Source organism: Schistocerca americana, chromosome 11 (assembly GCF_021461395.2).
Source record: "Schistocerca americana isolate TAMUIC-IGC-003095 chromosome 11, iqSchAmer2.1, whole genome shotgun sequence".
Taxonomy (NCBI): domain Eukaryota; kingdom Metazoa; phylum Arthropoda; class Insecta; order Orthoptera; family Acrididae; genus Schistocerca; species Schistocerca americana.
In genome coordinates this window covers 47,841,537-48,129,894 of record NC_060129.1, presented here as the reverse complement: position 1 = coordinate 48,129,894, position 288,358 = coordinate 47,841,537, and the positions used below count along the sequence as shown (strand labels likewise).

Sequence of the window (288,358 nt, the reverse complement as noted above, 5' to 3'; positions counted from 1 at the left end):
GAGTAAAAAAGGAAAGTTCGAAATATTTGCAGTGAGCAGTTAAGTGCTTATGAAATCTCTTTGAACTAATCAGCTAAATTGCCAGTCATCTCCCAACAACTATTATGAGATTAATCATTACATACAAACGGTCGCCGGTAATTTCTTTAACTAACCTTCCAGGTCGAGGAGGAAAGTATTTCGGGCATCAGCGAGGTGGGAATGGCGTAATCATGTATTCACTTACCATTTTTGGTGTTAATAATAATTTTTCATTATTTCTATTCCTTTTTGTTAAAAGCAAAAGCGATGTTTAGCAATGCCACTACACTATAAACTGACAGTTACAGTGGGAGGTGACAGGGTGGAGAAGAGTTTGTAACTCTTTAATTCTGGCGAATTTTGCATGAAAACCAGAAATGCACTCGACCCCCTCCTTACCTACCACTTAATTAATTATGTGCACAACGGTAACGAAGGGAGTTGATGGTGGACCCTGCTAGTTGGTAAAATGAGTGCATGCTCACAATAAAAATAGTAATCTACTGATTAAAGAAAGGAATTTTATCATAATAAATGACAGGAAATGGGATTCTGCATTTATCTGCGAAACGCTATGCTGATTAAACATTAGAGTGAGATTTATTATAAATCAGAATACAAAGGTACTGGACTGTCGATACAAACAGTAGGCTAAACGATAAGGTATACTGAACTATTGTGAGAATAAGAGTTGGCTCGAGAACAAGGGGCTCCTACTCTCTGTGATGCAATAGATTGACGATAATGACTGTAGGTTCTAATTCATCAAATATTACTGCCCCGACTATAATGCAGAGTCGCGATTAATAGTGAGAGCTCAAATGGGAACACATGGGGAAACAAACAAGGTGGACTTGTAACAAAGCGAGCGCTGGTGCTGCCGAGGACTTCTGTACAGAAACGACAGGTCCTGCAGTGCTGGAGCCGCAAAATACTTTACCACTCCTGAAACCCGCAGCACGTGGTCGGTAGGCAGCGTCCTGGTGATGTAGGCGCCGACTCCTGCCGTGCAGCAACTCTGTTTCAAGCCGTGGCCTCGAATGATGTCCGAGAATTCTGTTCTGCTCGCGAAGTAGGGAAACTCCAGGATGCACAAGGATGTATCTCCAGGAAGAGACACAGCAAAAACGCCTAAACTCGCCCTGTCGGTACAGGTGCGAAAACGAGGAGTAAGAATCTTCGCCTTAAGGCGCAGAACGAAACTGGAATATGACCGCAGTCATACTCCTCAACGATTCCGAAAGAGTGAGACTAAGTTGCAAGACCGTCCGATTCTCATGAACATCAGATCCCGAATGCCTCCGCCCGTGCAACGCAAGAGCGAATCCAAACTTACTCAGCTCACCACTACCCTCGAAAAGCCGCGAATCAGCACTCCATATTGATTCCAGAATTCCTCCACACTATGTCAGAACATCATTCCCGCCTTTAGCGTCCGTTCCCTCCAATTTTGAGCAGGACTTTCTGTCGTCAACTGGCCTCAGTTTAAGTTGAATAATCACGCCTCTGCTATTTGGCTGGGGGCACTGAACTTGCCGTTTTACCGGCTACAGAAGACAACCTGCCTAGACCACCGGCCATCTGGCGGCAGACAGTCTCTCCCACCAGTGCACCGACCACAAGAATTCTCAGAATCACGAAGACAATACAGTCAGTCAGCGCCAACAACCTTCGTTCCAGACGCACCGGGACGATAAACATAAACTAGGGTGACACTCAGACAGCTCGTAGGTCGTTTCGCCGTCCATACAACAGGCGAAACTCGACCGAGGTCAGTTGCCCCGCCAGGGTCTCAAGCCCATTGATGTACGACCCTCTCCGTATTTGTGGAAATGCAGACCCCCCCTCCCCCCCCCCCCCCCATGAAAATGCAAGCTGTGTGACGCGTCCTCCGCTGCCCGCCTCGACACAAGCCACCCAGGGAAGTAGCAGAGGAAACTAAAAGCAAGACCACTACAGTTCCCAATATGCATAGCAATCAAGTGAAAAGTAATTTCAGCTATGAGTACAAATACTCTCATCAGAATGATCTTATTCGGCCGGCTCCCACCGTGAAATGATACAAAACATTAATAAAATTGGTGAAAATGAGAGGCGAAATGCAAAAGAAGGCATGGGACCTCTCAACAAGTGAACCTGAGTTTGGAGCGCCGATTTTCGCGCCAAGCACGATCCTGTTATCAGGTGAAGCTTGATCTGGGGTTATTTACTGTCTCAACCCAAGGCTAAATGCTTCCTTCATACAACTGATCGCAGAAGTAGCAAGCGAACTGTATAGCATTGCCCATCACAAACATGAAGCGAACACTAATCATTCTAGCATATCTATTCAAGGGCGTCTATCAATGGCGGAATGTAGTATATGTTTTCTGGGGAGACTTGATAGATTTTAAAATGCTTCTCTTTCCTTTATAATCTTCTATGAACACTGCCTGTGTCAAAGATCTGTATTGTGATAAAGTAAAGTATACCAGTACTATTAGAGTATGTTGAGACTGCGCTAGCTCAATCGGTAAGGCAGCTGACTTAAATGCAACAGAAATGACATCAAACTCGGGTTCAAATGTATTTGGACGAACCTACAGACTCAGAGGCGCAATGTATACAATATGGGCCCGCCTACAAAAATAAAAATCCTGATCCCCCTAACATAAAATGTACAACTTATCATTAATTAATGTAACTTTTATTACAGCGGTTAAAAATAGAAATTGGAGTGTGTTGTAAAATCCCATGTAATATAAACAAAGAGGTCATTCGATTATTATATTCAAAGTATTAAACAAAAGTTATTAATAGTTATAAATTTTTTTAAAAATTAAATACACTATAGTGATTGGCAGTCACTATCAACAAGCATAGACCTATAGACCTATCTATTGTTTGATTGCTTTGTATGTATAAAATCCGACTGTAATCACATTGACCTCTAGAGAAACTGGACCATGGGGTGAACTTTCTGTGATGGAAGGTCCTGATTATTTCACTGGCATCAACAGATCATTTTGAATACTGTGGAGGCTGAGATCATTAACTCTGTCTTGGGTAATGGAATTCCACAGACTGTTCTTTATGAGTTTCTAAAGCAAGCATTCAGCTGAAGAAACAGCAAAAGCAATAGTAAAAACAGGCCAAATTTTATGCACTAATCTGGAACGCTATAGCTAAGATTGAATTCTCTGTTACTGACAGTTCTGTTAATTAACTGTCCAGGTTAATGAGGCTATATCTTGTTTCTCAGCTTTTTTGGTCTGGGAATTTACGGGATAAATCCTCCTCACGTTCATTTCGAAGAGTTACTACTGCAGTCTCTTCGTCGGAAACAGAATTTCTAAATTTTGTGAAAACAATTCCGAAGAAATAGTTAACGTTATGCATACCCTGAAATTTGTTCTTTTATTTGCCATTAAAATGTCCCACTTCTTCTTCAAAGTTGTAGCGTATGACACTCCTTCTTAAAAATTTTACTGATAGCAAGATAAATTATCAGCTGCATCTGAACAAGAGAACACGCTTTATCAAGCTCTACATTTTCCCACTGCAGTATCTGAGATGCTAAATTGCGCTATCTGAAAAATGAATTTACATCTCTCTAATAGGTTTTCCGAAACAACCGCTTGTTCTCTTCCTTCTCTTTACTTAAAGCTGCACTAAACTGCACTCGAACAGGGCTTGGAAGGCCCAACGGTTACCGACCGGCTGCCATGTCATCCTCACTCAAAGGGGTCACTGCATGCGGTTATGGAGGGGCATGTGGTCAGCACACCGCTCTCCCGGCCGTATGTCAGTTTACGAGACCGGAGCCGCTACTTCTCAGCCAAGCAGCTCCTCAGTTGGCCTCACAAGGGCTGAGTGTACACCGCTGGCCAACTGCGCTCGGCAGACTGGGTGGTCACCCATCCAAGTGCTAACACAGCCCGACAGAGCTGAACTTCAGTCATCTGACGGGAACCGGTGTTACCACTGCAGGAGGACCGTTGGCTTCCCTTTGCTTAGATGTCGATATTGTTATTTACTGGGCCTTAAGTAGCCTAATAGACGTAAGCATAACGGAGGGCTCTTACAGACTGGTCTCACGAAGACCAACGTGTTGGACGAAGCTTGTTTAAGGTACAAGAAGATACCAGAAGTTTCCATCTTTTAATTGTATGATTGACGGAAAGATACAACGTTTCTACTACGTCGTAAAAGGACCTTACTTCTTGAATTCCACATGTAGCATCGTTATAAGTTACTAGACATAAAGTGAGCACTTCACAATGCACATATTTTGCAGTCTTTTGTCTTTCTTTAATTCTCGTTCTGATCACTTTGCGTATGGCTGACATCTTGGCACCCTAACCGCAGCATTTAGTTAATATTATCACAAATAATTTTTTCAACGGCACAGGATAGGATATTCTGAATTGAAGGGCTAAGGTATATTTGCGTATAGGCCTATTTTCGTTTACATATTAAATCCAGTAATACCGGATTCTACTTTGCGAGAAATTTGCTGGTTCCTAAACAGCTTACTCTGTTGGATTTTCCTGTTTTCTCCCTGTCCCCGAAAAGCTATGTTATTCGATTCCGTTCATATTCATAATGAGCTCAAGCCCCTATTCACCCGTTCTGACTTTTCGTTAGCTATGAATACATACGGGCCTCAAATGTGATCTTTTTACACCACGAACTGAAAACAATGCATTCCTCCAGACGGGCAACCTCCCACCTCGAACCACTTCCCTCCAAGCTGAAGGATTTTGTCAGGCAAATAACTTTTTAGTTATAACATAATCTGGGCGGTCATTTGTATAGTCCACCATATTAACAGGCCTAATTACATTAATAGCGATTTTGCTACTGTCTTCTTCTTCGCCTTAATACTTCCTGTTATAACTTCTCTCTTCATAATACCACTGACTTGTGACACTGCAAATTTCTGTAACCGTTGTTCTAAGCTGAGTGGACTTGCCGTTATTACATCATTACTTCTTCCCAGATAATTGATGGTGATGTCGAATAAAGATATGGCAAAAGTTAAATGTTCAGACACATGTGCATTACACAGTCTCCGGTACACAAGACATCTAAAATGGCTGATTATTTATCTAAATGAGATATTTTAGTATGCATATTGATTGTTGTCATTGTTTTGTTATAACTAATCTGTGCCACACTTTTGTGAGTTGCAAGGAACATGGTGCAATCAGAGTGTTACGAGAGACAGCAAAGACAAGGCTTTTTTTTGTACTCTGTGCTAAAACTTTTGCGTTGACTGAGTCTATGAAACAGTGTTCATCTGACCATTTCTATGCGGTTGACTTTACTGTTTATCATATACACATTTCTGTGTTGATATCTGTATATATTTTAATATTTTATTTTGATTTTTAATTCTTAGTGAAATAACAATAATATTTTACTTTCTGGGAGCTGCCAAAGTACCAGGCCTGCCCGCACTGCTGGTCCTAATGTTACAGGCCTGCACAGGCCGTGCGTCTCCGAGTTCTACTCAGTCTAAAATGAGTACATGGGAGGCAACTCTGCGACAACAGCTACTCACAGACCACGTGTCTGCCCACACAAAGGACTCTGTGACAGACCCTGGCCTGCAAGGACTATCATGGTAGTGTGTTTAGCTTATAAGCATACGTTACTGTAACGAATATTTTAGAAATATGTCATTGTGACATTAATCGATTCTTCCTCTGTTAAATTTTTTGCCTTTTTTCAACTTTTATTTCACTGACTTTTATTTCACTTATATCTGTATCAGGCATTGCTAACTTTCAACAACTCACATGCACAGTGGCTGTAAGAGGCAACAATATTATCAACACATTACTAAAAGAATATAACACATTCATACAAATCAAAATGAAAAAAAAATCCTTATAAATCAGATAGTTTGAATTTATTGCAGATAAAAATATGCAAAGATTTATTTGTGAAAAGAACTACAAAAAACTCCATTTACATACCAAATAATAATCATGACATGTTACCTGTCAGTACACAACATTTTCCTTCTCAGGTCATTTGCACATATGAATTTGTTTGCAATATTGGTATTATCAATATTTTAGTCATTTCTATATCAACATGCGAAAATTGCCCGATCATGCAATCTTTATTTATCATTGCTCAGAGGTACAAGAAGTAACAGGTATAGTTAAAATTATCCGAAGAAACATCACAAATTCTATGAGCATTTCACGCATGGGACCACTCTTTTCCCCACTTAAGATATTTTTAATGTTTGGAAGTTGGCCACTTCGTCTTCCTTCATTCTGCACAAATCTAGAAACATGCCCCCTATGCAGTGTTAGCTTATCTTCATCGAAAGTCTGCTCCATAGAACTGCACGATTCGATCAGCACCAATTTGAGCGATGGCAAAAGCTTCAAATTATAAGTTCCAAAACATTTGAGTCAAATCTACGATTTAGCGAATCCACATCCACGTCAATTACTTAAAAAAATATTCGTCTGTACATTTCCTCTGGCGTTTGACAAGTATGAGAATCAATATCTTCATCATAGCGTTTTTGGCATCTTCCTTCTTCTGTGCACAACTGGTTTATGAATGTTACATTCGAGTCCTTTCCAAATCATTTCATTCCACAACTCAGAAAATATATTCCTTTTTGAAGCTACACTTGCGGACAAAGTTTCTACCAATGTTTTGATTTCCCAGTATGAGAACGGTTTCTTCTGAAAGGAAGATTGAATTTCCTCAATCCTCCCAAAAGCTGAAATTAACATTTTCATGGAAATAAAAAACTAAATTGGTGCGAGCCTGAAAAATATATGCTAGCCATTCCACCGACTTAACTGTTTACTTGTTTACTTCTGACACTTCTTCCAATAATTGCGAGATATTGTCATAATTATTTTTCAACGATTTTAGTTGATTGTACACTGACACACCTTCTCATATGACAGAATGGTCACAAAGTCAGTCTGAACATTTTCTGCAACACCATTATCATTGTCTTCTTGTAGCGACTGAAACACCACTAGTCTTTTTGGTTTATGTCTTACAAATGATATTAATTCACGAAGAATCATCAGAAAGTTTCACACATCTGGTACTACCAAATTCACATTATGCTGTGAACAATGAACAAATATAGGTCTCGCCTGCAACTGAATAATCCTACTTTGAAATCCAGTTAAACGTCCACTGGCATTGCTTGCGCCATCATAAAACTGACCACGACTGTGTTTTATGCCGAGGGATGAACGTCTTATGACATCCTGGACGATTTCGAACAATGTCCTAGGACTTGCTGAAGCTACCTAATAGAAGTCTGTAATTTCTTTTTTAATTTGAAGATTTTTATCGACATATCTGAGACATTTGGGTAGCTGTTCCTTCACTGATGTGTCGGAAGGCTCATCTACAATAAGAGAAAAGTGTAGTGCCTCCTTATTAGACTTCACGATGTTTTGCTGCACATCGCTGGATAATAACGAGGCAACTTCATTCAATATATGGTGAGAGACCCACTTACTTGAAGTTCTCTGGCGCTGAGATTTCAAGTCAGGACCATCTTCTGCTCTAACAGCAGGAACTGATGAATATTTGATGCTTCATTGGTGTGACCACGAACTGCTGTTCCTTACTGACTTGAAAACTGCAGGGACGATATTAGCTTCAAAATCGTCTTGCATGATTTTGTATATCTTCTAATTTAAATGTTGAGTTAAGGGATATCACGTTGGTACCTTGTTCCGCAGTTGCCAGAGCAGTCACAGGCGTTTTTCATGAACTGTTTCCACGTTCAATTGCCTGTTTCCACGGGGAAAATTCATTTCGAACAAATGTATTACACTGTCTGCAGAGGTAGCAGTTGGTGACGGAAGCACTACACTGAAATCAAAAGCGTTCTTTCAAACACTACTGAACATTTTGTCCATTCTTTGCCGTAATAAATCAAAGAAAATGTGTTTTTCCATCCTTCTTGGCATGACCTACCTGACGGTTTTTTTTAAATTTTTTGCTTACTACGGCGACTCGAAGAAGACATATTCTTAGGTTCCTTATTTTTTGGCTGAACATGCCTCTCACTATTGTCAGTGTCAGTAATTTCCACTTATGATGAGGACAGCGAAAAACATCTGACAAATTTATCCATAGCGACAAGGAAACTGTTCGTGTTCGAAAGTGTGTGTAGCAGCAATACTCAGTATTATGTTTCAGCTTTCCACACGCGTCCAGTAATCGAGCAACATTTTGAAACTGTGAAAATTTTTGCCCGACGACGAGCTTTTGCTCCACGCATCCCGTCAGTAGGCCCTCTCCCTTGTACTAGCTATTAATGCAGTGACACCCCTTCAGTCTACAATTTAAGTTTCCACGTCCTTCAAAGCCATTGTGTCAACAAACGAAGCGATAACAATCCACAGAACCTGAAAACAATTTCGCTGAAATCTTAAACCATAGGGCTGTTACGTCAAAAAAAGAAAAAAAAGGGCTATTTTGGCGGTTTGCAGCAAACGGCTTCCTTGTGTCTTTATTACTCCTCAATATTGGCAAGCAGACATCTTAAAACAATTGTTGACGAATGAAGTTGGCGCATTAAATAGTGTGTCACTTGCAAGTAAACATGAAAGCAAGCAGCCTATAAAGACAATAGCGGAAACTATGGCTGAGTGTGTGACCTCGATTGCAGCATGCCCTCGTGGTTGGAAATGAATACTAACAGGTTGGCGTGTGTAAGCAAACGTAGGAGGCCTTACCTGAAGGATAGTTCCTGTTTGTTCATGAGCAGAAAATGGCTGGTAGAGGTGTTATTTGAGCCATACATGTTTGCAATGATCATTGCTAACAAAGTGATCGAAAGTCTTTCTAAAGATTCCCGAGGAATAAAGCAAAGTACGTATTAATGTAAGTTGGTGGTTAGTGTCTTTCAGTGGGTTAGTTCTACTTTTTATATTAGAGAAAGTTATTATATCTAACATGGCTTTTGTAATTTCTAGATGTAAATAGTGAGTTATTCGTAGCAGGAGGCCATATCTTGGCGGAATATTTATAAAAGAAGGACCAGAGCATTTAAGTGGAAGTCACGTAGTATGCTCTGATCATTTTGTAGAGAAGAACTTAAGGAACAAGAATTTACTAAGCCACGGATAAGGATTGTTTGTAAAGCAATAAAATGGCTATGTTTATTGCTTGTCCAATGATCTTTTACATTAACAATTTTTCTCCTCGTTTCAGTATTTGACCTGACTCTGTTCCTTCAGTTTTTCCCAATTGAAAGGAAAGTAATTTCAGACCAAGCCCAAAGAGGAGAAAGAGAGAAAAGGAAGTGGAGGAACGAGAATCAGTCGCTGACGTTCAGGCTGAAGTGGACGGTAGTGTCATCTCCAAAGTGCAAAAAAGTGTGAAAAATGTTTCCCATTAATTTGAAAGTGGAGAATGTAGCAGAAAAGAGTATCGAGAGAGAAAGGAGTGATATGTGCTCTGAGATCCGAGTTGTGTATTTTAAAACGCAAAGTAATGAAGTGCAGCGCTGCTAAAAGCAAGGTTTCTCATGATTTGGCGGGCAAGTTTATCAACCTACAGGAAATTATGAAAAACGAGAAACATAAGGGAAGAAGGTGTACGGAACAAGACAGGATCTTTGCTTTGGCTCTTCCTTTCTGTTCACCAAAATCGTACAGGTATTAGACGAAATATTTTTCTTTACCTACGCTAAGGACACTGAGGAGCATGTTGAAAAATTCAGAGCTTAAGCCAGGTATTAATAGCTTAGTGTTTGATTTGTTACAACTAAAAGCTGAAAAATCTAACCAGAGGAAAAAATGTTGTCAGTAGTATTTGATGAAATGTCACTTAAGTCACTGTTGACCTACAGCGCATAAAATTACTTATTTGAAGGTTTTGACGATACTGGTGTAGAAAGTTGTAGTGATTCAAAGTTAACTGATTGCCAGTTATGTAACAAAGTCATTGTAGTGATGGTCAAAGCTCTTTAATAAAATTTTAAGCAAATAATAGGTTATTATTTAAACTGAGAAGTCATGTCAGGGCAGATAATAAAAGATATTTTGATTAACATTTTCGTTCAAATTCAGGATAGTGATCTATAACCTAAAACTGTAGTTTGTGAAAAAGGTACAAATAATGTGAAAATGAGAAAACTGTTAGGGATTAACTCAGAAAATCCATTTCTTGAAGTGAATGGAGAAAAACTATTTTTTTCCTATGACACTCCTCACTTATTCAAGTCACTGAGGAATAATCTCAAGAAATATGACTTTTAGTGGAAAGCAGAAGTCTGTAGTTGGAGTCACAGTAAAGCATTTTATAAGAAAGACGGAGTAGTTCTGCCTAGACTTGCTCTGAAGCTCACAAAACTATGCATCATACTCCCTGTATTCACACCAGCGGGGGTGTATTTAGGGGTGTGAACCCTCAATCGCTCTCTTGGTTGCGGTATTCAAGTACATATGAAATTTGGTTCTTTGCCACCCTCAGCTGCTGTTACAGCTTATTCTTTGAAATGTATGATAATCTGTTTGACAGCTTTAAATCAGCAAAATGTAGCAATCCCAAACAGTATAAAATAACACTTTGCATTTATTCTAAACGTTTACGGAAACTGTTGCAAATTCAGGAAGATTTAAAGCAGCTATTTATTCTAAATGATGGAAAAAATCGACAGTGGATTCGAGCTTTGATTGGTAATATAACTGCTCTAAAGTCCTTGTGTTCAGAATTAGATGAAAGGTTTAATTGTCCACGGTGGAGGACGGCCAATGTTGTATCAAATATGTCCCGATCTGGGCCAAAAATTGCGACTGCATTTGTCTGGAGTTACGCCGCAGGCGACTGGTGGCGTGTGATTTGTTTATTCTGGCTCAAAAGACCGTGCACCGGGTCGCTTCCGACCACTGAAGTTCAGGAACGTAGGGCCCCATCAGTACTTGGCCCAGTGGGCAGTAGAAACGTTTTGTCCCTGTCTCATGTTGCAGTGTTACATGTTGAGGTAGAGACAATAAACGCCATACTAGATTAAAGTCACAGTGGTCTTATAGAAAGATGCTCACATCTTGAGGATATTCTGTTAGGATACTTTGGTTGTTTCTATTGAAATGCAATTTAGTGTTTTGTGGAACATCCTAAGAAAAGGAACCAACTTCTCCCATACAGAGCCACTGAAAGCGGATAGCGATGACTGAGAGATTAATTAATTGTCATAGCATCTGTTTACGAGTCGCTGATAGATATTATACAATTTTTACTGGTTAATAGCTTCTGCATGGAGTTCTTTCTGTGTAGAGGAACATAACATGTTGTGTAACTGCTTACGTAATGGAAGCCTGTGTAAACATTCGGTCTTCTGGTTTATGCAAGACTTGTAGACCATATTATTTTTTCACATAGAAATAGCAACAGGGGGCGTCATTCGTGCTTCACATTTTCTGTAGTTAGACTGCCCGCGCAAATGGCCAGTGCAGTCGCCGAGGGGAAAATCGTAGGTGGGGGCGCGGCGCCTAATGTGGACAGCACTGTAGCGGTATTGGGATTTTTCCGTGTTTCCTTTGTGACTTTCATAGCGTTAGCTTTGTCGTTGTAACGCTGTTTTACAACACTTGTACTTCTTCGCTGCAGCAGTGTTTTGATATGAATGCTTTTAGATGACACGTTGGAGGAAACGAGTGCAATTACTGCAGGCCTCTGAAGCGGCATATTTCCATAGCAAACCCACAGAAGCTCAGCGAAATAATGCCTCCTGCTAAAATACGAACGTTCGTCTACCTGTCGGTGCTACTTATGCGATTTTACTTTAAGCAGTTTACAACACCATCAAAAAATATTCCTGGGGAAGGGCAACAGAAACGTTGAACTATACGATGTGTTCATTTGAAATTCACTCTAGAAAGTGCTGGATGGATCCTTTCCCATTCGAACATGACTTAGGTGTGAAGAATCATTCCATTCATTGCTAAAACCATACTAGTCTCACTGTATTTTAGGAAAGTGTACCAATAATGAATTTGGCACCCTCAAACAACAGTAATTATTTAATAGCGGTTTTAACTTATTTCAAAATATTTGAAAAAGTTTTAAATTATAGATTAACCTAGAACACATGATTTTATCCTTTGAAATAGTCAAAGTTTCTTTCACTACAGTAAACACTGAAGATGTTTTAATCATCTATTACAGAGTTAGCAGAATAAAATCATTCACAACAACTGAACTTTATAATTACTGTTCAGCACATCACACTACCAAAGTCAACTGAAAATTTGACCTATCAGATATCCAATTGTATGTCACCTACAGTTTGTTCCCACTTTTGATTTATTCCAGTGTGTTAAGTAGTTACAACAATTTTACTGAGTCAATAAAAATACGTCATTATAGAATTGGTTGTATTTATTACCTTGCTCATTTGACATATTTGCAAATTACTCACTGTCCTGGAGATTTGAGGTGGAGCCATTAAAATTTCAATTCAGTTTTGTGTTGATAAGCAAAGTGAAAGCAGTCTACATTGTTTCTCAATGTGGGGAGCCTGTCAACACTTAACTGTTGAGTTATTATTGTCTTGGTAACTTATTCATACTGAACTGTAATGTTATGAAATTTCACACAAAACTCCTACTGTACAGTTTAAAATTACACAGATGCAGACATGTTTTACTGTGCTGTCATGTGAGAAAGACCTCTAAGATGCAAATGATTACTTCTGCAATAATGTAAAAACTTAGTGATTTTGTTCTGCATAAAAGACAGCAGTAGCTGAAGGCACTGCTATTTTGGTAAGTATTCTTATTCTTGATAAAAAATAATTTCGAAACCATTTCTTTCTGATTGTCAGTTTCTTATGATTGGTATAATACAAGATGCAGTCATAAAAAAGATATATTAAACTGTTTGGAACGCTTTTGTCCATTTACTCATGAATTATGAGACGTGATTATTCTTGCACCTGAAGTATACTGCTATAAACAATTAAATGTTTGCTCTCCAAATACTTATACCCATGGTAGTGTCATTAGCTACAAAAAAATGGAAGTGCTACACAAGACTCTGTTTATATGGTCTAGGTGGTGCTTGATGTACTCCACAGCACTAAACATTTGGATATTCTCGAAATGTTTTACTGACTGAAAATGTACTAATATCTAGTACACTATACTAACCTTTTAGTTTGGCACTAATAAGCAACTTATTTTTGGCACCTCGAACGTAATGAAAAATCCCTTTGAGGGAAGTGGCAATACATGTGATGTTTGTGTCTGTTAGCTACAATAAATTTAATTGTGAAAAATATAATCATGGCAAGTGACTATATCTTCTTTCCTCTGTAGAACCACTGGTAGCCCCTTTGTGGACTGCGTTTCCTCCTCTTTTCTCAGAACATTATTTCTCTTCTTCTCTTCTGCTCTTCCTTCAAGGTCGTGTCCTTTTCTCCTCTCGGTTCCACTGGCGACACTCTAATTTTTTCCTGAATTCTTCTCTATCACTGATCTCTGGAATATTGGTTGCTGTATATTTGTTTCTACAGTTTTCCTTGCCTCTGACCCTGATCCCCAATCCCAACCAGTCCTTCTGAAGTTCCACAACCCACTTGGGTCCTGTCTTTCCCATTGTCCACCCTGTTGTTTCCCACACTCTTTTCGTCATTCTGTCCATACTCATCCTTATTACAGGTCCAAAAAACCTTGACCTTTTGAGTGTGATTTTCCCAGATATTGTTCTCATGTTCCAGTACAGTTCTTCCCTAGGCTCTGCATCCATCTCTCTCCACCTATTTTAAAACCCAGTATTTTTCTCAGCATATTTCTCTCTTCTTTCTCTAGTTGTTCTGCCCCATTCCTTCCTAGTCTCATCGTTACTATATACGTATGATTCACATAAACTTCCCACCCACATTCGAATTCCTAGGTGGTGTTCATACTGTCACAATTAACTTTCAGTACAGATAAAAATTAGAATTTTGAACCCATACACTTTTAAACCAGAGCTAATGTCATAAATTGGTACCCACACTTTAAAGTTATCGGTCTGTAGAAGATACTGTTAACTCCAGTTGCAATGTATGTATCAGATGAAGACTGTACTCCATTTGTATGTATTCACTCGCGCATTTACTGGTATATGTGTATCACCATAGAGCACCTTCCAGTAATTCATTAATACCTTGAAAATCAGCAACTGTTGCAAAAAGTGGTAACTTCCATGAGAGCAACTGTTGACACAACTTTTTTAACTTCTAGAGGACTATTTTAGAACAGATGTGCAGGAAATGGATATTTGGCTAAAACTGTTAGGGATGTGATGAGCACACATATCAAGGGTTCATTCTATTTCAACAACACAAGAGGTATAAATTTTCAATTGAAACATTCAATTTCTTTCACATTTGCTACATTCAGTGATTGTGGTTAGAGATGAAAAACTAAAAGTCTATAGAGTTATATGACAACTCTGCACAAAGTTAAAAGTCTGCAAAATTTGGAAACAAGTTAACGCATCTCAGGATTAATGACTATCCAAATCTATGCACAGAAATTGAACTTCTATTGTAGAAAATAAATTTTCAGGGCCTTATACAAGGCCTCACCTCCTCCAGTTTCGCCTTACTCTTTCTCTCCCTAGTCCTGACCGTTACCAGCCAACAACCAAGATGGACAGAGGTGCAGTGGAACCTCTGTTAATTTCAGTTTGTAGTCCCTGGTTTCCGTTGATAGTGTATGACATCTTTCCCTTCCATTTCCATCAGTACCATAAATGATTGTCTTTTCTTGAATTCATTATCTTAAATGCATCAAGGACATACTTAACCATTTGAGTGGTTTCAATGTTAATTTACAAATGCAATTCCAGGAAAATTTGGAAATACAATAGATTTTGCCTTCCTGTATGTCAATCAGGAGTCAGAATGTATAATTTCTGAAACTGTACAATGTTCCACACCATATTGAGATATAATTTATATTTCTACTGAAAACAGATTGATGGAGATTAACACAAAGTCGATAAAGAATCATGACTTTTGGTATGTTATATTTGGTACAAAATGTTACATTGCTATTTTGTTGTACCAATAAATCATTTAGAGACCTCCAAAAAATTTCATACAGTATTTGTAAAACGCCTCTTCACATTTTAGGAACAAAAGAGTAAAATAATTTATTTCCCTCATTTACTCCCATAATTTTATATTTAACACAGTGACTGTCAACAGCCACAGCAGAGCCTTATGGTGTTTATCCACCACTGTGGTGGTGAAAACCCATCAATGTGCATGCTGCATTCAGTGTTTTGTGAAGGAAACATTATAGTACTCTCCAGATTAATTTCAGTGAGAGTTTGGTTGTTCATCAAGCTAAGGTGGGGAGTGCATACTGAAGAAATGAACAAATTACTATTTACACAGTAATGGCCCACACAGTTACCTTTCCGGTTTCAGTACCCTAGTATCTGATTATCTGCAACATGAGAAGGTAGGTGATTGTGCATTTAATGAGAAAAAATACTTCTGGAGAAATAATCTTGAAGTGTTGGAAATATTCTGTGATGGAACCAAAGCATCATGTTTGGCATTGTGTGAGGGTTACACAAACTCTCATTACTGATTGCACATCTTTTGTAAAATGTACAAAATTCCCAACTGGATGTTACTAAACCAAAGTTCTAGTGGAGGAGATGACAATACCATGTTGGCAATGTACAGATGCGTAGGAGTAATACCAGATCCCCTCAAACACTCAAAGGCAAACTCTCTGAACCATTAGCAAATATATAATTTAAATAAAATCATGATATGGAAATGGCACCCACTTCCAGTTCATACTGGATGCAAGCCAGAGCGGTCAAGAAGAAACACTCAAATTCTTTCATTGACTGTAGCAGGAGTGAAAACTTTTCATTATTTAATGAGCAGTGGGTTATCCTTAGACACAATTTTGAAGCACATTTGCACTAATTTATTGGACAAGCTGGCAAGAAAATCCTACAAAAATTATTTAAACTACTTGTCAAAGAAGGGAATAAATTTGTATGGCCAGAAAAGAATGATAGAAGTAGAGCTGGGAAGAGCTTATCACAGAAACTTGGGAAAGCTTAACTTTTTCTATATTGAAATTAAATGTTTCACACTAAATCTGTTATCTTAATGCTCTTCATTTATTCCTAAATGTGACCTTTCACAATTATGTTAACATTTTGAAGTACATAATTCCAGTCCTTCACTGTATGTTAAGTGGAAGTGTCATGACAGTGACATTAATATTTACATCTGTAACATTTAACCCAGTGACAGCCACGAAGCCATTGCAGAGTTAGTAGTATGAGTTAATTGTCTTATTTTACATTAACCCTTACTTTTTTTTGATGGAAGACGAACAGAGACTGAAACATCAAATGTTGATAGTATGCTGTTCATATTAAGGTGTATCTATACAAAAATTAGTGGCTTTCAGATTTTATTTTTGTGTTAATTCCTCACTTTCAATTTTATAAATGTTATGTACATAAGAATTGAAAGTTAAAATTATTCCATCTAAACCTCCCTCTCAGCTTCTCATCAGCACGTGGTCAGTGAAACTAATTTAATATTGAAGTTGTGGAATATCCAGTGACAGAACAAACTGTGGCAAACAGCTAACATATTACAACACAACAAAAAACGAAAATTCTTCTTTAGTTACACTGTCGTGAAGTAACCATGTACAGTGCAGTAGTATTTTCAGTTAGTATAAAACTGATTTCAGGTCACAATTGAGAAATTAAAATACATGTAAAAGTTATACAAGTGTACAGAATTTTAATGCTTTTTGGAGTGAATGTTAAATTAGTATTTTGCTTCAAAACTACAAGACACATTGCTAAGCACCTGCTGAATTGGCCTCAACTGTGCCAGTTACTTCAACGGCTAATGCAGGTGAAGACAGCTTAATACTGAATTCTGTACTCAGTATTTGGGCGAATATACTATGAAGAAACAGACTCCACAGCGAAAAAAGTCACCCAAAGCTAAAACCTAAAAACGTTCTCTCAATGAATAATTTGAACTAAGAGAAAGTAGAACCACAGCATAGCTAAAAAGTATGATCATTATTCAGACAGTATGTGTGAAACAAACACCAATTTTGACTGTAATTCCAAAAGGCAGCCAAATTTCTTACTTCTTGTTAGATTAAATCAAGCTTTCATGTATTATTCACTGAGAAGTACTACTGAAATGTTTTAAGGTGGGAAAAAGAACTAGGATAGCGGGAAGAACATACATTACAGCCATGAAACACTGTAGCATTTGTTTCCTGCAAGCCCACCCTAGGGTAAACATACACATTTCTGGCTTTCCGGTATAAATGAAATGTTACCCTCAACTATGTACCCTCAGACTCAGAGTTGAAATATTCAAAGTTTTTGCTGGTTTCGTTGTCTGGTGGGTGGGATACGTAACTGCCTCATTACAAGCCAAATACTGCTGAGTCTACAGTATACAATACGAATATACACATGAATCAAATGGTCGAAGGTTCATATCAGTCGACAATTGCGAATTTTGAATGTAACATAGAAATTTATAAATGAAAGGTTTCAGTTAAATAAAATCTGCACCTACTATTTAAATAATGAGTACGAAGAATGCCATTTATTACTACAAAACACTTATTGATGTCGATGGTCCAGCACTTAAATAAAATATAATTTGAATAACAGGGAAGCAATAGATTCCTAGTTCACGTAAGTAGTTATGAACAACAACATAGCTCCCGAGATATTCACTTCTAAATGCATACTACATCTTTAATGCAGAAGCCATGTAAATCTCACAAGTGCACAAGTCGGCACTGAGCTGTGGTTGGTTCGTCTTATGCTTTGCATCAAACCTTGGTTGCTGTTCTCTGTTTTGTCTCCCACGGTTATCACCATTATGCGTGTATCGATATTCGCACCCTTGTGCCTTGCCTCCAGCTGTGCCGTGTGTGGAGAGATGGTTGGTAGGCGTGGAGAAGTGAGGAAGTCTCCATGGTGCCGCTGGTGGCGTCCACGAGTGATCAAGGTGTGAGGGGCTGTTCTTATTGATACGAGGTCCATGGCTCACTGATCCCAGACACGAAAGATGATTCTTTACTACCAGCCAGCCCTAACTGTTCACATTCTGTCGTTTGAATTTCGTTGTGGGCTGTTGGGACGTTCCTGCGAGCAACAACGTGTGTTTTCAAGTTGGCGAAATTCTAGTCGCCTTCCTGTGGAATTTAACTTAACTTGATTATTTTGAATTAAAGTGCACCAGCGGAATCTCCTACCTTGTGGCCGTTGTCGTTCCGGTTACCTGCCCTGGCAGTTGACGTAAATTCAGGCAGTGTATTCTCCTCGTCGTGTTGTGGCTGTCCTGCACGGAGTGTAGTTTGACAGATGGATGTGTAATTTGTTGTGGGCGCCGATATGTTCTGCATTGTTCCATTGAACCCCCTGTTGTGAGCTGGTCGGGTGGAGTGGAAGTTATCCTTTCGCTTGGTCCATTGACTGTCTGTCGGTTGGGTTGCCATCGGATTGAGAATTGAAGGGGTAGGAGAGATATAGTCATAAGCCACATTGAACAAGTTTTGAGATACAGCGAGTTTAAAGTTCCATGGAAGTCTGAAAATGTTTAATAGAAAATAGAAATCATATTTCTACTGCAAACACTTGCTTCATACTTGCAAAGCATGTTGTTAAATAGTCAGCTCTCTGCATGCTATAAAATATTAATTTTAGAATGATTCTTATTAAGATGTAGTCAATGGTGGCTTAAGACTATATCTCCCAAAAAATTGTTTATAACATAAAGTATGAATCAGTAAGGATTTATTTTAACTACTCTTACACAGCAAGCAGAATATATAATTTTTACACATTAATATATCCATATCAGGTATCTGAGATGTATAAATTACTTTTTCATTAATACAGTTAATCAAGGAACTTCCTCTACCTCATCATTGTACACATTATTTCCAGTACATGACCGAAAGAAATCTTGATTTGCTGCAGGTATGGATGGCATAAGAGGTAGTACATCATCGATTTTTTTCTGGTTAATTGGTAGTGGCTTTCTGTCCTTTATTGGCAGCTGATATGGATTTGGTTCAACTAGCCTTCCTTTCTTTTTGACACGAATATCCACTGACATTAAAGCTCCTATGTCTGAATAAGAGTGCTTTACACTTAGCTCGAAGGGATCTTCAGACTCAAACTTAAATTGAGTAGCTTCACTGAAATGGTGGGGATCTCCAGACGTGGATTCTGTACGTTTTGAAATGAATGTCTTCAGCCTTTCCAAACTTCTGAAGTCTTTCCTTTCCATTTTAGTTACAATGAAATTTTTTGGACTCGTGCATTTTATTACTTCTGCCCATTCATCTGGAGTGTACACTATTTGACGTCTGTGTCTTGCATACCGTTCAGTGCGACCAAAATCACGATCGCAAGGTATCATGTTGTGACGTACCACACGGAAGTAATGACGGACAGAATCAAATCTTTTGGTAGCAACAAGGGACGTTTCCAAAGCAATAATAGTCCAATTCTTTGCCTGACCCTTGCAGTTGTCTGTGATTATGTGGAGATGTTTTGTCTGAGGATTAGTTATCTCCAAGTACTTCAATAAGCAGCTCCCAACCTCATCTGAACCCCGTCCTCCATCTTCCTCGCTCCACAGAAACATATAACCCTTATTTGATCCACAGTCGTGGACACCATAGTTGTATGTCCGTATTTTCCTCTGCTAAAATTCTGAACCAACTGTTAGTTTAGGTGTGGGGAACGTTTGCTGCATGTCCATTGCTATCACATGATGCTCTTTCGAATTTTCTTCAGCCAGAGCAGTTAAAAACGGAATCATATTTTGTCCTCCGCCAGCCTTTTTGAGATGCTGTTCATATTATTGTTTCTTTTCTGTGACATCTTCTGCACATAATTCTGGGTTATTTATTGCCATTAGCAATCCATCACATTTTGAACAGGTGTCACTCTTTGTAGTTTGAAGTCTGTGTTAAAGCCAGATACGAAAATTTCTCTGAATTTACTTTCAGATACTGCAAGAACCTGCTTTTCCTTGCAGTACTCTGAGTATTTATCTCGAAATATGGAAGCAATTTTGAGATCACAATCCGAATACACTTTATTGGTGTTCTGTTGCCTACTGTAATGACTGTTATATTTCGGTATGGCATTTAGAAATTCTCTAACACTTTGTACAGCTTCGTCTTGATATTTATGTGGGTAGTTTCCATGTTTTCCTGAAAGAAAAAAAAGATGAGCTTATATCCTCTTCCTAATAGTACTCAGTTTGAGTACATCCCAAACAGAGTAACATAAAAACCTCTTCCATCTTCTTTTGGCGCTGCAAATCCCTGGTTCATTTGATGGTGCAAATTCCACACTCTTCGTGCATGTATCTGTAAGCCATGAACCCTTAGGAAAGCTTCCTTGCAGATCATGACTTCTATTCCACATACCCTCACATTATAAGAAAACGTAACATCCCTGGATGATATTTTCTTGGAAGTCTTTTTTGGATAGCTTTGGAAGAAATTATGACAAATATAACAAAATGATATAAATATACAAAATATTATACCATTTATATTTAAATAGTGAACAAACCTCTGGTTCCATTTTCGTACAGCTCTTCAGGTAAGTATTCTGCGCATTAAAGTTTCATATGTCCCAAAATGTATGAGAAATGATTTTTCTTCTCCAAGCAGTTTGGTGAAGCATTTATTTAAACAAGTACAGGGACGTCCTGTAGTAGCAGCCTGAACAGTCTTGTGGGTTTTTGAAGGCTTATACTGCTGACCACCATTTCGTCGACGTTTTGCTTTACATCTTCCACTGATCAATATTTCGCTTTCTTTTCCGTGAAGGCTTTGGTTTATTGGGTGGTTCTTCATTTACTCTACTTATTTCAAGATATAATATGATGAGCAAAATAGTCTAAGAATTTGCGTGAGATCTAGTCATAAGCCACACAAAACTTTAAATTTCGCTAAAATCACATTAATGAGAAAATATTTTTTACACATTTTTTGCCTTTGAAACTACATTATTGCACCATTAACAAGTAATATAAATGTGCCCATCAAGATTCATCATTAACACACAGTGGCTGACAAATGCGTTGGCAATGTTGAGAGAAAGAAATAAACATGCCACAGGAAGTTAATCACCAGAAATAAACCGTTTTATATACTTACCGAAACATCATCTGAGCTGGAACTGCTGGTCGATGGATGCCAAGATTCATCACTGTCAGATTTCAAGGGGTAAAGCTCTTCACTTCCACTACTATGCGTTGAAGACCCAAAGACGCTTCAGACGTTCCTGACCCACCTGCCATTTTGTCGTGGCTTGTGACTATGTATCTTCTGAAACTATCACCAGATGTTACAGCATAGATCTGCACTCTGTCATAGCCTGCCATCTGTTGCAGTAACACAGAACTTTTTCAACACATTGTGAAGAAGACATTGTTAAGAATGCTGCAGCATGAAAAACTCAATTTCGTGGAAGTTGTGGTTTATGACTATATCTCTCCGAGCCCCTAAATTGTTGGAACAACTGCCTGTCTCACCTAAGTGAGCATTAGTGTTTGAATTCCAGGCCAACCCTTGGAAACTTCTAAGCGCTGTTTGATGTGCTGCCTCTTCTTATTTGTTGTTTTTTTTTTTATGTTTGGCTTCGAGCCGATTTTAAATTAAAGTTGTTTTGCCCTTAGGGCGTGAGAGTGTTTGGGCCTTCAGCCTAATTTGGAGATATATTTTAAGATGAGGCCTTCTGCTCCTTAAAATTCAAATTCCTGTTTCTGAATCTTAAGTTATTGGCCTTCAGACGGTTTTAAATTAGTTTTTCCCTTGAGGCATGAGACCGAATGGCGCATTTATCCGAGAATTAAGTTATAAAATTAATGGTTGGCCTGCTCTGTTTTTAATATCTTCTTTACTTTTGTAATGTTTGTCAAATGAATAAAGTAGTATGTTCAAGTGCAACTGACAGCTACTCATTTTCGCCCTTCCCACAAATCAAACTATCTGTCCTGTCCTGCGTGGTTAGCAGGGGATCTCAGGCACTACGAAATATTTCTGTCTCCTGTGACCTCGAGCAACCTGCTCAACATTCTCCAAGTATTACTTCCTGCGACCCTCCGTCGCACCTTCCCCTGCAGCACTGCCCGTGACATCTGCCACCGTCCATCATGCCACCCTGTTCAGTACCCCTCGTGTCCTTTTCTAAAACAATACTCCTCCCCCACTTCCATATAGTCTCTCCATTCTTTGGTAGTTGCCCACCGTAGTAACGAGTGCTGTCTCCAAGCCAAAGCACACTCACAAACATATTGAAACACACACAAAATACTGGATTTACATTTAAATAACTTGAAATTAAATAAGTATTCCTATGGCTGGAACGTAAACACGGTCTAACATACATTATTAAATAGATAAAAATGAAAGAAACGTGTATCAAAGGAATAGGAACTAAAATAGGCCAGTAGCCTAATGTTTCTGTACTTTCTAAAGCACAGTAAATATTGGACCGATTTCTTCATGAATAGTATAAATCCGACATAAACAAAGACATAGACGAATAAATATATTTATAAGCATGCTGCTACCGTTTTTTTGTCTAACTGTGGAGTACTTATGGTCTGTCATGATCAATAGTAATCGACCGCTTTAACCTCCAATAACTCATGTACTATTCAAGTTACATGCCTGTAATTCATACCTATTTCGGTTTGCATTAATAGCTTTCTATATACATGTTGATCGAAAATATCGGATGAACCGTTTAGATTTTGGAAATTCGTTTCTGAGTGTTACTTGTATAATTCACAGTCAGATACTAAACTTGAAACTAATAAAGATACTGATATTCTGATAACACCATCAAAATCGTCATGCAAATAATGGTAATGTACATGTTTCTTTTTAAAGTATCATTATTCCTCTGGCTATTGTTAATTTCTACATGAACTGTGAAATGTCTGCCATTGTGGTATCACAAAGTTCGCCATCTTTTTCACTCCCGCATGCAAATCTCCTTCATCGACACAAATCACAATCCTCGACACAGCGTCGACATGGAATTCCCAGCCTCGCGGTCAGCCTGGACCATGCGCTGGGGCTACCCGTCTCGCTCCGGCTAGTGTTGGGCACCACGTGGTTGCTGACGAGCCCTGGCCTGGCTAGCTGAGAGGCCCGTGCGGCCACGCCACCTCGGAACTTTTCAGAGCGCCAGAACTGGTCCGCTACCTCAGAACATCACCATCATCAAGGAACAAGGGAGAAAAAGAACTGGTGTGAATGACACAAAATGGAATAAATCTCTTGCTTGACAGCAGACACTACAAATTATAGCAACAGGCTATTTTCCTGAGAAGTTTGCAACAGCACATTAGACACTAACGTTTCGCACAGCAACAGCTACAATTCTCTATAATCCCTTAATTAATCTCATTTATAAAGCTCAGGGACAGCAATGGAAGAATTTAGAAGTTCAAATTTACCAATTACAGAAGCAAATAGTAATGAAGTAACTCATATACACGAATATCTTACTGCTTCCATTAGGCATTGCTACTGTATTTCAATCTTATATTCTTTAGTTTCCGTAAGCTGATTGTAGATAAAAAAGGAAATCGACTTTGACTTGTTTGTGTATAATGTTGATTTTAGACAATCGAGTGAATCGTCTGCATCTTTGGCTTACTACCAACATAACAGGAAGAAGAGAATTTTTTTCATATTGTATCGCTACGTTTACGTGCTATACATCTTCCGAAAAACGAAAACCGAATTTCGGAAACCTTTCTTCGCTGTCGTGTTTACATGTTAAGATGTGAAGCGGATTTGCTACATCAGTTAAATATGACCCCTGGAAAACAGCTGTTACAGTTTCTGGTTTAGTCAGCACAGTCGCTGTTTCTCTTCAATTAGACGAGATGTAAACAGCTTCGATCTAATGTTTCTCATTAACGTTGACTGTACGAAAAGCCACTCCATCCATATTAGCCGAAAATTTTTAAAAACGGGACAAAGCCCAACAGCCCAAATACGTCTCAAAATCGGCTGCGTTTATATACGATCGAAAATCGATTGCGTAATCGGAAATCCGGCAAAAAGAAAAGGATTTCCTGAATCCATTTTCAAGTGGTTACATTACCAACAAAGCGGTAGTGGGAAAGGTATTTATGAAATTTGGTTTTCAGAGCCCCGTGTGAACGGGGTGTATGTTGCCTCTGCTGTTTCCATAAGGAACAAATTAAACTACGTTAATGAAAATTTGTCGTTATTGACATTAACTAACACCACATTAATTAAATTTTTCCTTACTGACATTAACTATCACCACATTAATTTCTTGTTTCGTGTTGCTGGTAATGTTTTCAGTTCGCTATGCATATTTTCATTTATTGCAATGTATTGTATTAACAAACATAAATTTCTTACTTACTTCTGAATATCGCAACAATCTTTGGACGAAGTGTCTTCGACTGACATAACTGTAACGCTAAGATTTTTTATGTAACTTGCAGTGGGTGGAAATGGTGATGGTCAGGGGTGGGGCTTAGACTATGGTATGCATGGAGGGCGAAATCCTGGCGCTAAGGGCTCGTGGGTGAAGGAGGCGCGTGCGCAGAAGCAGCGGGCAGGGTGGGAGCAGGCCGTAGGGGCGCTGCGCCCAGAGCCACCAGCGGCGGCAGAGTGGCGGTCCGACCACGGCGGCGGAACACGGCCGCCGAGAGAGGAGAGACCGACCACACCACAGAGAGACCGGAACCAAATCAGGACGACCACTTCCCATACTGTTTAGTGGTTCGAGCTCCTGTTGTACTCAACAATTTAATATTCAGCCATGATAGCAGACACCAGCGTCCAGCCGCCACTTAATGTTACAATATTACAAAGATATCTTCCTCTGCTCCCAGTAATTTCGCATTTATGTCGCACAACACGAATTCCTTACAGACCAATGGAAAAATTGCTAAAAGCCAACCTCGGGGAAGGTCACTTTGGATTCCATAGAAATGTAGGAACACGTGAAGCAATACTGACTCTACGACATACCTTAGAGAATAGATTAAGGAAACGTATACCTACGTTTCTAGCATTTGCAGGCTTAGAGAAAGCTTTTGACAATGTTGTCTGGAATACTCTCTTTCAAATTCTGAAGGTAGCAGGGTCAAATACATGGAGCGAAAGGCTATTTACAGTTTGTACAGAAACCAGATGGCAGTTACAAGTGTTGAGGGGTTATGAAAGGGCAGCAGTGGTTGGGAAGGGAGCGAGGTAGGGTAGTAGCCTGTTCAATCTATATACAAAGCAAGCAGTAAAGGAAACAAAAGAAAAATTTGGAGTAAGAATTAAAATCCATGGGAGGGAAATAAAAACCTTGAGGTTTGCTGAAGACAGCAAAGAACCTGGAAGAAGAGTTGAATGGAATGGACAATGTCTTGAAAGGAGAATATAACATGTACATCAACAAAAGCAAAACGAGGATAACGGAATGTAGTCGCACTAAATCAGGTGAGGCTGAGGGAATTAGATTAGGAAATGAGACACTTAGAGTAGTAGATGAGTTCTGCTATCACGGGAGCAAAATAACTGATGATGGTCAAAGTAGAGAGGATGTAAAATGTACACTGGCAATGGGGAGGAAAGCGTTTATGAAGAAGAGAAATTTGTTAACATCGTGTATAGATTTAAGTGTCAGGAAGTCTTCTCTGAAAGTATTTTACAATGCCCTCTGTGGCTTTGTAGCGAGATGGAAGTGCCTCTGCCTTACTTCTCTGGTCGCTGTGTCTCTAACAAGGTGTCTTGCTGCTCGTCGAACAGTAGTAGCTCTCAGGTGCCAGGTTCCATCTGGGTTGTGATCCTGTTGAAGCGGAGTGTTTTCATATGCCAGTTGTTAAATGTCAACAACGTTTTGTATCATACTCGTTTTAATAAAGAAAATACTTTGACACACACGTCAAAGAATTTGCAATATGGTGGCTCTGGGCTGGGCCATTATATTCAACCCTTTACAACACATTAACCCATTTCTCACTTTCCATACTCGTGCTTTACATTGCTCACGACACGTGTCCGTCACTGATAACTAACCTTCACTTTAAATCTTGTGTAACAGCTGGAATATTTACTCGCGGACCGTTCTTTCAGAGACGTGCCGGTTACTCGACCATGCATTTTGAGTGACGCCTCGCTGCTAACTAGCCCTGTCTTCCCGAAGGACAAGAGAGACCCCACCTTTCTTCCTCAGCCATTAAGGACACTTCACTCGTCTCCTTTATATATAATAACTTTCAGCCAATGGGCGTTGAGATCGCTGTTGCTAGACGAATTTGACGTCACGTTTGCAGACATTGTGACAGAAGTTTGTCTCAGAACACTGTCTCAGATTGTAAGATCCTACTCCCGGATAGTTGGATCTTGTCCCTACTAAGGTAGCACAACATTGCCTCCTTTGATATTACCATTAATGCTCCTTGCCGACGCATAATTGTCAGATGTACGTGTAGCCTGGCTGCTACTGAGCATTCCCGATCGCATAAATGTGTGTGATACTTGGCGTACACACGTGAAGGGAATGCACGTATGCATTACACATTCCCCCCCTCTTATTTTCTAAATTTTATATGCTCGAAGACCTTATTTAATTTTGAAATATTCTGGGTTTACATCTTCTATCGTTGGTGCTACTTAATCTGGCACATACTCATACTCTGGTATCATTGCTTATCGATTACTGTTTTCATTATTACACTATACTTAGCATGATATAGCTATACAGATAAATGTGCTATTAACTTATGTATACTATCTTCAAAGTTCCTTCTGATCTTTATCTGATGCCTTCAGAGTGGCAACTTTCTAGCTTTAATTCTCTCCTGAATAAACCATGAACACATTACAACATGTACCTTGTTTAAAATTGAATATTTATCCAGATGTACTTTAGTCTTATTTGAGATGGAACATCTGCTCATATACCACTTCCTTGTAGCTCATCTATACATTTATGTATTAATTATTTCTATGTCCAATACAGAACAGGCTAATCAAAAACTTATTATATTACCATTTGGCTTATTTTAATTTACAATGACAATTTTCTACTATGTTCAAGAACATGTACCGTAATCCTCGGATATGTAACTGCCATCCTATGAGTCACTGGTTCACTACTTTTTCCTTTTTCGTCAGCGAATGCCGTCCTTTGCGCTCTTATAACTTTAAAGCATTGGCCATGTTATGGCCATTCTGGTGGTCATAAATCAACTTGAAGTTCACTACACTAGAAATAATTTATGAAACCTGCAGTTCGTGATGGTGTGAGCTGGGAAATGGAAAGAAAGTGTGGTACTGACGCCCATGTGAATGTGGCAGCAGCGAGCGATGTGGTGTGTAGCCGTTGCTGAGGCTTTCCAGACTGGCTGTCTCGCTCCATTGTGCTCAGCGTCCCTCCAGGCCCCGTTCAAGGGTTACATGTAACAATTTACACATTCATTTAGTCAACAGTTAAAACCATTTTACGATAGCTTCCAAACTACATTCAACATACTTTTTCTTCAATTTCTATTCCTTGCTTGCTAGTCGATTCTGTGTGATCAGGCAAAGCAGCTGTGGTTTTCAGATCCTGCCTACTGCGCTTTTATTCCTTCATTTCGAGTACGTCTTACAATTGTCTGAGACAGTTTTATTCTTACACTTCCATAAGAGGTCAGTTCCCTTTATCGCCCACTCTCCTTGTATTCTTATTTGGTTTCTTTTGGCGAATAATTTAACATCTCATTCTCTCGACTTGTGTTAAGATTTTTACCTAGTATGGATTACCTTCTTCTAATCTTACATTGGAGACCATTCTTTTACATCCTTCACGTGTACATATACCAAGGATTTTACTTGTCATATGTTGTTGTTGTGGTCTTCAGTCCTGAGACTGGTTTGATGCAGCTCTCCATGCTACTCTATCCTATGCAAGCTTCCTCATCTCCCAGTACCTACTGCAGCCTACATCCTTCTCAATCTGCTTAGTGTATTCATCTCTTGGTCTCCCTCTACGATTTTACCCTCCACGCTGCAGTCCAGTACTAAATTGGTGATCCCTCGATGTCTCAGAACATGTCCTACCAACCGATCCCTTCTTCAAGTCAAGTTGTGCCACAAGCTCCTCCCCAATTCTATTCAATACCTCCTCATAAGTTATGTGATATATGCTGAAGACAGCATTCTTCTGTAGCACTACATTTCAAAAGCTTCTATTCTCTTCTTGTCTAAGCTATTGAAACACGTATGTAACATAGCAGCGATGGTGAGGCATAACAATCTTTGACCAGAGAGTAACAGCGCGCGAGAGTTTCAGTCGTTGCGAGTCTGTAGCTCTGTCTAGTTGAGGGCAGTACTCAGTTAGTTGTCGTTGAGAGCAGTTCTGTAGTAGTCGTCATGCAGAGCAGTCGGTCAGTAGTAGCAGCCCAGTGCGGTTGTGTGATGTAGTCTGTCGGCAACACTGGTCAAGATGCTGAATGAGGTATATTGTTAATTAAGGTAATCATCAGATAATGTAAAGTTCATTTATTGTAATTAATTTCCAACAAGTGCCCCAATAATAATTTGATTTCAAGCTAAGCATTTTTAATAAACAATTCTTTTTTTTTAATAATATTTCCGTTGCATTTCCTTAAAGAAAAAATTTCCCTTAAAGTAAAAAAAAAAATATATATATAACAATTATATTTGCGATGCATTTCCTCCAAGCTGTGCGCAAGAATAAGAGCAGAAATTTGACTAGCAGTTACAATGAGGTAAGAATTTAATTCTGATTTTTGCACAGGGCCAAAGACCGATATTTCGGTTTAATTGAAATTTCATTATCACTGAGATTTTCTTATCACTGAATTGACTTTGATTTTTTTTGTTTGTGAGGAACTTATACTTGGGTCAGATTGCTAATTTTTGTCTAATTGTCATTGTCATTTAATTTATTTGCTGGGAGGTTACGTTAGGTTGTATTCTTGTTAACATTCAAATTATTGTCCTTCAACATTTTTGTGGGAAGGTTATACTTGGGTCCATTTATATTAAATAATTGTCTTACGAAATATTTCTTGGGAGGTTACACTTAGCGCAATGTCCATTAGCATTTCTATATAATATTGTCATACGTAAAATTTTGTGGGGAGGTTACACTTGGCGACACCCAGTCCAGGATCGTATTTCGTTGAGAGTCTTTTGAAAAACAGTCAGATATCTGCTCTTATTTGCTTAGATATAATTAGGATTTGGCGCAACGCTTTTACTAATATTGTGACTTTCTTTCTACAGGTCAACGGCAATTCGTTGCTCTGTTGTATTTGTGTGTTGCTTTTGCATTGTGCTTATTTGTTTTGTGAATAATTGTGACTATTGTAAAAATGCCGCGAAAGACTGTGAATAGTGTATCGCGAGGTATTGTGAATGAAATTACCGACTTAAACAACGTGACCGATAGTAATTGTAACACGCAATGTAATGATGACAATCCTGCGTTCACTAACAATCAGTGTATTCCAACCACTAATGATGGCTTTTGTCTTAATGATGAACGAACGAACTCGATTGTGTCTTCTGTTGATTTGACGACAATCGATGATGCGGAACGCTCTGTTGCAATGAGCGCTGTCCAGCTTAACACACCCGATTTGGAAAATTCAAGTAACGTTCAGACGAATTTTTCTAATGAAAATGAACAGGATACTGAAAGTACGACGGATCCATTTAATTCCGAAATAGTGACCGATAGTATACATTCGACTGGCAAACCCTTTTGTAAATCTCAGAATAACCAAATGGTTACAGAAAGCGAGACAATTCCAGATCCATCATTAAATAATACAGAGAATAGAAATGCTAATTTTGTGTCGGATCCAATTAGGGCGTTATTGCTACAAATTCTTGAATCAAACAAACAACAGAGTGAAGATTTCAAACAACAACTTAGTGAACAGAACGAACAGTTTAATAAAAAAATAGACGACAATTCCAGACAGCTTAGTGAACAAATTGGAGCTGTTGCCACGCAGTGTCATGATACTAGGGAACAGTTGCGCGTGGAAATTGAGGCTTGTTCACGTAAAAATAGCGAAGAAATTAAGTCTGTTGCGCAAGAATTAAGGGAAATGCAAACAGCCGCAACAGAAACACTCAGAGACGAAATTAGCGGAGTCGCTAAACAATGCTCTGAAAAAGCTACACAATTACGCGACGAGTTTAAAGCAATGACAGCAGAACTTTCGCGCACAATGGATGAAAAGATCGACGCGAAATTCGAACAACAAAATACTCAGATTGACGAACGCTTTAATCACAACATAGAAAACAGTAATACACGTTTCCGCAAATTTATTCAAGATCAAAATAAAGTCAAACGTCAAGTCATGGAAACAATCACGGCTCAGAGACAAGAAGACAAACGTAAAATGTTCGCGAAAGCGAAGACATACGTAGACAACAATATTGCGTCAGTGTCCGACGAAATTAATTCCATCAAACAGTTGAACACAGAATTACGGGATGAGATTTCTGATTTTAAATCAAAAACAGATACACACACAGTAGATATTCAAACAGTGACAGACAGATTCGAACAATTAGAACTAACACAGGATTGCGATGTCATCAAAGCTGATGTTAGAAAACTGAGCGAAACTACGCGTAAGTTGCAGAAACAGATTAATGCGTCCGATTCTAAAACCGATGATCAGGCAAAAATACTGACTGAAAAATATGATGAATTAGCCAGTCGTATTGATGTTATTGAAAGTAGTAATGACAATAAATCAGACGATACTACACCGATTTCATTTAACCAAACACCTGAATTTCAAAATTTACAGCAGACAATTAATGAGATCGACTCATCTAACAACACGTTACGTAGGAAGTTGTCAAATTTACAACAAGAAGTAACAGAGATGAAAAACACTTCAGTTAATAACATACCACAACAGACGCCACTTTGCGAACATTTGTCAGACTCGCGCAACGAGTATAATTTGAGTAATCTACAGAGAGGACGGGACTTAGATTCCGAACAACCACAGTTCAACAGATTCTCTTACAATCCTGAACCTGTTGCATCACACAGAGACGATAATTTTGATTACAAACATTTTCTGTCAGTTAGAAAATTTAAAGTGTTTAAGAATGACAGAACAAAGATTCACCCACTAGATTGGATTCAATAATTTAGCTTTGCTCTTCCACCGACTTGGCCTGTAACGCATAAACTTGAATTTATTTGCAGTTTTTTGGAAGGCGAACCGGCAACTCGTATGAGACCGATCGCGAGACAATGTTACTCGGTAGAAGAATTCCAGAATGCTTTTTTGTCAGCGTACTGGTCGAAGACGACACAGCGCGGAATTAAAGACCAACTAATTAGTTTGCCAAACTATGAAAACTCCAATTTTCCCAGTGTGACGCAATTTTTTGAGCACATGGTGCAACAAAACCAGTACCTAAGTGAACCGTACAGTGAATCCGCACTTATACAATTATGCATTTCCAAATTACCACGGTCATTACGAGTGTCACTGCTAACGGGCCAGCAAAAAGAAAACATTTCAGCATTCAGGGATCTTTTGCAGCTTTTAGAAGTACAGCAATCTGATTATTCATTTGTGAACAAAAACCTTTCGTTTAATAACGAAGGTCAACAAACTTACGGTAATTATGATCAGGGACGTAATTTCAATAGGAAAAGTAACAGACGCTTTAGGAACGACAACTACCAGAACTTAAATCACAGACAAAACTCAGATTGTCAATATCGTCAAAATTTTCAGCAACAAGAAGCACATTATGGTAACAATAGAAATTTTCCACCGCAACAGCATGAAAGTCAACCGGTTAGCATACGTAACCAACAATGTAATGCACAAGGTCAACCAGGCTTTAATGTTCCGCCGCGAGCACGTATAGTCCCTGATACAACAAATAGTAACGCACGACAGCAAGGAAACAACTACGTACAAAGAAGACAATATTTCAATTCCTATCGCAATGCACCGTATAGGAGTGACTATCACGACAGACGTAAAAACGATGAGCACAATTATCAGCGTACATATAATAACAGTCGGTCTTACCAGCAACAAAGTAATCAACAAGAACATATTCTCATGAATGAACCCGACAGTAGGTATCATCCAGAGCGTAACACGTCTGGAAGAAGTAATAGAACAGTTCAAATAGTCGAAATGCCACAGAATCGTCCTGAAAATAATAACACGTCAGATAGAATATGACTAGATACTGTACAGGCCACATCTTCCAGTAACACAAGCACTACTTTAGAAACGCAGAATATTGTTCACGAAAATGTTATTACTTTTGACGACATCAGAGACACTCTTTTACAGGAAAGACCAGTTGTTCAGAAAACTATTTCACACCCTGTCATTGAAATTAAAATTGGTTCATCGAAATTTTCAGCAGTAATCGATTCCGGATCACCTATATCAGTAATAAATGAGGAGACTTTTAACGTGTGCAACAAAGAGAATACTTATCCGACATTACCTTTAGGCAAAACAAAAGTGAAAGGAGCAGTATCAAGTAAAGGAGTAGACGTTAAATTGCAGACACATTTATCATTTTGTATTGGAGGTCATACTTTCCACTCTAATTTTTGGATTGTTCCTTTGTTGACAACAGACGTAATTTTAGGTACGAATTTTCTGGTACAACACGACGCAGTTATCGATTTTCAAAATTCTTATTTAATGCTAAAGGATGAGGATGTACAATTGGCTTTAGAATTTCAGCACTCTTTATCTGCGGAAGAACAAACAATTAACCGCACAGAGGTCATTTCCGCAACACGTAACATAGACTGTAATCCCACATTGTTCACGAATACGTACGTACACAACGATAATACTCCAGACGAAGCTGACTACGACGTAATGCAAATGATTTCCGATAAAGTTAGACAAAGCAGTGCAACTACAGACGACGAACGCACGCAATTACACAAAATTCTTTTACAACAAGCTCCAGTTTTTGACAACATTCCTGGTACTATGTCCGGATTTATGTATGAATTTCAAGTGAAACAGCACGACACATTTAAAGCAAAGCATTATCCCATTCCATATATTCACAGAGAACAAGTTAAAAAAGAACTGCAGGATATGCTTGACCAAGGAATTATTGAACCAGCAGTCAGTCCATACATAAACCCGCTGCATATTGTTAAGAAAAAAGATGGCTCACTTCGCCTTGTACTTGATTCGCGTCACATTAATGACATAATTGTTAATGAAACAGATCGACCACAGACACTAGAAGAACTACTACAGAAATTTCATGGTACTGCTATTTATTCTACATTAGATTTGAAATCGGGATTTTGGCAAATTCAACTTCATCCAAGTTGCAGAAAATATACAGCTTTTCTCTGTTTCGGCGACTGTTATCAATTTTGTAAATTACCATTCGGCTTAACTATTTCTTCTCCAGCTTTTATTCGCGGTTTGAACACAATACTTCCGACAGAACTTAAGGACAGAATTACGACGTACGTAGACGACATTCTTATCGCAGAAGCTAACTGGTCTGATCACAATCTGATTCTTGAACAACTGTTACAAACTTTTCATGCACAAGGACTTACAGTTAATCTTAGTAAATCGCACTTTGGCAAAACTTCTATAAAATTTCTTGGACACGTAATTTCAGCGGAAGGCATTGCACCTGATCCGAAAAAACTTCAAGCTCTACGTGACATTACTGTTCCTACGACAAAAAAGCAACTACGCAGTTTTTTGGGCTTAATTAACTTTTTTCGTAAATTTATTCATCACTCTGCTTTAGACACACCTAGATTATGTCAACTGACAGGTAAAAACACTATTTGGTCTTGGGATAAGCAAGCACACTCTGACTTTATGAACCTGAAACATGCTTTGTTAAATGCTCCACTTTTATCGCACCCAGATCTTACCAGAAATTTTTCCATCGCTACCGACAGTTCCAACACAGCTTTAGGCGTACATATTTTTCAGGAAATTGAAGAAGATGGTTCTACAGTAATTAAAAACATCGCATTTGCAAGCCGCATTTTGTCACCTGCTGAACGAAATTACTCCGTTACAGAATTGGAAACATTATGTGTTGTATGGGCTTTTACGAGATTTCGACATTTTCTTTATGGCAGACATACCACGGTGTACACAGACCACAGAGCGATACAGTTTTTACTTTCAGCTAAATTCACTCACGACAGGTTAAGCAGATGGAAACTTTATTTACAGGAATTTAATTTTACAATTGTTCATATTTCCGGCACACAAAATGTTATAGCAGATGCACTATCGCGTTCTCTCGGCAACAATCAGCAAGACGTAGCAACCAACTTCTGCAAAACAAATTTCAGTGTCATGTACATTCAGCAAGTAGCATTTGAAAATTTTATTTCATCGTCATTACAGGACATAGCACAAGAACAAAATAAAGACAATGTGTGGAAAGAAATTAAACACCTTTGGCAAGATAGGAAAAATGTTACGATTAGAAACCATTACACTGTACGCAATGACATTCTGTTTCGCCGCTCTCATCCTGACAGCAACAATTGGTTATTATGCATCCCTGACGAACTTGTTAACAAATTAATCTGGTACACTCATTTAAGTTACGCACATTACGGAGCACGAAAATGTTTTCTTATACTGAGACAGAACTGTTATTTTAACAACATGGAGAAACGTATACGACGAGTTTTAGCGTCATGTAAAATTTGCCAGAAAGCTAAATCAGACACCACTTCACATATTCCTCCTTTATATCCGATTGTACCTGTTAAATTAAGACATATGGCCGCAGTAGATATTTTTGGTCCGATTCCGAGAACTAACAGAGGTTTTTGCTACATCTTTGTCGCTGTTGAGCTCACTTCAAAATTTGTTACTTTCACTCCGTTACGCAAAGCTACTGCTAAAACTGTTTCAAAAGCATTTGTAAAGCATTTTCTATTTCATGTAGGGCATGTGATGAAAGTAATTTCCGACAATGGACCACAGTTTCGATCTGCAATATGGACACGTATGTTACGAGCTAGAAACATTTCTCCGATCTATATATCCAAGTACCATGCTTCTTCGAACCCTTGCGAACGATTAATGAAAGAAATTGGTAAGCTGTGCCGAACATACTGCCACACAAGACATATTGATTGGGATACACACATACTCTCATTCCAAGATGTAATTAATTCCATTCCAAATGAATCCACTATGCTATCTCCGTCTGTTATACTAAAAAATGTAGAACCACCTAACAAGATTAAAGAATTAATAAATTTTCCGAGACATCGTCGACTACGACACCGTGAAATAATTGACATTGCACTGAACAACATCAAACGTGCCGCAGAGCGCCGGAGAAGACAGCAAAAACAGGTTTGTACACGCCGCGACTTTCACGTTGGACAGAAAATATTAGTACGTACACACCATTTATCCAGCAAATTAAAAGGTAAGTGCAGTAAATTTGAACTTCTATACGCAGGTCCATATCGGATTCGCAGCATCCCTCACCCCAATGTTGTACACGTCGAAACTTTGAGAACCAAAAAATCGAAAGGCAATCACCATATCTCAAACATTAAACCGTTTATTGAATGAAATCACTTTATAATGTAACATGCTATGATGCCATTTACTAATGCAATTATTTCACCTGACTAATTACTGATGATTATCGTATTTTTCTTGGCAAGTGCTCGGCAAGGTAAGGTTAGCAGGTCGCTTTTCTTGTCGTTACACATCAGACCATGCACATTTTCCACTTTTTATGTACGATTGTATTCCAGTTTTGTCTATATGCACTGTGAAATAGTTAAGATATAAAACACACCAGTCGACTTTGACTTTTTTTTTGGGCTTATGACATCTCAACTTCGTGACTTTTACATTTTTTTTGCTGCTGCATTGTGATATTCCGTGTACATTTTTTGCCTTTGAACACTGTCTATGCTTTTGACATATTACGTTTTCTGTCACGTTATGCTGTATGCTTGATTCTGTTACCGTTAATCAGTAATTATTTAGTGGGTATATGATTTAAATGCAAGACATTAATCTCTGTTCATCATTTTCAGAAAGAAATAACGTGTAAAGAAAATAAATTAAACAGAAATGGGAATTTCACCTACGGAATAAACGAAAGAGGATGCAATAACTTTATGAGAAAGAGTAAATGGATCAGGATTAACAAGCATTAACAAGAATATACTATACTCATCGTAGAATAGCAGTCTTAACTAATTTTTTCTTTCAGAATACAAGGTGATTGATGCAGGCTGTCAGACAGAACTACACGTCTTAGTTTTAGTGATGAAATATGCTAGAGATAAGGAATAGTTGTATAATGAGTAATGAAGTGATATTTTTGCAGATGATAATGAATACTGATGAATAATGATGAAGAATATGCTATTATGAATAATGAAGTTTTTCTTTACAGGTGATGATAATGATGGAGTTATGAATAATGAAGTGATTGATAATGAAGTTTTTTTTTTTTTACAGATGAGGATAATGTTGAAGTCATGTATTTATGCTACGTAGTTATTTAAGTATTTGTTGCAGTTTGTTTTGACAGCAGGTGTTATATTACATAGTAGGATGACGGAAAGTTTTGGAAAGGACAGCTATGGAGCACATTTTATACACATTTCACTACTTGTTAATTCGAAGTTCACTACTTTTCAGCATAGTGTGCGTTTCTTCTTTCAGGTCAATAATCCATTTTGTATTTTTTCCAGGAGAAGTTTTTCATGATACATACTAAACCTATTACTTATTATACCTGTACTAGCACTTACATTTTTTTACCCATTTGTGTCTATTATTTATAAATGTGATCACATATACTGCCTTGTTTCATAACCTTGCTACAGCTGACTCATGACGAATGACGTTACTCATTTTTTTTCATTTACAGCAACAACCCAGAACCAATTTTTTCTTTCTTTTTCTCTTCTTGCTTTCTCTTATAATTACCCCCCGAATAGTGAATTAAGAGATTTCTGAGTAATAATTATGCCATTAATTAGCTTCTGTTTTCAATTATGACTTTTCATGTTTTAATAACTGGCCACTGAGTGCCGATAATTAATGTAACTAAATGAATTAGCTCTTGTTTTCAATTATGACTTTTCATGTTTTGGTCACTGGCCAATGAGTGCCAATAATTTGTATAACTCAATGTATTATGCCAAGTGCCAATAATTAGTGTAATATTTTTTACTATTCAGTACTTGCTGGCCACTGAGTGCCAAGTGCCAATAATTAGTGTAACGTTTTGTACTATTCAATATTTGCTGGGCCACTGAGTGCCAATGATGAGTGTAATGTTTTGTACTATTCAGTACTTGCTGGCCACTGAGTGCCAATGATGAGTGTAATGTTTTGTACTATTCAGTACTTGCTGGCCACTGAGTGCCAAGAATGAGTGTAATGTTCTGTAATATTCAATACTTGCTGGCCACTGAGTGCCAATGATGAACATTATTCTGTCATACTAAATATGCTTTGTAACTGGCCAAGGACTGCCACTGTTTATTGTAATACGATTACCCATGATGCCAATAATTTAATTTTGTGAACATTTTTCTGTAATACTACATTCATGGTACAGAAATGTTCAACACTGGGCTATGAATGCCCCAAATGAAAACTGTAATTGTCAATATTATGTGACTTAATGTCCTTCACCTCATGAGCTAACTACCCTGAATTACTGCAATGTCCATTTGTCCTGTCTATCCTAGTGATCATGGAGCACTACCTTTGGGTTTGCACTACTTCTACGTTGGTGTGCCTTGTAAAAGCGTGGTGTTGACACGACATGCTGTCCACCACCATGAGCGATGAAGACGTTATTATGGTCCCACTGTTTGGTGTACCTAATGTACTGCCAAAATGAGAACATGAAATATTACTACGATAGTTCAGTGTCTTGGCTACACTGATGAATTCTGATGGGAAAAGAACTGCAAATTGTGTCACTTGGTGTTGTACTTCTGTGGAAAGATATGGACTTTCAGAACAGCTGTGTGCAATCTAAAGTGCTACAACCATGATGCAATCCTTCCCTTTCCTATCCTAATTCTTGTCACATAGTGAAAATAATTTTTTGCTAACATTATTTATGTTCATGACTATACATTTTTTTTGATTCGCTGAACTCCAGTGCGAGTACAGTTATGTCACTTGTCGATATGATTTTTGCCATTACGTTTATTTATTGCAAAAATGCCTAAGACATTTTTTCGATTTGTTCTCAAGTACAGTATGTGCACTCTTGTCTTTTATATTGTATATACATTTTTTTAGTATTTTATTTTAATGATATGTTCTGAACTACAGTGCATGTGCACTTATGTTGTGTGTTAATATGTTTTCTACTGAACTTCAGTGCCTATGCACTTTTCTCATTTTTCAATATGATTTGTACTCATTCTGTATATTCAATACTTCAGTGCGTATGCACTTATGTCATTTGTTACTTATTGTATATACATTTCATCATTTACTGATATGTTCTCAACTGCAGTGCATGTGCACTCATGTCACTTGTCAACATAATTTTTTTCTGCCATTCTGTTTATTTGTTCTGAAAATGCTAAAGAATTTTTTCAGTGCCTGTGCACTTTTTCTGTCAAATAATTTGTATATACAGTTTTCTGATTTACTACTATGTTTTGTACTCACATCCTGTCTTTGTCTGATATATTTTGTACTCGGTGCATGTGCACAACATTTAATTTATGTACTAAATTTGAATATTCTGTAAATTGTAAAAATTTCTTGCGATGGCAAGTCCAAATGACTCACCATCGCTGCCAAATTTTTGCCCCCCCAGTGGAGGGTTATGAAACACGTATGTAACATAGCAGCGATGGTGAGGCATAACAATCTTTGACCAGAGAGTAACAGCGCGCGAGAGTTTCAGTCGTTGCGAGTCTGTAGCTCTGTCTAGTTGAGGGCAGTACTCAGTTAGTTGTCGTTGAGAGCAGTTCTGTAGTAGTCGTCATGCAGAGCAGTCGGTCAGTAGTAGCAGCCCAGTGCGGTTGTGTGATGTAGTCTGTCGGCAACACTGGTCAAGATGCTGAATGAGGTATATTGTTAATTAAGGTAATCATCAGATAATGTAAAGTTCATTTATTGTAATTAATTTCCAACAAGTGCCCCAATAATAATTTGATTTCAAGCTAAGCATTTTTAATAAACAATTCTTTTTTTTTAATAATATTTCCGTTGCATTTCCTTAAAGAAAAAATTTCCCTTAAAGTAAAAAAAAAAATATATATATATATAACAATTATATTTGCGATGCATTTCCTCCAAGCTGTGCGCAAGAATAAGAGCAGAAATTTGACTAGCAGTTACAATGAGGTAAGAATTTAATTCTGATTTTTGCACAGGGCCAAAGACCGATATTTCGGTTTAATTGAATTATCATTATCACTGAAGTTTCATTAGTACTGAATTGTTTTTCGTTATTTTGCGGAAGCTTACACCAGAGTCAGATTGCGAATTTCACATTTTTATTGCCTTTGTCAGCACATTTCATTGCAAGGAGGTTATTCTTGGGTCCCATTTATTATTATATTTCATTTAAATATTTCTGTGGGGACGATATTGCTTCTTGGCTCCATTTCTATATAATATTGTCACGTAAAATTTTGTGGGGAGGTTACACTATTTATCGTCCACGTTTTACTTCTATACATGGCTACACTCCATACATATTCTTTCAGAAACGACTTCCTGACATTTAAATCTATACTCGATGTTAGCAAATTTTTCTACTTCAGAAAAGATTTCCTTGCCATTGCCAGTCTACATTTTATATCCTCTCTACTTCAACCATCATCAGTTATTTTGCTCCCCAAATAGCAAAACTCCTTTACTACTTTAAGTGTCTCATTTACTAATCTAAATCCCTCAGCATCACCCAACTTAATTCGACTGCATTCCATTATCCTCGTTTAGCTTTTGTTGATGTTCATCTTACACCCTCCTTTCAAGACACTGTCCATTCCGTTCAACTGCTCTTCCAAGTCCTTTGCTGTCTCTGACAGTATTACAATGTCATCGGCGAACCTCAAAGTTATTATTTCGTCTCCGTGGATACTAATACCTACTCCGAACTTATCTTATGTTTCCTTTATTGCTTGCTCAGTATACAGATTGAATAACATCAGAGATAGGCTACAACCCTGTCTCACTCGCTTCCCAACCACTGCTTCCCTTTCATTCCCCTCCACTCTTATAACTGCCATCTGCTTTCTGTACAAATTGTAAATAGCCTTTCGTTCTCTGTATTTTACCCCTGCCACCTTCAGAATTTGAGAGTATTCCAATCAACATTGTCAAAAGGTTTCTCTAAGTCTACAAATGTTAGAAACGTAGGTTTGCGTTTCCTTAATCCTCAGTGTGTTTTTCTGAACCAAGTTTCAGAGTGTCCATTTGTGTTAAAATCGTATCTACTGTGTCCTATAATTTTTCCTGAGTTTTTGCAAGTTGCGTAACCGAGTCGGTAGATGCTATTGAGTCAATTTTAGCCCACTAGGTCTCATGATTTTCATGAACAATGGTTTGCAGTTCCTTTATGGCTGCTTCGTGATTCTGTAATGCATTTTCATGCCGCGAAAAGATAGGTTGAAAATGCTCACGTCATTACAGACTTTTTGACATTCCGATTCAATGTTATGTAACTCAGTAGTTAAATCTTCACGTGTTTATTCAAGCGTGGTGTGAAGATTTTGTTCCATTGCGTCTAACTGTGGCTGTGTTTGTCTCTGATTTTGTTTCATTTGTTGCATTAATTGCAATAATAAAGTATTAGTGTCTGGAATCTGTTCCTCTATGCTTTTCGACAGTGCATTTGCACCAGCAACATTCACATTTTGACGAGCAGAAAATGTGTCTTGACTTATTTGAGAGAACGGTGAAGACGCAAAACCTGTATCTACAGTATTTTCAAGATTGTGACCTGTCATTTCGGATTCCTGAGGCGAACTGTTGCCGACGGATCGATCGATAATGCTTCCCTGTTCACTAATTGTTTCACTGTCTACAACATTATTTGCAGCCCGCTCCATTTCCCTATGAACAATTACCAAATTACTAGTTTGAACTTCAGTTAATTCATTACATGGTGGCACTAAAACACTGCTTTCGTCTTCACTGCCATTTCTCAGTTTACTTTGGAGCCTAGTATTACGTTTTCCACACACCATTATTGTCATAATATTTCACACAACAACACAGAAAAGCACAATTTGAAGAGCAAAATAAAAATAAAAACACATTAACATAGCACTGAAAATAAAATCTCGTTAATTGCTAGTGCAGTTGCGCAATACTTGGTGCAAATCTACATGCACGCCACAACTGTTTTACTGTACAACAATGAAAAACTACAACTACAAAGGAAATTCTCTCTATAATTACGCGCTAGCAATAAACAATAGCTACACTAATTACACAAAATCAGAAGATTCCAGTGAGGTATCCTCGGCTGAGGGTCGACATATGAAACGTCCCCTTAGAAAAATTATACATGACTGTGCTTAAACTGACACACAATACTTCTAGCGCAACGCAATCTGACTTTCAAAAATCCCTACAAAAGAATGGCCCTGACTAACATTAACCTATACCTTTCACAAATCACTTACCTCACAAAAAATGTTCGTTACTCGAACTACTGCAATACAGCGAGCGAAACTACTGCCAGCTACATAAAAGATTCAAACTACTGAAGGCACTAACTATTGATAGGCATAGTTAGCAAATGAGAGATTTTGATAGAGAACAAACAACGTATTTACCTTAATAGTGTTCAAAAGTCATAATATATATATCAGTTCATGACATCCAGCCTTACAAATTTCAAAACTCCGCCATTTCTCTCCCCACATCCACCACTGCTGGCGGCTCACCTCCAACCGCACAAAGCTACGCGCTGTTAACAGCCAACTGCCCAACACTACAGTGGCAAACAACAATGCAAACTAGCCACAGACTGCACACAGCACAGCCAGTGATTTTCATACAGAGCGCTACGTGGCGTTACCAATAAGAAAACTTAAACAGCCTACTTACAACTGTTACGAATGTTCGTCTCTACTGTACGTCCCTTATGTTAATCTCACGCAACTACTGTCTCTTTGGTGTGCGTATTGCTCATTCTCCTCGCTATGGGCGAGTTCTAATTACATCATTCAACCGCTGTTCAGAATGCCGTGCGAAAATATTGCGACACTGCTCCATACAGAATTAGAGACACGAGCCGCTGAACAGGTGGCCTGTCTGCTTCATCTCGTTTGTGCTGCACGTTGCCGTTCTGTTGAACTGCACCCCTTTATACTTTCTGTACAAGCAGCGTGTATGGAAACCACTCACAACACACAACAGGGGTGTACGTCAAGATTACCGTCCGATGTTTGTGGTCTATCGAGCTGGGAAACAGAGTCAGGTTGACTTAAAAAAGCGACCTAAGTTAAGGTCGTGTCACACCTGCGTAGGATATCTCGAGCTACGCCTACGCTCGCCGTACGTGGCACGTACCCTGATTCGAGATACACGTACCCTTAAAACCGAAAGCCACCTATTGTGATCTACGTTTTGTGTTCTGTCTTCGTATTCCCTCATTTGTTGACACGACGTGCTAACTAGAGTGCAGTTTACGGATGGTCCTGGAAATGGCGTTCAGTGTGCCATGGTGTGAGCCAGACCTAAGCTCTAGTGGGCCACGGATGGACTGTAGTTCAGGCAGCGGTAGCGTCGATGACCTGCTGTTGTTATAGTCGGTAACTGCTGTTGTTATACTCGGCATCAAATAGAATTCGGTTCATCCGATAAATGTTAGAACAACAGTGTAGGGGGAATACCACGACCTAATGCAAGATTTACAGCTTGACGATGCTAGGTTGAAAATTTATTTTAGAATTAATGAAACACAGTTCAGTGGAGTTTTATCACTCACAGGCAGCGGTATTAAAAAGCAGGAGACACTTTACAGAAAATCACTACCTCCTGAAGAACGGCTAGCTATTTGTCAAAGGTAAGAATTCCTTGTCCGTAATGCCAAAACTGAAATATAGCCTTTTTGTGAATAATGTTGTAGGAAATGGAGTAAAAGTGTATGTTAACTACAATTAAGTTACAAGACTGTATTTTCCTGCTACTGTGACAAGACAAAAGATAAAAAATATTAAGTAATACGTTAACAAGTTGCAACCACAAAAAGAGATATTTTCAGTTTGAGTTTAATTTTCGAGGTTTGTGCTTAGAGTATTTAAATTTTTTCTGTTTTTCTAAATAGTTTAGCACTAACGAATCAACATCTGTGTCTTATCATTTTCACGGTGAAGGATCTTTGAAACAGTTATTACGTGACCCTGATGAGTTGCCAGATGAGGTACTTGGAGACAACAAGGGAGAGCGAGTCTGACGCACCACCGGCGTTTTTAAAGTCACGAATGAGTCACTTTCATCGTCAGCTCGGTTTACTGCTTCTAAAACTTCTTCGTTTACTCTGTTTTGTAGCCTTACAGACAAACTTTTCCTTCGAAATTGACGTGCTGCCAAAAAACAAATCTCTTTCCTCAGGGACAGAACGAATAGCTTTATTTTACTGCTTCTAAAACTTCTTCCTTTACTCTGTTTTGTAGCCTTACAGACAAACTTTTCCTTCGAAATTGACGTGCTGCCAAAAAACAAATCTCTTTCCTCAGGGACAGAACGAATAGCTTTATTTTCCTGCTTATTTTTCGAAAATTTCAGAGCTTTGTCGACTCTTTTGGTTTTGTTCCGGACTGTGTTGACATCGTGGTCAGAGCTGTCTCCAGGAGCAGCGAAAGCTTCAGCATTAACAGCATGGTCATCGTTTGTTTCTCAGCAAGTTGTCAGTCATCCATGACGTCAGGAATATTGTTGTCATGCCTGGAAAGGAATAATATTAGCAATGAAATAAATAATCAGTTTCGCCCGGCCATATCCCCTCTGTTATTTACTTCTAAAGGTCCCACCAAGGCAGTAATTGTTCTACACTGTACTTTAATGTATGACTACCATACGCTGGCGGGATATTCTGTTCAAAAAGATCTTTGTTCCATGATGTTAATACTTACGAGTTGTGAGCTGGCAATGCGAACAGTAAAAACTCCATTTCTTTCTCTTGCTACCAGGTTTTCAATTTGTTGGTCACTGTCACTCTCTTTACTATGGCATCTCGCAGCTTCTTCCATTGTGTTTTTATAACAGGTATCTCCCTACTGGAGACTCGTACGATACTATGAGCTTCCGCTATAGGGTCGGCATCAGTACTGCATTGTCTGTATTAAATAAAGTGTGTGGCACTTTGTGGCGTGCAATGGAACCGTTGTAGATGCTAACATCAAATGAAGATTTTTCTCGACCGTTGCTGCAGGATTTCACGGCAGGCGGAACCTCCCTCTCTGCACCGCTGCAATTGACGGAAAACACATCGGAATTGGGGCACCACCTTCGTCTGGGTCGTCTTACTATGGTTAAACAAAAATATTACTATACAGTGTTGGGTTTGGTAGATGCTAACTATAAGTTTATAGCCGTAGGCGTGGGATCATACGGAACGGAGAGCGACTCCATCGTATTGTCAAACAACACACGTGGGGAAAGAATGTCTCGCAGTGCCACAAGACGAGCCGCCAGTACCAGGAGGAGCCCCTGGCCCGTACGTCGTCGTGGGAGACGGACGTGTACCCCTGCAGCGGCACCCGCCTTGTCCCCAGCCACGCAGAAATCTTAGCGACCAGAAGACACTTTGCAAGTACAGAGTGAGTCGGTGCAGACGTGTTGTTGTTAAACTGTTTCGGCATACTTATGGTGAGGGTGCAAACCATCGAAATGCGTGGGGGAATAAAATGAAATGTGACTGACACAGAAAAGTCTATTTCAATTAGTCTTTATCATCGAAAACGGTCGCTGAGTCCTGATCACGTCCATTGTAGACGAAGCTGCGCGGTGTAGCCGGGCGGTTCGGGGCGCCTTGCCACGGTTCGCTCGACTCCCCCCGTCGTAGGTTCGAGTCCTCACTCGGTTATGGCTGTGTGTGTTGTCCTTTGCATAAGTTGGTTTAAGTTACATTAAGTAGTGCGTAAGTGTAGGGACCGGTGATCTCAGCAGTCTGGTCCCTTAGGAACTTAACCACAGAATGCCAACATAGACGAAATAGGTTTATTTTATTTCACTATCCATTAGAATGTAACAGAAAAACAGTAACAAAACCGGTCACCTTCTAATTTCAAAGCCAGCTTCCATACACCCAGTAATTTAGAAAAAAATGTGTTTCCACGTGCTTAGGTGAGAAAAACAAAACGATATTGACTGAACTGTATTCGGAATTTTACTTTCTAGTTTAGCCAGGAGGGTGGAGTAGCATTTATTATAACAATTCCTTGTACTTTCTGAATTAGGCATTGATATACAATTTTAGTTAGTTTCAAATTCCGCTACGGCAATATTGTTTTCGTAAAATTAAATGGATATATATATTAGGAAGTATATCCATATCTAGAGATTTATTTTCGTAGCGAAGAATAGGTAGCGGTCATATTATCCAGGTCTGTCTGACTGTTTGGAGAATAGCATTTTTAGTTACTGAAATTCAGGAGAATACGAAAACACAAAATAAAGTTTCACAGCAAGGGCAAGAAAGTTGCACAGCCGTTAATACAGACTAAGTGTGTGTGTGAAATCTTATGGGACTTAACTGCTAAGCTCATCACTCCCTAAGCTTAACTTAAACGAAATTATCCTAAAGACAAACACACACAGCCGTGCCTGAGGGAGGACTCGAACCTCCGCCTGGACCTGCCGCACAGTCCGTGACTGCAGCGCTAGTGACCGCTCGGCGAAGCCAGCGCGGCCACAGACTAAGTACTGCGGTCTTAGCTCCAGCAAAAGTACTCGACGATAAGAAATTTTTGTATTCGCTTGGTTTCCCAAATTTTTTGAAACTTCTTCCAAAGCTAAGTCGCGCAAGTTCGCATCTCTGTATTGTCCGCCCCGATAGCTGAGTGATCAGTGTGACGGATTGCCGTCCTATGGGCCCGGGTTCGATTCCCAGCTGGGTTGGCTATTTCCTCCGCTCAGGGACTGGGTGTTGTGTTGTCTTCGTGATAATTTCATCCCCATCTGGCCGCAGGTCGCCCAACGTGGCGTCGAATGTGATAAGACCCATACGAAGGCGGCCGGACCAGACCCGCAAGGGGCCTCCCAGCCAACGACGCCAAACGCTCACTTCCATTTCGATCTCTGTATTCCAGCTTTGCGTAGTCGCAGAGCACTAGATACTTTCGCTCTCGATGAATTAATGGAGACATGTTGCACAGTGAAGCAGGCAGTAGCAGAGCTGTTCAAACACGGAGTGTTATGTGTCGACAGAAGTGCCGACACAGTGTTATTTAGAAGGGCCGAATAGGCACGCTATCAGCTCACCCAGAATATCGTGAAGTCTGAAACAGGATGCTCAATGAATGCTGATAAGAAAAGAACGTAATGTCGGTTTACTTAACTTTATTATCCTTGTGGTATACTTCGTTTATGGTGAATACAAGTAAGACTCTCTCCAGATATGGTTAACTGCGCCTTGCTAGGTCGTAGCTATGGACTTAGCTGAAGGCTATTCTAACTGTCTCTCGGCAAATGAGAGGAAGGCTTCGTACGTCTAGTCGCTAGCAATGTCGTCCGTACAACTGGGGCGAGTGCTAGTCCGTCTTTCTAGACCTGCCATGTGGTGGCGCTAGGTCTGCAAGTATTGACAGTGGCGACACGCGGGTCCGACATGTACTAATGGACCGCGGCCGATTTAAGCTACCACCTAGCAAGTGTGGTGTCTGGCGGTGACACCACATTCCTCCCCCGCAAATCGGCGAACGGTCGTGTTATAAGGCTTCCGCCCGCCGTGGGGAGGGCCCCATGTTGACGTATGCGATGAGGTGGGGAGCCTAACAACAGGCGAGGCTGTGCCACCCGCACCCGGCCATTCGGTCCGAGAGGAGCTAGGAAACGCCTGGAAACCCACTCCAGGGTGCACGTCAACATGCGGTGTATGCGCCCGTAATGAGACATGAGTGGCCGAAGGATCGACCTCCATTGCGTCGGGGTATCCGACGCGCGATGACGCCATGTGGTCCGGAGCGAGCAAGAGTTCCATGGCGGAGGACAGCTGGTCACGGGAAGCGATCGGCGGCGCGGGACCCAGGGAGGCGGATGGCGGCTGCAGCGAAGCGTCCGCTGCGGGCTGCGCCGGCGGCGGCGGCGGCGGCGGCGGCGCGACGCCATGGGGCAAAATGGAAGGCATCGTCGGTAACACCTGGGGATGAGGCGAGCCAGTAGATGGGTCCCCAGGGCGCTGACCGGACGGCTCCGTCGCTGAAAGCAGACGGGGAGCGGCAGAACCCAGGCGACGACAGAGGCGCAGCTGATTGAGATGCCGACGCACCCCACCAGAGGCCCCCAAAACCAAATACATCGCGCGGCCGAGGCAGCGAAGAATGCGCCCTGCGAGCCAACGCCGTGAACCGCGATAGTTGCGATAGAATACAGCGTCGCCAGGAGCAAAAGCAGGAGTCTGCCGCTGCACAGGTACCTGATGCGGCGGATGCAGCAAAGACATCAAGGTTCGATGAGGACGACCGTGAAGCAACTCAGCCGGCGAGCGACCATCGCGGGGCTGAGAGCGATACGAAGACAGAAAGATCAACAACGCGTCCTCCCGAGAATGCGACTCTTTCAACTTCAACATCTGTGACTTGAAAGTCCGGGCCAATCGTTCAGTGGCACCGTTTGACTGAGGCGAAAACGGCGCGGATGTCAGATGTTGAATACCATTCGCCTTGCAGAATGACTGAAATTCTGCGGACATGAATTGTGGGCCATTGTCGGAAACAATAGTCTGTGGAAGACCTTCCACGCAAAAGATAGGAGACAACGCTTGGATGGTGGCAGAAGACGTCGTGGAAGACATCCGGACAACAAAAGGAAAATTACTGAAGGAATCGACAACAACCAACCATCGAGCATTCCAGAATGGACCAGCAAAATCTATGTGTAAGCGTTGCCAAGGGGAAGTGGCTTTTGGCCATGCAAAGAATTTCCGCGGTGGCGCGGATTGTTGTGCGGCACACGCCATGCAAGAAGAACACATATTCGTAATCGCAGCATCGATTCCGAACCAAGTACAGTGCTGACGAGCAAGTTGTTTCGTACGCACTATACCCCAATGTCCTTGGTGGAGAAGCTTTAAGACAGAGGACTGTAACGAACGTGGGACCACGACCCTAGACTGATCATTATCAGAAGGCAACAACAAAACACCACGTCGTACAAAAAGTCTCGCCTTGTGAGCAAAAAATCGGCGAACCATCGGATCCTCGATCCGCGACTCCGACAAGGGCCATTGCGTAGCAACAAAACGCAAAATGGTAGCAAGGACAGGGTCAGCAGCAGTTGCTGTAGCTACACGACGAAAATCAATCGGAAACGAGTCGACCACGTCAGCAGTTTCCGCATCAATGAACATGCAAGCAAGTTCGGAAGAATCGAATGCTTTATCCTCGGCAACAGGCAAACGGGACAACGCATCTGCGTTTCCGTGCTGAGCAGTGGACCGATACAAGATATCGTAGCGGTACTGCGAGAGGAAAAGAGACCAGCGAATGAATTTCTGCGCGGTACGCGGAGGTACAGGCTTGTTCGGATGAAAAAGCGATGTCAAAGGTTTGTGGTCTGTAATGATGGTAAAGTGACGACCATACAAGAAATCGTGAAACTTTGTAACACCAAACACGAGAGCCAAAGCTTCTGTCTCTATCTGGGAATAATTTCGTTGCGCTGACGAGAGCAATTTGGACGCAAAGGCAATAGGGCGATCATGCGAACCAACTTTGTGCGCAAGCACAGCACCGATCCCGAAATCCGATGCATCTACCATCAACAAAAGGGGTTTCTGGGGATCGAATGGCGTAAGGCAAGTATTTGAAAGCAACGCCGATTTCAATTGGCGAAAGGCGCGTTCGCATTCCGTCGACCAGACGAACGGAACACCTTTACGGCGTAAGCGATGAAGCGGAGCTGAAATGGAAGAGGCATGCGGAATGAAGTTATGGTAGTAATTTATTTTTCCCAACACACTCTGTAGCTGCTTCAAATTCTGCGGCGAAGGCAAGTCCTGTATGGCACGGAGGTGCTCTGGACTCGGATGGATGCCTTGGGCATTTATGACATGTCCCAGATACGGCAAGTCACGAGCAAAAAACACACATTTGTCCTTCCTCAAGCGAAGACCATTCTGTCGCAAGACCTGAAATAATGTTCGGAGATTTTGTAAATGTTCCGCTTCCGTCTTTCCGGAGATCACTATATCGTCCAGATAGTTTGCTGCAGTAGGGACCGACGCACAAATAGTTTGTAAATATTGCTGAAACAATGCAGGGGCGGATGCACACCCGAATGGCAGTCTTTTGAATCTGTACAATCCAAGATGCGTGTTAACCACCAATACGCGCTGGGATTCTTCGTCCACCGGTATTTGCAAGTACGCATCTGCTAGGTCCAACTTTGAAAAATATTTTCCCGGGCACAGTTTGTCAAAAAGATCTTCCGGGCGGGGCAAAGGAAAAGTAGCAGTCACTAGTTGTGGATTCACTGTTGCCTTGAAGTCCACGCAAAGTCTCAATTTTCCGGAAGGTTTTTGCAAAATGACTAAGGGTGAGGCCCAGAGAGAAGCCTGCACACGTTCAATTACACCTTGGGATTCTAAATCGTTTAATGTTCTTGCGACCTCATCACGCAATGCGTGGGGAACATTGCGCGCTCTGAAAAACTTCGGTTGGGCGTTGACTTTGAGTTCCAAATGTGCTTCATAGTTCTTAGCTCTACCAAGGCCCGGTGCAAAAATGTCTGCAAATTCCTCACATAGACTAGAAAGACTGGCTGAAGGCACAGTCTGGTTCACTGATAGGACCTGATTCACTATTGACAAGTTAAACAATTGAAATAAATCTAAACCAAACAAGTTCACTGCAGCAGAAGAACGAAGAACGTAAAATGACACAAGTTTTGTTTGTCCCTTGTATGTTGCAAGAAGGCTGCATTGCCCTAACACAGGGATATGCTGTCCTGAATAACTAGTGAGCTGAACTTTTGCGGCACGCAACGGCGGGGCGCCCAGTTGTTTGTACGTGGCGTGATTGAGCAATGAAACTGCAGCTCCGGTATCGAGCTGGAACGGTATCACTTGTCCGGCAAAGTCCAAATCTACAAAAAGTTTATTGTCCTGCTGACGACAAGAGCGACTGTTTTGTGCAACTTGAACAGACACTGGTACAGAATCACTTGCGACGTGACGGGATTGCCGTCGACGTCGACGCACACTTTTTGTGGGACGAACACAGTCACTGTTAGAGAGAGAAACACTGGGCGGAGTGGCATGAACAACATGAATGTCCATGGGCGAAGGTTCCCGAGCCTGAGTGTCCTTGGTTCGATTCCGGCGCGAAGCAAAGGGCCTGGAATGGTTGGTAGTGTCCGATCGAAGCTTTTTCTGGCAAACACTTTGAACATGTCCTTTCCTATTGCAGAAAAAGCAAATAGCTTGGCGTGACGGGCAATGTTCACGCGAATGTCTAGTTGCACACCGCGGGCATGATTTTACTGCAGGTGCGTGCTTTCGCGGCACACGTGTTTGTGAGCTAGGCCGCAGCTGTGCGGACGTGCGCGAGGGCCGGTTAGCGTTCTGTGCCGCGCGCCCGGCGGGCCGGTTAATGCAACACACAGCTGGCGAAGTTTCAAATGATTCCTGAGCAAAGTCAAGTGTGTCTTGCCTATCCAATATGTCTATCACTTGTTGAAGGGAGGGATTGACCAGTTTCAAAATCTGTTCCCTTATGCGAACATCAGAAACGTTCTGTGCTATTGCATCACGCACCATTGTATCTGAATAAGGAAGGCCACAGTCACATTCAAATGCGCAGTCCCTAGTAAGGCCTTGCAAAGTTGCAACCCACTCCCTATTAGTTTGACCGGCCATATGTTTTGTACGAAAGAACGTATACCTTTTTGCAACCACATTAACTGTTTCTCTGAAATAGGCATCTAAAGCCGACACAATTTCTTCGTAGGACAGAGTTGCTACGTCGCGTCGGGGAAACAATTTCACTATCACACGGTACGTTTGCACGCCGACACAAGACAATAAGTGAGGCTGCCGCTCGTTACCTTGAATTCTGTAGGCGGCGAGATGAAATCCAAACTGGCGTGACCACTCCGTCCATGTTTCGTCGTCGGGACGAAATTGACGAAAAGAGGGTGCAACTGCGTGTTGTGGCTGCGGGAGCGATGAAGCGGCAGCTGCCGCATCGGTTTGAATGGCACGTTGACCCTGGACGAGCTGTCCAAGGGCATTCAATAACGCCTGCGTCTGCTGATTCTGCAAGCGATAAAATTCGGACAGTACATCTGGAGATTGTGGCGAAGCCATGACACAAATAATTCAGAGCAAGGTGAAAGAACAAGACCCTTTTTTTTTAACTCGTCGCCAATGTTATGTGTCGACAGAAGTGCCGACACAGTGTTACTTAGAAGGGCCGAATAGGCACGCTATCAGCTCACCCAGAATATCGTGAAGTCTGAAACAGGATGCTCAATGAATGCTAATAAGAAAAGAACGTAATGTCGGTTTACTTAACTTTATTATCTTTGTGGTATACTTCGTTTATGGTGAATACAAGTAAGACTCTCTCCAGATATGGTTAACTGCGCCTTGCTAGGTCGTAGCTATGGACTTAGCTGAAGGCTATTCTAACTGTCTCTCGGCAAATGAGAGGAAGGCTTCGTACGTCTAGTCGCTAGCAATGTCGTCCGTACAACTGGGGCGAGTGCTAGTCCGTCTTTCTAGACCTGCCATGTGGTGGCGCTAGGTCTGCAAGTATTGACAGTGGCGACACGCGGGTCCGACATGTACTAATGGACCGCGGCCGATTTAAGCTACCACCTAGCAAGTGTGGTGTCTGGCGGTGACACCACACGGAGAACGTGGCTTGTGGGGGTGTAGTGTTGTGCGCCTGCGCGAGCCGACGCGTGCCTGGGTGGGGACTCGCGTGTCACGTGTCACGGTCGGACGCGGTGCCAGTAGGAAGTGGCCCGTCTGATTACTCTGCAAGGTACGCCTGCGACGTCTTCCGGGGACGTAGCTCGAGGTACGCTACGCCGCTGTGAAATCATCTTCACGGTGCATGCGTGACACGCGAAATTTTGGTTAAAATAGTGCACGAATATTAAAGCCCCCTTGTTCTTGCACTCACAAAATATAAAACTGACGTTGGTGAAATTTTCACCTGAAAGGGTTTATGAATTGTAATATCATAATATCAGGAATTACATAGTTTTGTTTGTCCGGCGATTTTTTTACTAAGCAACTATTGTCCCTGTAAGGGTTAAGTTCACATCGTTGTTGTACATGTAATTTGTGTCTGCACAGTATTTACAAAAGTATTCTTTCATTTATATTCCTGTCACGACAAAGTTTAAACTGACCATGTTAACGAATCAGCCTATTAAGCCGGTGGTGCAAGAGAGTGAGAGGGTTGTGAAACTGCAGCGCAGTGCGCATGCGCTGTAGCTCGGGCGGCTCCTCTCGTGTGCTAATCTGAGACTGTTTGCCGGCTTCGCAGGCCGCAGGTGCCCCATATCAGGCTGCCCGTCCCGAATTTCCCTGCAACCCCGTGGTACGTTGCGAACGGCTGTCCTTTGCACCCTGCAGGTGTGTCGTATTAGGCGAGAGACTGGCTAATAAAAGAAAGGATGTAGTAGTCACTGAATGTGTAAGCACACGACTCCAAACCAAGTAAATATTCTCTACAATGATATTGCACAAGACAGTGACACTTGTAACTACATATATTCTGCTCTTATTGCTTGTGCAACTGAAGATGGGTACGTGGTCCGAAACTGCTTCTGGGCATCAATCTGTAAATACGCCTGCATGTGTAGAGTCCCATCAGCGAAACACGTACCAGTGATGCGGCTTTTGTAGAGTCCGCACAGCTGGTTGGCACTTGAAAGCAGTCGTGTACCGACTTTTTCTTTCTGCGACGGTTTTCGTCTGACGAGTCTTGTATATTGCGAAGAGTGATTTCCCTACGGTTTGCAAATGATGTTTCACCTTCAAGCAAAATCTTGTATAAAAACCTCGCACCACTCCTGTACAGCATTAGGAGTGTAACCGATTCTGAAAGTAATTGCCACGAAGCTGTTGACGGAGCTGAATGTGCGCAGGGTGAAATTCGTTGGCAGGTGGTGATCTCAAAACACTCCTTCACCTGCCACCTCGCTCATTCAGCCTGCCTCTTAGTGAAGTATGAGTTTGTGTGTTGCCACTGCAAAATTGTCGGTTGAGTTTCTTCTGGGCTTCTTCATTACAGCTTTTTATTCTTCACGCTTAAAGGTTCCCGAATTTTCTAACCACCTGAATACGCTGTGTTGCACGCTTGTGTATTTATTCCAGTCTTCTGTTAGTCCCTCTCTCCCCTGCCCTCTGACTGTGCACTTAATCCTGTCCTCTGTCTGTCCTCCTCCTCTCGCTCTCTCTCTCTCTCTCTCACCATCTCTTGCTTCCCCCTCGCTCTCTGTACTTCTCATGCTCCACCCTTCTCTCTCCACGCCATCACGCGCAACTCCAGTAGGAGGCTGGTGGTTCCGAACCCCACAGTATTTCTTTCCAGATTGTAACTGTTTTTACCAGATTTGGTTGAAATCGGTCCAGGGGCTTGGGATGAATTCTAACCGGAGGCTTGGCCCACGTATGCACGTGTCGAATATATTTCACACATATTTCGCATTTATTGGTACACATATTTTATCCGTATCTTTAGCGTATTTCATCCTGCAGTTACATTTACACGCAGCTCAGAGTTTATGATGAATCCAGCCCCTGTGATATTTCCGAACCGGTGCAAAAATCTGGTAGTGGCGCCACCCCCCCCCCCCCCCCCCCAACCACCGCCTTTACAGCGTTGTTGTAGCTCACATACTTTTGAAGAATTTGATATATAAAACATATACACTCCTGGAAATTGAAATAAGATCACCGTGAATTCATTGTTCCAGGAAGGGGAAACTTTATTGACACATTCCTGGGGTCAGATACATCACATGATCACACTGACAGAACCACAGGCACATAGACACAGGCAACAGAGCATGCACAATGTCGGCACTAGTACCTTTCGCAGCAATGCAGGCTGCTATTCTCCCATGGAGACGATCGTAGAGATGCTGGATGTAGTCCTGTGGAACGGCTTGCCATGCCATTTCCCCCTGGCGCCTCAGTTGGACCAGCGTTCGTGCTGGACGTGCAGACCGCGTGAGACGACGCTTTATCCAGTCCCAAACATGCTCAATGGGGGACAGATCCGGAGATCTTGCTGGCCAGGGTAGTTGACTTACACCTTCTAGAGCACGTTGGGTGGCACGGGATACATGCGGACGTGCATTGTCCTGTTGGAACAGCAAGTTCCCTTGCCGGTCTAGGAATGGTAGAACGATGGGTTCGATGACGGTTTGGATGTACCGTGCACTATTCAGTGTCCCCTCGACGATCACCAGTGGTGTACGGCCAGTGTAGGAGATGGCTCCCCACACCATGATGCCGGGTGTTGGCCCTCTGTGCCTCGGTCGTATGCAGTCCTGATTGTGGCGCTCACCTGCACGGCGCCAAACACGCATACGACCATCATTGGCACCAAGGCAGAAGCGACTCTCATCGCTGAAGACGACACGTTTCCATTCGTCCCTCCATTCACGCCTGTCGCGACACCACTGGAGGCGGGCTGCACGATGTTGGGGCGTGAGCGGAAGACGGCCTAACGGTGTGCGGGACCGTAGCCCAGCTTCATGGAGACGGTTGCGAATGGTCCTCGCTGATACCCCAGGAGCAACAGTGTCCCTAATTTGCTGGGAAGTAGCGGTGCGGTCCCCTATTGCACTGCGTAGGATCCTACGGTCTTGGCGTGCATCCGTGCGTCGCTGCGGTCCGGTCCCAGGTCGACGGGCACGTGCACCTTCCGCCGACCACTGGCGACAACATCGATGTATTGTGGAGACCTCACGCCCCACGTGTTGAGCAATTCGGCGGTACGTCCACCCGGCCTCCCGCATGCCCACTATACGCCCTCGCTCAAAGTCCGTCAACTGCACATACGGTTCACGTCCACGCTGTCGCGGCATGCTACCAGTGTTAAAGACTGCGATGGAGCTCCGTATGCCACGGCCAACTGACTGACACTGACGGCGGCGGTGCACAAATGCTGCGCAGCTAGCGTCATTCGACGGCCAACACCGCGGTTCCTGGTGTGTCCGCTGTGCCGTGCGTGTGATCATTGCTTGTACAGCCCTCTCGCAGTGTCCGGAGCAAGTATGGTGGGTCTGACACACCGGTGTCAATGTGTTCTTTTTTCCATTTCCAGGAGTGTATATTCGAGGAAATATAAGATGTTATTTGGCCTTAAGTGTGCCAAAGTGCAGTGCCACGCCACTTCCCACAACATTCTTCTATCGCACATCGCTGTATTTCGCTCAGTGCAATTTACACACGTATATTTTGTAGTGGAAACTTGTAAGTAGACTGTTTAGGTTTTCTTATTGGTAACGCCACGTAGCACTCTGTATGGAAATCACTGGCTGTGCTGTGTGGAGTCTGTGGCTAGTTTGCATTGTTGTCTGCCATTGTAGTGTTGGGCAGCTGGATGCTAACAGCGCGTAGCGTTGCGCAGTTGGAGGTGAGCCGCCAGCAGTGGTGGATGTGGGGAGAGAGATGGCGGAATATTGAGAGCAGACGATCTGGACGTGTCTCATTAAGAAAGAGTAAATTTGTAAGACAGGATGTCATGAACTGATATATACAATATGACTTTAGTACAATATTAAGGTAAATACATTTTTTGATCTCTATCAAAATCTTTCATTTGCTAACTGCGCCTATCAGTAGTTAGTGCCTTCAGTAGTTTGAATCTTTTATTTACCTGGCAGTAGTGGCGCTCGCTGTATTGCAGTAGTTCGTGTAACGAAGATTTTTGTGAGGTAAGTGATTTGTGAAATGTATAGGTTAATGTTAGTCAGGACCATTCTTTTGTAGGGATTTTTGGAAGTCAGATTGCGTAGCGCTAAAAATATTGTGTGTCAGTTTAAGCACAGTCATGTATAATTGTTCAAAGGGAACGTTTCATATGTCGACCCTTAGCCGAGGATACCTCACTGGAATCTTCTGATTTTTTCCTATAGTTTGTGTAATTAGTGTAGCTTTTGTTTATTGCTAGCGCGTAATTGTAGAGAGAATCTCCTTTGTAATTGCAGTCTTCCATTGTTGTACAGTAAAACAGTTGTGGCATGCATGTAGATTTGCACCAAGTATTTCGCAGCTGCGCTTGAAATTAGCTAGATATTATTTTCAGAGCTATGTTAATGTGTTTTCTTGTTTTTGCTCTTCAAATTCTGCTTTTCTGTGTCATCGTGTGAAATATTGTGACAATTATGGCGTGTGAAAAACGTGATACTAGGCTCCAAAGTAAACTGAGAAATGACAGTGAAGACGAAAGCAGTGTGTTAGCGCCACCGAGTAATGAATTAACTAATGTTCAAAGTAGTAATTTGGTAATTGTGTATAGGGAAATGGATCGGGCTGCAGATAATAGTGTAGACAGTGAAACAATTAGTGAACAGGGAAGCATTATCGATCGATCGGTCGGCAACAGCTCGCCTCAGGAATCCGAAATGACAGGACACAATCTTGCAAATACTGTAGATTCAGGTTTTGCGTCCTCACCGTTTTATCAAATAAGTCAACCCACATTTTCTGCTTTTCAAAATGCGAATATTGCCGGTTCAAATGCACTGCCGAATAGCGCTGAGGAACATGTTTCAGACACCAGTGCATTGTTCTTACAGTTAATGCAAGAAATGGGACAAAGGCTACAAAAGTTAGACACAACGCTTGAACAAAATCAGAAACAAATGGGACAAAATCTTCAAAAGTTAGACGCAATGGAACAAAATCAAAAACAGTCACAGCAACAGCTTCAAAAGTTAGACACCACACTGGAACAAACACGTGAAGGTTTAACTGCTGAGTTACTGAAAATCGAATAGAAATGTCAAAAAGTCTGTAATGACGTAAAAACGCAAATTTGTGAGCATTTACAACCTATTTTTTCACGTAATGAAAATGCATTACAGAATCACCAAGCAGCCATAAAGGAACTGCAAACTATTGTTCATGAAAATCACGACACCTTGCAAGCTTAAACTGACTCAGTTGCATCTACCGATTCAGTTACGCAACTTGCAAAAACTCAGGAAGACTTAAAGGACACAGTAAATACGATTTCAACACAACTGGACACTCTGAAACTTGGTTCAGAAAAACACACGGAGGAAATAAGTTCACTATCGGATAAAGTAGCAGAACTTTCGGATCAGTTCACTAACTTATCTTCAAAGGTAGATGATGACCCGAATGACCCAAGACCTGCAGCCTTCACTGACACAGAAGAGTATGAACAAATTAAGAAATTCAAACAAAATCAGAATCAAATTAATACGCAACACAAAAGAGAAATGCAGGAAGTACAAGATCAGTTGGCACAAATAATACAAGAATTACATATTTCAGAGGATACTCGCGCGCCAACACGGGAAGAGAGACATAGAAATACGGAACAGCGACAGGCCATTTCGGAAATTATGAAAGAAATTGGCAAGGTACACCGAATTTTGAGATGGAACCGCCGACATGACGTAACAATGACCGATATGCGACTCGCCGACACGATGATTTTGACTATAAGCTGTTCATTACTACACGTAAATTCAAATCATTTAAGAATTCTGTCAGCGACATTCATCTACAAGCGTGGCTTCATCAATTCTCTCATTGTTTTCCTCCAAACTGGTCATTAGAGCACAGATTAGAATTTATGTGTGGTTACTTAGAGAATGAACCAGCTGTAATAATGCGATCGGTCATTCACAATTGTCAGAGTGAAGGAGTATTTTATCATGCCTGCCTCTCAGCATACTGGACTTAAGCTACACAACACCGGGTAAAACATAGCATCATAATGACGAAACATTTCGAACAATCTGAATTTTCCAGTCATGTGAAATATTTTGAAGACATGTTGCACAAGAATCAGTACCTGTCAAACCCTTACTGCCCCTCAGAACTCATCCGCATTTGCTTAATCAAATTGCCTGAACATTTATGACACATTATTTTGGCGGGACGTTGCAAAGACGACATTGAAGCTTTTCAGGGAGTCTTACAAGAATTGGAAATTGACACAGAAACTCGCGGGACGCGAAAACAGGAATACAACATTTACAGGTCACATCCGTCACAATTTCGCGATGACAGAAATAATAAAAGGACACGACTAGGCTATTCTTACAACGTAAATCGTGACCAAAACAGACACCACCCACATGACAACCGTTGGCAGAGTAGTGATAATTACAGGGAAAGATCACCTCTCTGCAGTAACGACTATCACAGAGACAATCAGAGAAACAGACAATATGGGAACCAAAATAATTATTATCAACGCAACGCAACGGTCATCCTTGCAGTTACGATTCAGGGAGGAATTCTCCACCACATGACCGACAAGAAAGAAACTATGGAATCTACCGACATGACTTCAGACGATATGATCGTAACGACAGACCTGAATTACATCAGAACTGGCGGGATTGAAACAGGGCAGGGCCCTCTCGATGAGGTGAATTTGTAGAAGTTAGGCCTCCTAATCCCAATAACGACGCGCGCCAACAAACTGACAGACAATGACTCACACCCCAGGCAGCCACATGCGCCGGCTGGCTCAGCAAAAAATAAGATAGACGCTAACCTTGAGAAAAAATTTTAGCATTCCTTACCGACATATACAACATGATAATTGCTTTGAAGTTGAAACTTTGATCACTAGAATGGGTAAAAGATTGCACCACATTTCAAATGTAAAACCGTTTATTGAAGGATAAGCTGCTTTTAAACTTAGTCTCTGCCATAAAATTTTTCACTTCACGTTATTAGTACGCTTTGTCACACTTAGATACTGTTAATATGCAACAATGTTTTGAAGTTAACTATCCAGTAGAACCTAGGGCCGGCCGGAGTGGCCGTGCGGTTCTGGGCGCTACAGTCTGGAACCGACCGACTGCTATGGTCGTGGGTTCGAATCCTGCCTCGGGCATGGATGTGTGTGAAGTCCTTAGGTTAGTTTGGTTTAATTAGTTCTAAGTTCTAGGGGACTGATGACCTCAGAAATTAAGTCGCATAGCGCTCAGAACCATTTGAACCATTTTTAGAACCTAGGGAACATATTTAGACAGTAATTACGAATGCATTTTCACAGTGAACAGGCGAAATAGTGTTATTGTGTGTGTACATTCTTGCTTGATAGTTGCACAATTGCGTAATGACTATAAGTCTTACATACTTAGAACATATACTGGTACTGCTAATGAAATTTTAATGCAACATTTTGGTTTACTTGAAAAGATATTCTTTATTTGAAGTACATTCTGTGAGATTAAAGATGACTTAGCATTTGGTTTCTTTGATAGCTACACGATTATATCACGACGCCACTAATATGAACCACAATTTACGTTCTTGTATTTGCGGTGTGTCTGTTTTATATCTTCACAGTTTTTCTGTATTATTCTGGAAAGTAAAACATGTTTTAGTAGTAACTTTGTGGTATAGCTACAATATGACAGCCTTTTCAGTAGAACGACAATACATTACAGTACAGTACTTACTTCATTACGGCAATAAGCGTAATAACTACGATATCTATACACATAACATTTCACTTTTGTTTATTACGAGGTAAGTACATTGACTTCTACAGAACTTTGCTTATGGACGACGATAATTACTACACTTGGCACATTTTTACCGTTAAGAAATGACAGAGATTATCTTACAACAAGACACACAGTTTAGCGCTGCAGTACTTGTATTTGAGTGATTAATTTTGCACTTAAGACATTTATTTTTAAAGATTTTTGAATTACAATGATACAAAGGTTTTCCATGATACATTTCATTCCATTGCTATAATCTTTAACACCTGAGGGTGTAATTACATTAATCCTCAGGGGGTACACGGTAAGCGTTTTGCGAGTGCTAGGAGCCCTAGTTAATATGGTATTTGCCTATACAACTTTACACATCGGTACCATATTTCTCTAACACTGAATTTCACAGCTATCTAATTATTTAACAGAGAAACAAACATTTTTTTAATACATCAGTTACACGTTTACACAATTACACAGTTGGATAACTTCACACTTATGAAATAGTATTTTGTCTGTACTCTGTGTCTCTTCATATTATTTTGGAACCATTGTGATACTATGAGAGCTTTGAATGTTGTATTTGGTAAGGGATCATGATTTATGAAGTACGTTTGAGGTAGATGACTTTATTGATGGTCTTGAAATTATTGAAAGAAGCAGCGACGATTTTGAGATGTGATTGATCTGTTATGATGTTATTATTACGATGACGATGTTTATTATGCTGTTGAGGTATGTTTATGATCAATAAGCTGATGCTATATGAGGAATTCGATTATGCTATGTATTTATTATGATGAAATATTGAAGAAGTGTCGACGAATATATATATGTGTAATAAAGTAAGGAATAATGAGTAGTGGTTAGGGACTCAGGTTTGTGAAAAAGGATGTTGGAAACCAAGAATCGTACTTTAAGAGTTATGAAATGTGTGTAAATGCTTGAATGTATCACAATGCCCCCAATAATTATTTGGACTCTGTTATATTGATAGTATTTCTACACATTTGTAACGCAAATTCTCGACCTGTGAAATTTTTTTAAAGAGACTGTCACTGTAGCGCAAACTGCTGTCATAAATATTTCGGTAAGAAAGCTAAGTAACCCTGACATAATGCGCTGTAGGCGCCAAGCTATGCGACAGTCGCCTGGAAAAAAAGCCGTGCCTTTAAGAGGCACAACAACAACAAAAAAGGAGGCCATGTCCTCGCTATTGACATTTTTTTGTAGAAAGCATCGCAAACATGACACGCTCAAACTTGAAAACATAGGATTACACTGTGGAGCTCTTAATTTATGATATTTACTGAAATGCCTAATGAAATGACGAGAAATATTTTATGTCTATACACCTGATTATGACTACTGTCTTTCTAGTCGAGAGATTTTTTTCTGCCTTATGAAATGCCATATGGCTAGTGAATGATGTTTCATGCCTTCCTTTGTATATATTCGCCTATTTTGTTTAATATTTAGTTTCTAGCTGCACTGCAGCATTGGTTAATATAAAATTTAGTAGATGTACTAATGTAAATGTTTTCTGTCTACAGATCCATTAAACAATAATTTTACCATCTACTTTCTTTTTTTAAAAAAGGGAACACAATTAGACATTTCCCTTCACAGGAATTGCATAAATAACTTTTTTACGATTTGGTAACTTGTCTGTTGGAATAAGTTATCATGGCGCATCATTCTGTTGTTAAGATGTGACATAGTTATTAGACATTTCCTATCTTTACTGTAATATTTTTTCTGCTTGAGCTATGTCATGGTTAGGTATAAGTTATAGCATTTGCTGCTGTTGAAACTTCCTGGCAGATTAAAACTGTGTGCCGGGCCAAGAGTCGAACTCTGGACCTTTGCCTTTCACAGGCAAGTGCTCTACCAACTCAGCTACGCTAGCACGACGCATGCCCCGTCCTCACAGCTTTACTTCTGTCAGTACCTCGTCTCCTACCTTCGAAACTGTAAACTTTACAGTTTCAAAGGTAGGAGATGAGGTACTGACAGAAGTAAAGCTTTACAGTTTCGAAGGTAGGAGACGAGGTACTGACAGAAGTAAAGCTGTGAGGACGAGGCACGAGCCGTGCTAGGGTAGCTGAGGGGGTAGAGCACTTGTCCGCAAAAGGCAAAGGTCCCGAGAACGAGTCTCGGTCCAGCACACAGTTTTAATCTGCCAGGAAGTTTCATATCAGCGCACACTCCACTGCAGAGTGAAAATCTCATTCTGGATTTGCTGCTGTTGTTTGCCAGGCATAGTTCTACTGAATTTTACATTATATTAAGCCAGTTTTACTACTGATTTATTTTTGTTTTTGCTGCACATTGGCTCATAGTAATGGTAATGTAGCATTTGCTTTGCTAATTCAGATATACTGCTGCTTGCTTTGCCAGTTTGCATTTTTTTGTCTGTGCTGTTTGTTTTAATTTGTTGTGTGTTGCTGCATTGCCTCATCCCTTAGTATATATACCTAAGCTCAGTAGATTTAAGTCAGCTTTAGATGAGGTACGATATATAAGAGAACGAGTTGTGATGAATTGGAAGAAATGCATTGAGATGGTATAAGAAAGTGATTTGGCCAAGAAAAGTATTGTAAAGTGGAGAATAACTCTTTCCAAAGAGGATATGAATAGAATGCAGAAAGCGAGCTTGGATAGGATTTTGTTTTGGTGGAAACAAATGTTGAAATAAGAGAAAAGATCTATGGAATGAGGTTTTGGATTGGACTGCAGTACTAGACGTCTCACTGAAAACAAACCCTGTCTTTTCTTTTTGTGTTATTCCGCTATGTGTTTGTGTACCCTTGTGTCTTTCCTGTCTTTATGTGTTTAGCTAATAAGATTTATGTTGTAGAATTTTTCTAGTACTAAGCTACATTCACTATGATGAGGAATACTGTTATCCTCACATATAATTTGCATTAATAATATGTTATTTTCTTTGTAAAGATGTTTATAGACATAATTAATTCTTTTTGGTTTCAATCCTCATATATGAAATTAGTGTTTCGAAAATTATTCTCATTATATTATATATTTACTTATGTCATAATTCCTGTAACACTGATGTATATGTTTATTTCTATTCTTCTGTAAAGCCTGTATTACTACAAATGTTTACTGTATTATTATGTTTTAATGATGTTTTCGGTATCTTTGTAATTGTATTCTCATGTTATAAAATTTTAATGGACACCAGTTCATCAAATTAAGTAACTTGTAAGCATTCATTTCACTGCACACATTTCTGTTGGTCATAGTATATGCAAAATATGTGAAAAAAAGGACTGTTAGTGCTCACACGTGTGTTGATAATTCAGCAAGGGACTGCTTCACAGCATTGCTGGTTCTAAGGACAATTCCAAAAATTTTGTGAGTGCACATGTGGTGGTTTATGGACTTGCTATATTGTCCGCAAGACTCTTCGATGGTGATTGTGCACCTGCACAGTCGCAACAGATGGCTGCTGGCCATCTCTACAAGGACTACTGTGGGTCTACATCTTTGATGACCCGCCAATACCATAATCTCTACAAGGACTACTGTGGGCCTGCTCCTTTGGTGTCCCACCAATATAATTATTTCTACAAGGACTCCAGAGGGTCGGCACCTCTGGTGGCCTACCAATACCATATTCTCTGCCAGGACTACAGTGGGTCTGCTTTGTGATGACCTACCTACCAATGTTCTTAAAACTTCGACTGACTCTGCTGTGGGTTTGCTCTGTTGTGGCCCATTACCTGTCTGCATGTCAAGAGTCAGCACTGTCTTCCCACTGGAAGGACAGTACTACTTCTTCAAGACTGCATGGAAATCCACTACTTCCGTGTGCATTTTCTTTTACTGCTCAGACTTTGAGAAAAACACTGCAATTTGACTGTGATGAACGATCAGGACCCACTTTATGGACTGTGAGAAAATCTTTGCTTTTGACCAACAGTATATCAATAAGTGTGTGCATTGTATTTCTTTGTTATTGCAATTATGAAATTTTTTTTTCAAATCTGTATTGGCCAGTGCCCAAAACAATTTGTAAATTTTTTAGTGGGGAGCATGGGGGCTATGTAAGTAGGCTGTTTAGGTTTATATACTGGTAACGCCACATAGCGCTCTGTATGCAAATCACTGACTGTGCTGTGTGCAGTCTGTTGCTGGATAGCATTGTTGTAATGTTCGCCATTGTTGTGTTGGGCAGTTGGCTGTTAACAGCACGTAGTGTGTTGCGCAGTTGGAGCTGAGCCACCAGCAATGGTGGATGTTGGGAGAGAGATGGTGGAGTTTTGACAGCAGATGATCTGGACGTGTGTCCATCAGACAGTAAATTTGTAAAACTGGATGTCGTGAACTGAGATGTGTATATATATATATATATATATATATATATATATATATATATATATATATATATATATAACTACCAACGGGCTCGATTCCCGGCGGGGTCAGGGATTTTCTCTGCCTCGTGATGGCTGGGTGTTGTGTGCTGTCCTTAGGTTAGTTAGGTTTAAGTAGTTCTAAGTTCTAGGGGACTTATGACCACAGCAGTTGAGTCCCATAGTGCTCAGAGCCATTTGAACCATTATACCTTTCATGAATCACTTACCTCACAACAATCTTCATTACTCGAACTACTGCAATACAGCGAGCGCCGTCACTGACAGCTAAATAAAAGATTCTAACTACTGAAGTCACTAACTACTGATAAGCATAGTGGCGGTGGTGGTGGTTAGTGTTTAACGTCCTGTCGACAGCGAGGTCATTAGAGACGGAGCGCAAGCTCGGGTTAGGGAAGGAAACCAGCCATGCCCTTTCAAAGGAACCATCCTGGCATTTGCCTGAAACGATTTAGGGAAATCACGGAAAACATAAATCAGGATGGCCGGAGACGGGATTAAACCGTCGTCCTCCCGAATGCGAGTCCAGTGTGCTAACCACAGCGCCACCTCGCTCGGTGAGATAAGCATATATATATATATATATATATATATATATATATATATATATATATATATATAAAATAACTTTTGAACACTATTAGGGTACATACATTATTTGTTCCTTATCAAAATCTTTCATTTGCTAACTATGCTTATCTGTAGTTAGTGACTTCAGTAGTTAGAATCTTTTATTTAGCTGTCAGTGTCGGCATATGGCAGAGGATGACACGGTAGCAGGTCGGCATCTGACGGTAATCTGTTCCTAATTCTAGAGCTATTTATTTTAGTAGATATCTTATCATAAGGAGTTGGAAGTGGTATATTGATAGTAAATAAACAATTCTTCATAATCTCCATACACAAAATGAATGGGAATCACCCCCCATTCCATCATCTATCTCAGACAATGGGTACGCTCTTCATAACAGAAGTTATAAACGTAGCGCTATGGCATGATGCATAGAGACGACGAAAGTTGGTTACTTAAGTTTATAGACAAAATTGATAAGCGAGCTTCTGAATCTTTATAAAATGAGGGACTGGCTAAACGAGTATTTGGCGCTGTAGTTGGAATATGTAACTACACTGCCATGCAGACATATGCATGGTGATTCACTAAGATATGTAAATATTTTAATATGTTATTCTACAAGGGAAACTAAAGAAAAAAGTTCACATAAACATTGGTCCGCAAATGTTTAGTTACGGAGATATGGCTAGTAAAAATGGTTCAAATGGCTCTGAGCACTATGGGACTTAACTTCTGAGGTAATCACTCCCCTAGAACTTAGAACTACTTTAACCTAATTAACCTAAGGACATCACACACATTCATGCCCGAGGCAGGATTGGAACCTGCGACGGTAGCGGTCGCGCGGTTCCAGACTGAAGCGCCTAGAAGCGCTCGGCCACTCCGGCCGGCGGCTAATAAAGGAATTTGCCTGAAATTTAGCCGCTTCGCTAATATGGAGCCATCGCAAAACTGTACGAGGATAAAATAAAGCACGAATTCCATTTATTTAGTTGGTACTGCTCTAATGAATCTAATAAAACATGTCCCAGACGTGTGCCTGCAGTAGCTTTCCAGAACATCCAGAAAAGCAAAGACATAATTTCGTAAAATTTGTTGTTTATTAAGTAATTGGCCCAATTTGTTGTTGAAATTCCAGACAATTGCACAAAGTTCTCAACAGAAGTTGTAGAAAATTTAAATTTGGAAAAATGAAGGTAATAACGCTGAGTGAAACTGAATGAATGTATCAGATAATCTGCTTTCATTAATACCGTAGCACACGTGTTTTCATGTTAAACCGGAAAAAAATCTCCGTGTTAACGAAGTTGTACAGTGTACATACAATTTCACAAGAAATCCACAATAAATGTTCAAAAATGTCTACACTGATTTCAATACATCTAGGTGCACATGGATGAACAGACTTTGTTGCTCGTTGCAGGTAAGTGAACAAATTTACTTGTATGATAGTCTTTGTTTCTCCGAATCGTGCTTTCCTTTAACCTCCTACAGTTTTGCGATGGCTTCATATTAACAAAGTTGCTAAATTTCAGGCAAAATCTTTTATCTGCCGTAACTGCGTAACTAAACATTTGCGGACCTTTGTTTATATGAAGTTTTTTCTTTAGTTTTACTTGTACAAATAACGTATTAAAATACTTCCGTATCCTCGTGAATCACCCCGTGTAGCGCAGGTACTCCTGCCGCTGCGTGTTGCTGTTGTGACGTCCAGCCCGCACGCTAGTTTGACGCCTCTCCTCACCCATGTCTATCACAAGCAGACCTCGGCACCTCCGTTTAATTGCTGGTACCGTAACCTACATCCATTCGAACGCGCGTACGATATTCAAGAGCTGGTTCCCTCCACACCTTTCATCTCACACACTTCCCTACATTAACAAATTGGCGCTACCTTGAAATCTCTACATACATACTCCGCAAATAACTGTATAGTGTGTGGCAGAGGGTACCTTGTATCCCTACTAGTCATTTCATTTCCTATTCCATTCGCAAATAGAGCGAGGAGAAAACTGTGGTGTCACCGCCAGACAGCACACTTGCTAGGCGGTAGCCTTTAAATCGGCCGCGGTCCGTTAGTATACGTCGGACCCGCGTGTTGCCACTATCAGTGATTGCAGACCGAGCGCCGCCACACGGCAGGTCTAGAGAGACTTCCTAGCACTCGCCCCATCTGTACGGCCGACTTTGCTAGAGATGGTTCACTGACAAATTACGCTCTCATTTGCCGAGACGATAGTTAGCATAGCCTTCAGCTACGTCATTTGCTACGACCTAGCAAGGCGCCATTATCATTTGCTATTTATCTTGTGATGCATGAACCGTCAGACCGATGTTCACCAATTATGGATTAAAGTTAAGTATTCCATCAGCTACGTACTTTATTTGCCAGTCTCAATCCCTTTCACTGTTCCAGACCTCACGCCAGCCTGCGTGAGCTTTAACGGGTGCCTTTCGGCTACCAATCATAGTGGCTTGGCTGTCTTGCCAAGTCACAACAAAAACCACTGTCTAAATTTGTCAGTATGAGCCCTAGTTTGTCTTATTTTCGTGGCCCTTACACAAAATGAACGTTAGCGGCCCTAGAATGTTCGGTTTTCTAAATTTTCTCTGGTGTCTTTATTTGTTTGTTTTGCACATGTCCAGTTCCCTAGGAGCAAACTGAGCAGCAAATCTCCAAGATCATGGAACGTGTCAGTACATGAAATTACAACATAAAAATAATAAGAGATAAAAATTAAATATTTATGACCCAAAAATATCAATCGACAAATTTCACTAAATGTCGTCAACAACATAACATAAGAATCAGCTTAATTTTTCAAGGAACTCCTCAACAGAAGAGAAAGAGCGACCCGTGAGGAAACTCTTGAGTTTCGATTTGAAAGCGTGCGGATTACTGCTAAGATTTTTGAATTCTAGTAGTAGCTTATTGAATATGGATGCAACGGTATACTGCACACTTTTCTGCACAAGGGTTAAGAAAGCCCGATCGAATTGCAGGTTGGAAATCTGCCCAGTATTAACTGAGTTAAAGGTGCTTATTCTTGGGAATAAGCCAATATTGTTAACAAGAAATGACCGTAAGGAATATATATATATACACTCCTGGAAATGGAAAAAAGAACACATTGACACCGGTGTGTCAGACCCACCATACTTGCTCCGGACACTGCGAGAGGGCTGTACAAGCAATGATCACACGCACGGGACAGCGGACACACCAGGAACCGCGGTGTTGGCCGTCGAATGGCGCTAGCTGCGCAGCATTTGTGCACCGCCGCCGTCAGTGTCAGCCAGTTTGCCGTGGCATACGGAGCTCCATCGCAGTCTTTAACACTGGTAGCATGCCGCGACAGCGTGGACGTGAACCGTATGTGCAGTTTACGGACTTTGAGGGAGGGCATATAGTGGGCATGCGAGAGGCCGGGTGGACGTACCGCCGAATTGCTCAACACGTGGGGCGTGTGGTCTCCACAGTACATCGATGTTGTCGCCAGTGGTCGGCGGAAGGTGCACGTGCCCGTCGACCTGGGACCGGACCGCAGCGACGCACGGATGCACGCCAAGACCGTAGGATCCCACGCAGTGCCGTAGGGGACCGCACCGCCACTTCCCAGCAAATTAGGGACACTGTTGCTCCTGGGGTATCGGCGAGGACCATTCGCAACCGTCTCCATGAAGCTGGGCTACGGTCCCGCACACCGTTAGGCCGTCTTCCGCTCACGCCCCAACATCGTGCAGCCCGCCTCCAGTGGTGTCGCGACAGGCGTGAATGGAGGGACGAATGGAGACGTGTCGTCTTCAGCGATGAGAGTCGCTTCTGCCTTGGTGCCAATGATGGTCGTATGCGTGTTTGGCGCCGTGCAGGTGAGCGCCACAATCAGGGCTGCATACGACCGAGGCACGCAGGGCCAACATCCGGCATCATGGTGTGGGGAGCGATCTTCTACACTGGCCGTACACCACTGGTGATCGTCGAGGGGACACTGAATAGTGCACGGTACGTCCAAACCGTCATCGAACCCATCGTTCTACCATTCCTAGACCGGCAAGGGAACTGGCTGTTCCAACAGGACAATGCACGTCCGCATTATCCCGTGCCACACAACGTGCTCTAGAAGGTGTAAGTCAACTACCCTGGCCAGCAAGATCTCCGGATCTGTCCCCCATTGAGCATGTTTGGGACTGGATGAAGCATCGTCTCACGCGGTCTGCACGTCCAGCACGAACGCTGGTCCAACTGAGGCGCCAGGTGGATATGGCATGGCAAGCCGTTCCACAGGACTACATCCAGCATCTCTACGATCGTCTCCATGGGAGAATAGCAGCCTGCATTGCTGCGAAAGGTGGATATACACTGTACTAGTGCCGACATTGTGCATGCTCTGTTGCCTGTGTCTATGTGCCTGTGGTTCTGTCAGTGTGATCATGTGATGTATCTGACCCCAGGAATGTGTCAATAAAGTTTCCCCTTCCTGGGACAATGAATTCACGGTGTTCTTATTTCAATTTCCAGGAGTGTATATATACTAGTGAACAGGGCTGGACAAGTGGTTCGCGAACTTACACCACTTATTGCCCGAACCGCCCGTTTCTGAACCGAATATATCCTTTTTAGAATGGAAATATAATACCATACGACATAAGCGAATGTAAATAAGTAAACTAATTTTCGTGTTGAGCGATCACTTACTTCATATACCGTTCGAATAGTAAAAAATGGCAGCATTAAGTCTTTGAAAAAGATCCTGAATGTGGGCTTTCCACCACAGTTTACTATCTGAACACCTAGAAATTTGAAATGTTCAGTTTCACTAATCATATGCCCATTCTGTGAAATTAAAACATCTGATTTTGTTGCATTGTGTGTTAGAATCGGTAGAAACTGTTTCTTACTCTCATTTAGCGTTAGTTTATTTTCTACAAGCCATGAACTTATGCCATGACCAGCAATGTTTGAAACTGAGCCAATGTTGCACACAAAATCCATAACTACCAAGCTAGTATCATCAGCAAACATAAATATTTTAGAGTTACCTGTAAAATCATTTATATGCACTACTGGCCATTAAAATTTCTACACCAAGAAGGAATGCAGATGATAAACGGGTATTCATTGGACAAATATATTATACTAGAAGTGACATGTGATTACATTTTCACGCAATTTCGGTGCATAGATCCTGACGAATCAGTACTCAGGAAAACCACCTCTGGCCATAATAACGGCTTTGATATTCCTGGGCATTGAGTCTAACAGAGCTTGGATGGCGTGTACAGGTACAGCTGCCCATGCAGCTTCAGCACGATACCACAGTTCATCAAGAGTAGTGACTGCCATATTGTGACAAGCCAGTTGCTTGGCCCCCAGTGACAAGACGTTTTTAATTGGTGAGAGATCTGGAGAAAGTGCTGGCCGGGGCAGGACTCGAACATTTTCTGTATCGAGAAAGGCCTGTACAGGACCTGCAACATGCGCTCGTGCAATATCCTGCTGAAACGTAAGGTTTCGCAGGGATCGAATGAAGGGTAGAGCCACGGGTCGTAACACAACTGAAATGTAACGTCAGCTGTTCAAAGTTCCGTCAGTGCGAACAAGAAGTGACCGAGACGTGTAACCAATGGGACCTCATACCACCACGCCAGGTGATACGCCAGTATGGTGATGACAAATACACGCTTACAATGTGCGTTCACTGCTTTTCCAAGCCAAAATATTTGCATCAGGGAAGGCTTCAAGGCCACCATAGTCACAGTGATTGCCCCACACAACAGCAAGTGTGAGCCATGTACTCCCTCCAAACAAAGCCTGTACATCACAGGTGAATTGCAATCTGAGGCCACGTAACACATTCGGGCCTCCAATTAGCTGCTGCTTATTAAACTGCCCAGCAAGATCAATGTCTATTGCCTTCAGTGAACGATACACTGGAACGCTGTGCCGCATGCGACGTCACCAAGCACGTCGACGAGGCATTGCTGTGGCACGTTAACACAAGTGAACGTAGCAAGCCAACGCCCAGCGAGACACCCAGAGCTATGCGTCCGCACTCCACGCCGGTCGCCAAGCGAATGGCGCTCCGTGCTGCGGCACAGCGTCACCAGGCCGCAGCGCTGGAAGTCCTTATCTTATCTCAAAGTTTGATTTTCCAGCAACACAGGCCTAGTAATACTAGGGCCCGTGTTGCGCTCTCTCTCGCACAATCGAGCAATTCCACTTCACCCGCTGCAGTGCCTCAGGCGGCCCAGCCAATCACAGCGCGGCAGGCGCTCAACTCCAATTCCCCTCCCGGGATAGATAAGGATGGTTCAAGGTCACAGGATAAATCTTTATTGTCTATAATACAACATACAATCTCCTGTTATTTTAATTTTACAATTCCCATTGCCAACTTTAGCCCATATGAAAAGGTACTCGTCAGCATTTAATTTCTTCTTTCTTCTGGTAGAGATAACAAATGGCATGGATAAATCTGTATTGTCTATAATACAACATACAATCTCCTGTTATTTTAATTTTACAATTGCCATTGCCAACTTTAGCCCATATGAAAAGGTACTCGTCAGCATTTAATTTCTTCTTTCTTCTGGTAGAGATAACAAATGGCATGGATGGAACAAGAGTACCATAAGGCACTTTAGCCAAGAGTCCTGTAGTCTCTGCTATACTCCACGTCGCATGTGGCACAGTGTTCCAGTGTATCGTTCACTGAAGGCAATAGACATTGATCTTGCTGGGCAGTTTAATAAGCAGCAGCTAATTGGAGGCCCGAATGTGTTTCGTGGCCTCAGATTGCAATTCACCTGTGATGTACAGGCTTTGTTTGGAGGGAGTACATGGCTCACACTTGCTGTTGTGTGGGGCAATCACTGTGACTATGTTGGCCTTGAAGCCTTCCCTGATGCAAATATTTTGGCTTGGAAAACATGGAGTATAGCAGAGACTACAGGACTCTTGGCTAAAGTGCCTTATGGTACTCTTGTTCCATCCATGCCATTTGTTATCTCTACCAGAAGAAGAAGAAATTAAATGCTGACGAGTACCTTTTCATATCGGCTAAAGTTGGCAATGGCAATTGTAAAATTAAAATAACGGGAGATTGTATGTTGTATTATAGACAATAAAAATTTATCCTGTGACCTTGAACCATCCTTATCTATCCCAGGAGGGGAATTGGAGTTGCGCGCCTGCCGCGCTGTGATTGGCTGGGCCGCCTGAGGCACTGCAGCGAGGGAAGTGGAATTGCTCGATTGTGCGAGAGAGAGCGCAACACGGGCCCTAGTATTACTAGGCCTGTGTTGCTGGAAAATCAAACTGGAAACAGAACCTGGATTCACCCGAAAAAAATGACGTTTCGCCATTCGTGCACCAAGGTTCGTCGTTGAGTACACCTCTCTGTGATGCAGTGTCAAGGGTAACCGCAGCCATGGCGACACCCCCGGGATAACAAGGCCGTCCAACAGTGTTAGTGACGTCACACTAAGCGGCCCATAGCCGACGCAGCAGTCCACGGACACCTCCGTACAGCCGCGCCTGATGCTAACGATCTTCTGTCCGTCATACAGAAAGGAGCCAACTATAATTCGAACCAAAGACCAAATTATATATATTCTTGTAAACAGAATAAAGGTTCATAACGAAATACCGATTACATATACGGGCAGGAATAAGTTTAATCGATTGAGGAACTTTGCCACTATCTTATAATTGTCAGAACACTATTTAGCTTTAAAACTCGCATACAGGTGGTGACAAATGCCAACTGACAGCAGGACTTAACATTTTCAAGCTATTACACTGAAAGTAAATTATCTTAAGCACTGTCATACATAGCAAAACCCTCACAACTTTCGTTTACAATAAGGTAACAAGAGTTCGCTTTATCTCATAAAACACATGACTATTGTGAATTTACTCACATGTTCACGGTGACAGCCCTTTTCAAGAATTTTTACAAGTGTATCCCCAGTAATAAAGAATGGAAACAAAAGATAGATATCAAATATTCTCCTTTAACATAGACATCACTGAACACAAGATTCTGTCTTGCACTGTGATACTAAGGGACTGCTCTTTCCTTTAAGAAAAGCCTGACAATTTGAAGTTCACTCTGCTATTGAAGATACACTTCTTGAAACAATATCAAAAATGTTATGAAAGGTAAGGAAATGAAAAACAACCAAGTGCATTACATGTAAGAATGTGAGGAAAAGGCTGAGGCTCTCTTTACTTACCATTTTCAATCTCTCTACAGCTTATTTCCTTTTCCACGTAGAAATCACCAACTGCAAGTCTCATTATTGCTGTCTGTTACTAACAAAGTGCTTTTCTGTTTAGAAAACCTGACAATTTGATGTTCATTCTGGTACTGAAGATAAACACTTTTCAGAAGAGTTCTAGAACCTATTCCTGCCCGTATATATATTTGATATTTCATGATGAACCTTTATGCTGTTTACAAGAATATATATAATTTGGTCTTTGGTTCGAATTATAGTTGGCTCCTTTCTGTATGACGGACAGAAGATCGTTAGCATCAGGCGCGCCTGTACGGAGGTGTCCGTGGATTGCTGCGTCGGCTATGGGCCGCTTAGTGTGACGTCACTATCACTGTTGGACGGCCTTGTTATCCCGGGGGTGTCGGCCATGGTCTCCGAGCTGATAGTCCATGCGGCTGCAAACTGTTCGTGCAGATGGTTGTTGTTTCGCAAACGTCTCCATCTGTTGACTCAGGGACCGAGATGTGGCTGCACGATCCGTTAAAGCCATGCGGATAGGATGCCTGTCGTCTCGACCGCTTGTGATACGAGGCTGTTGGGATCCAGCACAGAGTTCCGTATTACCCTCCTGACCCACCGATTCCATAGTCTGCTAACAGTCATTGGATCTCGACCAACGCGAGCAGCAATGTCACGACACGATAAACCGCAACCGCGATAGTCTACAATCCGACCTTTATCAAAGTCGGAAACGTGATGGTATGCATTTCTCCTCCTTACACGAGGCATCACAACAACGTGTCACCAGACAAAGCCGGTCAATTGCTGTTTGCGTATGAGAAATCGGTTGGAATCTTTCCTCATGTCAGCACGTTGTAGATGTCGCCATCGGTACCAACCTTGTGTGAATGCTCTGAAAGGCTAATCATTTGCATATCACAGCATCATCTCCGTGTCGGTTAAATTTCGCTTCTGTAGCACGTCATCTTCGTGGTGTAGCAATTTTAATGGCAAGTACTGTATATAAGGAACACGAGAGGCCCCCACACAGATCCCTGTGGCACCCACCATTTGACCGTACCCCTCCCAGACTCCAGTCCGCAGCTCGTGGTCTCACCGTCGCGTCCTCGCTTCCCGAGCGTGGGGTCCCAGGTTCGATTCTAGGGGGGTCAGGGATTTTCACCTACCTCAAGATGACTCGGCGTTGGTGTTGTCCTCATCATTTCATCTCATTGATTTAAGTGACGTACTGTGACCGAGCAGAGTTTGGCACTTTGTATGGGCGCTGATGACCACGCAGTTGAACGCCCCACAAACCAAACATCACCATCACCTCAGACTTCACGTCGCAGCCATTCTCAACACTGTCAATAATGACCTTTTACTGTCTGTTGTGAAAGTAAGAGGTGAACCAATCGTGAGCTACTCCCCGTATTCCGTAATGGTCCAACATCTAGAGAAATATTTTGTGATCAACACAATGAAACGCCTTCCGTTGTTTAACCCATCCAGTTCCTCACAGAGAAAAGAGAATTCAGCATTTTCAGTTGTTAAATAGCTTCTAAAGTCTCTGGGTGTAATTTACAGTAAATTATGTGATATAAAATGATCAATTATCCTTACATAGAGAGTTTTTCAAAAACTTTAGCAAACACTGATGGCATAGAAATAGATCTAAAATTTTCTACATTATCCTTCTCTGCCTTTTTATAAAGCGGCCTTACTGCAGAATCTCCTTTTCAGATGAACCACACTTTCCCGAAATTCCCATAACAAGCCGATGTCGACCATTCGCCTTTTTCTACTACAGTCCTTACACGCCCATTCCATTTCATGTCACTAGGCTCCGATATTTAACCCTGTTGACTGAGTCAAGCGGTACAGTACCGATGCTGCATTCAATTATATAGGATTGTTTTTCCCCCTCATCTGCCCTAACTCCCATTTTCGTACACTTAGAGCTAGCTGCCATTCATCACACGTATTAGAAATCTTGTGCAAACCATCTCGTATACCCTTACAGTCACCCAACGTCTACAGCTTACCTCACACCGAACCATCACCAGCAAAGAGCCCCAGACCACAGCCCACCCTGTCTGCCACCGTCACTTCGGTACACACAAAACACCAGCGGTCCTGCCACACCCCGCTGGCGCACTGCTGACTTCAGACAACTCTCTGACGAACACTCGCCATAGAGGACAATGTACTGCGTCCTGTTACTTAAGAAGTCTTCGAGCACTCAAATGTCTGGGAACCGATTACGTGTTCTCGTAACTTCGTTAGCAGACTGTAGTGGGGCACCGTGTAAAACGATTTCCCGAAATCTCGGAAATTTACTGTATTCGAATAAATAATATGTTCAAAAATCCTGCAGCAAACCGATGCTGAGGTTACTGATATGTAATGGTGTCCCGTGATACGTCCTATAAAAACATTACTGCTTTTGTTCAAGCTATATCTTCCTGTACCTTTCCTGTAATTCGATTCAGTGTCTCAGCTTTGTTATTAGCCCTATACAGGGTGTTACAAAAAGGTACGGCCAAACTTACAGGAAACATTCCTTACACACAAATAAAGGAAATATGTTATGTGGACATGTGTCCGGAAACGCTTAATTTCCATGTTAGAGCTCATTTTAGTTTCGTCAGTATGTTGTGTACTTCCTCGATTCACCGCCATGATTTCATACGGGATACTCTAACCGTGCTGCTAGAACATGTGCCGTTACAAGTACGACACAACACGTGGTTCATGTACGATGGAGCTCCTGCACGTTTCAGTCGAAGTGTTCGTATGCTTCTCAACAACAGATTCGCTGACCGATGGATTGGTAGAGGCGGACCAATTCCATGGCCTCCACGTTCTCCTGACCTCAACCCTCTTGACTTTCATTTATGGGGGCATTTGAAAGCTCTTGTCTACGCAACACCGGTACCAAATGTAGAGACTCTTTGTGCTGCATCAGCGCATCAGGGATTCCATGCGACGGAGGGTGGATGCATGTATCCTCGCTAACGGAGGACATTTTGAACATTACCTGTAACGAAGTGTTTGATGTCACGCTGGTACGTTCTGTTGCTGTGTGTTTCCATTTCATGATTAATGTGATTTGAAGAGAAGTAATAAAATGAGCTCTAACATGGAAAGTAAGAGTTTCCGGACACATGTCCACATAACATATTTTCTTTCTTTGTGTGTGAGAAATGTTTCCTGAAAGTTTGGCCGTACCTTTTTGTAACACCCTGTATATCTAGACTTGAACGTTCTTTTGTAGCGTCACATTTCAATAGGTTCTATTCTCTTTTTGTGCCGACTCTAAATCGTCCACTTTAAACTTCCATAGAACGATGATCTTCAGACATCTACATTCTGAAAAGACACTCCAGCACTTAAATTTGTATCACATATTAAAGAAATCCTCCTTTTTAGAAATGCTTTTCTTGCTGTAGCTTGTCTACATTTTATATCCACTCTACGTCGGCCATCATCAGTCAATTTCCTGCCCAAATAACAAACCTCGTCGCCTACTGTTGGTGTCGAATTTTGTAACCTAATCCCCTAAGCATCGCTTGATTTAGTTACACTGTGTTTCATTACTGTTGTTTTAATTTTCTGTTCATCCTATAATATCGTTTCGAACCCGTATATATTCCGCTCATTAATTTCCCAAGTCCTTTGCTGTCACTGACTGAATTCCGCTGTGATCTCCAAACCTCAATGTTTTCAATCACTTTCCAAATTTATTATTGGTTGCTTCACATCTTTCCCAGCGTGCAGATTGAATAACATCGGGGATAGGCTACAATGCCATCTACTCCCTTCTCAAATACTGGTTCATTTTCATGTCCTTTCAGACTTGGAATTGCAGTCTTGTTTCTGTACAAGCTGTAGACAATCTCAGATCTATAAAAAGTGTAATCAAATCACTAGGAAAACTTCGCTCCTCCAGCGACTTGCGGCAAAGTGCATTTAGAAGAGGAAGAAGTTCCTTCGCATACTGTGCTTAGAGTCGCATTGATATCCCATCCAGTCCAGTGGCTTGTCCTTTGCTGACCAATATAAGTTGCTTCGTTACCCCCTGGTCACTTATTGCCGTATTTGTGACGTAGGACGATCTTCCACAGTGAATCAATGAAGGAGTTTTGAAAAAGAAAAAGAAAAAATCATTTAATTTTTCTCCGTTTTCCGTGTCATCCTCCGTTTTGATTCCATTATGGCCGCGGAGTTTCTAGAGAGATGACTTCGCACTGTTTACTGATTTAACATAAGACGAAATTTTCATAGCATCTTCTGAGAAGTCAAAAGAATTTTACTTTCGGACTCATGTAATTATACAGTTTATTCCCTTTTGTCTATAGGTAGAATATTTCGTTTCCCTACGTTCGTGACTTTTCTTTCCATATTATTCAGCTCCATACTGCCAAAGCTAAAAAATAGGCGTACCCTGATTTTCAGTTGAAGGCATGAAGTTGCGAAAAAGAAAGCAGTAGTTTTGATGTCCAACATAGATAAATTCTAAACAGTAAATGTTATTTGCAATTACACGTTGAATCACGAAGATATGCAAATATTTTAATATTTTACTGTACAACTAAAACTAAACAAAAAAGTTCATATAAACATAGGTCCGTAAATGTTTACTTACGGAGTAACAGCTAACAAAAGATTTTGCCTGAAATTTAGCAGCTTCGCTAATATGAAGCCTTCGCAAAACTGACTGTACGAGGTTAAAGTAAAGCACGATTACCATTTATTTTGTTGTCATTGGTCTGTTGAATGTAATAAAATATGTCCCTGAAGTGTATCTGCTGTAGTTTTCCAGACCATCCAGAGAAACAAAGATCATTATACAAGTAAATTTGTTTACTTTCCATTAAGAATGTAGACACGCTTATGTCATTGTTGGCTAACGTTAGTGATTTGTTTCAGTCGTTCCCTAACCTTGTGACGCGTTAGTTTTCTGTATTGTTCAGTGAAAGACCATAATAACAACAGTGTATTTAAGTGAAACCGCGTAGTAAACTATGTAGTTTGTAGTTTATTTGTGAAATAGAGTTGCCTTTTAAACTGACGACAGAGGAATATGCCGATTTGGTATTTATTTATGGTAAATGTGGGTGCAGTTAACGAATGTCGTGTACGTTATCCATCCCGGAGGATTCCGAATGCACGAAACATTAGTGGAGTATTTCGAATGTTACGAGAGACAGGATCTCTACCTACCGTTCATAATGTGGATGTGCTGAAAAGCTACTGCAGATACGCGTCCCGGACATGTTTTATTAGAGTCACCAGATCAATAACAGCAAAAGAAAAGGAAACCGTGCTTTACTTCAACCTCGTACAGTTTTGCGATGACTTCATATTAGCGAAGTTGCTAAGTTTCAGGCAAAATCTTTTCTTAGGCGTAACTCTGTAACTAAACTTTTGCGGACCTATGTTTATATGAACTTTTTTGTTTAACTTTACTTGTAGTAGAATAACATATTTAAATATTATCCTATCTTCGTGAATCACCCTGTGTATCTCTGCTCTGCCTGGGTGCAGCGCCTAAACGTGGCGAGTGCGGAATAACAGAGGCGCCGTGGGCAAACGGACGGCGTCAACTGCCGGCTGGCTCGCCATGTACTCATAGGCTAGTAAGTCAAGTTTAGCGCCAGTGGACAGAACAGATAAATTCTCGTGTGGCTAACAATGTTGTCTAACACCAAAGGACAACAGTACGAATGTGACAAAAGTTTACTGACAGTATGCAAACATCAGTGAAAGATGCCTTCAATTAGTGAGGATGCAACTGAGAGTTATTGATATGAAGTCATAAAGATAATGCAAGGATACAGCTTAAAAGTAGAGCATGTACACGCAGAGTTTGTTGTCAAAGTACTAACTTTGAAAACCCCTATTCAGTCTTTTCAAAGTTCTGAAGCACTGTTGATTTACCATATTGTTGTTGTTGTTGTTTTCGTTGTCCTCAGTCCAGAGACTGGTTTGATGCAGCTGCAAATGCTTCTCTTGTGCAAGCTTCTTCATCTCTAAGTAAACGCTGCAACCTACATCCATCTGAATATGCTTGCTGTATTCATCTCTTGGTCTCCCTCTACGATTTTGTTCCTCCATGCAGCCCTCCAGTACGAAATTGGTCATCCCGTGACACCTCAGAACATGTCCTACCAACCGATCCCTTCTTCTAGTCAAGTCGTGCCACAAATTTCTCTTCTCCCCAGTTCTAGTCAGTACCTGCTCATTTGTTACATGATCCACCCATCTAATCTTCAATATTCTTCTGTAGCACCAATTTCGAAATCATCTATTCTCCTACGGTCTAAACTATTTATCGTCCACGTTTCACTTCCATACATGGTTACACTCCTTACATATACTTTCAGAAAATACTTCCTGACTCTTAAATCTATGCTTGATGTCAAAAAAATTTCTCTTTTGCTGAAACGCTTCCCTTTCCGTTGCCAATCTAAATTTTAGAACCTCTCTACTTCGACCGAGTGCTTACACAGTGGAAAGAATAGCGTTGAGTTGGATATATTGTTTCATGTAGGGTAGAGTTCTGACACACTCTTTACAAGTCAGTGACGGCTGTAGAGGGAGCATGGTTCAGTATTTCGGCAGGGGCCTTCCAGCGACTTGTTGAGTCAATGCGACGTCGAGTTGCTACGCGCGCAAAATGTGGTCTGACACGATATTAGGAGGTATCTCAAGACTTTTGTGACCTGAGTGTGTTAAATCAAGGACTTTCTGTCCTGGTGACATATCACCTGTACTCTGTACATACAAAATATGAGATGTAGGACGTAAACGTAAACAACCATTAAGAGGTTAAGCCTTAGGTCAGTCTGGGCAACTTACGCCTACAAATCAGACTGATTAGCTGTCTATAACCGTGGCCCTTGTGATCGCCATACAGCCAATAATTCCACCTGCTACTGCCACAGGTGTATCCTGATGGTATCACCAGTTCTTTATTCGAGCAGCTACTCCACTGGCCTCAAGTGCTGGGTGGACCCTTTTCCAGAGTTCCTGGCCTCATAGAAAAAATGAGGTGGTTCCAGGATTCGAACTCTCTTGCTTCCGACTGAAGGCAATGACGACAACCATTCGGCTATGCTGGCGGCAAAAAAATTGTGACTCATCTACGCTAAAACTACTTATATATACGTTTTAAATGCAACAAGAAATGTCAGAAAATAAAAATCAGCAGAATACAGAGTCAAGAGTCAAGCATGTTCGAAATACCATTTACCCTGAAAAATTTTAATCATGGAATGAACTCAATGAAAGACGGGAAAGCAGCGGGAGTCGACGATATATGCGTGGAACAGATCAAACAGCTCCGACCTAGTGTCAACCAATGGATCCTGGAGCTCTTTAAACATTGCTTAAAAAAGTGTAAGATCCCAAAGATGTGGAGGTTATCAAAGGTAGTGGCGCTACTAAAACCTGGGGAAGACGCAGGTCAACCGAAGAACTACCGCCCAATAGCACTCCTGTGCCATCTGTACATACTGTACGAACGAATAATCCTAAACCGCATAGCAAATACCACAGACCAAAAGCTCATTCCCCAACAGGCTGGATTAAGACCTGGGAAATCATGCACCAGTCAAATCCTAGCACTCACAGAACACATAGAGGAAGGGTTCGAAAACAAACAAGTAACAGGTGTAGTATTGGTGGACGTAAGTTCTGCATACGACACCGTGAACCACTGAAAGCTCATGGAAAAACTGTACTGTACATTTAAGGATAATCAGTTCACAAAAATCATTGAATTTCTGCTGCAAAACAGACAGTTCTATGTAATGCTGGACGAAAAAAAAAAGCCGATGGCGTCGACAAAAGAACGGTCTCGCCCAGGGCAGTGTGCTGGCCCCCCTACTGTTTAACCTGTACACCAGTGATCAACCAACACCGGAACGTACTACCCATTTCTTGTATGCCGATGATCTGGCCATTACAGCGCAAGGAAATAGCTTCAAGGAAGTAGAAGGGAAATTAGAAAGCTCGCTACACGTAATGTCTGAATACTATAAAGAGAACTCCCTCAAACCAAATCCATCTAAGACACAGGTTAGCGCTTTCCACCTCCGCACAAAACAAGCAAACAGAAAGCTGAACGTCACCTGGAATGGCAACAAACTGGACCATACGGACAAACCAACATACCTTGGTGTCGTGTTGGATAGATCACTGACGTACAGATATCACTGTGAAAAAAACCTGCCAAAAAGTTGCCGCCAGGAACAATATTTGAAGAAAACTGACCAATAGTAAATGGGGAGCTAGTCTGACTGTATTACGAACAACTGCTCAAGCACTTTGCTTCTCCACTGCAGAATATGCATGCCCTGTTTGGTCCCGATCCACACATGCCAAAAGTCACTACAGTCCTTAATGAAACATGCAGGCTAACAACAGGATGCATGAAACCCACTCCACTTTGGAAAATATACAAAGTAGCTGGATTCTCATCTCCTGAATCCCGAAGAATTGAGCACGAACGTACAGAAATATGTAAACAGATTATCGACGAGCTCTACCCGCCGCATGTTTCTTCAGGTGGACGTAGCAGACTTAAATCCCGCAAGAGATTCCTCACTAGTGGATTGAACGAGCCTCCGAAGGACTACCCTGCCTCACGAGAAATACCCAGCGGCAGTACATCAAGCTGGACGATTTGGAGAACACTGAACCGCATGAGAACAGGCGTAGCACCAGTTAAAGCAAGCCTAGTCAAATGGGGCTTCAAGGACGAAGGAGACAACAAATGCGACTGTGGTGAAGTTCAGGATATGGAGCACCTTCTACAGTGTTCCATCTTCCCACAAGGTGTACCCTTGACGAACTATGGCTTGAGGAGAGAGAAACATTGGACTTGGCCCGACATTGGGCTGAAAGGCTTTGCAATAAATCTCCGGACACGAAAAAGTAAAGTAAAGTAAAGTTTGAATGAAAACTCACAGCAGAATTTTGGAACATGTATTGTATTCGAACATTATGAATTACCTCGAAGCAAACAGTCTATTGACACACAGTTAACAATTATTTACAACAAAACATCGTTCTTGTGAAACACAAGTAGCTCTTTATTGGCATGTAGTGTTGAGTGCTATTCACAAGGGATTTCACATCGATTCTGTATTTCTGGATTACCGAAAGGCTTTTGACACTGTATTCCACAAGTGGCTTGTAGTGAAATTGCGTGCTTATGGAATATCGTCTCAGTTATGTGACTTTATTTGCGATTTCCTGTCAGAGAGGTCACAGTTCGCAGTAATGGACACAAAGTCATCGAGGAAAATAGATGCTATTTCTGGCGTTCCCCAAGGTAGTGTTACAGGCCCTTTGCTGTTCCGTATCTATATAGACGATATGGGAGACAATCTGAACAGCCGTCTTAGGTTGTTGGCAGATGACGCTGTCGTTTATCGACTAATAAAGCCATCAGAAGATCAACACAAATTGCAAAACGATTTAGAAAAGATATCTGAATTTGCGACAGTTGGCAGTCAACCCTAAATAACGAAAAGTGGGAAGTTATCCACATGAGTGCTACAAGAAATCGGTTAAACTTCGGTTACATGATAAATCAGTCAAATCTAAAGGCCGTAAATTCAACCAAATATTTTGGAATTACAATTACGAACCACTTAAATTGTAAGGAAGACATAGAAAACGTTTTGGGAAGGCTAACCAAAGACTGCGATTTATTGGCATATGTAACAGATTTACTGAGGAGACTGCCTACACTACACTTGTCCGTCCTCTTTTAAAATACTGCAGCGCTCTGTGGGATCCTTATTAGATATGATTGACGGAGTACATCGAAAAAGTTCTAAGAAGGGCAGCACGTTTTCTATTATCACGAAATATGGGAGAGAGTGTCACTGAAATGATACATGATTTGGGCTGGACATCTCTATAACAAATGCGTTCTTCTTTGCGACGGAATCTTCTCCCGAAATTCCAATAACCAACTTTCTCCTCCGAATTCGAAAATATTTTTTTGACGCAGACTTACATAGGGACAAACGATCATCATGATAAAATAAGGGAAATGAGAGCTCGTACAGAGAGATACAGGTGCTCGTTCTTTGCATGTTATACGAGATAGGAATAATAGAGAATTGAGAAGGTGGCTCGATGAACCCTCTTCCGGTCACGTAAATGTGATTTCCAGAGTCCATGTAGACGTAGATGTTGTTGATTCTCCCCAAGTGAAGGTCAATAGCAGTGCAGCTGAAGTCTGAAAGCCTCATTATCTATAGGTAATGATAGCTTAACTTTTACAAACATTTGGGGACATATTACGCTTTATCATTCAGTGAGAGTCACAAAAGCTGTTTAGTTTCCATCAGTATGGATATCATCAACTCAGCTGACGTACCACTAACTTAATCAGAATAATATACTTGATTTACGGCAAAAGGCAGCAAATTTTATTTCCTGTACTTCTGGTATTAAAATTACCACCTCAGTTGCACCATTCTGCTAGGGTGGGTCCCATTTCATGTGTATCTTTGTGATATTTATGTGACTGTCTAGTGTTCATTCGGATCTCTGTGTGGGGACTACTTAGGACATCGTTATCAGTAGAAAGAAAACTGGCGTTCTACAGATCAGAATATAAAATGGCGGATCCATTAACCGGGCAGGTACGTTAGAAAATTTAAAAAGGCAAATGGATAGGTTAAAGCTGGATATAGTGAGAATTAGCGACGTTCGGTGGCAGGAGGAACAAAAGTTCTGGTCAGGTGAATACAGGGTTATAGGGTTAATGCAGGAGTAAAATTAATAATGATTAAAAAAGCAGGAGTGCTGGTAAGCAACTATGAACAGCATATTGAATGCATTATTGTAGCCAAAACAGACACAAAGCCCTCGCAGTGGTTGAGAAGGGAGTGAGACTGGGTTGTAGCCTATCCCCAATGTTATTCAATCTGCATCTTGAACAAGCAGTAAATTTTCTACAAAATTTCCTGTTTCCGTTTTTCAGTTCATACGTACTGCAGTTAAGCACACTGATGACTAGAACACTGAGGGCACAGTAGGCTGCTGCTCCTACCCTGCCAGAGTTGCGGCACCTGCAGATGCTCTGCCGATGTGACATCTAGCGCAGTTAGATGCACAGACGGCGGATTTGAACGACATAGGTAAAGTTCCTTTTCATAGATTCATTTATTTACAGAGAGAAGTTAACCAAGAACACCTTATCTGATGCCTCTTGACCTGCTAAAATGCACACATCACAGCAAGGTTTGCATCAACTCAGTTCGGAGAGTTTCGGAACCATTACAGAAAACTGGAATTGAGCTCAACACAAACATCATTTCCATACTTTTAATTGCTTGTGAAAACCACACATTGCATGTTGTACCACCGTCTTACCATTATATAATCTATCTGATACCTTTTAGTATCTCCAGGGTTCTTCCATGTATACAACCTTCTATCATGATTCTTAAACCAAGTGTTAGCTATGATTAAGTTGTGCTCTGTGCAAAATTCTACCAGGCGGCTTCCTCTTTCATTTCTTAGCCCCAATCCATATTCACCTAATTAATAATTTAATAGTCATGGGTGACTGGAATTCCAGAATAGGAAAAGGGAGAGAAGGAAACATAGTAGGTGAATATGGATTGGGGATTAGAAAAGAAAGAGGAAACTGTCTGGTAGAATTTTGCACAGACCATAACTTAATCATAGCTAACACTTGGTTCAAGAATCATAAAAGAAGGTTATATACACGGAATCATCCGGGAGATACTAGGAGGTATTAGATGGGTTATAAAATGGCAAGACAGAGATTTAGGAACCAGGTTTTAAAGTGTAAGACATTTCCAGGAGCGGATATGGACTCTGACCGCAATCCATAGGTTATAAACTGTAGATTGAAACTGAAGAAACTGCAAAAAGGTGGGAATTTAAGGAGATGGTACCTGGATAAACCGACTAAACCAGAGGTTGTCCAGAGCATCAGGGACGGCATAAGGGAAGGATTGACGGGAATGGGGGAAAGAAATACAGTAGAAGCAGAATGGGTAGCTCTGAGGGACGAAGTAGTGAAGCCAGCAGAGAATCAAGTAGGTAAAAAGACGAGGGCTAGTAGAAATCCTTGGGTAACAGAAGACATATTGAATTTAATTGATGAAAGGAGAAAATATAAAAATGCAGTAAATGAAGCAGGCAAAAAGGAATACAAAGGTCTCAAAAATGAGATCGACAGGAAGTGCAAAATTGCTAAGCAGGGATGGCTAGAGGACAAATGTAAGGATGTAGAGGCTTATCTCACTAGGGGTAAGATAGATACTGCCTACGGGAAAATTAAAGAGACCTTTGGAGAAAAGAGAGCCACTTGTATGAATATCAAGAGCTCAGATGGAAATCCAGTTCTAGGCAAAGAAGGGAAAGCAGAAAGGTGAAAGGCCTATATAGAGGGTCTATACAAGGGCGATGTACTTGAGGACAATATTATGGAAATGGAAGAGGATGTAGATGAAGATGAAATGAGAGGTACGCTACTGTGTGAAGAGTTTGACAGAGCACTGAAAGACCTGAGTCGAAACAAGGCCCCAGGAATAGCCAACATTCCATTAGAACTACTGACGGCCTTGGGACAGCCAGTCCTTACAAAACTCTACCATCTGGTGAGCAAGATGTATGAGACAGGCGAAATGCCCTCATACTTCAAGAAGAACATAGTAATTCCAATCCCAAAGAATACACTTGTTGACAGATGTGAAAATTACCGAACTATCAGTTTAATAAGTCACCGCTGCAAAATACTAACACGAATTCTTTACAGGCGAATGGAAATACTGGTAGAAGCCGACCTCGGGGAAGATGAGTTTGGATTCCATAGAAATGTTGGAACACATGAGGCAATACTGACCTCATTACTTATCTTAGAAGAAAAGCAAACCTACTTTTCTAGCATTTGTGGACTTAGAGAAACCTTTTGACAATGTTAACTGGAATACACTCTATCAAATACTAAAGGTGGCAGGGGTAAAATACAGGGAGCGAAAGGCTATTTACAATTTGTACAGAAACCAGAAGGCAGTTATAAGAGTTGAGGGGCACGTAAGGGAATCAGTTGGTGGGAAGGGAGTGAGACAGGGTTGTAGCCTCACCCCGATGTTATTCAATCTGTATATTGAGCAAGCAGTAAAGGAAACAAAAGAATAATTCGAAGTAGGTATTAAAATCCATGGAGAAGAAATAGAAACTTTGAGGTTCACCGATGACATTGTAATTCTGTCAGAGACAGCAAAGGATTTGGAAGAGCAGTTGAACAGAATGGATAGTGTCTTGAAAGGAGGATATAAGATGAAAAACAACAAAAGCAAAACGAGGATAATGGAATGTACTCGAATTAAGTCGGGTGATGCTGAGGGAATTAGATTAGGCAATGAGACACTTAAAGTAGTAAAGGATTTTGCTACTTGGTGAGCAAAATAACTGATGATGGTCGCAGTAGAGAGGATATAAAATGTAGATTGGCAATGGCTAGGAAAGCGTTTGTGAAGAAGAGAAATTTGTTAACATCGAGTATCGATATAAGCGTCAGGAAGTCGTTTCTGAAAGTATTTGTATGGTGTGTAGCCATGTATGGAATTGAAACATGGACGATAAATAGTTTGGACAAGAAGAGAACAGAAGTTTTCGAAATGCTGAAGATTGGTAGATCACAGAACTAATGAGGAAGTATAGAATAGAATTGGGGAGAAGAGAAGTTTGTGACACAACTTGACAAGAAGAAGGGACCGGTTGATACGACTAGTTCTGTGGCATCAGGGGATCATAAATTTAGCATTGGAGGGCAGTGTGTAGGGTAAAAATCGTAGAGGGAGACCAACAGATGAATACACTAAGCAGATTCAGAAGGATGGAGGTTGCAGTAAGTACTGGGAGATGAAGAAGCTTGCACAGGGTAGAGTAGCATGGAGAGCTGCATCAAACCAGTCTCAGGACTGAAGACCACACCAACAACATAGTACCTCCAAAAAATTGATGTAACTTTGGCGATGCCAAACGGAAGCTATGTATATTGGAGCAATCCCAAAGGAGTGGCTATGATGTTTTTTGATTTCAGTCTCCTGGGAGCCGTTACGCAGTGTGAGATGTAGATACGCATCATGAAGATCATTTTGGGCAAATAAGCATAATGAAGGTCATTTTTGGCAAATACCATAGACCCAGCGAGATGTAAACAGTGTCCTGAAGCATGGGAGTGGTATATCTGACGACTACAGATTGGGCATTCACAGTGTCCTGGAAGTCACCACTAATGCAGCCAGCGCCTGATGGTTTCTCCAAAGTCAAATAGGAAGGGCCCGTTGGCTGTGTGTTACTGGGATGAAGACGCCCTCATCCTGAAGATGTTGCAAGTCCTGTTGATGCTTATCCTGGTATGCAAACTCGGCGCTACGGACCTTAAATAATTTTGGAGTTTGGAGCTGCAGTAGGTGTAAGGGATATATGCGACTGGATCCCCAGGATGCTCACTGGCAGAACACTGGTCCTAATTTAACCAAGATGTAGGTGGTGTAGGGAGAGGCCCAGTGCTTGGACTGCATCAGAATTGGCGCAGAACACAAGGCCCAAGGCATGGAATAAGTCTATGCTGGACAGGTTAGAGACCTGAGGGGCCACAACCATCAGAGTCCAAGCTGGAGTTACTGTAACGCCACAGTAGCGTTTGCTATGGAAAAGTCCTCTAACAGGTATGTCCTGTAACAGAAATGGTGTTTTTACTAAAACTACATAACTTTGTTGTCAAGCGGTGCCTGGAGGAGACTTAATGGCTTGTGTAGCCCAGTCGATTACTATAGCTGATTACCCAGTGTTAGTCTGGAAGGTGACTGGCTTGCGTTACAACTTGACTTGTACAGACAGCAACTGAGTGGACTGCAAGAGTATAGCCTGTACCAGCGCCGCTTCTGTAAAATATGGTTGGGAAGAATATTCCTTGGTGTCGCCCAGTCACCAGTCCACAGACATAGAAGTGGAGGTGTGGCACACTAACACCTAGTAACACAATTCACTTGTGCTACAACCAATGTTCCTCCAATTTGGGTTATGTGGCAAATACCAGAATTAGGTCTTCGATAAAAGCTGCTGCTGTGGCAGCCTGCTCAGAAGCTCGAATGATAGGAAGTCATGAGATGAGCAATGGATCTTTGAGGTTCAGAAGATTCTATTGGAGGTTTTCATCAGGAAAGTGAGCTAAAATCTAGTCACAGATGAGAGCTGATGCACAAGGGATGCATTGTGGCACATGGGGACCAGCATTCCTGGGAGAGACCCCGGACCCTAGCTATTGATTTAGGAATGTAGATTCTGACAGCTAAAGAACTTGCATTGAGCCGCAGCAATGTGTATCTGAGCATTGAAGTTTTATACGGCTTTCATGCATTCATGGCTGGACTATGGGTGCATGGTTTATGCATTGGCGAGGCCTTTTGATTTGAATTGACACTGTCCACCTTGAGGGTCTCCAGTTGGCCACAGGTCGCTATAGGACCAGTCCCATACCCAGCCTATGTGCAGAGGCTGGGAGGGGGGGGGGGGGGGGGGTCACCAGCAGCTCCACCTACTGCATCAGGCATGCAAGTTCCTCACAGCTCCAACTTCACCCACACTCTATAACGTTGCTCATCCCCCTTATTTCCAGCCGTTTAAGAGCCACAATGCCATTTGCGATCCATGTGCACCATGTGCTGGAGTCCCTCAGTGAGGAGCCAGTACTGCCCCAAATCCAGGGTTTTAACTGCCTGCTGCCATGGTTATTGGAGAGACCCAGAGTGATTTTAGATTTGGGGCGCTACAAGAGAGATTACACTCCTGCTTCCGCTTTTAATGACATATTTTCTGACATTTTACCTGGGAACCATAACAATATAGCTGTTTTTATGCATGTATCGCTACAGGGGGATCCTGTTGGTTGCTATGTTTTTTTGACAGATCTTGTCCTCAAGATCAGACTGCCTTAAGCGTTTACTGTCTTTTATACAGAATTTTACGCGATCTTGCGGTCATTGGAGTAGGTGAGACGTTCTTCCAGTGATAAATTTCATGTCTCATCCGATTTTCTACGTTCCCTTCACTCTGTGAGACGTTTGTACTCAGCAGGGAAGCTAGTCCCTGCTCCATCTACAACGACTGGGGATTTAGGTGTCTTTTTGCTGGGTACAAAGACACATCGGAATTGTGAGGAATGAAAGGACAGATCTGGCCGCCAAGAGGATTGTCTCGATTCTCAAGTATTACAGTGTGCCATCCTCCTGTATGCTATCACCTCGATGTTGAGCTTAAGAGTCTTGCATCCGTGGGAGGGTGAGTGGCTGGAGGAGACTTTGGTCCACAAAGAAAGCTCTGTTCTGGAGAACAGATGTAGCGTAGGTGCATAGGAAACACGACAGAACCCAAAACACATGTGCTGCATTCCACTTCGTAATGTATTCAAGAGTTAAGAAGAATCTAGATACTTGTATAGAATTCTTCTACCTAGGAAAAGCGTTCTACAGCGTGAAATGACTAGAAATATTGGGAAATTTGGGTATACAATAATATATATAGGAACACAAAAGAAGCTATAAGAACGGAAGACTATGAGAAAAGAGATGTGCTTAATGAGGGTGTAACTTAGTGAAACGGTGTTTCTCCGCCACTGTCTAATCAGTACATTTAGGAAACCGTAATAATATAAAAGACAAACGTAGGAGTTGGATTAACAGTCATGGTTATAAGTGCCGTGGGGAAGATTCACTGAAAACATTACTGTCAGTGAAGATCAGGAAGAATTATTAGGTCTGTTGTGTGGAATGGGGAGTCAAATGAATGCAAATACACTCCTGGAAATTGAAATAAGAACACCGTGAATTCATTGTCCCAGGAAGGGGAAACTTTATTGACACATTCCTGGGGTCAGATACATCACATGATCACACTGACAGAACCACAGGCACATAGACACAGGCAACAGAGCATGCACAATGTCGGCACTAGTACAGTGTATATCCACCTTTCGCAGCAATGCAGGCTGCTATTCTCCCATGGAGACGATCGTAGAGATGCTGGATGTAGTCCTGTGGAACGGCTTGCCATGCCATTTCCACCTGGCGCCTCAGTTGGACCAGCGTTCGTGCTGGACGTGCAGACCGCGTGAGACGACGCTTCATTCAGTCCCAAACATGCTCAATAGGGGACAGATCCGGAGATCTTGCTGGCCAGGGTAGTTGACTTACACCTTCTAGAGCACGTTGGGTGGCACGGGATACATGCGGACGTGCATTGCCCTGTTGGAACAGAAAGTTCCCTTGCCGGTCTAGGAATGGTAGAACGATGGGTTCGATGACGGTTTGGATGTACCGTGCACTATTGAGTGTCCCCTCGACGATCACCAGTGGTGTACGGCCAGTGTAGGAGATCGCTCCCAACACCATGATGCCGGGTGTTGGCCCTGTGTGCCTCGGTCGTATGCAGTCCTGATTGTGGCGCTCACCTGCACGGCGCCAAACACGCATACGACCATCATTGGCACCAAGGCAGAAGCGACTCTCATCGCTGAAGACGACACGTCTCCATTCGTCCCTCCATTCACGCCTGTCGCGACACCACTGGAGGCGGGCTGCACGATGTTGGGGCGTGAGCGGAAGACGGCCTAATGGTGTGCGGGACCGTAGCCCAGCTTCATGGAGACGGTTGCGAATGGTCCTCGCCGATACCCCAGGAGCAACAGTGTCCCTAATTTGCTGGGAAGTGGCGGTGTGGTCCCCTACGGCACTGCGTAGGATCCTACGGTCTTGGCATGCATCCGTGCGTCGCTGCGGTCCGGTCCCAGGTCGACGGGCACGTGCACCTTCCGCCGACCACTGGCGACAACATCGATGTACTGTGGAGACCTCACGCCCCACGTGTTGAGCAATTCGGCGGTACGTCCACCCGGCCTCCCGCATACCCACTATACGCCCTCGCTCAAAGTCCGTCAACTGCACATACGGTTCACGTCCACACTGTCGCGGCATGCTACCAGTGTTAAAGACTGCGATGGAGCTCCGTAGGCCACGGCAAACTGGCTGACACTGACGGCGGCGGTGCACAAATGCTGCGCAGCTAGCGCCATTCGACGGCCAACACCGCGGTTCCTGGTGTGTCCGCTGTGCCGTGCGTGTGATCATTGCTTGTACAGACCTCTTGCAGTGTCCGGAGCAAGTATGGTGGGTCTGACACACCGGTGTCAATGTGTTCTTTTTTCCATTTCCAGGAGTGTATGTAGTTAGTGTGAACAAATGAACGATTAACGTAATGAGGAATACCAGAAACGAGATTAGCGTTAAATTTAACGTCAAAGTCTGGGATCACAAAATAGATGAAGGAATTTGGCTTCCTTGAAACCAAAATTACAGATGAAGGACAAAGTAAGGCGAATTTCAGAGGCAGACATGCAGAGGGAAAGATGGCTTTCCTCCGTCGAAGGTGTCTACTACAACCAAACATAAGGAAAATATTTCTAAGATTTTACGTCCTGATACGAATTTTCAACATGGAACGTGAGATAACCAGTTCTACTCTGAAGGTAAGAGGTTGGCACAGGGAGGAAGTTGCGACAGTGCATCAGACTAGGCAGAAGGTAAATGACACAAACTGAACAGGTACATGAGATGCTCAAATGTCACTGACATTAGACTTGCAGTTTATATCCTACAACAACTAACTCCCAATATTTTACATGAAAGTTATGAGTCACCTGTCTGTAACCACTGGGTAACTCAACCAAACCATCCTGCCTTCCAGAAATATACATCACATGATGTGGCAGTACATCATGTAAACAGCTGAAAACCTACTCTGGGGAACTAGATGGAATACATAGATTTCATTCATGTTTTAATGCAACACTTCACCACAGTATTTGTCTTATCAAAACGAAATACACCATCATATGAACTCTTTAGAAAAAGGTGCCCTACACAAAATTCCAGGGAATTCTAATTGGATGTTACAAATGTGGAGAACCTAAAATTATTAAAATAATTAATTCATACAATCAAATGTATTGAATTCTTTGCAATTAGGAATAAAAATAATTTGGCTTTCAGAGGAACATTCCTATCTCTGTATTTGTGTATACCTTAGAGCGTTGACACAGAAATTGTTCTTCTGTAAATAGCTTGCGTGATTTGACTAAAGCCTTTGTGCTGTTCAGCCTGCTATTAGCAATTATAAAATCAGTAACTCATCAGTTAACCGGCTAAAAACTTGTCACATCACAGGAAGTTTCTGTGACATCAGAACAAGTAGTTACATTTTTGTATAGCCTAGCGTCCCCTTATGCTTCAAATTTCTGGTAACAATCTGCACACAGCAGGCGTTAATTAGGTGTGAAATTAAATTAATGCTTACAGACGACACCAACATGGTTACTTAAAATTTATGATCTACAGACATCAATTACGTCCCATTCTTGAATGACATTTTGTTTACCATGTGGTTCCTTTGAAACAGTGTACATATCAACTACATACTGCCGGCCGCGGTGGTCTCGCGGTTCTAGGCGCTCAGTCTGGAATCGCACTACTGCTACGGTCGCAGGTTCGAATCCTGCCTCGGGCATGGATGTGTGTGATGTCCTTAGGCTAGTTAGGTTTAAGTAGTTCTAAGTTCTAGGGGACTGATGACCACAGATGTTAAGTCCCATAGTGCTCAGAGCCATTTGAACCATTTTTGAACTACATACTGCTTCGAAAATGTAGACCAACTTGTAGTTACTTTCTGTAACGTATTGTTACAGAAAGTAAATAGCAATAATTTGATGGACATTCACTCAGATAGCAATCATAATAGGGAACATGACATATCTCACACTGTGAAGAGGAACATGGTTTATTATTGATTTACTAATGTTACTAACAAGAGAATCATAATGCTATTGGTATAGTTGCAGCATGTGCCATGTAACAGGCTCTTAAGGTCATACCTGTCTTCCTAAAATAACCATTATTTCCAAGAAAAGAGAAACTAGTATGTTGTTCAAAATAAACTGAAGGAGTAAGTGCTACAAGTTATCTATATAGATGGAAATACTTAACACTCCTTCAAAATTTACTGTTTGTGTCCATGTGAAGGTTCTATGGAACTATGTTTTACATGAAAGCAAATCTTCAGCTGAACCACAATGATGACATCCACTATTAATTTAAAAACTCTGCCACTGATGAAAGGACACGTTGGAAGCAAACGTACCATAATTTTGAACCTATATCTCAATGAATTTAAACAGATAAGAAACAGGGATATAACGTAGTCAGCACAAGCATTACAATTTCTGATGGATACCTCCTGAGATGATTACCATTATCAGATTCCTGTTTTTAATTGGTTATATAAATATTGTGAACGTGAGAAGGTTTTTCTGTAGTCAGTATAAATTTATGGAAGGCGGTGTACAATGTACTACTGTAATCCTGGAAGACATGTCAAATACCTGTATATCACGACTACTTATGTGAAATAGATTCTGTTTAGCTTCGTCTATTCATGTGTTATATTGATCTAGACGGGACCACTAAACCATTATGAAAATAATTTAGAAAAAGGCCATGATTACCACTCTCAAGGTCTACCAACACGTATGTAACACATATGTAAACTGTATTCCAACTCATACCGACTATAAAAACAAAAGTAATAATATAGAAACTCAGTGAAGTTAGAGATTTTATGCATAATAATCAAATGACCCAAATCAGTTATTAAATCATCAAATACGCCTACCAATGAGATAAGTTTGCACTGAATGAATTTCTTGAACCATGAAAAGTTTCTGGAAGTAATGGAAAATTATGACACTTACTCATATTGTCAGTTCCAAAGTGGTAGACTGTGAGTTCGGGATCTAATCCTGAAAAACAAATATATAAAATACTTAATGAAAATATTGAATATGTTTTTCATTACCTACTAAAACTGGTTATTCATTATCATATACAGACTTACGTCAATTTATACAAGTAAAATATTTACCTGTACTGGGATGAGAGTCGCTATAGTCGGCAGCTGTGAGAACTGCGACAAACATGCAGATGAACCAACTAACGCTTCTGCAGAACATGATGTAAGGACAATGCTGTCAGGCAAAATAAACAACTGCTGGAGAATCTGTGAATTTATGAGTAAATATATCTCCACAATTCATTTACTTTCAACAAACTGGATAGAAAATGTAAATCAATATAATAACCTAATTTGGACTACGATGGTTAATGCGGAAACCACACTAGGAGGTTCGAGAAATCGTTAAGCTAACTATCCAAGAGTACTCTGTCAAAATTTCAAAGCGAAATTCGCATTCGTACAGAAGGAAATTCTTCCCATATAAGATTTATCAGAGCATGAATTACTGGAGAAATGTGTAGGTGGCCCCACACAAAATGCTAAAAAACTTTTAATTCCACTATTTGGTGATTAGCTCCCAAACACTTGCACTCCGGACTAAAAGTGGTTGATTTGGCGTCTTATTTAGCAGCTGGCTTATTCAATGAAGGAAATTCATCCCTTCTGATGGCCATGAACGAGGCAGGAATTTTAGGAGACACGTAAAGCTTCAGTTTTGCCGAACAAATGGATAACCAGCGCGTATGCTGGCAGAATCGACGTAGCTCATTGAAACGAAGGAAGGTCGGATAGCTCGGAAAGCACTGCTGCAAGCGCAAAACGAAGCCTCTGAGAAAGAAGAATGATTGCTATATGGCTCTGGAATCGCAGATCAATTGGTAAGCATTTTACATTATTGTTGACTTCCTTGAATTTCCAGTTTCCAAGAATTGATTTCTCAAACGCGTTCATCTCCAAATGACTATTTTGACATTTGCGTCCAATCTAACTCAAAAAGTATTGAATCGATCATTATTAAATGTGATAATATGATTGTGTGTAAAATTACTAATTATATGAACAAACTTATGAGGAGATGTCACGATTGCACGGGTATTTTTCTTCGCCTAAATGGAGAAAAAAACGTGAAAATCGCAGTAAATTGTTCCAACGCCTGCACAGTTTTTAATTTTCAATATTTTCACCTGCATTGAGGCTCATATTCTTAGAAAATAAGTTAGTAATGTAAAATCAAATCCTTTCTGATTTCAGATGAAAATCGGAATGGCTACACTGCACGTAATTGGAGAACTATACTCACAATCTTCAGCGGATACCACAGAGCAACTCTGTTATTTTTGGCTGAATTTAATCAAAAAATTCACAAAAACTCACGGACTTTGAACATCGTCTGGCGATTAGACGTCACTTTTATAATACATCTGTATGCGAGATTTCCACACTCCTACACATCCCTAGGTCCACTATTTGACATGTAATGGTGAGATGGAAACGTGAAGCACCAAATACAGCACAAAAGTGTACAGGCCGACCTCGTCTGTTGACTGACAGAGACTGACGACAGTTGGAGAAGGTCGTAATGTGTAACAAGCAGACATCTATCCAGACGAACACACAGGAATTCCGAACTGCATCAGGATCCACTGTAACTACTATGACAGTTAGGCGGGAGGTGAGAAAACTTGGATTTCACAGTCGAGCGGCTGCTCGTAAGCCACACATCTCGCAGGTAAATGCCAAACAAAGCCGCGCTTGCTGTAAGGAGCGTAAACATTGGACGACTGAACAGTGGAAAAACGTTGCGTGGAGTGACGAATCACGGTACACAATGTGGCCAGCCGGTGGCAGGTGTGGTTATCGAGAATGTCCAGTGATCGTCATCTGCCAGCGTGTGTACTGCAAACAGTAAAATTCGGAGGCGGTGGTGTTATTGTGTGGTCGTGTTTTTCATGGAGGGAGATTGCACCCCTTGTTTTTTGCGTGGCACTGTCACAGCACAGGCCTATATTGATATTTTAAGCATCTCATTGCTTCTCACTGTTGTAGAGCAATTCGGGGATGGCTATTGCTTCTTTTAAAACGATCGAGCACCTGTTCATAATGCAGAGTCTAAGGCGTCAGTAGAAGACAATAACATCCCTGTAACGGACTGTACTGCACAGAGTCCTGATGTGAGTCCTATGAAACACCTTTGGGATGCTTTGGAACACCGACATCATGCCAGGTATCACCGAAAAACATCGATATCTCTCTTCAGTGCAGCACTCCATGAAGAATGTGCTGCCATTCCCCAGGAAGCCTTCCACCACCTGATTGAACTATGCCTGCGAGTATGGAAGCTGTCATCAAGGCAAAGGGTGAGCCAACACCATATTATATTCCAGCATTAGTGGTGGAGAGGCCACGAACTTGTAAGTTATTTTCAGCCAGGTGCCTGAATACTTTTTATCGCATTGTGTATTTTCAAGGTCAAAATCTTACATGAGTAATCTCGCATATATTAAGAGAAAATCAGGCACTCCCTCATACATTACTCACTCACTGTCTTTATGTACAACAAAGCATTTACACATCATTACACAGAATGTTACCAGTTTCCTGTATAGTGGTAAAGTCAAAACCAGTTCACAACAATTGTACAAATCGCACCAGTTGTGGAAGTGCACTGTGTCAAGAATGCGAGAGAAGAGCACTGGCAGGGAAACCAACCTTCTGGTACATTTTGAAAATTACGGAGTACACGAGGTCTTGTCCAGGCTGGACTTGAGGGTCGTTCATCAGTCTGTTAGTGAAGTACTGGTGCAGGAAAGAGAGAAGAAGGTAGCGCGCGTTCAGAGAAAGCTTGTTTCTGGTACCAGAGAGCAGAGAAGGGAAAAGTCGGCAAAGTGCGGTCAGCTACGACAGAAGGCTGCAAATACAGGAGCGTCTGCTCTGCATGGCGACTGCGTCACAAGAGGGCGACACTTCAGTGTCCTCTGCTCCACAGGACGCGCCCAGTGGCAACATGTGACCCCTTTCTCAAACTTCCCAAATGGCTGTGGGGTACATTCAGCAGAGGAATGAAATCGAACCCTGTCAACGGATTTATCTAGATAGAGTCCCATATGCTATGCAGGGTTCTACCTCTACATCTACATCTACGTGATTACTCAGCTACTCACAATAAAGTGCCTGGCAGAGGGTTCAGTGAATCACCTTCAAGATGTCTCTCTACCGTTCCACTCTCGAATGGTGCGCAGGAAAAACCAGTACTTAAATTTTTCTATGTGAGCCCTAATTTCTCATGTTTTATAGTGATGATCATTTCTCCCTATGTAGGTAGGTGCCAACAGAATGTTTTCGTAATCGCAGGAAAAAAACTCATGATTGAAATTTCATAAGAAGATCCCAATGCGACGAAAAACACTTTTGTTTTAATTATTCCCACTCCAATTCACATATCATTTCTGTGGCACTATCTCCCCTATTTCGCGATAATATAAAACGAGCAGCCCTTGTTTGAACTTATCAGGTGTCATCTGTCAGTACCACCTGATGGGGATCCCACACCGCGCAGCAATACTCCAGAATAGGGCGGACAAGCGTGGTGTAAGCAGTCTCTTCAGAAGACCTGTTGTGCCTTCTAAGTGTTCTGCCAACGAATCGCAGACTATGGTTTGCTCTACCCACAACCTTATCTATGTTCTCGTTCCAATTTAGGTTATTTGTAACTGTAATCCCTAAGTATTTACTTGAATTTGCAGCCTTCAGATTTGTGTGAGTCATCGCGTAATCGAAATTTAGCGGATTTCTTTTAGTACTAATGAGAATAACTTCACAGTTTTTTTTATTCAGTGTCGATTCCCATTTTCAACGCCACACAGATATCTTATCTAAATCATTTTACAATTCGGTTTGGTCATCTGATGACATTACTAGACGATAAATGACAGCATCATCTGCAAAGATCCTAAGACGGCTACTCAGTTTTTTTCCTATGTCGTTAATATAGATCAGGAACATTAGAGAGCCTATAAAACTTCCTTGTTGGACGCCGGATATTACCTCTGTTAGTCGATGTCTTTCCGTCTGTTACTACGAACTGTGACCCTTCTGACAGGAAATCACGAATCCAGTTGCACAACTCAGGCGATATTCCATAGGCACGCAGTTTGGTTGGAAGAAGCTTGTGAGGAACGGTGTCGAAAGCCTTCTGGATATCTCAAAAAAGGAATCCCCTGTCGATAGCACTTATTACTTCGTGAGTAAAAAGAGTTAGTTGTGTTTTAAAATAATGATATTTTCTGAGTCCATGCTGATTATGTGTCAATAAATCGTTTTCATCTCGGTGCTTCATAATGTTCGGATGTACCGATTGGTCACATAGGCGCTGCAAAAACTGATGCTAGTTTCCAGGACAGCAGCTTGGCTGCAGATATGTGTGTAAAAGAAAATTTAAAGTATACATACAGGGCGACTAACATAAAATTAAAACCGAAAATATTGCGGAGATGGGAAGTGCTGTTGATGTGCAGTTATCACAGAACGTGCAGATAGTCATGGGCTGTTTATTGTTGGCCAATAAACAGTCTGTAATAATATTTATAAAGTGTATTTTTTGTGCAAAAGTACACTTTTTGAATGGAACAATTCTTATTGACATTAAGAAACTAAAAATAGCGTAAATTATGTTAGTTGATTTGTTGCAGGATTCTAGTGCAAGCTGCTTACAATATAAATACTTTGGAAAGTTGCCACACTGTCACTTGTACAATACCTGTAGTAGTACACACCAAAGGACAACACAAATGCATGCACTAGGTATGTGGATTCTGGGCCGTAACGAGGTAACTGTCCATCACAGGTTGTGTTCAAAACGGCCACCAGCAGTGGCAGAACACGTTCCCTATCTGGTATGGAGCGACTGCTGCACACATGCTAGCGTTTCGTCGAACATCTCCGAGCAGGCTGCAGTTATGCGTCGTTATGTATCATTGGGTGTAGTTGGTATGTCCTTGCAGACAGCGTCTTTCAGCTTTCCCCACAGAAAAAGTCAACAGGCATCAAATCTGGAAAATGGGGCACCTAACGTACTGGTCCTCTGCATCCAATCTAACGTTATGGAAACAATTTGTGAAGACATGCTGTAATACTCCACGCACTATGTACTGGACAGCGGTCATATTGGTAACACAGGTTCCTCTCTGTGTGCAGAGGAAAGCCTTCTAGTATCTGTGGGAGATGGTTTGTTAGGAGGCTGTGATAGTTGTGCGCATTCAGTGTTCTATCTATGAAACTCGTGCCTATGATCTGACGGTTTACTATCCCACGGCAATGTTTACACTCCATGGGCGCTGATGTTCCACCTGAGGAAGCCAATGGGGATTGTCAACACACCAATAGCGCACGTTTTGGTGGTTTACCTGGCTTCACCACTAAACAAGGCACGTGATACATATGGAGTACTAGTCCCAATTCCCATGTACAGAAGTTAACACGATTCTTATAATTGTTTCCATGGAGCTCTTCATTGAGGTAGATGTAATGGGAATGGAATTTAAGCTGATGGGGAATGTGTAGGACACTTGCCTGACCCATGTCACTTACACATGCGATTGCAGAGGAGGTAAAGTGTTGATCAACTGCAACAACCGCAAGAACGTTAATTTCCCGCTCTTCTGTTATCACTTGCTTCATTCTGTTACGTTCCCTAGTTCTTACACTATCACTTTCACACAACTGATTAAGAAGATGGTCGAGATTGGGATCCTGCCGCAAGCACTGTAGAAGAACAAACTGCATTCTTCCTACACTCTCCATGCACCATGAGCGTGTCAGCTTTTTCTGCACTGAAATATCCCGTTGTACACACATGAGCTACTGCTTAGACTGTCACATAGAAAACTGATAGCAGGAGCACACAAGCACACTGTAAACGAACATAACAACTTCGATCTAACAACTACGCAGGTTGAATGGCTCAAAGAAGTGTCAGTGTGGAAACTTCTCACAATGTGGTATCCCATAACTGGCTTGCACTAGCCTTCTGCAGCAAACAGCACTGAAATTCTAGTTTACCCTATTTTTAGTTTGTTACTGGCAATAAGATTTGTTTCATTAGGAAAATCGCAGGTACAGAGAATACAATTTCTAAGTATTATTAAATCTGTTTATTGGCTAACAGTACGAGACCCTGGCTTCGAATTCATTCTGTGAAAACTGCACGTCAATAGCACTTTCCATTTCCATAATATTTGCAGTCCAAGCTTTAGATGGTTCACCCTGCAGACGCCATACAGAGCACAACCACATACAAGTCAAGAGAATTAATTGGTTTCAAACCACCCATTATTATAGGTGTGTTGTGGGAGTATTATTGGCTTGTTTTGTCGTCACGTTTAATAGGGGCTACATGTCTGGGTGAGCATGGCTGGAAGGAGGTTGAAATACATAGAGAAGGGGATGCTAGAGAGAAGGGCAGATGGTGATGGATTGGGATAAAGAGGGATGGAAAGAGAGATGGAGCACCAAGAGATGAATAATGAGAGCCTTATAGCGTGAAATCACGAATTCAGTCGCAGATGATACTCCATAGGATTGTAATTTTATTAGAAGCTGGTTGTAAGCAACGGTTTCAATAGCTGTCGGTAGGCCTAGAATTATGGAATCAACTGCAGGTCCTCTGCCGATAGCAGTAATTACTTTGTGTGAACAAAAATCCACTAGCGTTCCATAAAAAAGATATTTTCTGAGTCAGTGCTGTCCATGTGCCAATAATTCAAGGTACTTTATAAAGTTGGAACAGCCCGTATGCTCCTAAATCGTACTGACTATAATGTCTGTGATATATGTGTACAGTTTAGATGACCAGTTGTATGTCACTGTCCCCACAGTTTCACTTGCGAACCTGTATGGCACATATATTGTATACATCTCTGCCTACTCACAGTCTTCACCCATCTCCTCTTCACCCCTCTGTCTGTCCATCTCATCCTATGCTCTCATCATTTTCCATCTTACCACTACTCATCTACACTATCCATTTGGCTCCTGCATCCCCCCATCTCATTCTCCCTCTATCTCTGATTATCTCCTCCATTTTCTCTCTATACATCTCCCCCTCCCCTCTCTCACTCTGTCCATCTTCTCCACCCCTTCTCTCCATTTTCTCCTTCCCCTTTTCTCACTGTCCATATCCTCCACCCCGCTTTGTCCATAGCCTCTCCTCACTCTCCCCTCCATCTCTTCCTGCCCCCAATCTGTTATTCCATCTAAATCTGCCCCCACTCTATATCCATTTCCTCTTGTACCCTCTCCCTTCGCATCTTCCATCCTTCCCTGTCCATATCCTCCTGGCCTCTTTCTCTTATCCATCTCCTCCTGCCACCATTTCTCCTTCCATTATCACCTACACCTCTCTACCTTTCTGTCCTCATCTCCCTCTTATCCAAACCCATCTCTTCTTCGCTGACCATTGTGGCCGAGCAGTTCTAGGCACTTCATTCTGGAACTACAGGGCTGCTACGGTCGCAGGTTCGTATCCGGCCTTGGGCATGGATGTGTATGATGTCCTTAGGTTAGTTTGGTTTAAGTAGTTCTATGTCTATGGGACTGATGACCTTAGATGTTAAGTCCCATACTGCTTAGAGCCATTTTTAACCATCTCTTCTTCCCCATCTTTGTTCCTCTCCTCCTGCCCACCTCTCCCACCTATCTCGTCCTATCTACTGTAGTCCCCTCTCCTCATTCATCTTCTACTCCCAGCCAATCAGTGTTCATTTCCTCCCACTCCCATCCCCCTTTATGTTTTCTCCTGCCCCTCCTCCCTCAGTCCATCACCTCATATCATCTCCCCCTGCCTCCACTTACCCTGTCCATCATTTCCTGGTCCCTACCTCAGTCTATCACCTCCTTTATCTATTTCAACATTCCTCAGCCATGCCCACCCACAAATGTAGCCCCCCACTAAACATGTCGATAAAGCAGGCTGATAATATTCCCACCACATACGTAATGTGAAGTGCAGCTTACACATCAGGGACTAGAAACCAATCACTGCTCCTGTCAAATAAGTTGTCATGCAAAGAAGATCGATAAAGCAGGTCGGTTCTACTTGAACCCAACACACTGTCGTTCAGTACAGCCTACCCACTGTCAAACCATTTCGTACTCTCGGTTAGTAGGCTTCACAGTAAAGCAGGTTCCTAAGGCCAGCCACTACTACTTAAACACAACTTGCCTATTATACGGCTCAGCCAATATGGCATGGGCTGACAAAATACGATATTGTCCCTATTCCCACTCCTGTCGAGCTGGAAGGCTACAAGACAAGCAGTGATGATGCTCGTACAGTCATGTAGTTTGTTTGTTTGCCATGTTTCATTGAAATGGGTCCAGTGATTTAATGGGAGATCATAGACATACACTACGTGAACAAAGGTATCAGGACACCCCCATAAACATTTGTTTTTCATATTATGTAAATTGTTCTGCTACCGACTGCCAGGAACTCCATATGACCGACCTCTGTAGTCATTAGTCACCGTGAGATAGCAGAATGGGCGTTCTGCGAAACTCATAGACTTCGAATGTGGCCAGGTCATTAGGTGTCACATGTGTCATATGTCTGCACGCAAGATGTCCACAATCCTAAATATCACTAGGTCCACTATTTCCAATGTGATACAGCACAAAAACGTACAGGCCGATTTCTTCTGTTGACCGACAGAGAGCGCGTAGAGTTGAAGAGGGTCGTAATGCATAATAAACAGAAATCTTCCCAGATCTTCATACAGGAATTTCAAACTGCAGTACGATCCACGGCAAGTACTATGACTTAGGTGGGCGGCGAGAAAACTTGGGTTTCGTGGTCGAGCGGCTGCTCATAACCCACACATCACACCGGTAAATGCCTAACGACGCCTCGCTTGGTGTAAGGAGTGTAAACGTTGGAAGACTGAACAGTGGAAAAACGTTGTCTGGAGTGACGACTCAAAGTAGATAATGTGGAGATCAGATGTCAGGGTCTGGGTGTGGCAAATTCCTAATGAACGTCATCTGCCGGCGTGTGTAGTGCCGACAGTAAAATTCTGAGGCGGTGGTGTAACGGTGTGGTCTTGTTTATCATAGAGGGGGCTGCACCCCTTGTTGTTTTGCGTGGCACTACCACAGCACAGGCCTATATTTATATTTTAAGCATCTCATTGCTTCTCGCTGTTGAAGACCAATTCGGTAATGGCGACTGCATCTTTCAGCAAGATCGAGCCCCTGTTCATTATGCACTGCCAGTGGCGGAGAGATTAAACGACAATAACATCCCTGTAACGAACTGGCCTACACAGATCCCTGACCTGAATCCTATAGAACACCTTAGCTATGTTTTGGAACGCCATGCCAGGCCTCACCTACCGACATCGATACCTCTCCTCAGTGCATCACTCCATGAAGAATTGGCTGCCATTCCCAAGAAACCTTCCAGCACCTGATTCAACGTATGTCTGCGAGAGGGTTAGCTGTCATCAAGGCTAAGGGTGGGCCAGCACCATATTGAATTCCAGCATTACAGATGGAGAGGCCACGAACTTGTATGTTATTTTCAGCCAGGTGTCCAGACACTTTTAATCACATTTTACGTTTTGTACAGCAGAATGTCTTCAATATTGCGAGTGTCACATTCACAGCAGTGCATAACATATTTGCAGAGAAGTCTGGTGCGCTCTCCCGTGTCCATTAGGCATCTACGGGGGGCAAAACCTTCGTCAGATGCAGCAGATATCCTGGCGAGAAGAGGTCCAACGTCAGAAACTGGTGGCACTTACCCGGGGCCTTTGATGTGAAGCCTCCTCCCGCACCGTTGTCAAGCTTTAATGACGTCCGACGTTCGAAAACAAAACTCAAGAAGTTGCATGTTGGGTCAGTTATCAATACTGAGTGTCTCAAGCTGGGCCACATCGCAAATACATCTGCCATACAGGGTGATTCACGAAGATATGTAAATATTTTAATATGTCGTTCTACATGTAACAATATAGAAAAAAAGGTCATATAAACATAGGTCCGCAATTGTTCAGTTACGGAGTTACGGGTAATAAAAGGTTTTACCAGAAATTTAGCAACTTAGATATTATGAAGATATCGCATAACTTTAAGAGGTTAAAGTAAAACACGATTTCCACTTATTTTGTTATTACTGGTGTGCTGAATATAATAAAACATGTCCCAGACGTGTATCTGCAGTGTATCGTCCAGAGAAGGAAAGGTTGTAATACAAGTAAATTTGTTTATTTTTCATTAAGTATGTAGAAACGTGTGTGTCATTGTTGGCTACCTTTAGTGAGTTGTTGCAGACGTTCCCTAACCTTACAACGAGTTAGTTTTCTGTACTGTTCAGTGAAAGAACACAATAAGAACAGTGTATTTAAGTAAAACCACATAGTAACTGTTGTAGTTTGTAGATTATTTATGAAATAGGAATGCCTTTCAAATTTACGACGTAGGAATACGCCACTATGGTGTTTATTTATAGAAAATGTTATGGCAATGATACGGCTGAAATTAACGAATATGGCGTACGTTATTCAACTCGATGGATTCCAAATGGACGAATCATTAGTGGAGCATTTCGAATGTTACAGGAGACAAGTTCTCTACCTAGCTCTCATAATCAGTACGAGCGCTCAATACGTGAAGACGATTATGAGGATATTATGGATGCTGTTCAACTTAGCCTGTGTACAGTACACGGCGTATCTCTCAACTATTAGACATTTAACAATGTAAGATATGGTGTACAATGAAGTAAAATAATGTGTGTCTCTGCCATAAACAAAAAGTGCATCAGTTATCCGGGAGATCCAGCCCTCTGCTTGGAGTTGTGCAACTGGTTAAAAACTAATTGACAGTTACACAAATACGTTTTATTTTCTGATGAGGCACAGTTTACTCGAGATGGTATAAACACTTTATTGGACCATTCATTTTCCCAGGACGTCTAACTGGCGGGTCGTACTTACAATTCCCTCAAGAAGAAATGCCCCACTTGCCCGAAGATACTCTACTTGCTACGCAAATTCAAATGTATTTTCAACATGACGGCATGCCTCCACATTTCGCCAACAGAGTTACTGCACAATTAAATGAACATTTTTCCCAGAGATGGATTGGTGGTGGTGCTACACGTCTGTGGCCACCCAGATTTCCCGATATAACACCAACGGATTTTGTGTACGGGGATGGGTGAAAGATAATGATTATAATGACAAAATCAATACACGTGAGGCAGGACTCGGTCGCATTATGAGTGCAATAGAAGAAATTAAGAACAATCCTGTGAAACTGAAACGAGCAACAAAATCTGTACACGTGCAGCTAAATGCACTGAACTCGGTGGAGACGTTTTTGAACATTTACTGTGATTGTGATTGTATTGCGAAATTGTATGTACTTTGTACAAGTTTCTTAACAGTGAGCTTTGTTTTTTTTTTCGGTTTAACACGAATTCACGTGTGCTGTGGTATACATAAAACCAGATTATGTGACACATTCATACGGTTTCAGATAACGCTTTTACCATAAATTTTCCAAAATTAAATTCTCTACAACTTCCGTTAAAAACTATGTGCAGTTGTCTGGAATTTAAAGAACAAATTAGACCAGGTAGTTAATAAATTCAAATTTTACGAAATTATGCCTTTGCTTCTCTGGATGTTCTGGAAAACAACTGTAGATACGCATATGGGACATGTTTTGCTAGATTCGCCAGAGCAGTAATAACAAAATAAATTTAAATCATGCTTTACTTTAACCATCTATAGATTTGCGATGGCTTCATATTAGTGAAGTTGCTAAATTTCAGGCAAAACCTTTTAATACCCGTAACTCCGTAACTAAACGTTTGCGGACCTATGAACTTTTTTCTTTAGTTTTAAACGTAGCGTAACATATTAAAGTATTTTCATATCCTCGTGAATCACCCTGTAAATTAGGCCTGTACAGCCGTATTCCAGCAGATCTCTACTACTTCTATTGTCAGATCTGACAAGTTTGTATCGAAAGTACAATGCTTTCGTGAATCTGTTTCGACGGCATACAACATATACCAATAATTAGTGCGGCTAGTGACGCCATTACGTAGACTACGCCGTAAGAATCAGTAGCTGCTGAAATGCGTAGATGACGTGAACCGATGACGGAATGCGTATCAAGAGCTATTGCGCTAGAGGTCATAGAAACAGTTGAGAAAGTCGTATTAAAGTTCGGTACAAACTCTAGCTACTCTCGAATTCACAGGTACTGATTTTGAGGGGGGTGACCATTGAGAGCAGGAGACCATCAAGTTGAGGAAATTGATACGCTGAGCACTCCGCCACAGTGCTGGAAGAAACACGTAGAGACTTACCAGATGTGTGAGTTTTGCTCTGTGCCACTGCAGCCAGTGTATCTTGGCCACTGCTGCACTGGGCTGACACCTCCCACCTACTGTGTCCGCAGTCTGCCCTCTGCTCCAGAACCCCTCCCCCTCTCAGCCCCCCCTCCCCCTCAAGCGTCGTCGAACTTTCCTGACGTCCGACATTGGAAGCGTTGTTGCGCAACGCCTCGCAGCACTGACCTCAAGGGCACGTGATAACTATGGCAACCGCTCTGCTGCTCATTCTGACCTCGCGGCATCTTCCTAAACGACTCAGTGTTAGCCAGGTACCTGCTCACCGCAGCGTGCTCACATCGGAGCCCGTTCCTGCCCATTCCCTGAGAGGCACGCCCTGAGGATGCAAATACCGTCAACATTGCGTGTGCACTTGACAGTGGCCTCCATTCGGCGACTAATGAAGTTCACGGATTTCGTATGATCTGCACCAAATGATGACTACATCTCTAGAGCTAGTTGTCGGTGGTGAGCTGCGATCACACGCTGTCCCAGGAACTCACAGACTCGCCTTTCTATGGGACTAAGATCCATTTATTTAGTGGGGATATTAAGAAGTGATCGGGTTCCTGAGCGATTGTCAAGAGGTGGACGTGTCCATTCAGTCCAGTGAATGTGGCTGTTGGCATCTATCCAAACGGGAGTGTCTACAGCATGCTCAGCAGGAAGTGCAGAAGTAAGTGGTAAGGTGGTACAACACTACGCAGGGCACATGGGCTTCTGCAGTGGAATGCTGATCTCATTTGTGGACACAAGAATTTATTTTCAAAACGATAATTAAAACAGAGCACTGTTAACAACACAGTGCTTAATTAGGATTTGCAAATTGGGATGATTTACAGCGTTTATTCAATTGTATAAAACAATGAGATTAATTCAAAACATAATTTTAAAGAGAAACAGCCTCATGGCCATAACTTTAAATTCATAAAAAATTACTTTACACAAATATAACCGTATCATAACTAGAGATCTGAGTTCACTAGTGACCTGTGAATATGAAAAATTACAATTTGTAAAAGGTATTTGGTCTCAAGAAAAATACTCAAACAGCAAGGTCTCATAAATACGTGATTTAACTATTATGGAAAACGTTCTGGAATATGATGTTATGATAGCCTGAAAGATTTACACATCAATCAGCACATTCTCGATGGCCGCGCGTGTGAATTCCGTGCTCGAGAGCTGAAGTGAGAACGACACGCAGGAGGACCTGCGCACGTCAATAACGGCTTCTAGATCACACAGTCCCAGTATTAATACACATTTCACCAAAATACTAAAACCAACAGCTGAGCCGTGGATAGCGCCAAATGCAGGGGGCCATGTTAAATGTTATGGTGTGACACCCGCAGTTACTGCTACAGCAATAGTTCATTACACGTCTCCAATGACGTCAAATTTCACTTCATAAATTTATAAACCACAACTAGTTGAAGGTGATAATGATCAGACAATCCGCACACATCGTTAAAAAGCAAAGCACCGTTTGAAGATGCAAAGTTGTTACTATTACAGTTGCCAACGACAATGAAGTTGGCGATTCCAATTTAAATTGGCGGCTCAAGTTTTATACATAGAATAAGCTTTGACTCATAAAATTGACGACCTAACGTATTAACAATAACAGTAATAAAAGGAATCGCCGAATATCGGCCACACTTGTAAAGCAACAGAACCAGTGCACAGTGCAGTTGGATGGACTTGCAGTACCAAGTATCGCGGACCCACATCCAAGTGGTTTAAGGAACGACTAGCGGAAATCAAAGAGGCTACATGGAGCAATGACATCCAAAAACTCTACAACAAATGGCTCACCATTTACAGTCAGTCCAGGAGCTCGCCGTTAACTTGCACGCCAGGGTAAATTTCCGCGCTCTCCTCAGGATTCCAGACAGACCCGGCTCTCAAACAGAGCCCATCTTGGCCGGAGACTCATTCCGCCAGGCCCAGGCGCCGGAGTGTCAGCACGGTGCGTCCCCGCAGTACACGGAGCGCCGACCGGCTGCTCGCGCTGCCTCCTTCCCCCTGTCGCTGCCGCCACTCCTCCAGAGCCGCGGCCGTCCTAATTAGAGGGCGCTAGCCAACCCGGACGCCGCAAAGAGCGTAGCTTCGACAGAGAAACTATCTTCCCAAGAGCATCGCAGGAAATCACGGCTCAGTAACGGCAACACCGGGACACCGAGAATGTACGAAAGCACACACGGTGGTCCACGTTCACGGTAACCTGAATGAACGGGCCTGAGTGACGGTACACGAAACACCGCGAAAGCTGACTGAGCCGCTTCCAGCGTGAACTGCAGCCTCCACACGTACCGGGCAGAACGCCTTGTTGCTTCTCCGGTGCACTCAGGGTCTCGTGTCACTTGACGAGAGAGTAGACCTGTGATACGTCGGGCCAAACAGCACACCTCCAGCCGGCTGCCGCCCAGTTCCTGTGCTGTCTGGCACAGCTGAAGACCAGCAGTCTCGTGTGCTGCTGGCTACCAACGCTAAATGGCCAGTGTATACGGTTCTCTCAGCAAAGTTCACTCGCAAACTTGTCGAAATGGCCAGACACACAGTGACAGCAGCAATTAATAGGAGGTTTGATGCCTGCTGTTGTTAACGAGGTGTGACACTCGTCTTGCTTGTTACGATCACTGTTCCCACGTCGCATTACATGGAGTGAGCGTTAAGACACGTTGGGCAGTCCGCTTTGGTATACATTCAAATCAGCCACCTTTATTCAAGTTTTAGTCCTACCTTACAATCATTATACAACTTCCGTTGATTGTTTCCGATGAGGTCATCGGTCTTTTAATTCCTGTATACCTACAGAAATCTATATTCATTTCAACGTATCTACTCTACTCAAGCCTCGGTCTCCTTCCACAACTCTTACCCCCACTGCCCACGTATCTTTACACAATGAAATTGACAATTCATTATTGCATCAAGACGTCTCCCATGAACTAGTTTCTTCCTTTAGTCAAGTTGCGTCATAAATTTGCTTTTCCCCAATTCATTTAAGTACTTCCTCACTTAATCAAATTAAAGTATATGGTTCCAGAGATCTCTTCAAGTCTGAAACATCAGATATATGTAGACTGGAGAGATGAATGAAAATTAATACCAAGGCCAGGATCTGAACCTGTCTGGCCTGCACACTAGGCAGATGTGCTGGTTACTACGCCACCCTGCTACAGTGGGTTTGCAGAAGTGTGCACTACCCTTGCATGCCTCAATGTTCAATTAAAATTCTCATTCCTACCAAACGGCCTCAGGTGTGAATATGGATTTGGTTTGGGGAGGGAGGTGCTCTAGGATAGTCTGTGGAGTTGTGCAAAGCCATTGTGCCAGCGTGGCGTAGTGGTTACTGCTTCTCCGTAGTGCGCAGGATCCTCATTTCAAATCCCTGCCTTGGTACAAATTTTTGTCTGTCTCTTCTATCTTCTTCATTTGTTATTCAGTCCATCATACCTTCAACATTTTTTTAAATAGAACCATGCTGTAAAAGCTTATATTAACTTCTTGTCTGATCTGCCAATCATCCACGATTTACTGCCAAACGAATACCTACATGTCATACTCCCTAACACTTAAACTGATATTACACCTTAACAAACACTTCTTCAGTATAGCTTTCCTTGCTATTGTCACTCTACACTCTACACTCTACACTTTATATCCTCTGCACTACAGTCTTCATCAATTATTTTGCTATCCAAACAGTAAAAGTCATCTACTACTTTTAGTGTCTCATTTCCTAATCGAATTACCATGGCACTGCCTCATGTAATTCTGTCACACTTAATTGTCGTTGATTACTAATCTCGAGGTTCATCTTGTAATATATCTAGTCGCTATCCACTTATTCCAAGTGCTCTTCCAAGTCCTTCGCAAGCCTTATAACATTAGGATGTCGTAACCATACTTAAATGTTTTTATTTTTTTACCCTGAACTTTAATTATCTTCCAAAATATCTCCAGATTTTACTTCAAAGCTTGCTCCACGTACAGACTCAATAGAAGCGGCGATTCTTTACAATCCTGTCTCCCTCCATTCTCGACACTTATAACCACCTTCTTGTTTCTGTACTTAATGTGAATAACCTTTCACTACGTACAGTATCTGATCAAAACTATCCAGACACCCGGTTCATAATGACTTACAAGTTCGCGGCGCCCTCCATCGGTAATGCTGGAATTCCTTTTGGTGTTGGCCCCCCCCTAGCCTTGATGACAGCTTACACTTTCGCGGGCATACCTTCAGTTAGGTGCTAGAAGGTTTCTTGGGGAACAGCAGTTCATCCTTCACAGAGTGCTGCACCGAGGAGAGGGGTCGATGTCGATCGCTGAGGCCTCGTGCGAAGTCAGCGTTCCAAAACATCTCGACGGTGTTCTATAGGATTCAGGACAGGGCTATGTGCAAGCCAGTTCATCCCGGTTCTTGTCGTGTAACCAATCCGCCACAGGCCGTTAATTATGAACGGCTACTCGATCTTGTTCAAGGATGCAATCAACATCCCGAATTGGTCTTCAACAGTGAGAAGCAAGACGGTGCTTAAGACATCACTTTAGTCCTGTGCTGTGATAGTGCCACGCAAAACAACAAGGAGTGCACGCCCCCTCCAAGAAAAACACCACCACACCGTAACACCACCGCACTACACATGCTGGCAGATGTCGTTCACTGGGCATTCGCCATTCCCACACCCTGCCATCGGATCTTCACATTGTGTACGCTGATTCGTCACTCCACACAGCGTTTTCCCACTATTCAATGTTTACGCTCCTTAAACCAAGCGAGGCGTCGTTAGTCATTCACCGGCGTGATGTGTGTCTTATGTGCAGCCACTCGACCCTGAAATCCAAGTTTTCTCACCTCCCGGCTAACTGTCATAGTACTTTAAGTGGATCCTGATGCAGTTTGGAATCCCTGTGTGATGGTTAGTATAGATGTCTGCCTATTACACATTACGACCCTCTTAAACTGTCGTCAGTCTTTGTAACTCAACAGACGAGATCGGCCTGTACGCTTTTGTGCTCTACGAGTCCCTTCACGTTTCCACTTCAGTATCACATGGGAAACAGTGGATCTAGCGATGTTTATTTGTGTGGAAATCTCGAGTACAGACGTGTGACACAAGTGACACGCTATCATCTGACCACATGCGAAGTTCGTAAGTTCCGCGGAGTTCCCCAGTCGGCTCTCTCACGAAGTCTAATGACTATTGAGGTCGAAGGTATGGAGTACCTGGCAGTAGGTGACAGCACAATGCACCTAATATGAAAAACGCACGTTTTTGGGGACGTCCGGATATGTTGGATCACAGAGTGCATATTTCATCCCAGTGTCTTTGAGAACTTGAAGAGGTATTTCAATCAACATAGTCAAAAAATTTCCCTGAATCTACAAACGCTATAACAAAATGTTTGCCTTTCTGTTCTAGAGGAAGTTTCAGGGTAAGTGCAGCCTAGTATATGCCTGTATTTCCTTGGAGCATATGCTTATCTCTCCTGACATGGGTTTCTTGTCACTTTTTCCATTCTTCCATAAATAATTCGTCTGAACAAATGGCGACTGCACCTCACTAAATTTGTGGGTCTTTACAATTTTCAGTTGTGAGCACCTGCATTATGTGAAATAGGAACTCTCACATTCTTCCAGAGGTCTGAGGATATTTCGCCTGGGTCTGTCAACACTGATATTGACTGTTGATGACTGGAAACTTGTTGACTGGTCGGACGAGTCACGTTTGTAATTGTATCTAGCGTATAGACGCCGCCCCATGAATCCATGGGCCCTACATGTCAGCAGAGGTATGTTCACTGTTCTATAATGGTGTGGGGCGTGTGCTGGTGGAGTGATATGGGACTCCTGATACGTATAGATACGACTCTGACAGGTGACACGTATGTAAGCATCTTGTATGATCACCTGCATTCATTTCTGTCCATTGTGCATTCCGACGCACTTGGGAATTTCTATCAGGACAATGCGACACCACCAAACGTCCAGAATTGCTACAGAGTGGCTGCAGGAACACTCTTCTGAGTTTAAACACTTCCGCTGGCCACAAAACTCCCCAGACATGAACATTACTGAGCATATGTGAGATGCCTTGCAGTGTGCTGTTCAGAAAAACTTTCCACTCATTCGTACCCTTACAGATTTATGGACAGCTCTGCAGGATTCATGGGGTCAGTTCCCTCTAGCTCTACTTCAGACAATAGTGGAGTCCATGACATGTCGAGTCCATGACACGAGACACGTCGTGTTGTGGGGCCCTCTATGAAAATAGGCAGGAGTACCAGTATCTTCAGCTCCTTCAGTATATATGATGCAATTAAGACTTTTCGTAATTTTGCAATAAATGCTTTACATATGGTAATGTTAAAAGCTGATCTTCCCAAAACCCATATATATTTGCAATTAATATGAGAGAAATAAATATAATATATCATATTTGAGTAAAGTAAATTATCTGAAATGAATGGACTTAATAGAATGAGAGGGATGAAATGTAACAACGTGAAATCATACCAGTGCAATGAACACATCATCAGACATTAAGATACAATTATTTTTGAAGGTTTTGTGGAACTGCTTTCGTCGTGGAATGACAGTCGAAATATTTAGTTGTGGTTTCGCAGCTTGCTTGAAACCACTGGCCAGCTGCACTGATGAGTGACTGTCCACCAGGAAAACACTCAGGCGCTCCCTGGACTCGTCGCGGGTCAACAGCGTAGGGGTCGCCAGCGATAGCGCGGGTCTCGCCTTCACCAGAGCGTGCCGTTTTGCGACGAGATAACACGAACTAAAGGAGAGTTCATTTCTTGTTGCCGTTCTAATGAAAATTCGAATGGCAAAAACTAGAAGAACAGCCTTAAAACAAGAACAAGTGGAGCAACGAAGTAAATGAAAAAAAGCACAAGTCATGACATTTTCCAAGAAGGAAATTAGAAGCAATCATTGCTTACGAAAGCAGCTGTTGAGTTATGGAACAAGTTTTATGCTCACGTATCACGTACTCTCCTTGAGTGCCACAGCGCTGTAGACATCGGCGGCCAGCTTGATTCCTCCTAGTTTACTGACTTCAGGAAGTCACTTGGGACAGTGCCGGCTCTCCGTTTGCTGAGGAAACAAGACGTCGCCGGTCAGGGGACCAGGCTGAAGCCTTCCCTGCGACCAGAATTCAGCATGCTGCTCTTAAAGGAACTACATCGTCAGGTGGAAAGGTGTTTTCATTCGCATCAGAAGGACGTGTCAAAGGACCGATACTGTTAACATTACATACCGGGTGTTTCCGTAAGGCCGAACAAAAATTCAACAGGACATAGAGATTGCTCCACTGAGCAATTTGAGGTATGGAACCTGGGGTCTTAGAAACCAGCTTAACAAGATATGAGAGTATACTCGTCCACCGCTCTGTCTAGTGTTACTGTTTTCCAGCTTATTTACAACTAACATGTGTAGAAGTTTACTGTTGGCCCTCTGAATTTTACTGTTGGCACGACACACGCTGACAAAAGACGTTCACTTCGCATTCGACATACCACATCCTGCCATCGGATTGCCAAAGTGTGTACTGTGATTCGACACTCCACACAGCGTTTTTCCATTGTTCAATCGTCGAGTGTTTACGCTCCTTACAGGAAACGAGGCGTCGTTTGGTATTTACCGGCGTGATGTGTGGCTTATGAGCAGCCGCTCGACCACGAAATCCAAGTTGCACTCACCTCTCACATACCTGTCGTAGTACATTCAGTCGATCTTGATGCAGTTAGGAATTCCTGTATGATGGTCTGGATAAATGTCTGCCTATTACACATTACGACGCTCTTCAACTGTTGGCGCTCTCTGTCAGTCAACACACGAGGTCGGTCTGTACGCTCATGTGCTGTACGTCTCCCTCCTCGTTTCCAATTCACTATCAAATCTGTAACAGTGGACCTAGGGACGTTTAGGCATGGGAAAATCTAGCGTACAGACGTATGACACAAGTGACACCCCAATCACCTGACCACATTCGTAGTCTCTGAGTTCTGCACAGCGCCCCATTCTGCTCTCTCACGATGGTTGATGACTACTGTGGTCGCTGGTATGGAGGACCTGGTAGTACGTAGCAGCGCAATGCACCTAACACCAAAAACGTATCTCTTTGCTGGTGTCCGGGTACTTTTGATCACATTGTGAATTTTTTTTCTCTTCCTTTTCCTACACTCGAATACCAGTCCTCTACCAAAATTAAACTTTGCTCTCCGTAAACTTATGAATAATTTCTTTTATTTCATATTAAATTGTTTCATTTTATGTATCATTTGCGAAGTTGGTTGACGTATAAAACTGGTACTGCTTTGGTTGGTTTTAGCTTCCTGTTTATCTTCGCAATGATAATGCGTTCTCTGCGCTGTTTACAGTGCGTTAGCCACGTTTCTGTTTTCTTCTTCATTGTTAGACCTGCATCTACATTACCCCATTTGACTTTGTATTGGTAAACCTATATTCACTTCACCAGAAGTCTTGTCCTTCATCCTATCACACTTCACTACTCCCACTGCATCTAAATTGAACCTGTTCATTTTCTTTTTAAATTCTCTAACCAACTTAAACGGCTAATGTATTCCCCTCTGTGACCTCTAGAACGCCAGTTTCGTTTTTTTCTGTTGATGACATCCTCCCGAGTTTCCCCCGCCCAGAGATCCTCATGGAGGACTACCACACCTCCATAACATTTTACCCGACAGTGTGCCCTCATTATTTAACTATACAGCAAAGCTGCAGGCGCCGCGCGGGATTAGCCGAGCGGTCTTAGGCGCTGCAGTCATGGACTGTGCGGCTGGTCCCGGTTGAGGTTCGAGTCCTCCCTCGGGCATGGGTGTGTGTGTGTGTGTGTCTGTGTGTGTCTTTGTCCTTACGATAATTTAGGTTACACAGTGTGTAAGCTTAGGGACTGGTGACTTTAGCAGTTAAGTCCCATAAGATTTCACACACATTTCAACAAAGCTGCAGGCGCTCAGAAAAGTGAAGACAACTGGTCAAATTTTGTTAATAGCTTTTCTTCCTGATCCTGCAGCGTCAAAAGACAGCAGAATATTTAATGAAGTATGTATGTATTCTCCACACATCTATGTTCCCTCGACACACAATAGGAATTGTTATGAACTAAAACTGTGCTCCGTCCGAACAGGCCATGAAGGTCCAACTGTAACGACCGGCCGCCGTGTCACCGTAAGCCTACATGCGTCACTGAATACGGATATGGAGGGGCATGTGGTCAGCACACAGCTCTCCCGACCGTATGTAAGTTTACGAGACCGGAGCCGCTACTTTTCAATCAAGTAGCTCCTCAGTTTGCCTCACAAGGGCTAAGTGCACCCCTCTTGCCAACAGCGCTATTCAGACTGAATGGTCACCTATCCAAGTGCTAGCCCAGCCCGACAGTGCTCAACTTCAGTGATCTGACGGGAACCGGTGTTACCACTGTGGCGAGGTCGTTGGCACTAGGGTTATTGCAGGTCGTTGTTAAGTTCAGCTCTACAGCCTGCCCACTGAATTAGATAGGGCCCTCTCTCCCTGAAGCAAGAGACATTAAACCCCAGTTTTGGCAATGCTTATTATGGCTAACTTGTTTTAGGTGAAGAGTATACTCGATGCACAGTAGCCATGTTCTCGCTTGCCCAGATGGCAAGGCAACTTCTGCTTCGGTATATTGACTGCCGTCCTCTAAAATCGCTACACCAGGAAGAACAGCAATTAACAAAATATTTGTTGACGGTATGCAATATGACAAGGAACACACATGATTAACTGTGTAAGTGACATAAGTTATGGACCTTGGAGAGGCTGCTACACCGCGCGGTCTCAGGGGTCTAGTGACGGTCTGCGCGGCTCCCCCCGTCGGAGGTTCGAGTCCTCCCTCGGACATGGGTGTGTGTGCTGTTCATAGCGTAAGTTAGTTTAAGTTAGGTTAAGTAGTGTGTAAAATTAGGGACCGATGACATAAGCAGTTTGATCCCAAAGGAACTTACCACCACCCCATCACCTTAAAACTCTGAACAAAGGTGAAGCCAAAACGAAAATTAGAATTTAATATCACTCCTTAGATAGTTTAACAAATTGGGTATTGTTGTTATTGTTGTGATCTTCAGTCCAGTGACTGGGTTGATGTGGCTCTCCGTGCTACTCTGTCCTGTACAAGCTTCTTCATCTCCCAGTACCTACTGCAACCCGCATCCTTCTGAATCAGCTTAGTGTATTTATCTCATGGTCTCCGTCTACGATTTTTACCCTCCACGCTGCCCTCAGATACTAAATTCATGATCCCTTAATGGCTCAGAACATGGCCTACCAACCGATCTCTTCTGCTAGTCAACTTATGGAACAATACTCTTCTCCCCAATTCTATTCAGTATCTCCTCATTAGTTATGTGATCTATCCATCTAATATTCAGCATTCTTCCGTAGCACCATATTTTGAAAGCTTCTATTCTCTGCTTGTCCGAACTATTTTTCGTCCATGTTTCACTTCCATACATAGCTACACTCCATACAACTACTTTCAGAAAAGACTTCACGACACTTAATTCTATACTCGATGTTAACAAATTTATCTTCTTCAGAAACGCTTTCCTTGCTATTGAAAGTCTAGATTTTATATCCTCTTTGCTTGGACCATCATCAGTTATTTTGCCTCCATAATAGAAAAACTCATGGACTACTTTAAATGGTTCAAATGGCTCTGAGCACAATAGGACTTATCTTCTGAGGTCGTCAGTCCCCTAGAACGCAGAACTACTTAAACCAAACTAACATAAGGATATCACACACATCCATGCCCGAGGGAGGATTCGAACCTGCGACAGTAGCGGTCATTCCAGACTGAAGCGCCTAGAACCGCACGGCCACACCGGTCGGCGGACTACTTTAAGTGTCTCATTTCCTCATCTAATTCCCTCAACATCACCTGATTTAATTCGACTACATTCCATTAACTTCGTTATGCTTTTGTTGATGCTCATCTTATATCCTCCTTTCAAGACACTATTCATTCCATTCAGCTGCTCTTCCTGTTACTATGCTGTCTCTGACAGAACTACAATGTCATCGGCGAACCTCAATGTCTTATTTCTTTTCCATGGATTTTAATTCCTACTCCGAATTTTTCTTTCGTTTGCTTTACTGCTTGCTCGCTATACATACTGAATAATATAATATTCCATGTAAATGTGTTGTGGCTAGGGCCTCCCGTCGGGTACACCGTTCGCCGGATGCTGGTCTTTCGAGCTGACGCCACTTCGGCGACCTGCGAGTCGATGGGGATGAAATAGGGATGATTAGGACAACACAAAACCCCGTCCCCGAGCGGAGAAAAATCTCCGACTCCACCGGGAATCGAACCCGGGCCCTTCGTATTGCCCTTTTTCCGCGCTGATCACTGAGCTACAGGGGGCAGGCATAATATTCGGTAAAATCACATTCGATGTTACACAATAGATTTCGATAAATGCTGTTTTCTTTATGATTCTTAGAAAAAATAGTAACTAAGCACCGATTCACAGGAGGACAGGCAAGCGGTGGTGGTGGTAGGTTCCTATGGGACCAAACTGCTGTGGTCAATGGTCCCTAGACTTACGTACTACTTAATCTAACTTAAAGTAAGTTACGCTAAGAAAAACACACCCACGCCCATGAGAGGGCTCGTACCTCCGATGGGGGTAACCGCGTGAACCGTAGAAACGCGCCCTAGACCACGCGGCTACCCCGCGCAGCCACAACTAGGCGGTGAGACCTTGGAACCTCAAGCAGGGCTGCACTAGTGTGTGCGCGGGACTCTGCGGCACAGTTTTTGTGCCCGCAGTTCGCAACAGGAGAAGAACATAACACTGAGTAACCTACACCTGAATCATACATCGCAAGAGGCTTTCAAGATGTTCTACTACAAAGAAGCTGGTTTAACGCTGGACTGCTGAATTTCTTTTCTGTGAATACAGCAAATAAATAGCTTAAGCAAAATTTGGAAGCTTTTTGGTGTGCTTGCAGGAGTGTAAAATCTAACACAGAATGAACTGAATACTTCTGTTTCAGAGACGCTCACGCATAAAATACAGAAAGGGATATGTGAATCGAATTTTGCCTCAGTTTTTCTTGTATGTCTTCCCAATACTTCGCTAGGTCAGAGCTGTTGCTGAAGTCGAACAAAGATTTTTTTTAAAGGTAATGAACGTTCTCAGAGCTACGACGGAGCTGCAGTTATTGTCGGTCATTTGTGTGGACATGTTTTCCAATGCAATGTTGGGTCACCGTTTCGCTCATCATCTGAATACAGTGCTGTTGCTAGTCTTGTCAGAGGTAAATGCAGTAATATTTTCCTCACCTTAAATGGTCTCGTTCCTTCCATTCCACTTGAACCTAATTCACTTGAGCTCTACAGGAGAAATTAAACAAACGAATGCCTTGAGCATGAGCCCTGTGGTGCAGTACAGCATATCGTTTGGTGAAATCCTCATATTGCAGACAGTTAGCTTCACTTTTCAACGACAATATAGCTCTAGATAAGTAGAACGATGAAGCCTGTAATTCTGCTCATGGATTTGAAATCACGATTCAATATATTAGTTTCCCTCATTCGACATATTTTCGCAGATATTATCCCTCTCGCTAAAACCGTACCTGATATATTGTAAGGCCGAGTTTATCACACTGGCAAAAGCGTAACACCAATTTGTGCGTTCCAAGCTGAGTTGAAAGCCAAATGTTGGAGAGTGCATTTCACGGTCAATGTACGGACGAAACAGCAACTATACATCCTAGGCCTGATGCTGCCGTAAATCTAGAAGCAAACATAATTTTGATCAATGTAAACAGTAATAACTGAAGCTTGTACAAAATCGCTTTAAGATTTATTTGGACGATTTTACTGCACTTGATTTTATTTTTCCTTCTTTTCGTTCGCTGCTGTTTAGGATCACAACGGTGGTTCCGCATATTTCCGGAGATATGCTGGTTATGTGTTGGATTTCATTGTCAAATGGACTCCAGGCAACTTTGCTGTGCTGTGCAGTGTCTTTGGTCGCGCCTCGTCGCACTTCCCAGCTCTGAGCACAAAATGAGCAGCTACTGGTGGCGTAAGCAATAGAGACATGCTCCAGATGAGAAGTGTGTGCTGCAGTTCGATTTCTTTATGCTGAGGGATTCCGCCTGATTTCATGTGGCCCATGAACACAACCCTCACGTGTGATAGCAAGGAGTGGCAGTCACGCAAGATCTTTGAGGCAGGATGTCCATGATTCAGGCTGTCAGGGAAGGAAGCGAATGACAGCCGATTTCCTTGTTCACTGGTTGTATAAGGCGATTCGAGAAAATCGACCTTAAGGGGCAGTCCAGAACAAGCGAAGAGGAACCCAGCCATTGGGCAGTGACCCTCTTCATGACAATGCTCAGCGGCTCACTTCAGATGCTATAAAGACGCTCTTGCAGTCTGAGATAGGAAGTGTTTGGTCTCCCACAATAACAGCGTCGATTTCGCTTTATCACTAACGGCAGTGTGAAGCTGTGTCGGATGCTTCCCCGAATTCAAGGAAAACGTCACAAACATGGCCACCGGTGTATACACCGTAGTGGGCCTCATGGATGAACACAGCGAGCTGAGTGTCCCAAGATCTCTATACATGGAATCCGTGTTGATTTATATACAGTAGGCTTCCGTGAGCGCAGTTCATATTCCGTAATTCTTGGTTGATGTCAACGATACAGGCGTATTATTATTTACCTCGGTCTTATGAACCTTCTTCGAAATGAAAATGACCTGCGCTTCTTTTCAGTCGCTAGCTACGCTTGGTTGCTCCATGCGACCTACGATAAACAGGTCCTTCTAGTTCAGGATTCAGCGCTGGTCTTCATCTTCCTGCCATTGGAATTTTCAGCAGCACGCACTGACAGTAAGAACACACGTTTTTTCCGTGTTATCTTCAAAAGATAACGTGAGGTGACATAACCTACAGATTGCCAGCTCTGATCCATCGAACAAAAGGAAGGACAAGAATAGAACTAAAACCAGTACATGATTCACACACCCTACCAATGACAACGCCGTTTGGAAAAAATCAAGGCTAATAGCCTCATAAAACTCGTTAATTCACATGACTATGAACGACCTAACGTGAGAGCCGGTCGGGGTGGCCGAGTGGTTCTAGGCGCAACAGTCTGGAGCCACGCGACCGCTACGGTCACAGGTTCGAATCCTGCCTCGGGCATGGATGTGTGTGATGTCCTTAGCTTAGTTAGGTTTAAGTAGTTCTAAGTTCTAGGGGACTGACGACCTCAGATGTTAAGTCCCATAGTGCTCACAGCCATTTGAACCATTTGAACCTAACGTGAAAAATATCAACATACACTGCACGCACCTGAGGACGGCTCGACGAGAATAGTTCAGGCCCGGATTTGGGCGGTGGGGCGGGGGGAGGGGTAGGGGGCAGACAGGAGTACCTGCCCAGAGCGGCAATTTCACAGGGCGCCAAGTTCATATTCTTGAAGAAAGAAACCTTGTTTCACATGTCGCCTGAGCATCCAGTGCATGTTCTCTATCAATAATTCATATGATTTTGAAATGCATCTAAATTGTTTTCTGGATATTTTTGAACACATTCTAAGTTGGTATCTGAAAAAAATGGTTCAAATGGCTCTGAGCACTATGGGACTTAACATTTGAGGTCATCAGTCCCCTAGAACTTAGAACTACTTAAACCTAACTAACCTAAGGACATCACTCACATGCATGCCCGGGGCAGGATTCTAATCTGCGACCGTAGCAGTCGCGCGGTATCTGAAAGAATCATAAGTTGTTTTCGCATGTATACATAGTCTAAGTGATATTTCTACCAGGGAATTCCGTCGCGTCTAGAAATAAAAACAGAGGACGGTGCTATACGAGCTGAGCCGAATAAACCCGAATGGGTGAATGCTATTTGCAGTTTGTTTATGTGGTTGATTGGCAGTGCGAATTATCAGCGTTATTTTATTAGTTAAATCCATAAATTCAGACTATCAGAGTGGAAATAACTGGTAAGACGGATTACATATTATATTTCTGCGCTTATCCAATAAAAGGAAATTTTGACAGAAAATTTTTGCCACATCGCTACATTACCAATTGTACACTCCCCAGTTAGCAGTCGCATTAACGTCTGTTCTCGGTAGAGAGCGCAAAACGAGTCGTACGAATACGTAATGACGCCTGAGCGGGGAATAAACGCTCGATAATTGAACCTGTGGTGCTGGCAGGGTTACTGAAATTAACCAGAGAATAAGCTTTCACAATGGAAGGAATACTTGCAGAATTTTTGATGAAAAGATTCTTGTTAGAACGAGGAAGGAGAGGAAACGGCGACACCACACAAATTATGTGGAAGAATATGACGACTGCAAATTTATATAAAAGATTTTGTATTACTATTTTTCGATCTCATGAACGAAACATGATACTATTTCTTAATATAAAACTGTCTGCTTGTAATAGGCCTAATAGGCATTTGATATCGATACTTCGTGAATTATGCTGTCATGTTACTTACGTAAGCGAAATGAATAAAAATGATCATTTGTGCGAAAACAGTCTCACTTATTTGGTGTGTGTTACAATTGCAGCAATATTAGGAAGGCCAGTTCATTTTATCTAGCAGACAGTGGAAAAATAGACATAATCAAGTCGAGTACTACGCGTATAACAGTTTTTACAGTATTAGAAGACGACATCTTGATTTTGCATATAGCAGACCGTTTGACGGACTTTGATGAGGTAGTAGATCCTATCACAGTAAGGAAGGCACACCATGGAAATCTGTAGCAAGATTAGAGACAAAAAAGTTCTGGGATCTAAGGATTAAAGAGATGTGTATTGTTTTGATGGTCTCTTGTTCTTACTGTTTTTTTTTCTTCCTTAGGAGGAGGCAGGATGTGAAACCGAATGACTAGGAGCAGGAAAGACACTACAGGACAATTTAAATTCCACTGCCCTCAATATACGTTTGATTGCTTCCACTGCAAAATATACACGATCGAATTCCACAGAGCAAAATACAGTCACGTGTGATGCAAGACTGATGTGTGAAGCGGCGTGGCACTCCAGTTTGGGAGACTTAAGACCGAATAACTTGTTTTACATATCCTGGGACATATATATTTTGTACATCAAACTCCTCAGGAAGATGCGCGGTACAAAATGAACATATGTTTGAGTACTTGAGTTTTTTTAAATTTTTGACGACATATCACAAACAGTCTATGTGGTGGGGGGAGGATGGGCTCCACTATCAAGTTCTGGCTCCAGTTCGCAAAAATCATAGATCCGGGGCTCGAAAAGTTAAAGAAGAAATGGGTTCAGTACAAGATGAACGAGCTGCTACGCCCCTGCCTCGCCCGCCATGTTGCAGCTCTGCGGACTGAAACAGCCTCTCCAGTGCACCGCGCTCTGCCGGTGTGACGCAGGGAGCCGCCGACTCAGCGAAGGCCAGGCGCCGCGTATCGCTTGTGGACCTGTGCCCTCGACCGCCAGCAGTCGCTATCAAGGTTTATTTTTTCTTTTCTGAGTAGTAATTACCCACCAGTGCAGCTGAGCAACAAACAAACTGCGAAAAAGGTGGCTTCACATGAGGAAAAAGACGTAAAGGCACTCTCTGTCTGCACATTTTATGATATGTTTAATATACACGTTCACGTCAGATTATACCGCCGTTTTCATTATACAGGGTGTATGAAAAAGAATCATCCGATTTGGCACGTCTACATTTTTGAAACTAACAAAGATATAGGAGGTTGGTTCATTAAGTAATGCCCCACATTTTTTCCTCAGGACGTATATATTGTTAAGACTCAGAATTTTGTGACAATATACATCAACATGTCTTGTTCATGTCCTATTTTTCTACGTAGTCTCCATCACGATCTTTGGCTGTACCCCACTGTTGTGGAAGAGCATGTACTTCCCGCTGGTAAAAGCTCGTGGCCTGAGGGCATAGCCATGTTTTCACTGCAAGACCGACACTTTCGTCATGTACGAAGTGTGTTCCCCGTAGAGAATCATCAAGCGGCCCAAAGAGATGGAAGTGGGTGGGGGATTGCAGGTCTGGACGGTAGGATGGATGCGGCAGTGATGTACATCCCAGTTTGGCGATGTGTTCCCGGATACTTATGTGCGGGCATGCATTATTGTGTAGGACCAAGATCTGGATTCTTGTCCGATCGGACATGTCGGGAACGGTTCTTTATTCAGAGTCTTCAGGTATGTCAATGAATTGATGGCATCACATCTACCAGAATGACGCCATCACAATCCCTGAATACTGCTATCAGGATTTTTCCGGCAGAGGGGGTTGTCTTGAATTCCTTCTTTTGTAGTGAATGAGCATGATGCCACTCCATAGACAGCCTTTTTGTTTGCGGCGCAAAGTGGCGCACCCAGCGTTCGTCACCGGTAACGATCCGTGACAGAGAGGTCCCTCCGTCGGTCTCAAAACTTCAGATGAAATGGCTTTTCTTTGAATCTTGTGGTCCGCTGAGAGCATTCGTGCAACCAATCGTCAGCACCTCTTTGGATATCCGTGAGTCTCGATCATTCCAGACGCATTTCCAATGCTGGCCGACAACTGCCGAGGCAACTGTTGAGTTGTGATGCTCCGGTCGGCACGAATAATGGCTTCCGCACCACTCAGCATGTCTGGAGCAGTGGCTGTGACAAGACGTACCGAGCATGGCTAATCATGGAGTTCTGTTTCTGAAATTCCTGAGGCTGTAACTTTCTTTACCCATCGACCAACTGTACTCCTGTCAACTGCATCATCGCCATAGACTGTACGCAAAATTTTATGGATGTTCACCCCAGTTCGTTTTTCCGCACACAAGAATTCAATAACAGCACGCTGCTTGTAACGTTAGTCGTATGTAGACGCCACGTTGACGCTGTACTACGGCTCTGGCATCTGCCAGAACGGTTCGAAACTACACCGGGCACAGAACAAACATAAAATGTAAAGCATCAACAAGGACATTTGTATTTGTACATTAACGCATTTTCAAAAAAAAAAAAGTGGAACATTACTTACTCAGTGACCCTCGTACAATGAATATTCTTTTTTCGTTAACGGGAAACTGAAAAAGTTTCTTTTTCATACCTTTTCGTAGGTGTTCAATATGCTTTACTTGACATGAATTGCAAATTTCAATCCGGTATTGAAACTGTTCCTCACTGCAGCGAGCATGTCTTGAGTTACAGCCTCCACAGCTGCAGTCATGCGATGTCTCAATTCAATCATTGTTGTTGGTAATGGAGGCAAATAAACACAGTCTTTTATAAACCCCCATAAGAAATAATCACACACAGCCAGGACCGTAGACCTGGATGCCAATAATGTAAGGGTGAACCATTTGGTCCATTGCGATCGATCCATCGTTCAGTAATCCTTTGAGTTAAAAATTCCCGCACTTCCAATTGCAAGTGTGGCGGTGCCCAATCCTGTTGGTAAATGAAGTCGTTCGAATGCAGTCTCCAACTGTGGGATAGCAACGCTCACAAGCATATCGAGGCTTGTGCCTCCTGTAACAGCATTCTCGGCAAAGCAAAATGGACCGTACATCTTTTACCGTCTAATTGCACAAAACACATTAAAATTTGGAGAATCCCTCTCATGTTGTACAACTTCATGTCGTTGTTCCGTACCCCATACTCTCGTAGCATTACGGTCCACCTTTCCTTTAAATAGAATGTTGCGTCGTCACTTAACACTAAGGGTGGAAGAAAACTGTCACCCTCCATCTTGCTGACAACGAAATTACAGAACACACGTGGTTGTTTGTCACCTTCACGAAGAGCTTGCAGTGGCTGAATGAAGTACGGTTTCGCGTGTAAACGTCTACGCAACACACGCTAGACGGACATCGGAGGCATGTTGAGCTGTCGGCCTGCACGGCGAACGGATTTCTGCGGCCTCCTTGTGAAACTATGGCGGATGCGTTCGACGTTTGTGTCAGACACTCGCAGATGTCCCGGCGATTTGCCTTTACGGAAACAACCTGTTTCTCGCAATTGTTCGTTCCATCGTCTAATGCTCTGTGCTGTAGGAATCCACACCATATCCAGTACGAAAGTCACGCTGAAAAATTATTACCGTCCCGCACTGCACAAAACGTACAACACAAAACGGTCTCAGTTTTCTTTACTAGAACTGAAGTGGGCGCACACGATTGCTACCTGGCGGGAACCATGTAAGACTTGAGAGTTTGCTCTTTCCATCAGTACATTTTCACGCACATATCTCAAGTAACGGAATAGATGCATTTTTATCGGGTCATCGTATTTTACACTAAGTTGATTGGAATCGAAAGAAGGTCAGAAAACTCGGAAAGAACAGCTGCAAGCGCAAAACGAAGCATATGAGGAAGAGTAAGGGTTTCTGTTTGTTGCTGGAATCGCAGATTGATCGGAAAGCATTTTACATTATTGTTAACTTTCTTGAATTTCTAGTTTCCGAGAATTTATTTTTCAAAGGCGTTCATCTCGAAATGACTTTTTTGACATTTGCGTGGAATCTAACTCAAAAAGTACGGAGCCGATCATTATGAAATTTGATAGTATGATTCTTTATAAAATTATGAAATATTTGAACCACTGTGTGAGATGATATCATGGTTTCAAGGGTATTTTTCTTTGTTTAATTAGAGAAAAACAATCCTGAAAATCGAAGTAAATTGTTCCAGCGCCTGCAGACATTTTAATATTCTATAAACAGCCGACCAGTTGCAATGGATAAAGAAATATTTACCTAGGTTTCAACAGATTTAAATCTGTCTTCTTCAGAAGGCGGCAATTTTACATTAGAACTTGTGTGCTCTGCAACAACCATGTACTAATTTACTTTTACATGACAAACCCTATTTTCAAGGCTATATTTTAATTTGGACAAATGGATCTATGCAGATATTTGTAAAAACGACGATGATACATCAGTCCATACTAATGTAAAATTGCAGCCTTCTGAAGAAGACAGATTTAAATCTGTTGAAACCTAGGTAAAGATTTCTTTATCCATTGCAACTGGTCGGCTGTTTATAGTCTTATTACGTGGAACCGTTGCTGTTGCGCAGCTATGTTTAAAATATTTTAATATTCATTGTTTTCACCTGCACTGAGCTTCATATTCTTAGAAAATAAGCTATTAATGTAAAATCAAAAACTTTTTGATTTCAGATGAAAATCGGAATGGCTGCACTGCACGCAATTGGAGAACTATACTCACAACCTTCAGCGGACATCACAGCCTAACTTTGTTAATTTTGGCTGAAATTATTCAAAAAAATTAAAAAAAACTGTTCGAAATATGAATTAACTGATATAAAAATTGCTTAAAATTCTGATTAAATCTTCCCACCCCAAAAGAATCTCGAAAATTCGATGTCAAACAGCTTCCTCATGTGGTTTCCCCCCTCAAAGATTATCGACATCTTTATACACTTTCAGGCGCGAACGCCTTCTGCTCCAACAGGAAGGATATAGAGAAGGCCAAGGAGCGTTTGGAACAGCGAACGAAATGTAGCAGCAAAGATCTTCTCAATTTTGTAGCTCTACAAATCTGGTCATCAATTGCAGGGCGCATCGCTGGATAGAGACCACTGTCATGGCTGGACGTAGTGCCGACGGCGAGTGCGGGGCGCCTCCTGAGGGCGAGTATTTGTCTGTCCGGGGTGCGTATCTCGCAGAAGGAGAGAGGAAGGCCACTGAAATGAACACCTCGTGGTGGGCAAGTACGTCGCTGTGAGAATGCAGTGGGCAGAGGCTGGGAACGAACAGGGTCTGATGTGGCCCCCGTGTCTTTCTGCTAGTGAGAGGTTCCAGCCACTCTGTTCCGCGATCGCTCATCTCAGTCTCTGCAGTTTCGGTGTTCGTGCAGTGATTAAAAGGAGGGACCGCATTTCGCGGTGAAACATTTTAGAAATACCGAATGCATCACTTTGCATTACGGTGCCACAATGGCCACTGGGCGACAGAATACGCGATATGAATTGACTTACTGCGTTTGCGTAAGAGCAAGAATTCTTAGAGCTTTCGCTAATATCACATGGCAGAAATACTTCGAACGTCAGACCTATCCAAGGGTTATCGTTGTCGGTGCGGAGGGGGGCGGGGGAAGGAGTGGGGGTGGGAGGGAGTCTCGAGGAAAACTGCGGACAGAGTGGGTGGGAGGCGGCAGCCCAGTCCAGCACAGGAGGCGAGTCTCGCTGCCGACCACCACTGCACTGGCTGCCGCGGCGCCCGACGTGTCTGGTGAGTCTCCACGTACTCCTTCCATCAACGTACGGTAGGTATATACTGTGTGTGTAACTTCCCTCAATTTGGCTATCTCCTGTTCTCAGTATTATCCACACTTAAAAGCAGCGGGTATGAAAACGGGGGAAAACTAAAGGGAGACTGAGACGTTTTTCTCTTTTCCCAACTACACTCCTGGAAATGGAAAAAAGAACACATTGACACCGGTGTGTCAGACCCACCATACTTGCTCCGGACACTGCGAGAGGGCTGTACAAGCAATGATCACACGCACGGCACAGCGGACACACCAGGAACCGCGGTGTTGGCCGTCGAATGGCGCTAGCTGCGCAGCATTTGTGCACCGCCGCCGTCAGTGTCAGCCAGTTTGCCGTGGCATACGGAGCTCCATCGCAGTCTTTAACACTGGTAGCATGCCGCGACAGCGTGGACGTGAACCGTATGTGTAGTTGACGGACTTTGAGCGAGGGCGTATAGTGGGCATGCGGGAGGCCGGGTGGACGTACCGCCGAATTGCTCAACACGTGGGGCGTGAGGTCTCCACAGTACATCGATGTTGTCGCCAGTGGTCGGCGGAAGGTGCACGTGCCCGTCGACCTGGGACCGGACCGCAGCGACGCACGGATGCACGCCAAGACCGTAGGATCCTACGCAGTGCCGTAGGGGACCGCACCACCACTTCCCAGCAAATTAGGGACACTGTTGCTCCTGGGGTATCGGCGAGGACCATTCGCAACCGTCTCCATGAAGCTGGGCTACGGTCCCGCACACCGTTAGGCCGTCTTCCGCTCACGCCCCAACATCGTGCAGCCCGCCTCCAGTGGTGTCGCGACAGGCGTGAATGGAGGGACGAATGGAGACGTGTCGTCTTCAGCGATGAGAGTCGCTTCTGCCTTGCTGCCAATGATGGTCGTATGCGTGTTTGGCGCCGTGCAGGTGAGCGCCACAATCAGGACTGCATACGACCGAGGCACACAGGGCCAACACCCGGCATCATGGTGTGGGGAGCGATCTCCTACACTGGCCGTACACCACTGGTGATCGTCGAGGGGACACTGAATAGTGCACGGTACATCCAAACCGTCATCGAACCCATCGTTCTACCATTCCTAGACCGGCAAGGGAACTTGCTGTTCCAACAGGACAATGCACGTCCGCATGTATCCAGTGCCACCCAACGTGCTCTAGAAGGTGTAAGTCAACTACCCTGGCCAGCAAGATCTCCGGATCTGTCCCACATTGAGCATGTTTGGGACTGGATGAAGCGTCGTCTCACGCGGTCTGCACGTCCAGCACGAACGCTGGTCCAGCTGAGGCGCCAGGTGGAAATGGCATGGCAAGCCGTTCCACAGGACTACATCCAGCATCTCTACGATCGTCTCCATGGGAGAATAGCAGCCTGCATTGCTGTGAAAGGTGGATATACACTGTACTAGTGCCGACATTGTGCATGCTCTGTTGCCTGTGTCTATGTGCCTGTGGTTCTGTCAGTGTGATCATGTGATGTATCTGACCCCAGGAATGTGTCAATAAAGTTTCCCCTTCCTGGGACAATGAATTCACTGTGTTCTTATCTCAATTTCTAGGAGTGTATTTTCCTCTGCCTGTACCGTGACAGCTCTTTTTATGAACTCCTGTATTGTATCATGTCAGCTATGACCTTTGGTAAATACTGATTCTTACAGCGCAATGGTGCTGCTAGCAGTAGTTATTATTGTCCCGACTTGCATGGTCTTGAAACTGGTTTCAGAACGAATGTTGCTTTTGATGTATACTTGTCGGTTCTAAATGACAATTGAAGCAGGCGAGGCTTCCGCAATAAAATTTTCCCTCCGCACCAGAGTGTGCCTAATATGAATCTTCCTGGCAGAGCACTTTACAGAGAAAGGCAAATGTCCCGAGTTCGAGTCTCGGTCCGGCACACGGTTCTGATCTGCCAGGACTTTTCAGGCGACAGTTGCTGGAAGACTTCTACAGAGTGGTAATGTACCTAACATCTGTTTTCCAGCAGGAAGAAATTCAGATGCTCTGGGTTCATAAATGTTTTTACTAAACTCAGTAACAACGTGGAGGCAAGTTGAATGTTCAATTTATCTTCAGGCTGATTCCAAAAGTTTACTCCGCAACGTTGTGCACAACAGCAGATGTTCGAAACGACGACTAATTGGAACGCCTGCAGCCTTATCTGTGCAAGTACGTGACATACACGATGCTACATATCCCAGTCACTGGATAGAATGGGGAGACCAATTTGCATGTCTCCTGCGTTCCCCTCATCGGACGCCTCTTAATGTTTTGCATCTCTTATCATATCAGCAACATCGTCTACATGACACGGTGTCTGTAAAAGTTCAGTTTCGTTAACGCATGTTGCCGCAAAATGTACAGTCCGTCACTCAAGCTGGATGCCGTCACTTTATTTGATGTCACACTTTTGAGAACGTGTGTTTTGGTCCTGACATTAAATAATTTGTGCAATACTTAGTTTATACTTCCCATTCGCTCAAGCACAAAGTCGGTACACACTCAAGTTTTATATCAAAGTCTGCACCATTGCTGTAGTTCACTCTATTTCTCAGACGAAATAACTCTTTTATTTCGTACACAATCTCTCTTAGTCTAACGTATACCCGTGTTCTGTAATAACTATTGGTTCCTTCTCGTACTTCCCTTGTCTCCACACTTCTTCTTAATAATCTTATGTCGTTTCCGTCGATAAACAGCTCAAATTTGAGTTCCTGGAACTTTCCTTCTGTCTTCTGACTTTTCTGTCGATAATTTCGAAACGAATAGTGGTCTCTCCACACATTTTTGTATTTTAATGCGACAGTGCTGCTGTGTTACTTTCCTGGCTACTTTACCTTTTCCTTAGTTTCTGCGTGCTCAAACTACTTCCACTGCCGGCGTGCTATAATTCGTTTCCACGTAATGCACAGTCCGACTATTACTATATACTTTTCAGTAAAATCATTACTTTTCCTACTATTAAAACAAGACTTCCCTTCGGCCCACCTGTACACAACTACATCCCTGGTTCAGCTAACTCGCTTTCGTCTTAACAAAATTTCTACACCTGCATCTACATCTATGTGATTCCTCTGCTATTCTCAATAAAGTGCCTGGCAGAGGGTTCAATGAACCTCCTTCAAGCTGTCTCTCTACCGTTCCACTCTCGAACGGCACGCGGGTAAAACGAGCACCTAAATTTTTCTGTGCGATCCCTGGTTTCTCTTATTTTATCGTGATGATTATTTCTCCCCATGTAGGTGGGTGCCAACAGAATGTTTTCGCAATCAGAGGAGAAAACTAGTGATAGAAATTTCTTGAGAAGATGCTGTCGCAACACAAAACGCCTTTGTTTTAATGATTGCTATTCCAGTTCACGTATCATGTCTGTGACACTACCTCCCCTATTTCGCGATAATACAAAACGAACTGCCCTTCTTTGTACTTTTTCGATGTCATCCATCAGTCCCACCTGATGCGGATCTCACACCGCACAGAAATACTCCAGAATAGGGCGGACAAGCGTATTGTAAGCAGTCTCTTTGGGAGACCTGTTGCACCTAAGAGTTCTGCCAATGAATCACAGTCTTTAGTTTGCTCTACCGACAATATTATCTATGTGATCCTTCCAGTTTTGGTTATATGGAATTGTAATCCCTAAGTATTTAGTTGAATTTACAGCCCTCAGATCTGTGTGACTTATCGCATGACCGAAATTAAGCTGATTTCTTTTAGTACTCATGTGAATAACTTCAGACTTTTCTTTATTCAGGGTCAATTGCTACTTTTCACACCATACAGATATATAAATCATTTTGCAAGTCGTTTTGATCATCTGATGACGTTACAAGACGACAAATGACAGCATCATTTGCAAACAATCTAAGACGGCTACTCAGGTTGTCTCCTATGTCGTCAATATAGGTCAGGAACAATAGAAAGCCTATAACACTTCCTTGGGGAAGGCCTGATTTTACTTCTGTTTAACTCGATGACATTCCGTCTGTTACTACGAACTGTGAACTTTCTGACAGGAAATCACGAATTCAGTCGCACAACTGTGGCGATACTCCGTAGGCACACAGTTTGGTTAGAAGTCGCTTATGAGGAACGGTGTCGAAAGCCTTGTGGAAATCTAAAAATATGGAATCAATTTGACATCCCCTGTCGATAGCACTTATTACTTCATGAGTATAAAGAGCTAGTTGTGTTTCACAAGAACGATATTTTCTGAATCAGTGCTGACTATATGTCAATAAATCGTTTTCTTCGAGGTACTTCATAACGTTCGAATACAGTATATGTTCTAAAACCCTACTGCAAATCGACGTTATTGATAAAGGCCTGTAATTCAGCGGATTACTCCTACTTCCCTTTTTGGGTATTGGTGTGACTTGAGCAATCTTCCAGTCTTTAGGTACGGATATTTCTGTGAGCGAGTGGTTGTATATAATTGCTAAATATGGAGCAATTTTATCAGCATACTCTGAGAGATACCAGACTGATATACAATGTGGACCGGAGGCTTTGCCTTTATTAAGTGACTTAAGCTGCTTCCTTACTCTGAGGATATATTCTTCTATGTTCTCATCTTGGCCGTTGTTCTTGATTGGAATTCAAGAATATATACTTCGTCTTCTTTGGTGAAGGAGTTTCGGAAAACCGTGTTTAATAACTGTGCTTTAGTGGCATTGTCATCAGTGACTGCACCATTGTTATCGCGCAGGGAAGGTACTGATTGCGTTTTGCCACTGGCGTGCTTTATGTATGACCAGAATCTCTTTGGGTTTTCTGCCAGATTTCGAGACAAAATTTCGTTGTGGAAACTATTAAAAGCACCTCGCATTAAAGTACGCGCTATATTTCGAACTTCTGTAGAACTTTGCCAGTCTTCGGGATTTGGGTTCTTTTGAATCCGGAATGCTTTTTTCGTTGCTTCTGCAACAACGATCTGACCCGTTTTGTGTACCGTGGGGGATCATTATCATCAATTTGCACAGATTTAAAATTGTCATATAAGGCTAAAATATTCTCTTTTACTCACAAAGCAATACGAATTTTATACTCACTGCGATTAATTTAGTTTAAGATCAGTAATGCCTGCTTGTGTTGGCTACAGGTAATTATTGTTTGTCTGAAATCTCACTTTTAAGTCGCTGAAAGGCGATATAGTTTTATGAGGATTAACAAGAAGAGTGTGCCTTTTACCGATGTCTTTATGGGACCTCGCACGCCATTTCCTCCCATTCCGAGGTCAGTTTCATTCCTGCGACACCCTTCTATTTCTGTTATGAAGGTCAGTCTCCACCAGTGCAGAAAGGATTCCGTTAACGCCACAGCTGCCCTGTAGAACTTTGTGGCCCACACAGTCAAAGACTTTGGCAACTTCACAAAATCTACAGCGGAATATTTGATTTTGCTTACCTCTGTAATCATTCATTTTCTGAGGTTCGGTACTGTTTTCTCTATACAGAACTCGTGGCACAAGGCAAAGTGAGCGCTGACATGAGTCAGTATTCTATCCGAGCCACATTCTCATAGACTTTTGAAAAGAATTGAAGTACTCTAGTAGGTCTGGAACTAATTTCGCCTATCTGCGTTTTTAGACATCTCTTTTTCCACGCGTCATTGAAGTCTGTCAGGAAGTACGGCCCCAGTCATTAAATGATCACATGCAGACTTAATAATATTCCTATCAACTCAGAACCAGATTAAAATATAAATAAATCTATTGCACCTGTTCTGGGTTTGTTGCCACTTTGAAGAAGTAACCAGAGTCGCTATGGCAGAAACTGGCACAGTGGCGAGTCGGTCCCACATGGAACTGACCCTTTGCACAGATACCAGGTACACTCTTGGGAACAGCAGTTATACCTGTGTGGAATGCCACTTAGCAACTACGAAAAGTCGACCATTATCTGAAGAAGGAAAGGAAGGACTGCAAACTGTACCTCTTATTGTTGATAAACTGAGGAAGGAATGAGGTAACAAGTCCACATGAGCATTTTGCACTGTGTCCAGAACACACATGATCACACTGCCATGCATGTGTTGACCAGGTATGTAAGCATACTTCATCACTTTTGTGTTGTTGTTGTTGTTGTAGTAATGGTATTAGTAGTAGTAGTAGTAGTAGTAGTAGTTTATTAGTATATCACTTTTTACAATTTAAGTAAGTTAAGGTAATTCGCATATATAGACTTATGCAGGCTTATAAGTGTACAACGGCAAGATTGCGTTCAGTAGTTATCTGTTGCCTTACAGTAGGAATAAACCTAGCATTTACCTGAGATGATTTACGGATACCACGAAAATCTAAATTAGGTTGGGTGAATGGAGAGCGGACCATCCACCCTCCCGAATACAAGGCTAGTCGGTTTAAGACGGTGCTACCTCATTCGGTTTATCCCTTGCGTACAATACTTCAGGCGGCAGGGAACTCGGTTGGGTGAGTAAGGTGCTGGTGGGCAAATGAGCCAATCTAGCACACAATACGAATTCATCAAACAAACTCGGTCTCTTGAATAATTAGAGAAGTCGATCATTAAAGAATTAAGCATGTTACATGATAACAAAATTTAAATGTAGTTATTAGTCTGAGGTCATATAGTATGATTACACATGCTTCACAGAGCAACAGCAGAGGTTGCCTCGAACTTTATACCGACACAGGCATTTAGTTAAATTCAGACTGAATGAAATAATTTGTCAAAAAATGAAGGAATCATTAAGTGAAATGAAATGCATATCAGTCTTGCAATCAAAAGAAATTCATAGCACAGTAACCTATAGCAAAGGATATACTAGTTACATAAATAACTAAATCAAAATGTCTTAATCAACAATATGGAGATGCTCTATTCAAGTAACAGCTGCAATAAGAGCTTATACTAATCGTGTTTTCCAGGTAACTTAGCCAAGACAAATATTCAGGGAATCTGACATCACTTACACCTTATAATGGTCGGTCCGTGAGACAATTCCAAGTTTCAATTAAGTACCAAAAATCATGACAAGCCACTCAGTTGAAACTGTTGAGTTAATGGCTCAATTTATTATTTAACACAAACATGCGCTTAAAAGGTGAAAGGCTCGCCAAAACACATAAAATGAAGATGCTAAAAGCTGCCAAGATTCAACAGTAATTAATCTTGGGCCCAGAATACAACGAAACAGTTTGCTGATGTAGGGATCAAAATTAGGACCAAGAATTATACATGTTGTCACACAGGCAAGCTAGCTGTGGAAGCTCTCTCGGATTCAGCAACTTAGGTAACCAGACATCCGCCCCAAAGCAATGGTCTACCTTGGTTCGTTTAAAACAACTTCGTCATAACCGAAGCATGTTGTTTTTGTGGTCTTCAGTACAAAGATTGGTCTGATGCAGCTCTCCATGCTACTCCATCCTGTGCAAGCTTCTTCAAGTACCTACTGAAACTTACATCCCTCTGAATCTGCTTAGTATATTCATCTCTTGGTCTCCCTCTAACATGTTTACCCTCCACACTGCCCCCCCCCCCCCCAGTACTAAATTCAACATCTGTTGATGCCTCAGAACATGTTCTACCAAACGACCCCATCTTCTAGTCAAGTTGTACCACAAATTCCTCTTCTCCCCAACTCTATTCAGTACCTCCTCATTAGTTACGTGATCTATCCATCTAATCTTCAGCATTCTTCTGTAGCACCACATTCCGAAAGCTTCTCTTCTTGTGTAAACTATTTATCGTCCAAGTTTCACTTCCATACATGGCTACACTCATACAAATACCTTCAGAAAAGACTTTCTGGCACTTAAATCTATACTCGAAAATAACAAATCTCTCTTCTTCAGACATGCTTTCCTTGCCACTGCCGGTCTGCTTTTTATATCCTCTCTACTTCAACAATCATCAGCTACTTTATTCCCCAAATAGCAAAACTCATTAAGTTTCTCATTTCGTAATCTAATTCCCTCAGCGTCGCCTGATTTAATTCAACTACAATCCATTATCCTCGTTTTGCTTTTGTTGATGTTCATATTATATCCTCCTTTCAAGATACTGACCATTCAGTTCAACTGCTCTTCCACGTCCTTTGCTATGTCTGACAGAATTACAGTGCAGTTGCGAGACCCAATGTTTTTATATCTTCGCCATGGATTTTAATTCCTACTCCAAATTTTTCTTTTGTTTCCCTTACTGCTTGCTCAGTGTACACATTGAATAAGATTATGTATAGCCTACAACCCTGTCTCACTTCCTTCCCAACCACTGCTTCCCTTTCATGCCTCTCCACTCTTATAACTGCCATATGATTTCTATACAAATTGTAAATAGCTTTTCGCTATTATACCCCTGCCGCCTTCAGTATTTAAAAGAGAATATTCCAGTCAACATTGTAAAAATCTTTCTCTAAGTCTACTATTGCTAGAAACGTACGTTTGCCTGTCCTTAATCTATCTTGCAAGATAAGTCGTGGGGTCAGTATTACCTCTTGTGCTCCAACATTTGTACGGAATCCAAACTGATCTTCCCCGAGGCTGGCTTCTACCAGTACTTTAATTCGTTTGTAAAGAATTCGTGTTAGTATATAGCAGCTTTGACTTATTATACTGATGGTTGGGTAATTTTCACACCTGTCAACACCTGCTTTTATGGGATTGCAATTATTACATTTTTCTTGTAGTCTGAGGGTATTTCGCCTGTCTCATACATCTTGCACATCTGAAGGTAGAGTTTTGTCAGGGCTGGCTCTCTCAAGGCTATTAGTAATTCTAATGGTATGTCCATTCCCTGGGCCTCGTTTCCACTGAGGTCTTTAAGTGGTCTGTAACGTTCTTCACACAGTGTCATATCGCCCATTTTTGAGACGTTTTTATTTCTTTTTGCCTGCTTTATTTACTGCATTTTTATATTTTCTCCTTTCATCAGCTAAATTCAATATCTCTTCTGTCACCCAAGGATTTCTACTAGCCCTCGTGTTTTTACCTCCTTGATCCTCTGCTGTCTTCACTGTTTCGTCTCTGAATGCTACCCATTCTTCTTCTACTAGAGTTCTCTCCCTCATTCTAATAAATTGTTTCCTAATACTCTGAAACTCTCTACCACCTCTGGTTCTTTCAATTTAACCAGGTCCTATCTCATTAAATTCCCTCCTTTTTGCCGTTTTTTCAGTTTTAATCTGCAGTCCAGTAGATTGTAATCAGAGTCCATATCAGCCCCTGGAAATGCCTTACTATTGAAAACCTGGTCCCTAAATCTCTGTCTTACCATTACATAATCTATCTGAAACCTTTCAGTGTCTCCAGGCCTCTTCCACATATATAATCTTCTTTCAAGATTCATAAACCAAGTGTTAGCTATGATTAAGTTATGCTCTGAGCAAAATTCTACGAGGCAGCTTCCTCCTTCTTTCCTTACCCTCATTCCTTATTCACCTACTACTTTTCCTTGTCTTCCTTTTTCTACTGTAGAATTCCAGTCCCCCATGACTATTGAATTTTCGTCTCCCTTCACTCTCTGAATAAATTATTTTATTTCATCATAGATTTATTCAATCTCTTCGTCATCTGGGGAGCTAGTTGGCATATAAACTTGTACTACTGTAAGCTTCGTATCTATCTTGGCCACAATAATGCGTTCATTATGCTGTTTGTAGTAGCTTATCCACCTTCCTATTTTTTTATTCAGTACTAAACCTACTCCTGCACTACCACTATTTGATTTTGTATTTATAACCCTGTATTTAAGCTACCAGAAGTCTTGTTCCTCCCGCCGTGGAACTTCACTAATTCCCACTATATCTAACTTTAATCTGTCCATTTTCCTTTTTAAATTTTCTAACCAAAATGCCTGATTAGGGGATCTGACATTCCACACTCTGGTCTGTAAAGCATCAGTTTTGTTTCTCTTGATAACGATGTCCTCCTGAGTAGTCCCTGCCCTGAAACATACAACACAGTAATAACGGAGCAATCCAAAATACAAAGGTAGACATTTGTAAACGGTAAAGGAACAATTTAGTACCCAAATGTGTAACACCAGATTCTTTTTCTCGAGTGCAGGAACTTGACAAGTCCTTAACCTGTTACCTTGTTTGATCATGATACATACCACAACCTTTAACTAACAGACATAGTAAGGTATTCAGATTCAGTGCCATATCCCACATGCCATTACACAGTATAACAGAGAAACCATAAACGGCACATAGTCTGCTTACAACAGAAATAGACACAACATTTAACTTCAGAAGTAAGATATACAAATCCGAATACACACGGCGTCAAATTCTCTGTCCACTTGACAGGAATTTACAAAATAAAAATTAGAACTCTCACGGGATAGGATTACGAGACGCACGACCGACTGACACTTTAATTCGGATCGCACTTTATGAAAGTTCAGTGGGCCTGTGGTAATTTAACTGGTACGGCAAACGGCCTTAATGCATTCAGCCCAGCTCACAGCCAAACGATCACAACTCAGCACAAGTGCCTCGGCGACACAAACATCAAAACCCGCTTACTGAACAGACGCTGGGATGCTCACCGTAAGGACCGGATTGTAAAGTCCCAATTACACGATTCGCATAAACCGTATGCCTAAGCACCAGCGCCCCGAGTGTACATATCTGTAACTACAGACTGGTTCACGTCGACCTATTACACTACCCACGAGGGAATGTACCCGTCGCACATGCGCAACAGATGGTAGCAACGCGCGAAACGCAAATAGAACTGTCTTATCTCTTGAAAAGTCGTCCGTTCTACCGCTAGAAACACAAGTGGAACAGTGTGATATATTGTAACGCCATTCGAGCAGGGTACCTGTTTAATAAGAAGTTGTTTTCCTATTATTATTTATTAAGTCATTGTTATTCTCTAATGTAGGTCAATACTGTTCAGAATTACAGACCCAACAGTTAGCTTTATATTACGACACTTGGTTACAAAGGTATATGTATATCAAAATTTACATTTATACCGCATTCTACACATGGAGGACGCACTTGTCTTAGGAGTTGTTGCTCTGGTAGTGACTGTCAATCTTCGGATTAGTGCAGAACGACAGTGTGAACGAAAAGCCAGATTTTTTTGGGTTTGACTCTGCGACAGGGCTTATGCGTTCCTTAAGAGTGCTTAAAAGCCAATGACTGAAAGGGAGGAACGAAGGCATTCAAATATATTCACTGCTAATGAAAGACGTGAGGCCTGGAGATTCACAAGAATTTCGGAACTTCGAGAGGATGGACATAGCTTGATTCCAGAAACTGTTCTCTGAGATTGAAGAGGGAATTAGCAAGTGTGACACAGTCATGAGGGTGGCTATCCTATCTCACAATCTCGAAAGAGTGAATTAAATCATATGTTTGCAGGTCTTGTGATCATACCAGCCTAGATCACTGATAAAATAACGGTTCATGCCCTATTATGTGGCAGGCTGTTTGTAACATTACGTTACCTGGCGACTGTGGATATATATATATATATATATATATATATATATATATATATATATATGTCCTACTCAGCTTATTGCAGGCCTCGTCTGTCGCACGCTGTGGAACTAATTCTTAAGCTCTCTCGGATTCAGCAACTTAGGTAACCAGACATCCGCCCCAAAGCAATGGTCTACCTTGGTTCGTTTAAAACAACTTCGTCATAACTGAAACATATTGTTTTTGTGGTCTTCAGTACAAAGATTGGTCTGGTGCAGCTCTCCATGCTACTCTATCCTGTGCAAGCTTCTTCATCTCCCAATACCTACTGCAGCCTCCATCCTTCTGAATTTGCTTATTGTATTCATCTCTTGGTCTCCCTCTACGAATTTTAGCCTTCACGCTGCCCTCCAATACTAAATTGGTGTCTGGAACCGCGTGACTGCTGCGGTTGCAGGTTCTAATCCTGCCTTGGGCGTGGATGTGTGTGATGTCCATAGGTTAGTTAGGTTTAAGTAGCTCTAGGGGACTGATAAGTCCCATAGTGCTCAGAGCCATTTGAACCCTTTTTGAACCATTTCAACTATATTGGTGATCCCTTGATGCCTCAGAATATGCCCTACCAACAGATCCCTTCTTCTAGTCAAGTTGTGTCACAAACTCCTCTTCTCCCCAATTCTATTCAATACCTCCTCATTAGTTATGCGATCTACCTGTCTAATCCTCAGCATTATTCTGTATCACCACATTTTGAAAGCTTCTATTCTCTTCTTGTCTAAACTATTTATCGACCATATTTCACTTCCATACATTGCTACACTCCATACAAATACTCTCAGAAACGACTTCCTGACACCTAAATCAATACTCGATATTAACAAATTTCTCTTCTTCAAAAATGGTTTCCTTGCCATTTCCAGTCTACATTTTATGTCCTCTCTACTTCGACCATCATCAGATATTTTGCTCCCCAAATAGCAAAACTCCTTTACTACTTTAGTTGTCTTATTTCCTAATCTAATTCTCTCAGCAGCACCCGACTTAGTTCGACTACATTACATTATCCTAGTTTGGCTTTTGTTCATCTTATATCCTCCTTTCAAGACACTGTTCATTCCATTGAACTGCTCTTCCAAGTGCTTTGCTGTCTCTGACAGAATTACAATGTCATCGGAGAACCTCAAGGTTTTTATTTCTTCTCCATGGACTTTAGTACCTACTGCGAATCTTTCTTTTGTTTCCTTTACTGCTTGCTCAATATACAGATTGAATAACATCGGGGAGAGGCTACAACCCTGCCTCACTCCCTTCCCAACCACTGCTTTCCTTTCATGTATCTCGACTCTTATAACTGCCGTCTGGTTTCTGTACAAATTGTAAATAGCCTTTCGCTCCCTGTATTTTACCCCTGCCGCCTTCAGAATTTGAAGGAGAGAATTCTAGGCAAGATTGTCAAAAGCTTTCTATAAGTCTAGAAATGTTAGAAACGTAGGTTTGCCTTTCCTTAATCTTTCTTCTAAGATAAGTCGTAAGGTCAGTATTGCCTCACGTGTTCCAACATTTATATGGACTGCAAACTGATCTTCCCCGTGGTCGGCTTCCACCAGGTTTTACATTCTTCTGTAAAGAATTCGCGTAAGTTTTTGCAGCAGTGACTTATTAAGCTGATAGTTCGGTAATTTTCACATCTGTCAACACCTGCTTTCTTTGTGATTGGAATTATTATATTCTTCTTGAATCTTTAGTGTGGTAGAGTGATAATCTGGTACATTTCATGGATCGTTCGTTCGAGTCTCGCCTTCGTCATTTGTTTCGGTCAATTTCAAATACCTACATCTAGTAATTGCAAAATTCATCATTTTTATGAGTAATGCTCCTCTTCTTGCATCAAATTACATATTCTGCGCGAAATTCCTGTTTTGATTAGAAATATAAATTCTTAATCATCGAGTTTTATGAAAGATTGTTAATAATGGTTGCTTAAATTAAGAACACACAACAATTTAATTTTTAGGCGTAAAATAAAAATAAACAAACACTCTTTATTTGCACTGTGTCCATTGTTTTATACTATAGATGTAGTGTCACCCGAACGAGAGTGATGAGTGTCGCAGAAACATGAGGAACAATCATTTTCACAACATCGAGCTCGCCAAAAAATGTAGCATTCTTATAGTTGTTACTGTCCCATTACAGTATGAATCCAACAGCAGTGATCTGGAGCCAAGCTAAGGGAATTGGCTTGAGAAATAACAAGACTGTTAATCTGCCAGACAGACGTATTGGAACTAACGAACATAGCTTTTTCACATGCCACTTCCGAACGCCGGCGGGATATAGAAAGGCGCCTCATAAAATAAGACGAGAAATTACGGCGCCTGGGTGACTTCGTTGATTCTGTTGTTGATCGCCTCGTTGTCAATGTCCAGAACTGCAATGTGTTTCTCGCATTCAGATAAAGAAGGAGCTGAGAGATTACCAGACGACTGACTGTAATTAATGCTTTCAGTAGCTTCAGTATTCAACAGTATGGTGAAATACATGCAGTATGCTTTTGTATCTCACATAGCTCCCTCAGAAGATTGACCTTGAGTTTAAGTTAGGAATTCTAATCACTCTTGTTTTTAGTTAGAATACTACTGAAATTTCCCCTTTGTATGTAAAGAATGACAGCGCTGGAACAAATCTTATGTTATTTGATTTTCAAACAGCTCAGTAAAATTCTACATACTCAGACAGTTTTCTCTTTACTTATTCTGATCATCACTAAACTGACAGATAACATTTTAGCGCAACGCAATGTGACTTTCAATAATCTACAGAAGAACTACAGCAATACAGCGAGCACCAGTACTGCCAGCTAAATAAAAGATTCTGACTACAGAAGGCAGTAACTACTGACAGGCACGGTTAGCAAATGAAAGATTTTTGTAGAGAACAAACAATGTATTTACCTTAATAATGTTCAAAAGTCATAATAGACATCCAGTCTTACAAATTTCCTTTTTTCTGACGGACACATGTCCAGATTGTCCGCTCATAGTAACCTCTCAAAATTCCGCCATCTCTCTCCCCACATCCACCACTGTTGGCGGCTCACTTCCAGCAGCCCAAAGCTACAGGCTGTTCTCATCTAACTGCCCAGCGCTACACAAGCGAATATTCCAACCATGAGACTAACCAGCCACGTACTGCACACAGCGCAGTCAGTGATTTTCATACAGAGCGCTACGTGGCGTTACCCACATAAAAACCTTAACAGCCTACTTACATAGCCCACAGGCGCCCCACAAAAAATTTTACAAATTGTTTTCGGCAGTGGACAGTACTGATTTGATAAAATTTTTCATAATTACAATAACAAAGATATCAAATGCACGCATTTATTCATACAATGTTGGTCTAAAGCAAATATTGTCCTCACAGTACACAAAGGCAGTCCTGATCCTTCATTACAGTAAGAATAATAGTTTTATGCCCAAGCCTGAGCAGTAAAAGAAAGTGCACACGGAAGTAGTGGATTTCCATGCAGTCTTGAAGAAGTTGTGTTTTCCTTCCAACAGAAAGACAGTGCTAACTCTTGACATGCAGACAGGTAATGGGCCACAACAGAGCAAACCCACAGTCGAAGTTTTGCAGAATTTTGGTAGGTAGGTGATCAGAGCAGACCCACAGTATTTCCTGTAGACATAATGGTAATAGAGGGCCACTACCGATGCAGACCCACTTTAGTCCTGGTGGAGATAATGGTATTGGTGGGCCATCAAAGGTACATACCCATTGTAGTCCTTGTAGAGATGGCCAGCAACCATCTGTTGTGACAGTGCGGGTGCACAATCACCATCAAAGAGTCTTGCGGATAATATAGCAAATCCATGAACCACTACTTGTGCATTCACAAACTTTTTGGAATGTCCTTAGAACCAGCAATGTAAATAACCAGTCTCTTGGTGAATTATCACCACATCTCCAAACACTAAGACAGTCATTTAGCATCCGAGATTTTATACATACAATATTACCAACAGAAATGTGTGCAGTAAAATGAATTCCTACTATTCACTTAATTTGAAGAACTGGTGTATATAGAATTACCAATTTACGGCATAACAATACAATTATAAACGTACTGAAAACATCATTAAAGAACATAATAGTACAGACAACATTTACAGTAATACAGGCTTTACAAAAGAATAGGAATAACCATATACATGAGTATTATGGGAATTGTGACATAAGTAAATAAATGAGAAATGAGAATATTCAAACATTAATCTGACATATGATCATTAAAGGAAAACATAACAGAATAAATAATATCTAAACATTTTTCCAAAGTATTTGAGGATAACAGTTCTCCTCATCATAGTAAATGCAGCTTAGTATCAGACAATTCTAAAACATTACTCATATCAGATAAACACATAAAGACAGGAAGAACATAGACACACAAGGGTGCACGTAAACACATAGCGGAATAACACGAAAGGAAAGGACAGGGTTTGTTTTCAGTATAACATTTGGTACTACAGTCCAACCCAAAACTTCATTCAGTAGATCTTTCCTCTCATTTCAAAATAATTTTTCGCGAAAAGGTCCTATTTAAGCATGCTTTCTGTATTTACCATTACCTTAACTCATCATTTATTTTTCATTATCTTACCTCATTATTTGTTTCCATGATAATCCTGCCTAAACCTGTTGTCCCTAAACTCTACATTTTTTGTTTATATCCTCTTTCAAAATAATTATTCTTCATTGTGCACAACACCGTTTTTTGGCAAACCTTTCTCTTATAGCTTCTCAATGCATTCTTCCCCTATTCTTCATACTCATTTTCTTATATAGTATCCCCCCTCCTAAGTTAACTTAAGTCTACTGAGCTCATATACAAAAACTAAGGGACGAGGCAATGCAGCAGCACGAACATTAATACTAACAGAAATGACAAAAAAATGGAAATTGGCAAAGAAAGCAGCAGTATATCTAAATTAGCAAAGCAAATCCAAAATTACAACTAATACAAGGCAATATGCAGCAAACAAGAAAAATAAATCAATGGTGAAACTGGCTTATAAGAGTAGTACAAAATAAAATTAAGTAGGCCAATGCCTGACAAACAGCAGCAGCAAAAGCAATAAACTATACCTAAACATGACAAAGCTCAAGCAGAAAAAATATTACAGTAAAGATAGCAATGCAGGTAACGGAATGCCTATTTACTTGTTAATACCTGTCTCACATCATGACACTAAAGTGATGTACCACAAAAGCATATACTACAAAAAAAATTACCAAGTCCTTGAAAAGGAAATTATGTATACAGTTCCTGTTATCAATCACTTCTCCTTCTTATGCTTCTTTCGTTTCCTAGTGCTCCTTTAAAAGAATGTAGATCATAAAACTATTATTTGATAGATCTGCAGACAAAAGGTGTTTACATTAGTACATCTATTAAATTCTATTTTAACCAATGCTGCAGCGCAGATGGAAACCAGTTATTAAACAAAATGAGCAAATGTATACAAGGCAAAGCATACAGATAGACATAGACATATGGCATTTCGTAAGGCAGTAAAAAACCGCTCAACCAGAAAGACAGTAGTCATAATCAGGCATATAGATGTAAAATATTTCTCATCATTTCATTACGCATTTTAGTAAACATCAGAAAGTATGAGCTCCAAACTGTAATCATATGTTTTTGAGTATGAGAGTGTCGTATTTGCGGTGGTTTCTACAAAGAAATGTCACTAACGAGGGTAGTGGCCTCTTTTTCCTACACCTGTGCCTCTGAAAGGCACAGACTAATGGTTTTTCTTTTCTGGGTGACTGTCACACTGCGCATTACGTCAAGGTCACTAACTTTCTTTACTGAAAAACTTGCAACATTGGTTTCCACTACAGTGGCAGTCTCATATAAAAAATTTCACAGGTTCAAAATTTACGTTACAAAGTAGAAACAAAATGCCATAAATATAACAGTGTCCTAACATTTTAGTCAAAATAGTGGTAGTCACAGTCATGCACCCTTCATAACGACCACAACCACCCCTCAACATCACAATTCACATTGTTGTCGAAATAATAAGATCATAACACCTCAGTCAAATCTCAAAAACGTTGTAGCTTTCTTCAGTAATTTCAAAATCTCTAAAAAATGCTGTCATAGTATCACAGTGGTTTCTAAAGTAAATACGAACAGGTCACAAAAATGTAGGCAAAATCCAATTTCATAAGTGTGAAGTTATCTAACTGTGTAATTACATAAACATGAGTCGCTCATGTAGTCAGAAGAATGTCTGTCTCTCTCAGTTAAATGATCAGATAGCTGTGTAATTCGGTGTTAGAGAAATGTGGTACTGATGTGTAAAACCGAATAAGCAAATGCCATATTAGCTAGGACTCCAAGCGTTTGCCACACACTTAGTACACACAGTAAACTTTTACCCCATGAGGGTTAGTTTAATTATAACCTCTGGTGTTACAGATTACAGGAATGGAATGAAATTTGTCACCAAAAATCTTCTTTGTATCTTTGTAATTCGAGAATCGTTAAAAAATGATTTAAGTACAAAAATTAATCACTCAAATGCATGTCCTATAGCTCTCAGCTGTGCGCCTTGCTGTAAGATAATTTCTGTCATTACTTAACGGTAAAAAATGTCCCAAGTGTCTTAGTTGTCGTCGTCCATAAAAAAATTTCTGCAAAAGTCAATTTACTTACCTCGTTATAAAAACACGTGAAATGTTATGCGTATCATGTCGTAGTTATTACGTACATTACCATGACCAAGAAAGTACTGTACTGTAACGTATTGTTGTGCTACAGAAAAGGCTGTCTCCTTGTAGCTATACCACAAAAGTTACTACTAAAACATATTTTACTTTCCAGAAGAATGTAATAAAACTGTGCTGATATAAAACGGATATGGCGCAGAAGCAATAAAGTAAATTGTATTACTCATTAATAGCGACATCATGTAGTTGTGTAGCTGTCAAATAAACTAACAACTGTACCATCTGTTATATCTCAGAAAGTACTTTAAATCCCGAATGTCTATTGAAGGAAACCAAAATGTTGCAATAAAATGTCATTAGCAGTATATGTTCTAATTATGTAAGCCTTATAGTCGTTACATAATTGTGCAACGAACAAGCAAGAGTGTACACACAATAACATTGTGTCAAGTGTTTACTACAGAAATGCATTTGTAATTACTGTCTAAATAAGTTCCCTAGGTTCTTGACTGGATAACTGACTTCAAAACATTGTTACATGTTAAGACTTTCTAAGTGTGACAAAGTATACTAGTAACATGAAGTAGAAATCTTATAGCAACGATTAATTCAGAAAGCAAATTATCTCTCAGTAAACGGTTTTACTCGTCAAATGTGATGTAGTCCTTTACCTTTCCTAGTACACAGAGATTCAACTTCAATGCAATAATCATGTGTTATATATCGGATCCTGTAAGGTCCATTATAAATGAGAAAGAGTTTGTGGCTCAAGTGTTTCTTCTTATGTGACAACGAATGAGCTCTAATGAGAACTTTCTGACCAATATAGAGTTTCTTTCCATTTGCTTTACCATTTAGTTTTCTCCTTTTGTCTGCAGCAGAATTTATATTTTTAATAGCCAAATCAATTATGTCTTTGTGTCGAAGTTTACGTGTATTCGGAAAAGGTACAACCTTTCTGATGCTGTTTGGTGGTTCTTCATTCTTCAGTACAAGAACAGGTGGTAAAGCAGAGGAGTCATGAGGCATTTCATTCAGCACGTTTTGAAATAAGTGTAAACATCTGTCCCAATATTGATGCTTTTTGTGACAATAAAGTCTGCAAAGCTTATTGATTTCTTTCATAATCCGTTCAGAAGGGTTACAATAAGGTGAGTAGAATGGGATGAAAATAGATTTGATTTTACGATTCCGAAGCATGCGTTACCAAACCGCAGATATGTATTGCCGCCCGTTATCCGTTATGACTTTAGCAACGTGTCCAACTTCACGTGAGAAATTTTTATCAAAGGCATTGGATACAGACCGTACAGTGGCTTTATGTAACGGTGGGAAAGATATAAATTTTGAAGTTCAACAGCGACTAAACGCACTTAAATCCATTCGATGTTCTGACAAGGGGTCCCAGGAGATCAACAGCAGCAAATTCTTTTAATTTGGAAGGAATGATAGGAAACAACGGAGCACAATGTGAGATCGTAGATGGTTTAGCTTTTTGACGAAGTTTATAAATACACAAGACTCTTCGAATTCTTGTTTCCATATTGTTAACATAACAAGTCCTCCAAAGAATTTGATAACATTATCGTGAACAAAAATGTGCGTACCTGAAATGAATGAACCAAATGACCTGATTGACAAAATCGTCAGGAATGCAAAGTACGTATATCTAGTCATCAACAGTGCAACGTTTGAAGAGTGTGTTGTTTGTTACCAGATAATAATACTGAATCTGTGTGTGTGTATTTTCATGCCATTTACTTTTGAAGTCTTTCCAAATCGAATCTTTATCTTGTTCATGAGCTATTTCCTTTAAAGATATGATGATTAAGTTTTCAAAGGGGACATTTTGAATGTAAAGAATACTGATATGATAGTGCGTCCGCAAAAATGTCCTCCTTGCCGGGAATGTAGACTATTGTCAAGTGTAATTCTTGCAGAAACAATGCCCAATGTTTTAACCTGTCAAGATCTAATTTTGAAGACATAAGAAATTGTAATGCATGATGATCACTGTATATTTTTACGTGTTTACCGGAAAGAAAGAAAAAGAATTTCTTGAATGCCCAAACGAAAGCTAAAGCTCCTAATTCCGATTTTGTTAGAACGTGACTAGCAAAAGCAATGGTTTTCTGAACAGTGGTGTCATTTTCTATGACTTTTTAAAACAAGTGGGCACCAAGACTGACTTAAGAAGAATCTGTGCTAAGGCCGAAATCTTGTAACAGGTTTGAATGAGCGCATTAAGTAGCGCTTCTTACAAAGAATTGTGCCTGTTCGTTCCAATTCCAAATAGTATTTTTTCCGGTGACAGAACAAAGTTTTGGTGTTACTAGAATTTGCATATTCACAAAACGACGGTAAAAGTTGAAGAGATTTAGGAAACTATGGACTTGTTTTTTTATGGATGGACCTGGAATGGCTCTGATTGCTTCTAACCCTTCAGGATCCAGCTGAATGCCTTCAGAAAAATAATGCGTCCCAAAAACTTCACCTTTGTCCTACTGAATTCAGACTTTTCCAAGTTAACCGTAATTACATATTCTGAAAAAATACGTGTTACACTGTTGAGGATGCTATTATGTTGTTTCCATGAAGCTTCTGCTGTTACAATATCGTCCACATACAAGGTGATGTGACGTTTTAAGAACTCAGGTAATATAGAATTTATCCCACGAATAAATGCTGACGAAGAAATGTTCAAACCAAAAGGAATATTCCGAAGTTGATAACAAACGCCGAAACAAAGTAAATCTGTGTATTTTCTACATTCTGGATGAAGTTCGATCTGATAAAAGCTGGATCTGAGATGAATAGAGGACAACACTTTTACACCATTAAAATTTTGAAGAATTTCTTCCAACGTATGTGGCCTGTCGGCTTCAGGAATGATGATAGTATTGATTTGTCTCTAATCTAAGACAAGCCTGATAGATCCATTTTTCTTCTCAACAACATGTAATGGATTGTTGTATGAGCTTACTGCAGGCTCAATAATGCCCTCGTCAAGCATAGATTGTATTTCTGTTCAAACACGGTCCCTATAATGTGCTGGAATTACGTGTGGTCTAATACAAAATTTAGTATGCTCACGAACACAAAACTGGTATTGAAATTCTTTGATGGTTCCTGTTTTGTGAGTAAAAACTGTGGAATGTGCTTGTGAAATGTCAAGAAGGTCCTGCCTATCAGTGTCACTACATTTCTCAATTGTTTGAATTTTTTCTAAATTAAGTCATTAATATCGAATACGTCGTCCATATCATCCCTGTCAACACTTGCAGAGTGATTGTTAGTGTCAAGTTCCGTCGGAAGTGTCGAACTGTTGTCTAACAAGAGGTAAAGCTGCTTAATATCCTCATCATGGTTTGAGAGCCAGTCTTCGAATTTCAAAGCTATTGACTTACCTTCTTTCTTTAAACTTATTTCAGCATCGTGAAGGTTTACGATTGCTTCGTATTTATTCAAAAAGTCTACTCAGAATATAATTTCTGTAGCCAATAACGGAACGATAAGAAAGTGCATAGTGAATCTGTGGCTTTGACAAAAGAATTCTAAGTTGGTTTGTTGGCGTTCATCTAAACCTTTTCCAAAAATTGCACCTTGTAATTTAATCTTACATAAAGGAAGTGTGGGGCAATCGTTCGATTTGCTGCATTTGCTAAAAGCTGTTTCACTAATTACTGAAATGGGACTGCCAGAGTCAAGCACTGCTATAAATTTTACGTCATTTACTACAATGTGAATTACGGGATATGCAATGTTGTTATGTTTTACGTCGTTTTCCTGGAGTAAGAAGTTCCTAAAGTTCTCCATTTTTACGTAATTAATACCCACGGCAGCTACATGGTAGGCTCCATAAGTACGTTTTGTGGCTGCCAGCGGTGTGAGTCATTGTCTACCGTCTCTTTGTTGCCGTAGGTCGCTATTGGAATCTGGAGATCTAACCTCTACAATTTCAGCTTTTCGAGAGGGCCGTGCCCTGTTTGAATGACGCCAATTCTGGTTAAATTATGGTCTGTTGTTCAGACAATATCGTCTGTCATCATGTAGGTAATTTCTTTAATTTCTTTATTGTCTGTCACGTGGTGGAGAATTTCTCCCTCATTTGTAACGGTGCGGTGGGCTGTTGCGTCTGAAGTTATTCTGTCTCCCTTGATAAGAATTATTTTTGTTCCCATATTGTCTGTTTCTATGTGTCAGTCATAGTCATTACCACAGATAGGTGATCTTTCCCTGTAATTATTATTATTCAGCCAACGGTTGTCATATGGATGGTGTCTGTTTTGGACACGATCTGCGATGTAAGAATAGCCTTGTCCTGTCCAGTTAATATTGCCGTCGTCACGGAATTGTGACGGATGTGACCTGTAATTGCTGTTTTCTGGTTTTGCATCCCACGATTGTCAGTGTCAGTTTCCTTTGTAAGAGTCACTGAAAAGCCTCGATATCGTCTTTGCAACGTCCTGCCAAAATAATATGTCTTAAATGTTCAGGCGATTTGATTAAGCAAATGCGGATGAGTTCTGAGGGGCTGTATGGGTTTGTCTTCAAAATATTTGACAAGACTGGAGAATTCAGATTGTTCAAAGTGTTTCATCATTATGATGATATGTTCTACCTGGTCTTGAGTAGCTTGAGAACTATATGCTGAGAGAAAGGCATGACAAAATTCTCCTTCAGTGTGACAATCATGAATTACCAAACGCATTCTTACAGCAGGTTCATTTTCCAAATAGCCACACATAAATTCCAATCTGTGCTCTAATAACCAGTTGGGAGGAAAACAATGAGAGAATTGATGACGCCACGCTAGATGAATGTCATTCTTATATGTTTTGAATTTACGTGTAGTAATGAACAGCTTATAGTCAAAATCATTAAGACGGTGAGTCCCGTATCGGTCATTGTTACGTAGTGTCGGCGGTTCCATCTCAAATTTTGGTGCACCTTGCCAATTACTTTCATAATTTACGAAATGACCGGTGCTATTATTTTGTGGCTTTTCCGTATTTCTAAGTCCCTCCTCAGAAACATATAATTCTTGTACTACCTGTGTCAACTGATCTTGTACTTCCCAGATTTCTCATTTATACTGTGTATTGATTTGATTCTGATTTTGTTTAAATTTCTTAATTTGTTCATACTCTTCTGTGTTAGTGAAGGCTACCGGTTTTTTGTCATTCAGATCATCATCTACCTTAGTAGAGAAGTTAGTAAACTGATCCGAAAGTTCGTCTACTTTCTCCGATAATGAACTGATTTCTTCCGTGTGTTTTTCTGAACTTAGTTTTAGAGTATCTACTGTGTACTTTAAGTTTTTCTGGGTTTTTGCAAGTTGAATAACCGAAGCGGTAGATGCAACTGCGTCTGTTTTAGCCCACAAGTTGTCGTGATTTTCATGATCATTAGTTTGCAGTTGTTTTACAGCTGCATCGTGATTCTGTAATGCATTTTCATGCCGCAAATAAATAGTCTGAAAATGCTAACAAATTTGTGTTTTTACGTCATTACAGACTTTTTGACATTTAGTTACGATGTTAAGTAACTCAGCATTTAAATCTTCGCGTGTTTGTTCAACCGTTCTGTCTAACTATTGAAGTTGTTGCTATGTTTGTCTCTGATTTTGTTCCATTTTCAGCTGTGATTGTTTCTGATTTCGTTCCATTTGTTTTTGATTTTGTTTCACTTGTTGCATTAATTGCGATAATAACGTATTAGTGGCTGGAACCTGTTCCTATATGCTTTTCGGCAGTGCATTTGCACCGGGAACATTCGCATCTTGAAAAGCAGGAAATCTGTGTTGACTTAATTGAGAAAAAGGTGAGGACGCTAAACCTAAATCGACGGTATATGCAAGATTGTGTCCTGTCATTTCGGAATCCTGGGGGGTGCTGTTGACGACCAATCGATCGACAATACTATCCTGTTTACTAACTGTTTCACTGTCTACACCATTATTTATTGCCTGGCCCATTTCCCTATGCACAATTACCAAATCACTAATCTGAATATTCGTTAATTCATTACAAGGTGGCGCTAACACACATCTTCACTTTCTTTTCTCAGATTACTTTGCAGCCTAGTGTTACGTTCTTCACACGCCATAACTGGCAAAATATTTGACACGATAACCCAGAGAAACCCAATTTGAAGAGCAAAATAAGAAAACACACTAAAATAGCACTGAAAATAATATCCAATTAATTGCAAGCGGGGCTGCTAAATACTTGGTGCCAATCGACATGTATGTCGCAACTGTTTTAATGTACAACAATGAAAAACTAGAACTAAAAAGCAGATTCTCTCTACAGTTGCACGCTAGCAATAAACAATAACTACACTAATTACACGAACTAGAAGAAAAAATCAGAAGATTCCAATGAGGTATCCTCGGTTAAGGGTCGACCCATGAAAGTGGCCTGGAATGACAGCGCTGGAAAAAATCTTACGTTATTTGATTTTCAAACAGCTGAGGAAAAAATTCAACGTACTCAGACAGTTTTCTCTTTACTTATTCTGATCATCACCAAAGTGACAGATAATATTTCAGTGCAACGCAAACTGACATTCAATAATCCCTACAGAATAATAGCCCTGACTAACAATAACTTATACCTTTCATGAATCACTTATCTCACAAAAATCTTCGTTACGAGAACTACTGCAATGCAGCGAGTGCCAATACTGTCAGCTAAATAATAGATTCTAATTACTGAAGGCATTAACTACTGATAGGCATAGATAGAAAATGAAGGATTCTGATAGAGAACATAGGATGTATTTACCTGAATAGTGTTGAAAACGGTTTATGACATCCTGTCTTACAAATTTCCTTTTTCTTACGGACGCACGTTCAGATCGTCAGTTCATAGTAACCTCTCAAAACTCTGGTGTCTCTCTCTCCCCACATCCACCACTGCTGGCGGCTCACATCGCTGCAGTTCAGTAGGACCAGATGGCTGGCCAGTGCAGCCCAAGTTTAATGCCTGCCTACACCTGTTGTCCTGCACTATCACGCAGTCTGTGTGCAGGTAAACACAGCATAAAACGTATCCTTATGACCGTACTTGACTCTACTGGACACAGCTTCGGTTCAGCTCCACGTGATACCACACTGTTCTCCAGGTGTAAACACGGCTCAGCTCGGCTCACGCTGCCCTGAAGTCTACAGCCTCGTTTTCGGCAGCCTCGCGGCCTCCTCAACGCGGCAAGTCCCCAGGCCAGGATGGGGAAACGGCGCTCTGTTGACGGATAGCCGGCGCCTTGGCAAGAAACTTGCGTCCGCGGCGCAGTACTGTCTCACAAACGGGTTACTTCACAATGATCAAACGCTAATGCTACACTGTCCATTCACTTCTCACTCACAGTCAGTTCACACTCTAAACACGCTGTACACACATTGTTTCACAGTACTGCTCACGCACATACTGTCTGCTGACGTCAGGAGCATTTAGTGCATCGCAGCTTCGCACCTGCTAACCTGGAGAACAGAGCCTGCGTCGCTCTATAACGAGTGGGGTGCTTAGCTCAGGTAGAGGACAGCGTCTCACTCGTATACACTGCACAGCTTTGGGAGGCGCAATCCCTCCAGAAAAAAGGAACGAAAAAACGGGGGAGGGGAAATGTAGAGCGAAAAACTTACGTCGAATGTTAGGTTTTTACTATCGTTAGTTTTTGTATTACATTTTCTTACCAGCCATTCTCTGCGTTATGTAAGTATTCCTTCACTGTATAGAATGTTGGGATTAACAGGTACATTTCAATTTCCTGCTTAAACGGGTTTGTTTTAGCAATTTACATAATCTCCTTCGGAAACCTAGTGTGCAGATTTATTCCTTTACTCAACATTCTGCTTACTTTTTCTTGCTAAAAGGAATTTCCGTCGTTATCCTATTCCAGCTCTTCGTGCAGTAAAAGCGAATGTCATCCTTGATGTGTACAACTGGTTTGTAAATGTACACACACGTTACACTTACAACTCCAGTGTTTTCAACAGATATTTGCAATCACATCGAGTACTACTCTTGGTTACTGATGTTATGGCACTTTTCTGCAGTTTGAAGATTGGGTTCCTATTTTTTACATTTGATCCCCCGGAAGAGAATATCACAATTAAGAATTGAGTGTACAAATACTCAATTTTTAACTGTCATACACTGAAGAATTGAAGAACATGGTACACGTACCTGGTAACGTGCAGGGCTCCTGCGAGTACACAGGAGTGCCGCAACACGACGTGCCACAGACTCGACTAATGTGTGAAGTAGTGCTGGAGAGGATTGACACCACGAATCCTGGAGGGCTTTCCTTAAATTCGTCAGAGTACTAAAGGGTGGTGATCTCTTCTGAACAGCACGTAGCAAGGCATCCCAGATATGCTCAGTGATCTTCATATCTGGAATTATCCTGCTGGAATTGGCCAAGCCCGTAGGAATGCACAAAGGACATCAGTCGGTGAAGGTGAGCAGACAGGATTCTTACGCACATGTCACCTGTTAGTGTCGGATGTAGGTATATGCGGGGTTCCTTATCACTCCAACTGCACATGCCCCACACTATTACAGAGCCTGCATGGGCTACAACAGTCCCCTGCTGGAATGCGGGGTCCATGGATTCATGAGCTTGTCTCCATACTCGTACTCGTCCGTCTGCTGGATACAATTTAAAACGAGACTCATCCGACCAGGTTACAAGTTTCCAGTCGTCGGTAATACAATTCCGGTGTTGAGAGGTCCAGGCGAGACGTAAAGCTCTGTGTTGTGCAGTCATCAAGGGTACACAAGCGGATCTTCGGCTCCGAAAGCCCATATCAATCACGTTTCGTTGAATGGTTCGCTCACTGACACTTGTTGATGGCTCAGCATTGAAATCTGCAGCAATTTGCGGAAGAGTTGCACTTGAGATGAACGATTCTATTCAGTCGTCATTGGTCCTATCTTCCATGATCTTATTCCGGCCGTAGTGATGTCAGAGATTTGATGTTTTACTGGTCTCTCGGTATTCATGGTAGGTTCGTGAAATTGTCCTACTGGAAAATCCGCACTTCATCGCTACCTCGGAAATGCTTAGACCCATCCCTCGTGCGCCGCCTGTAACACCACGTTCAAACTTACTTGAATCTTGACGAAGTGCCATTGTAGCATTAGTAACCGATGTAAAAACTGCGTCAGACACTTGTTGTCTTATGTAGGCGTTGACGACCACAGCTCTGTATTCTGCCTGTTTAAGTATCTCTGCATTTGAAAACTCATGCCTATACCAATACCTTTGGTGCTTCAGTGTACAATGACGGTGGGTCTCTAAGGTCATAGCATGCTGAATACGTTACCTAGCAAGTACCTTTGGCTTTTTCAACTGAGAATCAGTATTCATCCCTAGAAGTTTTCCATTTGTTATATTGCCTATAGAGGTGCCATCTACGGTTAACTGAATACGATCACTTTCACTCTTAAAACTGATATTCATGCCGTTCGTTCTCTTTATGTTCAGTGTCACTTTATTGCATATTGTCCGATTGTAAAACTCCTTAAGGGCCTTGTTTTCTCCCTCTACAAGGAGTTCCCTAGTTTTCTCAGAGACTACAATATTGCTGTCATCAGAAAAGATATTATTTCTCCATGGCTGTCACAAGTGGAAAAGCCTGAGATGTATATCTAGAAGAATATTATTCCCAACATGCTACCCTCCTTCACTTCTGTATTAATATGTTTTGACTCTGATAAATGATTTACTAAGACCTTAGACTTAATTGAGGTATGTGTTATCTGTACAATTTGTACCCTGTGTGCTAGGTATGATCAGAACCAGTCGTTAGCTACTGCTCTTGTCACTAATGTTTCCAACTTATTTAGTGGAATGTTATCGTTTACAGTATCAAAAGCATTCCAATAATCTAAAAACTGTGTGTCACTCACTCGTCTTTGTCAAGAGCATCAAGTTATGAAATACACTATGGCTAATTCTATACTCCTACTACTTCGAAAACCAAACAATTATTCACTTAAAATATTGTATTTATTCAAGTAACTCATTAATCTGTCTTTCATAAACGTTTATATTTTCTTAAAATGGTCATAACAGCGTAATGGGCCACTAATTTTCTATACTGTCTTCTTACTTCTCTTTAGCAGGGATGCAACTCTTGCCTGTTTTAAAAATTCTGGAAATTTCCCTGATGTCAAGATTTCATCCGTCGTGTTTATTAAGGGAGGTTGTATACTCTCCATGCAGTGTTTCAGTACACACATTGTTACTTCATCTAATCCTTTAGACCTTTTATATTTTAGTTTTGCATAGTTTTACTAGCTTCTTGCTCTGTTGTTGTAGCAACAAAAGTGTACTTATGACTTTTGGCCGCAGTTAGCAACGTTTTGTAAATCTTTCGGCACCTTCGATAAAGATTTAATAATTCTGGCTCATTATGACTGTTTTTAATGTAACTGAGGTGCAGAAGGATTTGGAAGGACTTCTTAACAACTGCTTTTATCCATTTATTTTTGTGAAACATTTTTTAGTGATTTGGGTGCTTTTCAAAAGGTCTCTTGAAAATTCATTTTAAATAATGTTGAGAATATAGACGATTTTACATTTACATTCGTTTCTCATTACAATTCATCCCAGGTTTGGTTTGCTGGTTCTTTTGGAAAATCTTGTATTTTGATTTCTGATAAATGTATTTTAGAAGTTTGCAGTTTAGAGAATTCTCCATACCCGATTTTACTGTTATTTGACAGAAACGCTCTGAGAATCCAAGATCTTGAACAGCTATTTCACACTTTCCTCTGTCAATACTTTTGGCCACATGGTGAATCACTTGCCGTTCTTGTAGTAACCATTGTTGTACTATTGACCAACTGGGACACCCAAAAACTCTGAAGGGTATTTATGAGGATGCTACCAATTTCATTTATGGTACCTGTGTTTATTTTTATGTCTTTACACAACAATATGTAGACTTTTCTACCTGAAATTTTAGCAAGTACTTCTGTTAATTTAATGAGAAAGGTGTCCACACTATCACTAGAATATCGATACGCACACGTAGTGGTTACTTTCTTGGCGTCATTAGGCCCTGTCCATTCAATGGCCGATATATGAGAGAGTTTTTCTTCACTTACCGTACTAAGGCCATATCTTGGTTCGAACTCTGATCTTTTTCTGAAATAAATGCATGACCCTCTGCCATTTGAAGTAGTCATACAATAAGAGTCTATTCTTTCATCCAACGAAAATACTGCATGTTCTATATCTGTGACTCTACACAAATGCTCAGTGACAGAAAATATTGTACAGTTGAACGATTACACTCAAGATAAAGGTTTTGTATTTTATTTTGTGTCTATTCCATGTTTATTTCTTATCCACTCTACCTATCTCATCTTCAACGCCCTCCTGTTGCACCACATTTCAAAATGTACCATTATCTCCTTGCTGAACTATTCATCCATCACGTCTCACTTCAAATCACGGCTGCACTCGTAACAGATACCACTAACTGGCACTTAAATTGCCATCAGATCTTAATAGATTCCTCCTTTTCAGTAATTCCTTTCGTGATGTTCCAGTCCGCATTTTATATCCCATCTACACTGGGAATCAACAGCTATTTGCCAGTCCGTAGAACAAAGTTTTGCAACTGCTTTTACTGACTCATTTCCTAACCTAATTCTCCAGTCAACACTTCATTTAATTCGACGACATTTCAGAACTATTGTCACACTTTTATTGACGCACATTTTACACCCTATTTTCAAGACTGTATCCGTTATGTTCAACTGATCTTTCAAATCATTTGCAGTCTGTGACATAATTACAGTTTCGTCAGATAATCTTAAATTTTACATTTCTACTCCCTTAATTTTTTATCTCCTTTCTCAATTTGCCCTTGGTTTCTTCACAAGACGATCAACGTGTACTTTCAATTACGTACGCTATATGCTTCAAAGCTACCATCTCATGTCCTTATAATTGCAGTCCTATTTCTGTACAAGTTGTAGATAACGTTCCATTACCTTTTTTTATTTCTAATACAATAAGAAATTCTAAAGAGACAATTGCAAATCTAGGAACGCTTCGCTCCTCAAATGACGTACGGTATATTGCTGCTGGAAGAGGAGAAAATTCTTTCGCATACTGCAAATAGAAACAGACTGATGTTCTGTCAGATCCAGTGCCTATTCCTCTGCAGAATAATTTCCGTTGTTTTTCTTTCCAATGGATATTTATTTCGATATCTGTTGTGCAGATGTTCGCTTGATGAATTAAACTAGGCACCATAGTAAGATCTTCCTGAGCGAAACAATTTTAGAAACGAAGTTTAGTATGTCCGCTGTCTGTCAACCCCCGTTTCGATACCATTGCGTCACATAGTGTCGAGACATATGGCTTCAATACTTCCACTGAATTAACTTTCAAATTTGTTGAATCATTAAGCTTATTGTCTTTTGTCCACAGTATTTGCAAAGAAGTAGAATAGAATAATTTATTTTTCCAGTTATTAAGTTCTGTACTGAGAGCAGAAAACTTCGTATTTTCTTACTTCCAAAAGAATTCGCGAATTTACGTACAACAAAGCTTCAGTTCGATGTTCAAAAGACATAAGCCCTAAACTGTAAATTTTATTTGCAGATGAGTATCCACCATGTCTTCTGGCAGCGGTGTCTGGACGCCGCAAGGCCAGAATATCAGAACTGCACTGCGCGCTGGCTCTCCTTTATGTGTCAAAGAGGTTGGTCGCACACCAGCGTTTTAATGCGCCGGTACACAGATAAGAAATGATTCATTTCTCAAGCAATTTATAGGCTATTTAGCGGAGTATTGAGAAATGGACTGAACAATCAAAACCGTAGGGCTAATGAAGTTGACCAACACAATCCGATTATAGTTCAACATTTATAAATATTTATTGATATTACTGAAATATCTGTGAATGTTGATCTAACTTCAGTGTGGATTCAAAGCAAAGTCATTAACAAAGAATCATAAATAAAGTGCAGAAGTACAGCGTAAACGCAGAACATAAGCTTGCAGATTTCCTTTTTCTCAAATCAGTAATTATCAAAACTATGTGCAAACATTTCAAGAAATTCTGATTCTTTACTAAACACGATGCAAAACATGGTTCACTGCTCACATGCCACCAATAACATCAGCTATAGCAAAGTAATCTACACTGTGACAATTATTCAACTGTATGAGGAAAATCTCAAATAAGTCACAAACTGTCGGGCGTGCACTCCCTTTACTTAACACGTAAATGTCACTACAGATATTCGACTTTAGGTTATGAGACGTTTGTTATGTCTTCCATCATTGGCGATGATGTGGTGCGCACGAATAGCGAAATTCTGCACGGCCCGCTGAAGCGTCGGAACTTCGACGCTGTCGATGACCTCCTGAATGGTTGTTTTCAGTTAAGCAGTGGTCTTGGGGTTATTGCTGTACACCTTATATTTAATATAGCCGCACAATGAGAAGTCACATGTGTTCATATCCGGAGACTATGGCAGTCAATGAAGGCTCAGGCCGGGGGCCTCTGGGTGCACCAGAGCCAGGATGCGGTCCCCAAAGTGCTTCTTCAGGACATCAGACACTCTCCTGCTTCGATGGTGTCGAGCTCAGTCTCGCTTGAACCACGTCGTGTTGATATCAGGGTGATTTTGGATAATGGGGACGACATCATTTTCGAAAACCTTCACGTACCTTTCGGTAGTCACCGTGCCATCAAGGAATATTGCACCGATTACTGCGTGACCCGTTGAGGATGGAGAGATTTCTCGATCGCGGAGTACGGATTCTCAGTCCCGCTAATGCGCTTGTTTAGCTTATCGACAAACCCATGCAAATTAAACCGGGGTTTGTCACTAAAACAAACCAAACGCATGCGGATATTAATTCCCATCTTACCCCATGGCTAACGGCGTAGTTTTAACGTCCTAACGCAAACCGTTGACACGTTATGGCGATTTTATTTCATTCACTTCAATAATATTTACCCTGTAATTTGATTTCTGCCTTGATTCTCACCAGTACGAAGCTAAAGTTGCAACAAGTTCTCCAAAATAAATCATCGAAACTGTATTTAGAGTATTCCAAATCCTGCACAAAGTAAAAGTGTGGGGCTGAGCTCAGTAAATTAAGGGAAGTCTAGCGCTCTGCACCAGCAAACAGTTCGCGTTAACTCGCCGACCAGATCACTGTTCAGATCTGCCTCTCTTGAGATCAGCGGAACGACACTCCGAGACAGAAAGCTGCCGAAACTCGAACGACGAAACACCAAATACCGAATGAACCGAAAGACGCAAAGAGAACACGCGCAGTGATCCACGCCCCTCCACATTCTCTGTGGCATCGCCCAACACTGACCCGGCGTTTAACACTGAGAAATATTCATATTTAAGGCTGTCCCTTAAACGTACTTTACATTAAATTCCAAATCATTAAATTCAAAATAATCTCAAAGTTATCACAATCATTTTGTGGCCACTCAAAACATCAGCTGTGTGGTATTAGCTAACATACTAATAAAAATGTAAATCATATTTAGGTACGGTGTTCAGTACTCTCAAGAATTGTGCTACTTAAATATATACGATTAATGTGTCACTAATTTAAAAGGAGTGTTTATCTGCCATCTGTTCATTTCTTCTTTAAAACTTTACTTGAAGTGCACATTTTACTAACGCCGATTTGCGTTTATGAGTAAACCTAGTATGAAATGGTATTCAACATTAACTACGGTATTCATCATCGATTATGATTACCTATACAACTGCGTAACGTAAACTACCATCTTATTTCGATCCACTGTGGCTAATTCAGAGTATTGTCACATTTACACAATCGTGCTACTAGAAGACAGAGCAAATTACATAAATGAAATCTGACTTTTTTTTGTTTATGAACGTCTTTAGCTTTGATTTGACACCATATATGGTACGACACCTCGAAGAGCGATATAGTTACTAATTGTGAAATGTCTATCACAATATTCGTAATCAAAAGCATTGCTAAATGTTGTAATAAATATCACAAAATTGTGATCCATGTTGCGGTGAGCTCATTTCTTCACTAATATCTCTCTCATATCCATAGTTTTGTGATTTCGTGTTTAGGAGATTGTCCCGTTTCGAACCACCGTCACTTGCCGACAGTGTACAGGGAGCATCAAAAATAACCATCCTATATGGCACTTTCTGAAACTAATAAACAAATAAAATGGATTTTGTTTCTTGATGAAAGGGAAATTCAGTTTTTTTTTCATACCTTCTCATAGTTCTTCAATATGCCGGCCTTGAGACGTACGGCAAATGTCAATGCCGTATTCAGATTGTTCCCATACTACAGCGAGCATGTCTTGAGTTACAGCTGCCGCAGCTGCTGTTATGAGATTTCTCAGTTAATTCACTGTTGCTGGTAATGGAGGCACATTAGCAGAGTCTTTCATAGACCCTCACAAGAGATAATCAGATGCATTCAGGTCTGGTGGCCGTGGACGCCAGTTATGTAAGGCTGAGACATTTGGTACAATGCGACCGATCCATCGTTCAATAATCCTTTGATTTAAAAATTCCCGCACTTCCAGATGCCAGTGAGGCGGTGCCCCACCCTGTTGGTAAATGGAGTCGTTCGAATCAGTCTCCAATTGTGGGATAGGAACGTTCTCGAGCATATCGAGATAAGTACTTCCTGTAACAGTAATCTCGGCAAAAAAAAAAAAAGAAAAAGGAAACAATGGGCCGTGCAGCTTTTAAGGTGAAAGTGCGCAAAACACATCCAATTTTGGAGAGTCGCCCTCATGTTGTACAACTTCATGTGGTTGTTCCGTAGTCCATATTCTCACATTGTGGCGGTTCCATTGAAAAGGAATCTTGCCACGTCACTAAACACTAAGCGTGGCAGAAAACTGTCATTCTCCATCTTCCCAAGAGCGAAATTACAGAACTCGAAACGTGTATGTTTGTCACCTTTACTAAAAGCTTGTATTAGCTGACTTTTGTATTGTTTCGTGTGTAAACGTCGAAGCAACACACGCCAGATGGACATCGGGGGCACGTTGAACTGTCGAGCTGCACGGCGAACGGATATCTGACGACTTCTTGTGAAACTATGGCGAATGCGTTCGATGTCTGTATCAGACACTCGGGGATGGCCCGGCGATTTGCCTTTACACAAAGAACCTGTTTCTACGGATTGTTCATGCCACCGCCTAATGCTCTGTGCTGTAGGAGGATCCACGCCATACCCAGTACGAAAGTCACGTTCAACGGTTATTACTGAAACGCACTGCGCAAAACGTAAAACACGAAACGCTTTCGGTTGTCCAGACACCATTTTTACTACAACTGAGGTGGGCGCTCACTCCTGCAAACAAGCGGGAACAATGTAAAGCTCGAGAGTTTGCTCTTTCCTTCGATATGTTGTTCACGCACATATCTTAAATAGCATTATAGTTATGATGTTTTTGAAATGGGATTATACTTTTTCGTACAGAATTCGTTTGTTAGAGAGCGGTTTCCGCAAGCACCACACTCGGAAGTACCCGCTGGAGAGGCCTTACCCGCCCAAGGCTCGTCTAGCCGGCTAACGCCACTGCTGTAGGCGAGACACGCCCACATCCTAGACCGAGCGAGGTGGCGCAGCGTTCAGCACACCGGAGTCGCATTCAGGAGGACGACGCTTCAACCCCGCGTCCAGCCATCCTGATTTTGGTTTTCCGTGATTTCCCTAAATCACTCCAGGCAAATGCCGGGATGGCTCTTTTGAAAGGGCACGGCCGGCTTCCTTCTCCCTCCTTCCATAATCCGATGATACCGATGGCCTCGCCGTCTGGCATCCTCCCTCACAACAACCCCCCAACCCCCCATCCTCCTCCCCCTCTGCACAGTAGATCACCACGTATTCACATATACACTACTGCCCATTAAAGTTGCTACACAACGAAGATGATGTGCTACAGACGCGAAATATAATCGACAGGAATAGGATGCTATGATATGCAAATGATTTGCTTTTCAGAGCATTCACACAAAGTTAGCGCCGGTGGCGACACCTACAACGTGCTGACATGAGGAAAGTTTCCAACCGATTTCTCATACACAAACAGCACTTGACCGGCGTTGCCTGGTGAAACGTTGTTGTGATGCCTCGTGTAAGGAGGAGAGAGGCGTACCATCACGTTTCCGACTTCTTTGATAAAGGCCGGATTGCAACCTATCGCGATTGAGGTTTATCATATCGCGACATTGCTGCTCACGTTGATCGACATCCAATGACTATGGAATCGGTGGGTTCAGGAGGCTAATACGGAAGGCCGTGCTGGATCCCAACGGCCTCGTATCACTAGCAGTCGAGATGACAAGCATCTTATCCGCGCGGCTGTAACGTATCGTGCAGCCATGTCTCGATCCCTGAGTCAATAGATGGCTACTTTTGCAAGACAACAACTATCTGCACGAACAGTTCGATGACGTTAGCAGCAGCATGGACTATTAGCTCGGATACCATGGCTGCGGTTATCCTTAGCGCTGCATCACAGACAGGACCGCCTGCAATGGTATACTCAACGACGAACCTGGGTGCACGAATGGCAAAACGTCATTTGCTCTGATGAATCCAGGTTCTGTTTAGAGCATCATGATGGTCGCATCCGTGTTTGGCGACATCGCGGTGAACGCACATTGGATGCGTGTATTCGTCATCATCATTCTGGCGTATGACCTGGCGTGATGGTATGAGGTGCCATTGCTTACACTTCTTGGTCACCTCTTGTTCGCACTGAGGGCACTTTGAAGAGTGGACGTTACATTTCAGGTGTGTTACGACCCGTGGCTCTACCCTTCATTCGATCCCTGCGAAACACTACATTTCAGCAGGATAATGCACGACCGCATGTTGCAGGTCCTGTACGGGTCTTTCTGGATACAGGAAATGTTCGACTGCTGAACTGACCAGCACATTCTCCTGAGCTCTCACCAATTGAAAACGTCTGGTGGATGGTGGCCGAGCAACTGGCTCGTCACAATACGCCAGTCACTACTCTTTATGAACTGTGGTATCGTGTTGAAGCTGCATGGGCAGCTGTTCCTGTGCACGCCATTCAAGCTCTGTTTGACTCAATGCCCAGGCGTATCAAGGCCGTTATTACGACCATTGGTGGTTGTTCTGGGTACTGATTTCTAGGATCTATGCACCCAAATTGCGTGAAAATGTAATCACATGTCAGTTCTAGTATAATACATTTGTCCAATGAATACCCGTTTATCATTTGCATTTCTTCTTGGTGTAGCAATTTAAATGCCAGTAGTGTACTATAGTTTCATTTGAAAAAGAGAAGTGGATCCCCGTCTCCTGGAATGAATATGAGTATGACAACGGGCAATACGTGGCTCATACGGCAGTCTCTCTCATTTAATCAGGTGCAAACATCACAAAGATCTCTTAAATGCTTTCAATCAAAAGTTTTGGAAGTAAACAGTTCAGCTGATCAGCCAGTATACAGATTGATTTACGAGGATATGCAGGTATTTTAATACGTTATTATACAAGTAAAACTAAAGAAAAAAGTTCATATAAACAGAGATACGCAAAACTTTAGTTACGGAGTTATGGCTAACAAAAGATTTTGCCTGAAATTTAGCTACTTAGCTAATATAAAGCCATCGCGAAAGTGTACAAGTTTAAAATAAAGCACTGTTTCCATTCATTTTGTTGTTATTGATATGGTGAATCTAATAAAACATTTTCCCAGGACGTCTAACTGGCGAGAAGTACGTACAATTCTTTCAAGGAGAAATACTCCGCGTGCTCGAAGGTCTTCCACTTGCTACGCGACTGCAAATGCATTTCCAACATGACCGCGCGCCTCCACATTCCACCAACCCGTCACTACACATTTAAATGAACATTTTCCCCAGAAATAGATTGGTCGAAGCGCTACACGTCTGTGGCCACTCAGATCGACCGATTTAACACCAATGCATTTTTGTGTATGGGGATGAGTGAAGACATAGTTTATGAGGACAGAGTCAATAGACGTGAGGCATTGCTTGCTCGCGTTGTGAGCGCAACGGACGAAATTAAGAACAACCCTGTGAAACCGAAACGAGCAACGAAATCTGTTCATACAAGTGCAGCTAAATGCATTGAATTCAGTGGAGACATTTTTGAACATTTATTGTGAATGTATTATGAATCTGTATGTACACTGTACAATTCCCTTAACACTGAGCTTTGTTTTTTCCGGTTTAACATGAATTCAAGTTTGCTATGATACTAAAAGAAGCAGATAATCTGACACCTTCATACAGATTCAGTTAACGTTATTACCATCATTTTTCCCAAAATTAATTTCTCTGCAACTTCTGTTGAAAACTTTAGGCAGTTGTCTGGAATTTAAAAAAATCAAAATTGAGGCAAGTAATAAATTAAAAATTTTACGAAACTACTTATTTGCTTCTATGAATGTTCTGGAAAACTACTGCAGATACACATGTGGGGCATGTTTTATTATATTCACCACACCAATAACCACGAAATAAATGGAAATCATGCTTCACTGTAACCTCGTTCAGTTTTGCGATGGCTTCATATTAGCAAAGTTGCTAAAGTTCAGGCAAAATCGTTTTTAGCCGTAACTTGGTAACTAAGCATTTGCGGATCTATGTTTACTTGAACTTTATTCTTTAGTTTTACTTGTAGAATAACGTATTAAAATATTTGCATCTCTTCGTGAATCACACTGTATATTCGGAACAACGGACTGGCATCCACCTTGTAAAATGGTGTGATTCAAATTAATTTGCGCTACTTTATTTACTAGACAGGTAGTGGGAAAAAATGTGTTTTGTGGTTACACTTGTTCGTAAAATTTCAGGTTGTTCAGCAGACTGCAAGTTTGGTGAATTTATTTTGGGAGAAAAGTTCCTTACTTGGCTCGACACCTTCATCCTTCCACCATGTTCTGCAGACGTTTTAGTTGGTTCATCCGCATTTTTGTGGCGGTGGCCATATTTACTGGCTTCTGTCACCCAGTTCCTGTTACAGGTAAAAATTTTACTTTGTTCGATTCATAAGAGTCTGAGTATGATAACGGATAATAATTTATTGTGAAATAATGAACAATAAGTTTAATTTTTTTATTGAGATTTTTGCGAATTTCTTTTTCAGAATCCTATACCGGAGTCACCTTGCATACTTTAACAACCGACAACTTAGGTAAGTGTTTGATCCGTTACTACTAAAAACACCTCATGGTCCACAGGGTTCATTTGGTGCTATTTTATATAATCACGGCAGTCTTATCTGGTGGTCTGAGACGTCCACGAAGGCGCCGTGGGGCGGCGGTCGTATTGAATCACAGTAGATTGCTACTTGAATACATCGAGCTTTTATTTTTAAAACAGCGATAGATGATGTAAAACAATTGTTCACTAATTTAATCTTAATAATGTTATATCTCATTTGCTGTCTCGTCCAAGGGTCACACAAACTTGTATTCAGTACTGTTCATTGCTCCTGGATGACAGGCAATACGTACGTCCCACGCTACTGCTTTGCCAGTAGCATAACACCCGTGGTATACGCCGGAGTGAACTTGTTCGGGTATCTGCTTTGTGCCACGTTGCAGACATAAGGATACTGCGAGCGAACTTCGCAACATCCATGGGGTATCAGTGTATCATCGCTTTTGGTGTTCTAGAAAGCTCCAGTTCGAATGCCATTTAGTCATCACGTAGCGTATACAGTATGGTTTTTACCACCGTATACAGACTCTAGGGATTGATTGATGAGAGGATACGGAACAGAAAGGTCTAATGAATTTATGTTTGGAAACGCATGGTTTCCACACCAGACACTAATTATTCATACAGTGTTACAAAGACTGCGGTCTTATACTCGCTGTACCACGCTGCGACAGGTACAGTACGTAATGAAAATGGTTTCCGTGTGCCTCAACGCATGCGTGAATACGCTCAGTAGCGTGCTCCGCCTGTCACGTTCAAATCGGCCAGGCTGCATACGAACAGCGTCAAAGGCACGCTGAATACGCTGCTCCAGTGTCTCCACGTCTGGAATGTCCTCTGCGTACACGATGCTTCTGAGGTGGCCCCATAACCAGAAATCGCACGGGTTGAGATGCAGTGAACGAGCAGGCCATGCAACTGGAGCCTCTCGTCCGATCCTTCGACCTGGGAAGACACGTTTGAGATGCATCCGGACGTTAATGGCGAAGTGGGCAGGAGCATCATCATAACATAACCATTAGAATCATCAATGGCACTTCTTACAGCAAGACGCCCGTTAGAAATGCCGATGGTTCCCGCCTGTTAGGTGACATGGAAGGAAGACTGGTCCCAAAATAGGGTCGCAAATTATCCCAGCCCACCCATTCCGGCTGCTCCGATCCTGATGATTCGCTGTCATCGTACCACAGGGGTTCTGCATACTATACCTCCGATGACTGTTTTGAAAGGTGCAGATGCTACTCCACGTAAGGCTGGCCTCATCGGTGAATAGGATGACACACATCCTGCACTCATGGTTGCCTGGTGAAGCAACCGACGACAAAACTGCTGCCGATGTGGAAAGTCTGTCGCTAGTAACCCCTTCACACACTCTAACTGATAAGGGTAGTAACAATCGTCATGGAGAATGTTCCACACGGTCGTCTGGCTTAACCCGTACTGGGGTACGTCCTTCATGATTTCCTGCATGTTAGGTCATGACGTGCGAGAAACAGTACGTCCCTCTAGGAGGAAAAATTTCATTCTAAAGTATGGCTGCGTGGTATTGCACTGCAGCTTCTGTAACAAAGTATGATTAAATAAATGGTCTCTGTCATGGGAACCATGCGTTTCTGGACATCATTAGAACATTTTTGTTCCTTATTATCTCATCCCCCCCCCCCCATGAACCATGGACCTTGCCGTTGGTGGGGAGGCTTGCGTGCCTCAGCGATACAGATAGCCGTACCGTAGGTACTACCACAACCGAGGGGTATCTGTTGAGAGGCCAGACAAACGTGTGGTTCCTGAAGAGGGGCAGCAGCCTTTTCAGTAGTTGCAAGGGCAACAGTCTGGATGATTGACTGATCTGGCCTTGTAACAATAACCAAAACGGCCTTGCTGTGCTGGTACTGCGAACGGCTGAAAGCAAGGGGAAACTACAGCCGTAATTTTTCCCGAGGGCATGCAGCTTTACTGTATGATTAAATGATGATGCCGTCCTCTTGGGTAAAATATTCCGGAGGTAAAATAGTCCCCCATTCGGATCTCCGGGCGGGGACTACTCAAGAGGATGTCGTTATCAGCAGAACGAAAACTGGCGTTCTACAGATCGGAGCGTGGAATGTCAGATCCCTTAATCGGGCAGGTAGGTTAGAAAATTTAAAAAGGGAAATGGATAGGTTAAAGTTAGATATAGTGGGAATTAGTGAAGTTCGGTGGCAGGAGGAACAAGACTTCTGGTCAGGTGACTGCAGGGTTATAAACACAAAGTCAAATAGGGGTAATGCAGGAGTAGGTTTAATAATGAATAGGAAAATAGGAATGCGGGTAAGCTACTACAAACAGCATAGTGAACGCATTATTGTGGCCAAGATAGATACGAAGCCCACACCTACTACAGTAGTACAAGTTTATATGCCAACTAGCTCTGCAGATGACGAAGAAATTGAAGAAATGTATGATGAAATAAAAGAAATTATTCAGACAGTGAAGGGAGACGAAAATTTAATAGTCATTGGTGACTGGAATTCGAGTGTAGGAAAAGGGAGAGAAGGAAACGTAGTAGGTGAATATGGATTGGGGCTAAGAAATGAAAGAGGAAGCCGCCTGGTAGAATTTTGCACAGAGCACAACTTAACACTTGGTTTAAGAATCATGATAGAAGGTTGTATACATGGAAGAACCCTGGAGACACTAAAAGGTATCAGATAGATTATATAATGGTAAGACAGAGATTTATGAACCAGGTTTTAAATTGTAAGACATTTCCAGGGGCAGATGTGGACTCTGACCACCATCTATTGGTTATGAACTGTAGATTAAAACTGAAGAAACTGCAAAAAGGTCGGAATTTAAGGAGATGGGACCTGGATAAACTGAAAGAACCAGAGGTTGTACAGAGTTTCAGGGAGAGCATAAGGGAACAATTGACAGGAATGGGGGAAAGAAATACAGTAGAAGAAGAATGGGTAGCTTTGAGGGATGAAGTAGTGAAGGCAGCAGAGGATCAAGTAGGTACAAAGACGAGGGCTAGTGGAAATCCTTGGGTAACAGAAGAAATATTGAATTTAATTGATGAAAGGAGAAAATATAAAAATGCAGTAAATGAAGCAGGCAAAAAAGGAATACAAACGTCTCAAAAATGAGATCGACAGGAAGTGCAAAATGGCTAAGCAGGGATGGCTAGAGGACAAATGTAAGGATGTAGAGGCGTATCTCACTAGGGGTAAGATAGATACTGCCTACAGGAAAATTAAAGAGACTTTTGGAGATAAGAGAACCACTTGTATGAACATCAAGAGCTCAGACGGAAACCCAGTTCTAAGCAAAGAAGGGAAAGTAGAAAGGTGGAAGGAGTATATAGCGGGTCTATACAAGGGCGATGCACTTGAGGACAATATTATGGAAATGGAAGAGGATGTAGATGAAGATGAAATGGGAGATACGATACTGCGTGAAGAGTTTGACAGAGCACTGAAAGCCCTGGGTCGAAACAAGGCCCCCGGAGTAGACAACATTCCATTGGAACAACTGACGGCCTTGGGAGAGCCAGTCCTGACAAAACTCTACCATCTGGTGAGCAAGATGTATGAAACAGGTGAAATACCCACAGACTTCAAGAAGAATATAATAATTCCAATCCCAAAGAAAGCAGGTGTGGACAGATGTGAAAATTACCGAACAATCAGTTTAATAAGCCACAGCTGCAAAATACTAACACGAATTCTTTACAGACGAATGGAAAAACTAGTAGAAGCCGACCTCGAGGAAGATCAGTTTGGATTCCGTAGAAAAACTGGAACCCGTGAGGCAATACTGACCTTACGAGTTATCTTAGAAGAAAGATTAAGGAAAGGCAAACCTACGTTTCTAGCATTTGTAGACTTAGAGAAAGCTTTTGACAATGTTGACTGGAATACTCTCTTTCAAATTCTAAAGGTGGCAGGGGTAAAATACAGGGAGCGAAAGGCTATTTACAATTTGTACAGAAACCAGATGGCAGTTATAAGAGTCGAGGGACATGAAAGGGAAGCAGTGGTTGGGAAGGGAGTGAGACAGGATTGTAGCCTCTCCCCGATGTTATTCAATCTGTATATTGAGCAAGCAGTAAAGGAAACTAAAGAAAAATTCGGGTTAGGTATTAAAATCCATAGAGAAGAAATAAAAACTTTGAGGTTCGCCGATGACATTGTAATTCTGTCAGAGACAGCAAAGGACTTGGAAGAGCAGTTGAACGGAATGGATGGTGTCTTGAAGGGAGGATATAAGATGAACATCAACAAAAACAAAACGAGAATAATGGAATGTAGTCAAATTGAGTCGGGTGGTGTTGAGAGTATTAGATTAGGAAATGAGACACTCAAAGTAATAAACGAGTTTTGCTATTTGGGGAGAAAAATAACTGATGATGGTCGAAGTAGAGAGGATATAAAATGTAGACTGGCAATGGCAAGGAAAGCGTTTCTGAAGAAGAGAAATTTGTTAACATCGAGTATAGATTTAAGTGTCAGTAAGTCATTTCTGAAAGTAATTGTATGGAGTGTAGCCATGTATGTAAGTGAAACATGGACGGTAAATAGTTTGGACAAGAAGAGAATAGAAGCTTTCGAAATGTGGTGCTACAGAAGAATGCTGAAGATTAGATGGGTAGATCACATAACTAATGAGGAGGTATTGAACAGGATTGACCAGAAGAAGGGATCGGTTGGTAGGACATGTTCTGAGGCATCAAGGGATCACCAATTTAGTATTGGAGGGCAGCATGGAGGGTAAAAATCGTAGGGGGAGACCAAGAGATGAATACACTAAGCAGATTCAGAAGGATGTAGGTTGCAGTAGGTACTGGGAGATGAAGAAGCTTGCACAGGATAGAGTAGCATGGAGAGCTGCATCAAACCAGTCTCAGGACTGAAGACCACAACAACAACAACATCATCTCATTGATCAACCCCTAGTGTTTGTAGATCGTAGAAAAAAATCACCTAGTATCTTCCATTGACCCTTACAGTGATAAAAGCAATCTGTCTACGGAAGGTAATGGTAAAATTTTCAAAGAGGGTTACCAACGCGCCTTTAGTTGCATTATGCTGCACACTGTACGCCTTTTTTTTTTTTTTTTTTTTTTTTTTTTTTTTTTTTTTTTTTTTTTTTTTTTTTTAGAGACGTACTGATGTTGCAGACTTCATCTTTCACACGCAAGTGCCAAATGTGACACGAAACCAGCAAAATGGAGAATCCCTTGGCTACTTAATCATAATTTCGTATACAAGCCAACTTCCGCTATTTCCTTCGTGTCGGAGTCGAACCAGATGTGTCAGATAGATTCGCCTCTAAAAGTCACGTCCTAACACTTCATATCAATTTTAAACAAGTTATTCGTGTTAACTGTATCAAAATCCGTGTTTGTGTCGCACTATATTCCGTATTTTCGTACGCTGTGTGCCATGAGAAACGAATTTTGTGCTATAGCATTCGTTACGAGCAGCATTTATCCTCTATAAAAATTCCGGAGTAGCAATCTCATTCAATGATACGTTTATCCCATCATTCATTGAATAAATATAAATTTTTGAGAATTTTAATAAGTTACCAGTGATGAGAATTACGTATGTCGTAGAAAATCAGTGCTTTTGTAGCGCTTGTTGTAAGTTGCATGTCGTGTTCCATTGTCTGCATTCACCGCAAAGTAATGATTATCTTGATTTTTTTTTCGACTACAGTCTCTAAAAAATTCAGGAGATTAGTAGCGTTTATAGAAGGTGATACTGAGGCTGTAAAGGAAACATCGATTTCAGTACGGACTGGTCCAGAGTATAAAAATGATTCTCTAGGCTTAATTTAATGACACTTGTTTACTATTCTGTATGACATTACACCAGCCACACTGCAGCCCTACTATGAACACTCTCCTCGAACGTGGGAATAGTAAGCCGACGTTCATAAGCTAAGATCAGCCGCTTGCAAGCTGCTGTGCGTGGGTGTTTCAGGAGAGTTACCGACAGTCATGTATCCGATATACCACAGGTACCTGAGTTACTATCACATCTTGCTGTCACTTCTACACGAGGTACATGATCTGTCACCGTTCATGCACTTGGCTGTGACCGGTCAGCTAGTGGTAGTACTAGGCTGCATGGACGGTGGAGGCAGGGACCGGGGAGGAGTCAGCACGTGGTACTCATCACCATAACCAACAAATATGAGGTGCAGGCTTCCACTGAAATCGAAACTGAGTCAGTGAGACTGACTTCAGCTGTTGAGTAACATGGTATGTGCCGTGTCAAGAAGAGGCAAACTTAAAAGGATAGGATCTATTAACAGCAGGAAGTTCAAATGTATGGCAAGTGAATGTATCCCGTAGGGAAATGCAAAAAGCGATGTGAGGGAACACTAAGTGCACTCAGTGTGTATGGCTGGGAGCCTTATTCAGCACGCTACAGACGCCATTAAGTCAGCCGCTGAGAGAGCCGGGCTCTACCAGCTGCTGACCGTGCTCTGCGGCCACACTTGGATCATTCAAATGGCAGAGAAGGTTGACAAACCTGGCCTCATCTAATTTCAGTGAGACTCACAATTTGCTGCAGTGCAAAACTGGTCGTGCATCCCACGTTCTTAATAGAATGGAACGACTGCCTCAGAGTTCGAAGGTTCTGGGACAAAGCAGCCTGAAAATTCTTGGACTTGCACCAAGGGGTTGAGTACTCTATGGACACCCTAAATGGGTCAGGGGTGTGGTACACATCAGAGGCTGCTGCTCAGGTAGCTGTTTGGGTGCGGAGTGTACATGTTTTTAGATTACTCTTCATCCAGTCCAGATAACGATAGGGACCTGAAAGTGTCAGTAATAATTCCAAAGAAGTGTCACATACTTGCAAGAGTATTAGAGTTCAAATGACTAACTTCCGAAGCACTGATATCAACGTGCCAGCGTTTGAAGCTGCCCCAGTACAGCTCACATAATACCCGGTACAGGAAGTTGGTGAAAACACGGAATGGACAACAGTGAGACACTGATAAAACTTTCAACCTGTATCGAAAATTACACTGAGATAGTATGGCATTTGCCGCAGGTCACAAACAAATTGTGCCAACCAAAACAGAAACATAAATTGCGTGTGAGGCTTTCTGGGAAAGACTCAGTATCATGGTGGGCATTAATTTGGAATCAGGTCCCTCTGTCCACTTCTAGACCTACTCCAGATGCAACCAAAAGTTATGCAGAAGGCTAGACCAGTGTTATATAAGTTTCCAAGTCACTCTCTCATTGTTGAAATAGATGTTAATTGTGCAACAATCTACTGGTTAAATGACAGTTCAGTAAGGGGTGGGGGTCTGGTGAAACATTTCTAAATGAGTTGTCTGATGATTACCTAAAACAGTCTGTTTGGGAGCCCACTAATGATGTTGCACCTGACAGTTTCAAAGTGACCATACCTCTTTGAGGAAGCTCACACAGAAACTAGTATCAATGAACGTGATTTACAACATGCAAATGGCCACTAAAACAAGTAGCAGAATACATATATGTTCAGCAAACAAGATAAAGAAGCAGTTGTGAGCTATTTGAATACAAAACTCGAAATATGTAACTCTTGAGAACAACATGTAGAAAAATTGTGGTTCAGGTTTACAAGAACAGTCAGCTGTGCACTTGGTACGTATGTAAAGCAGTTCATGATAAGAGGGACACTCCACAGTCTCATTTGAAAGAAACATCTAGAGAAAAAGAGACAACTGGTCAATGAATGCTAGGCAAAACGTAGCCCTACAACTATGAAGACGCTAAATGTATTTGGCTGATGAGAGGAAATTCCGTCCAACCTACTAAGCCTACTGAGTCACAGACAGGCACAACAAAAAGACTCTCATAATTAGAGAAACACTGACGTTCGTGGTGGAATGACGGTTATGTAGTGCTGGATGGGAACAGGGCACCTTGCTGGATGAGTGAAGACAGTGACTGACAAAGGTTCCCACAACCTGCCTGGTGTCCTCCTTTGTTAGTCACTGCCCTCACCCATCCAGCAAGGTGCCCTGTTCCCATTCCAACACAACCCAGCCATCATGCCACCACCACCTCAGTCTTTATACTTCTCTACTTTTCTGCTACTTCCCCTCCCTCCACACCCTTCTGCTGCCCTCTGTCTGACCTGTAGCACTTCACTGTCCACCACCCCACCACCCTGCCGCTCCTCCTCTCCCCACACCCAGTCGCCACTCCCACCATGCACTCGTGCTGCTGGTCACAATGTGGTTTCAGTTCCCTGAGACTGCAGTCGTGTGTGTGAGTTGCGTTTGCTCTTGCGTTTCCACGCGCGCGTTTGTGTGTGTGTATGTGTGCATGGGGGGGGGTGTACGTGTATGCATGTCTGCCGTCTATTGTTGACAAAGGCCTTATTGGCCAAAAGCTTTACTTCTGAGAGTTCTTTGTTGTGCCTATCTGCAACTCAGCATTTCCCGTCTATGGAGAGTTGCAAGTTTCATTTTCGTAATATTGTCACAATCCATCCTGGATTTTTCATAATTTGATTCCTACTAAGACTATTGTAATAGAATGGGAAGGATCTCTCACAAACCAAGGAAATTCCGGTACTATATAAAGCTGGTACCAAAGTTAGTGTTCAGACACTCGTAGACTGGGTAATGACAGCAATTAAGAATAGCAGAACAAAATCAGAAACTCTGAATTACTTTTCCGAAATGTTGTTTAGAGATGGTACTGTGGGGTATTGCTCCAATTTGTGACGATGACAGATATAGATGTAGAATTAGTGTCACTAGTGTTGAGAAACAGTTGAAATTTAACAAGGCTCCAGAGCCTGATGGACCCTCTATCAGATCCTACACGGAATTTGCGACTAAGTTAGCCCCCCTCTTAACCAAAATCCTCGTACAGATAACACAATAATAAATTGTAAATCTCTATCACAAATAACATTGTCCAGTAGTTGGGAGAAGTCCGAGGAGACACCCATCAAGTAGAGGGACTGCAGGAGTCATTCACAAAACTACCGTATAATATCCTTGCCATCCATTTCTTATAGGATTCTTGAACATATTCTGAGCTCAAACGTAATGAGGTTCCTTGAACAGAAGGACCTCATTGCCAGTCAGTATGGATTTCGAAAATAGTGACATTTCCTTCATGACATCCTTAAAGCCATAATCGAGACAGTAAGATAAATGCAGTAATTTCGGATTTTCGATAAAATCATTTGACTCACTACCATAACCACACTTATTACCAAAAGTAAGACCATATGGCGTATGATGCGAAATTTGTGGCTTAACTGAGGATTTATTTGCTAGGGAGGACTCAGCGTGTTACCTTCAAAGCAGAGAAATTGGTGTGGACAATGTAAGTGTATTGGGACTCATAGGTTCTGTTATATATTAATCGTCTTGCAGCAATTTAATAGTTTTACAATTTTCGTGGATGATGCAGTTATCTATAATGATGTACTATCTGAAGAATTCTGCACAAATATTGAGTAGGATCTTGATAAAATAAATTATAGTCACCAATGAAAGAGTACAGCTGGTACCAGTTAATTCATACATATCTCAGGGTGTTATAATTTCGGACATCAAACGGAACGATCATGTGCTCTCAGTTGGAGATAAGATAGGTGGAAGGCTTCGGTTCATTGGTAGAATACTAGGGTGATGGGATCAGTCCACAGAGATGATTGTTTGCAATTGTCTCATGGGACGATGCCGAGAATATTGCTCTAGTGTGTAGGAACTGTATTAAATAGTACTGGCAGCAGGTATTGTGAAGACGTAGTGAAGAGCAACATGAACATTCAATACTTCTTTGATCCATGAAGAAACTGAACTGGCACACTTTGAAGGTAGACGGAAACTATTCCGGTAAAGCCCACTTCGAAAGTTTCAAGAAGCTGCTTTACACCTCGAATCTAGCAATATACTACAACTCACCACTTGTCGCTCTCACAGGTGTCGTGAGGATGAAATTAGCTGAATTACAGGACGCACAGAGGTAATTTAAACGATCATGCCCAAGCTCCATATGTGACTGGAATGTGAAGAAGCCCTGATAACTGATACATTAGGAGGTACCCTCTGCCATGCACTTCAAAGTTGTTTGCAGAGTATGGATGCAGATGTATAAGTAGATGAACAGAGTTGATGGGGTTATCGAACAGAAAATGTAAGATTTGTGTTTGAGAAATAACCTCCCTTTTTCTTAAGCATCTAAATTCAGTTGAGAGTGGGTTAAAATTAAAAGCTACTAGTTTCTAATATCTCCGTTAATCAATGGCCGATTTTTCAGTCCATTGTGGATCCCACTATTCTGGATTACGAGAAAATTTGCTTTCACGCATACTTGAGAACCCTACATGACAGTTTCAAGCGAGCTCTCGTAGCGATCACTTTTTGATGTGCTCCCGTGCATTGACTCTGTTGCGAGTTTGACGATTCGCACTCTACACGTTCTTATAAGTCTTTTGGTACTTGTAGCGTCGTTACTGTAGAGGAGGAGCGTATAGTGTGTCCGCCAGAGTTATACACCTCAACCTAGCCACACCTTCACGATGGTAGTCATCGTCAGTTAACCTCACAGATCGCCGATCCTTCTGACTCTGTCTTGGTCATACCGCCACCCTAACAGCTCTATTCTTGACACCAGTGCAGCAGGCCATTAGCAGCAGAAGGCCAGGCCATATTACTAAAATGCTGTGTGTCGACTCTCTAATACTGTCCCAGACTGTGAGGTTCCGGGTTCAGATCCCCTTCTGCTGTTGGCACAGTGCTGAAATACAGAGAATACTCTCGGGGTCATCCCTCGACCCCGCCCCCCTTCCACCACCTCCCCACGACACATTTGCGCGGTCGAGTGTCTACAGTGTGAGTAGCTAACTATTGCCACCAAGAATAACTTGAAAAGTGTGATAGAATCTGAAACGTTTGTGGGACAAAGGGTGCATGGGACGATGGGGGCGATAATATGACGATGGTTTTTGTTGCTTGGTGGAAACGTGTCAGGGATATGAAGGTCAATTTTGTATTTTTAAATAACATGCTACAGTTTGGTACTTATTTTATGATAGCGGCTATCGAGACGAATCCAATGACGTGGAAGTTCTTTGAAGGTCAACAGGGTCACAAAGGTAGCATGAACGTCAATTTACAGAGGGTTTCGAATGGCTCCAACCTTCTTATCATGGACTGAGTGGTATTCGTCATCACATCAGCACTTATCAAAGCACCATCTCTGACATTTCTCTCTTGAATATCTTAGGTGTAGTAGGAACGTCTTTTACGCATCCACATAAGAAAAAAATCCAGAGGTGTCAGGTCTGGCGAATGAATCCGCGACACATCTCCTACGCGTCCAATCCAACAATTTGGGAATTGTCACTGCAGCTCATTTTTAGCCATCGGCGAAAAATGTTCCGGACACCCATCGTGTTGATACCACATTCTGTTCCTCGTTCCCAAAGGTATTTCTTCCAATAACAGACCTAATGTTCCTTGCAGGAATGTGGTGTACTTCCTACCATTAAGATTTCCTTGGATGAGTAGGGGCCTATAATTCTGTCCTCCAGCATTCCAGACCATTGATTCACCAACCACGGTTTTTGGTGTGAAACTTGCTACTGCCAACATGGATTTTCAGTTTCTCACTAATGCATGTTATTCAGATTAACATTTCCATGAATGTAGCCTCGTCAGTAAATAAAATCGAATTAATAAATCTGTCATCCCTCTGAATATGTAGTTGAGCCCGTCGGCAGAATTCAATGCGACGCATACAATCGGTAGCAGTTAATTCTTGGTGGAGACTGTTATGGTAAGGATGATATTTATGTAGATGCAGAACACGAACAACACTACTCTGGCTCATGCCAGATTCCCTTGTGATTTCACGTGATCTAACACAAGGATCTCGAACCACAGTGGCAAGAGTACCAAGTTCCGTTTCCTAGTTAGTAACTGTCCTTTGCCAGATATGCTTCCGATACGTTCAATATCCAGTTGTTCTCAATTTATCATACACATATGTAAATGTACGTCGTATAGGGTGAGTCCGTTGAGGATATCTTTCAGCATATAAGTCTCTAGCTCTCACTGAATTTCGTTGGCACTCCCCGTAAATGAGAAACATATCGACTTATCCTTCGAAGGAATACATCATACACATTCGCTTGATTCGACGATATTAGTGCTGTATTGCGAAACCGTCGAATGGTGTTTACATGTGAAAGGCACGTTAGATGGATATACCATATTCGGCGAATATTTGCTATTTGCACGATATACGAGAGAGAGTTGTCAGAGTATGTGCTTCTCTAAGTGGTGATGTGGTAAGGAATACCAATCAATCCATGATAAGAAGATTGCAGTAATGCATTGATACCGATGGTCATCACTTGGAACACCTTCTGTAAATGGACGATCATGCCACCTTTGGACATTCGTTGACCTTCAAAGACCTTTTTGTCACACATCATTGCATTCGTCTCGATAGTTTTTATCAGAAAACAAATACCAAACGATAGCATCCCATTAAAAAAAAAAGTTGACATTCATAACTCTGACACGACCCTATCTAGCAACAAAAAACCAACGTCATATTGTAGCCTCCGTTGTCCCATGCAACATTTGTCCCACAAACTGTTTAGCTACTGTCATACTTCCGGAGTTACTCTAGGTGACATCAGCTAGTGACTCTCCCCGTACATACGGTACAGTTGATCTGATGCATGCCCATACTTCCTCCTCGTAGATAACTTCGCTAAGAAGAATGGTAAACTCAGTAACATTTTTCTGGGTTTGTGACTGCATTGTCAGTATATAAAACTGCTGACGTTTCGGTCACTGTTGCATATGTCCTTCTTCAGGGTATTTTTGTTTACAAAACATTGAACCAAAACACACTGAGGAAGGTCACTTGCAACAGTGACAGAAACGTCGGTGGTTTTACAATGCAGTTACAAACCCAGCGAAATTGTACTGGCTGTGACAGTGGCTGCGGAAGACTACGGTTATATTTCACATTGTTAAACTCCCTCTGGTGTTACTGGCCAAGCTCTTGCATGCCTATAGCTCTCATTTAAAGCGCGACATTATCAACATTAGCCTGCCAGGCAGAAACAGAGTTAATATAAGACTGAAGTCCGCTGTGGCTGCCAGTAGAGTCGTCCGCTCTCAAAGTTCGCTGTATGTACCGCCACCTTCCTGCTTCATACATTGCGCATTATTCGCCATGTTGGTGTTAATTCGACAGACAAGCAGATAGGCGACGAAATGCAGACAGAGCCTGTACCATATCGCAAGCTCCAAATGTTAAGTCAACAAACATCATTTAAATCCCGAATTAAATGTGCTGCTTCCTGTCTGCGTGGTAATTTTTCGATCACAAACTACGCTCACATGCTGCTGTCTTGGGGACCGACCATATTGTCGAACCTGTTTGTCTGTATTTGTCTTGCATCTTATGTAACTTCTTTGCTCGTTTCTATTTAAGACGGCTTCTGTATGCAAAGCTCTTTAATGTAACAACGACCCAGCATTGAAATCACTCGAAAACAACTTAAGCAATTGGAGAGACGAGATTATAGGAGAGGTGGTGCGCATATGTGGCTATTCATCCTAGTAGCGTTCCATACCCGAAAACGGCGGTTCAGCCTTATGCAACCTGACTAATGCACATTTTCGTCAACTGTGTCGGTGGAACATTTTACAAAAACAGGAAAACGCCACACAAGGACTGTGTAAATGTGGAAACCCAGTTTGTTTTTGCCGTATAAAAGAAATGTATACTTCTCTTTCAGCTCTAAAGATTAGCCAAAGCTAATTCATAATGTTTTGGCAATGAATGTAATATTGTGAAACACAAAAACTAAATACGTTAAAAATCAGAAAACATTATCTGCTTGCACAACAACTCATTAATTTTTCAAGATGTGTGGGTAATGTGCAAACGCCTTAAAATTGTGGGAAGCAGACTACTTCAAACGAAAACTATTGAAAATATTAGAAAGTAATTTATTTTATATTGAATTTAAATTAGACAAAAATACTTTTACACGAAACAGTAATAGAAAAATGCTTCATATGCGAAGTTCACTTCTCGAATTCGCATATGTTAATATCTCCTTCATTTTCGGCACGCAGAGTGTGACTCCACTCCTCACACACTACACATTTAATCTACAGTTCTCCCTGAACGTCTTTGGAAAATGCGCATCCACAAAAAACATAAATGGCATCTTCTTCAGTAGGTTTTTTCCCAAACTGGGAGATCCAAATCTGACTCGCCTGAAGAGACATTTGGTGCATAGGGCTCTTCAACTGAATCCTCAGATAACTTAAGCCGTTTTCTGCATAATGTTCTAGGAGGAGCTTCACGTTTTTTCTTGCTTTTGGCAGGTGCCTCAGGAAGCTTCTGTTTACCCTTCATTAAGGGGTCTTCAGGGCGTGTTTTATAAGGCGAAGATGTCAAAACAGCTCTGTCGTAAACCTTCCTCTTTAGAGGAGGGAGTGGCGTGATGTCTTGTGCAGACACACCCGTGTTTGATGAGGTATTTGACAACGATGTTGACCTTCTGTTTTCTCTTTGGCCATCTTCACTTGGGCTGTCAGTTGTCACAGGTTTGAATGCGTTTTGAGTGTCTTCTTGTCTGAGGTCATCACTTCCACCTGGAGATACTGGATTCTCATCAGGTCCTCTCACACTTCTGGCCTCATCTTAAGCCGACGTTACAGCTATAAAGTCGATTAATGCAAAAACAGTCCTGTCACATGGGAAAATTCCAGTCTCCAAAATTCATTTTGCAGCAGTAGAGCCAGTCTGGCACTTTAGGTAGGCTTTCCCAAACAACACAATATGTCATATGGTCCTAGGGGCCGGCTACTGTGCCGCAACCATTGACGAACCAAGTGTAATAGGTTTTTAGAGTGACCATAAAGGTCATATCATGTGGCTGAAATTTATGAGAGATGTGAGGCTGGATGCTTTCGATTGTAACATGGTTCTCCCTTGCACGTTCTATAATTTGAAGGTTTCTGGCATAACTGTTATGCCCATCATGAATTAGCAGCACAGAAGATTCTTTTGAGGGATGTGCCTTAGAGCCGGCCGGTGTGACCATGCGGTTCTAGGCGCTTCAGTGTGGAACCGCGTGACCGCTACGGTCGCAGGTTCGAATCCTGCCTCGGGCATGGATGTGTGTGTGTGTGATGTCCTTAGGTTAGTTAGGTTTAAGTAGTTCTAAGTTCTAGGAGACTGATGACCACAGATGTTAAGTCTGAAAGTGCTCAGAGCCATTTGAACTATTTTTTTTTTTTTTTTTTTGTGCCTTAGAAATGAAGTTGTCAAACCATTGAGAAGAGCTCAGTTTGAATCCAGCCTGAAGGATGGCATTTACCAATTACCCTTAGGGCTATTATAATCTTAATCATGTTTTCAGCATCCCACTTCTTCACAATAACTCTTGGTTTCCCATCAGTTAGCTTTCGTGGCATCTACAAACATACGCAAAACGTATTAGAAGTAATGTATTTGATGTTGGTATTGAGGAAACGTTTCCACAATGCCATCCTATGTATGCTTCCACATTACCTACACAATGGCCATTTTCAATTTCGGTAGGTTACATTAAGCAACTATCCATTTAAGGTTGACAAAGGACTGCTAAAACCTTCTATGCACCTCCCTTTATAAGCTATCAGATGTAAAGAAAGATAACTACAAAGAATGTAGATAAATATAATACCACAACTTACCTCGAAAAACGTTTAGAAAATGCGCGAACGTAAAGTGCATCATTGTCACAGCGTCTGTTGCTCAACTGACTGCTAACCCTCAACCATGACAAATAGGAACTATTCCAACAATTTCTGGCTGCCCTACTAGTGTACAACACTCTGCAGGCCAGGTACTAGACGTTTCCACATTACCCATACGCTTCCACATTTGCACCCCTATCTCCATATATGAACGTTTCTTTATTTGTCCCTCCTTCGATTCTATACCGATCGATTATTTGCAATTAAACTTTGCAGATATGTTGTGTGTCAACAAACGGAGGCTTTTGAATTGTATTAAAGTCGTTTAAGGAAAATCTAGAAACTGTATGTGTCGAGAATAGAACACGCCAAGAAAAAACAAGAGCAATTATTGATAAAAGTGAAGCAAACATTTTAGCAGCAGTAACACACAATGCAAATGTAACTGAGACGCATCTCGGAAGTTGCCAACTTGCAACTGAATGCAAGTGGCGGCAGGCGAAAACGCTATCCGTCTGTGCAGGTGCGCCAACATTGAGGCGTTACCATAGACGTCTACTAAAATTTTATTTTCGAATATGTGGTGCGCTGTCCTTTCAACATATTTGTGTGTGTCACATTGTTCAGCGGCAGTTCTTGCATTCCCGTATGTATGACGTATGTGAAATGAGTTAAACATAGATATTGATATTTCAGTTCGTGTCTGACGTAACAAGTGGTGTTAATTATAAACTTCAAACTTTAACTCGGCATAACACAACTGACTCCATTTTCTCTTCTTTTTACAAACTAATTGTAAAAGTTTCCGCGAAGCAATACTTTCACTATCAAGCGAACCGGAATGTGCAGTCGTTACCAAATTGGATCCTTATTAGGGAAGACGAAGGTTTCGAATCTGTGTCTGAGCATCCAGATTTAGGTTTTCGTGATTACCTTAAGTCGCTCCTGGCAAATACTGGAGTGGTTTCTTTGAAAGGGAACTGCCGGATTCGTTCCCCGTCATTGAAACATTCCGACCGTGTGCTCCGCCTCTAATGACCCAGATCTCGACGGGACTTTGAGAACCAATTTCCTCCCTTCCTCTCTTCAAATCAGACTTTTACAAAGAGCTATTGGTCAATGTAGACCTTTAGCACGGAAGAAAAGGGCATCACAAACCGCAGAAACAAACGAGCAACGTGAAGTAAGAATGGAAAGCAATCGACAACGCGCTTTTCGATTCAGACGAACACTGCATACCGATCTATATCTTGGTGCATTATACTGTGGTCCTAATTATGATTTGAGGCATCACACAGGTTGGGTTATCGTAAAAACTGATAATTGGAACTTGTAGTGTCCTCTAAAATGAAACACCAGCAATGCTCTGAGCAGGTGGATAAGAAAAACAGACGAAATTACATTCATCAACCTCAACATTATCATTGTTAGTGACAGGTGACATAACCCTATCAACATTTGTTTGCACAAATGACCACTAAGATTATTTTAACATATTCACACGCAGACATTCATGGGATGAAGTAAAGGAAGTTAGGTTCACTGGAGGGTCATCACCTGAATGTCATAATATGTTCTGCGCCTCACATTAACCAAACACAGAAGTTCTGAATAATTTTCATTGCAGATCATCATGGTTTTGGAAAGACACGCTTCTGGATGTATTCCGTTGAACGGCAAAGTAGAGGAGTGTCACACGCATACATTTCTATTTTATTGACCACAAAATCCAGGCAACTTCACACTGATCAACAGAAGCACAAATACCCGAAGTCGACATTGACCCATACTTAATGGAAGTCTTCAACAAAAACATGATTTATAGTCCATATGACTTCTGCAACAGCGATTATCCCTGCATGCCTGTCGTGAAATGCAGGAAAAGTAAGAAAAGATGACTGTCGGCGAGACTACACCTGGCCATGATACCAGTTTTGTCGTCGACCATTGACTGAAGATACCGGAAAATCGATCACTTTAAAACTATGTGACAATGATGGTGAAGTAGTTAAACATTACGATATACCACATTCACCGTCGTCTTCGAAAACGTGCAAGTCTCACACCAACAGCGAGTAGTGGAATTTGGCAATTTGGGAAAATGTTAAATCCAGCCTAGTCGTCAAATATGGGGCGTCTAGATAAACCTGCTTTCTCGGATCGCTAGGCAACACTCAGACAAATCGTATTCGTGAGTTTTATTACAAAAGGAAAAGATAACAAAAGTTTGTCAATTAGACAGATGTGTCGCAAGCAAAGGGCGACATGAAAAATACGCAATGATCTTCAGTATAAACGCCGGCCGCTTTGGCCGTATGGTTCTAGGCGCCTCAGTCCGGAACCGCGCTGCTGCCACGGTCGTAGGCTCGAATCCAGCCCCGGGCATGGATGTGTGCGATGTCCTTAGGTTAGTTAGGTTTAAGTAGTTCTAAGTCGAGGGACTGACCTGAGAGTTAAGTGCCATAGTTCTCAGAGCCATCTGAACCATTTTTTTCAGTATAAACAACCCTAAGTCGCTGATATACTAGTGCCTAATCTCGAAGCTGCTGTAGAACTCGCTGACCTTGAAGCTACCACTCAGTTGGGCCGCGATCAGTCGGGCGCGGCGCTAATGTCGTCCTCTGGCGTTGTCATCCTGGAGAAGCGTCGGCCAGCGTGCGATTCTCACAGCCATCTCCTCTCTATCGTTCACGACTGAAATACCGGCGCTTGACTTTACGCTGTAGCAGAAAACATCGGCGAACAAGTTGCAACGCCGCCAAGAACGTAGAGCAGTTGCAGGACGTCCTGGTTTGTAGTCGTCCGACGGGTTAGGCCGCTTGTATACTGCTCACCCAAACAATGCAGAATGCTTTTGTTTACAATTCAGAATAACGATGTCAGTGAAGCGATTTTAGTTCCTGTCATCTGCTTTGAGATTTCAATAAATGAATTCTAGGGAAGAATGAAGAACTAATGGACGCGCTACTCTCACTCAGAAACATTTGGAAATTTCATTCTGAACTGTCAAAAAAAAATAGCTGCTCAGAATATTTGACAGTTAATGAACTGCTTTGTCCTTTTAGAAATGTTTTTTCAGGGTTTATATGCACTCGAAGTCTGCTAAATATGGCATCAAGATTAAGTTCCTTTGCGACGCTAAAACACACTGTTTACACAATGCTTTTATCTATACAGGCAAAGCAATAAGCCAACATTCAGTTGCAACACAGAATGTACTGCAGCTTTATTTGGAACAAATAGAAATATAACTGCCGATAATGGGTTTTCTCCTGTGGAGCTCGTTGACAGACTGATTGAAAATGGTTGAACCTTCATTGGAACGATGAACAAAATTAAAAGGGAAATACCACCATAATTTTTAGCCAATAAACAAGGGGTAGTAGGATCTACGTCATTTGGTTTCATGAAGGATAAAACATTGGCATCTTATGTCCCTAAGAAGAATCGAAGCGCAGTTGTGATCTCATCAATGCACCATGACAAATCAGTCAATGAAAGTAGGGGAAAACCTGAGATAATTGAATTTTACAACAGAACGAAAGGTTGTGTTGATACATTACATCAGAAATTCGCCAATTATTCACTCTTTACAAGAACATTCAATGTTGCGAGTGCAAATGGATTTGTATTATGGAAGGCATCAAATGGTGGAAAACGTATGAAAAGTAATAATTACAGAAAATAAATTGGACTAAATTTGATAAGGCCCTTTATCACAGAAAGAAAGATTCTTCATGTTCAGTAGATTTGAGAGTAGGATAGATAATTTTCTAGGGGCAGCTGATAAACCACAAAATGACCAATGACCAGAAAATTCACCCTGTAATCAATGTGGATCACGAAAAAGAAGAAAACGTTATTCATGTGGTCCTAAAACTGACAGCAAACAATTACAAAAATGCGACACTTGTTTTAAATGCATCTGTAAACGGCATGCAGGAAAAGAAGTGTTATGGGCCAAGTGCCGTTCTTCGTTCAGGTACTGATACAGATAACATTTGGACACTTCCTTGTTTCATTTTCATTATTTTTGTTTCTGACTGATGGCATGTAGAGTCGTTATTTATGTTAAGTGGAAGTTATGAGAAACCCCACAGTATATCTAGGTTTTTTTATGTAAGCAGTCATGTAGCATTCCAAAGTAACATGCTAAAAATTGTTATAAAATATAAAACATAGGACTTAAAGTTAAACAAATAACACAATATAAAATTTTTCCTCAATAAAAGTTTATTTATATTTGAAATAAAATTTATTTTGATACAATTATTACGCATTTACATATGAATTATATCTTTTATGGGGATTGTGTTGAATTTTTATTCAAGGGTCAATTTCAACCCGCGATTTTAGTTACGTTCGTTAAAATATCGCTTCCAGATAAGGGTTAACATCCATGCATTATAATAATCAAAATCCGAACATTCGATTCACGCCAAACCTCTATAACGAGGTAATGGTTTCGATGGACGACGTATGCTTATCAGTCCCTAACAAACTACTGGGAATGGCTTCCCCGAATCTGCCTCAAACAACGTTTTCGTCCACAATAATCAGCAGGAAACACTCAATGACGTTGACTAATTGGGCACATCTGTTCAAACGAATCTTCTGGGATTGGTTTCAGAACAACATATAGGCTATGACACAACCATGCGTACAATTACAAGTCAATGTCGTTGATAGTATATCCTACATGCCCCAGGAGGCAAAATCAGAACGCTGTCCGTTTCATTTATTTTGAGAAACATACGGTCGAATAAAGTAGTACCCTTGCAGCTGCGTCATCTGGAACTGCAGCAACTCTTTTCGATAGTGGCCAAACATCGCTTTCAGCAAAAAAATTACTGTCGACTGTTCCATCAGTGCGATATCTCCATCCAGTACGCACAAAACTACCGTAATGGGTACAGAACTCCAATCACGTCAGCTCATTATGAGGGGCGAATGCACTACAGAGCCAAAATTGCTCATCGTACTCTCAGAGTTGAGAGAAAATGAAGAGCACTTTGGTGGCGCACTCGCCTTCTTGTCTGCTGCTTCTTGACAGAGCTCTATCGGTTATACCTCATTCAGAAGCCACTGATGAAGTGAAAGCACTTCTCAAATTATCGGTATTATAGAAATATGTGCAGAACTGACTTTGGAGACGAATGTCAATGAGAAACAGCTACATGATGCATTTGCTGAACGTTATGCAGCACAGTTGTTCTATATTTGGAATGGAAGAGTGACAACCGATGAATCAACACAGTGCATCACATTGGCAACGAACTTCCGCAAAGCCACAGCAATCATATACAAAATGATGCTCAAATTTTTCTAAATATCCCACTGAATTACAAAAATTGTGTGATGGGAGATCCACTTCTTTGTACAGAACTACTCCTTTAGAGATATATCTTCGTATTGAATTAGTTGGATGAACGAGTTGAAATGAGCAAAAAACAAGAGCAGTAATAAAAACCCACAAACACCTAAACCGCGCAGCCACTCCACGCGGAAATATTTAGAAAGTCATATTTAATAATTTCATTGCCTACAAAGCTGAATACAATGATGATGCTTGTGGGTATGCCAGGAGCCTCACCTGTGTGGAGTCCAACCACTTGTTGCAAGGCTTTTCAGGTGAAGTCAATTCGGCGCCTACGTGTCGATTGCGATGAAATGATGTTGTAGTCAACACAACACCCAGTCCCAGGGTGGAGAAAATGTCGGCTATGCCTCATTGACCACTTTTTTTACCATATTTCTCACATTCTTGACTATTAATAGGCATACAAAGAAAATAAGAAGTTAATACCATCGCCACTCTTATCCTAAACTTAATAAGAAGCCCCCCCCCCCCCCCTGAAAATAATCTCCTCAACTTCATGTGTAGCCCCACTTAATAAGACACCATTAACGTTTACCAGAGGGGAAAGGAGGATACAGAGAAGTTCTTTTTTAATTGTGTTTTAAGCCATCTCCGCTGCACCAGCACTTCACCATGAAGACTGACGATATCCTTCAGCATCATCGAGAGAAAATCTTGATGGTAGGGATGCGTTAGCAAATCACTGATGCATGGCTTTTCACAAGTGTGTATGAATAACTGTTCAGGGGATAGATTCTGTAAAATGGAGGAACGGAAGGTATGTCGCTGTTGCTAGCATGTATGATCCAGCTGAGAAGGTGGTTACAGAAAGCACCCTTGAGAATGTCCGATAAATATTGTTGGTTCTTAGAGTTCTTGACAACTGCACAATGAAAGTCATTAAGGTACTGCCACAAATCGACCATCACCAAACAGGTAGTAGGCAGCATGTCCGCTAATCCAAGCTGATTAGTCCACAGGAAACAGTCCATAGCTGGGAACAGAAGCTTTTGGGCTGTGATAATGTCAGGAGTCATGTGTGAAGTAAATGCCGACATCTGCTGGACCAAAGGCTAAACATTACTCGCCTGGCCTTCACAGCCATCGTTGTAGACCACATGTGGTATATAATGGCGATGCTACGAGGTGTATCCTGGATAGAAGCGACTCCAACACCTGCTTCCCAATAACCATCATGTATCAGGTGGATTGGACATCTGACGAAATACAGCATTCCACGCAACAAGGGGCTGTTTCTCCTCAATCACATTCAGCAGAAGCTACGATTGCAAGTGAGGCATAATCTTGGCCATCGGTAGATGCGGAGGAAGATGCGGGGTCCAGATGTAGTTGTATTAATGGAAGACATAGCTCCAACAGGAAAACGACATTGGGACATTTGTCAGTGGCATACGGGCAACGACAGCGACTGGACAATAAGCTGATCAGACTAGTCAAAATACGTCGCCACATCCTGACATCCAAGAATTTAAAGAGGACAATTGCTTGATGGTGGAGATGAGAAAGACTGAGGCTTCCTTTGCCCTTCATAAAGGTGGGGTAGTCATAGCTCACCATTAACAACATCCCAGTGTGGATAGCTTGTGTCTATCCGTTGACGGCAGGATGGGAAAAGTCTGGGCCATGTGCAGGATTTGCGATGCAACATAAATGTTTGCGTACTGTGTGCATTGTAGATGTGCAGGGTGCAGAGTCAATGGTAGAGGAGCTCTGCCCAGATCCAGCATAATAAGCGCCTATTGTTAAGGGCGACAAAACACCCCAAGTTGGCTGTAAAAATTAATGCCTAGACATGTTATCACGTCACGGAGCTGCAGCAGAGTAACGCATTCAGCAGGCAGTCCACGTCCTATAGGCAACGTGCGAGATTTGCAAATTTTAATGACACTGCCTGAACCAATTCCCTAGCACCCCACCCACTTCAGTGTTGCTTGAACGTCGTTTCTGTTGCGTAGGACAAGGGACAGGTCACCCACAGACTCACTGAGGAGTTGGTGGAGGCCGCAAAGTAACGGTTCCATGGCGAGAACGTACAGGACTTTGGAAGAGCATCTGCCACACGAATCCTTGTACCAGGATGGACGGCATAAGTCGACGATCATATAGGATCCAAGAGGTTGCGCATCAGAGCTGTCTGGGAATCCAATATTCTGCATCACTGCTGCCAGATAAGAGTGATGAACCCTTTCGAATGCCTAGCAGAAATCAAGGGAGTCCAAGACTCCCATCAGACACAATGTCTGCATAAGCACAGTAATGTTACAGTACCGACATAAGGCAGTGCAGATCTTGTGACAGCCTGCTAAAGACGCCTGATTGTGGGAGACCACAAAGCATGCAACCCTTCTCAGGTGTGGTGTAAAAAGTCAAGCGAAAATCTTCATGTCAGAGTTCTGGAGCAACAGGGATCAATAGACACTGATGCTTCCACGCTTAAAGGAAGCCATTAGGGTGGCGGATTTCCACACTGCCTTCATGAGCTGTTGGCATTCAGGCTTGAGAGAGAGATGCCGTGTATGTGGATGGGAATTCCTGGTATGGTGTGTGAAACCCTCCCCATCGCCATGTACTTATTTCCACGTGTCAACAAATCGGAAGTCCGCCCCCAGTAGCTAAGTGGTCAGCGCGACAGAATGCCAATCCTAACTACCTGGATTCGATTTCCGGCTGGGTCGGAGATTTTCTCCTCTCAGGGACTGTTGTCCTCATCATCATCATTTCATCCCCATCGACCCCCAAGTCGCGAAGTGGAGTCAAACCGAAAGACTTGCACCCGGTGAATGGTCTACCTGACGGGAGGCGCTGGTCACACGACATTTATATTTGAATGAATCGTGGAGAGGGCTTCATATGGTGTGTAGTTGTCAGATGGTGTAGATATTTACAGTTCTGATGCCATGGAGAGTGAGCGCCGTGCTGCTTCTGTGAGGCAATCAAGCCTTCACAGAGAAGGACGTCGTAATGCGTGGAAAACATGAGTGGTGTATCTGAATGAGCTGACGAAATACATCACATTTCCTGGAGGAGGGCTATGCCTGCACCTGCTGTATTCTGTGAGCCTTGTAACGTCGTCAGTTTATGGTGTGCATTGATGTTATTGACATTGAGCATGGCCTGTCAGTATTATTTAGTCCCCATGCACACCTGGAAAGTTACGTGCCCTCTGTCAGTGGCTCTCCATGGTATACCAACTGTGGCATCTGTAGCATTGTCAGTCCCTGTATTGTTGCTCTGCCCCGCTAGTGCGGTGTCATCCTCCACCTCATATTCCCAGAAGCTCATTACTATAGATGTTGTGTCGTCTGCTGTGCTCACAAGTGGAGTCGGTACCAAAAGAGTTATGCCACCTGGGATGCACGCAAAAAGGGTTGGCTAGACTGTGTCACTATGACATTAAGCAATCATGAGACGAAGTGTCAGAGGACTTGGCGTCATCAGACATTTGGTCATCATCAGGCAGCATTTGTTAAATTTAGTCATCCAATGGTCACAGTGCCATTTCTGGCGCTTCCATGGAGGCTTTTGTTTGTAAACATGCTTTTCAGAGTTGTGGTAGCAATTGCCCATTGGTTCAATGGCTGACAGAAGGAAGGCAGAAGTCGGTACAACACTAGGAGCCATTTCTGTGTTGTTGTCATCGGTGCTAGGCAGGAGAGTGTCTCCTCCAGTTAACAGCTCTGGTTCCAGTGGTGTGATAAGTGCCAGATCAGTCTCTGCGATGGCAGTCATCGTTTGTAATGGATCACGTGAGTAGTGCTGAAGACCAGCAGTTTGTGCAGTGTGCACAGAATAGGTGACAGGATGGACAATGGACGTCGTAATGGGGCAGCTTCGTTGAGTTGTGTCTCTCCAAGCCAGCTCCAGGGGCAGTTTTGGCGGAATGTCCTTCCTAGTTCCAGCAACTACAGGTACGGGGCTGCATGTCATATGTGATGATGGCCCTGCATGTTCCTATAAACATGTATAATGGCACATGCTTCCCTAATTCAATATTTCAGTTGAGAACAGGATAGGTATCAAGGTTTCCAATCTGTCGGCCTGTGTACATTGCCATATGGCTTGGAAGACGACATGATGATGTCTGGTGGGACCTCAGTCGGGAGGTCAAAGACCGTAATCGAATGGAGGCCCCTGCATGTCCGTCAGGGTCCTTATACTTAAGGTTTGGCACGTGGTGGATCTCAATGTCGGTACACAATTCTTCGGTGCGCATATTGACACCTTCAACGTTACCAGTAATGGATATGTGAATGCCAGTTACATCCTGTGGGTCCAGGCGAAGATCATCCCGTACAACTCAATTTCAAAAGGTCGTAGCCGTGCATATTCAATTTGAAAAGTGATCCTGATCGCTACCCGGCGTTCAGTGCGCCATGGCTCCCTCGTAACAGGGAGCAGTACACGGAGCCGCGGTGGGGAGTAAACAAAGAAATCGATCTCGTGCACTCCACGACGGGCGGGACGCGAGCAGACATCGGCGCGTCATAGCTATGCGAGACGAACTATGACTCAGACCTTTAAAAACAAATCCGACTGCATATTTCTGTGATTCTTTTACATGCAGTCTTTTTGACACAATGGGCTGAGCGTTTTCAGTTTTATCCAAAGTATTTAGCTGGGAACCCAGGAAGTGGGAAGCACTAAGGATGAAATTATTCTCCTTGTCACCAAAGCGATTATCTGCTATCTAATTTTCCATCTGACAAGATCTAGAAATAGGAAAAACTCGCTCTTATTAATTATTTCGTCAAAATTAACTCATAACATGAGAAGGAAATATTTAGATACAGGTACTGTAGACTGAGTTGAACTAAGCCAACTAACGGAATGGCTTCTCTCCTCTATCCCACGCAGTTCGCACAGTTCGGAACTGGAGGCTGAACTTAAGTAAGAGGACATGTGACGGGACATCCTCCTCTAGCACTACTTTTACATTACAGTACTTGTCGATACCAATATTATTTTCCGAATCCTGGACAGGTCAATATTGTGTCAGCTGCCTTTCTGAAAACTTTCATATAATTTCATACGTAGTATGTAATATTACGAGCTAAAATGTATGAACTGAAATTACTTTCTGATATATTTTAGTTTAGATGTTATAATCGATAAGTACTAGTTCTGAATGTATGGTTAAAATAATATTTTTAGAAACATTTGAAATTACGAGTTTTTTTTTTTTTTTGTTATCAGTCTACTGACTGGTTTGATCCGGCCCGCCACGAATTCCTTTCCTGTGCTAACCTCTTCATCTCAGAGTAGCACTTGCAAGCTACGTCCTCAATCATTTGCTTGACGTATTTCAATCTCTGTCTTCCTCTACAGTTTTTGCCCTCTACAGCTCCCTCTACTACCGTGGAAGTCATTCCCTCATGTCCTAGCAGATGTCCTATCGTCCTGTCCCTTCTCCTTATCAGTGTTTTCCACATATTCCTTTCCTCTCCGATTCTGCGTAGAACCTCCTCATTCCTTACCTTATCAGTCCACCTAATTTTCAACATTCGTCTATAGCACCACATCTCAAATGCTTCGATTCTTTTCTGTTCCGGTTTTCCCACAGTCCATGTTTCACTACCATACAATGCTGTACTCCAGACGTACATCCTCAGAAATTTCTTCCTCATGTTAAGGCCGGTATTTGATATTAGTAGACTTTTCTTGGCCAGAAATGTCTTTTTTGCCATAGCGAGTATGCTTTTGATGTCTTCCTTGCTCCGTCCGTCATTGGTTATTTTACTGCCTAGGTAGCAGAATTCCTTAACTTCATTGACTTCGTGACCATCAATCCTGATGTTAAGTTTCTCGCTGTTCTCATTTCTACTACTTCTCATTACCTTCGTCTTTCTCCGATTTACTCTCAAACTATACTGTGTATTCATTAGACTGTTCATTCCGTTCAGCAGGTCATTTAATTCTTATTCACTTTCACTCAGGATAGCAATGTCGTCAGCGAATCGTATCATTGATATCCTTTCACCTTGTGTTTTAATTCCACTCCTGAACCTTTCTTTTATTTCCATCATTGCTTCCTCGATGTACAGATTGAAGAGTAAGGACGAAAGGCTACAGCCTTGTCTTACACCCTTTTTAATATGAGCACTTCGTTCTTGATCGTCCACTCTTATTATTCTCTCTTGGTTGTTGTACATATTGTGTATGACCCGTCTCTCCGTATAGCTTACCCCTACTTTTTTCAGAATCTCGAATAGCTTGCACCATTTTATATTGTCGAACGCTTTTTCCAGGTCGACAAATCCTATGAAAGTGTCTTGATTTTTCTTTAGCCTTGCTTCCATTATTAGCTGTAACGTCAGAATTGCCTCTCTCGTCCCTTTACTTTTCCGAAAGCCAAACTGATCGTCACCTAGCGCATTCTCAATTTTCTTTTCCATTCTTCTGTATATTATTCTTGTAAGAAGCTTCGATGCATGAGCTGTTAAGCTGATTGTGCGATAATTCTCGCACTTGTCAGCTCTTGCCGTCTTCGGAATTGTGTGGATGATGCTTTTCCGAAAGTCAGATGGTATATCGCCAGACTCAAATATTCTACACACCAACGTGAATAGTAGTTTTGTTGCCACTTCCCCCAATGATTTTAGAAATTCTGATGGAATGTTATCTGTCCCTTCTGCCTTATTTGACCGTAAGTCCTCTAAAGCTCTTTTAAATTCCGATTCTAATAGTGGATCCCCTAACTCTTCTAAATAGACTCCTGTTTCTTCTTCTATCACATCAGACAAATCTTCACCCTCATAGAGGCTTTCAATTACGAGTTATGTGACACTTAACATTTGTGTAATTAATTACGCAATTCTATACTGTTTACTATGTTGATATCTGGATTCATTTGTGAAACAATAATCGAAATTAATTATGTAAACAAATATAGTAAAAATTAATTTGTTAACAAAAATTGTAAACCCTTTCGAATATTGCTACTTCTGCAGAATGAGAGAGTCGTAAGCGTGTCTGTGATCGGACGTATTTTTGTGCGAAAACTTTAATTTCGGCTTTGTTAATGCGAAAAATCAAAATACTGTTGGTATACTACAAAATTAGAAAATATATTTATGTGAAAAACTTGCTGCAACCACAATGTTCAAATGTATTTGGTTTAAACCAAGGGCGAGGGTCTGATGTGACATTTATATCTTCAAAGAGTCAGACCTCTAGAAAAGAAGAACTGGAGACAACTAAAAATGACAGGCTAAGTAATCTGGAAAGTTAACTGTAATCTTCGCTCCTCTCAAACCATCATAAAATCTTTTGCCTTCTATGGACAACAGATGGAAGTAGGAAAGAGGGGTGACATTACAAACTGACAGAACGGTTTCAGTCTTCTAATCAGATGCAGTCCGTACAGTCCACCACTAGGAGGTCAGAACGAAGGACATTTACTTCCTGGGAATCGCCTGTACTCAATATCAAGGGAGGATAAATTTGTTCACACGTATTCTAACTACCAATATGTAGGGGAAACCAGAAGTAAACGAACTACATTTTACTAATAGAAAGGCTATTTCAAACAGTTCCTTTATCAGAATAGTTTTCAGCTAATTCGTTCATGAACTACACATCATGAAACATACTTATTCATCTGCATGTCAAACAAAGTATCGGGCGAAGCGACTGTATATCTATGCACTGATACTGTAATGAATCAGAATGTTGTTGTTGCTGTTGTAGTCTTCAGTCCTGAGACTGGTTTGATGCAGCTCTCCATGCTACCCTGTCCTGTGCAAGCTTCTTCATGTCCCTGTACCTACTGCAACCTACATCCTTCTGAATCTGCTTCGTGGATTCATCTCTCGGTCGCCCTCTACGATTTTTACACTCCACACTGCCCTCCAATGCTAAATTTTTGATGCCTTGATGACTCAGAACATGTCCTACCAACCGGTCCCTTCTTCTTGTCAAGCTGTGCCACAAACTCCTCCCCAAATCTATTCAGTACCTCCACATTATTTATGTGATCTACCCATGTATGAAGTTGTTAAAAGTAGTATGAAGTTCTTAAAAACTCCTAAATTCACTTCAGGCCTTCCGCTGCACGGTTTAGCGATGGAAATTTCCTTGGATGTCATTCTTCTTCGAATCATAAAGCCACCACGATTTTCCAATGGTACCACTTTTTTGGCAAAAAAATTTGACAGTATCATTAATACCATACGTTTAAATGGGAACATTGCAGGAGAAGATATACTGTTGCTTCACAACTCAATGATTCCAGCAGAAATGCCACTCGAGTTGAAAAGTTTGTTGTCTCCGGTTGCGACTCACATTTTCAGAAACCAGCAGCAAATCACAGGAACTTTCGCTGCAAGTGTGATTACTAAATTAGGCTAATACATGCTTCTGACATGCTGTATATGGCTTGATGACACGTTGGAAAACCTTCTGATTCATTCGTGTCCGCGCCAGATGGAGAAACAAAAAATACTGTACATCTAAAAATATTTCACTACGCAAATCTTACATACAAACACTTCCTTTGATTGAATGGCAATGGAAAGCATGCACAGTACCCGACACAACTGGAAAATCGACCCTTAAGTAATTAACGTGGCTAAAATAAAAATAGTGCACTGGTCTGCGTATATCCAACAATAATTATGAAAGGAAGACAATTAACTGTGAGCAGTGGTTTTAAAGAAGTAAGTGAGCGTTCAAGGGGAAGCCATATGACAAGAACATCTAATGATTAAGACTAGTAAGTTATGTCTGGATACTCTGGAAACTACATAACCACGGAAACGTTTTCCGTGTTGTTACAAATGTATGGAAGGGAAAGTTAACAGGCAACACGCAGAGAACGTGTATGTCTGTGTATACAGTGAGATTTATGATGAGTTATCTACACAGGAGTGCCAAAGAAACTGGTATAGGCCTGTGTATTCAAATACGGAGATATGTAAACTGGCAGAACACGGCGCTGCGGTCGGTAACGCTTGTACAAGACAACAAGTGTCTGGGGTAGTTGTTAGATCGGTTATGCTGCTTTTAATGGCAGATTATCAAGATGTAAGTGGGTTTGAACGTGGTGTTATAGTCGGTGCAGGAGCGATGGAACACAGCATCTCCGAGGTAGCAAAGAAGTGGGGAATTTCCCGTACAACCATTTCGCTCAACGTACCGAAAGTGCCACCCTTCCGCAAATTGTTGTAGATTTTAATGCTGGGCCATCAACAAGAGTCAAGCTGCCAACCATTCAAGGAAACATCATAGATAATGGACTTCAGAGCCGAAGGCCCACTGGCGTACCCTTGATGACACAATGAGACGAGTCTTCACGCCTCGCCTGGACCCATCAACAACGACTGTTGATGACTCTAAACGTATTGCCTGGTTAGGCGAGTCTAGTTTCAAATTGTATCGAGTGGATGGATGTATGGAGACTACCTCAGGAATCTATGGACCCTGTATGTCAACTTGGTCGATGCTCTGTAATGGTGTGGGGCGTGTGCTGTAGGAGTGAAATGGGATCCCTGATACGTCTGGACACGACTATGACCGGTGACACGTACATAAGATTCCTGTCTGATCACCTGCATCCATTCGTGTCCATTGTACATTCCCACGGACTTGGGCAATTCCGCAAGGACAATACGATACCCCACCCGTCCCGAAATGCTACAGACTGGCTCCAGGAACACTCTTCTGAGTTTAAACACTTCCACTGGTCACCATACTCCCGAGACACGAACATTATTGATCACAAGTGAGATTCCTTGCAACGTGCTGCTAGAAGAAATCTCCACCCATTCGTACTCCTACGGATTTTGGGACAGCCGGACAGCCCTGCAGGATTCATAGCGTCATTTCCCTCCGGCACTACTTCAGACATTAGTCGAGACCGAGCGAGGTGGCGCAGTGGTAGCACACTGGACTCGCATTCGGGAGGACGACGGTTCAATCCCGCGTCTGGCCATCCTGATTTAGGTTTTCTGTGATTTCCCTAAATCGCTTCAGGCAAATGCCAGGATAGTTCCTTTGAAAGGGCACGGCCGACTCCTTCGCCATCCTTCCCTAATCCGATGAGACTGATGACCTCGCAGTTTGATCTCCTCCCCAAATCAATCCCCCCCCATTAGTCGAGTCCATTCCACGTCGTGTTGCGGTACTTCTCCGTGCTCGCGGGGCCCGACATGAAATTTCTTTGGTTCTTCAGTGTATTTAACATTCAAATGCTTAGTGTGTATAATTAGTTATACGTACAGATCGTTGACCTTCCTACATGTAGACATACATGGTTTAATTGGTATAACTGAAGATATTTCTACTGGAGACTGAGAACAGTGTACTAAACAATATTGCCGGCCGAAGTGGCCGCGCGGTTCTGGCGCTGCAGTCTGGAACCGCAAGATCGCTACGGTCGCAGGTTCGAATCCTGCCTCGGGCATGGATGTGTGTGATGTCCTTAGGTTAGTTAGATTTAACTAGTTCTAAGTTCTAGGGGACTAATGACCTCAGCAGTTGAGTCCCATAGTGCTCAGAGCCATTTGAACCATTTTAAACAATATTGTATCAGTACTTACGCCGTTTTCAGACTAATAATTATGGCTGTTAGTGGTCGTACGTTTTAGATGGGTTATTACTTGCAAGTACACATGGCACAAGCAAGCCATTGAAAGTGTACTTTTCTATGGGCAGCAGATCAGGTACTGAAGGGTGGATGCGTAAAGGCAAAATGAAAGTCTATAGTGACAGGCGTAGTCCATTTTTTCGTACAATTACGACAGTGAAGTACACAAGATATATAAAAAACTCTGAAAGAATTATACACTCCTGGAAATTGAAATAAGAACACCGTGAATTCATTGTCCCAGGAAGGGGAAACTTTATTGACACATTCCCGGGGTCAGATACATCACATGATCACAATGACAGAACCACAGGCACATAGACACAGGCAACAGAGCATGCACAATGTCGGCACTAGTACAGTGTACATCCACCTTTCGCAGCAATGCAGGCTGCTATTCTCCCATGGAGACGATCGTAGAGATGCTGGATGTAGTCCTGTGGAACGGCTTGCCATGCCATTTCCACCTGGCGCCTCAGTTGGACCAGCGTTCGTGCTGGACGTGCAGACCGCGTGAGACGACGCTTCATCCAGTCCCAAACATGCTCAATGGGGGACAGATCCGGAGATCTTGCTGGCCAGGGTAGTTGACTTACACCTTCTAGAGCACGTTGGGTGGCACGGGATACATGCGGACGTGCATTGTCCTGTTGGAACAGCAAGTTCCCTTGCCGGTCTACGAATGGTAGAACGATGGGTTCGATGACGGTTTGGATGTACCGTGCACTATTCAGTGTCCCCTCGACGATCACCAGTGGTGTACGGCCAGTGTAGGAGATCGCTCCCCACACCATGATGCCGGGTGTTGGCCCTGTGTGCCTCGGTCGTATGCAGTCCTGATTGTGGCGCTCACCTGCACGGCGCCAAACACGCATACGACCATCATTGGCACCAAGGCAGAAGCGACTCTCATCGCTGAAGACGACACGTCTCCATTCGTCCCTCCACTCACGCCTGTCGCGACACCACTGGAGGTGGGCTGCACGATGTTGGGGCGTGAGCGGAAGACGGCCTAACGGTGTGCGGGACCGTAGCCCAGCTTCATGGAGACGGTTGCGAATGGTCCACGCCAATACCCCAGGAGCAACAGTGTCCCTAATTTGCTGGGAAGTGGCGGTGCAATCCCCTACGGCGCTGCGTAGGATCCTACGGTCTTGGCGTGCATCCGTGCGTCGCTGCGGTCCGGTCTCAGGTCGACGGGCACGTGCACCTTCCGCCGACCACTGGCGACAACATCGATGTACTGTGGAGACCTCACGTCCCACCTGTTGAGCAATTCGGCGGTACGTCCACCCGGCCTCCCGCATGCCCACTATACGCCCTCGCTCAAAGTCCGTCAACTGCACATACGGTTCACGTCCACGCTGTCGCGGCATGCTACCAGTGTTAAAAACTGCGATGGAGCTCCGTATGCCACGGCAAACTGGCTGACACTGATGGCGGCGGTGCACAAATGCTGCGCAGCTAGCGCCATTCGACGGCCAACACCGCGGTTCCTGGTGTGTCCGCTGCGCCGTGCGTGTGATCATTGCTTGTACAGCCCTCTCGCAGCGTCCGGAGCAAGTATGGTGGGTCTGACACACCGGTGTCAATGTGTTCTTTTTTCCATTTCCAGGAGTGTATATGGTTGCAAAATACCTAAGTGCCTATACAATTCAAGTTAATCTTATTAACCTTTAATTTGTGTCTCAGAAACCTTTAAATTTTTTTGTCAGGAAAACCTGGTAACAAACAGATGTAATGTGCATACAGCAGAGACGTCTTTCGTTATTCAGGAATGAGACCAGAAATTATGAATAAACCCTAGAGAATTAAAAAAAATAGACACAACAGTATAATGTTCACTGACGAAAGAAAGACACTGAAGCAATCTCTTCTCTGTTGACCACACAGGGGCAGAAACGAAAGTAAGAGAAGAATTGTGAAAACATCACCGAGTTTTTGAGCATCGAGGAACAGGGTGTGTAGTCTCCAGACGGACTTGCATTTAGACCAAAACCTCTTTCCAACCCTGATTCCTTGGCGACAAAGTTGTTTTGGCATGGAATACGACGACCACGGTGAGGTACAGCTCTCTGTGCTCGACAAGGAGCAGCCTCAACGACAACATTTAATGAGAAAGCACAGTCTGTTGTGTGTGGATATACGTACAAAGAGACACAACCATAGATATACATGCCAAAGAGATTATATAAACGTTGTCCGTGTGGTTGCAAATGTGTGAAACAAAAAGCCAACACACAATGCACAAATGTTCCGTATGTGTGGGTATGCAGTGATTCTGTATACGTATTCACCCCAGAAGTGCCGAGGTGTAAGCTGGTGTGAGTCAGCAGCTTAAATACCCAAACGCCACCTTTATTAACCCTTTAGCGAGAGGCAGAAGAGGGAGCCTTTTTCGTCCAGGCAACCCCTTTCCATGGTCTAGACTTGGCACACGGTTCAGCTCCAGAAACAGGTGTTCCTCCTGCGGCAGTGCGACTCTGCGGCCAATCACTGGCACTGAGGACAGTTGACAGTGAAAATGGACAGCGACAGGTCATACGTAAAGCACACCAGTGGCGAGACGCAATCAATACCTTCACCGCGCGATAACAACGGCGAAGTCACTGATGACAGTGCCACTAAAGCAGAGTTATTAAACAGGTTTTCCGAGACTAATTCACCAAAGAAGACGAAAAAAATATTTCGGAATTCCGATAAAGAACGACTGCCTAGATTAGAAACATAGAAGTAGACATCCATGGTGTAGCAAAGCAGGTTAAATCACTTAATAAAGGCAAGACCTCCGGTCCAGACTGTTTCCCACTGAGGTTCCCTTCCGCCTATGCTGATGCTGTAGCTCCATATTTAGGAATTATATACAACCGACTGTTCACAGAAAGTTCTGTACCTAAATTCTGGAAAATTGCTCAAGTCACACCATTACCCAAAAATGGAAGTAGAAATAATCCGCTGAATTCCAGACCCACATCAATAACGTCGATTTGCAGTAGGGGAACACATACTGTGTTCGAACATTATGAATTACCTCGAAGAAAACGATTTATTGACACATAGACATCTCGGATGCAAAACACATCGTTGTTGTGAAACACAACCATCTCTTTACACTCGTGAAGTAATGAGTGCTCTCAACAGGGGATGTCAAACTGATTCCATATTTTTAGATTTCCAGAAGACTTTCGACACCGTTCCTCACATGCGTCTCTAACCAAACTGTTGTTGCTGAGCGGGGTTGTCGCGCGATCTTGGGCGTCTTGTCACGCTCCGTGTGACTCCCCCCGTCGGAGGTTCGAGTCCTCCATCGGGCATGGGTCTGTGTGTCACTCTTAGCGTAAGTTAGTTTATGTTAGATTAAATAGCGTGTAAGCTTAGGGACGGATGACCTCAGCAATTTGGTCCCATAAGACCTTACCACAAATTTCCAAATTTTTCCCTCCGTTGTTCCTGAACAATATTAACGACATAGGAGACAATCTGAATAGCCCCCTCGGATTTTTTGCAAATGATGCTGTTATTTACCGTCTTGTTAAGTCATCAGATGACCAAAACGAACAGCAAAATGATTTAGATAAGATATCTGTATGGTGCGAAAAGTGGCAATTGAAGCTGAATAAAGAAAAGAGTGAAGTTATTCACACGAGTGCTAAAAGAAATCAAAAGAAATTTCGATTACGCGATAAGTCACACTTAATATTAAGGCTGTAAATCCAACTAAATACTTGGGGATTACAGTTACAAATAACCTGAATTGGAACGATCACATAGATAATTTTGTGCTTAGACCAAATCAGAGACTACAGTTCATTGGCAGAACACTTAAAAGGTGCAACAGTTTTACTAAAGAGACTGCTTACACCAGGCTTGTCCGTCCTATTCTGGAGTATTGCTGTGCGGCGTGCGATCCCCATCGGGAGGGACTGATGGACGACATAATAGTACTGCGCTCGTTTTTCATTCATAATTGACTCTTGTCTTCCAAAGCTGAAAAAAATGTATTTGCGTAAGTTGAAAGACGTAATGGCAATACACTGGCGTATGTTTACGATTATTTGGTTTATTAAGCATAGGCAAGCGTACGTTTCTAGCATATGTAGACTTAGAGAAAGCTTCTGACAATGTTAACTGGAATATTCTCTTTCAAATTCTGAAGGCGACAGGGGTCAAACACAGCGAGTGAATGGCTATTTACAATTTGTACAGAAGTCAGATGGCAGTTATAACAGCCGAGGGGCATGAAAGGAAAACAGTGGTTGAGAAAGGAGTGAGACATGGTTGTAGCCCATTCCCAACGTCATTCAGTCTATGTACTGAGCAAGCAGTAAAAAAAACAAAAGAAAAGTTCAGACTAGGAATTTAAATCTGAAGGAGAAATAAAAGCTTTGAGGTTTGCCAATGACATTGGAATTCCCTCAGAGAGAGCATAGGGCCTGGAAGAGCAGTCGAATGGAACGGACTGTGTCTTCAAAGGAGGATAAAACATGAACTTAAACAAAAGCGAAACGATGATAATGGGAAGTAGTCGAATTAAACCAGGTGAGGCTGAGGGGATTAGATTAGCAAACGAGGCACTGAAAGTAGTAGATGACTTTTGTTATTTGGGGAGCGAATTAACTGATGATGGTGGAAGTAGAGAGGATGTAAAATGTAGACTGTCAATGACAAGGATAGCGTTTCAAAATAAGAGAAATTTGTTAACATCGAGTATAGTTTTAAATGTCAGGAAGTCGTTTCTGAATGAATTTTTATGGAGTGTAGCTGTGTATGGATGTGAAACATGGACGATAAATAGTGTATACAAGAAGAGAATAGAGTCTTTCGAAATGTGGTGCTACAGAAGGATGCTGAAGATTAAATGGGTATACCACGTAACTAATCTGGAAGTACTGAATAGAATTGGGGAGAAGAGAAATTTGTGGCACAAATTGATTAGAAGAAGGGATCTGTTGGTATGCCTTTTTTTGAGGCATCAAGTTATCACCAGTTCAGTATTGGAGAGCAGCGTGGAGGGAGACCAAGATATGAATACATTAAGTAGATAGCCGTAGGTACTTTGAGATGAAGGAGCTTACATAGGATAGAGCAGCATCAAACCAGTCTCTGAACTGAGGACCACAACAGCAACAACAACAACATGTTTACGATAGAAATCAGGAAGGAAAGCTATTCATACTGGGTGACAATTCGAGATTGAAATTTTCACACTGCAGCAGAGTGTGCGCTGATATGAAACTTCCTAGCATATTAAAAGGTTGTGCCGGCCGAGGCAAGAACTAAAGACCTTTGCCTTTTGCGGGCAAGTGCTCTACCATCTGAGCTACCCAAGCAGGACTCACGTCCTCTCCTCTGGGCTTCAGTTCTACCAGTACCTCGTCCCCTACCTCACAAACTTCACATAAGCTCTTCTGCGAATCTTGCAAGGCTAGCACTCCAAAAAAGAAAGGATATTGCGGGACATAGCTTAGGCACAGCCTGGGGGAGTGTTTGCAGACTGAAATTTTCACTCTACAGCGGAGTGTACGCTGATATGAAACTTCCTGGCAGGAGTGCTAGTGAAGTTTGGAAGGTAGGAGACGAGGTACTGGCAGAACTGAAGCCGAGAGGGTGGGAAGTGAGTCGTGGTTGGGTAGCCCAGTCGACAGAGCAGTTGCCCGCGAAAGGCAAAGTTCCTGAGTTCGAATCTCGATCCGGCACACAGTTTTAATCTGCCAGGAAGTTTGAGGGTGTCAGTTATTGACCTACATGAAATGAAATCGTCACAGCTTCTGGACGGTTTGCTTTATGACGTTCAAATTGCGCAATTGGCTGCGGGGGATGATGGGAATTAGTTTGCGTATGCACGTGCGCCTTGTTGTTGTCGGCTATGTGCACGAGAAAACGTCACGGTACAGCGTACCTGAACATATACCACTTGTGAAGGCCTACTACACGAGCAATAACAGCCCAAATGCGGCTCAAAGGAAGTGGTGTGATCGAGATCAAGATGAAGACAACCGGTCCGTGTGTGCTAAAAATCAAGAATACGATCCGCTAGTTTGGGAGAACGGGTAGCTTTCGTGCTGACAGTATTCGCAATGACGGTGGTCCGAAATGGATGGAAACGCCTGAAAAAATCAAGACGACAAGCGCTGTGTTTCAAAGCAGCCCCAGGAAATCTATCAGACGAGCTGCACAACAGCTGGGAATCAACTGGAAGGCACTGCGACGTATAGTTGTTGAAGAAATGCATCTTTTCCCATACAAAGTTCAAACTCCTCAGCCATTAAGCCAGAAGGCCATGGATCACCTGTTTTGTTTCGCCTACACTCTTGTCTCCAGAATTGACGAACAGGACTTTGATGTGAATATGGTTTCGTTTCGCCCCTAAGCCCACATTTATTTGGACGTGTTCGTCTATAAGCTAAATTGGCGCATTTGGTGGACTGAGACTGCGCATTCGGTGATCGAGAAGTCTCTTTACCCTCAACGGAGCACTGTGTGGTGTGCAGTCTCCAGTCACGGAATAATCAGTGCAATATTCTTTTGGTGACTACCGAACGGTACATAAAAGTTTTTAAAGATGATATCATCACGATTATCCAAAGTTACCCTCGTTTCGATAAGATGTGATTCATGCAAGATAGTGCTCGACCCCTTCGAAGCAGGGAAGTGTTTGATGTCCTGGAGGAGCATTTTGGAGACCGCATTCTGGCTCTGGTGTACCCAGGAGGCACAGGCATGGGCCTCGATTGGCCTCCATGTTCTCCAGGTCTGTATGCATCGACTTCTTTCGGTGGGGCTATATTAAGGTCAAGGTGTACAGCAATAGCCCAGAGAATATCGCTGAGCTAAAAACAGACATTCATAGGGTCATCGCCAGCATCAATTTTCCGACACTTCAGCGGGTCACGCAGAATTTCGCTATTCATCTGCGCCACCTCATCACCAATAACGGCAGTTACATAGAAGATGTCATAACCGTAATCCGAATATACGTAGTGACGTTTACATTTTGAATAAATTGTAACACGCCGAACTTTGTAACTAATTAACGTTTTATTTCTTCTTCATATACAGTCAGCCATAAAAATGTATGCACACTATAAGGAACGAAAACTATGATTTATGTGTTTATTTTACATTTAATAATTCATCACATATGTTGTACAACCTTCAGCGTAGCATAGGGTTACTTTAAGTGTTAAAATGTTTACAGTCGGCGGCTACACACATAGCAGAATGACGAGCGGTCATCACAAGTCTCTAAGCACTATGGTACTTAACATCTGATGGCATTACTCCCTTAGACTTAGAACTACTTAAACCTATCTAACCTAAGGACATTCCACACATCCATACCGGAGGCAGGATTCGAACCTGCGACTGTAGCATCAGCTCGATTCCGGACTGAAGCGCCTAGAACCGCTCGGCCACAGCTTCCGGCTCGTCGCAACTATGTCAGTCACTGTTACAGTGGAGATCGCTGCACATGTCGCTGTAATCTCCTGGCGAAGTTCCTCCAGTGTGCGAAGTTCCTCCAGTTCCCCACGAGTAAAAGTCCGTAGGTGTTAGATCTGGAGACCGTGGAGGGAACACAATGGGTCTTCTTCATCCAGTCCAATGCCCCAGCCGCGGGACGCGATGGGAATTAGAATGCCCATGGAACACCCCACGTTGTTGTCGACCACTTTTATTTGGATGGATTCGTTAGTAAGTGAAATTGGCACAGTTGGAGGCTGAGAGTCAGTATTTGACGATCGAGATGTCACTTCACCCTCAATGGGAGACTGTGTGGTGTGCAATGTCCACTCATGGATTATCCAAATTCACCATGGAGGAGCACTTTTGGGACCATTCAGGTTCTGATGCACACAGAGGCCACTAGCATGGGCCTATATTGTATTCACTTTCAGATGAAACAGCTATGCAATGCGTACCTGCTCTATTCTCCTGTATTACTACATGCATCACTTCTCCCCCTTCCTAAGTACCTGTTCGTTGAATAGATTATAGATAATTGTTTATAGTACACCACCCTGCCGGACTCATTTGTGAACATCCGTAGAACCTGTGTAGAGTGCACTCCAATGAAAGTCTTCTCTTTTATTATACAGCTTCCACATAACATATCACTCTATATGCATATTCCTACTCTTTCCTGTACCTCAAACTTTATTTGGCCATTTTACGTCATGAAACGTTTCCTGTATACCTACCAAAGCTATGTATTTACTATTTCAAATTAAGTTTAATGATATTACTCCTTCTTGGATTCTTCGGTTTTTTCCGAATCCAAACTGACTTTCTGATAATCATGTGTCAACTGTTCGAAGACAGTGGAAGCTTTTGTTTGATAAGGCATTCACAACTAAGCTAAGACTTCGGTAATTTTCGTATTTTAAGACATTCCTCCTTTAAGGATAAATATCGTATAATATTTCTCTAGAATCTGAGGGCAAATTCCCCTGTTTCTATATGTTACGCTAGGGAGTAATTAACAGATTTCTAATTTCAATTCTTCCACTTTCGACAAAATCAGCTCGAATGTTGTCTTTCCCAGGGCTTTCTTGTTTCTCGGATTTTCAGAGCTAGCTGATAGGAAATAAGTGCAATAAATGATAGTAATTTAAAATGTCATTTAAGGGATCAACCTGATCGTCTAACGTAGCAATTGGAACTGTGACTATTTTCAGCGCTAATAACAGCTTGTAATGAAGAACTTACACCAACAAATGTCAGTTATCAGTACCATCTGCAACAATTTGGTAGGGTGTTATCAATTATCAAATGATGGAAAAAATGTGTGTTGAAAATATGGCATATTCTCTATGACTGGCTCTGACATATTCCCCTACAGTAATGGCTCCCAACCTTTCTGAGAGCATTATCCCAGAGTGCAAACAGACACTAGCTAGAGCTCCACCTCCCACATCCCACTCCCCTACCCACCCAAACACACACACTAAGTCATCATCTTTAGCAATTAACTAAACTCCACTAAGAAGAATATTTCCTTTGAAAATTTTTATTTTGAAAGTGATGAAAGATAAATGATACTTAGCTTTCGTAGACTTTTATTAAACCTCAGACTAATGTGTCAATTATACAATTGGTACTTCTTATTTGTAATGATGTAGCCTTTCTCATTGCATCTAAGATTACTCAAAAATGGAAGTTAACTAACTGTCTGCGAGTGAAGTTATGCACTTGTTACAAAACTTGTTACTTTTACACCACTTCTCTCTATTCACACTTGCATCACCCTCACCCTGCACCTTTACTTAAAATCAATCAAGTGAAAATTCGTGCACTCAACTAACTGTTTCTGAGGACTCCTTACTTCTGTGGTGTCAGAAATCGAACGATTTTAACTTGCCAACGCTTGTGTCTGACTAGGTGCCACAAATAATAATAAAAATAAAGTACTGTACACATCTTACACTACAATAGTAGCCACTACATAGTAAGTGTTGAGTTGAAGTTCAATATTTTTTCATTTATTATTATGAAATGAGTGATGACGCAATTTTTGGTCATTTGTTAGAAATTTTTATGAGATATTGAAGCATATGTGATCTATAAGTCTCGATTTCTCCATCATGATACAAAGTGAAAACTATTGTGTGCAGCAGGAGGACTATGTGTGGAAGATGAAGTTCATACATTCGTTTGACAAGCTGTAGCATGCACCACATTGTGTCATTCATTACTTCTATTATTTGAAAATAAAAATTAATTAATGTTAACTTATGGAATAACTATTACATTGTTGTGAAATAGTAATGATAAACACGATCTTTTAGAAATAACTTAGTATTGTGAGCGAAACACAGTTACACGCGGTTGTTTGTACCCCACATAAAATTTAATTTTATCCACTGGGGGAGGGGGGCGGGAGGGGGCCGTTATGCCACTACCCTAAAAAATGTTGGGTGTTGTGATGTTGGAATATGAGAGAAGTTGCCATCAAGCTATGCCCGCCACCTCTATACCATGTTTCTAGAAAGTCATTCCAGACTGTGACAGCAGTTACTTGATCCCATGTATCAGTTCCTGGAGAGAAACATGCTGGGCTAGCGGTTAAGGGCAGAGGGATACAGATTTCAGACATAAAATATCATTGTTATCTTAAATAAGTGCAGAAATTGGGACTGTGTGTTGAATAAAATATGCTCTTAGTTTTGTGCTAGATCTCCATTTTCATACTTTGAGCAAGTAATTGTACAAAGAGACAAATGATAAGAGGCCTGTATACTTTCCGTGGCATTTATTACAAGCAAATAGGGAAGTTTTAAGAGGAACTGTAATAGATTTTCAAAAGTATTATTTCCTTCATCTACACACTTTAATCTATGTTGTGTGTCAATTTTTTCCTGATGACAGCTTTATAAATGCCTTTAAATTGATAAAATGATTAACTCTGCACTGGCAGCCACTCCCACCTTTCCGCTGGGAAACTGTGTTCCAGAATCCCTCACAGTGGGACGAGTTCAGGAGGCTGAGGAGGCCACGGCCGTGGATCTGGGTGCTCTGCTGGACGCCGGGGACGGCGCTGTGGTGACTCTGCTGGCCGGGGACACGCGGCTGGTGGCGCACAGGGCTGTCTTGGCCGCCAGGAGTCCCGTGTTTGCGGACATGTTCCGTCGCGTCACTGTAGATGGCAGCAGCAACCAGCTCGTACTCTCGGACACAGAGGGTCCTGTGCTGCGCCAGGTGCTGGCATACCTCTACACCCTGCAGGTGCCCCAGCTGCCCAGCATGGCCCCCAAGCTGCTGGTCGCCGCCGACGTATACGGCCTGTCGGTACTGAAAGCGCACTGTGAGCAACAGGTGGTCGCGCAGCTGTCTGTCGAGACTGCGGTTGCCGCAGGTCTTCTCGCGATTAGGCATTCCGCCAACAGGCTGAAGCAGGCCGCCGTCGCCTTCATAAAGGCCCACTTGCTCCATGTGATGGCGACGCAGGGCTGGGCTGAGGCTGTAGTCAACGACCCACAAACTGTTGTGGAGTTGACTCGCCTGATTGCGGAGACACTGACAGACACCAGGTAAGCGTGAGACAAGTCACAATTCTACGTTACACAGCGATAAGTGTGTGTACTGCCAAGCCTACAATGTCCACCACAAAGTTTAATTAGATGTGCTTGCACAGTAAAATACACTACTACTGATATCCATTTTCTTGTATACACTATGTGATCAAATGTATCCAGACACCTGGCTGAATATGACTTACAAATTCAATGAAGCCCCCCATCGGTAATGCTGGAATTCAGTGTGGTGTTGGTCCACCCTTAGCCTTGATCTCAGCTTCCAGTCTCGCAGCCATACGTTCAATCAGGTGCTGGATGGTTTGTTGGGGAATGGCAGCTCATTCTACATGGAGTGCTGCACTGAAGAGAGGTATCAATGTTGGTCGGTAAGACCTGGCACGAAGCTGGCGTTCCAATATATCCCAGATGTGTGCTGTAGCGTTGAGGTCAGGACTCTGTGCGGGCCAGTCCTTCACAAAGACGTTACTGTCATGGAACCACTCGGCCACAGCCCATGCATTATGAAAAGATGCTGTTTCATGTTGAAAGATGTAATCGCCATCCCCGAACTGCTCTTGAGCAGTTGGAAACAAGAAGGCGCTTAAAACGTGAATGTAGGACTGCGCTGTGATAGTTCCACGCAAAACAACAAGCGGTGCAAGCACTTCCATGACAAATACGGCCATATCATAAAACTACCGCTTCCGAATTTTACTGTTGCCACTACACATGCTGGCAGAGAGCGTTCACATGGCATTCGCCATACCCACACCTTGCCATCCGATTGGCACATTGTGTACCATGATTAGTCACTCCACACAACGTTTTTCCACTATTCAATCGTCCAATGCTTACGCTTCTTACACCAGGAGAGGCGTCATTTGACATTTACCACTGCGATGTGTTTCTTAAGAGCAGCCGCTCGACCATGAAATCCTGGTTTCGTCGCCTCCCGTCCAACTGTCATTGTACTTGTAGTGGTTACTGATGCAGTTTAGATTTCCCATGTGATGTTCTGGATAGATGTGTGTCTATTACAGATTACGACCCTCTTCAACTGTCGGCAGTCTCTGTCATTCGACGGACTAGGTCGGCCTGTACGCTTTTGTGCTGTATGTGTCCCTTCACGTTTCCACTTCGCTATCACATCGGACCTACGCATCTTTAGGAGTGTGGAAATCTCGCGTACAGACGTATGACAAGTGAGACATCAATCACCTGACCACATTCGAAGTCCGTCAGTTCCGTGAAGCTCCCCATTCTGCTGTCTCACGGTGTGTAATGTCCACTGAGGCCGCCAATATGGAGTACCTGGCAGTAGGTATCAGCACAATGCACCTAATATGAAAAACGAATGTTTCTGGGGTTGTCCAGATACCTTTGGTCACATAATGTATGTCATACAAATACCGCCGTTGTCTGCATTAGATTGTCACACACTAACTGAATAGCTTGTCTAAATGCTCTCAAGGAACACGCATGCTCGAAGTAAGCTAACATAAAGACATTGTACTTCGCAACTAAGCAGGTTTAATGCCACAAACAAGTGCCGATGTCGAACATTTCAAATATGATATCTCGTAAACGACTCGTACTTGGATCCTGCAACAAACACCACTGACATTCTGATCTACGCTACTTTTCATTTATTATTGTCAATAGGAGTTGGTCTATTTAGAAAAGTGTATCTTGGCACAACAAATACACTTCCTAGGTATTAGTACAATCTATGGATTGGCTAACAATACGAGCTCCAGACTACCAATCCACTGTATGAAAGCAGCATATGAATAGCACTTTCAATACCCGCAACATTTCTGGAGGAAGCATTGGGTGATTTACCCTATATATTGGCAAAATAGTAAGATTTCTTCCATACTGACACTCTAACCTGGATCTTGGAAGTTGTTAAGGCCACTGCTCGCATAAAGTGGGAAATCTAGGTTCGGATCCCAGTCTGGCACAAATCTTCTAATGTCACCAGTAAATTGTAGAGTGATGATCTCATCGTATTTTAAACTGCAAACACATTTCTTATGCTCAATACAGCTGTGAACTGCAGCAGGGTCTGTTCCTTCAGACATGCATCCATGTCTGAAGGACATGTCATAGGAAGTTTTTAAACACAGGCACTGTAAGTAGTATTCATATGCCCAAGCAAAGGTCGTGACAACAATAAGTAAGTTTCTTCCTGTGTGAGAGTTACAGTGATTGTTCTACAGCGAGACGTGGAAACTCACGATGATATGTGGAGTTTTAGGTCGGTCATTGAAGCGTGCTCGCATAGACGAAGTTGTTAGGCGATCATACTTGCACATTGGGAAATTCAGATTCCAGTCCAGGTCTGACATCAAGCTTTTTACATCACCAGTAAACTGTACAGTTGGAGTGTCGTCGTATTCACGATTGTGAATATGTTTCTTGTACTTCACTCAGCTGTAGCTTACAGCAGTACCTGTTTCTTCAAACATGCATGGATGTCTGAAGGCCAGTGCACAGTAGACCCATAAACACAGACACTGGAAACAGAAATAGCACTTTCTGATGGCTCACAATGCTGTCGTTGAATTCTAATAACATTTTCATCAAATGAAACTCCCTGGAAGATTAAAAATGTTTGCCGAGCCGAGACTCGAACTCGGGACCTTTGCCTTTCGCGGACAAGTGCTATACCAACTGAGCTATCCAAGCACGACTCACGCCCCGTCCTCACAGGTTTACTTCTGCCAGGACCTCATCTCCTACCTTCCAAACTTAACAGAAGCTCTTCTGTGAACCTTGCAGAACTAGCACTCCTGAAAGAAAGGATATTGCGGAGACACGGCTTAGCCACAGCCTGGGGGATGTTTCCAGAATGAGATTTTCACTCTGCAGCGGAGTGTGCGCTGATATGAAACTTCCTGGCAGATTAAAACTGTGTGCCGGGCGAGACTCGAACTCGGGACCTACTCTCAAATCTTTTGTTAGCAGATAAGTTAGCAAGAAGAAAATCATGCTATAGCCAAGATTTACATAGCTACGTGGATTATTTAGGTCTTATTTGCAGTCAACATTTCTCTTGAATTGCATGTGTACAACAAGCTGTTATTTAGGTTAGCTCCTGAAGTGTTTGAAGAAAAAGGAAAATTAGCTGTGGCCACTGCAGGTTCCGTTCTAGTGATGGACACAATGATGGACTGCTCAGATCACAGACAGACACCACAGTGACATGTGCTGTTGCAGCTAGGGAAAGCCCGCTCTGTTCTCTGTGCTGTACATGCTACCCTAAACCTCTTCCTTCAGAGTACCATCTGTTCTCGTTTGTTGTCTCCTCTGCTTCTGGGAATGAGATACCTATAAATGGCGTTCTACCGTGTAAAGTGAAGGTGAAGAAGCGGAGCAAGACTGTCGCTCCTTACCAGGACCAGGGAAATATCTACACTATGTGGTCAAAAGTATCCGGACTCCCCATAAAACATACGTTTTTCATATTAGGTGCTTTGCGCTACCACCTGCTGCCAGGTGCTCCATATCAGTGACCTCAGTAGTCATTAGTCATCGTGAGAGAGCACAATGGGGCGCTTCGCGGAACTCATGGACTTCGAACGTGGTCAGGTGATTGGGTGTCACTTGTGTCATACATGTGTACGCGAGATTTCCATACTCCTACACATCCCTAGGTCACTGTCTCCTATGTGATAGTGAAGTGGGAACGTGTAGGGACGCGTACAGCACAGAAGCATACAGGCCGACCTCGTCTGCTCACCGACAGAGACCGCAAACAGTTGAAGAGGGTGTTAATGTGTGATAGGCAGACATCTATCCATATGATCACATAGGAATTCCAAACTGCATCACGATCCACTGCAAGGTCTATGGCAGTGAGGCGGGAGGTGACAGAACTTGGATTTCATGTGCGTGTGGCTGCTAATAGGCTACACATCATGCCAGTAAATGCAAACAATGTCTCGCTTGGTTTAAGGAGAGTAAACATTGTACGACTGAACCGTGGAAAAACGTTTTGTGGAGTGTCGAGCCATGGTACACAATGTTGCCATCCTATGGCAGGGAGTGGGTGTGGCGATTGCTTTGTGAACGTCATCTGCCAGTGTGTGTAGTGCCAACAGTAAACTTTGGAGGCGGTTATGATGAAGAGCAATTCATGGGTGGTGATTGCATCTTTCAACCTGATCAAACACCTGTTTTTAATGCACGGCCTGGGGCGGAGTGGTTACACCTCAGTAGCTTCCCTGTAATAGACTGGCCTGCGCAGAGTGCTGACCTGAATCCTACAGAACTTCTTGTGATGTTTTGGAACATCATCATCATGCCAGGCCTTGCAGACTGACAAAGATACCTCTCCTAAGTGCACCACTCCATGAAGTATGGGCTGGCATTCCCCAAGAAACCTTCCAGCACTTGATTCAACGTATGTCTGCGAGAGTAGGAGCTGTCATCAAGGCTAATGGTCGGCCGACACCATATTGTATTCAAGCATTACCTACAGTGGGCGCCACGAACTTGTAATTCAATATCAGCCAGGTGTTTGGACGCTTTTGGTCACATAGTGTATCTTAGTATGCTGCAGCACAGTTCAAGGTGTGCAGAAACGTATTTTAAATTCCCTATTCGTGGCGTTTCCATTCTGTAAAACCTGAAATCTTCGTTGTAGTGGAGTAGTCAGTCACATTAGTCGCTACACCCATATCAGTAGAACAGTTTTGTGTGTTGTGTATCTCCCTTTTACTTTCTAGAAATATATGTGGGATTCGCTGACAATTTCTGTAACAAAATTCATTAGCTCTAACGAACTATTCGAGGGGAATTAGAAAATGATTTTTTGAAGCTTACTAAGCTCTAAGGAAAATGTCATTCTCAATCGGAGCATGTATGGAAAATTTCTCTTAAAGAAGGTGATATAAAAACATAATTCTTAAACACCACATGACCACCTCACAAGAAAGGCGACCGGGTTTCACAACAGCTCTGCTGCTTCAGGCAGTTCCACATAATGCTCTGTCTTCCTTCACATTTCCTTCCTGCTTCTAGTCTGTTCTTTCCCCTGACTTTGCCATACTTCAGTGCACTCCCTTGTGCAACACACAAAGCAAGGCGCCTTTCTGTGTGAAAACTCCGTACTTGGCTCTTAGAGGAGGGTCTGTCAAATATCTACTGACCATTCTTTGTTTTTTTCCCCTGTGGCTTTTGTAAGTATTAGTCTTGCAGTGTTTTCTTCTGGTAGAACTTAGTGTTTTCCTTTTCTGAGCTGTTCCAGTTTTTGGTCCATCCCCAACCACGTCAAAATGAAAGAGATCTTTAGATCCTTCTATTCTTTTTTATGAAAATATCACATTATAAACACTCACTATAATGCTAGTGACTAGTAATTATCATAAATTACTTTTATTTTTAGATATATCTGAATATTTATGCACCACTTACTGAGCTGCTTCAAAAACTGGAATTCATAGCCTTGACATAATAATCCTTACACTCAATGATTCATTTCTCATTTATTTTTATTGTTACAGAAGTGTAATCCATAATTATAAACGAAAATCAATGATTGATTGAAAATGCTTATCCCCACAGCCATGTTTTCAAGATTTGTATTATTTACACATTAACTTTCAATATGTAATTCTATCTCAATTATTTAGAAGTAAAGTTGTGAAATCCACTTCTTAACTTAAATAGCGTGCATGTCACAAGATCTAACCAGTATCTTCTTCACTACCTCAAGTTATGTACACTATTGCATTGTACCTATTCATCTGCTTATCATGACAACCAGTTCACATCCATGTATCCATCCTTGTTACGTGCATACACATGAAGCCTCTCTTCTTATGTCAATTGTAAATTCATCGCCCAGTTTCTTCGTGAGAAATCACAAACGTTAACCAACACACACACACACACAACTTTTTCACTGGTTATTACACTACATACAAATTTCCATCAACTAGCATATGTAGCATAGTTCCATTGTCTGTGCATTGCACTTATATTTAAATTATTATGCACTAATATAACACACACACACACACACACACACACACACACACACATACACATACACACACAAACACACAGACACAAACACACACACACACACAAACACACACAAACACACACACACACACACACACACACACACACACACACACGCACACACACACACTCACACACACTCATAAACTTCAGTGACTACCTTACAGTCTCCAGATATTTGCCTGTATCTCCTAACTTGAAGAAGGCACAATGGACTTTCTCTACTTTCTATGTGAAAGCATGATTTCATGAATCTTTACTGAGATATATTTGGTGCAATGTAACCTATTTCTCATGGTTTTCAATCACATTGAATCATTCTTTTATCCATGAGATATACTAATGAAGTCTGATAAATATCATTACACTGAACACAGTAACAAAACCCAATTCTTCATTTCAGTGAGTGGCAACCTGTAATCAGTCCTTAGGCTCATATATATATATATATATATATATATATATATATATATATATATATATATATATATAGTGTGTCTGCTTATTTTGCTGATCATACTCATAGACTCGTTCAGCTTCCCACTCAGGTACTATTCAACATTCACCTGTTTCGTGTGAGTTCTCATTGGTCAGTGTGAATCAAATGAATGTATTGGCCGAAGTTTCAATTCTGTGATAAAGTTTTTAATGGAAGTTAAATTTTTACTGCAGTAGCTTCGTAATACGACAAATACTGTGCTCCATTTTTTTCTCTGGATTTCCTTCCCCCATCATTTCAGAAGTATCTGTCATCATATTTACTGTATGTTCCCCCTACCGCCCAGTCTGTAGCATATGACCTACAAACACCATCTGATGGACATAGTAGCAAATTAAGTAAATTTAAACGTTTTGCCAATCTAATTTCTGAGTGATTGTAACTTGGTATGTTAAACTGCTAGTATGAGAAACTCATGAGAGGCAGTGTGTAAACTGATTGTCTCACTAGGTAAGTCATTTATCTTAGTGGATTAGTGGACCCATTGTTGCCTTGGGCTGTACTGGTCCCATTATCTGTGGATAGATAGCTGCCCTCTGGTCCCCGTGTGAATACATGTATCGAAACAGTCTACCTCTGCACTGTGGGGCAGCCACTGGACACAGCAGGACCATCAACCAAAATACAGCCACACAGTGAGCACCCTCAACACAGCTGTGCAGACCACAGGTCCCCACTCAACCCCCGTCTGTGGCATGTCGTGAGTTCTGTCACTAAATAAGCATATCTTTAAACAAATTGGAGGAGGGTGGCGTTAGCGAAATGTTATGGCGAAAAAATCGAATTTTAGTTTCTAAAAATCAGAGATGGCAATGGTTAACAGTAAACTTATTGTTTTAATCGATGTCAACATCTTTCTTTGTATTATGTTCATTCAGTGTGGTAGTATGGGGATTGTTTCCTAAGCTAAAATTCTTTTCCAAAGTTTCTGTATATATTAATGTAGTGGATGGAGTTTCTAGTTTCTGGAAGGGAATGGATGTGGAAGTAGGTTGCTGGTGCATTGCTATATGAGTATCATACATGAACATAAATTTATGGACTTTATCAGCAGCAAAAGAGAAAGGTAGAGTCTGAAGAAAGTGAAGCATGTAAGACTGGAAAGATAACCTCCTCGTAAGACTATGAACATCGCTTGATGTAGAGTTTATGTTTAAATATACATTGCATCAACAAGAACTGAAGTATTCGGAAGGGCTGACGAAACGAAATGATACTTCACATGTTGATGCAGTATGTGACATTATATCAGTCATTGAAAAATCGAGTCAAATTTACACAGAAGTTAGTGGTATGAACCCATTTATAGTTTGGCATTGCAACCACACTTACCTGGACACATGCGTTGGTTCTGTTGGGAAGTAAATCTTCATTTTATCCTCTCCTGAGGGAAAGTGGGCATTAACCGTTGCAACTCGTCGTTGATATCGCAGTTACTAGCACTGCAATGGATTGACACCCGACATGTTAGATCTGGATGTCTTTCGGGACATGGGGGTATTTCAACGTCACGCAGACAATTTATGGAGATACATCCCATGTGTGGATGTGCATTTTTCTGTTGATTGTTGATGTCACAATACTGTTGCATGAGAGGTAGCAAACAGGGACATGGGATGGCAGTGGCATACCATTGTGCCGACAGTGTCCTCAGTCACTATGAGTCTTGAGCTGAGGTCATACTCAGTGGATCCACATACCATGACACCAGAAGTAACACTGCTGCATGTCTCCAGAAAACAGAAAGAATGCGACCAAGGTCGCCGCCACAGTGCCTGACGATGCTCATCTGGGCCAGTACAAAATGTGATTCATTGCTGTAATGCGAGTAGTCTATGCATTATATTCACAGAACCACTCCTATAGAAGTCTTTTCTGTGTTGGTAGTAATGACAGCTACACGTGGCTGAATAATTCCATAGTCCATCTGCTAGTAGTCTCTGACACCAATGCAGGGACAAGGAAGATATGCTCATGACCTTAGGGACTGTGAACAAAACAATACATTACTGCGATAGGCTTTCCAATAACAAAAGCGTTAAGGGAGGTGGCCACGAGAGTATCTAAGAAGATTAGAAAAATGAGTGAAATATAAGTGATACATTTTGATCGGTAGCAATGCTGTCTCGAGGCAGTAAAATATTGCTGGACATGATAGCGTGGCCAATCTGGCTCCAAACCTAGAGAAAAATAGTTCAAATGGCTCTGAGGACTATGGGACTCAACTGCTGTGGTCATAAGTCCCCTAGAACTTAGAACTACTTAAACCTAACTAACCTAAGGACAGCACACAACACCCAGCCATCACGAGGCAGAGAAAATCCCTGACCCCGCCGTGAATCGAACCCGGGAACCCAGGCGTGGGGAGCTAGAACGCTACCGCACGACCACGAGATGCGGGAAAACCTAGAGAGATCCTAGATACTTCTGTTAGTACAGGGTGGAGCAAATGAAAGTGGTCTGGGAGATTGGATACGATTGCACGTGAATATATGCATATAGCCACACCCTGTGACGTGCATGCCATGTGTAAGTCCACCACGTGATCCACATCAGTTTAGAGTGTAGTGCGGCCTGTGTCAGTGTGAGTGAAGCATTACAGAGGGGGCAATGGCACTCACAGTGGAGCAGCAGGCGTTCGTTGTGAAAAGTTATGTTACAACGAAGTCATGGAAACGGTGTGGTCAATTGTTTTCTGCGGAGTTTAGTGTTGTTAAACTTTGAGCAACGACTCCCATGCAACGCTTAATCCGAAAGTGATGTCAGACGGACCTGTTTTGAACCAGTCAAAAAAAAAGTCATAAAATCCCCTGCACACCACAAAACATAGCTGCAGTGCACGAGAAAATGTATCAGAGACGTACCAAATCAATCCAACACCTGTTACAAGAGACTAGGATATCACATTGATTATGCAGACCTGCATCCAGGGTTGTCCACTGATACAGACCGGGCCAAATATCTCACGAAATAAGCATCAAACGAATAAATTACAAAGAACGAAACTCATCTAGCTTGAAGGGGGAAATCAGATAGCGCTATGGTTGGCCCACTAGATGGCGCTGCCATAGGTCAAACGGATATCAACTGTGTTTTTTTAAATAGGAACCCACATTTTTATTACATATTCGTGTAGTACGTAAGGAAATGTGAATGTTTTAGTTGGACCACTTTTTTCGCTTTGTGATAGATGGCGCTGTACTAGTCACAAACGTATAAGTAGGTGGTATCAGGTAACATTCCGCCAGTGCGGACGGTATTTGCTTCGTGTTACTTTACCCGTGTTAAAATGGACCGTTTACCATTTGCGGAAAAGGTCGATATCGTATTGATGTATGGCTATTGTGATCAAAATGCCCAAGGGGCGTGTGCTATGTATGCTACTCGGTTTCCTGGACGACATCATTCAAGTGTCCAGACCGTTCGCCGGATAGTTACGTTATTTAAGGAAACAGCAAGTATTCAACCATATGTGAAACGTCAACCACGACCAGCAACAAATGATGATGCTCAACTAGGTGTTTTAACTGCTGTCATGGCTAATCCTCGCATCAGTAGCAGACAAATTGCGCGATAATTAGGATCAAAAACGTCGATGTTGAGAATCCTACATCAACATCGATTGTACCCGTACCATATTTCTATGCACCAGGAATTGCATGGCGACGATTTTGCACGTCGTGCCACTGGGCACAAGAGAAATTACGGGATGATGTCAGATTTTTTATACGCATTCTATTTAGCGACTTAGCGTCATTCACCAACAGCGGTAACGTAAACTGGCAACGTAAAATCCACGATGGCTGCGACAAGTGGAACATCAGTGACCTTGACTGGTTAATTTATGGTGCGGCATTATGGGAGGAAGGATAATTGGCCCCCATTTTATCGATGTCAATCTAAATGGTGCAACGTATGCTGATTTCCTATGTAATGTTCTACCGATGTTACTACAAGATGTTTCATAGCATGACAGAATGGCGATGTACTTCCAACATGATGGATGTCCGGCACATAGCTCGCGTGCGGTTGCAGTGGTATTGAATAGCATATTTCATGACAGGTGGGTTGGTCGTCGAAGAACCATGGCATGGCCCGCACGTTCACCGGATCTGTCGTCCCCGGATTTCTTTCTGTGGGCAAAATTGAAGGATATTTGCTATCATGATGCACCGACATCGCCTGACAACATGCATCAGCGCATTGTCAATTCATATGCGAACATTATGGAAGGCAAACTACATCATTTTGAACATTTATTGCTTTAATGTGGTATTTACAGGTAATCACACTGTAACAGCAAGCGTTCTCAGAAATGATAGGTTCACAAAGGTGCATGTATCACATTGGAACAACCGAAATAAATTGTTCAAATGTTCCTACGTTCTGTATTAGAATTTAAGAAACCTACCTTTTACCAACTGTTCGTCTAAAATTGTGAACCATATGTTTGTGACTATTACAACGCCATTTATCACAAAGCGAAAAAAGTGATCTAATTAAAACATTCATATTTCTTTATGTATTACACGAATATGAAATAAAAATGGGGGTTCCTATTTAAAAAAACGCAGTTGATATCCGTTTGACCCATGGCAGCGCCATCTAGCGGCCAACCGTAGCGCCATCTCGTTTCCCCTTTAAGCTGGACAAGTTACGTTCTTTGTAGTTTTTACGTTTGACGCTTATTTTGTGAGATATTTGGCCCAGTCACGATCAATGGACCACCCTTTACATATACCTATCGCGTGTCAATTGGTCATGCATTAAAACAAGCAGATGTTCCTCAGCAACTCCACATTTGTGAATGGCTGTTCACTGAGATAACAATGAATGGCTTGTACATGGATCTGTTCTTTATGTCTTTATGCTTGATTTCAGCTGAGTTGTTACTTGCGTTCACAGAATAACAGGTCCTGGGTAGCAGAGAGTCCGCAGAACTTCCAGGAAACACCTTTGCACGATCAGAAAGTCGGTTTCTGGTGTGCAGTGTCTGCACGCAGCATTACTGGTTTTACCTTCTTTAATCAGCTGCTGACTTTGGCCCATCACATTGCCAACATTTTCGAGCTATTTGTGGCAGCATTAATGGAGGAGGAAAGGGGTACATTTACTTCCAACAGGATGGAGAAACTGTCTATCCAGCCAGCCGAACCTTTGAGCACAGATACACAATCTTCATGCTTCACAGTTGTTAGCAGAGGTCAGTCTGGTCGTGGCCCAAGCTGGCCACGTGGGTCAACTGATTTGTCAGTGTGTTATTACACTGCGTGAGAGCCCTCAAGAGCAAAGTCAATCACAACAATCCTCATAGTCTTCAAGAACTGCAGCAGAACTTTCCAGATGAGACTGCAGCAATTCAGGCATTCCGCCTTCAGCAACCTACTGACCAGAGCCCAAAAGTATCAAAAGATGAATGGTGGCCATTTTCAACAGCTGCTATAGTCAGTTTAGTGCTGCATTTACTTTCCTCTGTTGTGTTGCTTCGTACTATAGAACTCTATTCTCTGGCTGCTTTTATTTGACCCCACCCTCTAATAAATTACGTGTTTATGTGCGTCCACCTTAGACGACTGTATATGGAAATGGCACATCTATACAAGGCAGTAAGCTAGTTAACTATTCTCTCTGAGTCAGAAAATATAATGTTATCTTTTGTAACAGCAGTGGAATTATTAGTATTAGGGTTAATATTAGTAACAACTGTCAGTAGTAACAGTAGTAGTTGTAGCTTCTATAGAAAATTCATGGTGAATTAATACTGATAGAGGCTTTTAATAGTTAGAAGTCTTGAGTGCACTGTGTGTTCCGACACACTTGCAGCCTGCACCATCTGTCACGTTCTACCAGTCTGTCCAACCTACAACATTCGAGATATGTAATAAGGGATGGCTGCCCAACCCCATGACGCCTGGACATAGTTTCACCTTGGTTTCCCCACATGTCGAAGGCACTCACCATAGCACTCCTCGAACACGCAACAAGTCGAGCATCCCGAAAGGCTCGTGATGAGCGTCCAGGTCATTCCTCGTGAAGTGACGCTGCTATTGCCAGTACAGGTTTAGTCGATGATAGGCTGGTGATCACAATGTTCTGGCTAATGAGTCTGTTATTTATAAATTGCAATGATCGCTGTTTCAACCGACAGGGTATTCAGAAAGTGACATAATTAAATAAATACACTAATAAATTAAACTCTGAACCATGGTGCAGGATAACACATTGCCCAAAAAAGAGCATTATTTGGTCTCAGATGATAGGCACAGTTGTAAAGGGGTCACTGTGAGCCCAGTATGCAATATGGCATTCTTCCCTTGTCTTGACCACACGTGATAGACTAAACTTGACAATGATAGTGCCTGCCCTCATGGTCATGTGCAACTCAACACTGCTACATTGTAACATCTAAATGCCCCAAAATCTTATTTGTTGCACAATTAGACCAGCCAGGCAACTAGAGATCAAGAGTGGAGCGACTTTCAAATTATGTCAGCTGCAGATAAAGCATGCATACAAAGTGTCTCTGTATCCTTCACAAGTATCACACAACATCTGACACTGTTCGCTGGCATTATATAAATGCACTGCGGTGTCCGGTCTACCAGTCATGGAGATTTGAAACTCTTATCAGTTACACTGCAGCTGATGGCGTGTTTGTGTAAGAAGCCACAAGGACATCTCATCACGTTTTCTGTGTGCATCAATTTATCTGTCATGCATCTAATTATTAATTCTTAAACAGTGACTTGTAACAGTATACTTGTTTTAATCGGTGTCTTCTCTCTTTTTTGGATTTACGGAATGAATAGTGTTCAGTTTTGAATTTGAATGTCACACCTTTCATTTCACAGATAAGAGAGACATCAGCAACTACCGACCTGTTTCACTGCTTATATCATTTACCTACATTTTTGAGAAAGTGGTATATTCTACAAGATTATCTCACGTTGGCAACAATAATATTGTCACCAAATCAGAGTTTGCCTTTCAGAGGGAGTGCTCTACTGAGCACGCCATTTAAATGTTCACACACCAGATATTACAAGCATTAAATAACAAAACAGCACCAGTGGGCATTTTCTGTGACCTATACAAGACATTTGATAGTGTAAACTATAAAATACTGCTAGATGAATTTTATGGGATTGAAGGTGTAGTCAATCAATGAATCTTATCATATCTATCCAAAAGGTTGCAGAAAGTTGCACTTAGTAGTAATTCAACCAACAGAATTCAGGGACATAATTCTGACTGGGTGGAAATCATGTATGGGGTTCCCCAAGGCTCAATCTTAGGTCCGCTACTATTTCTCATACGTTATCTACAATCTAATGTACAACAAGCAGATTTAGTTATTTTTGCAGATGACAACAGTATTGTAATCACTCCCAGTATTAATACAGAAATGGAAGAAATGGTAAACAAAGTTCTCAAAAGTATCACGGTCTGGTTTTCTGAAAATAGCCTCACACTGAATTTCACAAAGACACATTATATTCAGTTCAGCACCTCTGGGGGGTACTGTATCGGTGACATGTGTAACACATGATGATGACGTAATACATAGGATGGAAACTAAACTTCTTAGGGGTCCATATTGATGAGAATTTAAATTGTAAAAACATAAATTTTGGAACTCGTAAAACAACTTAGTTTAGCTACATTTGCCCTTAGAATCATAGAACATTTTGAAGAGAGATACATCAGTAAGTTGACATATTTTGCTTATTTTCATGCAGCAACGTCTTATGGAATAATGTTGTGGGGTAACTCATGTTTTAAAAAGAGGTCTTTATTGGCCAAAAACGAGCTGTAATAATAACATGTGGCACTCACGTGCGATCATCTTGTAGCCATCTGATTAAGAAGTTGGGCATTCTGACTACTGCTTCACAGTATATTTATTCCCTCATGAAGCTCGTTGTAAACAATCCACTACAGTTCAAAAGGAACCATGAGGTACATAATTACAATACTAGAAGAAAAAATGACATTCATTACTCAACTCTAAGGTTGTCTTCAGCACACTATTGGAACAAAAAATTTTGACCACTTACACTCTGATATAAAATGTCTAACAAACAGTAAGGTTAAATTTGGAAACAAATTGAAAAAGGTTCTCCTTGAGAACTCCTTCTATTCTGTAGAAAACGTTTTATGTTTGTAATGTGTAAAAAGTTGTGGGTGGGAACTAATAACTCCATCTGTATTTCTTGTTATCATTTTGGGGAAAAATAATAGTAATTAGATGGTGATGTTTAGAGTACAAATAGATGTATGAATTAATTATCAATTTGAATGTAAAATGACTCATTCCACGATATGATGATCTATCGTGCGAAATGATCCATGGAACATGAAAGTGACTAACTAACAAGAGTTTCTTCCTATTCGTCATGAATTTGCAAACTTCCTTTAAACATCTGAAAATTCGGTAACTGTCTTCTATGATACCTAATTCGTTTCACATTATGCAACATTTATCAACGACATTGGCTATTTTTTCACATCCTTGTGAGGCATTAAAATACCAACATAGAGAAAAAACACTCAGAGCAGCTGTTACTCGGCAATGGCGTACGAGCACTCTGTCTAATACTCGTGGAAGTCTAACGACTTGATGGAACAGTATAGTGATAAGAATTAATCCCTACATATTACATAGCTACTTCTAGTATTCATAGATAAACTTTTTAATTGTACCATAAGTACCTAACGTCTCACGTGTCTTTGAAAGCGAGTAGCGAGCGGCGAGACGGAAATGACGTCCTGTGTGGCGGTAGTGTGCTTGGCAAAGGAGCAGTTCTGCGCTTTCGAGTTTCTCTCGCGGAACACAGACATGCAGGTCGACTCCAGTTTTCGGCGCAGCATCCGCCTCACACAGTGGTGATTCCCGATGCAGCCGCCGCTGCGACGTCTGCCCCAGGCGTCGCAGCGGCGGCTGGCGGCTGGCGACTTAGGCTGTCGTCATCGTGGCCCCAGGGCAGAACTGGCGCCATTCCCCGTGTCATCTCACGTCACGCGAGCGTAGCATAATTAATCCATTTCTTTATTTATACCCATATCTTCGTGTTCTGTGTTTATTTTCGCATCATTCTTACACACAACAGCGACGAAAAAACCCAAAGAGATTTTTAACATCCCTCTACAGGCCGATTCCTGACTCTTAAGCGGGGGAGGAATTCAAAAATAAAAGTAAAACGATTTTTCGAAAACATGCCTATTTTGTAGCGTACATCTATCTGAATAGTTTGATGTATAAAACATAAGTATTTAAGAGATTATAGGGCACATTATTTCGTCCTAAGTGTACCAAGATGCAGCGCCACACCCCTCTGCACAGCATTCTGCTCTCAGTGTTTGTTTGTCATACATACATGTATTTCGCTCTGTAGAATTCGAATCTTTATGTTTGCGCCAGTGATGGTCATACGTGAAAGAAAGGACTATTGACATAGAAGAAATGTCTTCATGGCGGCACCCAAAACCCTAATGAAAGCTTTAACGAATGTGCTTGGAAAAGATTGCCGAAAACCATTTTTATGGGAGAGCGGGATATGTGTTTTAGAGAAAATGGGAATCAAGCGCAGAGTGAACTGTATCAAAGCTTTGTATGCGATACACACAGAGCTTGTAGTGGAAGCACGTATATCATCTTTGGAGGTAATGAATTCGGAAAGAGTGAAGCATAGGAATGTGAAAAAGACGAAAGCTGATTTACAAAATGGAAAAGAACCTGTTTGTTGTGCTAAAAGACGCCAAAAGCAGCCAGAAAATTTAATGGCCCTGTTTCCCAGAACAGGAATTTCTCTTCTCTGGTACATGTAATATCCAAAATAAATATCCAATTCCTTTCAAACGTGGTATCCTTATTAAACACAAACTCCTCGATGCAAATCTCTAGAATTTTACATGTTTATTAAAAACTGGGGCAAAATTTGAGATAATTAACTATAAAATTTCAGGTCTTTTAAACATAAAGTTTAAAATATAACAGGTCATTCATTTTTTTATAAATTAAATAAATTCTAGAATTTCACAGTATAATTTGTATGCTGTGTAAAATTCATTGAATATTCTCTCTTACTTATGAAGAAAAGTGTACCTATAGCAAGAAATGTAGCCAGTAGTAAGTTAAAAATTTATGAAATTTCACATGTAAAAAAAACGTTATGTTTTTGAACTTCCACTGCTATGAGTGTGAATCCTGAATCCTTCCTGGTCATGTTGAGAAAATTCTATGAATTTATTTGTGAAAATATACACAGAAGGAATTAGTGTCTTGTGGTGTCTCTTCTGTTCCAAGTTGACCCGTTTGACGTCCAACACCCCTTAACACACGAGCTACAAACACCATCTCATGTCTGCAGTACCACGTTAAGTGCATTGATGGGTTACTGTCATTCAAATCTCTCTGTGATTTATGCTGTTGTCTATTTAAACTATGTTGACCAATGGTTGTTGTAAGCACAATTGTTGAGTTTTGTACAAATCTTATATTTATGCTTTATTTTGTACCAAATTTTGTGTAATATGCTAGGCTACAGGTATGAGAAAATGAGGAGAAGGAATATGTATGATTACCTGAATGCTGTCATTCATCCTAGGTGGGCCGCTACTGGAGTTGGCAGTGTGTGTTCTATTATCTGTGTGTGTACAGTACCTCAGCTGTACAGTCTGTGGTAATCTGCCCACTGGACTCGATGTGAAAACCCTTTTGGAAGCAGTGTTCCTCCTGTGCAGCACGCCAAGCGCTGGAGAGAGCAGGACCGGCCCCTCCTCGCAGCCGCACAGTGGCCACAGCGACGACGGCCGGAGCCCAGCCACAGATGTGCCTCCCACCTCTCCCCAGACGACTCCCCAGCCTGGTGACGTAGCCATCTCTCTCCTGCGGTGAGTTCAGTCACTTTACGTGCAGACTGTTCACATTCACAGAGTGACATGTTGGCAGTTAGCCAAGTGATAAAGTCAAGAAATCGAATGTCGCTATTTTACGTTTTTGACGAAGCAGAAGTTGTAGGTCTAGTATAAAGTTTTTCCTTTCATGAATTGTGACGTTCGACGAGGCAAGGATATAAGGAGATCTCAACTTCCCTCTACAGGTTTGTAGCGTGACTTATTTTCAGTTCCTAACACAACTAAGTCATTCAATGTATTTACTTGTGTAAGATAACACTAAATATTTCCCCAAAAATAGAAACTGTGCTGGTGTGTTGGGAGCAATTTCAATTTTCAGCGAAAACTCTGTCTCGTAATCTGGCAGAAAGCCCTAAGACATTCAGGTAATATGTAAAGCACACCAGTAGCAAGACACAATCAATAACCTTCACTCCGCTATAATAACAGTGAAGTCACTGAAGACAGTGCCACTAAAGCAGAGTTATTAAACATAGTTTTCCGAAACTCCTGGACCATATAAGAAGTAAATATTGTTGAATTCCAATCAAGAATAACTTCAAAGTGAGAAACATAGAAGTAGATATCCTCGGTGTAGAGAAGTAGCTTAAATCACTTAATAAAGGCAATGCCTCCGGTCCAGATTGTATACCTGTCAGGTTCCTTTCAGAATATGCTGATACAAAAGTTCCATATTTACTAATTATGTACATCAGCTCGCTCAGAGAAAGATCCGCACCTAAAGACTGGAGGATTGCTCTTGTCACACCAATACCCAAAAAACGAAATAGGAGAAATCCGCTGAATTAGAGGCCCATATCACTAACGTCGGTTTCCTATAGGGTTTTGGAACATATACTGTGTCTGAACATTATGAATTACCTCGAATAAATCGACTTCTTGACACATTATCAGCAAGGGCATAGAAAATATCGTTCCTGTGGAACACAACTAGGTCTTTATACTTGTGAAGTAATGAGTGCTATCGACAAGGGATGTCGAAATGATTGCATATTTTTAGATTTCCAAAAGGCTTTCGACACATTTTCTCAAAAGCGTCCCCTAACCAAACTGCGTGCCTGTTGAATATTGCCTTAGTTGCGTGACTGGATTTGTGATTTCCTATTAGAGAGACATCGAGTAAAACAGATGTAATATCCGGCGCTCCCCAAGGAAGTGTTGTAGGCCCTCTATCGTTCCTGATCTATACTAACGACGTAGTAGAGAATCTGGGTGCCTCTCTTACATTGTTTGCAGATGATGCAGTCATTTACCGTATTGCAAAATGATTTAGATGCGATATCGGTATATTGGGAAAAGCGGAAATTTACCCTGCACAAAGAGAAGTATTAAGTTATTCACAGGAGTACTAAAAGAAATCCACAAACCTGAAGGCTGTAAACTCAGTAAATACTTAGTGATTACAATTACAAATAACCTACACTGGAACGATTATATATATATTTTTGTGGTTAGAGCAAACGAAAGTCAGCGAATCATTGGCAGAACACTTAAAAGGTCTAACACGTCTGTCTAAAGAGGTGGCTTACACCATGCTTGTCCGTCCTATTCTGGAGTATTGCTGTGCGGTATGGGATCCGTATCAGGTGGGACTGAAGGATGACATCGAAAAAGTTTAAAGAAGAAGAGCTCATTTTTTTATTACCGCGAAGTAATGGAGATAGTGCCACGGACATGATACGTGAATTGGATTGGCAATCCTTAAAACAAACGCGTTTTTCATTGCGACAGGATCTTATCATTAAATTCAATTACCAGTTTCCTCCTCCGATTGCGAAAACATTCTGTTGGCGCCCACCTAAATAGGGAGAAATGATCATCACGTTAAAATAAGCTATCTCAGGCCTCGCACAGAAAAATTTAAGAGCTCGTTGTTCCCGTACGCCGTTCGAGAGCGGAACGGTAGAGACACAGCTGGATGGTGGTTCAGTGAACCCTCCGCCAGGCACTTTATTGTGAATAGCAGAGTAATCACGTATACATAGATGAAGATGGTTTCCTATCTTATGAAATAACTATGTAGGAAGGAACCCTTCACTTCCATTTCCATGATTATTCTCCCAATGGTATAATGAGAAATTCTTTCACAGGGTGTGTGGTAACACCGGAGCTGGGGGAGTGGAATCAGTTGAGATCCATGGCTTACCCTATTACGAGGGACGTATGTGACAACGTCTAGTGGCACTTTTTGGAAATCAGTCGTGACAACATCAGCTTCAACGAAAGTGGAAGTCGGACCTGTTGGTGTCCTAGTGATGAAGGTGGCCATTTTGGATCAAGAAAAATTTTGTCAATCCTGTTGTGCTGGCATGGTTGAGTGGAGATGGACACAGCAGTCACATGTCGCCAGCTGTAAAACCTTCTGTAGCTTAGGGAGTTTTACAGGCGAACAGACGGAAGTTTTTCTTTTTATTCATCGCAGTCCAGTTTCAGAGTAAACTCATATTCCCTTCACTTTTCTTTTTTGAAATGATTGATCTACGGTGGTAGTCACCGAATTTGACAGTCGCTTTGTGAAATAACCCTGTCTGGTAGTGAACTGATATTGTTGTAAGACACATTTCTGTTGATGCCTGAATTCTACAGGCCCAAAAGTGGCAATTCAGAGTGTTCAACATGCCGTTACAATTAATCAGAGCAGAATCCAAAAAGTTTTTGGACAATAGAGGAGTCTGTACCTATTCAAGAGAAAACAAGGTATCTTGCCAAGTATTTTAACAATGACATTGAGATCATTGGGATCAGTAATGTTTCATGGACTTATGAAAAATTATTCTCGCCCAGTGATTCAAGGATTTCGTGCTTTAATTACGTATTATGGTCAGCCACAGATGTAAGATGTCTTACATTTAATGTTTGCGCCAAGTTGAGCAAATACTTATCAGAATAATTTTCCCAATCTAAAAGCTTTATGCACAGGCAGTCACAAAAGTTCACCCATGGGTCTGATAGTATAGAATGATACAGAGAACGTACCCTGAAATTTTACAAGTAAGAGAGCCTGACCGGTATTTACCCAATTTGTCGTATACAAATAGCATCAGCCAATTGACATAAGGAGACAACCAACGAGAAGTAATTGTAGTCTTAAAGACTAAAGATGGAGAGCACAGCAAAGAATACTTTGTAGATAAGCCAGAAACTCATCAATGTAAGATGATGCAGCATAATCAATAATAATTAATGAATATGAGGTCAGGCAAAGTCTGTAAATTATGTTATACGTACTAGAGATAAAATCAGCAGAAGCTCAGTAGAAAAGGGGCACAAAAGAAATTAGAAAATAAATTATTGTTGTTGAATAAGAGACAATACATGGAAAAGGAGAAATGTTTCAGCATAAAAAGACTGATATAAAAAGAGGAGAAAGCTGGCTAAAAAGCGACAGAGAAACATCAGCATGAGGAAATAAAATATTAAGAGCAGGAAATGAAACATATTAAGACAATATTCGATAATGGAGTAAAAATTTGTTGAGAGAGAGTTAAGAAAACCAGGTTGTAGAGCAGATCATCTGTAGAATGGTACTGATGTAAATAACAATGTACAGGGCGAATAGAGTCATGGATTCCTTTTTTTCGGCATCAGACGCCTTTTGTGACTAATGAAAGGTCCTACATAAATAATACAGGCTTTGGATGACTAAAAGTGACAACACGTTTAAACAAAAATGGTTTACAATCATAAATACACTAATGGAAAAGAATCACAAAACCAAAAACTTGTTAATATAGAATAGTGAATATCGGGAATACATTTGCCAGGGTAACATATTTAACTGATTAACATTGCAAGATCGCAAGTTAATGTTAGTGCGAGATAAGCCACTGGAAACGTGAAATGTTTGTGCACAGTCAGAAGGTCGAATGCATGCATTGTATTGCTCTAGTATCGGATGTCGTAATTTGAAATGGAGTTCGATGCCTGACGCACTTGGTTGGTCAGTACAGGGACGGTTAATGCTGTTGGTGAATGATGCCGGAGTTATTGTCTGATGATGTCCCATATCTACTGGGCTGGAAACACACCTGGTGATCGAGCATGCCAAGAGACGTGTCAACACTCTATAGAGCATGTTGGGTTACAACAGTGGTAAGTAGCCCTATTACAGACTTAGTTTAATCTCTAAGAGATGTTGAGAACGGCGTCTTTCTCGTCTCAAAGGCGTTTTTGCCCTACATCAGCTCACTGCGTCCAATCTCAAAGGTAACTAATGCTTAATGCCGTTACAGCGTGTAATTAAAGGAAGCTTGATTTACTTCCTTGTAGTGGTGCCACTGGCGCCACTCTTAAGCGACTGCAGCGAAATTTGAAAAGACATCATATTCCTGATGTAGGAACACGCCTACCAACTTTCGTCAATGTCGCACTGCTTCTTCTTGGTGCTGCAATCCTTCATTGTGTGTAGTATTTCGAAAGGAAAAGACGTTGTTAACAATGTTACCAAAATCTAAAAAGTCACTGAACGACATATCCGTCTGCATTCAATGATAGGCTGACTTAGACCAGAGGACCCAGCCCCATTCGATGTAAACAAAGCCCACGCCGTTATGGAGCCAACACCATTTTGCGCAGTGCCTTGTTGGCAACTCCGGTCTGTAGCTTCGTGCGGTCATCGCCACACTCGAACACTACCATCAGCTCTCCCCAACTCAGTCCGAGACTTATCTCACCAAGCCACGCTTTCTGTCTCGTGTAGGATTCAACCAATATGGTCATGAGATCAGGAGCTGCAAGTGACGACATACTGTTAGTAAATGCACTTGCATTGGTCATCTTTTGCCGCAGCCCATTGACGCCAAATTTCGCCGCACTTCCGAACAGATACGTTGGCAGTACCTTCTACATTGATTTCTGCGTTTATTTCACGCAGTGCTGCTTGTCTCTTGCACTGACCAACCTATGTACAAGCCGCTGCTTTAGGTCGTTATATGAAGGCCGTCGGCCACAGCATTGACCGTGGTGACAGGTAATGCCTGAAATTTTGTATTCTCGGCACACTCATGACACTGTGGATCTTGGAATACTGGATTCCCTAACGATGTCTCATGCGTCTAGCTTCAACTACCTTTCGGTGTTAAAAATCTGTTAATTCTCGCTGTGTGGCCATATGGCCACAATGACGTCGGAAACGTTTCACATGAGTCACCTGATTACATATGATAGCTCCGCCAATGCATTGCCCTTTCATATCTTGTGTACACGATACTACCGCTACCTTCGTATGTGCACATCACTTTTGCACAACTTGTCACCTCGATGTAAGTCATTTAGGAATGACATAAGTACCATGTTCTAGGTAGCAAAGGCTAAAAAACTGCAGAAAACTTAAGACAAAACTTTAAACAAACAGTCGTAGGAAGAACTGACACAGAATATAGAAAATTCAAAACAATAATTAGCATGGGAATTCCATTCCCAACGTCAGAAGGGAGAGCAGATAAATGGAAAGATTACATTGACAGCCTCTATGAAGGAGGAACCTTTCTGATGACATGAAAGAGGAAGCAATCTGTGTTGGCGTGGAAGATATAGGGGATGTACTGTTAGAGGCAATATTTAAAAGAACTCCGGTTGATTTGATAACAAATAAAGCTAAAGGGGTACATAAAATTTAATCATGACTACTGAGTTCATAGGGGAAAGTGGCACCCAACGACTATCCACGTTAGAGTGTAGAATCCTTCGAGACTGGCAATGTACCGTCACACTTTCAGAAAAATATCATCCACATATTTCCGAAGCTAGCAAGAGCAGATAATTGTGAAAACAACAGCACAATCATCTTTGGAACTCATACATCCGAGCTGCTGATGATAATGATATAAATGAAAATGGAACAGAAAATTGAGAAAGTCTGAAATGACGGCCAGTTTGGCTTTAGGAAAGGTAAAAGCAGCAGAGATGCTATTAGAAAGTTGTACTTTTGTCTGACCTAAAATTAAGATTCAGTCAAAAGTTTGTTGGCCTAGAAAAAGCGTTCAACAATATAAAATTGTGCAAGATCTTCGAACTTCTTACAAAAACAGGAGCAAGTTACAGGAAAAGACAGGTAGGTTACAACATGTACAGGAACCAAGGGGGAACACTAAGACTGGAAGGTAAAGAACGAAGTTCTTAGATTAAAAAGTGTGTGCAGTCTTTTGCCCCTACCATTCAATCTATTCATCGAAGAAGCTATGTTGGAAATGTAATAAAGATTCAACTGTGGGATTAAAATTCACGGTGAAAGGTTGTCAATAAAAAAATTTGTTGAGGGAATTGCTGTCCTCAGCGAAAGGGAAGAATTGAGGGATCTGTTGAATTGAATAGTGTGTGTGAAGAGTAAGAAATATGAATTGAGAATGAATCACGGAAATAAATTTCTAACGAGAAGTAGCAGGTATTGGAAATTTTTACATTTAAATTGGTGGTAATGAAGTAGACCATGTTAAGGAATTCTGGAAGCGAAAAACCCATGATATACAAAACAAGAAGGGTATAAAAAGCATACTAGCAAAGGCGAAATAGGTACAACGAGCCAACATAATTCTATTGCTATGAATCTATGTTTGGAGAACTACATTGTATGATACTGAAACGTAGACAGTGGCAAAACACCGTGACTAAGGAGACTGGGAGCGTCTGAGATCTGGAGCTAGAGAAAAGCGTTGAAAATTAGGTGGACTTGTTGCATATGGAATGAGGGGGTACTCTTCAGAATCAGTGACATGGAGAAATACTGACAAGACAAAGAACATGTAGAGTACAAAGACTGAAGGGAAAGACAGATGAGTTAACTGAGGATGTAGTGTGTAAGTCCTCCTTTGAGATGAAGGTTGGTGCAAGAGAGGAATTCGTGGCAGGCCACATCAAACCAATTAGAAAACTACTGGCTAAAATAATCTCATTTGACAGATTAATACGATTTATTTGTGCTTAATGGACTTTACTTCACAAAGAAAGTGCTACAAATTATTCCTGAGCATGCAACACACAGTTTGTAGCATCACAATGTAAGTGTTTCTGTCACATGCAAATAACATGGCCCATTTCTCAGTAGACATTTAGTTTCATCGACGGTACCTGCACACCTATTAGTGACCATTGATAAGGGGTGTGTCAAAGTCTCATCTCTATGAATGCCTTGATTCCGCTAAGGAAACTTTCAGTAATCGGTCTGAGCTTCTGTGGAGAAATGAGAACCCATCCATCCTCAACATTGGACACTTAAATCTGCTGCAAAGTCAGCTTCTAACTCATCCCAAAACAGTTACATTGGATTCTGCTAGAAATTCAGGGCAGAATAGTACATTCATGGAATATTGCTGTCCACAACCTCTTGCCTGACAGATAATGATTTATTACAAGGAGAACTGTCTTGCTAATACAAACAAAGTTACTCTGCTGTTTGCAGTACACAAAGCTGGGAAACGTGCTTGATATGCTGTCGAACATTTTGTTCTCTTATCTCAATAGGTGAATCATACCATAGCCATGGAAATATCCCCATAATATAACGTAATCTCCTCGCTCCTTCACTCTTGGCATTACACAAGATGCCAGATAATAGTCATTACCCAGAAACATCGGATTCCCACAGGTGGTTCATCTCTCCATATCAATCGTTCCCACTCATCCATCGTCCAGTGGCAACACGCTTTACACCAACTTAAGTGTTGCTTAGCACTGACTGGAGACATGTGTGGCTCATTGGGAGGGGGGGGAGGGAGGGGGTGCTCGAATATTTTACCCCATTCTTTTTACCTGCCTATGCACAGTCATTATGCTGGCTGCAGTACTACATGCGATTTTTTTACAGTGACCCTCCATAAAGTTCCATGGTCACTGTCCATCAGTACATGGGTGCGCCTCTTCTGCCTTTTCCTATGGTTGTTTCTTTGCATTTCCACTTCACAACAGCGTCACCAAAAGTCTACTAGGGTCACTGTGTAACGATCGAAATATTCCTTGTGCATTTCTTACTCAGGTGACATCCAGTGTATAGTCCACATTCGAAGTCACTGAACTGCCCTGATGGACCCTTTCTGCTATTTATGGTTCTCTACTGACAACACAAGTCTCTCCGCCTTCTTTTATACTGGCGGGTCGGCCTCTCGTTACATTTGTTGATCAGTCACACATTAGATAGAGATATCTAGATACTGTTGACCAGATAGTGCAGCCTATCCCCAATGTTACTATCCCCCAGTGTTATTCAATCTGCATATCGAGCAAGCAGGAAAGGAAACAAAAGAAAAATTTGGAGTAGGAATTAAAATACATCGAGAAGAAATAAAAGCTTTGACGTTTGCCAATGATATTGTAATTCTGTCGCAGACAGCAAAGGACCTGGACGAGCAGGTGAACGGAATGGACAGTGTCTTGAAAGGAGGATATAAGATGAACATCAACAAAAGCAAAAAGAGAATAATGGAATGTAGTCGAATTACGTCGGGTGATGCTGAGGAAATTAGATTAGGAAATGAGGCAATAAAGTAGTAAAGCAGTTTTCCTATTTGGGGAGCAAAATAACTAATGATGGTCGAGGTAGAGGGGATATAAAATATAGACTGGCAATGGCAAGGAAAGCGTTTCTGAAGAAGAGAAATTTGTTAACACCTAGTATAGATTTAAGTGGCAGGAAGTCTTTTCTGAAGTATTTGTATGGAGTGTGGCCTATAAAACTTCCGTCTGCTACTGCTATACCATAACCTTAAGGTAGGAGGCAGGTCGTGAAATAAAACTATCTAGTGAAAGCAATAATGGTATAAAGCAACAGAGCAGTGTTACCGTCTGAAGGGAATTTTGTTATGTTGACCGTGTTGTACCTAACGGGGTGGCGTATGGGAAGCGAAAGTCAGAAATACGTAAATATTTGAACAGTAATAAATAATATTTAACCTATCCACGCTGTTTAAAGGATAAAGAAAACGGTTGGCAGCCTAATTAGGCCAGAGAATGATTAACGTTCTTGTCCAAGAAAATAGTTATTGGTAACTTCAACGGACCAACACAACCTATACTTTACCACATGCGAGTGCAATGAACTCTGACACCTGCATATGTTCACGGTTATGACTGGAAGCTGACAGAGCAGGACAGACTATTTGCACAAACATAACAGATAATGAAACACACTATTACTTTCAGGGCTTATTCAAAGTGAATGGTCTTTATCACATTACTATTAATATTCATTGCAGAATCATGAACAAATGGTAATGAGATGGGTAGCTATTAATATCAATGGGGGCTACTCTGGGAAGAAGGTAGAGCTGGCAGAGGCTGCAAGTAAGATGGGGATGGACGTTTTAGCTGTTAGTGACATTCGGGTAAGGGGTGAGAAAGAAGAGGAAGTGGGAGAATACAAGGTCTACCTGTCAGGAGTCAAAGCAGGAATAACACAATGGGATGTAGGGCTTTACATCAGGAAAGAAAAGGAACCCAGCGTAGTTGCAATAAGGTATGTAAACGAACGACTGATGTGGATAGATTTGACAGTGTCTAGCAAGAAAATTAGGATTGTGTCAGTATATTCGCATAGTGAAGGGACAGATCAAGATAAGATGGATAGTTTTTATGAGGCACTCAGTGATGTAATTGTTAGAGTAAAGGACAAGGACAGTGTTCTGCTCATGGGTGATTTTAATGCCAGGATTGGAAATCGAACAGAAGGGTATGAAAAGGTTATGGGTAAATTTGGAGAGGATATGGAGGCCAACAGGAACGGGAAACAACTCTTGGATTTCTGTGCCAGTATGGGCTTAGTAATCACAAACTCCTTTTTTAAACATAAGAACATTCACCGGTATACTTGGGAAGGCAGGGGAACCAGATCTGTCATTGACTATATAATAACAGATCAGGAATTCAGGAAGGCTGTGAGGGACACACGTGGATTCAGGGGATTCTTTGATGACACTGATCATTATTTAATCTACAGTGACATTGGGATTGTGAGGCCGAAAGTGCAGGAGGTCAGGTCCATATGTAGGAGGATAAGAGTGGAGAAATTTCAGGATAAGGAAATCAGACACAAGTACATAACAGCGATCTCAGAAAGGTACCAGGTAGTTGAATGTAGTCAATTACAGTCATTGGAAAAGGAACGGACAAGGTACAGGGACACAGTACTAGAAGTGGCTAAAGAATGTCTTGGAACAGTAGTGTGTAAAAGTAGGAAGAAGCAAACAGCTTGGTGGAATGATACAGTCAAGGCAGCCTGTAAAAGGAAAAAGAAGGCGAATCAAAAATGGCTACATACCAGAACCCAGGTAGACAGAGAAAGGTATGTCGAAGAAAGAAACAAAGCCAAACAGATAATTGCAGCATCCAAGAAGAAATCGTGGGAAGACTTTGGAAACAGGTTGGAGAGTATGGGTCAAGCTGCTGGAAAACCATTCTGGAGTGTAATTAGCAGTCTTCGAAAGGGAGGTAAGAAGGAAATGACAAGTATTTTGGACAGGTCAGGAAAACTGCTGGTGGATCCTGTGGATGCCTTGGCAAGATGGAGGGAATATTTTGAAGAGTTGCTCAATGTAGGTGAAAATGCGATCAGTAATGTTTCAGATTTCGAGGTAGAATGGGATAGGAATGATGATGGAAATAGGATCACATTTGAGGAAGTGGAGAAAATGGTCACTAGATTGCAGTGCAATAAAGCGGCTGGGGTGGATGAAATTAAGTCGGAACTCATCAAATACAGTGGAATGTCAGCTCTTAAATGGCTACACAGGATAATTGAAATGGCATGGGAGTCGGGACAGGTTCCATCAGACTGGACAAAAGCAGTAATCACACCAATCTTTAAACATGGAAACAGAAAAGATTGTAACAACTACAGAGGTATCTCTTTAATCAGCGTTGTGGGTAAAATCTTCTCTGGTATTGTTGAAAGGAAAGTGCGAGTATTAGTTGAGGACCAATTGGATGAAGATCAGTGTGGGTTTAGGCCTCTTAGAGGTTGTCAGGACCAGATCATTAGCTTACAGCAAATAATGGAGAAGTGTTATGAGTGGAACAGGGAATTGTATCTATGCTTTATAGATCTAGAAAAGGCATATGACCGGGTTCCTAGGAGGAAGTTATTGTCTGTTCTACAAGATTATGGAATAGGAGGCAAACTTTTGCAAGCAATTAAAGGTCTTTACATGGATAGTCAGGCAGCAGTTAGAGTTGACGGCAAGTTGAGTTCATGGTTCAGAGTAGTTTCAGGGGTAAGACAAGGCTGCAACTTGACTCCACTGTTGTTCATATTATTTACGGATCATATGTTGAAAACAATAGACTGGCTGGGTGAGATTAAGATATGTGAACACAAAATAAGCAGTCTTGCATATGCGGATGACTTAGTTGTGATGGCAGATTCGATTGAAAGTTTCCAAAGTAATATTTCAGAGCAAGATCAGAAATGTAAGGACTATGGTATGAAGATTAGCATCTCCAAAACGAAAGTAATGTCAGTGGGAAAGAAATATAAACGGATTGAGTGCCAAATAGGAGGAACAAAGTTAGAATAGGTGGACAGTTTCAAGTACTTAGGATGCATATTCTCACAGGATGGCAACATAGTGAAAGAACTGGAAGCGAGGTGTAGCAAAGCTAATGCAGTGAGCGCTCAGCTACGATCTACTCTCTTCTGCAAGAAGGAAGTCAGTACCAAGACTAAGTTATCTGTGCCCCGTTCAACCTTTCGACCAACTTTGTTGTATAGGAGCGCAAGCTGGGTGGATTCAGGTTACCTTATCGACAAGGTTGAGGTTACGGATATGAAAGTAGCTAGGATGATTGCAGGTACTAGTAGATGGGAACAATGGCAGGAGGGTGTCCACAATGAGGAAATCAAAGAAAAACTGGGAATGAACTCTATAGATCTAGCAGTCAGAGCGAACAGGCTTAGATGGTGGGGTCATGTTACACGCATGGGAGAAGTAAGGTTACCCAAGAGACTCATGGATTCAGCAGTAGAGGGTAGGAGGAGTCTGGGCAGACCGAGGAGAAGGTACCTGGATTCGGTTAAGAATGATTTTGAAGTAATAGGTTTAACATCAGAAGAGGCACCAATGTTAGCACTGAATAGGGGATCATGGAGGAATTGTATAAGGGGGGCTATGCTCCAGACTGAAAGCTGAGAGGCATAATCAGTCTTAAATGATGATGATGATGATGCAGAATCATTAATTGGACATAGGCTCAGAATTATTGTTCAAACAATTTCCTAGCTCACATAAAATCATAAATGTAGTTCACTGCAGAATTATGAACTGATCACAGGGTAAGTCTCTCGCAACTAAATACTTTTCTATTAAGAATGAAGGTTATATGGAATTCATCAACAGGTTGCTTCTCACTGTCTTTTGAATAAAGAAATTAATGTTTTCATAGATAGTGGTCTTCCCATTAGTTGTTACCTAGCATTAACACAATAGACAAACTGTGGATCCTCTTATACTATTAATATGCACTTCCAACACACAAGAGAGACAAACACTTAGTAAACGAGTATATAACTTTCCATAAATGTATTTCACGACTTTTACTACAGTGACACACAATGTTGACAAATTTACAAGATACTGACTCACCTTCTGCGATTTACAACAGGCAGCAATGTGATCATTTACTAAGCAAAAATTTTGTAAGCTTCAGTCTTAAGAACTTTTAATTTAGAAGTTGGCAACAACACTTTAATAAGCAGTTTTAATAGGAAAATTATTTTCAGTGAGCATCATTTACTGTAACTCACTGTCTTGCCACATTAACTTTAACATTATTTTTACTATGTTCAAGAGGAATTAATTATCGAGACACTGGTCTTTGATGTTCATCCAGTAGGGACACTCGGTAATCACTTTAGTTCAAACGTAGAAGAACCTGAGAGGTGTTATGATAAGGAAAAAATCAAGGTAGGTACATAGATTCAGTTATAAGTTACCTTATGTTTGTGCACACTAAAACATCCAATGTGCTGATCCTTCACTGTACATTATAATGACTGCGGAATGTGGTGGCGATTGCATGCTGGTAGGTGGAATTTCAGGTAGAATTGTTGGACTCTGTCATTTCTTGGTGGCGAGGATGGATTCCAATTCCAGAATCATTCCAGCTATTTATCCATCCATTCGAGGCATTGGAAAGTGGCAGAAAAAGCCTCCCTCGGACCAGCACAATATACATGGCAGTGCATAGTTTGGTAGCTCGTCCCCAACTGACTTGTTCCACCTTTTCTACCTAGGCCAACCACTATTTGCGCGCGCTACTAAGTTCCGTTCCCGAGGGGAACCACACTGCCTTTTACACACAAAATAACTAAGAATCCTAAGTGAAGGTCAGCAGTTTACATAATAGCAAACAAACATTTTAAATAAAACAGAACATTTGCACATATTAGTAATTCTACAAAAAATTGTTCCCCCAAATTCCAAATGTATACAGTAAGTTTTGTCTCCCTCCAATTGAGATGAAGAATTTAAATGCCAGATATACCACACTGCATAGAATCAAACCATGACATCAAAGTTCTTACAAAGAAAGGAGTACACATTTTTGTGTTATCTTTCCAATCAAACACATTTACAGAAGCTCAATGATGTAACATTAAATAAAACAAAAGTCAAAAGAAATCAGTAGAGTATTAGAGCTATGGTGTTACAAGCCATGTATGGAAGTGAAACATGGACGATAAATAATTTGCACAAGAAGAGAATAGAAGCCTTGAAATGTGGTGCTACAGAAGAATGCAGCGGATTAGATGGGGTAGATCATATAACTGCTGAGGAGCTACTGAACAGAATTGGGGAGAAGAGGAATTTGTGGCACAACTTTACTAGAAGACGGGATCGGTTGGTAGGACATGTTCTGAGGCATCAAGGGGTCATAAATTTAGTATTGTAGGGCAGCACAGAGAGTAAATTTCGTAGAGGGATACTAAGAGATGACTACACTAAGCAGATTCAGAAGTATGTAGGTTGCAGCAGGTACTTGGAGATGAAGAAGCTTGCACAGGGTAGAGTAGCATGGAGAGCTGCATCAAAGCAGTCTCTGGACTAAAGACCATACAAACAACAATAGAGTATGGAAATGCTGTCAGGTCTTAGTGTGTTCAGGTAGCCAAGATCCAGCTTGCCTAGTAATCTGATTGGTATGAAAGTGCAAGAAATTCGATGTTCATTGATGTCTAAAATTTAACCAATAAATGGAAATTTGGCAAGATTGCGTTTATTTTGCTATAGAATAGTACAAATAGGTGATAGTAAAGTAGAAACATTCTAAAGAGTGATTAACATAAACAACCACAATATGCATAAATGTAGACAAAATTGTTCTTGGTTTTATCCAACTTAACAGATTTGCTCACACAATTCAACAACTTATTAATGTGCTAAGCTTAGGGTGTGACTGCCTGTGGCTCATACACCCCTCACAATGGCAGGGAAAGCTGCAAATGACATCATCAATCTCATGTGGAGGCAATAACACCATTCTTCCTGCAGAGCTGCTCGCTATTTTTATGGAACTGTTGGTGGATGCAACCCATAACTCTAGTGTATCCGCGAAATGCTCTATGGGATTAAAATTGGAAGATCGAGTAGACCATCCCATGCATGCACTATCTTCCATTTCCAAGAAAACGGCAATCACCCGATTTCTATGAGGCATATCTCTGTGAGGTCATTGCACCTCGCAACAATGGCATATGAGGTCCCAAGATCTCTTCATGATACCTGACAGGAGTTAAACCTTGCTGATTCACCAATACAATGTCCAAGTAGTCAACGTGATCACTGCGCACACCACCAGAGACCCTCTTTGGTATCAGCCTTTCTCCACAAAGTTTGGGGGTCCGGAAGTACTGTCTGACACTTCCTCCATATGCAAATCCGTCCAGAATCACTCTCCAAACCATTTTGGGACTCATCTGGGAAAATTACACTGGCTCACTGTTCGGCCATCCAGGTGGCATGTTGACGACTTCTCTCTACGCATTATTTTCTGTGAAGATGTGTCAGAGGTACATATAAAACAAGGTCTCTGACAATAAAAGTCAACCTGATGAGGCCGTCTGTATAACGTATGCCTCGAGACAACCCATCCGGTACATGCTGCCAGGTGAGATGCCAGTTGCCATGCGATAGTAAGGCAGTACCCTGATGCCCTTTTAGCCAAATATCGGTCCTCCCTTTCTGGTATCACATCTGGTGGGTCCCTCCTTCATCTTTGAGATACAGTTTCTCATGTGAGAAACAACAATGCTATTCACATTAAGCCATCTGGCCACAGAGAGACTGGTATGCGTCTTCTCTGTACCAGCTGCACCGTCTGTGACAGCGGTTGTGGATGTGGGACTACCTGGCAAACACTACCCCATTCCATAGGTGCACTGATTTAATCGTGGGCGTGATTGCCTGTTGACTGGAATGCTATCTCTCGTGTAGAACACCATGGTGCATACATCTGTTGATAGTTTGGATGATTACAGCGTGAATTAGACACAAGATGGGGAAATCGCTGTTTGTTGCTTTAAGTTTGGACACCAATTTATTGTCTTAACCTACTTGGAGAGATGAGTTTTGCGATCACAGTTCTGATTCTGCGATAATGTTTCATCTTCATACATGTGTGTTTGGAGAAATTTGTAAGCATCTCCCTTTTGTTGCAGGAATCTTTCTGGAGAACAGAAGGGCGAGATGCTGATCGCGGCAGCTAAGGAGGGGTCAGTGAGCGAGCTGCGAACTTTGCTGGCTGTGGGGGCAGACGTGGAGGCTAAGAACGAGAAAAGTCAGACTGCACTGCACTTGGCTGCAGCCATGGGGCACGTGCAGGTGGTGAGGTGTCTACTGGAGGAAGGAGCAGGCGTTAACGCCAGAGACCGCTGGCTGAACACGCCTCTGCATCAGGCTGCATGGAATGACGATGTGGCTGTGGTGCGGCTGTTGGCAGCATCCTCTGCCGACCCTAACGCCAGCGATAGCACTGGGAACACACCACTGCATGATGCAGCACGGCGTGGCCACCCAGACGTGGCGACTGCGCTACTGGAGGCAGGGGCCGACAGGGAAGTCACGAATGACAATGGGGAGACACCGCTGGACCTAGCCGAGCGGAACAACCACCAGCGGCTCATAGATATCCTAGGATCAAGCTAAATATAGTGCAAACGACTCTGGAGTAAAATAAAATAAGCCATCTATGTGATCTTTGTCACTTATAAAATAAAGAATACAGAAAAGTTTATCCTCCAGTCTTGCTTTGCACACGTATTTAAGTAGTACATTCAACGACTCCTATACCATTACAACAAGACTGCTTATAGACTACTATAGGTAAAAATGTGGGTACTCCTTTTGCTAAAAACTCAAAAAAATTTAACAATTCTGTATTACTAATAAACACCTGATTTCTACAATATTTTATTACTGAAAAATACTTTTTACGTGCACATTTGGCGAAATGTAGAATTTCTACAAAACTTCTATAAATTTTCTCATATCCATATTACCGACACTTAAACTCTGTACTTAAAATACGTCTTCACTTGAGATCTTTCACCGAATTTACTTCTGCATCTAATGTACAGACGGTCCAGCAACTTGTATTTGTAGTTTAAAAGCGGTATTATCACCAGTACTTACAACACATTAGTTCCGATTCCATACTGAATTCTGTTGTATCCTGCCTAGTTGTCGAGTATGTGCTGCCTAGGAAATCTCCTTCTCGGATCGCTAGACAACAATTCAAGAGTTTTCTTCCGAAATGAATCAGCGACCATACTTAACTTTGACAATAACACAAAAGTGTTGCAAGCTAAGGGAGAGATACAAGAAAGAAATCTCTTCAGTATACGTAATTCCTAAGTTGCTGGTCTTCTTCTTCTTCTTCTTCTTTATCTTCTCACCGATCACAGGCCCTGTAGATGGTGCGCTGCATCAATGATCTACTTCCACCGCCTTCTATCTCTCACAGTCTCTCTCCATCCTGCGGAAATTCCTAACGCTGCGATGTCCTCTATGTCATCATTCCACCTTGTACGAGGTCAGAACAATGGTCTTATTGCCCGGAGGATTCCTTCAAATGCTTTCTTGGTAATTCTGTTGTTTTTGCATTCTAAGTCGCTGGTCTTGATGTGCCTAATATCTGATGTAGATGTGGCCGCAACCAGTCGCCCAAAGGCGGCAGCTGTCGCGTTGTCGTCCTAGACAGAGGTTGGTAAGCGTGCTATTGGCTGAAGTCTTCTTCACAGCCCTCTCTGCTCTGTCGTTCCCGACAAGGGTGCCAGCGCTCGACTTTACGCCATAACATTCCTCCCCCCAAAACGACGGACCGTCGTCATATATAAGGAGCGCGAAAACTGGAGGGAAGGCAGGAGCGTGGATGCTGTGATGGACTGGCTGTGGCGGCAGGAGACGTCAGGCTTCCAGTTGTACCCCACCATCTGGCCTGCGCTCTGGAAAAGCCCCGAAGGGTACGCATCCACCTCCTGAGACCCATAAGCAGATGCATAAGGCGCCAGGTGCTACGGTGTTGGCGGGTCCAGCCATCGGTAGGGCGACAAGAAGCGGAGGAGGCGACGCCTATGTCTCCACTGGGTCGTCCCGCGGTGTCGTGACGACACCCTTAGACAGCTGTTGTGACGACACTGTCGTAGGGATCTCTGAATCTGAGGGAAGAGATACAGTAGTATCACTCTGCACATTACAGAGGCGAATTTGATCCTGATGTCGGCGCTGCAATCAACCTGGGCCTGAAATTAGATACATGCTAGCGTCAACTCGACGAACGATCTCACCTCGCGACCACCGTCTGCGTCCTTACTTCGGCGTCAGATATTGAGGATGGTGGAGCAGGTGGAGCAGTGTCCGCCAGTGATGGTCCATCTTGTGTATGCGAACGATAGGAGGTGAGAAACAGTTGCATTTCTTGATCCCTAGTATGTGCGTTGCGATGTTTAGAGATCTGCTGGTTGACGGTTGTAACTAAACGTTCCGCTTCTCAGTTTGACTGTGGATGGAACAGTGCACTAGTTACATGCTGTATGCCATTGCGTACACAAAATATTTCAAATTCATTTCACGTGAACTTTGGGCCGTTGTCCGAAACTATGACAGCATGCGAACTCCGAGGCAAAAAATACAGGGTTATTACAAATGACTGAAGCGATTTCACAGCTCTACAATAACTTTATTATTTGAGATATTTTCACAATGCTTTGCACACACATACAAAATCTCAAAAAGTTTTTTTAGGCATTCACAAATGTTCGATATGTGCCCCTTTAGTGATTCGGCAGACATAAAGCCGATAATCAAGTTCCTCCCACACTCGGCGCAGCATGTCCCCATCAGTGAGTTCGAAAGCATCGTTGATGCGAGCTCGCAGTTCTGGCACGTTTTATGGTAGAGGAGGTTTAAAGACTGAATCTTTCACATAACCCCACGGAAAGAAATCGCATGGGGTTAAGTCGGGAGAGCGTGGAGGCCATGACATGAATTGCTGATCATGATCTCCACCACGACCGATCCATCGGCTTTCCAATCTCCTGTTTAAGAAATGCCGAACATCATGATGGAAGTGCGATGGAGCACCATCCTGTTGAAAAGTGAAGTCGGTGCTGTCAGTCTCCAGTTGTGGCATGAGCCAATTTTCCAGCATGTCCAGATACACATGTCCTGTAACGATTTTTTCGCAGAAGAAAAAGGGGCCGTAAACTTTAAACCGTGAGATTGCACAAAACACGTTAACTTTTGGTGAATTGCGAATTTGCTGCACGAATGCCTGAGGATTCTCTACCGCCCAGATTCGCACATTGTGTCTGTTCACTTCACCATAAAGAAAAAATGTTGCTTCATCACTGAAAACAAGTTTCGCACCGAACGCATCCTCTTCCATGAGCTGTTGCAACCGCGCCGAAAATTCAAAGCGTTTGACTTTGTCATCGGGTGTCAGGGCTTCTAGCAATTGTAAACGGCAAGGCTTCTGCTTTACCATTTTCCGTAAGATTTTCCAAACCGTCGGCTGTGGTACGTTTAGCTCCCTGCTTGCTTTATTCGTCGACTTCCGCGGGCTACGCGTGAATCTTGCCCGCACGCGTTCAACCGTTTCTTCGCTCACTGCAGGCCGACCCGTTGATTTCCCCTTACAGAGGCATCCAGAAGCTTTAAACTGCGCATACCATCGCCGAATGGAGTTATCAGTTGGTGGATCTTTGTTGAATTTCGTCCTGAAGTGTCGTTGCACTGTTGTGACTGACTGATGTGAGTTCATTTCAAGCACGACATACGCTTTCTCGGCTCCTGTCGCCATTTTGTCTCACTGCACTCTCGAGCGCTCTGGCGGCAGAAACCTGAAGTGCGGCTTCAGCCGAACAAAACTTTATGAGTTTTTCTACGTATCTGTAGTGTGTCGTGACCATATGTCAATGATTGGAGCTACAGTGAATTTATGAAATCGCTTCATTTGTAATAGCCCTGTAGAAGACAACGCCTGAATTGTGTTACGTGATGCCGTCGAGTTCATTGATACATCAAAAGGAAACTTGCTACAAGCCTATACCACAAGCAACCAAAAAGATCCCACAAAATAATTATGCACACGTTGCCATGGTGATTGCGACATAGGCAAAGAAGAGAATTTTTATGGCGGAGCGGACCGATTTTCCTCACATGCGTGACGCTGTGACGTCAGCTGTTCTATTTGGGTGTCCATATCCTGCCAAGTACAGTGTCGATGCGGAAACTGTTTCATAATAATACCCCAGTGTCAGTCCACTGTTGTTTTGAACAAGAATCACACTTCGCTTTTTAGCGAGGCTATGCCGACGTGCAAAGTACTGGCGCACTACGGATTTCTTAGTGCTATAAAATGAGTGAGGCGAAATTGTACGAATGTAGTTTAGCAGAATGTCCAATTCTGAATCAGCTTCCGTGGCCTGTGCAATTTTTCTATTGTTCAGAGGAAAGAGTTGAAGCAATTCAGAATCCTGACCACCGATGTTTCAAAAAAGTGCTGCAGAAGCGTCAAAGTATGTATCATGGCCAATAGGAAGAGACGAAAGCGCGTCCATACTACCATTCTGAGCTGTCATACGATACACAATCTCGTACTGATATTGAGACAACAACAAAGCCCATATTTGCAATTTTTGTGCAGTTCGTACTGGAACTGGCTTCATCGGATGAAACGTGGACTGCAATGGCTTGTGATCCATTACTAAGTAGAATTTTCTGCCATACAATTAGTCGTGGAATTTGGTGATACCATACACAATAGCCAGTGCCCTCTCTCTGTTTGTGAATAATTACACTGAGATTTGGATAACAGTTTTGATGCGAATACAACAGGCCTATCTTTATCACCAAATCTATGTGAAAAAACTGCACCAAGTTCATAAGAGGAAGCGTCAACTGGCAACACAGTTGATTTGTCAGGATCAAAGTGAACTGAGCATCGATCACTGAGCAACACATCTTTAAGTTCTCGAAAAGCTGCTTACCACTCATCTGTTCAAACAAAGAGGACATCCTTGCAACACAAGCGGTCGAATAGAGCTCCAATTTCAGCAGCATTCAGGAATGAACTGAAAATAACAGTTCATTTTCCCTAAAACCGACTGCAATTCTGTGACATTGCGAGGAACTGGCAGGTCTCGTATGGCTAACAAGTGCTACTGAAGAGGTTGTAAACCTTGACTGTTTAAAACATAACATACTGTAACTCAGTTATAAAAAAATCACACTTGTCCAGTCTACACTTAAGTCATGCATCGGATAACACACAGAGCACGCAAATTTACAGTGTGTTCTTCATGTGTACGACCTACTACAACAATATCGTCTAAATAGTTTGAACAGTTTGGCACTTGAGCAGTCAGCTGTTCCTAACAACATTGGAAAACATCATGTGTGGAAGCACTGCCATAAGGAAAACGCAAATATTTAAACAAGCCCTAATGAGTATTCACTATACACACTTTTCGAGAGTCTTCATCGAGCGTTTTTGAAGACACGCATCGCACAAATCAATTTTAGAAGAGTAGCGACCAGTGCCTAATCCATCCAAGAGATCCTCTGCGCGAGGTGAGGAGTAAGTATCAATCATAGTTTGTGGGTTGAGCATGCACTGGAAGTCGAGGCAGAGGCGAATGCGACCTGACAGTTTGGAAGAAAAACCAATGGAATTGCCCACTGACTAGCTTGCATGGGAACAGTAGCTCAGCTGGCTTGCAATTCTTTATTTCCAGCGGCTATTTTATCCAGTAATGCAATAGGAACAGTACTATCCCGGTAAAATTTAGGTTGACAATTGTCATTCATAATAGACCAATATGTGGAACTAAACTGTTAGCCTTGCCTAAACGTTTAGAAAAGAGTTAAGGGAATTCTTTTAGCAAACTAGCTACACTGTCTTTAGCATTGAGTGCATTGACTGCCAACACATTGTACTGAATTTGAAAGCCAAAGAAATCAAATGAATCAAGGCCAAATAAGTTCTCACAATTGCATGATTGTAGCACAGTGAAGTTCACGAATGTGAGGGATACATTGCAGGGAAAGTACATTTTCTCAGAACGGGAATGTCTTGTCTGTTATAAGCCATCAGGTACATGCCAGGTTTATACAGGCGTGGGAAACCTAAAAGTTACTATTCAGCGATGTTACTGGGGCACTTGTGTACAACTGAAATTTCACATGTTTTCCACTAATGTGCAAATGAACAATACGTTTGCTCACAAACTTGTTGTGCGCACTGAAGAAACTGCACTGAAGGAACTGTTCGCTTACCAGTTATGCTGATGCCTGTAGCAGGCTTTGACTACACTGCATTGATGACATGGGCCTTGTGACTACAATTTCGTTTGTGTTTGTTCTGTTGCATACATACGGATTGTACGTGACCTTTCTTTCCCAAGCATAACACTGTGCTTGTCTAGACAGGCAGTCTTGGCGTTTGTGAGTAGCACCAAGGGCATGACTTAACTCTGTTTGCCTGTGTAGAGAGCTGGTTAGGCTGCATAGGGAACTGTTAACATGGCGTGGCGCTCGCAATTGTATGCTGCCGAATGTGCCTGTCGGGAGCAAGGGACTCAACCTGACAGATTGGCGGCTGCTTACATTTATCAGCCGACATGGCACCCGAATTGTGCTGATCTAGTATTTGCACTACTTGCTGAAATGATGGATCCGACAGTTTCAAAGTCTGTTCTCTAAGTGAGACATCAGTTACATTGTACACGATCGCATCACGTGACATAACATCTGAATATAAAGCACCACAAGCACTTTTGGATTAGCATTTCCTCGTCACACCATGCAAATCTGTTACCCACTGACGGTAAGTTTGTTCTGAATGTTTCTTGCAACGAAAGAATTGATATCTAGCTGCTACCACATTTACATGTTGGTCTTAATAGTTAATTAGAAAAGATCACTCAGAGTTGCGGTAGGGGATAATCTCTGAATGAGACAAAACACAGCACTTCCTACTGTTGATAAGAATTAATGAGGTTACAGAGTACCTGGTATGTTGTGACCAATTATGTGGGCTTCAAACTGTTGCAAGCACTCAAGCAATTCCTCTTGTTGTTAATTAAACTGGCAAAAAGGCAGTATGGCATTCGGAGCTAGAGGTGTGGTATTTTTGCGCTTCATTAGTGACTTGAGCTGTGAGTAGTTGCGATTTGCTGACTCTGAAACTGAAACATCTGTGTCAGCTGCGTTTCATATATTGCTAGCAGCTGTGCCGCTGGACCAAGGGGTCGGAAAAGTGGGTTGTTCGATTTGGAAGAGAGAACTGCAATTAACAGACAAGGCAGGCCATAAAAATATGTACAGAAGCAAAGAAAATCTCCGCAACACCCAACTGGAAACACTGATTAGCGAAAACAATATGAGAGAAACTATTAACCCCGTGGTGCGTGAATTTCACTGCTGTGGACAACTTATAATGGGCAATTTTCTGGCATTTTCAATCAATCATGCGGCTGCAAATGCATGCAGCGCACAACACCCGTAGGGACTGCCGACTGCAGTGAACTGTGTGCTTTAGCAGCCTCAGGACTGATGGAAAATGCCGAAGAAGCGACCATTAACACATGTCCACTGTAGTGGACGCTATGCGCCACAGGGTTAAAGCAAGTAAACACACCCCTGCAAAGAAAAGCCAACGCAGAATCAAGGCGCCAGTAAAATAGAAAAGGAAATCCGTGGCCGTCAAGGTCTGAGTTCCTCTTAATATTCGTCGCCAATCTTGTATCATGCCTAGATGCTCAATATATTGTGCCTGGGGAACCTGCTTATCGGATCGCTAGACAGCAGTTCAAGCTAATAATATTAAAGTGTTTTACTACGAAATGAACCAATGGCAATACTTAACTTTGACAATAACACAGAAGTGTTGCAAGGAAAGGGCGACACGCTAACAAATAAATCTCTTCAGTATATACAGTTCCTAAGTTGCTGGTCTTGAAGTGCCTAATCTTGACGCTGTGGCCGCGACCGGTCGGGACCTACCCTTATGTTCTCTTCGCTCAGAGGCCGCTGCTGTCGAGTTGTCGTCTTAGAGAGGTGTCAGTCAGCGTGCTATTTGCAGACGTCTTCTTCACAGCCCTCTTTGCTCTCACGTTCCCGACTGGCGAGCCGGCACTTGACTTTACACTGGAACTAATTGACTCATGTATGTGCGTAACAGATAGTGCAGTGATTAATCTGTATAACTGCAGTGTGCCATCTGTAGCAATAATCAAATGAAGTTATGTGCTAATCATTTGAAAAGTGTAGCAGTTTATTTTAATGAAGAATGACATGTAATCACAAGTAGAACACACAGCAGTAATACTCTGCTTAGGAGATGTATTAGCACGATCATGTAACATTGATCTCCACAATCACATTACAGAAAGTTACAGAAATTTTTCCCTTTTTCCACATTTTCCTTCTGCCCATCTTCAGTGCATTTTCCTATGTCAGGCATTACGTCTACAACGCGTCTGCAGGGGCCGCCCTGCTACCAGCTGCACAGCAGCCCTGGTGAGACAGCCGCCCCTGCCGACAGAGTCTCCATTGCCTGAGGCATCGGTCTGCCCAACTACTGCTTGCAAGAAATGTACAAGTGAATGAGGAATTTGTGTAGGCGATTGTGTCAGAAAATTTAACATGTCAAACAGTGTGCGAATGCCACTCCACTCTCAAGGGGTAAAACCTGACATCGCTCATAATATTTAAAAAAGCAGATAGTGGAAGATTACGCTCAGCAGACTCAGTTCTCAAACAGGGGACTGCCAGAGACTGCCAGATAGTAGCTAACAAGCTTCGATATAATGGCTATGTAATACAATACTCTTTCAGACTATCGGAAACCAAGTTATATTCAATTAAATAAGTACAACAGATCAATTTGATTTAGAGTAAGGAAAGATAAAGGAGTGCCCAGATGCACTAATACAGTCGTGAATGATGATGGCGTATGCGAGAAATAAAATGAGTGTTTTCTTGATATTGTCCTGTCTCTTTTGTGCCACCAAAGTACAACTGTCAAGAGAACTGAAGTGGCACTTCTGACAGAAGGCAGACTGCCAACTATGAACACAAAACAGCAACACATCAGCCTGAAGGGTGCAATTACGGTTTAATTAAAGTAATTGAAATAAAATTCTCTACTTTGGCCCATAAATCAAGTACATAATTCAAATGAATTTACTGTTTCATTAATTAATTTAAAGGTCAATACATTTATTAATCACAGTTATAGACTTGCCCTGCTAAAGCAGAACATTTCTTCTCATTTTTGGTGTAAAGTATGGTGTCAAATGCAGCTCCAAGCAAAATCAGCTGCAGACAATGAGTTCCTCATACTTCAGTATCTAGATCGTGTATAACTTATGTCTTTCATATAATCACGTGTCCCATGTTCAACAGTGAATAAGGAGATTTCATTGCAAACATATTTCAGAGTAATCTGCAGATAATTCAGGTTTTGTATATATTATGTGCTGTTGGAATGTCATTAGGACTACTAATATAGATTTATCTTGGTTTAATGTACTAATCGGCTGAGTATCTCCAAACATCTGACCTCATCCATGCCAATCCGTACAAACCTTGAAAACATTGATCATACAAATTCCAAATTAAAGTTTCCTCGCAAGTTCAGTTATCCCAGATGGGGGCGATTACATCATCCAAGATGGGGGCGATAGCGTCATCCAAGATTCCGGATTTTGGCGGGAAGTTTGAATTTTGGCACGAAAGTGCCAAGCCCCCCCTCCCCCAGAAAAATGGCGGGAAGTTCAAATTCCAACATGGAGTAGTCGCCTTCCCTCCTAAGGACACCTTGCGACAAAATAGCGCAATAGGACTAGAGTCTAAGCAGAGAGTATGACCGGAAATCATGTGACCGGAAGTGCAATCATCTCGGATTTGTAGGGTATAAAAGCATGCATGACATCCGAATCTAATCAGTCTTCTGTGGTAGTTGAAAGTGTCAACATGGATTCCTCCAAAGTGCTTAACATGCCTCAACTATTAGGGAGGAGAACGAGACCAACTGACGAACGCTTTGGTTTATGGTTACTACTGGGGAACCTCGACAATCTGGTTTCTGACATTGGTAACATACGTTAAACCGAAAATGGTACGCTCCTTAGCAAGAAGAATTTAAATGTGCTTACTCCTATTACAGAATCCTTTTGCAATAATATTGTGGTAGTTAAAATCTGTGATCTAGAGGACTGTCAGGAGCAGTTAGAGAAGGGACGATCTGTAATGTTAAAATAGAAGATGTGTGGCTCATTTAACTATTATCTACATAGTAAATTCTCCAAGTTCGTCAGTGCAAGACATGGTGTCAAGGTGAAGCTACCATTTCTCCTACATGAAAGCGAGAGTGTGATACCAAGAGGAATTTTTGACAAAATCGGCAAGGGAGCACTGGAGACGATTTCGAACAAATATAAAAATCTTGGGGCTGTACCATATAAAGTGGAATTAGCGGACGTTAAATTGGATGTTCTAATGGAGGAGTTGCCCAGAAGTTGTAGCAGCTGCTTGTGGATGATTATTACTTTTTGGATTTAGACATAACGCTAGACTTTGCCGGAATTTTTAATGAAATGGAGATGTGCGAGTACCTAATATCAACCCACGACTTCTGCATGGAAGGAGACCATCAGTGAAGCAGCAATGTGATTGTGGACAACTATACAACAGCTGGAAGAGACTGTTGAACGTGAATGAGGTCCAATTGTAGGGTAAAAGTATATAACAAATTTATATGTCAAGTCACAAGTCCAGGAGTAAACAAAGTTATAAGTGACCATCTTATATATGTTACAGTGTCCAGACACACGACGTCAGGAAAATTTTACGTCTTCTTTGGCTAAGAAGCATGGCATTACCTGGCTGGAGGCCACAATATACAACTACAGGGTGGATCGTGTGTTCGACCCAGTGCTAAGTTGTTTAAATGTATTGGACACCAACAAACAGTATTTATGATGTGCCCCACTTTACTCTATGCCAGTTGTGTCCATGTGGTGTCAGCTAACTAATAATTTACAGAACAGTTGCTGTGTGGTGTTTAACGACGTTCTACAATTTGTCTACTGGGGTAATAAGAACACCCGAAAATTGACAGTTGTGCAAGTAAGTCTGCTGGACCCTCAAGACCGAGAAAAGCTTATAAATTATGCTCTGTCTGCATACAGTTTTAATTATCTTCCTGTAAACTACGTGGAGACTCTTAACTTTGACTCCAACAAAGACAATATACAACTACGCAGAAGTGTTATGTTAGAGCAGGAGATACTTATTTTTTTCAGTCTAGAACCCTGCTCTCCACAGTACCGTCCTAAATAGATATCGCTGAATTGGGAATAGTTCCTACTGATAATGTTATACCCCACATCTTAAGAAAAAGGACCAATGTATCAAACAGACTTAAACCATTCCCCATTAAATGAATTACTCCATTAAGTGCAGTAAATGTATTAAGTGTACAGAAACGAAAACTGGAAATGGAAGAACTCGAAGTCAACAAAAAGAGACAGGCGTGTATGGAGAAGACAACTGCTACAAAGCAGGAGTATAAGCTACAACTGGAAAAGGAAGAAGCTATTGCCGATGTGCAGGCCATATTTACGTATGGATTTAAACATTCTGTATGGAAAAATCTGACTACTAAAGGAATACAAAATATTGGCATTTATAGTAAACAGCCATAGAAACTAGTCACATGTTGGAGTACTGGCCGAAATCGGTGGAATCGAGAACGTTTACTATATTAACGGATGCATGAAAAATGTGTTTGTTAATCTCTATTCCCATTTGGATCTGCTTAAAAAGGGTGGTTATATTGTAAGTGTGGCGAGCTGAATGTTGTCCACCAAGCAACAGAACAGCCATATGCCAAGTTTAAAACTGATGGAATAACTACAGTTAATGGCCACTCGTTTGCAAAAATAGCAAACTTAAAGTTCTATACAGAAATCCCGCAAGAATGTGGAGCAGAAGAGTTGCCGACATACACACAGGAGGACATGGAACGGTTTAACAGCAGCGTCATGGAGGATATACAAGGAAAAACTAAAATCCCCGAATGCTCTCGCCTAGAAGAACTGCAGGAAGCAACAGAGCTAGTAGTTAAAGCCTTAAAACAGGTATTTTACAGGAAGAAAATTAAATATGTATTAGAATTCGAGGATACATCTTCTCTATATTTCTCAAGTTAGTGGTTGGAGAAAGAAATAGATGATTCAGATGTGGATTTAAGCTATAAGTTAAAAATTAAATTGTACATTATTAAAGCTACACCTAACAAAAATAATGATAGAGATGGTTTCTGTGTGTAAATGAATATGCAAAAGTTGATAAAAATTTTGTAAGAGGATATTTACGTGTCTTACTCACTAACCTACCAAAAAATCATATCACATTTCCTACATACATCGATCTATGTTCCAGTATTTCGGATGTGGGGGTGAGTGGTAGGATGACCTTGAAAAGTAGTTGAATCATATTGAACCCTTTTCTTGCCTATATGAATATTTCGGCAGTTTGTGCATGCACATGAGCATGTGCTGGGTATGATATGCAACCTGGCTCCATCCCTCTGCATTGCAGAAATCTGCTGAACAGAATTCTTATACTTATTCCTCCTATACTCCTCCATTATCATACTCTTCCATAGGTGACGTAGTGAACTGAGGTTACAGGCCTCCCTCGAATGTCAGCATGGAATGCACCTATTGAAAGGTGCTCTATCATTCACATTCATTTCGGTGATCGAACACATGACAATGGTTTGACATCGACGGCTCAGCAAAGACTGAATGTGCACCACCAATTCCAGTCACCTGAGTGGAGAAAAAAAAATTGTTGCCATCTTGGATAACGGTACTCGCGTCATCAGCTGACTTCAGTACAGTGTCCTCTGTGTACCAAGCCACGTGGTGGATACACTGGGTGCAGCCATCTTGAATAGGGGTACTTGCCTCATGATCTGACATCACGATGGTGTTCTCTGATGGCGACGATATGAACTAAGTCAGTTGGAGCCCAGACCTGGTGGCGAACACACATGCTTGAAATTGGTTAGATAATAAAGACAAGTCCATATTTCCCGCCATTTTCCTAGATGTGACGCATTATCATGTTGGAATTTGAAATTCTCACCATTTTTCTGGGGAAGGGGGATGTGGCACATTCCTGTAAAATTCAAACTTCCCACCAAAATCCGCCTTCTAGGATGACGTCATCGGTACCATTTGGATTACGTCATCGCCCCCATCTCGGATAACGGTACTTTGTCCCAGTACCACGGTTGTTCCAATACCCATCGGTGTTGATGTAGAAGTGTTGAGCTTCCCAGCAGAGCAATGTATGGTAAATGGTAGACTGGTGTAACGTTATCAGACACGAACGACCTAGATTTGCTAGCTAATTTAAGCAAAAGGCTTCAAAAATATGTTTGTCTAAGCTTTAAATATAGTAAATAGGCACTACTTTCTAAAGCCGCTGCTGGGACTCCCTGCTCCGCCGATCTTTCGTCTGCAGCTGCTCTTTCTCACTGTATTTTAATTTCATCTGCTTGTAAACTATTAAGGCTATAGTGCTGACAAATATGAAACAAATTGTTCAGAACCGTTTTGTAAATATCCTTAACTGTGTTTTCACACACTTGCAGATTTCTTAAACTTCCTTTGTAAATCTCATCTTATACGAAAAAAAAAGCTTTAGGTTATAGTTCTATAGTTATGTTGTTGGTGTTGTTGCCATTTGCTTGTAGTAATCCATAACAGCCTTTTAAGCTTTCCGTATGGTAAAATGGCAGACAGACAGAAAACGTCGATTTTAAAGCAAATTTAAATATGTTAGTTCAATGTATGAATCTACCAGAATTTTTTTCGGTAAGGCTTCTCAAAGATGGCTGCTACTAAAGTTGTGATTCTTTAATGGAAACGGACTCTTATATCTCACGTGCTGACACTTGGAATAGAAAGCGCCGATATTTAGGAACACAAAGCTGGTACTGACATTTACTCTGACATTTGCATGTCAGCAAGTAATCTAAGATCCCTGAAAATTTTTCTTGTATTTCTGAAACAAGAACAGTTGTTCAGCTTTCCTCCTGTCCTGATACACAGCTCTAGTTTGTTCCCTTAGTCTGCAGTGTGGCGAGCATGTTACACAATGGCCCGTTCTGCACAACAAATTCTCTCAGAGACAATAAGCTCAATCTTGCTACTAAGGTAGGAGGCATATTTTCCCACTCTGATCGACAATTCAAAAGTAATGTCCACAGTTGGTGGTCTAGTGGCTAGCATTGCTCTCTCTGGATCGTGGGGTCCCGGGTTCGATTCCCAGCCCAGTTGTGATGTCCTCATCATTTCATCATCATCATCATTCGTGACAGTGGCTAGACTGGACAGCGAAAAAAAAAGAACTGGACTGTGTAAAAGTTGGGAATTTGTATGGGCGCCCCCAAAACCAAACATCAACACCAAAAGTAATTTTGGCATCATTGTCAGCGAACATCAGTCCTGGCAAACTTCACGCTCTAGCAGGTCCAGCTTTCAGGCTATTACTGTGCTGGAATGGGTGGGCAGCAGCTCACTGCTCTCCCCTCACCAGACGGCCTCTGGCCATGGGCCACTCCCTGATGCTGCTGTGGGCTTCAGTCCGAGCTCCAGTCTGATGCTGTCCTCCACACTACTCTACCCTCTGTAGGTCCCTCCATTTCTGCATAGCTCTGAAACCTTCATAGATTCGAGCCAAGCCCTGATCTCCTACTGTAGTATCCATCACATACCCCAGACCACCATAATTTTCCTCCATTACCAAACTGATGGCTCTTGATCCTGATCCAATTTAGTACTTCCTTAATAGACACTATAATAGTACTACAGTAATTGTTTATATATCTGGAACAGCTTTAAGGATTATTGTCATTCTGATGGGTATTCTACTTGTATAATTTTCCTAAATGGATTCTTTACCAGTTCCATTTTCTGTGACTTTTCATAAATATTTCTTAGGTATACGTCTGCAAAGAATTTACCCAATAGGACCATTCTGAAAAGTGTCCCAAACAATAGCTTTCGGAGATGTCCAAAGCTATTGCTTTTTATCACCCTAATTTGATTATTGTGTTCTGCAGATCCACTGTCGATGAGCAACGAAGCTTTGTTGCTCAAGTGGCGCAGTTTGTGTGGCTGACAAATCAGTTGTTTCGTAATGGCGGTTCAAAGAGACGGTTTGTCTGATGAACCAATTTTAAAATGTTTCATCTGAATGTCAAATGGGGAATACGAAGGAGAAGATCCTCATTGTGTTTGTGAGGCTGGTGAATTACGAGAAGACGACGCTGCAAGCGCTGTTGATGGTGAGGAATATAACCCTCCCATCAATGAAATCAGTGACTCTTGAGACAGCGCTGTTGCAACTACCGGAGGAGAGGAAGCCGAGAAGCTGCATACCAGGGTTGCTTTACCTTCAGCAGGTACGTTTATATAGCCGTTGTACTATAATTTCATATTTTATCGCAACTGATATTTCAGCAAGTGTTATAAATGTGTTCTATTTTTCTGTATTAAAATTTGAAATTCATGGTTTTTGTAGTGACCGAATTATTCTATTATATACTGTATGTTTAGGTACATCAAATAACACCGTGCGCTTACCTCCAGCTAACAGCACTAGACACGTTCGTGGCAGAGTGAAAAGAAAAATTCAGATGGACTGTTACACATACGAAAGCTGTTTCTGGAAGATGTCTACAGTAGAACAACTTGAAGATAGCACCGGGACCTACAGGCTATGTGAAGAAGATTGTCAGGAAAGGTGTATATTGTAGTGCAGGGAGACTGCTAATTGATGAGAGGGTGCTACAAAATATAAAGAAATGTACAGATAATAGAGCCAACCAAGAGCTACATGATGATGATCAGACCATTAGCGTCGATTCAACAGAAGCCGCAATATCGCTTACGTATTTATAAGGCGTATACACATATAGAAAAAACTTTCTGTTGAAGCTGTTATGGTCGAATACATGGGGGCAAGCATTTTTTCTGAACGCAAAGATCAGAAATAAGTTCACCGAAATATTTCGGTTTATGCGATTTGACGAAAAGAGCACACATCACATAGACTAAAGACTGGTGGTTTTGCACCTGCTACCCCTGCGTGGAATACTTTCATTGCCAGTTCCTTGGTGTGTTATATTCCAGGTGAAAATATCACTGTGGATGAGCAACTGTTTCCATGCAAGGCTAGATGCTCCTTCATTCAATACATGAGCAACAAAACAGACCCATTAGGAATATGCTTTTGGCTAGCAGTTGATACGAACTCTAAGTATCTGGTGAATGGGTTTCCTCACCTCGGCAAAGAAGAGAAGCGTCCCACAGGTGTTCCCCTTGCAGGGCATGTTGCAACGTGTCTTATGCAGCCCTCTGTTTCCGCAGGAAGAAACATAGCCTGCGACAATTTTTTTACAACGAAATGCCTTGCAGAAATTTAGAAACGTAAGAATACAAGCATTGTAGGCACAGTGAAGAAGTCTAGAAGGGAATTACCTCGATCAGCAAAATCTGCCGTGGCACCTTTGCACATAACTATTCTTTGTAAGTTAGGTGACATAACTCGAACATGCTATCAGGAGAAAAAGAACAAAAATGTGCTTATTTTGAGTTCAATGCTTGGCACACTAACTATCGACGAACGACATCTTAAAAAGAGTCAGTGGCCTATTGCAGTAGCACTAAGTATGGCGTTGACGTAAACGATCAAATGGCTCGGATTTGCACCGTGAAGCATGGATGCCGCAGATGGCCCACGCACGTTTTGTTCAATGCCTCGGGCTTAGCAGCTATAAATGCTTGGCTACTCTGTAAGAAAGTAACAGGAGAAAAATTAAGCAGACGTTAGTTTATATACAAATTGGCAGATGGGTTGGCTTCAGCATACAAGGACACAAAGGTACAAAATACTCTTCCTCATACAGCATCACAGCATCGCAGCTTTCGGAAGACTGGTCAAATTGGTGGGTGTAGAGGCAACAATAGAAGCAAGCATTTATGTATAATGTCTGTCAAGTATGTTTGTGGACCATGTTTAGGCAAGGCTGAATACACCTGTGTGAGGTGCCCGACGCAGCAGGTGGTACTGAATGAGTAAAAGCAGTGTTATAAATGTTTCCTCTACAATACAGGGTGGTCCATTGATCGTGATCAGGCCAAATATGTCACGAAATAAGCGTCAAACGAAAAACCTACTTGTCTAGCTTGAACGGGAAAACCAGATGGCGCTATGGTTGGCCCACTAGATGGCGTTGCCATAGGTCAAACGGATATCAACTGGTTTTTTTTAATAGGAACCCCCATTTTTTATAACATATTCGTGTAGTACGTAAAGAAATATGAATGTTTTAGTTGGACCACTTTTTTCGCTTTGAGATAGGTGGCGCTGTAATAGTCACAAACCTATGGCTCATAATTTTTGACGAACAGTTGGTAACAGGTTGGTTTTTGAAATTAAAATACAGAACGTAGGTGCGTTTCAACATTTTATTTCGGTTGTTCCAATGTGATACATGTCTCTTTTTGAACTTATCATTTCTGAGAAGGCATGCTGTTGCAGCGTGATTACCTGTTAATACCACATTAATGCAATGAATGTTCAAAATGATGTCCGTCAACCTCAAACCATTTGTCAATACGTGTAACGAAATTCCTCTCAACAGCGAGTAGTTCGCCTTCCGTAATGTTCGCACAAGCATTGACAATGCGCTGACGCATGTTGTCAGGTGCTTTCGGTGGATCACGATAGCCAATATCCTTCAACTTTCCCCACAGAAAGAAATTCGGGGACGTCAGATGCGGTGAACGTGCAGGCCATGGTATGGTGCTTCAACGACCAATCCACCTGTCATGAAATATGCTATTCAATACCGCTTCAACCGCACGCGAGCTATGTGCCGGACATCCATCATGTTGGAAGTACATCGCCAATCTGTCATGCAGTGAAACATCTTGTAGTAACATCGGTAGAATATCATGTAGGAAAACAGCATACATTGCACCATTTAGATTGCCATCGATAAAATGGGGGCCAATTATCCTTCCTCCCATAATGCCGCACCATACATTAACCCGCCAGGGTCGCTGATGTTCCACATGTCGCAGCCATCGTGGACTTTCCGTTGCTCAATAGTGCATATTATGCCGCTTGACGTTACCGCTGTTGGTGAATGACGTTTCGTGGCTAAACAGAACGCGTGCAAAAAATCTGTCATCGTCCCATAATTTCTCTTGTGCCCAGTGGCAGAACTGTACACGACATTCAAAGTCTTCACAATGCAATTCCTGGTGCATAGAAATATGGTACATGTGCAATCGATGATGATGTAGCATTCTCAACACCGGCGTTTTTGAGATTCCCGTTTCTCGAGCAATTTATCTGCTACTGATGTGCGGATTAGCCGCGACAGCATCTAAAACACTTCCTGTTTCCTTAAATAAGGTAACCATCCGGCGATCGGTCCGGACACTTGGATGATGTCGTCCAGGATACCGAGCAGCATACATAGCACACTCCTGTTGGGCATTTTGATCACAACAGCCATACATCAAAACAATATCGACCTTTCCGCAATTGATAAACGGTCCATATAGCGGTCCAACCATAGCGCCATCTGTTTTCCCCCTTCAAGCTAGAGGAGTTTCGTTCTTTGTAGTTTTTTCGTTTGATGCTTATTTCCTGAGATATTTGGCCCGGTCACTATCAATCTACCACCCTGTATATTGTGCTTTTCAGATATGTATGATAAAACACATGGTTTTCTTTTCTGCAGAAATTTATCCATTCCACATTTTGTTACATAATATTTTGATTAATTTTAGGTTAAAAATTTCCATTGTACCACGCTATTCTACAGAACAATCAAAAATTGTATCGTGGTAAACTGAGTAACTTGTCTGAAATACATTGTCTTCTATTAGTGTAAAGGCATATTACATTTAGTGGTTGGTACAGAGCTCAGCATCTTGCAGTTGTGTCTTAAATGGTGCAAATGGCTCTGAGCACCATGGGACTTAACTGCTGAGGTCATCAGTCCCCTAGAACTTAGAACTATTTAAACCTAACTAAGCTAATGACATCACACACATCCATGCCCGAGGCAGGATTTGAACCTGCGACCGTAGCGGTCGTGCGGTTTCAGGTCACATAAATATTTGCATTAAATGATTCAAGATAAGCGTCAGTTATCAAGTGAGATGAACAATAAAGATTAATTTTGGGTTAGCTCACTATGTAGCATGACGACCATTTATTAATCTCTTGTTGTAATCAGTGAGACAGTTGTAAATTGCACATTGTCAAAATGGCGTAACTCATGCTTCTAATTCAACTACACGGCCTTATATCATGACCTACAAGATTCGCATTTTAGATCAAAGTATTCATACCATACTCGTTTGCAGTTGCGGTCCCGGACAACTGAGCAGAGTCAGTAATAACCATGGGCAGCGTGTGCTTAATACTGTGCCCCCAATTCAGTAACTATACTCTGGAATGCATAAAGCATTTCACATTATTTATAATATACTGTATGGCACCAGAAATCTTAAGAAGTCTTAAATTCAATGTACCTGCTGCCACTCAGCTTCAGAAAGAATTAGGTTAAAGGCTATAAAAATATGTCTTTGTCATTATTAAGATACGTGTGACACTACAACTGACTGGATATATGCTTTTAACATTTACAATATTCTACTAGTGACAATCGCGGGGTTCAAGGTTGGATTTCACTTATTCCCTGGATTTACTGGAAATGTGCTTCCCATTTAGGCCAGTTTTAAGGAAAAATCAAAGGTCAAAAACCCCAAGCGAATTGGAACATGTCACCAAAGTTATCACTATCTGTGTCATAACGAGATATTGGTGTGATAATGACTTCTGATCGGCTATTAGAACTTTAAGACGGACACTATCAATTGTATACTTTATTTCATTTTTCTTGAGTTTTGCGATGACTGTATCAGTTGTACTTTCATTAGAATGTAGACAAAGCAGTAGACCATTCCTTCAGTTAATCAGTCTTCTTCTCCTCTGGGGATGGAAATACTTGACTCTTCACATCACTACATCACTGTGTCATCGGCGATATTGTCGGTTGGGTAATGTTTGAGATCGTTTGATGAACATTCAGAAGAGCCATAGTGGATTCTTAGCTATTGGTGAATGCCATTTTCTGACAGCAACACTTACAGGAATGGACAACACACCTCTCAAAGGGGCCATGCCTGACACGATGCTGTATTACATCAATATTTTAAGATGAGTACAAGCAAAAACTCATGTTAGTGCCCTTTGAAAAGGAATGGAATCGATTAATACATCGCAGTGGAGTTTCCTCAAACAATTTAACTTTGAAATACTGTCTTTACAGGATTTATGTTCAGAGCAGTTATTTACATGAATTGACAGCTTCTGAATACTGATCATAAAACTGCCCGATTTCAGGCAACATGCCGGCCGCTGTGGCCGAGCGGTTCTAGGCGTTCAGTCCGGACCTGCGCTGCTGCTGAGGTCGAAGGTTCGAATCCTGCCTCGGGCATGGATGTGTGTGACATCCTTAGGTTAGTTAGGTTTAAGTAGTTCCAAATCTAGGGGACTGATGACCTCACATGCTAAGTCCCATAGTGCTTAGAGCCATTTGAATCATTTCAGGCATCATGTTGAGATTGCCACACCAGTTACTTTTCTTCTTGACTATTTTTCGACCGTGACTGTCTCAAGACAAATGTAATTTATTTTTAATTACCTCTACCAGTCACAAACTTCGTCAACTATTGTATTAATTATTTATTTAGCGACATGTTTGGAGAGTTAAACCTCCTCTTCAAGCTAAATGGCACTACAACAACAACTTTACAATAAGGTCATACTGATATTACATAGTATTTTCGTAAATGCTGTGGTCATCCTGTGGAAGAAGAGAAAACGTAGTAAGAGGCAATGTCACTTTGGAAGCTGGACTGATATTTGCACGAAAATGTTGTGTAACGGTCACTCACTTTCTTCTTCTGGCGTGACAGTCTCATTGTGATGTATTGCGCTGTATCTATTTCCGTGCATCTTTTGGTCACTGTTCATAAAATGTCACTAATCTAAAATAAGAAAACCTTTACATACTTTCCTTCTGCTCGATATTCAGTTTTAGCTCTGTGCGTTTACAGTACAGACATAAGTGTCTTTCTAAGCAGCACAACATCAGAGGTCCTCAAATGAACCACACTCACATTCCTCTTCTGTTGCCACAACGCAGTTCCATATGAGGTGATTCTCGAGGAGCAGGGTAGACACACACAGCATCAGCTTGTAAGCAGTCAGTGAGGACTTCACATTTTTATTCCCATGACGCTGCCTATAATATGTTCATCACTGATACCTCCTGATTTCACATCAGTCCATCAGTCCACGATATGTGATTTGAGAACTGTACCATGTGAGATCCCCTCCAGCAGTTCTACACAACTCATTGTTCCTTATCAGTTGCATACAGTAGTGAATTTCGACAAACCCAAAGCCACTTATGAACCCCATTAGTTGAAGATACCGTAAGTGCAATCATGTTCTCCCACATTCCTTTACAGATATGCCTATTATTTCAGTAGCATATGCCAACGTCTTTGTACCAAGCACTTGCCAGCCTCTCAGTCAAACGAGCGTAGTTGTTTGGTTGCTTGGCTACAGGAATGGCTTCTACAGAGTGCAATCCTTTTTCTGCAGTCACTCCTATGACATATCATACTTCTATTATATTCATCAATTCATACCCAATTCAGCTCGCCTAGAATGAAAAAATTCTTCACATCAGTTTACAAATAACAGAATATAAGATAGCCAAAATTGCCTAGTTAGACAAGATTCAGAGTGATTAGTACCTTCAAAATCCAGAAGATTCTCCCCCCCCCCCCTCTCTCTCTCTCTCTCTCTCTCTCTCTCTCTCTCTATATATATATATATATATATATATATATATATATATATATATATATATCGTGACTGGGCCAAATAACTCATAAAATAAGCTTCAAACGAAAAAACTACAAAGAACGAAACCTGCCTAGCTTGAAGGGGGAAAGCAGATGGCGCTATGGTTGGCCCGCTAGATGGCGCTGCCATAGGTGAAACGGATATCAACTGCGTTTTGTAAATAGGAGCCCCCATTTTTATTACATATTCGTGTAGTATGTAAAGAAATATGAATGTTTTAGTTGGACCACTTTTTTCTCTTTGTGATAGATGGCGCTGTAAAAGTCACAATTTTAGACGAACAGTTGATAACAGGTAAGTTTTTTTAAATTCTAATACAGAGCGTAGGTACGTTTGAACATTTTATTTCGGGTGTTCCAATGTGATACATGTACCTTTGTGAACTTATCATTTCTGAGAACGCGTGCTGTTACAGCGTGATTACCTGTAAATACCACATTAACTATTTCTGTCAACCTCAATGAATTTGGCAATACGTGTAACGACATTCCTCTCAACAGCGAGTAGTTCGTATTCCGTAATGTTCGCACATGCATTGACGATGCGCTAACACATGTTGTCAGGCGTTGTCGGTGGATCACGATAGCCAATATCCTTCAACTTTCCCCACAGAAAGAAATCCGGGGACGTCAGGTCCGGTGAACGTGTTGGCCACGGTATGCTGCTTCGACGACCAATCCACCTGTCATGAAATATGCTATTCAATACCGCTTCAACCGCACGCGAGCTATGTGCCGGACATCCATCATGTTGGAAGTACATCGCCATTCTGTCATGCAGTGAAACATCTTGTAGTAACATTAGTAGAACATTACGTAGGAAATCAGCTTACATTGCACCATTTAGATTGCCACCGATAAAATGGGGGCCACCCATAATGCCGCACCATAGATTAACCCGCCAAGGTCGCTGATATTCCACTTGTCGCAGCCATCGTGGATTTTCAGTTGCCCAATAGTGCATATTATGCCGGTTTACGTTACCGCTGTAGGTGAATGACGCTTCGTCGCTAAATAGAGCGCGTACAAAAAATCTGTCATTGTCCCATAATTTCTCTTGTGGCCAGTGGCAGAACTGTACACGACGTTCAAAGTCGTCGCCATGCAATTCCTGGTGCATATAAATACGGTACAGGTGCAATCGATGTTGATGTAGCATTCTCAACACCGACATCTTAGAGATTCTCGATTCTCGACCTATTTCTCTGCTACTGATGTGCGGATTAGCCGCGACATCAGCTAAATCACCTACCTGGGCACTATCATTTGTTGCAGGTAGTGGTTGACGTGTCACATTTGGCTGAACACTTCCTGTTTCCTTAAATAACGTAACTCTCCGGCGAACGGTCCGGACACTTGGATGATGTTGTCCAGGATACCGAGCAGCATACATATTACACGCCCGTTGCGCATTTTGATCACAATAGCCATACATCAACACGATATCGACCTTCTCCGCAATTGGTAAACGGTCTATTTTAACATGGGTATGTATCAAGAAGCAAATACCTGCCACACTGGCGGAATGTTACGTCATACCACGTACTTATACGTTTGTGACTAATACAGCGCCATCTATCACAAAGCGAAAAAAGTAGTATAACTAGAACATTCGTAGTTTTTTACTTACGACACCGAATTTGTAATAAAAATGGGGGTTCCTACTTAAAAAACGCAGTTGATATCCGTTTGACCTATGGCAGAACTATCTAGTGGGCCAACCACAGCGCTATCTAATTTCCCCCTCCAAGTCAGACGAGTTTCGTTCTTTGTAGCTTTTTCATTTGATGCTTATTTCGTGAGATATTTGGCCTGGTCACTATCAATGGACCACCCTGTGTATATATATATATATATATATATATATATATATATATATATATATATATATATATATAAAAATACTTATAGAGGATCTAGGGTATGAAACAAGGGAAGAAAAAACTCCTATGAACGTAGGTTGTGAAGCTCGTATCTTTCGAGTCACGATGTCTCTGCGCTAGTCTCCACAAGATGTGCATAATACTTTCGTTGGTACACTTCTGATTGTTGCCAGATTGTGTCACAGGCATTGAACAAGCATTCTCCTAGTGTATCGACATCATTTATGGGACTGCATATGGCAAGGTCCTTACATGTCTCCAAAGCCAAAAGCCCACAACATTAAGGTCAAGAAGACCGGCAGGCAAAGGTATTGGTCCTCCACAACCAATCCATCACTTCTCAAAGATCGATGTTAGGTATCGCCTCACCTAATGCATGTTCCAACATTCTCCAGCAACACATGTAATTGATTCCAAGGAAAGTGACGATTTCTATCACAATTCACTGTGTGGTGTAGAACGTACGGACCTAGCACACTGCTCCCATGGTTGTTTGCCTAAATGTTCATACTAAATATGTGGTCGTGTCACCTCTCTCCAAGCTCACATGGATATACATTGGCCTATATGTGTGTATGTATTATGGCAATTTGATATCATCACTTCTGAAGCCCAGTCCATTAGTTAACAACACGTTTGCTGTGAACTACAGTACATGGGAGCACCTTTGTCAAAACCAATGGCAGAACTGCAATCCAGCAAGCTGATCGGATGACAGCAAATCCTGGACTCAGGGACGAGTGTCTTGCAACACCTTCTGCTGCAGCCATTCTTCAGACACTAGTTGCAGCTTTATTCTCCATCGTTTAAGCATTATTTTCCACACATTCTAATATCCATTGCTCCAAATCAGGTTTGGGTTGTTGGACGTCTGCCACTGTCCTCACACAAAGGATCACATTTTCGATTGCCGCTGGAACAGGGTAATCAACATATGAAGTTGTTATCTGTACAGATACCATGGGCAATCTTGCACCTCACTAAGATTGAAATTATAATGAAATCCAGACCTTTAGCTGCTTACAGGCGTTGATAAATATCAATGGAGACAGTTGAAAAATTTGTGCCCAAACCAGGATTTGAACCCAGGACCTCCTGATTACATTACAGACGCTCTCACCGACTGCGCTACTAAGGACACAGTAGTTTGTGGACAAGTTGGGAATGTGGGTATCACGGGAGCATGGCAGAGATAAGTCCCTGCAGTCGCACTATCATCTGCATCCCGTGTGGCTCAGTCGGTTAGAGCATCTGGCATGTAAGCAGGAAGTCCCGGCTTGGAATCCCAGTCGCGGGCACACATTTTTCAACTGTCCCCGTTGATACTTATCAACGCCAATAACAGCTGAAGGTCTGAATTTCATTATAATTTCAGGGTAATAAACATTTTTATAAATGGTATACGATGTCATGCGTATATTGTAACATAAAGGTTGCATGCCCATAAACTGTTTCCATCTGCCTGCAGAAAGAGAAGACCATATGTGCCATCTCCTACGCGGAGTAGTAGGCCAGGCCTCCTTTGGATACTATACATACAGTGACAGACAAGCAAACAAATTACAGGAATGTACTGCCCTGTCACAGCAAGCAATGCACCATACGAGCCCTATGGGTACACCAGATGAAAATAACGTACGTGACCAATACATTATATACTGTAGTATGCTGTGGAATACTGTAAATGTTCTGGTGTTGGGTGGATGCTTGATACGAATGCAAACACACTGTGTTACAAAATTGTCTAGTACGTATGCTGTTTCCTCATTTGTCTTGAGTAAAAGTATATGGCGGGCAAGATATGCTCTTCGTAAACACACGCAGACCATGACGCTAAAGATAAATGTTTCTGGGAACATTTTTTTCTTTTCTTGATGCATACTACACCCTCTGCAAATATTTGAACCTCTTTTCTGATCGTCCTATGTATACACATACTGGAAGTTAAGTTCTGATATTTCTATTGGTGGTCGGGTATGATGTACGGAACCCATTACATCAGTATTTACATCATTTGCTGACTAACAATTATAGCAATTACAAATCGTATGTTTTTGGGCTGGGTAGTAACTCCAAGTACTTTTGGCAAGAGAAAGCCATAAATGATTATTATCTCCTGAGCTGCAGGTAGGTGCTGAAGTATAGACATGTGGACCCAAAATGGGTAATCATTATAGAGTAACAGGGATAGTCCGCTTAGAAGTGCAGCTGCAACCATGTAGAAAACTTCAGACAATTAATTATATGACATTTTTGTGTGACGACTGTTCATCACTGAGTAAAAGCAATCACTGTACTGCTGTGTCTAAGTATTAAGGCACCACGTATAAAAGAATCTGCACTTATATACGGCACACCAAATGTCTAGAACTTGTAGAAGGGAGTGATTATGTAATATCTTGAATGGGAATTCATATCCCGAAATGAACTGTTTCTGTTCTACCACAGTTTCACTTCAGATGTGTAACGTGCCCACATCTGCCGAGGGGAAGAGAAAAGTCTCAGAGCTGCTTGTCCTGGTATGCAACATGGTATACAGGATGACTTGTGCTACATCTGATACTAACCTGATGTCATTAATGTCATATGCTAGGTTTGCTATATAACTCTCCTGTAGAGACAAAGGAAGATATGCTGGCACAAGTTCTGGTCACTGCACTAGAAATTAAAGAGACACTAGGTGGGAAGGAGAGTGCATACCAGAACATTCTGCATAGGTACAATGTCTGTAACAACGTAGATGGCCGCCACATCAAGCCCCCGTTGTAACCCATCAGCAGTGTTCTGTGCGTACAGCATGCTGGGTTCTTTCTTGTTTCGGTATAACGTAAACATTTAATGTTAAAGTGCTGATATAAATAAATGCACTTAAGTGATAAATCCATGCCTCGTTATGTTTCATTTCGAATTGTTACTTGATAACTACACTCCTGGAAATTGAAATAAGAACACCGTGAATTCATTGTCCCAGGAAGGGGAAACTTTATTGACACATTCCTGGGGTCAGATACATCACATGATCACACTGACAGAACCACAGGCACATAGACACAGGCAACAGAGCATGCACAATGTCGGCACTAGTACAGTGTATATCCACCTTTCGCAGCAATGCAGGCTGCTATTCTCCCATGGAGACGATCGTAGAGATGCTGGATGTAGTCCTGTGGAACGGCTATTCAGTGTCCCCTCGACGATAACCAGTGGTGTACGGCTAGTGTAGGAGATCGCTCCCCACACCATGATGCCGGGTGTTGGCCCTGTGTGCCTCGGTCGTATGCAGTCCTGATTGTGGCGCTCACCTGCACGGCGCCAAACACGCATACGACCATCATTGGCACCAAGGCAGAAGCGACTCTCATCGCTGAAGACGACACGTCTCCATTCGTCCCTCCATTCACGCCTGTCGCGACACCACTGGAGGCGGGCTGCACGATGTTGGGGCGTGAGCGGAAGACGGCCTAACGGTGTGCGGGACCGTAGCCCAGCTTCATGGAGACGGTTGCGAATAGTCCTCGCCGATACCCCAGGAGCAACAGTGTCCCTAATTTGCTGGGAAGTGGCGGTGCGGTCCCCTACGGCACTGCGTAGGATCCTACGGTCTTGGCGTGCATCCGTGCGTCGCTGCGGTCCGGTCCCAGGTCGACGGGCACGTGCACCTTCCGCCGACCACTGGCGACAACGTCGATGTACTGTGGAGACCTCACGCCCCACGTGTTGAGCAATTCGGCGGTACGTCCACCCGGCCTCCCGCATGCCCACTATACGCCCTCGCTCAAAGTCCGTCAACTGCACATACGGTTCACGTCCACGCTGTCGCGGCATGCTACCAGTGATAAAGACTGCGATGGAGCTCCGTATGCCACGGCAAACTGGCTGACACTGACGGCAGCGGTGCACAAATGCTGCGCAGCTAGCGCCATTCGACGGCCAACACCGCGGTTCCTGGTGTGTCCGCTGTGCCGTGCGTGTGATCATTGCTTGTACAGCCCTCTCGCAGTGTCCGGAGCAATTATGGTGGGTCTGACACACCGGTGTCAATGTGTTCTTTTTTCCATTTCCAGGAGTGTATATACTGTCACGAATCATTCAATTCGTCAAGTAGAAGTGGATAAGTTAAACATATGAAATGAAACTGTAATAGAAGAGAAATTGTATTTTTCCAGATGTGGCTTCCTATTCAAGACATTATGAACTCACTCACCTCTACAAGTCCTAGAAGTTTGTAAGGGATACTTCCAAACACACTTTTCACATACAAGTTACACTTCTGAGAGAAGAATCAATAATTAATTACTTGCCAACACAAATTATTAACAGAGTCTGTTGGAAAAACAGCACAGTTCTCATTACATAAACTCTTAACTACAGAAACATGAGACATGCATTTGATGAGGCTGCAAAACTTTTTAAATTCTTTTTGTGCCTTCAGAACGCTGCATGGGCCTTAGACTTCTCAGCAATTTGCTTCCATCGTGCCCTCTCGTTTACTTTCCTTCTCCATCCTCTGATTCATAGGACTCTGATGTTTCCTTCGACACCATTCAGTCACCCTTGGTCTCAGCATCATAACAATAAACTCCTGTCACATGATTCTCTTAAAGAACATTTCGTTCTCATTTGTGAAAAGGAAAAGCTCTTCAAAGGTTGCAAGGTGAACATGTTTTTGTCTTCACTCATGAGTCGTGGGACGAACTTGGCGGCAACAAGAAGCATTCCAAGATGTTGTATCAAGATATCATGCCATGATCCAACTGAAACGCTACATTCTTCTGCAATCTCTCGGACAATCAGTCTTCTATTGACAGGTACAATTTCGGTCACGTCACTGACGTGAGCGTCGTCGGTAGATGTCGAAGGGCGTCCTGAACGAGGGTCATCTTCCGTCCAGCCGTTTTTAAACCTTATGGACCATTCGTAACGCCGATTACGGCTTAACTACTCACCATCGTTGGCTTCCCGCATCATTTCGTGTGTCTCTTCAAAGGTTTCTTTGAGTTTCACGTAAAATTTAATGCAGACACGTTGCTCCTCTAACTCTCCCAACACGAAATTCGCACACTGTACGGCACAACTTTCTACTCACTGAAGTACTAAACCACAACTAACTGACATGTAGCAATGAAACTTCCAGCAGTTACACGTTAAACGCAGGGGTGTTCAGGGATGACAACCCAATTCGTTCCAACACAGGATCGGTCCGAAATTACAAATGTTCGGGAAAATTTTTAACAGACCTCATACAGAGAGCGACAGCTCAATAGAAACCTATGTCCCACTGTGTGGTGCCGGAAGACACTACAGAAGGAGCCCCAGTTTTCTCGACTTACATAAACCATGTGAGAGACAACGCGGATTCTCAGCCCCACAAATCCACAGTTTTTCTTGTTGACGAACACAATCAAATAAGGTGGGCTACCTCGCTAAACCAAACCATGCATACGCATACTAATTCCCATCTTGCCCCGCATAATCTGTGCAGAAGTTGTGACGGCTTTGTTTGATATAGTCACCCTGTTCCTAAATTTCCTTAGGTATTGACTCTACACTCTCAGGCGCTTTTTTCAGGTCTGCAAGTCCACTGAAAGTGTGCTGTTTTTCTTTAATTAGTTTCCACTACTAAACTAAAAGCTATCTCAGTGGTACTTTTTATCAGCCATTTGATAAGAAATTGTATAGGTAAACATTTTTTAATCAAGAAATGGAAAAGGGTTGTGCGATGAACTGCTGACAGCGGAAATCTGGAAGAAATCTTATAGTCAACTAACTATTGTTCGTTTTGGCTAACGCAAACACGCAGAGTGCGACAGCGGAGCACCGACCCAAGCGTACGAGAGTCACAGGCAAATATGAGTGAAAGAGACGGAGAAGATTCGATGAAGGGCTACGCGTTTTGCCACGGGATTCTTAACTTGCTGCGAGAGTCTTACAGAGATTCCCAGCAAACAGTAGTGGCAGTCGTTACAAGGCAGGAGCTTTGCTCCATGTAGAGGGCTCCTGTTGGAAGTCCGAGAGCGCGCGATCATAGAAGAGACGGGAAACGTATCACTTCCTCCCACATGTAACTTAGCACGACCAGAAAATCAGAGACATCAGAGCTCATGCGAATGTTTATAGAAAGCCATTCTACCCACGCACCGTTCACGAATGGAACAGGCGAAGGGAGCAAACAATCATAGAGGTAGCAGAGATAACCACCGCCACACACCGTAAGCGACTTACGAAGTGCACACGTAGATATGGAATGGAAGGCACTGATCATATTGACGCTCGAGACAGGAACGACTGGGTGGCCATTGATAAAAACCACAGAGTCCACATGGAAAGCACAAACGCATTTAATAGGAGGAGCCTTTATCACTCACTTCATGCCTACTACGGAGGGAAATACCACAACTCATATCACCGAATTTGCTGGTATCACGTCGTTATTTGAAATATTTATGTTAGTTTGACAGAAACACCTGTTAAATGGACATATGGTGCCTGTTCTTTCGGACATGTCCGGCAGAACAGACACCACATATACACGCAAGCGACAAAGCAGTTGGTATAGGCGTGCGTATTCAAACACAGAGATATGTAAACAAGCAGGGGTCGTCAACGGCAACAAAAGGCAGCAAGTGTCCGATGCAGTCGTTAGATCGGTTACTGCTGCTACAATGGCAGGTTATCGAGATTTAAGTGAGTTTGAGCGTAGAGCTATAGTCGGCGCACGAGCGATGGGGACACAGCCAGCCCTCTGAGGTAGTAATGAAGTGGGGAATTCCCCTTGCGACCACTTCACGAGTTTATCGTGAATATCAGGAATCCAGTGAAACATCAAATCTCCGACATCGATGTGGCCGGAAAAAGATCCCGCAAGAGTGGTACCAACAACGACTGAAGAGAACTGTTGAATATGATACAAGTGCACCTCTTGCGCAAATTGCTGCGGATTTCAATGCTGGGCCATCAGCACGTGTCAGCGTGCCAACCATTCAACAAAACATTTTTGATATGAGCTTTTGGAGCTGAAGGCCCAGTCGTGTACTCTTGATGACTGTGCGACACAGTTTCACACCTCACCTGGAACTATCAGCACTGACATTGCACTGTTGATGAGTGGAAACATATTGCCTGGTTGGACGAGCCTAGTTTCAAATTGTATGGAGCGGATGGACATGTACGGGTATAAAGATAGCCTAATGAATCTATGGACCCTGCCTGTCAAAATGGTTCAAATGGCTCTGAGCACTATAGGACTTCACGTCTGAGATAATCAGTCCCCTAGAACTACTTAAACCTAACTAACCTAAGGACATCACACACATCCAAGCCCGGGGCAGGATTCAAACCAGCGATTGCAGCGGTCTCGCGGTTCCAGACTGAAGCGTCTAGAACCGCTCGGCCACAACCACCGGCCTTTGCCTGTCACCAGGGGAATGTTGAAGCTGGTGAAGGCTCTGTAAAGGTGGGGCGTGTGCGCTTGGAGCTATATGGGACACCTGATACATCTAGATACGAGTCTGACAGGCGACACGTAGCTAAGCATTGTATCTGAACACCTGCATCCGTTCATGTCCATTGTGCATTCCGACGGACTTGCGCAATTCCAGCAGGACAATGCGACACCCCACACGTGGAGAATTGCTACAGAGTTGCTCCAGGAACACTCTTATGAGTTTAAATGATTCCGCTGGCCATCAAACTCACCAGACAAGATTACTGCCCTGCAACATGCTGTTCTGAAGAGATCTCCACACCCACATACTCACACAGATTTATAGACAGCTCTGCAGGACTCACGGTGTCAGTTCTCTCCACAACTACTTCACACATTAGTCGAGTCCATGCCATGTCGTGTTGCGGCACTTTCGAGAGCTCGCCCTACACGATATTAGGTAGATGTACCTGTTTCTTTGCCTCTTCAGTAAATACACTCCTGGAAATGGAAAAAAGAACACATTGACACCGGTGTGTCAGACCCACCATACTTGCTCCGGACACTGCGAGAGGGCTGTACAAGCAATGATCACACGCACGGCACAGCGGACACACCAGGAACCGTGGTGTTGGCCGTCGAATGGCGCTAGCTGCGCAGCATTTGTGCACCGCCGCCGTCAGTGTCAGCCAGTTTGCCGTGGCATACGGAGCTCCATCGCAGTCATTAACACTGGTAGCATGCCGCGACAGCGTGGACGTGAACCGTATGTGCAGTTGACGGACTTTGAGCGAGGGCGTATAGTGGGCATGCGGGAGGCCGGGTGGACGTACCGCCGAATTGCTCAACACGTGGGGCGTGAGGTCTCCACAGTACATCGATGTTGTCGCCAGTGGTCGGCGGAAGGTGCACGTGCCCGTCGACCTGGGACCGGACCGCAGCGACGCACGGATGCACGCCAAGACCGTAGGATCCTACGCAGTGCCGTAGGGGACCGCACCGCCACTTCCCAGCAAATTAGGGACACTGTTGCTCCTGGGGTATCGGCGAGGACCATTCGCAGCTGTCTCCATGAAGCTGGGCTACGGTCCCGCACACCGTTAGGCCGTATTCCGCACACGCCCCAACATCGTGCAGCCCGCCTCCAGTGGTGTCGCGACAGGCGTGAATGGAGGGACGAATGGAGACGTGTCGTCTTCAGCGATGAGAGTCGCTTCTGCCTTGGTGCCAATGATGGTCGTATGCGTGTTTGGCGCTGTGCAGGTGAGCGCCACAATCAGGACTGCATACGACCGAGGCACACAGGGCCAACACCCGGCATCATGGTGTGGGGAGCGAACTCCTACACTGGCCGTACACCACTGGTGATCGTCGAGGGGACACTGAATAGTGCACGGTACATCCAAACCGTCATCGAACCCATCGTTCTACCATTCCTAGACCGGCAAGGGAACTTGTTGTTCCAACAGGACAATGCACGTCCGCATGTATCCCGTGCCACCCAACGTGCTCTAGAAGGTGTATGTCAACTACCCTGGCCAGCAAGATCTCCGGATCTGTCCCCCATTGAGCATGTTTGGGACTGGATGAAGCGTCGTCTCACGCGGTCTGCACGTCCAGCACGAACGCTGGTCCAACTGAGGCGCCAGGTGGAAATGGCATGGCAAGCCGTTCCACAGGACTACATCCAGCATCTCTACGATCGTCTCCATGGGAGAATAGCAGCCTGCATTGCTGCGAAAGGTGGATATACACTGTACTAGTGCCGACATTGTGCATGCTCTGTTGCCTGTGTCTATGTGCCTGTGGTTCTGTCAGTGTGAGCATGTGATGTATCTGACCCCAGGAATGTGTCAATAAAGTTTCCCCTTCCTGGGACAATGAATTCACGGTGTTCTTATTTCAATTTCCAGGAGTGTATGTAATTAAGATGAGATGGCCAATAATCTCCTCAGTGTAGACACACAATACGCTGGAACTCTTACGGGAATCGGTCAAATGCCGCGAGTAATGTTGATAATGGGGAAGGGGTACTACGCTAATAGTATGTGGCTAAGTTGAATATTTGGGTTGGACAGTAGGCATGGGTTAAATCGTGCAGTAGCAATGACCAGCGCATCTGGAAGGTTTGCTGATCTGAGAATCTACCTATAAGCTGCAGAGCCGGGTACAAATCCTAGTCTGCCACAAATTTTCCACTTTTCTCATTGATTTGAATCAGTACACGCTTGCATCCAAGGTCTGTAATTCGTTAACCCCTATTAAACTTAGAACCACAGTGCATATTTGCTGTCTGAAAGGGAAAGAATACATAACATCAATTACCAATAAAAGAATATAGAAAGTTCAAAAATTAAGAGACCCTCAAAAACTCCCAACTTATCTCTAAGTGAGATTATTTGTCAACTGAGGACATCTCAGTAGTGTGTTATCTCTTGATTCGTGTGAGTTCACAGTAGAAATCAAGTCCAGCGTTGCCTGTCAGCTATATCAGGTCATTTATTAAGTACTTAAGTGCGGCTAAGTACATTCCTGAAGTCAGAATGACATGAGTTGGATTTGATATTAGCCACACGGTGCAGAGATTTAAATCTTTGCCTTTGAAAGCTGCTACGATCATATGTTCTTGTGTATAGCAAATGATGCTGAAAAAGCAGAATAAGAAGCTGTTTTAAAACAAGTTAAAATGAAATTAAAACTAAGAATTGTTAAGGGCAGCCGGCCGAAGTGGCCGTGCGGTTAAAGGCGCTGCAGTCTGGAACCGCAAGACCGCTACGGTCGCAGGTTCGAATCCTGCCTCGGGCATGGATGTTTGTGATGTCCTTAGGTTAGTTAGGTTTAACTAGTTTTAAGTTCTAGGGGACTAATGACCTCAGCAGTTGAGTCCCATAGTGCTCAGAGCCATTTGAACCATTTTGCTAAGGGCAGGAAACGAGAAAATGAGTGAAGTCGTAGATGTGTCAGTATTAGTCTTTTAAAGTTAATATGCCCCCTACAAAAAACTGGAAGAACCGGGAAGAAGAACAACGTGAGAAGACGTGGACACAGTCAGATTCAAACTGGGACTGGCTCCATTGTAAGAGATGTTATGAGGTGCCTACATAAAGTGAGCTCCAATCACGTCCTGAGATGGCTTGAGTCATGTGATGGGGATAGACTAGAGAGGAGATGCTTAGGAATAATGCAGTGCAGATTTTTTGTTGTGATGGCGGTGGTTACCGCACAGTGCTAGGATAAAATGGCTGCCCCGACACCGTCTCCCACCAAGTGCGAGGTCCGTGCAGTTATCCGATTTCCGCACGCTCGGAAGCACACTCCTGCAGAGATTGATCGCTAGTTGTGCGACGTGCGCAGACACGGCACTATGAGCGACAGTGTGGTCAGAAAATGGTGCAGGCAGTTCGCGGAAGGACGAACCAGTATTCACGAAGAAGACCTCAGTGGTCGGTGGTCGGCTGTGCCTGGTGACACCTGAGCAGGTGGAAATGTGTGCGGCAAGGAATTTTACAGAATCGGCACTTCAAATTTACTGAATTCTCTCGTCAATTTCCAAAACGTCTCGCTCGCTGTTGCACGAAATTGTCTCCCACTGAATTGGTTTTCGTAGACTGTGTGCAAGATGATGCCAAGGCCACTGAAAGATAAACACAAAAATAAAAGACAGGCCAGAGCATTGGTATTCCTACAGCACTATGCAGAGAAAGTTGACTGGTTTCTCCACCATGTTGTCACTGGGGATGAAACATGGGTGTCGCATACCACACCAGAAACAATACGAGAATCCAATGATTGGTGGCATAGAGGTTCACTTGTGAAGACCAAGTTGCCAGAAACAGCGAGGGCTAACCTTAAATGCTGATGCATATTGTCAGGCATTGAAAAAGTGCGTGGTCCAGAACAAGAGATGTGTGATGTTGACAAGAGGCACAAAGCTTGGGCCAACGCCGCATGAAATGTGTTGAATCATTTTGGTTTGGAGATCTTCTACCATCCACCCTACAGATCCGATCACACCCACGGTGATCTTAATCTCCTCCACCACAACGAGGCTGAGGTGCAGACTGGAGTGACTCCATGGCTCGTTACGTTTGGGACTGAATCCTGAGGCATGGATATACAGCTGATGGGGAACTGTTAGGAAAACCTCTCATCTGTGGTGATGAATATAGTGAGAAATAACCAGTGAAACTGTAAATATTCTTATAAACATATTATGCTCAGTGATGATTTGTTTTTCTGTGACAGCATCGGAGCTTACTTTCATGATACACCTTGTATTTCTCAAAAACTGCTCATTTACCTCTTCTATTACTAGCAGACAGTAGCTTATTGTGGAGATGGGAAGCAGGTGCTTAATTGGAACCAATACCGCAGTCGGAGGTTAGTCATTTGTTCTTCTAGAGAGGAATGTACATAATTATCATTTCTGAATGGCAACAGCAAGATGTGAGCTGGTCAAGCCATTTATTTAAAAAATGAAACATAGTTTTGTTGTGGACTTCTTATAATACTAATGATTCTGTTGTTCAATGGCAAATAAAATGGTATGGCTACTGACAGTATCGCTTCACTACTTGTATTCAGCGGCCAGAGGCGAGGACCTTCCCGAACTTATCAGTAGTAATTTCCCAAATCAGCTTACCAATTTCTTTAATTTTAGTGTTCCGTGTAAGCCTTTTAATTCCCCACCGAAAGTATTGCCTACATCACCGCTGTCTTAGTTTCCGTTGAAGTGAGAGTTGGTGACATGACTATTCTTTCGTGTCGGAGTAGTCTGACTTCTTCATACTTAGCAATGCTTACTGATGTTCAGTGTGCTCTTAAAATAGTAAATATAGTATTTGTTACTGAACATAATAGTTTTGAAAATTTACAGTTTTAGTATTTGCGTCGTCTTCATTGAAGTATTTCTTAACCACCTTTCTTTCAGTGTCAAAAGCAGCTGGTAAACCAAAGACTCGCTGCCACACAGCGTAACTGAGTAGCACGTGGTACACCTCATTAAATAGCTGAGTATGAAGTGTGCTGGCATCTACAGCCGTCACCTGGAACCTTTTATCTAGGGCAGGGCCGGCCGCGGCGTGCCAAACTTCACACGTGCAGTGTGTGCATGCCACGTGTAAGCCAAGGATCGTCTTGTCACTCGGATTTGCTCGGCATTTCATTCAGGATTGTTGTGCGGCATTTTTCAGTCGGCACAAGTCCCTTCAGTTCGGCAGAATCATGCTGTAAGTGCTGTTTACAGCTTCACTGTTTTATTATCATTTTTATTATTTGCATCTTATAACCGACGTAAGAAACACACTAAGTGAAATGAAGAACTTCCAAATGCCATACAAGCAACAAATTACATTTATGCGGAAACAGAATCATAGAAGGCCTTGTAATAATTAGCAATGATGTTGCTGTTAACCAAATTGTCTAACTCGTGAATTTTGTTTCCTGAGAGGGTCATTTTTGTAGTATAAGCAGGTTTCAGATCCAGATTACTCCCATCTACATTCCCTGTTAAACGCCTGTTTCTCCCTTTGAACTGAACTCGTCCCCACTCGGACTGTTTGTAACTGTTCTTATACTGGAACACATCACTTCCAATTTCACATCCAAATAATTTAATTTCGTACACTTTGGAAATAGTCCCGTTAACGTCCTTGGCCAAGTAAAGAGCTATGTCATCATGCAAAGCTTTCAAATGGTTCAAATGCCTCTGAGCACTATGGGACATCATCTGAGGTCACCAGTCCCCTAGACTTAGAACTACTTAAACGTAACTAACCAAAGGACACCACACACATCCATGCCTAAGGCAGGATTCGAAACTGCGACCGTAGAAGAAGCGCGGTTCCGGACTGAAGCGCCTACAACCGCTCAGCCACAACGGCCGGTTGCAAAGCTTTAATGTCATTGAACTCTGAAAAACCCATTTCTCTGAGATGTAGCGTACTTCCATTCTTTTTTGCATTTCTGATGACTGATATGTACTGATCGGATACATAAATTGGCTCTGACTTCTTAGCTCTCTTAACTGCTCTCTCAGTGATGCTGTGAACTCCGTCTCCCTCGTTCTGGGTGCGACCAGAATCCAGCCCTTGTACTGCACACGAGTACGTTGCAATAATGTATCTGAAATAGAAGAGAATGACATTTTAATCAATGTGATTTTTACAACACAAACATATTGTTACATGATTTCTGCGAATCACAGTCTGAGTTTACAGTACTTACTTGTCCTTCTGTTGCCCTCCACAATTGTTGGAGTAAAATACGACAACAACTCCAGGAAGGTTCTTGGATAACTCTTCAAGATATTGTAAGACACAAGTTGCTGCTTATACCACGCCTCTGATTCCAGTGCCCTCGTTCAAAAAAAAAAAAAAAAAAAAAAAAAAAAGAAAAGAAGAAAAAAAGGTAGTTTCGTCGTTTCCACTCTCAGTAACCTGCAACAAACAACAAACATAAGTAGAACAGACTTCAAGAGTAATAACAGATAGCGAAAAAAGGTATGTATGGACACTTACTGTGAAATTGTAACAGTTGAGCCTTGACTTGTAGAAAAGGCAGATGTTTGTCCCGTTGGTACCGGTAAGACAGCTTGTAAATCATAAACAGCTAGCTGTATCTTCTTATTTTGAGCCAACTCCTTATCCAAGTTTTTTTCTATGCGACTCAATTCTTTTTCTTCCTGATGTTCTTGAAATGCTTCATGCAGCTTTGCCATGTCTTCATCTGTAGCGTTTATGTAAGCTTCACATTGGTCACACTAATCCTTCTTTGGAACAAAAAATCTGATGTTAAATTCGGTATTGAATATATGCGTGTAGGCGTCATAATTTGTAGCTGGCAGGTTAGCGGAAGATCGCTCTGAAGAGTAATTTCTGTGCATTTCTGCGGTGGGTAAGCCACCATCTGAATACTCTTGTTGTGTCACTTCTTTTACATAGTGACTCACAACATGGGGAGTTGAGTTTATGTTATTCCTAACTGACTCCAAGATTTCTGGATCAGGATGGTTCAAATGGCTCTGAGTACTGTGGGACTTAATATCTGAGGTCATCAACACCCTACAACTTAGAGCTAACCTAAGGACATCACATACATCCATGCTCGAGGCAGGATTCGAACCTGCAACCGTAGTGGTCGCGCGGTTCAAGACTGCCTAGAACCGCTCGGCCACAGCGGCCGGTTTTCTGGATCAGTCTTACAGTGTTTTCCACGTTGTCCCCTTTCGTCCACTGGTGCCACCCCAGTCCCAGTCCTTTTCACTTCGATAACGGTACGGATTGGCCTTTCAGTTATTCCAAAGCGTTTATCAGAAATGTTTTGCGTACACGAATCTTCTGTTCATCTTTCACCAAGTAGAAAACGAAATTCGGCTTTCTAGTTTCTTGGGCAGTAATCCGACGACATTTGAGAACGAGCCTTTCAATGCAGTTTAGGAAATCCCATTGTCTTTGTAACGATCCCAGTGACCAGTAATTCGTGAACAGCTGACATCTATAGTCTTCTGTTACTTTCTTTGTACATGAGAGGATACAATTATCATTATAAAGTTTGGGCTTAATAGGTGTTGCTCTATGCTACTCACCCGTGCTTGTAGTTCAATTATCATGGAGGAGTTTATTTCCCTTGACCCTTTGTCAATATATGTGAACGCCCGTTTGACATTTTATGAATAAAGGTTTTTTTTTGTATGTCTCACTGTCTCTGGACGTTTATATAGTGCATGGTGTAAGTGTCATCTTTACACAATTCAACAAGGTCTGGCCTAGTCCAATGTCTGGATTGTGTACACACATGTACCTTATATATATATATATATATATATATATATATATATATATATATATATATATATGTGTGTGTGTGTGTGTATGTGTGTGTGTGTGTGTGTGTGTGTGTATATATATACATTGCGTACTGAGCAACCACTGTCGTGTATTTGTAACATGGTGTAAGTATGAAATCTTATTCTAACACAAAGAGACATGGCATGACAAATATATGACGTTTTAACAAATGGCACATTTATAAAATCATAACCTTCTTATAACATAATTCGTAAACAGAACAAATGAGTACTTTACGTTCGTTGAGGCGCATGTTATTCATTTGAATCCACACTGACACACTCACACACACGGCTCAAGTTTCTTGCAGGAACGGAAGTGACATTAATTCTGACTAGCAAGTTGAGGGATGGCTGACAGCTGAGAAGAGAGCAACGTCGATTACCGAAATGGCGCCACAGGCACACGCATCTTCTTGTGGCATGATGGCTCTCACCTAAGAGCTCATTGATGACATATTGTCCGACAGGCACAAGACCCCATCAGTGCATCTATGATCGGTGACCTCTCGCTGCTCAGCCACAGGTCATTGCTCCTTCTGTAGACGTTTTAGCTCAGGCCCTCAAAGTTGGTGTCATTAGGCAGAAAAGGTCAGCTGGGCTGTCGTTCCACCTGACGTGGCGAGCAACAAATATAGCTTGGCTGCTGAGTTGACCACCGTCCCCGTCGATTCAGGGCGTGGTCTGCATGCCATCACCATCGTCAGCTGTGTGCTCCCCTCATTGCTGTCGTCCTCGTTCCTTGTCACCTCGTGTGTGGTGTGTCAAGTGTCGTAGCTTCAACTCCCTCTTGCTCAGTTACGCCACCTTAACACACTAAGACAACTAGTTTTAGTACAAGGAAAGTGCTCATGCTTAACCATCAGTACCATACTTTTTTTAACGTTTGATTGAATACAATGAACTTATTTCAGTACAAAAGGAATAATTTTACTTGTTTGTAAATCAACTTCAGTATCAATTAAAATAGAAATGTAACAGAACTCTTTTATACATAAACATAAAAATGTATAGGACAACTTGCTTCACAGTCGTTCACACACACACACACAATCAAGGGATAGGGAATCAAGATTATCTGGACAGGATCCCACCACCATTTCTAACTGCCAACTCCTACGACTAACACGGTGTTGGCCAACCAGACTACATATCTACTATTTACTACTTTTTATCTCTAATCTTGTTTTTTCTTCTGAATCCCCTATATGGGAGACGTCCCTCTTATTGTGCCTGCGAACATGAATAAAACACAACAAACTTAGACATGTGTCAGTCTTATCAAGATTTTTGTTGAAAGTTTGGATAGCGTCCTTTATTGTGTTCTATTGCGACACCTCTTCTTCCCTCTGTTTGCTTCCCGTTTTCTCCTTTTGTCACGAATGGCTTTATAATGCCTGTGAACATGTTTTAAATTAGCAATGTCATAATGGCACAACACAAATATAGCTCACACTCGCAGTTGTTACATTATCTTGGTATCAACAAGTAGTTCTGGCGTATTAATTACATCCTGTTCACTGGGTGCGCTAATTCACGCAACTGCGCATAGCTGTCCACCTCTTACGTATTCAGGGTCATACGAGATGCATCGGTGCGTCCTCGTAACGACCTATGGGACTGGCCACCTTAAATATGTTCTCCAGGGACGGAGATACAATTATGGTGAGCCTTCCTGTAATTTACAGAGTTCCTAATCTATCTTTTTCTATGGGTACGCCCTGAAATACTTGTTTTCCATTCCTTAATCATGTGTTTTTACAAAATAATCTAGTGCACTTCACTTTCTCAGCGTCGAGAAGCGAGATATCATTATTAATAATAAAAACACAAAATATAGGCACATTTAAACGAGACATTCTTCCACTAAGATCAGTACATACACAAACAAACAAGATTATAGAAAAAATTCTTATTCTAAGCCTATATTTACTACGTCCGCGCTCTGGTCTAGTCATTCGTAATCCTGCCCGTTAAGGTGGGATGGACCGGGCTTCGGAGCGCGGACTTCGACCTCTTCCTGGTCGTTATTTTGGTAACCGTTACTCCTGTTCCTTCCTGATTGCTGATTACCGCCCCAAGTCCTTTGTGATTTATTATGTTGCACCGGAGAGTGTCGCTCTTCTTCCGTGTACCCTCTTTTCGAGTTGCTATTACTCTTATCTTGATTGTGGCCGTTGTAGTTCGGTACTGGCCTACTATCCCACTGGGGTCCGTTATTGCGACGGTTGTTATTTTGTTCACGCTGTCGGCGTTTCTCCCGCGCCTGTTCCTCTTGAAATGCGAATTCCAGTTCGCGCAGAATGCCCTTAAATACCTCAGTATCGCTACCACAACGACCGGCAAGCGACTGTTGATACGAGGTGGGAAGTTTCATATAGCATAGTCTGATGATTTCCTCACCGCTACATGGGTTGTCTAGGTACTGGTTCCTTTTTGTCATATTTTCAAAAAATTTGACCGGACTCCAGTACCCTGCCGCTTTCATATCTCTGTAAATCATAATTTCTTGTTTGATCCTTTCTTGGGTTTCTTTAGACCAATACTTGCCCAAGAAGGCATTTTTGAATTCTTCGAACGAGACGCTTGTCTTCGCTACATTTCTCATGTACTCAGCGGTCGCGCCCTCCATATGGGGAGCACACAACATCCAGCTGGTACATCAATGGCCAGTGTGGGGGCAAAGATAACTCGAATTGTCCCATAAAGATGTTTGGATGCAACCTATTACCTTCGTACTTGTAATGATGGAACTTTCGGACTGATACAAAATGCTTGTAGTCAAACCGGTCAACATTCCAGTTATCATTTCAACCGTTCTTACGATTCGTATGAACTTCGGGACGTGGACTAATTCGTTCCGACAAGCTAACGTCATCTCTTCCCCCACTGTATGTTCGACAGTTGTTCGTTACATCCAATCAGCCGACAGCAACTGTGCTCACCGGACTGCTGCGCGCCGTCCGTGTTTACCTCGGTCGTTGCCTCAGAGCTGTGAATCAAGGCGTGGCTGCCGTTGCTTATAGTGTCAACTTTGACACACTGTGAAGCAGTTATCTGTGTTCCGACAAGTTACAGTTCAGTCGACGCAGTAATTGCACCCTTCTCCTTTCCTGCTTTCTCTGTGATGATACGTTTTACCTCGTCCTCTAAATTTCTTTTTAATATCGCCACCTCCTCTTTCAACATCTCGTTAGGCCCTATGTCCGGCTGCTGTTGTTGCTTTTCTTCGATACGTTTTATCCGGCTTTGTAGCCTTGATAACATGACCCTTCCTAATTTTGCCGTGCTTTGCGTGGAGTCCCGCGTTTCTCTCGCTATTTTCCTTGCACCTTTCGCAATTAATTTGGCTTCAATTGCCGTTCGTTTGACGATGGCAATCTCTTTCTCTATTTTGACGCCGAGATTCTCTACCTTGCTCTTTCAACTCCAAATTCGCCTTTTTAATTTCGGCATTAAGGTTGGCGCTCTGCTCTAAGTTCATCGTTTGCATCTGTTGCAACAGGTACGTAATATTTTTGAGAGTAACCGCATTTTGATCCTCGTTCTTTTGTGGTTGAAAATGCGACTCCTCCTCTGTTCTGAAGAACCCTTCCATATCTAGACAAGTACCGTCTCCGCACCCCCGTCGGATCACTTGTGAATGAATCGTATGATAATGGTCGGACATCGTTTTGTTCCAACACACTCTGGCTTCTTAGGCTGGATCTTCCATACTTATGGATTAATCCTGTACTCCTGCGTTTCCCGAGCCCTCAGTATCACTGCCTGAATCAACGTCCTTGCTATTCAGCGGACTAAACCAGTCGTGAGACCCAGTTTCACGAAGTTGCAGCTCTCTTTCGTCACGCTCATCGGTAGAGCTTTCCCTACTATCACCCATGTTCTCCCGAATAACAATCTGATTATATTCTGCCGTTGTCTTAGCTTTTCCCCTCGTTATCATTTGCACTTTTATGTTACACGAAAACTCAGAACCAAGGTACCCCTTACTCTAAATAATTAGGTAATGCAAAACATATATCAGGACACAAATTGATACACTGGGTGTCAGCAGTGACCCAACAAACACTTGATGAAGCATTCCCCCAAAAAGGCTAGTACCAATGATTGTGTTCTGTGCTCAGCATCGGCTGATTACGGCACTGCACATCATAAGTACTCCAACAAATCACAAATACATTGCACAGGCACCTATAAATGTCAATTTGAAAGTACAGGACATGAAGAAGGCAATGTAACTTATTGTAACTAATGCTACTCGTGTTTCAATTAAAATTTGCTAAGTAATGGATCATGTGGAAAAATTTCCTTTTTCAAGGCTACTTCCTAGCAAAACCCAAAGTATCGTATCCTGGCATGGGTCTGCCATATGTAACACACCACCTGTCACTTATCTGGTTTTGGTGTGTGTTCACCCCAGCTAATTGACTAACAGATCAACAGAGAGTGCAAAACAGCAGCAATATCGGATAACGTAAAGAAAGTAATAAGGCCCTGTGACTCCTGATTGAACTGCAGTGGCAGTGTTGACATTAATTGATTCAGAATTGATCACTTTTAATTAAAAAGGGGTGCACATTGATATTATATTCAGCTATTGAACACCAGATGCAAAGGTTGAAAATAAAATTAATTAAGGAAATGACTTGGGATTTCGACTACTTGCTTGTAAACAGATGCAGTCGATTAGCACAAATTTATTTTAACTCCCGACCTTCCATCATCACATTACATGACTCTCCTATCAGGCAGTGGTAATAAATTGCATTTACGTGGAGCAAAGCGCGATAAATCAAAATTAATTCCTATCGACTTACCCAGGTGTAATGCAAAGTGCGAGAAGAATTCCCCAATACACGGCCCATGAAATCCTCATGGAAACTTTGCCGACGTGATCCAACTAGTTAATGTGGCCTAATTCAAGCTGGAGCGGGTGCAATATCACCGAATTCAGCGTGGTGGGGAAGCGTCGTTGTGAGGATGTCGACTGGCGCCGTGGTGCTGCAAGGCTGTGCTCGTCTATTCACTCCTAGCTATCTTCCTCAGTACATAGCTGAACCAAAACTTCTATCTCCAAGCTCAGTCGTTCTATTTGCTAAGTCCTAAACTGCAGAGATGCTCACTCTCTCTCAGGCAAGCTGAGTAAAGCACACCACGTCCACACTCTAGGCAAGCTGGGAATGGAAGACCACTACGGAGACTTCACCCAGTCCACTCTTTGCCTCAGTTTCCCCCCCCCCCCCCAGAAAAATCACTTACGCCAATTGCAGCGCAACTCGCATTAATTATGCATCACTTCCCAGTGCCGACTAATGCCTGCTCTGAGAACGAACAAATTCCCACAAAATTTCCCTTCCTCTCAACTTCTGCTATTTAGCTCCTCCCAGGCCACCCATCAAGGTTAGCGTCTGCACAGAACACCAATTTTTCCGGACTTCTGACTCCCAGAAGAGTACTTCAAATTCCTTGGTCCTATGTTCCTATCGGAGGAAGGCGTATTTCATTGTGTCGCTCTTCACCTGATTTACATCATACTCTGCAGACTGTGAATTCAGTGAGAAGTTGCTATAGTCATGAACACGCATATTTTGGCCTCTGTTGACTGCTCCACCATAGCTTTGCATTGCTTTCTCGCATGTTTCACTGAAAACGGGACGATGGACATTTATCAACAGGCATACAAGTTCTGCGTCTGCTTCCCGGTACACCAGCATGGGATCAACCACCCATTCACTGTCACTCATCTTAAGGCAGCTGGAGGCTGCGCCCCATTACCGCTTTCTCAGAGCTTGAGCCATCCTAAGCTGCCTATTGTCGCTTCCCTTCACTGCTCCCCAGCTGACTACGGTCAACTCTGTATACTTCCCAGGGATAAACTAGCCTCCAGTAAATCGACGCGTTTCCACAAAGTTTTCATGTCGTGTGAATTACTTTAAAACCATCAACCAATATTAATTATGCCAATACGTCAATACTGTACCCTCCACAAGATGCATTGTGCCTTGTCAGTCATTTTTGTTCAGCCCTACTGTCTGCTCAACGTGAGTTAGGTGATCTTTAATGACTTCATGTAAGGGGCATAGTTCTTCCCACCTTACAATGTAAACAGTCCAACCAGCCTTCCAGGTTTTACTGTCTTACCAGAATTATGCACTGAAACACAGTGCTCCAGTCTCGTCCAAAATTTTTTTGTGTCTCCGGTATTTTTTGTCTACATTCACCTACCAGTCTCACTGTGTGGGCTACAAATCAGTACATATTCCTTTGATTAGTCAGAGAAGCCCAAATCTGACATGTTTGAGTGTGGGACAGCAGACCACTCACCATTTGATCGTCCTGTGTGTGTGTGTGTGTGTGTGTGTGTGTGTGTGTGTCTGTCTGTGTGTGTCTTTACTGGCGTTGCCATGGGTCACGTGACAAAGCTGTTCATTCAGTCATAACTTTGGAGACACGCGAGGTTTTTTAATGATCTTCTGTACTGATGGCCACAGCAACGTCCAAGACGACTGTCCATCTGCAAATGCCACCTGTTCTTGTTTCCTCAGTCGATCCCTTTTGCGGCAATTGTAAACAGTTCGTGGTCAATATGTCGTTTAGCAACTGATGACATATGTGTTCAGTGAATAGATTTGTAGTTTCCGTTCTGTGGGCCTTGTTGTGAATGTTAATGAAACAATGGTGTGCTTTCGGGTCTTCGGCCCATTTATTTCCAAATTATGCACAATACTTGGACCACTGAGTCACCTGTGTTCATCAGTGTCTAAAAATGCCAGAACAACCACAAGCTGTAAGAAGTGTGTCAGAACTCTCCACTACATTGAAAACAATATAGCCAACTTAACGCTATTCTTTGCATCGTGTAAGATTGGAAATAAATAAGCACTCAGATATCGATAGTAACAATCTGAGGGCGAAACACGGGAGCGCGATTCTAAGAATTGTTGTGAGACGAGGTCTGTCTGCGGGAGTGGAAGTAGTAGTGTCGGTGGAGAGCTAGGAGACAGAAGACGTGTCAAGCTGCCCTTTCATTTACATAGCCAGGAGAGCTTAACTACGCTTGAAGATGGAATTCAGGATAAAACTCACAAGCATAGCGTTAGACCGAGTTTGCAATAATCCCACGTTTTTCTTGTGAGTTAAAAAGAAACCTCCTTATCCCCCAAATAATAATAATTATTCTCCACTTCTAATTAATAAATATGCTGTGGTTATTAAATGTTAATGTAACTTTGAAATCGAAATAATTCGTTAATCTGGCACTCAGCCATTATTGATATTTAGTTGTCA

The 288,358-nt window shown here is 42.0% G+C and overlaps 1 protein-coding gene and 1 long non-coding RNA gene across 3 annotated transcripts; one reads left to right on the top strand and one right to left on the bottom strand.

Moving 5' to 3' along the window:
- Positions 1-94,061: 94,061 nt before the first annotated feature.
- On the bottom strand, positions 94,062-106,551 carry LOC124554194. Its single transcript, XR_006968284.1, has 3 exons — positions 106,479-106,551; positions 94,232-94,334; positions 94,062-94,109 (listed from the first exon to the last, which is right to left on the bottom strand). It is a non-coding gene; the product is annotated as an uncharacterized LOC124554194 (long non-coding RNA).
- Positions 106,552-127,739: 21,188 nt separating this feature from the next.
- Positions 127,740-242,545, top strand: LOC124554040 (ankyrin-2-like). Of its 2 annotated transcripts, none has more exons than XM_047128076.1 (6): positions 127,740-127,801; positions 165,852-166,021; positions 166,145-166,192; positions 208,375-208,951; positions 226,212-226,361; positions 242,026-242,545. In XM_047128076.1, the coding sequence occupies exons 2-6, from the start codon at positions 165,934-165,936 to the stop codon at positions 242,510-242,512; spliced, it is 1,350 nt and encodes a 449-aa protein (XP_046984032.1). In that variant the 5' UTR covers positions 127,740-127,801; positions 165,852-165,933; the 3' UTR covers positions 242,513-242,545. The 2 variants fall into 2 exon arrangements, with proteins under 2 accessions (XP_046984032.1, XP_046984033.1); XM_047128077.1 differs by having other exon boundaries at positions 127,761-127,835.
- Positions 242,546-288,358: the final 45,813 nt, after the last annotated feature.

Bases quoted from the DNA above. Each gene is read 5' to 3' on its own strand.
- LOC124554040 (XM_047128076.1), top strand. From the start codon at position 165,934: ATGTTCTGCAGACGTTTTAGTTGGTTCATCCGCATTTTTGTGGCGGTG. The intron at 166,022-166,144 runs GTAAAAATTTTA...TTTCTTTTTCAG, and splicing joins TCACCCAGTTCCTGTTACAG to AATCCTATACCGGAGTCACC. The intron at 166,193-208,374 runs GTAAGTGTTTGA...ACTGTGTTCCAG, and splicing joins TTTAACAACCGACAACTTAG to AATCCCTCACAGTGGGACGA.